General features: G+C 41.5%; 6 protein-coding genes and 2 long non-coding RNA genes across 13 annotated transcripts in view; 4 read left to right on the top strand and 4 right to left on the bottom strand.

Annotated features, from left to right (window-relative positions):
- Positions 1-1137, bottom strand: part of LOC311263650 — a 5801-nt gene extending 4664 nt beyond the window's left edge. The window contains exon 1 of the long non-coding RNA XR_014623373.1: positions 1065-1137. This is a non-coding gene — a long non-coding RNA (uncharacterized lncRNA). The remainder of the gene's footprint in view (positions 1-1064) is intronic.
- Positions 1138-34857: 33720 nt separating this feature from the next.
- Positions 34858-82727, top strand: chst1 (carbohydrate (keratan sulfate Gal-6) sulfotransferase 1). 2 transcript variants are annotated; one of them, XM_084363865.1, is made up of 6 exons: positions 34858-35110; positions 37143-37528; positions 44230-44443; positions 44596-44822; positions 45818-46035; positions 78382-82727. In XM_084363865.1, the coding sequence occupies exons 2-6, from the start codon at positions 37181-37183 to the stop codon at positions 78716-78718; spliced, it is 1344 nt and encodes a 447-aa protein (XP_084219991.1). In that variant the 5' UTR covers positions 34858-35110; positions 37143-37180; the 3' UTR covers positions 78719-82727. The 2 variants fall into 2 exon arrangements, with proteins under 2 accessions (XP_084219991.1, XP_084219990.1); XM_084363864.1 differs by having other exon boundaries at positions 37140-37528.
- Positions 55016-57288, top strand: LOC311263647 (uncharacterized protein). The gene is made up of 3 exons (XM_084363866.1): positions 55016-55609; positions 56136-56968; positions 57088-57288. The coding sequence occupies exons 1-2, from the start codon at positions 55487-55489 to the stop codon at positions 56883-56885; spliced, it is 873 nt and encodes a 290-aa protein (XP_084219992.1). The 5' UTR covers positions 55016-55486; the 3' UTR covers positions 56886-56968; positions 57088-57288.
- Positions 57589-58829, bottom strand: LOC311263649. The gene is made up of 2 exons (XR_014623372.1): positions 58660-58829; positions 57589-58474 (listed from the first exon to the last, which is right to left on the bottom strand). It is a non-coding gene; the product is annotated as an uncharacterized lncRNA (long non-coding RNA).
- On the top strand, positions 60593-65455 carry LOC311263648 (uncharacterized protein). Of its 2 annotated transcripts, XM_084363868.1 has the most exons (4): positions 60650-60788; positions 61543-61609; positions 64357-64626; positions 64990-65455. In XM_084363868.1, the coding sequence occupies exons 1-4, from the start codon at positions 60768-60770 to the stop codon at positions 65295-65297; spliced, it is 666 nt and encodes a 221-aa protein (XP_084219994.1). In that variant the 5' UTR covers positions 60650-60767; the 3' UTR covers positions 65298-65455. The 2 variants fall into 2 exon arrangements, with proteins under 2 accessions (XP_084219993.1, XP_084219994.1); XM_084363867.1 differs by lacking the exon at positions 61543-61609 and having other exon boundaries at positions 60593-60788; positions 64990-65453.
- A 1050-nt stretch (positions 82728-83777) lies between the features above and the next one.
- On the bottom strand, positions 83778-104098 carry LOC311264338 (transmembrane protein 263). Its single transcript, XM_084365134.1, has 3 exons — positions 104018-104098; positions 101950-102079; positions 83778-89047 (listed from the first exon to the last, which is right to left on the bottom strand). Exons 1-3 carry the CDS (start codon positions 104021-104023, stop codon positions 88767-88769), a joined length of 417 nt encoding a protein of 138 aa, XP_084221260.1. The 5' UTR covers positions 104024-104098; the 3' UTR covers positions 83778-88766.
- A 55598-nt stretch (positions 104099-159696) lies between these two features.
- ano1b (anoctamin 1, calcium activated chloride channel b) lies at positions 159697-273399 on the top strand. Of its 3 annotated transcripts, XM_084364868.1 has the most exons (24): positions 159703-160099; positions 186070-186462; positions 202250-202348; positions 209997-210148; positions 211019-211073; positions 211340-211388; positions 211930-211985; positions 214567-214608; positions 215931-215995; positions 218736-218870; positions 224497-224657; positions 225156-225238; positions 234763-234837; positions 246310-246378; positions 246491-246692; positions 247924-248035; positions 248206-248263; positions 254896-254996; positions 257318-257460; positions 258366-258518; positions 259230-259282; positions 263041-263225; positions 272272-272377; positions 272800-273399. In XM_084364868.1, exons 1-24 carry the CDS (start codon positions 159995-159997, stop codon positions 273055-273057), a joined length of 2910 nt encoding a protein of 969 aa, XP_084220994.1. In that variant the 5' UTR covers positions 159703-159994; the 3' UTR covers positions 273058-273399. The 3 variants fall into 3 exon arrangements, with proteins under 3 accessions (XP_084220995.1, XP_084220994.1, XP_084220996.1); XM_084364870.1 differs by lacking the exons at positions 159703-160099; positions 186070-186462 and adding an exon at positions 198143-198264; XM_084364869.1 differs by lacking the exons at positions 263041-263225; positions 272800-273399 and having other exon boundaries at positions 159697-160099.
- LOC311264199 (uncharacterized protein) lies at positions 231418-280925 on the bottom strand. 2 transcript variants are annotated; one of them, XM_084364872.1, is made up of 2 exons: positions 280608-280925; positions 231418-233232 (listed from the first exon to the last, which is right to left on the bottom strand). In XM_084364872.1, the coding sequence occupies exons 1-2, from the start codon at positions 280798-280800 to the stop codon at positions 233192-233194; spliced, it is 234 nt and encodes a 77-aa protein (XP_084220998.1). In that variant the 5' UTR covers positions 280801-280925; the 3' UTR covers positions 231418-233191. The 2 variants fall into 2 exon arrangements, with proteins under 2 accessions (XP_084220998.1, XP_084220997.1); XM_084364871.1 differs by lacking the exon at positions 231418-233232 and adding an exon at positions 273523-276463 and having other exon boundaries at positions 280608-280924.
- Positions 280926-288358: the final 7433 nt, after the last annotated feature.

Genomic DNA, 288358 nt, shown 5'->3' with positions numbered 1-288358 from the left:
GCTAAACATGTCAGCATTTGAGTAGAATTCAACAACGCTAACAAAGTTGGAGACAAGAGAGACAATGAAAGCAGCAAACCACACGAAATGATGTGCGGTCAATATGACCGCTTATGGCCGAAGTAGGTAAAACACATATTTTCTTTGTCTTTTGTGTAATTTATATAAAAACTACTTTAAATTAAAATACAGACACTTTTACGAAAAGTCAGGTAAGAGCAGTATTGCATTTTTTCATTCAACAAAGCTACTGTAAATTTGAAAACGGTCAAAATGACCGTCTTGGCCATTCTAGTGATATAATGACACCAAAACTTATGTTACTGTACGTTATAAGTGCATCCCAAAATGAAACAGAAACATTACAAGAAGTGTTCTTGTGTTTCAATTTCATTTTTACAAAATGTGGTATCCATTATAAAACGCTGACATCTTTAAATTAAAGTGATGCACAATATTCTTCTTCAACACAGTTGTTTCTCCTTACATTGGATTTTGGACTGGGATATATTTCTGAATAATTGAGCAAAAGCCCCGTTTTTAGCTGACTGAATAATACTGAAGGCCTCAGACGTAGCTTGTTTCTCTGCCCCCGTGCGTTATTGCCAAGCCACGTCAAGCTCTTCGGCTCACAGGCCGCATGCACGGTAATGCCAAGGCTAAAACTACAGCTACCTTGCTACTTGCAGCTAATCGGCTCACAGAACTGAGTGATGGCGACGCTGTGGCTAAAACGACAGCTGCCTGGCCCAGTGAAAACACACGACTCACAGGCGGATGTATAACTATGCTACTGCTAACATGAGAGCTAATGATATGCTATCGCTAGCCGAAAGCTAATACTGTTAGCACAAAAGCTAATGCTACCGCTAACAAGAGCGGTCAAAACCGTAAATGTTAAAACAGCGTCACAGTCTTAAAAACTACGTTGGTTTATACTTCAGTGTCATCACATACACATCATAAAGACACTTCGCTACACTATAAGTGGCTTCCAGCGAAGTTTGTCATGTGTGGTTAAATGTATAATCTTGTGACAGGAGAGACAGTCATGTGCGACTTACCTCTTCAGCGTCAAGTCAGAAAAGGAAGTTGACCGGGCCAGGCGTTATAGAGACGTCATGACTGCTTCCGCGTCATAATAGATCCAACCTTCAAAATAAAATCATATTTATTGATCCAACTTTCTCAAATGTTTTTTATTTATGTATTTACTTATTTTCTTATTTATTTATTTATTTATTTATTTGAGTTGAACTTAAAATATTAAATAATAAGACATTGCCTTAAAGGCCTATAATAAACACTTTCATGTTACACTTTCTATTTCTTATTAAATTAATCAAATCAGATTTATTAGATAGAAGATTACATAAAAGAATTTCTTGTGGAAAAACTAAAATGTATTCACTCTAAAATATATTATTCCACAAATGTTTTCACTAGCAGAACATGCAAAAAAAAATGTTGTAGGTTTGTTGTCAAAAAAGAGCATCTTCAAAGTTAAAGCTATTCTGTAAAAAGAAAACAAAAAACAAACAAATGGATTTTTCTAATGTCTTTTAGCCTGCGAGCAACCAGTACAGACAAGTAACAACTAGTCTCCAAAATGCTCTTCTTGATAACACCCAAAAACTGTCTGATTCCAACATTTCTGTGAAATTACAGCAAACTGAGTCTGTCATGGTACCTTAAATATTCTGGTTCAAATGTAGAAGGTTTTAAATGTCTATCATCTCAAAAATATTTCCAAATTAAGGGGCTTTCTGTCAAAACCAGACTTAGAAAAATGAATCCATGCATTTATAAAAAGTAGACTAGATTACTTTAATGGTTTATTCACTGGACTCCCAAAATCAAGTATTCAGAGGTTACAACTAATTCAAAATGCAGCTGCACATATTCTCACTGGTACCAAGAAATATCAACACATCACACCCGTTCTTAAATCTTTGTACTGGTTACCCGTTAGAACAAGAATCGATTTCAAAATACTGCTCCTGGTTTATAAACCACTACATGGCCTTACACCTCAATACATCACAGATATGGCTCATCACTTACACCCCAGCAAGAACACTTTGGTCAACAGGCAGTGGCAACTTACTCATCCCTCACATCAGATCCAAAGAAGGGGAGGCAGCTTTTAGTGTATATGCCTCACAAAAATGGAACACCTTGCCTGATACAGTTAGCCATGCCACATCAGTAGCCATTTTCAAAAACAGATTAAAAACCTATCTTTTTTAAACAGCATTCTGCTGAACTGTGCGTGTGTGCATGTGTCCATGTGTGGTTGTGTGGGTGGGTGTGCATGTGTGAATTTAAGTGTGTATGTGGTGAAGATGGCACACATATGATTGTTTACTTGCACTTGCACTCTCCGATTGATTTCTAATTGATTTTCTATTACTGTTTTTACTGTAACTATGTATACCTGTTGTGAAGCACATTGAGTCTTCCTTGAGCATGAAATGCACTTTATAAAAGAAGTTGAATTGAATTTAATTTAATTAAATTAATGGCTGGGCAGATCTTTTGGAAAATTTTATTAAAAGAGGCCGTAATAAGCACCCAGATAGGATAGGCCTACTGGGTAGACTAACTCTGTCATTATTTTCTCTCTGCTTGATTCCTTTCACAACATATAAGCTATTGCCTTTTCTGTTTATCTTTCTTAATCTCACCTGAACAGCAACTAGTCTATAAAAATGTTATGTAGGCTAATGTTTCATGTGTTTAAATCAGATCAAATCAAAAATAAATCAAAATGATAGTATTTACCACACAGTTCCAACAGGTGGGGCTGCAAGGACATAATTTATGGCATTTTACTAAATAGTAAGACCTTTTTCTGGAACACTGTCAATAATAAATATGGCTTTGGTATCTAAAAGTCATACTAAAAAAAATACTACCTCTCAAACAGTTTGTTGGTTATGTGACACCACAGAATGTACTTTTGAGAGATAGCCTATTTTCAAATTCAGTTTATTCTGAATATCCCAACAAGTAACTCAGGGTATGAAGCTATTTAACTAATTTTTTTTCACAACTGTTGAGAAGTTGGGATTGACATATATTGTGTGAAGTACTTCTCTAGATTTTTTTTCTCTTTTATCTTGAAAGCCATTGATGGTGAACCCTCATTTAAAATAATCTCGAGAGCACATCCCAAAAAAAATAAAGAACACAACACAGATCAAGAAAAGCTCATTCTTCCCAATATGGAAGCATCTACAAAAAAAAGCCAGTGCTGTTCCAGATTACTCAATAATTACAAAAACAAGATATTAAAACTTCATCTTCCACATATGAAATTAAAGTAATTGAAACATCTTAAAATTCAGGTATACACCTGATGCTCTGGGTACGAGTGTGTAAGGTATTTCACATTCACTCATGCACACAGCAGGGTGTGCCTGTAATCTGCTCGTAAGGGATGAGCTCAAAATGTTTTGGTGGGTGTATTCCTAGTCCCCTGCTGAAGATATCACCCAAGTTTCGTGACAATTGGAAAAATTATTAATGATTTGGGGCAAATATTCGATAAGCCCTGCCCTTTGCAAGGATATTTTGCTTGACAGCAGCCTTGTCTTTTGACCAATCATGTTCATCAATAAGAGAAATGACTGTCTCGGTCCCCCGATACCATATACCAAATTTGGTGTTGATAGCATGAATATTTCAAAAGTTCTATTCATTTTACTGTTTTTAAAGTTATGCAAACTAGCCAAAAATCTGTAAAAGCGGCTTTCATGGTGCACGAGGCTTTTTTGTAGAGGACTATCAGGAGGACGTGTACGAAAAAATTCAAGTCAATAGCACTTATGGCTTGGCGGGGAGAGCCTTTCGAAACATACACTCTTATATTATAGCGCCCCCATTAGGCCGATTGGGATCAAATGTTTTGAGCAGCATTTGGACATCATTTACACTTGACCTACCATGTTTCGTGTCTCTGGGTCCTTCAGGCTGCCCATAAATGATTAAAACGCAAACAATGACGGTTAATGAGGAACAGGCCACGCCCACGTTCACCCATCAACATGGCAGTCAAGATATTAGTTAATAGTCACTCCTAGAGCATGCATACCAAATTTGGTGAAATTCCGACCAATGGTCTTTGAGATACGCATGTGTGGCATTTATAGCGCCCCCTATGGGTTGAGCTCAAAATGCTTTGGTAGGCAGATTCCCAGTCCCGTTGTGGACCTGGCCACCAAGTTTTGTGATGATAGGTCAAAGGGTTTAAGAGTTATGGCCAATCATTTCTAAGCTCCGCCCATTGCGAACATTCATTGGTCCGTGGCGGCCATGTTTTTTGACCAATCTGGCTCATTTATAATAGAAACTTGTCTTTTCATCCCCCGAGGCTGTATACCAAATTTGGTATTGATAGGGGCAATTTTGCAAAAGTTTTATTCACTTTACTGTTTTTCACATTATGCAAATTAGCAAAAAATCTAGTTAGGCGGACCTTTATGGTTCTAGAGGCTTTTTTGTAGAGCACATTGAGCTGGACATGTGTGTCAAATTTCAAGTCAATCGGACTTACGGTGTGAGGGGCGTGGCCTTCCGAAAAACGCATTTTCAAGCCTTTGTTACAGCGCCACCATCTGGCCGACTGGGCTCATATTTTAATAAAAGTTGATGCACATCATTTCCAATCATTGGGCCAAGTTTCAAGTTTCTGGCCCATTCCAGCTCACGGGAATTTGAGCTCAAGCGGCAGAAAACAAATAATAATAATAATAAATATAGCCGCAAGCGGCAATCCGCGGGTTCTAACCTTTTTCGTCCCAAACCAGCCACCCTGAAGCCACCCTGAAGAGGCTTTATTTGTAGAGTACTATCAGGAGGACATGTACAAGAAATTTCAAGTCAATAGCACTCATAGGTTCGTGGGGAGAGCCTTTTGAAGCTTACACTCTTATGTTATAGCGCCCCCATTAGGCCGATTGTGATCAAATGTTTTAAGCAGCATTTGCACATCATTTACACTAGACCTACCAAGTTTCATGTCTGTAGGTCCTTCTGGCTCACCATAAATGATTAAAAAGCAAACAATGGCGGTTAATGAGGAACAGGCCACGCCCACTTTCACCTATCAACATGGCGGTCAAGATATTAGTTAATAATCACCCCTAGAGCATGCATACCAAATTTGGTGAAATTCCGTCCAATGGTCTTTGAGATACGCATGTGTGGCATTTATGGCGCCCCCTATGGGTTGAGCTCAAAATGCTTTGGTAGGCAGATTCCCAGTCCCATTGTGGACCTGCCCACCAAGTTTTGTGATGATAGGTCAAAGGGTGTAGGAGTTATGGCCAATCAATTCTAAGCTCCGCCCATTGCGGATATTAATTGGTCCGTGGCGGCCATGTTTTTTGACCAATCTGGCTCATTTATAATAGAAACTTGTCTTGTCATCCCCCGAGGCTGTATACCAAATTTGGTGTTGATAGGGTCAATTTTGCAAAAGTTTTATTCACTTTACTGTTTTTCACATTATGCAAATTAGCAAAAAATCTAGTTAGGCGGACCTTTATGGTTCTAGAGGCCTTTTTGTAGAGCACATTGAGCTGGACATGTGTGCCAAATTTCAAGTCAATCGGACTTACGGTGCGAGGGGCGTGGCCTTCTGAAAAACGCATTTTCAAGCCTTTATTACAGCGCCACCATCTGGCCGACTGGGCTCATATTTTAATAAAAGTTGATGCACATCATTTCCAATCATTGGGCCAAGTTTCAAGTTTCTGGGCCATTCCAGCTCACGGGAATTTGAGCTCAAGCGGCAGAAAACAAATAATAATAATAATAAACATAGCCGCAAGCGGCAATCCGCGGGTTCTAACCTCTTTCGTCCCAAACCAGCCACCCTGAAGAGGCTTTTTTTGGTAGAGGACTATCAGGAGGACATGTACGAAAAATTTCAAGTCAATAGCACATATGGCTTGGTGGGGAGAGCCTTTCGAAGCTTACACTCTTATGTTATAGCGCCCCCATTAGGCCGATTGGGATCAAATGTTTTGAGCAGCATTTGGACATCATTTATACTCAACGTAACAAGTTTCGTGTCTCTAGGTCCTCCAAACTCGCCATAAATAATTAAAAAGCAAACAATGGCGGTAAATGAGGAACAGGCCACGCCCACTTTCACCTATCAACATAGCGGTCAAGATATTAGTTAATAGTCACCCCTAGAGCATGCATACCAAATTTGGTGAAATTCCGTCCAATGGTCTTTGAGATACGCATGTGTGGCATTTATGGCGCCCCCTATAGGTTGAGCTCAAAATGCTTTGGTAGGCAGATTCCCAGTCCCGTTGTGGACCTGCCCACCAAGTTTTGTGATGATAGGTCAAAGGGTGTAGGAGTTATGGCCAATCATTTCTAAGCTCCGCCCATTGCGGATATTAATTGGTCCGTGGCGACCATGTTTTTTGACCAATCTGGCTCATAGAAACTTGTCTTTTCATCCCCCGAGGCTGTATACCAAATTTGGTGTTGATAGGGTCAATTTTGCAAAAGTTTTATTCACTTAACTGTTTTTCACATTATGCAAATTAGCAAAAAATCTAGTTAGGCGGACCTTTATGGTTCTAGAGGCTTTTTTGTAGAGCACATTGAGCTGAACATGTGTGTCAAATTTCAAGTCAATCGGACTTACGGTGTGAGGGGCGTGGCCTTCTGAAAAACGCATTTTCAAGCCTTTATTACAGCGCCACCATCTGGCCGACTGGGCTCATATTTTAATAAAAGTTGATGCACATCATTTCCAAACATTGGGCCAAGTTTCAAGTTTCTGGGCCATTCCAGCTCACGGGAATTTGAGCTCAAGCGGCAGAAAACAAATAATAATAATAATAATAATAATAAACCGGTACAATCTTAGAAGGGTTCTACCCCTTCGGGGTTAGAACCCTAATAAACCGGTACAATCTTAGAAGGGTTCTACCCCTTCGGGGTTAGAACCCTAAATATAGCCGCAAGCGGCAATCCGCGGGTTCTAACCTCTTTCGTCCCAAACCAGCCACCCTGAAGAGGCTTTTTTTGGTAGAGGACTATCAGGAGGACATGTACGAAAAATTTCAAGTCAATAGCACATATGGCTTGGTGGGGAGAGCCTTTCGAAGCTTACACTCTTATGTTATAGCGCCCCCATTAGGCCGATTGGGATCAAATGTTTTGAGCAGCATTTGGACATCATTTATACTCAACGTAACAAGTTTCGTGTCTCTAGGTCCTCCAAACTCGCCATAAATAATTAAAAAGCAAACAATGGCGGTAAATGAGGAACAGGCCACGCCCACTTTCACCTATCAACATAGCGGTCAAGATATTAGTTAATAGTCACCCCTAGAGCATGCATACCAAATTTGGTGAAATTCCGTCCAATGGTCTTTGAGATACGCATGTGTGGCATTTATGGCGCCCCCTATAGGTTGAGCTCAAAATGCTTTGGTAGGCAGATTCCCAGTCCCGTTGTGGACCTGCCCACCAAGTTTTGTGATGATAGGTCAAAGGGTGTAGGAGTTATGGCCAATCATTTCTAAGCTCCGCCCATTGCGGATATTAATTGGTCCGTGGCGACCATGTTTTTTGACCAATCTGGCTCATAGAAACTTGTCTTTTCATCCCCCGAGGCTGTATACCAAATTTGGTGTTGATAGGGTCAATTTTGCAAAAGTTTTATTCACTTTACTGTTTTTCAAATTATGCAAATTAGCAAAAAATCTAGTTAGGCGGACCTATATGGTCCAATGATATTTTTTGTAGAGCACATCGAGCTGGACTTGTGTGTCAAATTTCAAGTCAATCGGGCTTACGGTGTGAGAGTGGTGAATTTCTGAAAAACGCCTTTTAAAACCTTAATTACAGCGCCACCATCTGGCCGACTGCGCTCATATTTTAATAAAAGTTGATGCACATCATTTCCAATCATTGGGCCAAGTTTCAAGTTTCTGGGCCATTCCAGCTCACGGGAATTTGAGCTCAAGCGGCAGAAAACAAATAATAATAATAAATATAGCCGCAAGCGGCAATCCGCGGGTTCTAACCTTTTTCGTCCCAAACCAGCCACCCTGAAGCCACCCTGAAGAGGCTTTATTTGTAGAGTACTATCAGGAGGACATGTACAAGAAATTTCAAGTCAATAGCACTCATAGGTTCGTGGGGAGAGCCTTTTGAAGCTTACACTCTTATGTTATAGCGCCCCCATTAGGCCGATTGGCATCAAATGTTTTAAGCAGCATTTGCACATCATTTACACTAGACCTACCAAGTTTCATGTCTGTAGGTCCTTCTGACTCACCATAAATGATTAAAAAGCAAACAATGGCGGTAAATGAGGATCAGGCCACGCCCACTTTCACCTATCAACATGGCGGTCAAGATATTAGTTAATAGTCACCCCTAGAGCATGCATACCAAATTTGGTGAAATTCCGTCCAATGGTCTTTGAGATACGCATGTGTGGCATTTATGGCGCCCCCTATAGGTTGAGCTCAAAATGCTTTGGTAGGCAGATTCCCAGTCCCGTTGTGGACCTGCCCACCAAGTTTTGTGATGATAGGTCAAAGGGTGTAAGAGTTAAGGCCAATCATTTCTAAGCTCCACCCATTGCGAACATTAATTGGTCCGTGGCGGCCATGTTTTTTGACCAATCTGGCTCATTTATAATAGAAACTTGTCTTGTCATCCCCCGAGGCTGTATACCAAATTTGGTGTTGATAGGGTCAATTTTGCAAAAGTTTTATTCACTTTACTGTTTTTCACATTATGCAAATTAGCAAAAAATCTAGTTAGGCGGACCTATATGGTTCTAGAGGCTTTTTTGTAGAGCACATTGAGCTGGACATGTGTGTCAAATTTCAAGTCAATCGGACTTACGGTGTGAGGGGCGTGGCCTTCTGAAAAACGCATTTTCAAGCCTTTGTTACAGCGCCACCATCTGGCCGACTGGGCTCATATTTTAATAAAAGTTGATGCACATCATTTCCAATCATTGGGCCAAGTTTCAAGTTTCTGGGCCATTCCAGCTCACGGGAATTTGAGCTCAAGCGGCAGAAAACAAATAATAATAATAATAATAATAATAATAATAAACCGGTACAATCTTAGAAGGGTTCTACCCCTTCGGGGTTAGAACCCTAATAATAATAAACCGGTACAATCTTAGAAGGGTTCTACCCCTTCGGGGTTAGAACCCTAGTAATAAATATAGCCGCAAGCAGCAATACGCGGGTTCTAACCTCTTTCGTCCCAAACCAGCCACCCTGAAGAGGCCACCCTAAAGAGGCTTTCTTTTGTAGAGGACTATTAGGAAGATGTCTAGGAAAAATTTCAAGTCAATAGCACTTATGGCTTGGTGAGGAGCGCCTTTCGAAGTTTACACTCTATGTTATAGCGCCCCCATTAGGCCGATTGGCATCAAATGTTTTGAGCAGCATTTGGACGTCATTTATATTCAATGTACCAAGTTTCATGTCTCTAAGTCTTTCCAGTTCGCCATAAATGATTAAAAAGCAAACAATGACGGTTAATGAGGAACAGGCCACGCCCACTTTCACCTATCAACATGGCAGTGAATATATTAGGTAATAGTCACCCCTAGAGCATTCATACCAAATTTGGTGAAATTCCGTCCAGTGGTCTTAGAGATACAGATGTGTGGCATTTATAGCGCCCCCTATAGGTTGAGCTCAAAATGCTTTGGTAGGCAGATTCCCAGTCCCGTTGTGGACCTGCCCACCAAGTTTTGTGATGATAGGGCAAAGGGTGTAAGAGTTATGGCCAATCATTTCTAAGCTCCGCCCATTGCGAACATTCATTGGTCCGTGGCGGCCATGTTTTTTGACCAATCTGGCTCATTTATAATAGAAACGTGTCTTGTTATCCCCCGAGGCCGTATACCAAATTTGGTGTTGATAGGGTCAATTTTGCAAAAGTTTTATTCACTTTACTGTTTTTCACATTATGCAAATTAGCAAAAAATCTGTAATATCGGCTTTCATGGTGCAAAAGGCTTTTTTGTAGAGGACTATAAGCAGGGCGTGTAGAAAAAATTTCAAGTCAATAGCCCTCATGGCCTGATGGGGAGAGCCTTTTGAAGTTTACACTTTGTTATAGCGCCCCCATTAGGCTGATCGGGATCAAATGTTTTGAGCAGCATTTGGACATCATTTATACTCAATGTACCAAGATTCGTGTCTCTAGGTCCTCCAAACTCGCCATAAATGATTAAAATGCTAACAATGACGATAAATGACGAACAGGCCACGCCCACTTTCACCTATCAACATGGCGGTCAAGATATTAGTTAATAGTCACCCCTAGAGCATGCATACCTAATTTGGTTAAATTCCGTCCAATGGTCTTTTAGGTACGCATGTGTGGCATTTATAGCGCCCCCTATAGGTTGAGCTCAAAATGCTTTGGTAGGCAGATTCCCAGTCCCGTTGTGGACCTGCCCACCAAGTTTTGTGATGATAGGTCAAAGGGTGTAAGAGTTATGGCCAATCATTTCTAAGCTCCGCCCATTGCGAACATTCATTGGTCCGTGGCGGCCATGTTTTTTGACCAATCTGGCTCATTTATAATAGAAACTTGTCTTGTCATCCCCCGAGGCCGTATACCAAATTTGGTGTTGATAGGGTCAATTTTGCAAAAGTTTTATTCACTTTACTGTTTTTCACATTATGCAAATTAGCAAAACATCTGTAATATCGGCTTTCATGGTGCAAAAGGCTTTTTTGTAGAGGACTATCAGCAGGGCGTGTAGAAAAAATTTCAAGTCAATAGCACTCATGGCTTGGTGAGGAGCGCCTTTCCAAGTTTACACTCTATGTTATAGCGCCCCCATTAGGCCGATTGGCATCAAATGTTTTAAGCAGCATTTGGACGTCATTTATATTCGATGTACCAAGTTTCATGTCTCTAAGTCTTTCCAGTTCGCCATAAATGATTAAAAAGCAAACAATGATGGTTAATGAGGAACAGGCCACACCCACTTTCACCTATCAACATGGCGGTCAAGATATTAGTTAATAGTCACCCCTAGAGCATGCATGCCAAATTTGGTGAAATTCCGTCCAATGGTCTTTGAGATATGCATGTGTGGCAATTTATGGCGCCCCCTATAGGTTGAGCTCAAAATGCTTTGGTAGGCAGATTCCCAGTCCCGTTGTGGACCTGCCCACCAAGTTTTGTGATGATAGGGCAAAGGGTGTAAGAGTTATGGCCAAACATTTCTAAGCTCCGCCCATTGCAAACATTCATTGGTCCGTGGCGGCCATGTTTTTTGACCAATCTGGCTCATTTATAATAGAAACTTGTCTTGTCATCCCCCGAGGCCGTATACCAAATTTGGTGTTGATAGGGTCAATTTTGCAAAAGTTTTATTCACTTTACTGTTTTTCACATTATGCAAATTAGCAAAAAATCTGTAATATCGGCTTTCATGGTGCAAAAAGCTTTTTTGTAGAGGACTATCAGCAGGGCGTGTAGAAAAAATTTCAAGTCAATAGCACTTATGGCTTGGTGAGGAGCGCCTTTCGAAGTTTACACTCTATGTTATAGCGCCCCCATTAGGCCGATTGGCATCAAATGTTTTGAGCAGCATTTGGACGTCATTTATATTCGATGTACCAAGTTTCATGTCTCTAAGTCTTTCCAGTTCGCCATAAATGATTAAAAAGCAAACAATGATGGCTAATGAGGAACAGGCCACGCCCACTTTCACCTATCAACATGGCGGTCAAGATATTAGTTAATAGTCACCCCTAGAGCATGCATGCCAAATTTGGTGAAATTCCGTCCAATGGTCTTTGAGATATGCATGTGTGGCATTTATGGCGCCCCCTATAGGTTGAGCTCAAAATGCTTTGGTAGGCAGATTCCCAGTCCCGTTGTGGACCTGCCCACCAAGTTTTGTGATGATAGGTCAAAGGGTGTAAGAGTTATGGCCAATCATTTCTAAGCTCCGCCCATTGCGAACATTAATTGGTCCGTGGCGGCCATGTTTTTTGACCAATCTGGCTCATTTATAATAGAAACTTGTCTTGTCATCCCCCGAGGCTGTATACCAAATTTGGTGTTGATAGGGTCAATTTTGCAAAAGTTTTATTCACTTTACTGTTTTTCACATTATGCAAATTAGCAAAAAATCTAGTTAGGCGGACCTATATGGTTCTAGAGGCTTTTTTGTAGAGCACATTGAGCTGGACATGTGTGTAAAATTTCAAGTCAATCGGACTTACGGTGTGAGGGGCGTGGCCTTCTGAAAAACGCATTTTCAAGCCTTTATTACAGCGCCACCATCTGGCCAACTGGGCTCATATTTTAATAAAAGTTGATGCACATCATTTCCAATCATTGGGCCAAGTTTCAAGTTTCTGGGCCATTCCAGCTCACGGGAATTTGAGCTCAAGCGGCAGAAAACAAATAATAAATATAGCCGCAAGCGGCAATCCGCGGGTTCTAACCTCTTTCGTCCCAAACCAGCCACCCTGAAGAGGCTTTTTTTGGTAGAGGACTATCAGGAGGACATGTACGAAAAATTTCAAGTCAATAGCACATATGGCTTGGTGGGGAGAGCCTTTCGAAGCTTACACTCTTATGTTATAGCGCCCCCCATTAGGCCAATTGGGATCAAATGTTTTGAGCAGCATTTCGACATCATTTACACTCGACCTACCAAGTTTCATGTCTGTAGGTCCTTGTTGCTCACCATAAATTATCAAAACGCAAACAATGGCGGTTAATGACGAACAGGCCACGCCCACTTTAACCTATCAACATGGCAGTGAATATATTAGGTAATAGTCACCCCTAGAGCATTCATACCAAATTTGGTGAAATTCCGTCCAGTGGTCTTTGAGATACACGTGTGGCATTTATAGCGCCCCCTATAGGTTGAGCTCAAAATGCTTTGGTAGGCAGATTCCCAGTCCCGTTGTGGACCTGCCCACCAAGTTTTGTGATGATAGGGCAAAAGGTGTAAGAGTTATGGCCAATCATTTCTAAGCTCCGCCCATTGCAAACATTCATTGGTCCGTGGCGGCCATGTTTTTTGACCAATCTGGCTGACTTATAATAGAAACTTGTCTTGTCATCCCCCGAGGCCGTATACCAAATTTGGTGTTGATAGGGTCAATTTTGCAAAAGTTTTATTCACTTTACTGTTTTTCACATTATGCAAATTAGCAAAAAATCTGTAATATCGGCTTTCATGGTGCAAAAGGCTTTTTTGTAGAGGACTATCAGCAGGGCGTGTAGAAAAAATTTCAAGTCAATAGCACTTATGGCTTGGTGAGGAGCGCCTTTCGAAGTTTACACTCTATGTTATAGCGCCCCCATTAGGCCGATTGGCATCAAATGTTTTGAGCAGCATTTGGACGTCATTTATATTCGATGTACCAAGTTTCATGTCTCTAAGTCTTTCCAGTTCGCCATAAATGATTAAAAAGCAAACAATGACGGTTAATGAGGAACAGGCCACGCCCACTTTCACCTATCAACATGGCGGTCAAGATATTAGTTAATAGTCACCCCTAAAGCATGCATACCAAATTTGGTGAAATTCCGTCCAATGGTCTTTGAGATATGCATGTGTGGCATTTATGGCGCCCCCTATAGGTTGACCTCAAAATGCTTTGGTAGGCAGATTCCCAGTCCCGTTGTGGACCTGCCCACCAAGTTTTGTGATGATAGGTCAAAGGGTGTAAGAGTTATGGCCAATCATTTCTAAGCCCCGCCCATTGCGAACATTAATTGGTCCGTGGCGGCCATGTTTTTTGACCAATCTGGCTCATTTATAATAGAAACTTGTCTTTTCATCCCCCGAGGCTGTATACCAAATTTGGTGTTGATAGGGTCAATTTTGCAAAAGTTTTATTCACTTTACTGTTTTTCACATTATGCAAATTAGCAAAAAATCTAGTTAGGCGGACCTTTATGGTTCTAGAGGCTTTTTTGTAGAGCACATTGAGCTGGACATGTGTGTCAAATTTCAAGTCAATCGGACTTACGGTGTGAGGGGCGTGGCCTTCTTAAAAACGCGTTTTCAAGCCTTTATTACAGCGCCACCATCTGGCCGACTGGGCTCATATTTTAATCAAAGTTGATGCACATCATTTCCAATCATTGGGCCAAGTTTCAAGTTTCTGGGCCATTCCAGCTCACGGGAATTTGAGCTCAAGCGGCAGAAAACAAATAATAATAATAATAATAATAATAAACCGGTACAATCTTAGAAGGGTTCTACCCCTTCGGGGTTAGAACCCTAATAATAATAATAATAATAAACCAGTACAATCTTAGAAGGGTTCTACCCCTTCGGGGTTAGAACCCTAATAATAAACCGGTACAATCTTAGAAGGGTTCTACCCCTTCGGGGTTAGAACCCTAATAAACCGGTACAGTCTAATAATAAACCGGTACAGTCTTAGAAGGGTTCTACCCCTTCGGGGTTAGAACCCTAATAAACCGGTACAATCTTAGAAGGGTTCTACCCCTTCAGGGTTAGAACCCTAATAATAATAATAATAATAATAAACCGGTACAATCTTAGAAGGGTTCTACCCCTTCGGGGCCCATTAAATATTAACACTGTATAGGTTTAATTGGTCTCACTCTTGGTTTGATTTGTATTCAATAATAAACCAAATCCACTTACAGTTTAACAAGGTAAAACCTTAATAAAGTTTAATAAATAATAAAATGACATGATAAAATGTGATCACCACAAAGATTTTTGTTAAACCTTTATTAGCCTTTGCTGATACTTCATGGAACAAATCAAGCAAAAAAAAAATGTAAAGGCTTTAGTCAAAAAGACCAATATTTAGATTTTACTTTACAAAAAAGGAGGGACTCAGAATAAAAATCAATAAAAAAGGTGGTGATAAAACAAATACATTCAAAATAATATTTTTTTTTAAATAAAATAAATAAACTGTAAATAAAATTGAAATAAAGTGCTGTAGCACCCTATAATGTAATAATTTCCTGATAATGTATATAACGCCTGAAAATGTAATAAAATTTGCACTTAACTCGATTGAAAATGTAATAAAACCCAATAATGTAATAACTTCACCAATAATGTAATAACTTCACCAATAATGTAATAAAATAATGTGACTGATATTGTAATAGCATTTTTACCGATAATGTAATACCTTATTACATTATTGGGAATTTATTACATTTTCAGGAGTTTTTTTTTTCTTCAAAACTGATAATGTAATACTTGACAGATAATGTAATATATATGTTCATTTTTAGTCCAGAGTTCTACATTTTGTGTTTTGAGAATCTAAGAATGTTATATACACTGGATTTGAAACAACAGAATGACTATTGCTTCACTAGATGTACCTCTTCACTTCACAGATTTCCAACAAATCACTACCTCATGAAAACAACCACAAACCAACAAAATAACTTTCAGTAACACTTCATTTGAAGAGGGTATACATAAGCATTCATACTGTAACACCTGCATACACATTGCATGACACCTGACATAAACATAGGCCTACATATCCACTTGCAAATGGTTATTAAATCACTTTCAATGACAAATGGACATCTTACTCTATGTCAAGTGGCATAGTGGTCAGCTGACATACTGTCATACTGATAGTATATTATGAGATTTACCTGTATAAATAAAGGTTAATAAAAATGTCAGCATCAAAATGACAAAACTTGATGACAACTGGCATCCTTTTTGGGGTTTATACAGGGTTTGATGTTGTATGATGTTTTTATGATAGTACAATTCAAATTTGGTGAAAGTAACTGTCTAAAGGTATTACAACCATTTAAATCCTGTTTTATTGAAGTGACATCATTTCTGCAATGCCATCTGCTGGTTCTCCATCTATTGTCACTTACCAGCAGATGGGCTGCCACTAGGGCCTCTACGACTACAGTCGTGTTCTAGATCGTGTTCTAGATCGTCCTCTACCTTGCAGGCCCTGCAAGGTAGAACACGATCAGTGTCTCTCTGATGACTGGCCAATAAAGACATATCTCCTTTTATGTGAACACTTGGTAAGTGAGTATGCAACGTTTCAGCATCAATACCTTCAGATTTCTGTAGGATACCAGAAAAAGTTTGATAATGGTAGAATAGTGTAGTGTAGGCTTTAGACTAGTTTTTATTGTCCATGTGGCTACATGCTAGTTCTTACTGATGCTAACTTCTTGACACTTTAGCCAAGGCTTGGCTACTTCTCTAAATAGCTTAAGACAGGGGTTCCCCAGCATTTTTTCACTGTGGACCGTTCACGGGTGGACAATTTTTTTTTCAAGTGAAAAAGTTGTTTTAGAAAAGACTAACATACGTTTACCTGTTTACATTACACATATAATATAAAAACGATTGCAGACGGTTACATGGTTTTCTGTTAACATTTTTAATTCAATAAATACAGCTTTGTTACAACTAACCATAATATACTCTCTAATCTCATTTTTGCTGCCATCACCTCGGAAAACTCCTCGCTTCACAAAGATAATATGTTTGTAATGGAAGCAGATTTTCAGTGCTTTTGTGGCCATCTCAGGATAATCTGCTTTAACCCAGAACGCAGGCAGAGTTTAAGTTTTCTGTGAAGTGATGAAGCAGTGCAGAGCCGGTCGCCACATTCAATATACACAGCGGGCTTGGAGCATGTGAATCACCTGTTGCTATGAACCCGTTATTTAAACAGGACTGGTTTTTCTTTTAAAGTGACTATGAGGAGTTTCTGAAAGTGAAGTGTTTTCAGACTACATTTCCCATGAGCCTCTGTGCATACGGTAAAATTCTTGGACCGACGCAAGACGGACTAAAGTGAAAAACATTTGCCAAGAATGTTTTCATTAATCAAGAATGAAAGTCGGAGGTTTGAAGACGAACAGATACTGTCGTAGTTCCGACCATAAACGGTGATCCGGCGGCGTTATTCCCATGACCCGCCGGGCAGCGTCTGGGAAACCAAAACTAGGAAATGCTAGGCGAGCCGACCACTAAATAATAATATCAAAATAACTTTAAAGACAAAACAATATATTTATTGAAAATGGACTCATTAACAAGTGGGTAACGTAGATTCATCCACATTAATATGAGACTCTTTTATTACCAAAAGCAAACTCCTCGGAGTCTCTTTAAAACAGCTTTCTTTTTGTTGGCAGTCGTTGTGTCTGCTGTCATCTCATTATTGAGTCTTTCTTGGCGACGCTTGTTTTTTACTCTTTTACGCCTGTAGACTTGCCTGTCAATTGCGCAGTGCTGAGAAGAGGCACAGGCAGAAACAAACAATTATATATATTTTCATACTTTTATTTGTATTTAATCTTTATTTATACAAGTAAATCTCATACAGTATACCAATATGACAGTATGTCAACTGGCCACTATGTCACTTGACATAGAGATGTCAATTTGACATTGAAATTGATTTAATAACCATTTATGAGTGGATTTGTAGGCCTATGTTTATGTCGGGTGTCATGTAATGTTTATGCAGGTGTTATGAATGCTTATGTATACTCTCTTCAAATGAAGTGTTACTGAAAGTTGCTTTGGTTTTGGTTTGTGGTTGTTTTCATGAGGTAGTGATTTGTTGGAAATATGTGAAGTGAAGAGGTACCTTTAGGGAAGAGTTACCTGGGGTCTCCAGTGCTACTCAGAAGCTTATATCTGAGCTGGAGTTCTGGGCTCCCAAGGAGGTAAGTCCATCAACCACTCAGGGACATGCAACAACATCCTGGTCTTACTGAGTATTTGCACATATGCATATGGCTGTATGGTACTCAAGGTCTGCAATTTAACCCAATAGTTATTCTGTTGTTTCAAATCCAGTGTATATAACATTCTTAGATTCTCAAAACACAAAATGTAGAACTCTGGACTGAAAATGAACATATATATTACATTATCTGTCAAGTATTACATTATCAGTTTTGAAGAAAAAAAAAACTCCTGAAAATGTAATAAATTCTCAATAATGTAATAAGGTATTAGATTATCGGTAAAAATGTTATTACATTATCAGTCAGATTATTTTATAACATTATTGGTGAAGTTATTACATTATTGGGTTTTATTACATTTTCAATCGAGTTAAGTGCACATTTTATTACATTTTCGGGCGTTATTACATTATCAGGAAATTATTACATTATAGGGTGCTACAAGTGCAAATGACACTATTGCCCTATAATCTGCAAATTAATTTAACAATTGCTTCAGCAGTCTTCATTTTTGCATGGCAGAACCAGATGTTGCTCTTTATATCTTTGACAAATGAACAATCAAATCAATGAACAGTCAAACAGTCCATATTTGACAAGCTACAACTACTTTTTTATCTTCACCTCTTTATGAGATACTTGGGCCTGCCTCTGAGACACAATCAGATCCAGTCTGGGTGGAATGGGGGAAAGGCTCACTCTCAGAGTAGCCTCCAGTGTTGCTCTGAGTCTGTTTCGGGCTTTGGTCTTAGTTGTGGCCACAATGGAGAATCCTGATTCACACAGGTATGTAGTCATGAATGGCAGAAGGAGTTTCACAGCCCTCAGTGCAAGACATGGGTGCTCCTTTGAGACAGCAATCCAGAAGGAGCCCAGGTCCAGTTTGCCCCACTGCAACTTTAAAGTGAAACTCTCGCCAAAAAGCAACCGAGGCTTTATTTAATGTTTGGGTATGAGTCAAACCTTCACATACAAGCACACTCATGACCAAAGAGGCACTTTTAAGATTTACCGTAGTTTCGTTTTGGGGCAAGCTCATTTTGAACGGGAGTACATAGGGCATACCACGACGGCATCAAAATGTCTATTTTTAGACCACTAAGAAGGCTCCACACATCATGAAACTTTACTGGTAGCATCACCAGGGTCTCTACTCATGACACGAGCAGTAAGAACATTGTTTGTGTACACAAAGTGTGTGAAAAGACGGTTTTGAACTACTTACGCTTAGCTACTGGGACTCCGGCGCGCCGCCGCCATTCCAGGCAAAAAGTGTCGATCTCCGAGTGCGGCCATCATGGCCATCAAAAGCAACACTGACGTCCATGTTGTTGCTTTTGACTAACGACAGAACAACAAATTATCCGCGAATTCATCTGGAAATAAGCCCGAGGAGCGTCCCACCGTTACTCTCCGTCATGATGGCCGCACTCGGAGATCGACACTTTTTGCCTGGAATGGCGGCGGCGCGCCGGAGTCCCAGTAGCTAAGCGTAAGTAGTTCAAAACCGTCTTTTTCACACACTTTGTGTACACAAACAATGTTCTTACTGCTCGTGTCATGAGTAGAGACCCTGGTGATGCTACCAGTAAAGTTTCATGATGTGTGGAGCCTTCTTAGTGGTCTAAAAATAGACGTTTTGATGCCGTCGTGGTATGCCCTATGTACTCCCGTTCAAAATGAGCTTGCCCCAAAACGAAACTACGGTAAATCTTAAAAGTGCCTCTTTGGTCATGAGTGTGCTTGTACGTGAAGGTTTGACTCATACCCAATCATAAATAAAGCCTCGCTTGCTTTTTGGCGAGAGTTTCACTTTAATGGGCTGTCGGTGGAAACTTCCAGAAGCTGGGATTCCAGATGTGAGGGCAAAGCAACATCATTTGCAGTGGGATCCACAGAAAATGGGTCCAAAATCTGCATGTGTCCCTCTGGGATCCTCAGGAAAGTATTCATCAAATCTCTCTGCCAGTTGTGAGAGGTGCTGAGAGACTGAGTCACTGATATTCACCTGAGGGGAGTTTTCCAAAATGTCAGACAAAAGTGGAAACATGTCCATCCACTTTTCCTAGGCCCTCTTGGTCCACGAAGCAAGTTTCCTCTTGAAAGCTTGAACTTTGTCTGCAACAAAAAATATGTTGCTGTTTCTTCCTTGAAGAGAGGTGTTCAGCTGGTTCAGTAGTGAAAACATGTCACAGAGGTAGGCAAGTTTTGCTGTGAACTCTGTGTTGGCATAGTAATGTGCAAAAGGAGATTTTTTCTCAGTGAGAAAAGTGAAGACCTCATTCTTCAGTTCAAACAAACGCCTGAGGACCAGTCCTCTTGAGAGCCATCTCACTTCACTGTGATAGAGCAGCAGGACATGATCTGCTTCTATGTCCTCACAAAGCTTAGCAAAACATCTGGAGTTCACAGCATTGTTTTTAATAAAGTTGATGGTTTTAACACTCACAGTCATCACCTTGTGGAACTCTGGTGACATCTTTCACGGTGGAGAAAACAATGTGTCCATTTAGCTTCTGGTGCACGATCGAGTATCTGTCTGATGACAATGTGATGCCTGCCAGTCATTGACGCTGCGCCATCACTGCACACCCCGACACAGTTCTGCCAGTCCAGGCCATTCTCAGTGAAATAGTTATCCATGCAGCGGAAACATTCCTGAGCTGTAGCTCCTGTTGGTAGCTCTCCACAGAACAGCATGTCTTCGTGCAAACTACTGTCCCAGCGATAGCAAACAAAAACCAGCAGCAGTGCAGCATTCGTGACATCCGTGGACTCATCCATTTGCAAAGAGAAAAATGGACTACTTTTTATTCTTTCAAGAAGTTGATGCTGTATGTCTGAGGCCATGTCTGCGATACGGTGACTCACAGTGTCGTTCGAGAGTGGGATGGTCAGCAGCTTCTTTGCAGCGGCCTCTCCGATCATCTCACGGCACATATCCACAGCGGCAGGGAGAACCAACTCCTCCACTACGGTGAATGCTTTTTTACTCTGTGCCACACGTCTGGCTACGAGGTAGCTAGCTTTTAATGCACATTTAGAGTTGCCAGTCAGTGACACGATACACCTTTTCTGCATCTGCAGCCCATTTTCTTTTCTCTTGAAAAAATCCACCGGCTTTCCCACGAGCGTCGGATGCTTGGTCTCTAGATGCCAGTGTAGTTTTGAGGGCTATAATGCTTCGTTAGATAGTGTCAGACCACACTGCACACACTGGGCTCTCGGCTCTGCCTCGCTACCTCCGTTTACAAAGCCGTACTTGATGAAGTCAGGATTGTACTTGCGCAAAATTTTAGTCTTTTCTGGCGGGTCGGCACCACTTTTGTCTTCATTTTTTCATTTTAAAAACTTCTCCATCAGTTTTGCTACAGGTGAGCGGCTAGCTGAATGTCTTCTTCTGTTCTTCTGTGAGCTTGTTAAACAACTTACTGACGCATTACCGCCACCATGTGGTCGGAAGCTGCATTGTAACTGAGCGTCTCATGGATAACATAGCTTATCTCTAGTGTCTTCAGTTAATAACCTAGGCAGTTCCACGGCCCTCGCGGCCCACAGGCGCAAAACTGAAAGTTTTTTGCGGCCCTCTAGGTGGCGCTTGCGGCCCAAGTTTGGGCCGCGGCCCTATGGTTAAGAATCACTGCCTTAGATCATCTGCTGTTGGATTAAAAAGCCGAAATCCAGATTTTATTAGAGAGGTAAAAGACTCTGATATCATCGTCTTACAAGAGACGTGGTACAGAGAAGACAGTTCCACTGGTTGTCCTTGCGATTACGTTGAGATTATTATCCCATCAATTAAACTCCAAACAGTAACCCAAGGTAGGGACTCAGGAGGCATGATTATTTGGTATTGATCAGAACTAACCCATTCAATTGAAATTATCAAAAAAGTAGAATCCTATATTTGGCTTAAAATTAACAAAGAAATAATATGTGCAGACCAACATGTCTACCTATAGTGCTGTGCAATATGGACAAAATTTTATTTCTTTATAAAGCTAATTTTATATCCCGATAACGATATATATCCTGATATAGTATTTTTTCTTAGAATTATATATATATATTCAAATAAATCACATCTCAGCACTATTTTTGATAACCATGTGAATGAAAGGCAAATGAATGGCACTTTCTCCTTTTATTCGTGACTTTTTGCAGGACTGTCACAACAAATAAGAATTTGTTGACAAAAACTATTCCAAGCTTTTATGTAAATATAAAAAAATAACAATCTTTTACCGGGTAGGACAGCCAGTAGGCCTCGCGGCTGGGTTCTGCTTCTGTATCCACGTCTGATGTAACGTAACTAGTAACGTTATTTTCGTCTTCCATTGCGCTCTCTTCCGTTTCCGCCATGCTGCTTTGCCTCTGTTTACTCCCGGGCAACCAGTGCCGTAAACAAGTCCTTGCGGGTGACGTAAAAATGCTACCACAAAGCAGTAGCGTTGCTGCAGTTACGTCACCTTCATTCAATGAACTTGTTTTGAACTCAAAATTTGGAAATCCAACAGTCATTCGGATGTTGAGTTGTGCTTTACACGGCGTATTAAATCACAACTGTAGTGTACGTTAATGTTAGTGTAGCAACAGTGCTAAACAAGTAGCCTACACATTAAAATTACGATATAAACGACAGAGGGTTGTATCCTGCGGTAGACATTTTTATATCGCACTACGACATATATCGTACTATTGCAAAGCTTTATCTACCTATGTGCTATTTACATACCCCCCTCAGAATCCCCCTACTACAATGAAGATGTTTTTTCCATTCTAGAGGGGGAAATAAACCAAGTTAAAACTCTGGGAAACTTGCTATTCTGCGGGGACCTTAACGCTAGAACTGGAGAGACAGCTGACACTATAAACATCCAGGGAGGTCAGCCATTAGGCCTACCTGGAGAAACCTGCTTTCCTCTCCCTGAACTCCCCCCAAGACACAATTTTGATAAAATTACAAACACAAGTGGTACCCAGCTTTTACAGCTCTGCCGCACACTGGGTCTGTATATAGTCAATGGTAGGTTATGAGGAGATTCTCTGGGCTGTTACACATTTAGTTCAGCTCTTGGCTGAGGCCAACTAAGAGGCCTCTAAACCCAGTGAACTGTACAACCCCACACAGGATACAGATGGAAATCAGACAGCATGGAGAGCTACCAAAAGGCATTTGAAAATGCCAAAATCCAATATTCAATCGATTTATTTCTTTCTGAAATATTTCCCCATAATAATGATGGTGTAAACACTGCTGTGGACAAAATTAAGGCATTTTTTTATAAATTGGTTATGTTATCAAACTACCTCAAATCAAAAACCAAAACAAATACACAACAACAAATGGTTTGACAATGATTGCAAAAATTATCAAACGAAAAACATAGAGACCCAAATAACCAAAATATATGCCTTCATTACTATGACACCTTAAAACAATACAAACACACACTAAGAGCAAAGAAAGACCAACACACCAGAATCCAGCTCTCTGGCAGAAGTGGAACACTCTAAACAAAACACAGTAAGATCAATTGGCAATACAAAATGGCAGCATTTGGATTAATTATTTTACTGAATTATACAGCAATATTACAAAGAACAGTGACCAAAACAAAACACACACCAAGTGGAAAACCTTAAAATGAGTAATTAAAGACAACCAAAACCCTCTAGATGCTTCAATAACAGAGCAAGAATTGATGGAAAGCATCCAATCCCTGAAAGCTAAAAAGGCCTGTGGAGTCGACAGCATCTTAAATGAAATGATCAAATATTCTGACCATAAATTAAAATTGGCTATACTCAAACTTTTTAATATAATTCTAGCAGTTGGCACTCCTGACATATGGAATACAGGTTTAATAACACCACTTTATAAAAATGGAGATAAATATGACCCTAATAATTACCGTGGAATCTGTGTAAATAGTACCCTGGAATGCCAAATTGGATTCTTACCAAATTTTCGCACAACAGACCACATCTATACCCTCCACACCCTGATTGAGCAAGAATTAGACAAGAAGAAAGGAAAGGCCTAAGCATGTTTTAATGATTTCACAAAGGCCTTTGATTCCATCTGGCATGAGGGCCTTAGACTGTAGACTATAGACTACTTAACAGTGCATTTAACTGCATAAATTCTGTCAGACCTCGGCCTTGACAGTTAACCCAAAGAAAACCAAAATTATGATCTTCCAGAAGCAGTCCAGAAGTCAGGAAAACAAACACAATTTCTATTTGGACACCACTAAATTACAACATACAAAAAACTACACATACCTTGGCCTCAACATAAGCCTCACAGGAAGCTTCAACTTGGCTGTGAAAGATCTAGGAGGCAAAGCAAGGAGAGCTTTCTATGTAATTAGAAGAAATATTAGACTTGACATTCCAATTAAAATCTGGCTAAAAATGTTCCAATTTGTTTTAGAACCGATAATTCTCTATGGCAGTGAAATTTGGGGACCAAAATTAAATCATGAATTTGACAAATGGGACAGAATCCTTCCACACAGAGTTCTGTAAGAACATCATGCATGTCCAGAGAAAGACACCAAACAATGCATGTAGAGTAGAACTTGGCCAATACCCCCTCATATTGAATATATATATATATATATATATATATATATATATATATATAAAAAAAATACAAAAAAGAGCAATTACATTTTACAATCAACTAAAAACTAGTGACCCCCCGACATACCATCACAAAGCCCTAACCTGCCAAGAGCTGAAGCCAGAGACAGGGGCGATTTTAGGATTGAAGAACATCAGGGGCTAAGGGGAAAAGAACAGTGGCTGAAGTTGTGCGCGCACAAAGCGCACGGAAAATTTTTGGTGAGTGTCAGTGTGCTTCTTTGTGTGTGTGTGTGTGTGTGTGTGTCTTCCTCGTTGGTATGCTTCCTGTGTGTGTGTGTGTGTGTGTGTGTGTGTTATAAAAACGTTATTGGTGATGGGTTCTGTCCGTTTGAGTGGACAACTCGGCACAAGACGACAGAGAGGAGTTTAAGTTAGCTTCTGACCTAGCGGCTAGCAGTGCTTTTGCATGGACTTTGCTAACAAGCTAGCGACAAGCGAACCTGATGAGTAAAGCCTGTGTGGAGCTGTGAGACCGACGGCAAACACAAAGACCCCGACGGGGCCGGATAGCGCTGTGTGAGTTTCTCTTCAGCTCGGACAGCGCTACAAACCGGAGCAAGGGTAAGATATAAAGAATATGCTTTCATTCTGCTGTATAAGGAAACAGACATTTGCGGGACGAATAAAGGAATTCTGAGATAAGTTGATAGACACTGATCTTAACCCTTCATTTTGTTTTCACAGACTAACCTCGTCTCATAACGAGGACGTGGCCTCCTATTTGCTCGGAGCTATGTCCGCAAGTCCAGATTTACAGTGGGTACGGAAAGTATTCAGACCCCTTTAAATGTTTCACTCTTTGTTTCATTGCAGCCATTTGCTAAAATCGAAAAAGTTAATTTTTTTTGTCATTTATGTACACTCAGCAACCCATCTTGACAGAAAAAAACAGAAATGTAGAACTTTTTGCAAATTTATTAAAAAAGAAAAACTGAAATATCACATGGTCATAAGTATTCAGACCCTTTGCTGTGACACTCATATTTAACTCACATGCTGTCCATTTCTTCTGATCCTCCTTGAGATGGTTCTACTCCTTCATTGGAGTCCAGCTGTGTTTAATTAAACTGATTGGACTTGATTAGGAAAGGCACACACCTGTCTATATAAGACCTTACAGCTCACAGTGCATGTCAGAGCAAATGAGAATCATGAGGTCGAAGGAACTGCCCAAGGAGCTCAGAGACAGAATTGTAGCAAGGCACAGATCTGGCCAAGGTTACAAAAGAATTTCTGCAGCACTCAAGGTTCCTAAGAGCACAGTGGCCTCCATAATCCTTAAATGGAAGAAGTTTGGGACGACCAGAACTCTTCCTAGACCTGGCCGTCCAGCCAAACTGAGCAATCGTGGGAGAAGAGCCTTGGTGAGAGAGGTAAAGAAGAACCCAAAGACCACTGTGGCTGAGCTCCAGAGATGCAGTAGGGAGATGGGAGAAAGTTCCACAAAGTCAACTATCACTGCAGCCCTCCACCAGTTGGGGCTTTATGGCAGAGTGGCCCGACGGAAGCTTCTCCTCAGTGCAAGACATATGAAAGGCTGCATAGAGTTTGCCAAAAAACACATAAAGGACTCCCAGACTATGAGAAATAAGATTCTCTGGTTTGATGAGACCAAGATTGAACTTTTTGGCGTTAATTCTAAGCGGTATGTGTGGAGAAACCAGGCACTGCTCATCACCTGCCCAATACAATCCCAACAGTGAAACATGGTGGTGGCAGCATCATGCTATGGTGGTGTTTTTCAGCTGCAGGGACAGGACGACTGGTTGCAATTGAAGGAAAGATGAATGCGGCCAAGTACAGAGATATCCTGGAAGAAAACCTCTTCCAGAGTGCTCAGGACCTCAGACTGGGCCGAAGGTTCACCTTCCAACAAGACAATGACCCTAAGCATACAGCTAAAATAACCAAGGAGTGGCTTCGGAACAACTCTGTGACCATTCTTGACTGGCCCAGCCAGAGCCCTGACCTAAACCCAATTGAGCATCTCTGGAGAGACCTGAAAATGGCTGTCCACCAACGTTCACCATCCAACCTGACAGAACTGGAGAGCATCTGCAAGGAAGCAGAGGATCCCCAAATCCAGGTGTGAAAAACTTGCATCATTCCCAAGAAGACTCATGGCTGTACTAGCTCAAAAGGGTGCTTCTACTCAATACTGAGCAAAGGGTCTGAATACTTATGACCATGTGATATTTCAGTTTTTCTTTTTTAATAAATTTGCAAAAATGTCTACATTTCTGTTTTTTTCTGTCAAGATGGGGTGCTGAGTGTACATTAATGAGGACTAAAATGAACTTTTTTGATTTTAGCAAATGACTGCAGTGAAACAAAGAGTGAAACACTTAAAGGGGTCTGAATACTTTCCGTACCCACTGTATATGACGCTGATAGTGACGCCATTGTGTGTAAGTAACTTTTACTGTTTTGTTCCTGTTCCTTCCTTGTTTAATTTTACTGTGACTTACGTTTTTTTGTTAATACCACTCTCCTTTAATTGTTTTCCAGCTGCCTGTAAGACAGTAAGACCGAGCTCTGTGCCTCGCTGCAGTCGAGATTAGAGGCAATTCCCAAGTACAGGGCAACGTGAATGCACCACAGATGTCTGCAAAATGGACCAAATTCGGACAGAATGCTGCCAGTTACCTACAGCTCCGAGGCGGCAGACTGCACTGTTTCACTTCCACTCCACTCCATTTGCACTGTTTACTGTTTGCTGTAGCTACTGTTAATTTGTAATGTATGTCTTGTTTTTTGTATGCTACTGGACACTTGTAAAGTACCTATCTATCTATCTAGACACTTCACGGTGCTGTAGGATAGGCCTTCTCCTGAGCTTCCCGTTTGTTGTGTGGGCAGAATTGTACATAGTTGTGTGTTTGGGTTTCTGCTAATAAAGCTCTGTCTTTGAAATTTTCCTTTCCTCAATAAATTCATTCATGTCCTTGATGGCAATAATAGTGTAGTCTATAGCATATCTCTATCATATATGAATGAATAAATGAATAAATTATATATATATATATACATATACATATACATATATATATATATATATATATATATATATATAGGGGTGGGGTTTACATTTATAATGACCCAGGGTGACAAATAGTGAAAGATCTGCCAACCAATCACGAGTGATTTTTCGTGTAGTGGTTTCATCCAATACTGAGTGAGGAAAATCAAGCTAGGCCACACATTCTCTGGCAAGGCGTGGTTTCACTGCTATTCATATGCTAATTAGAGCCGTTCGCACCTCCGGGAGCTTCACATACGTCATGGTTCGTTTCCGACAATTTTCGGCACAGACGAACGCCACGTTCAAAGCCTATAAATTGTCGTTAACTGCCGAAAATTAGGGAGATTTCCGGGCATTGACGGGGGCCGAAAATCCCAGGGAAGAAAGCAGGGAGAGAGAAGAGAGGAGAGAGAGGGAGCACTAGGCCCCAAGACGAGTCAGGGAGGAGAGCAAAGAGCGAGAGGAGAGTGAGCGAGAGAGGAGCGAGGGAGGAGAACGGAGAGAGAGACAGGGATCACCAGAGACAAACAGGAGCCAGGGGGGAAAGCAGAGAGAGAGAGAGAGAGAGAGAGAGAGAGAGACCACCTGAGCGAGAGAGGAGCGAGGGAGGAGAACAGAGAGAGAGACAGGGACCATCAGAGACAAACAGGAGCCAGAGAGAAAAGCAGAGAGAGAGAGGGAGACCACTACAGCGAGAGAGGATCCAGGGAGGAGAGCGGAGATAATAATAATAAATAACCTCTGTTGCAACATGTAACAATTAACAGAACCACACGTTAAATATTCTGGGGACTTGGCATCATATTTTCGTTGTTGGTCAAACACAGATGGTAGAGTCGGCTGTGTGTGTTGCTGTTTGGTTGCACCAACATCTATGTAAACTTAGTATACTGACACTGTGTCTATTAACGTAATATGGGCATGCCTGATTTATTTTATTTTTTTTTATGTGTTTATAATCATTAACGTGACGTCAGCCTTTAATCGCTAGCTGCGGCTAATGGCTAATAATAACACGGCCAACATTAATGCGGGCCACCGGCCATGATAACATCAGTAATAAGTTTGAAACGAAAGACACTAACCTGTCGAAATTCACTGTAAAGGCCAGGAAGTATTACTTGACTTGGTCACCACCGCCTTGTAGCAGTGTTTGCACACAGGCTTATCCACGTCCTTCGGCTTTCCATGCTTTTTAGACTCGAAGGCAAAATACCTCCAAACAACACTTTTCCCTCTTTCATTTTCAACCAAAACTGGTCAATTTGGCCCTCCTGCAGCAGCACTGGCCATGCTCTGTTGTTATTGTGCACGTCACGGTGAGGGGGAGGGTGCCTGCTGCTGTGTGTGTGAAGGCAGAGAGGGAGAAGGACGCAGTGTCGGCGGCTCGGCGTTGGGGAGGGGTGCCGGGGAGGTGGGGCAGTATCGATACTTTTGAAAATGAGTATCGTATCCGGATACAACATTTTAGTATCGATACTTTTTTGAATTTCGATACTTTTGACAACCCTAATATATATGTATATATAATATAATTATATATATATATATATATATATATATATATATATATATTTATTTATTTATTATTTATTTATTATTCATTCATATGATATGCTATAGACTACACTATTATTGCCATCAAGGACATGAATGAATTTATTGAGGAAAGGAAAATTTCAAGGACAGAGCTTTATTAGCAGAAACACAAACACACAACTATGTACAATTCTGCCCACATAACAAACGGGAAGCTCAGGAGAAGGCCTATCCTACAATACTTACTTATATTAAATAAATCAATTAAAGCTAAAATTTAAGAGTCTATAATTAGGCTATACTGAGCCTGATCTATTTATACCAGAGATTTTCTAATGAAGTTAATACCTTTTAAAAAAATGTCACCTGGAGTAAAACTCCCCCTGCTACCCTGATTTGCATGTGTATAGCTCACAGCATTTTCATTTACATGTTAAAGCCTCCCCTAGAATTAGGGGGAGGGGGGTCATGGGGGGACAACTGCCAAGCAAGGCCCGCGTCAATTTCTGACAATTCAAGGCAGTTTTCGGTGTTGCCTGTAAATTGCCGTGTGCAGCCGTAAACCTGAACTTCCACGTCAATTTACAGTGCCACATACTGACGAAAATCCCACTTTTCATGCAGTTTTAGCTCGACTAGCTGCACCAAGATGGATTTATGTGACTTGGGCCTACACATTATCAATCACAACAAAACTGCACTCACATCTGCGCAATGTTTTTTTCTAAAAATGTGAAATCAGAGTATTCACAGTTGAAACATAGTAGCTATAGCTTCATGAGGGTCAACATTTTATGATGTATGCTGCTTTCTTTCATTTTTTAAGGATCTACGGATCTGAAATAAAGTATTACTATTAAATCTGGTCTGCATTACATGTTTTACTGAATTGCATGGCTTCTAGTAGTAGCCTATGAGGTAGAAATTGAATTGTAGCCTATAAATACAACTCCAATACATCTTGAAACCGAAAATGTTGGAGCCAAAAATAATGTTTTAATTTGAAAGTTGGAGGAAGTGATTCCTCTACACACATACAAATTCTGACGAAGTATGTTTGGTTTTGGAACTTTGTACATACACTGATCACATCACACACACAACATAATTTAGCCATTTTGAGGAATACTTTCCTTCAACGGATAGCCCAATTATTTTCTGTCATGCCCCCCCTAGAGGACAGAAATTTTTTCACGCCCACCCTGAATTGTAATACTATTGAGAACCTGATAATATTTATTTATTTATCTGTATAAACCACTGTATGAGTTGCTGGCACCAGCATTCTGCATACAATCAGAGCCGGTTCAGACCTCCATGGGGCCCTAGGCAAAATTCTGCTAAGGGGCCCTCCTAACTGAACTCCAAAAATTTTCAACAGTCGCATCTGACACCCAGTGCTTCCACTCATCCCAATTGGCTGCATTTGTTTTACTTTCCTATACTTCAAATGTAGGTAATTATTTATATTATTATTTATTATATAATTATTATTTATTTAGCACCATTGTCATAATATTTCACGAGTTCTATTTATTCACTAAGATATCTGCATCTATATTTGCCTGTGGGCTATCCAAGCAAACAAAATTCAATCTTAGTCAATATTTATCCATTACTTTCCATTTTGTATAAGTGCAGTTGTAACTACACTACAACTAAAATGATAGAAGCCAGCAAGACGCACACGGAGACCAGGGTTCACCGGGCTCACCGCCATGTTAATGTAGATCAAACACGGACTAGTCCCTCCCACTCTCCCACCCGGAGAGGAGAGTTACCTGACTGCTGTTCCCGCAGTTCATTGTCATGCTGTTTCTTCCTCCTTTTTTCATTCCCCGAGGGATAACTCCGCTTCATCGTGGCGTGCTAAACGCTGTCTTGCTAGGCTGATGCGCTGGGAATCTGGGACACGTGCACGACGGACGGTCACGTTGTCACATTTTTGGGGGGTTTTTTTTGTGTTTTTTCACGGGGCCTCTATTAGTTTGTGGGGCCCTACGCCGCGTGCGTATTGGATGAACCGGTACTGCATACAATCACCTGATTATCAAAATAGATTTAAAAAATGAGCTGAGTTAACATCTGCAACAACTTAAAACAATTTCCAAGTTTAGTTTATTAACTCAATTTGTAACATTTAAACAAGACTGTGTGATTCTCAAAACAGAGAAAAAAGCGCAAATGATTCACTGGGATGTGCATTTTTATAGACTTAACACAGTAACATTCAAAACTTTAAACTGTAAACATTGGTCACTTGTCAGCTTCACCAGCTTATTCCTTTTCAAAAAGGACTTTTTAATTTTTTTTGTGCAAAATTTGCAACAATATTGCTTTTGTGTAAACTTTATTTTACTTTGACTTTATTTTGTTTACTGATGCCACACTGACAAAATGTTAATCTAAACATGTACACACTTATCATCATATGGATGCAGTTATAATGTGTTGTGATTGGGATCCTGGCACACCAAATATCCTGGAAAATGTGGCGGTTAACGTGAGCCGAGCCGCGGCTCTAGAGGCTCAGCCAGCTGCTGCAGCGGCTAGTAGCTGTTAAGCCTGATTTATGCTTCTGCGTCGCGGCAACGGCGTAGCTACGTCGTCGACACAGACCCCTACGCGGACCCTGCGCCGTAGCCTGACGTGTGCCTCCAAAAAATCCTGACTACGCGTCACGTCGACGCATCGAGACTGTGATTGGTCCGCTCAGAACGTCATTTCTGGCAGTTTTCCGGTCAACAGTATAACAACACCGCCGGAAGAAAACCAAGGAATCCGATATGAACCCCCCGAAACCAAACAAAGACACAGCCACACCCCCCTAGCGGCTTGGCGGTGAATTGCAGAACAACACGTTCCCTTGACGCAGAACTTCGAATGCTCAATGACGGCGTAGGGTCGACGACGTAGCTACGCCGTCGCCGCGACGCAGAAGCATAAACTAGGCTTTAGCTGTTAGCACGTTGTCCCCTGCAGCGTCAGAGCTCTGGACTTCTGTGAGCCGAGGTGCTTTCACCAGATGTGAAAATGACCCAGCGTTTCATTTTTCAGCTCGTACAGTTCGCGTTTACACACGTTTGTTTTCTCTGGTCCAAACAGTAGATTACAGAGTATCTTTGGTAGATCCGTGATTGTTACGTTTTCATGACGACTGACCGGAAAAAGACGCGTGGTCATGTTTACGTGACTCCAGATTGTAAAAATCTCTGAGGAAAAAAACAAAAATCTCTGGAGACACCAGGCAGTTGTTTTTTAGTTTTTAGTGCAGACAGTTGATATTATTTATCTAAATAGTATTTTTATTATTTATTTATTTTTGTGGTTGGTTGAACAGCATTTCAAGAGTGCAATCTGTAAGACCTGGTGTTACATAAATGTCTTATAATAACACGGTAATGATAATATTTTCAAATTTCCAGTCAACTTTTAACATTGATCTTAAAGCCTTATGGAATCACTCCTAAATTCTACTACTCCATTAATGAATCTGTTACCTATAGGGCCCTGCCATCAGTCAATGGTCAGGGTCAGGCCCCTGACACAAAAAAACACGCTTGGGCACCGGTGGGCCACCCTACCACCGGGCTTAACAAGTTTTCTGGGGGAAACCCTGGCTGACTTAGCAGTGATTTTTTTCACCGCGACAACCACTTGCTGAGTAAAAGTTTTTTGCCGGGGACAGACGCTGTTTTTCGGCCAGAAATGTGACGAAGAGTCGGTAGGACCGACAGGCTGACAGACACTTCTCCACATATAACTGCTGTATTTTTTTCCTCATAAGTTGCCAAAGACACGACCAGTTACCACGTTACTGTTGTTTGGTCCTGTAACGTTACTTTGTGGGACATTTCTCTATATTTATTGACCTGTTTAGTTATCACACAGTGAACACCATCAGATCGACCCCCCCCCCCCCCCCCCCGCCGCCGGATTATCCGCTCACACTGGTTCGGTTCCCCCCTCGCCGCATCTGAAACTTTCACACAGAGGCGGGTGCGGAGAATTGGCGCAGGATCCCCGCATGCAAATGACAGTGTGAATGGGGCTACTGATAATGAAACGAAAAATGGAAATGAAAGTCCCGCCCGGCCTCTCACGCCCCCCACCATTTGAGAAGTACTGAGATAAACTAACGTAGCTAACAGTTTGTTTGGAACAACACGTGTGGAAGGGCATGTACAGACTCGCGTGACGTGAGTAAACAAACTGGCTGGTTAGCAGGTTAGCCTATTTGACAGCTCCTGAGTCGTGCAGGCAGCTGTGCTAAACGGTTGCCTAGCCAAGTAACGTTAACGTTATGTCATGTGGTTGCAATTAAACTGAGGTTAAGCTGTTGTTGCGACTCTTATAACAAAACACAATATTTTACTGCTAGCCTAACTGTTACTCTGTTTCCACGTTAAGAGAAAATACCACTGTGCAGATGAATAGCCTACAGGTGAGGTGCTATCTAACGTTATCGTTACCTAAGGTAACGTTACCTGAAGTTGGTTCTTGATTCTTTGCCAGCATTGCCATTTGGCCTGAAAAAGCTAGGGATATCCGTGTCTGCGACGTCTGCACATGCTTGTCATGCTCTGTGAAGGAGTTACTTTTATGTTTTTGAGGCAACTTCTCACATGCAGTGATCTGTGCAGTCAAGGCGGTCTATTCAAGACGTGACAGCAGCTCTGGCTGATGGCTATGCGGGATGTTTTGCTGTTAAGATGCCACAGTCGGCTCCACGCTCCAGTCCAATAGGTGGCGGCAATGGTGTATAAGCAACTTTGCCTACCACCATTACGACTCAAAGAAGAAGAACTGGCCAATTGGGGTTCTCTGATCCCCGAACAAAGCCCGCCCCATTCTCTACAGATACGAATCGCGTTTGCAGGTACACAAATCACTTTTGCCCCAACTACGCTGAGATATTTGGTGCAAAAGTCAGAGCGCGGGGGACTCGTGATTTGAAAGAGGAAAACGGCTTTTTGTGACCCGTAGCAGCAGATTCAAGCAGTTGTAGTTACTGACTTGTGACCCGCAGCAGCAGATTCAAGCAGTTGTAGTTACTGACTTGTGACCCGCAGCAGCAGATTCAAGCAGTTGTAGTTGCTGATTTGTGAGTGTGCTGAAAAAATATCCAAGAAAAAAGATCTATATTTGTGAGAGAGAATTCTACAGGCGTGCAACTCTCATTACACAAACTCACATACTGATTTACAGATGTTCAAATTGTGTCCACATCTTCACATTCTTTGATACAGGTGTGCACATGTGTTTTGCACCATTTTTGCTGCAACAATTGGAGCAAAATGTGTGAGAGCAGGGTTTTCTTAATTTGTGAGTTGTAACAGAGGATTTGTGCACTTGTAATGAAGAATTTGAGAAGAAGAACTGTCGAGTTGTATTTGTGGGACACAACAAAATTCTACAGGTGTGCAACTCCTTCTCTGTGACTTCAACTTTACTGATACACATGGTTGACTCTTTTTATACAGATACAAATTTACTGTCACAACTGCTCAGGACTTTTGCACCAAATACCTTCATAGACCTCTCAACATTAAACATACTCCTGGGGAAAGGAGACAGGGCATATCTGCTGCCCAATATGTGTCAACATGCCACAACCTGAGGGACAGTGAGTGACCCCCACACACATACGCACACACACACACACACACACACACACAGACACACACACACACAGACTATAATTAATGTAAATCAATCTTGGTGTTGTGTTGGTGTTGTTATTTGTTGTGTTCTGTCCGAGTGTTTGGACAGATTATTTGGCAAACTTTCATGCCAATAAAGCCCCTTTGAATTGAATTGAATTGAATTGAATTGAATTGAGAGAGGGGGGGGGCAGAGAGACAGAGAGAGAGAATGTAGTGCGGTAGAGAGAGCCGTAAACAGACCTGTACCGGTCACGCAGCAGTCCAGCAGTGGATGTGGATGTTATCGCCGCTCGTCACGGTTCCTGACACATTGGTTTGGGTCATATTCGGACTGTCTCCTGTCCTCGTCCTCCCTGTGCGGATCACAGACACACTCAGCGAGCGGTGGAGCCACACAGCAGCAGCAGCAGCAGCATGTCTCCACCACGGCCAGCCCGCCGCCTCATGCTGCTGACGGCTAAAACACAGACGAGAGGTAACTAGACGCACCGGCAGGCCCCGGGGAGGTGTAACCAGACCCGGGGAGGTGTCGGTGTTCGGGGATGGAGCGGCCTGTGATGTGTAGGAAGACAACAACCTCCAGCTCTGTCGCTGTTAGCTCTCAGCCAGCAGCACTGAGAGGAAATAAGGCTTCAGCTAGCACGACTCTGACAGACTGATGTCAGGCTGGATTAGCGCCTGCATTGTGGTGCCAATATACAGGCTAGTGTTGTCACTGGATTATTCTGGATTGATAGATAACCTTAATGACAGACAGACGGACATTTATTTTTAATTGCACGGATGTGATTGATATGCCATAGGCCCAGTGGCGTAGTTGAAGTAGAATTTGGGACTGATGTATCACAGAACCAGAAATCCAAAAAATGTACATCTTGAAAAATCACATTTTTGGAATAGGCTCAGAGAAACAAGTGAAATAGTGCATTTGTGGTAGATCGATTGTTCCCGGACAGGGTCTGGATACAAACAGTTGTTATGCAGATCAACTGATGGTAGATTGATGTCTGCACCTGGGACCTGATGTCCCCTCTGTCCACACAGGAGTGCACATGGGATCTGTTGTCCCCTGTCCACACAGAAATGCACCTGTTGTCTCTGCAAGATGCCTTCTTGTGTGTGTGATGTATTTATGGTAATTGCCAACAGTGCTTGTTAAAAGTGCTACATTTCAACCAGTGTAAGGTAACAAACCTGGTGTCCAAATGAGGCTTGTTTGTTATTGTAGAGTTCTGGGAGGGCGTTGTGCTTTACTTCCATTTTATGCTATTCAATAACCTTCTTTACTTATTAACACGGGCTATGAATCAGGATTTTCAGTCGACTGAGATAGAAAAATATGAGTGAAATGTTACAACACACCACCTACAGTATGCAGTCATGAAGGAGGTGCAAGCAGAAGGTGTTTTTCACCACAATGTGAATACACTTTTAGTCAGAGCAGCTCAGATTAAGTCTTATTTTGTTTTCAATTAACAAAATAAAAATAGAAATAAAACGGTATGAAAAAAGGACTGAATGAGTGAAACAAAGAAGACGAAGAGTCAACAACTTTACCTCAACATACAAGTTTTCAACACATCACACTGGTATGGTGTCATGAGTCTTGTTTGTAGTTAGCACTACTAGCTGCTTAAAGATGATGGTTCACCACTATCCTTCCAGGTTTGAAAGATGTGTTGGACAGTTCTTCACCCTGTTTTAATAGTTTCAGCATCTCCTTAGTTGTTTTCTTTGCTGCAGGCCAATAATTTGACCCTTCTGAAACAGAGTAACATCCTCTCCACCACCACAGGATATGTCTTCTGACATGGATGTTTAAGAAATGAGAAGCTCCTCACTGCATCAGTCAGGGTTCAATAACTTGTTGCCAGCTGAAACACATTAATCACTGCAGTAATTATCCAATGGAAGGCTCTTAGCTATTTGCTTAGTTAAAACCAGGCAGTATATGTTTTTAGCAATATTCTTATCAGAAAGGACAAATGACATAATGCTGCATTATTAATTAATTATTTTTGCCATGCTGAAAACAACATTCAAATGTTTTGTCTTATAAAGTAGACACATTACTTACGAACTTGAACAGCTGCCTATTGACACATCCAGCAGCTACAGAGCAACATGAGCATTCATTAGTGTTGTGTTTGTGTCCACTTTATGAATGTAAGTCCAGTAGTCCCTCTCCTTTAAGTTATGTTTTGGTCTTTAATACGGGTGCCGCCATATACCAGTATTGGAGATAATCGTGATATTTAAAAATTAAATCTTGATATTGTGTTAATACACACAAACAGTGCCTCTTAAACCATTTCCGTTTTTTTTGCTTTGCCATGGGGGAGGTGCAAATGGACCTTAAAGACATCTGCTGCCTGCTGCTGAAAATGAAAGATTGATTGACAAGAACTTACCAAAATTGTAAAGAAAACTAAAGACAATTGTGTTAATATGTCTTCCCTGTCTCCTGTCCTCCTTGTTTCTTCCCGTCCTTGACCCCTTGTCAGCAGACAGTGCTGTCGCTTCCTGATGCATCTGTCCAGCCACCATGCAGTGTTCTTGGAAGTCCATGGTGCTGTTAGCATTAGTGTCCATAGCTATCCAGTACACAGCCATCCGCACCTTCTCCACCAAACCTTTAAGCCTGCTGTGCTCTGTGGGCCTGGCACCCACAGGCCATGCTGTCAACTGCAGCCTCAGAGATCTGACACGACTGGGCCAGGAGACACTCGAGTCCTCAGAGCAGGGCTGCGATGAGATCCTCCCTCAATCCCCCTCCTCTCCCTCCATCTCCCTCCCCTCCTATAATGCCAACAAAAGAACCCACATCCTCATTCTGGCCACCACACGGAGTGGATCCTCATTTGTGGGTCAGCTGTTCAACCAGCATCCAGAGGTTAGTATGTAATATGGATACACACAACCTACTTCATATCAAATTATCATCCATAATCAAACAATACGATCTTATTTGCTGGGGCAACATTCGAGCATGCACTTAGAACCATTTTTTTGAGACAACTGAGTAATACATCCCGTTTCTTTTTACTATTTCTGAGATGTGTCGAAAACTTTGATTCCACACGTGGCAAATACAGTTTACTGGACATGATCTAGAAAGGCCCGTTTAGTTGTGCGTCAGAGCTAAAACAAGCTGCAGGGTGGCCACTGACAGACATGACGAGATTAATCTTCCAGGCTGAACTGCGGGGGGTTATTTGGTTAAACTAAACTTTATTTTGGATCAAATAGAAGACAACAGTCGAGCAAACACCTCTGAATAACACCTGTAACACATGATTGTTCACTTGTGTGCAACAAGTTCCAACAGCAGTACCGGCTGCAGTTTCTCACTCTCTCTTCTGTCCAACATCAAGTTGACACACATGCACCACTGCAGGTACCACATAGCCCCACCTCCTCCCAATCTCTAAGACTATGGTCACAAGTTCATTGAAATCCTTTAATAAAAAACTAAAATGTTATGTCTTCAATGTTTAGGCCAAAGATGGCACAGAATATTGATATGTTTCAAGGTATTTCATCAAAGGTATAAATTCCAGTATCATGACAACAGTACGAGTCACCAGACAGCTGCACTATATGTAAAAAGGCAGAAGCCAAGGGAAAATGGAATCATCATTTAATAAATGTGGTCATTTATCTAAATTAAACATGTAAACACAATACTATGTTTAAATTCTGGGAAAATGCAACAATGCACAAGTGATGTTGTAACATTGCCCATCACAGCCTAGTGTTGTAGTAGTCGAGATCGGTCTTTGATTTAATTTAATAAGTTAATTTGTATCAGGGAGAATGTACAAAATAACATTAGTCTTGAGATGAGAGAAGATGCTTTGTACCGGATTTAGCTTACTAGCTACTTTCCATCCGTAGTCCCTGGGCAGGTGAGTAAGAACATACTACTACAACTTACATAAGAGACCAAACATCCATACACATATGCGTATATACACCCGCTCACACATCACAAACACTCAGGTATAACACATATTTCATATCAAAAGGAAATAGAAACATACAGTTATTAAAATACTTCATACTTTGACAAAGTTAAAAATAATTTTTTTTAAAACGTTGAAGTCTGTACAGAGTTTCAGATTAGTTGGGAGATTGTTCCATGATTTAACAGATTTAAAAGAAAAAGCACATTGGGCAAAGGCAGAGCTATGCTTAGGGATGTTACAATCTCCACTTGAGACAGATCTTGAAGCTCTGATAGAGTGTTCAGAACGGAGTTTAACAAAGATATTCAATGGGGGAGGAGCAACATTATGGATTATTTTGTACACTAAACGGACATCAGAATACATCATTAAATTATCGAAGCTAAGCATTTTATATTTCTTAAGTATTTCACAGTGATGATACTGTTGTGATTTTCTGTCTAAGATTTTCAGGGCTTGCTTGTGGAGTGACCTGATGGGATTCAAGACAGATGTACTTGCCTGAGACCAACAGGACATACAATAATTATAATGAGACAAAATCATGGCATTGAAATAAGTTTTAGAGGCTTCAACAGTTAATGAATTCCTGATGTTTCTAAAGTTTGATAAGTTATATTTCAATGTGTGGCTCATTTTTTTGATATGGCTTTTGAATGTGAGAGTGGGATCTAATATCACACCCAGGTATTTGAACTCATTAACATTTTTTATTATTTCTCCATTGACGTAAATATTCAGAAAAACCGTATTTCGTTGCTTGTTTGAGAAATACATGGTTACTGTTTTATTAGTATTTAGGGTGAGACGGGAATACTGAAGCCACTGTGTAACTTTTTCCATTGCCATTGACAACTTAGCAGCCACTTCTTCAGGATCTTTCTCAGTAGTGTACAGAACCATATTGTCCGCATACATCAGGGTCCCTTCTCCATCACACACAGATGGAAGGTCATTAATGTATGCGCTAAACAGCAGTGGTCCTAAGATGGAACCCTGCAGCACCCCCAACACACAGGCTTTTAAAGACGACGTTCTGTCATTAATCCACACACACTGAGAGCGGCCGAGTAGGACTGGATCCAATTTAATACATTAACAGAAAGTTTAAATGATGACAGCTTTGAAAGAAGCACTGAATGATCAACTGTATCAAATGCCTTTCGTAGATCTAGAAATAAGGCACCCACCACCCCTCCTTTATCAAGGCTGCTTTTAATGACTTCAAGTAAGTAGCAACATGCAGTTTCAGTAGAATGGTTTGCTCTAAACCCAAACTGCATAGGATGCAGTAGGTTTTCTTTATTTAAATGAGCTACCAGTTGTTCAGCAACTGTCTTTTCAATAACATAGCCGGAAGTATTTTGATCGGTCTGTAGTTGCTCGCTTCCTGTCTGTCACCTGATTTATGGACAGGAGTCACAATGGCAGTCTTCAGTGTGCTAGGAAATATGTTTTCATTCAGTGACAAATGTATAATTCGAGTGATGGAGGTAGTTAGGACATTCTTATGTTTTTTAAGACAAACAGTATCAATTCCCCAAATATCTTTGTCCTTTGAATTTGACAATGATGATAAAATTTTATTTACCTTTGCTTCATCTACATTTTTAAAAAACATGGCATTTGCCTCATTAGTTGGAACAATAGGGAGTTGTATTGGAAGGAGATTACCTCCCAATTCTATAACAGAGTTGAGAAAATAATCCTTAAAACCATCTGCAATAGCTAAACTGTCAGTCTGTATACTACCGTTTAATTTAAGTTATATGGGGGCGCTTTTAGGGCGAGCTCTTCCACTGAGTTGATCTATGCCTTTCCACAACAGTTTAGAGTTTCCTTTTGCTTGTTTAATTATCTCAAGAAAGAAATTGGCTTTTGCCTTTCGAAGCTGCCCTATGACCTTATTTCTAAGGCTTTTAAATATCAGGCGATCTGTTTCCAAGCCAGATTTTAAGGCTTTTTTTAGTGCTGCATCTCTTGTCTTCATTAGGTGCGCTAAGGTGTCATTAAACCAGGGTAAAGTTTGTTTACTTTGCTTGACAAGCATTGTTTTAGTGTATTTAGACAGAAGTGTGCTAAATGTTGATATCAAATCCACACAGGCCTGCTCACAGCTCACATTATTACCTATACCCTCCCATTTAGTTTTCTTGACATCATTCTCAAAATGCTCTATATCTTTCTTTGGAATCAAAGAGACATGCTTCTTACCCGCCATTCTATTTTGGTGTTTGTACCTCAACTTGGACAGCTGCCTCGCTACTAAAGTGAGATTATGGTCTGACATACCTGTTATTAAATTAATGTTTAATGTTTTTGATATACGATCAACTCTGTTTGTAAAAATTAGATCCAGCAATGTTTTTGAGGATCTTGTTATTCTTGTGGGGTTTTTTATCATCTGAGTCAGCTGAAATTTAGTGGATATATCCTTTAATTTCTTTCTGCGTGTTTTGTCCAGCCAATTCATGTTGAAATCTCCCATTAGGATCACTTCTTTGCCATTAAATTTTTTCAGAATACCAGATAAATCATTAAAAAACATGTCCTTTTCATTAGGAGTTTGATACAAAACAATAACATTAAAAGACATTTCTGGGGAAAGTGTAATATTAACCCCTACACATTCTAAGGTATGGCAGGGCAAATCCATGTTTTTTACACTGTATCCCTTCTTTAACATAAATCATAAAAACGCTATAACCTGCGATGCTGTAGACACTAGAAGGAGTTGTTGGAGTTAACCACGTTTCAGATAGGCACAGATAATCAAGGTTAGATTCCAACAATAAATGTTCAAGTTGCTCCGTTTTTGGGACAATACGTGTCCACCAAAAATTCCTTTAGGTTTTACATTCGGGTCCCAGAGCACCTTCGCATGATTTACGGTCTGAAAAAGTTTATGTCCATTGTTTTCTGATCGCGATACTGTTGTTTCGTACTGCAGTGTTGTTAATTGAAGATGGGCAAGCTTGAAAAGCAGTTTTTGTATCCTTTTGTCTGTGTATGGTGGCAATGTCGTTATTGCATGAGGAGTGGTAGTTTATTGAAGAGGCTTGAGGAGCAGTGTTGGTGTCCTAATGTTTGTGTGTGGAATTAACCCCTTCGTTACCTTGTGGAGCGTCAAATCGTTTGCCGCCGGAGAGATGCAGAATATCAGGGAACAAAGTGTGTTCGTGAACAACACGTGTGTATCCAGACTTTTCACCTTTCCCTGGTAGCTGGTCTAGATATCCGGGTATGGTTGGGAAGACATCTCCTTGGTGCAGTCGGTCCTCTCCAGGCCCAGGGTTTAGATGGATTTCACCGCAGAGTAGGAGAATAGTGCAAAGAAAGGTAGCGAACCTCCCAGTGGATACTCCATGCTTGTCATTGCGGCCTGACTTGTGACGCCCAGGTGATGCTGGTCCATTGTTCAAAATCGTGGAATATACGGTGAATTGGCTCCATGAATTAAAGGGAGGCTGGAGAGCAGCAGGTTTATTAAATGGCCCGGAGAGCTGGAGAGCAGCAGATGTATTCTGCGATCCGTCCGCAGGATGATTGCAGGTGGGCAGCGTGCCAGCTTCCCGAAACAGGTAGGACCGTCACAAACAAAACATGTATGATCAGGATTACAGCGCGTGATAGCTCTGGTGGTCTGATTTTTCCCAAGATAAGCAGCCAGGCTGTCAACTTTGCCTTGGTTTCAGTAAGAAAGAAGAGTGGCGTTTCCCCCGAAGGTTGCCACCATTTTTGTCTTGGTCTCGAGACTGGTCTCAAGACCATTTTTTGAGGTTCTTGGTCTTGTCTTGGAATCGAGGGCATTTTTACTCGGTCTTGTCTCGGTCTCGGACTGGGCGGACTTGGGTTTTTTGAACGAGACCGGTCAAGACCACCGCTGATAGGCTTTTTGTCCATGCCTTACTGATAAGAGTGAAAAAGGACCCTCTCAAAAACAGCTTATAACTTCAAATCATTGGTAGTGTAAAGATTTCCCCCAGCTAAAAAAAAAAGAAAACTCACATTTTGATGTTTTGTCATGATTTTCCTTTGATATATATAGTCTTGGTCTTGTCTCGGTCTCGACCTCTAAAAGTCTTGGTCTTGTCTCAGTCTCGACCTCCAAATGCCTTGGCCTTGTGTCGGTCTCGGTACTCTCTGGTCTCGGTAATGTCTTGGTCTCGGTTGGTGCGGTCTTGACTACAACACTATCACAGCCCACAGTTAGCCTCCTACAGCGCAGATAGCACTAGGCTTAGTGAGTCAGTTCACTCAGTGTCTCACCGATCTCCAAACCATTTGCCATAAGAAAGCTGCTTTATGAGGATTTTGGGCTTGACTGGGTGCTGTGTAAATGAAAATACAAGCAGTATTGCAGACTGTTGGATTCTCGTGACAACATGACATGATGTGGTAAGACTTTAATATTTGTCGCTGAGCAAAAGTTAGGCAGCGCTCTGGATCGCAGGTTGGCTACTAACAAATATTATGGCAGCTCTGTATCACTATTGATGTTTTTCAAGTTCAGACCTTCCTCCATCTTTCAGTTTCTGCATTAGTATTCAGTTGGGTTTTGCAGAATCTGAATTGCAGAGTGCATAGTCAGTATTTCAGGGACTTTGGAGGTTGGAGCTTTTCTAGCAAATGCACAGAGCCGAGGTGGCACTGACTGTTCAGTCAGCTCAGCAACCTTTGTGGCACTTGATCAGAAATACATGTGACATCACCAGTGTTGAAAACTAATTACATTTGTCTGTAACACCGTAATGTAACATTGTTCCTAAAGTTAAGAATCACATTACAGTCACTAATTTACCAATTTAACAGTTCATTTTAAAGTTCAACGTAAGTTCATCAATTATCTTCAAATGTGCCTCTTCATGCACAATTGTGCAATAATCATTTCCTTGACATTCAACACAGCGACACCATCTAGTGCGTCTGTGGGGATGTTCCTCGATCTGGGCAGTCTTGTTCTGACTGACGGATTGTCTGAGAAACTCCTCCTCATGAGGTACAACCACTGCTTTAGTGATAAACACAACACATAAGCTGGACTATTCTACAATGAAGCCATGGTTTGGTGAGTGACTTTACTAAATTAGTTTGAGGGTGTTTGAATGCACTTCAGATGCCTTTTCAACATGCACATCTTTCACCATCATTTAATGGTGTCAAGAAGGCCAGTCTCATATTATTGATTGATATCTTTTTTGGAGGTAATTTATATTTGTACTAGGCAGTGTTAAGAGGGCCAGCCTCTTTAATATGATGTATTGACATAGTTTTTTGTTTTTGGGGCGTTGCAGCCTACAGCACACATTTTTCTTTGAAGTGCTGTTTGGGCTGGCTTCCACCACCTTTACTATCGACTTTGTTTTATTAAAGAGCATACAAGAGCAATCTTGTGTATGTCCTCCTTGTTAAGATAGGGCTGAAATGTGGGTATATGTGAGGTTTAATGTCATATTCTTAACTGGCAATTACTTACAATTGCTTTTTTGAAATTAATGAGTGTGTAATACATTATTTTTTTTGAGTAACAACCCCAACACTGGATAACACCCACTATGACAGTTATTTTGTCCAAAGAGGTACTCAACTTTCATTGGTTGTACCTTGCAATGTTTTCATATCCCAGGTCTTCTACCTTTTTGAGCCTCTATACCATGTCCAGCTGGCGCTGCTTCCTCGGCTGGCACAGAGTCGGAACCTTGCTGAGAGGAGGGTGATGCTGGGAGCAGCCAGAGACCTGCTGAGGTCCCTGTACCACTGTCACCTCAGCAGTCTGGAGAGTTACATCCGACCACGTCCTGCCAATCACTCCACCGACAAGCTGTTCAGACGAGGAGCTAGTAAGGGACTCATTTCAGCACTTTGTCCACTTGTCCTGCTTTCATTCACATAATGAGATTGATACTACACTAATGTTTTATGTATGTAGCTGTAATGGCAGTGCATTATTGTTATGTACAGTTTTCTTAAATTGTATGTGTCCTTTCTTTAGGCCTGTCTCTGTGCTCCCCCCCTGTGTGTGAGGCCCAGCTGGGCCAAGAGGGGCAGAGCCTGGTGCTGTCTGATGAGGGGGAGTGTGTGAGGAGGTGTGGACCACTCAATGTATCGCTGGCTGCTGATGCCTGTAGAGCAAAACGCCACGCAGCCATCAAGACAGTCAGGATTCCCCAAATAAGTGACCTAAGAGCGCTGATTGAGGACCCAAGACTTAACCTGAAGGTAGAGAAATAATCACAACTATGAATATTATATTTAAAAGCACAATATGTAATTTCTGCTGCTATAGAGGCTCTCTATGAAAAAACAAAAGACATTTGCCAAATGTGGTGTGGGGAGGGCTGGGCAGAGCAGCTTTTGACTGGGCATGACACTACTTAATCTGGAGGCTGGGTTGGGTCTGACCAGTGTTTGGAGGTAGATGGGTGCAGTTCCGTTGACGGCCTTGAAGGCCGCATCTATGCAGGTAGATTGAAAACGAGGCGCGCTGCATCGTTGTGGAGACGCTGCAGTGGTTTAGTCGCAGAGGCTTGGAGTTTCTCCCTGTGTGATACCAGCACCCTAAGATTAGCCTCTATGTCGGAAGCTCTGGCCCCAGGTTAACAGCAAATAGTGGCTGGTGACATTAACGGTGCTGGTAATGGAGTCTCCTATCACTAGCCTGCAGTGTTTAGCCCTGACAGCTGGGGCTGGGGAGGCACGTGAGCCTGCAGGACTAACAACTAGGCTAGCAAGGACAGAAAACTGGTTAGCAGTCGGGAGAGATGACTGCTGACCAGTCCACACAACCGGTGACTTGCTCTTATGCCCCATCCCACGGCAAGGTCAAGCAGGGACAAACTTCACAGCAGCTGCCAACGAGACTCAGCTACTACTAAGGCTAGCAGGCCTACTATCAAGCCCAGGGCTGTCACAGACTACCCAGTAAGAGAAGATCCTTACTTAGAGAAAAAACGTAAAAGTGTTAAAAGCCTAAAGTTAGCTAAGGTAAAGTACCAGTGGGACTATGAAAGACTCAGAAATCGAAGGATAAACAATTAAGATGGATAGACAGGAAGAGAGACACAGTAAACAACAGCTTTTGATTCACGGAAATCCTGGTGGGCATCACAAGAAACAGCCTGTAGTGTCTAGAAGAACTAGAAGTCATTCAGAGACATCTGTACCGTTGCTGACGTTGTAATCACAGTTTATTCCTCATGTTTCATCATCATCAGGTGGTCCAACTTGTTCGAGATCCACGTGGCATCCTGGCATCTCGTATTGAGACATTTCGAGACACTTACCGGCTGTGGCGTCTGTGGAGAGCAACCGGACGGCGACCCCACAACCTGGACCTGGGACAGATCAACACAGTGTGTGAGGACTTCCTCAGGTCTGTGTCCACAGGCCTGGCCAGACCTGCCTGGCTAAGAGGGCGGTACATTCTGCTCAGGTGAGAAGGACAGAGGTAGTATTTGTGGACATACAGTCTGTGTACACAGTGTAAGCCTTAGCACTTTATTTGCGCTACTCTGGCCCATTCACCTACATCAGTGCAGCTGTTTGTCAGTCACCATGATGACTCCAACAACAAAGTTTGGTTGAAGGTGGGGCTGATAAATAAGTGGTGCAGACTGTCACCATGTGGTGGTTTATAAAGCACTTTACAGTACATTTTGACTTGTAACCTCTGAAGCACAGACGCTAAATTCTTTTTGTTTCTTGAATAAATATGATGAGATATTTGGATCATTACCAAAAAATATGGTGAAAAATATGGATGGTTTGTTATTTTAATGTCCCAAACTGTTTATTTGCTTGTTTTCTTGACATGCTTGTAGCTAACAACCATAACCAAATGACTTTAAGGCATTGGTTTTGATAGTCTAATGTTTTTTCCAGGCAAGCTATAGGTGTTCTTAAATATCATGGACACCATCTCCCAGTTAGCATGGCACTCAGTAGGTGTTGAACTGACATGCACAAATTGTACAGTGCGCTGGGAACTAGATTGGCTAACTAGCTTCTACTTTCAGAGTCGAATAGACCGAATCACTGGCTGTGTCCGAAATCCCTCACTACTACCTATATCGTGCACTACATAGTGAGTACGCCATTTTGTAGTGCTGTCCGAATGTCTAGTGGGAATTATTATACCCTATATAGTGGACTTAAAGTATCCCACAATGCATCGCAAAAAGTAGTGTTCACCCGATGGTCACTAGCCAAGCAATATTTACCATCATGCATTGTTCTGAGAGAAAAATGGCAGACGAATGCATTATTCATGTGTGTTTTTATGAGCTATTTTTAGCTTATTTATTCATGTATGTTTTTATGAGCTACTGGACACCTGAATTTCCCCTAAGGCATAGGTCGGCAATAGGGGGCCTGCGGGCCAGATGTTGCCCGTGAGATTGTTTGAACTAGAGAATGAAAATAAAAATATAAAATATACTTTGTAAAAATCGGACTGCCAGTCTCAAAAATGCTCTTTATTTGGAAACTTCATTTTCCAGAACAGAAAAATTTCCTCAATCTAAATGCTTATTTGTTTTATCTGGATACGAGAGTGAATAAGCACATCAGCGAGGGGCAGCGTGAACGCTCAACATGCAAAAACAAATGAAGTCAGTGGACAGCGCCTGGTGCTGAAATTCCAAACTAGTCCCTAAAACACAAGTTGTCATTCAAACAATGGACATAGGCTTCATATTATTGTGAAAATTAAAACACGACTTCTTTCAAACAGGCCAGACATCAAACATAGGCATTTACGTACATAGAACTGTGAAAAGTAAAACCAGAGTTTCAAACATAGCATGCGTGTTATTTAGGCCTTTATATGACTGTGGTGGCACCAAAAATGTGAACTGATAACAATGCATTGCACTGTCAAATCGGAGCAATTCAGAGCAAAAAAGAATGAAGCAAAAAAGCAGAATCCACTCGACCATAGGCTGGAGTGCTCGGCCCCTGAAACGACAGAGCAGACGTGCTACACTTACTGTAGGCCGAATTATGCCTAGCCTACAACGAGACATTCATTAAAAATACAGTTCAGATTTTAGACACAATAACTGGTTTAGATTACTCACCTAGTGTGAAAAGTGGCATCTCCCGCTGATCACTATTTGCTGGATATCTGGTGAAATACACATCACTTTAATCCTCAGGCGGTTCTCGAGATTTTGGTGAGTCAGTCTACTCCACACTTCTGAGCGCATCTCGCACAACTGAGGTGGTTTGGACGTCAATAATTTCCATTTCCAGCGCAGCCTGATCTAAAGAGGGGATCATTTATTTCGCCAGGGAAGAGAAGTTGTCGGCTGGTTTTACTGCAGGGTCACGTATAAAGTCAATGATGTCTTTTGGGATGGAGTAGTCATCAAACCAAGAAGTGAAGTTGGCTCGTATCCTCTTGATGAAGTCAACCATCAGCTCCGTCACTTCTCCCGCTGTCTTCTTCAGTGTGCTGAAATGTAGGAGCCTGCCAGTAGATATGTCTGCCTCAAGCATCTCAAGCTTCCTCGTGAATGACTCCAGTTTTTAAACCATGTCCACAATGGTTTTGTCTCTCCCCTGTAGCTGAAGGTTAAGCAGGTTTAGGTGGCCAAATATGTCAGATAAAAACGCTACATTGGACATGAACTTTTCATCTTCCAGCAGGATAAGGTGGTCAGCTGCTGCCTTGCTCTTGCTCATTCCAAGGAACGCTTTGATCTCATTCAGTAGCGCACAGAAGCGATCCAGTGCTTTCCCCTTGCTTAACCACCGCACATCATTGTGAAGCAGCAAGTCATCGTGGGCGGCATCTCAGCAACAACTCTCAGCAACAAGTTGTCGGAAAAGCCTATGCTGGGTGCTTGATGTACCTCTGACAAAATTAATGACTTTCATCACTTTGTCCATAACATTCTTTAGCTCACCATTCAGTCTGGCACAGAGGACACTTTGGTGGATGAGGCAGTGCAGCCCATGCATTTGGGCCTGCTCACCAGACCTCTGTGCTTTCCCACCATAGCATTAGCCCCGTCTGTCACGATTAGGTTAACCCTCTCAAATGATAATGAATGCAACTGAAACAACTCTTCCAGTTTCGCAAATATAGCATCTCCATTGGTGTGCCCTTCTAATGGAATTAGAGACAGCAGCTCTTCCTTGAAATCCTTCCCATCAAAGTATCTCACATAAACGCACAACTAGGCTACATCTGTGTTGTCAGTGCTCTCATTAATGGCTAAGGATAAGTAGTTTGCGTGACTGACACCATCGATAATTGTACCCTGCTCCGCATCAGACAGCACTTCTAAGCGGCGGACAGTGGACCTCGCAGAGAGCGACATCTGTTTCTAGGGCTGGGTACCAAACTTCGGTTCTTTTATGGCACCGACCGAAATGCTTCTGTAGTACCGAGTATCAAAATATGCCTCGTCTTTCGGTGCCAAGTTTCAGTTCCCAGAGGTTAATCACGGGATCAAGATCTGATAATGCTGCTGATGATTGGATGTAACGTTACACGTGATTGCGGCATGCAGGAAGTGTTTGACTGCAAGATGAGCGGACCGACCATCCTCCTCTCAGCACTTAAGTCCGCCTGTGCAGGGTTCTATACTGCGAGTATTTCACTCGCATTTGCCCCATAAAAAATTTACGTGCGAACCGGGAAAATGATTTTGGCGTACAGTGTGCAAGCAAAGGTCACAAGTTACCATCACAACCACAAGTTACCAGTCCTTTTCACACAGACGTCGCATTATCGCCGCAGTGGCGGTTCGCCAATTCTCCGCCATTGGTTGTTCACACAGAGCCGAGCAGCTCCGGCGTAAAAGACGAACCAGAGTATGATTCACACAGAAAGCCGGCGCCTCGGTCGGGAGGGTTGACAAACAGTTGGTGAGTTTAAGTTTTTTGACAGGGACAGACGCTGTTTTTCGGCCAGAAATGTGACTAATGCCGCGTTCCAGTTACATGGGAGACAACTCGCCCGAGTTGCTCTTACGCGAGAACGTGACGTCATTTCCTGGCTTGTCGCACTTTTAGCGTTCCCGTTTGTCATCGCTACACGACAAGTCGGAAGAACATGGATGCCATCGGGGCAGTAGCAAGCTAGTCATTGTTTTGTTATTGTTAGCTACATTAGCCTATTTAGCAAACCAGCTCGAAAACACTTTACATTGTATTGCAGGCACAGCAAGACCGTGCAATGCATAAATTGGTGACCGGATTAAAGTAGCAATGTAATAAAGTGTGTAAGAGCATTTAAAATCGACATTTAAACGACCAACGTGGTACAAATACAAAGAAAATACATCAATTATGGGTGCAGCCATCTTTGTTTGTCAAGTCGTTTGCCAAATCTGGCTCAACTCGGTGTACTCTCAGGAGGACCGAGTCGGAAAGTGGATATTCCGACCAAAAGGGGGCGTGCCTCTGTGAAATGTCGCGAGACAGCTGCGAGATTTCCCACTTTCCAACTCGGGCGAGTGTTCTCCCATGTAACTGGAACGCAACATAAGAGTCGGTCGGACAGACAGGAGGACAGAGGCTTTTCCTCATATAAGTTGCCAAAGACACGACCAGTTACTACCTCACAGTTGTATGGTCATGTGACGTTGCTTTGTGAGACATTTCTCTATATTTTGTTGAGTGATGGACCTGTTCAGTTATTGTTTTGCAAATACTGCAGGGGCCAGAAGCTGAAAAAAAATGTTTTGTGTTGCCTCCAATGAAAAAAATCAAATCAAACACTGTAAATCTGTTGAAAAACAGCTGAAATAAAACTCAAGATTTGTACTGTAATGTGTTATGTAATATTCTTTGTGTAAGAATTAATATTATAAAATTGGTATCGAAAAAAGTATCGTTCAGGAACCGGTATAGAAGTGAAGGTATCGGTATTGGTACCAGAATCGAAAATTTTTGATTGATACCCAGCCCTATCTGTTTCACTGACCCGATCACATCATCCATCGACTTGTTGGTATCAAGTTCCTCCAAAACTGTCACCATCATCTCCTTGAAGACCTCTGTGTCAGTGAATGGCTTGTTGTGCTTTGCAAGCACCCAGGACGCTTTCAGAGATGCACTAGTTATCTTCTGTTGGGATGTGAGGCCTCGCACCAGGATCCTGTTGCTGTGTGCATAAGCACCAGTGTTGGGAACGTTACTTTAACCCTCTGGAGTCAAGGGTATAATTGGCCGTTTTTGACTACTTTTCATTTTACCTTTATATTTCACCTTAAAAACTGTTTACCTTGCCTTGTTTGGTGTCATTTTTTTCAGCACAACCTACTTACTATATATATATATACTATAGACATACTATACTAACACAGTGGACCTAAAATCACACAGAAAACATAAAATCCGAGTAGAAAAAAGTTATATTTTTTATTGTGAAAACCACAAATATGTTTAACCAACCATTTTTATAACTTATAATGCAAATATAAATTGTGAAATTCAAAACCTTTGTACAATTTTAACACACAACAGACTAATTTACCACTATTTACATTAAAATGCAGGCAATGCCTCAGGCGTTTTTTGTACAACTATTTACAAAACACAAATGGCACACAAATGATTTGTGCCACTCAAAAAAACAGTTCCTGTCCACCACAACACAGAGGGGCACATCACAGGCCTGACACTTCCAGGGTGTGTCACTCCTCCTGTTGTCCACCTGAAGGCAGCGCTTGCACTTCAGTCTGCCTTTGGTGGCTTTATGGCCAGCGTCTGTGTCTGTGGTGATGGGCACAGGAATGTGATCAGCCCTCCTGCTCTGGGGAACACCTGCTTTGTCCATGCCACAAAGCTGAGACACCAGCTCCACCATGAAGTCCTTGTGTGTCATGGGCTGCACCTGCTTGGCATTGCTCATCTCACGGTGCAGGATGAAGGCATTTGTTGTTGCAATGTCCAGGAAGTGCAGCAACACGGTCCGGTACCAGCGAGCAGTTTTTCTGTGGGTTGAGTAGTACTGGATGAGCTGGTCTGACAGGTCGACCCCACCCATGCTCTTGTTGTAGGCCATGATTGGTGTGGGACAGGGGATGTCTCTCACAGCCCAGCGTCCATCTCCATCCTTCACTCTTCTCTGCACTGTCTCACCTGAAAATGCAGGATGGATGGTGGAGCACACAGACACCTCCCGTGTATCCATCCACTTCACAAACACCAGTGGCCCCTCTCTGATCCATCTCACTGATCCTCTTCCACATTTTTTGGTGAGAGCATTTGCCCTCCCTCTGGGGCATCCTCTTCTGTTCTCCCTGTAGGTGCCACATGCTCCAAACTTCATGCTGGCCAGGTCCATGAACAGTTTGGGGCTGGTGTAGAAATTGTCCATGTAGATATGGTACCCAGTACCAAGACAGGATGGCTGAATGAGGTCCATGACTACATCATAAGACTGCCCATGCTCACTTGCAGTTACAGCCTTCCCAGTGTAAATGCTGAACCTGATGGTGTAGCCACTGCTCGACTCAGCCAATACAAAAAGTTTTATCCCCCATTTAGTTGGCTTATCTTTCATGTACTGTGTCATGCCGGTCTTTGCCTTAGTTGCCACCATCCTTTCATCCACTGACAGCTCCCTCCTCGGGTGGTAATAAGACTGGCAGGCAAGGAGGATGTCATCATACAGAGGCCTGACTCTGAACAGTTTGTCATGGCCTGGTGTCCCCTTCTTCCTGTCGTTCTCTGCATCCTCCTCGGGATCACTGAGGTGGATGTTCCAGAATATGGACCTGAACCTGTCTCTGGTCATCACTTTGGCTGGAAGTGGCACAGACAAAATGTGATTCTGTCTCCAGTAGTCCTGGAGACTCGGCAGCGACACCAATGACATGTAGATCAGGAGACCAAAAAACTCATACAGGTCCTCCTTCTCTACGTCAGTCCACTTGTATTTTTTCCCTGACTCTTTGTTTTTTGCAGCATTTTTGTTGGTGTTGCTGCAGATGGTATTGACCGTGTCAGTGGCAAAAAACAAAAGAAAAAGGTCTTTTGGACTGTGGGGGGAAAGTGTCTCTACCTGGACTCCTGGTGGTCTGTGAGGCTGGAACCTGCTTACTACTGGGGCAGTGTCAGCATCCTCCTCTGTCTTCCAGGGCTCAGAGCTGCTGCATGGCTCTGCTGCATGAGCCAGCGGGGACCAGGACCTGGTGGGTGTGCCGCGCCGTCCCGTCCTCTTGGTGGGCGTGCCGCGCCGTCCCGTCCGCTGGGCGGATCTCCTACTCCGTACACACGTCGGAGGCTCCTCTTCCTCTCTCTCCTCCTCCAAAACAAACGAGGGATCATCCACTTCGTCGTCAAACTCCTCACTCTCCGGCTCAGAGTCAGACTCGGGCTCCGCCGCGTCTCCCTCCGCTTCGTCCAGCTCGAAGAAGAGCTCCGCCGCCCGCTCCACATTCATCAGCCGTCTCATCGTTTTGTCACACAAAACAAAAAAACGACTGCACTACACACTAAACACACGACCCTACACACTACACTAAACCACTACACACTAACTATGCACTCAAAATACGCTAAATGTCACAAATAACTCCAATCTCAAAACTCGCTATCACTATCTCTGTCTCTATCTATCGCCGCCGTAACTCCCACAACTTTCCCTTTTTTCCCCAGCAACTAAATACCGCACTTTGCCACATTATTTTTTGATTGATCGATGTGGTGCATTTTTCCACCAATGAATGAGTGGTTGCCATGGTTTTTGGTTTTGTTTTTTTTTGCTGCCAGCACTTTCGTTACACTCACTTACTCGCTTTTCCGGTCTCTAAATGCACCGAACGTGCATCGAAGGTGACGAAAATATTCAGGAAAAAGTATGGCGTAAATAATGTATCATAAATCTGGTTTTATTTGGCCTATCAACACAATTTAAAAACGAATATGTAGTTTGTGGTCAGCACTTTCGACACCAGTTGAAACAGACTTGGGACAAGGCTGCGTCTTGCTGCTGCGTCGTCATTAATCTGTCACGTGATTAAGACGCGCGGGCGCGTCCAGGGACTCCAGAAGGTTAAAAAAGTAATTAGTTATAGTTACTCACTACTTGTTCCAAAAAGTAACTGAGTTAGTAACTGAATTACTCTATAATAAAAGTAACTCGTTACCAGGGAAAGTAACTATTTGCGTTACAGTTAAAAAAAAAAGTTGCTATATGTCAAAGAATTCGGATTTTTTTTTAGCTGTTTTCACAAGTCAGTTGAAATGAGTAGAACAGACAGGTGCTTGTACATAACCTTCGATATTTATTGCACATCGACAGACAGCAAGAGGTTTATCCTGCACTTCAAGTATTATCTTTGTAAGAAAAGTAAACAGTTAAACTATATAAAGTGCGTTTAACTCTATAGCAAATTAAATCAAACTCTCACAACCTGAGACAACTGGTCAAGTAAACAACCTGTACTTCCAAGTATTTTGTTCACAACAAAAGTAAACATTTAAACAACAAAAAATTGTGTTTAGCTCTGTAGCCTTATTCTTAATTAAATACATCAAACTCCCAGTCTCAGACAAGTGGTCTGGTAGACATTCTGTATTTCAAATATTTTCTTCAAAAGTAAACAGTTAAATAATATAAAGTGTGTTTGCATGAACTGTAGCAAATTAAATAAATCAAACTCTAACAACCTGAGATAAATAGTCTGGAAGACATAGGCTGCTGTATTTCTTTATCTTCATTAAAAAAGTACAGTTTAACAAGATGGAGTGCTTTTAAAGATTGAACTTTAGCTCCTAGATATTTATCTACCCATCCAAACACTCCTTCTAAAACACTCATCTATTCATTTATCCGTCATGTATCCGACTAACTCATGTAGCCTAACCATCCTACCCTTCAAACCACTGGTTGTATCTAAGAAGCAGCAGCATTTCAAACCTCTTGTCTGTCAGCCTGTTCCTCTTTGGGGTGAAGACCAGCTTCCCCAGGCTAAATAGTCTCTCTACTGGGGCACTGGATGGAGTGGCTGCATTGTATTTTAGTGAAATGTTCTTTATCAGTGGGAATCCGTTAAGAGTGTCCATCCCTTGTGCTCCTGATTTTAAATAGTCAGTGACTTGGCTTTCCACAGAAGCAGAGGTGTCCTCCTCATCCTCAAAGGAAAATAATTCATCCTCTATGGCTGAGTCGGTGCTGAGGCTGCGCGTTGGTGCGTTGGTACCTGTTAGCTGGTCTTCATCATTGGGCATTTTTCCGGCACTCCGCCAGCAGACTTGCCTTGGCGTTGTCCTTCCTTTCCTGTGTCCGCAGCCAACGTAGCTTAAATCTGGGCAGTGTCACCGCAGCCAAGACGGCAGTCTCACTTTCCAGCACCTCTGCAAATCTGGTTTTGATTGCCTGAAATGAGACACACACACACACACACACACACACAGCATTGCACATTATGAGCTAAGAGAAATACATTTCATTTTACTTTGATTTCATAATTCATAATTAATACATAGTTCATGTATGGGAGTATGTATTCAATGTATTTGAAGAAATACTAGCTCTTACCTTGACAACAGCCTCTGGAAGGTCACCAAGGATTTGGAGGCCACTCCAGGGTCTTGGAGATCGAGAGCTGTGTCCCAATTCAGGGGCTGCAGCCTTGGAAGGACCAAGCCTACGCGGTCTACGGAGGCAACGGCTTCGGAGGCTCCTCCAAAGGCTGGGTCAACTGTCGGTAAATGGGACGGTCTAGCCTACGTGAGCATTTCCTGATTGCGTCACGACGTCATCACTTCTGCCGGCCAAGCCTGGGAAAAACACCGGTCACAACGATACAAATTGACATTACAGAAAATACAACTGACAGACGACACAGAAACGACAACTGACAGACAACACAGAAACGACAACTGACAGACAACACAGAAACGACAACTGACAGACGACAATGATGGAGCCAGAGGTTTTGTTTTTTTTAATATATTTTTTGTTTGAGGAAGAGGAGAGGCGGCTGCGTCGACAGCAACACCGGCGGCTTGTTTATCTCCGGCTGAGAGAGAACCGTGGGGAGGTAACGTTAAACCTGTTATTTTAACCCATTTTAATGTTCATACATAGCTAGCGTAGTCCGTGGTGATTAGTATACCCGTTAATAAACGATACAGTTAAATGACAAGCCATATTAAGTATAGATTGACATGGTCAATGTCATTTCACCACAAGACTTGATACAGGGTTCGTACAGGTGCTTAAAATCTAAAATCTTTGAAAATGCTGTAATTTTAACGCTGTGTTTTTCAAGGTCTGAAAAGTGCTTGAATTTGAGTTTAAATGCTTGGCTTATAAAGTGATTGAATTGAATAGTAAAATGTGTACGAACCCTGTAAATAAACCCTGACTTAAATCAATATTAAAATGTTGTGTCTTTAAACATCAAAACCATATTGAGAAGCCAAAGTGGATAGATGGACAGATAAAGCATTATTGGTCTAAGCTTTAACATTAATTAGTTAATTAATTGTCGTATTGACTGAAATTCAATAGCTATTGTTTAATCATTTATGTCCTCCTGTTCTTACCCTCCTTTCTCCATCCAGACAAGGCCACTGTACTGCCGGATCAATCTAGATGTTCCAATTTTTCAACTGTTCTTCGATGATCATGACACCACCAAAGACTTCAGGCTGAGCAGAGAGTCCCTGGCGGTGCTGCTGGACCTTCTCCACCAGGAAAGACGACACGGATGGGGTGCCACAATAGAGACATTGGTCTTTCTCTTCTGGCTGGCGAGTGGGACATCGTACAGGGTGGTCTCAAGGGTGTTTGGGATGCCTCGCTCCACTGTTCACCGCATCATCCATCGAGTTACTGAGGAGGTGGTGGCCATTCGCCACAGGGTCATCCAACTCCCCAAGACCGCAGACGACCTGGCGACAGTAACTCAGGGTTTGCAGGGCTGGCAAGACACAGAGCTTTTCGAAAAGCTGCTGGAGCAATCGACGGCTGCCATGTCAGGATCAAGCCACCAAGCAGTCCTGATGGTCAGTGCTATAGAAACAGGAAACTGTTTCCTTCCATCATCCTGCAAGCAGTTTGTGACCATCAGGGCCGCTTCATCGACACGTATGTGGGCTGGCCGGGGTTGGTGCACGACTCCAGGGTCCTCCGGCACAGCCCACTGTACAGGCGTGGCATCTACCCTCCTCCAGGGTACTTCATCTTGGCAGACGGTGGATACCCATGCCTCCAACATCCACTCCCCCTCATCACTCCCTACAAACAACCAGTGCAAGGTGTGGGAGCCCAGCGCTTCAATGCCCATCACTCCAGGGCACGCTCCATCATAGAGCGTGCCTTTGGGATGATGAAGACGAGGTTCAGAGCCATCTTCCTCCAAGCGCTAGAGGTGCACCACACCTTTGTGTCTCACGTATGTTATTACACAACAGAACAGAATTATTGTTAGATGGTGAATAACAGTAAATTAATTAATTAAAATAAAATTACAATTACATTAACTTAATCTTTGTTTTCTCTTGTTTTCTACAGGTCATAACAGCATGTGCCGTCCTGCACAACATTTGCCTGGGTGCTGGTGACATCATGGCCCCAGAGGATGAAGTGCAGGACGACATGCCAGAGGATGAGGGGGAGAACGAGTTGGAGGCAGCCAGTGGTGCACCGTGGCGGGACCAGCTGTCTGCCGAGGTGTCTGCCCTGGAGGAGGGTGTACTTGACCATGACTACCTTTAGAGGGCAAGTAAAATAATTTTAAAGCTATTCCTATTTAAAGTGTTGGTAACATTTTATAATAATGATCATTAGTAAGTCCTTTATAAGACATTAGTTAATGATGAACAAATCATGAACAAAACTTTAATAAACCTTTGTAAATGATTAGTTAATACTAAATTAACATATCACAAATATGTTGTAAGTCATCTGCAAATGACTTGTTAACCATGAAATATACATGAACAAATCATTAGTAAATGATTACTTAATGATTTGTTGATATATTATGAATGAGTTGTGAGCCATGTCATGTACCAAGGAGTAGCATACCATTTTAATTGTTCCTCACCGGTTACAAAAAACAATCTACAGTCAAATGACTCTTAAAAGTGACAAAAGATTTATTGCAAAAATGGAGTAACAAAAACACAAAAAACCGACCTTACATCACACTAAAAATTGGAACACAGCAGCACTGAGGGAACACTTGCTGCCTGGTGTAAGGTTCACCCACACCCATGTCAAACAAACATCCTGTCCCACCTTTTACTTTCTCTTAATTATGGGGAGAAGCTTACCATTTTTTTTAAGTGTTTAGTTGACCCTTAAGTTACAAGATTGTTATGCACTACGTCATGCAGTTTTTAGCCCTTTACTTCAGTACAGGATCAAAGGGTGAGCAACTAACTGCAGAATGATAAAAAAAACCAATTAGCTGCATTTACAATTTGTCATTACAACTTATCTATACAGTTTCCCAATGTCATGATTGAGTCGGCCTAGTGCTCCATTACGATGTTCTTTTGCAAGCCATTCATGCCATTCAATCACTGCCAGGTGGTCTACCAGTAATTCTTCTGTACGGTTACCCCTTAGCCTCCAAACAGTCTCCTTATAGGTTCTCCAAGCCCTCTCTAAGTGCTCCTGTTTGTGCATCAACAAATGCTACACTGTGGTTCACAGTGTAATGTCTGTAACCTAGCTGAGGCAGAGCATGTCGGTAGGCCCGCCACTCATCGCTGATGATGATGGACCCTCTCTTGGCATGGTGAGCTATGAGTGGAATCAGTTCTCTTCTAGTCCTCCTTTCAACCAAGCGGAGGACTGGTTTTGCAGATGAGCCCATTCTGTGCTTCACACCCAGCATTCCAAACACCCACTTCCTCCTTTTCCATCCACCATCCATTCTCCCTCGTCCATACTGTGACAGTATTTTGTTTTAAAAAGAAGAAAAGGACATGATAGGACACAAATTAGTTTGAATTAATTTTCATAGATCACAATAAAGTGTAAACCCTGGGTAATAACAGTGGTGTGGCTAGCTGAATATATTATTATTAATACTAAATGTAATCATTTTACTTTCACAATAATAATTGTACTTGCCTTTCTTTTATGTCGGAAGTGACTTTCATCTATTACAACAAACTGTCTTCGTCCTCCTATATGCTGTCCTGTTCGTCTTTTTAGTCTTTCCATTGCCACCACACATGCTTCTCGCACTTTTTTGGCCATCATGGACAAGGTTGCAGAGCTCTCTGCTATGTTGTCTTCCATCATATCAATTTGCCGTAACCGAAGTCCTTGAGAAAACCTTGAAAATAAATGAGAAAATGCATGAACAAAAGCACAATGGCAAGAGCAGAAAGAGTACAAAATGTAGGCAATACATTTTACATAATAATATTGTTAATTGTTAAACTAACCTGTACACAAATCTCATCCAATTGAAGAGGGAGACTTTGGAATGGCTGAAAATTGACCTGTGCCTAATTGACTTCCTTATTTGTCTGCCTCTGTGGCTGCTTCGCTGACACCTCCTGGGAGATAAGTGAAAAGTAAAACAGACAGTTACAGTTACTAATGCCCTCAAGCTTCTACATATGAAAAATATGAGTTTATAAATCATAACAATCTCTGACGGAGGCATTCTGCTGTGTAATGAGTACTTTTACTTTTGATACTTTAAATACATTTTGAAGCTCATTTTCTGTACTACTACTGTCAGTGGCGGTCCTAGTTTGCGTGACGCCCTGGGCGAACCTCACCTTCAGCCAGCCCACCCCCAGAAAAAAAAAAACTAATGCACAAAATAACTTTTTATTAAACTAATATTCACAATATTATTATGACTGAAATGTGCTTTATTTGGAAACAATTCGTGATGTGATTGACTTTAGCCTACTGATTGCATTAGTTGTGCACTATCAAATGAATCTAATATGAATGTATACATGACTGATTTCTCCTTTTGGTTTGCAGTAACTGGGCAATTTTCATACTCATATTTATTATTTATTAATAACAATACACTGCCCACACTGTATAATTACACTGTTTGTGTACATACTATGTATATACAATTCTATTTCTTACCTTTTTATTACATTGTTTATTTTTTACTATTATTATTGCTTATTGTTATATTGAAGTGTCCTTTGACTGCTGTGACACACAAATTTCCCCGTTTGCGGGACTAATAAAAGAATTCTGATTCTGATTCTGAATCCCCCGCTACCCCCCGCACCAGTATGAGAGCTGAGGTCCAGTAGGTGAAACTATCCACCGCCCCCCTCCCCCTTCTTCCACAGCCTCGGTATGTGAGACTCTCTCAGCAGCAGACGCACCTTTATAAAACAGAGGGCGCCCAGCCGCACACTCCCCACACGGCAACATGACATATTGACTTGACGTGTAAATGAGCAATACTAGAACCGGATGAAATGCATGCAAACAGATTTAAGGCAGCCGGTACGGGTCGGCACCGGGGAGATCCGCCGACATGAGATAAGCCCAGTAGCGGCTGCTACAGAGCCGGTTCCTGTGGGCGACTGTCCGCTCGCTTTTTTTTGTGTGCTTTTTTTCATTCATTCATTTCAGTCATTCCTCCACAAATGCCGCCCTGGGCGGCTGCCCATATTGCCCATATGAGGAACCGCCCCTGACTACTGTAATAAAATAACTAATGGTGACTTAGATTTGCAAATAAATAGGCTATTTTACATTGAGGTATTTCTATTTTTACTTACTACCTGTTTTTACCAATACAAGATCTCAATACTTCCACCAGTGATGGGTTAACTACTGCCAAAGCTTACCATTCAAAGCGGTCAGTGCAGTCACGTTTCTTCAACTTCATCATATGACCACAGGAACTGCATTTCATTTTTCTTTTGAGTATATGTTTCTTTTGCAGCCATTCGATAAGTTTCAGGTGTTTCTTTGTAGATTTCTTCCCCTCGACCAGCTCTCTCAACTTGTTTGCTAAACCAGGCATCTTTTCTGAACACCAGCTTAACGTTAGACCTCTTCCTATGTTCCATCCATACACTTCATGGTCCTGCCAGAAATGACGAGCGGCTTCATGGGAAAAAATAATTTCATCGTCAGAGTAGTCATGGCCGCCTCGACTGGGACCCACACACACTCTACTCGTTCCAAAAAACGTCTTGCACAACATACAGATTCAACAACCATGAGTGAAGCACAACCAGATGAAGCTGGTAACAGCACAGGTAGGTACTCTCAGTAGTTAGGTATTTATTGTACAGCTTAGCGTCCCTCACCCTCTGTAGTGATTGCTAAAAGCTAACTTGGCAATTTCGCTAGCTAACCAACTGGTCGCTAGCGATGTCTGTAATAACTGAATGCTACACTACGACTTTCTGCTGGTCTGTCGGGAGAAACTGGCCACCGTATGCACTTGACACACGTTAACTCATTTTTGGACAGTGGACTTAGTTCACTGGTTACACAGTGCACATTTCAGTGAAATGCACAGACTGCATTTCTATCATTTGACCTCAAATGGTTTGCTGCAGCATGCCGTGGTATTGAGTTATTATGTTAGTGAAGTGTTATTCCAGTTAGGGACTTTTGCATTTCCTTTTGTTACTGACACAAATAAAATTGGGCAGTAGATAATTGGTTGGTTGATGCTTAGTTATAATAATAATGCCTGTAAAATTATTGTCCTGTTTAACTGTTGTTTTGACATGAAAGTGGAGCTTTCAAGCTAGCAGCTGTTATACTAGTCAGAAACTTCTCTGAATAGTTCGTCCTTTATTAACATGAGACTACAAGATACTTTCATTTCACCACTTTGTATATATATTTCAGTTTTTTTCACAACCAGCACTATGTAGAATAAACTAATCGTCAACTTAGTATGATTTTCTGCAAATAAGTTTCACGATTGCATCATGCTTCACTTTTCTCTTAAGTTCACGGTTAAGTGATATAAATTAACACAAATGTCTATCATTTCAGGAGTGCCAGCATCCCCAACAGCTGTGCTGTTGTAAGGCCAGCTCAGCCAGGGTTTACATGCCTTTTGGTGAGAGGGCACAGGGTTCTAGGAAAAACATATTGTTTTTATTTACTGTTACAGTACACACTATGGAGAGAATTTTGTTCCTTTATTATTCAATCAAATAGAATAGATTTGAAACCAAAAAAGAGATTTGAGAGCAAAAGAGAGTAAGTGGCAATCAAATTTTTTTTTTTTTTTAGATCAAAACAGAACAGGTTGCAATTGAAAAAAAAATATGAGAGAGCATATTTCTTCAACTTCAATCAAAACTAATGTTTGTAAGTAAAAACATACGACCATTTTGCTTATAAATCAGTCCTCTTTGCTTTCAAGTTAAAAACCTTTGCTTGCAAATCAGTCCTCTTTGGTTGCAAGCTCTAAAGTTTTGCTTGCGAATTCAACTGCACTTGACGCTGGTGGATGAGAGAAGAGTTTCTATTGGTTGGTTTGACCTGGCTCCAGCGCCAGCTACGCCTTCCGCATTACACCCACTTCTCCCTTGTGCTGTATTGCTTGGAGGTAAGTTGATAGCCTGTTGCTCTTGAAACGTTTCCCATAAGTAATGAATTGCGCTATATATCGTTGGCTACAGCCTGCCGTACATTCACAACAACAACAACAACAACAAGTAATGAATTATAATGCCCTGCTGCTGAAAGCACACTGATTAGCAGCAACATGGTTGTCTCTGCTAGTCACGGCCTGAGCAGAGTAGCCTAATGAGTGAGTGAATTACAGGGAGGCGTATACAACGTAGGGCTGTGATTTAAACATTTAGTGTTGCATGGTACTCGCGGTGCCAAAACGTCATGGTTCCTACACACCAGTACTACCGTGGATTACTAAACTACCGCTGAACGCGGTGCCAGTTTCCACTGTGTAGCGGGCTGCTGCTACTCCTCCTGGCTCCGTTCTCACTACAGCTGTTCTAATGTCAACAAACAGATCAGTGGTGCTGAAATGTGCGTTTCTCTTCTATAGCCTACACATTCTACATCTCGGAGGTCAAAAGCATCATTTAGTGTCATTTAAGTCGGACCGCCTGACGCAGGTGCTCCTGTATAGACCAGTAATGCTGGCTGGTTAGAAATATGTGTGTGAATTTGTTAAATTATTCGCCACGTGTGTTTGTTGACATTAGAACAGCTGTAGTGAGAACGGAGCCGGGAGGAGTAGCTACTCTGCTCAGGCCGTGACTAGCAGAGACAACCATGTTGCTGCTAATCAGTGTGCTTGCAGCAGCATGGCATTATAATTCATTACTTGTTGTTGTTGTTGTTGTTGTTGGCTGTAGCCAACGATATATAGCGCAATTCATTACTTATGGGAAACGTTTCAAGAACAACAGGCTATCAACTTACCTCCAAGTAGAGCTTAGATCAGGCCCAAAAAATCAAGCCCGACCCTACCCCAGCCCGTGTACGTTGTGTCTGAGCCCGGCCCGACACATTAACTGTAATTATGAGCCCGAGCCTGATTTAAACCCGACAATTTTTTAATACGTGGTGTAACATTAAGAGTTATTCAATGTAGCGCCACTAGGTGGCGCCTCCTTTTGTTTAGTGGGTAATGTAACCTGCACGATGAAGATGAGCAGGTGTACTTCCGCTCCTCGTGAGACAGGATGCTGCCGACAGAGCGAAGACTCCCCATTTTATTTTGTCTTTATTTAGTAAAGTGTTGGTGCAAGAACCTCGGCCTGGATCATTTGCGTATGCCTGTAACATCTAGTGCCGTAGAGACCTGGCATGGTGTGGTCAGTATTATGAATAAAAGTGCCGTGCGGAAACCCCCACACGTTGCCTGCCGTCTCTTGAGTAACCGGAGGCACCGCACTAAAGCTGACGATCACCTTCCCCTTCACCAGCCCACGTTACAGTGAGCTGTTATAACTGACGCTCTCAACTACAACTCCGAGTTGTTTGAACTACAGAAGTCTGTTTACAATTATCTTAATGAATAATGCAACAAGGATGATGCATGTACACTGCATTGTTTGTTTATTCAGAACGGAATGGATCGCAAATGAATAAAGTAAATGCTTGATCAAGGGCCCAGCCCGGCCCGAGGATAGTGGTGGGAAATAAGTCCGGGCTCGGGCTTGGGCAGAGAATCTAAACTCTACCTCCAAGCAATACAGCACAAGGGAGAAGTGGGTGTAATGCGGAAGGCGTAGCTGGCGCTGGAGCCAGGTCAAACCAGCCAATAGAAACTCTTCTCTCATCTACCAGCGTAGGCCCCGCCCATCAAGTGCAGTTGAATTCGCAAGCAAAACTTTAGAACTTGAAAGCAAAGTGGACTGATTTATAAGCAAAATGGTCGTATGTTTTACTTACAAACATTAGTTTTGATTGAAGTTGAAGAAATATGCTCTCGCATATTTTTTTTTCAATTGCAACCTGTTCTGTTTCGATCTAAAAAAAAAAACATTTTGATTGCCACTTACTCTCTTTTGCTCTCAAATCTTTCTTTTTTGTTTCAAATCTATTCTGTTTGATTGAATAATAAAGGAACAAAATTCTCTCCATACACACAGGCATTCAGGACCTAACTTGCAAACACACACAAAAAGGCACATTGAAACTTGCTTACTTAGGCAGAGGTAGTGATCTAGCAAAAGAGACTGAATCTAAACTCTATGAGCCCTTTTCACATGATGTATTTTCCTTTTTACCACATACTCTTCTTTCTCTAATTATTGTTATGAGGTCTTAACTGTAATTGTGTCGTCCATGTGTCACAGTTCTACTATTTTTCTTTCTCTGCATTAGACAAGAAGAAAAGCAGTGCTGGGACAGATCATGGCTTTTCAGCTGACCTAAGCCACTCAGAGTCATCAGAGACATTCGAGCCAGTCTCATCTTCCTCCTCAACATCGTCTTCCTTGTCTTCATCCTCCTCTTCATCCTCCTCCACTTCATCATCTGAAAATGAGAGAAAGAAAGTCAGTAAGCGTAATAAGGACAAGAAAAAGAAGAAGACAGTAAAAGCAAAGAAGGGGAAAAAAGAGAAGAAAGGCAAAGACAGCTTTGTAAGGAGAGGTAAGTAGGCTCTAAAAACCTGTTTATCCTCAAGACCAGTAATTGCAAAAACATACTATATGAGTGCATTAAACCATCTATTCTTGATCTATGTTTACCCCTTGGTCCAAAAAGAGTCATTTTTATGTTTAACAATATGCTATTATAACTTAACAGTGAGCTAATAATGCATGCAATGAAATAAAGATAAACGACAGATAAAACACACAAGGGGAAATAGACATAACACAATTTAAAACATAAAATACCACATGCTATCTAAATGCCTGTCTGAGAAGAGTAGTACAAGAATTTGCAAGTTTTGGTTAATTTTTAAACAATTAAAAACTTAATGTATTGTTTTGTTTTTCTTTTCAATTGTAGCTTTAACTCCACAGCAAGCTGTGAAAAGATACAAGGCGGTCTTACGTGAGTTCAGAAGAGGGAAGAACTTGAGATCTTCCTACGCGGCTGTCGGAGTGGACAGGAACACAGTGGTGGCCAGTGCTGCGATTGCAGAGCTTACTATTTTGTCCCGGGCAAAGTATGAAGAACTCCTGCACAGCCACTCCAGAGGGCAAAAGCTGAAGATCTTTATCATGAAGTGTTCAGATGCTTTAAGCAATGACCCCGCGCTGTTGTCAGAGGTTGAGCATTTACAAAAAAAATGGAAAGCTTCTCCCCATAATTAAGAGAAAGTAAAAGGGGGGACAGGATGTTTGTTTGACATGGGTGTGGGTGAACCTTACACCAGGCAGCAAGTGTTCCCTCAGTGCTGCTGTGTTCCAATTTTTAGTGTGATGTAAGGTCAGTTTTTTGTGTTTTTGTTACTCCATTTTTGCAATAAATCTTTTGTCACTTTTAAGAGTCCTTTGACTGTAGATTGTTTTTTGTAACCGGTGAGGAACAATTAAAATGGTATGCTACTCCTTGGTACATGAAAAGTTGAAATTTAAGATAAGGGGGCTGCTGAAAAGTTTGTAAATGACTTACTTACATATATAGATAATTTGTGACAGGTAAGGAAGGACTACAAATGATATGAACACATTCTCTGGTGATGAAGTGTTTACACTTTAGATTAGGGGGATGCAAAAGCACTTGTAAATGACTTATAGATGATTCAGTAATACATTTACACATGAGTTATAAAAGATGAAGAACAGGCCTCTTTCATTACATAACAAATCGTTAGGTAAACATTCACTAATGATTAGTTCATAAATATTTCATAATTAACTAATCAGGTGTAGATGACTTACAACATATTTGTGACATGTTAACAGCACTAACAATTTCTTATAATCACTTTGGCTCACAACTCATTCATAATATATCAACAAATCATTAAGTAATCATTTACTAATGATTTGTTCATGAATATTTCATGGTTAACAAGTCATTTGCAGATGACTTACAACATATTCGTGATATGTTAATTTAGTGTTAACTAATCATTTACAAAGGTTTATTAAAGTTTTGTTCATGATTTGTTCATCATTAACTAATGTCTTATAAAGGACTTACTAATGATCGTTATTATAAAGTGTTACCAAAGTGTTTTGTAAACAGTTTTGTTTGTTGAAGTAGTTTGTGGTGGGATGTTTAAAATGTTGTGCATTAGTATTTAGTATTAGTATTTTATTCTTGCCTCTCTTTTAAACATTTTAGTGACATGGCAGCCGTCGATTGCATCAGCCCTGCAAACCCCGATGATGGACGATGTGGTGGACAGTGGAGACATGCATCCCACACCCCCCACCTCCCAGATGATGTCCCACTCACAGCCAGAAGAATCCAGGGTCCTTATTGTGGCATCCCATCTTGTCCAGCAGCACCACCAGGGACTCCTGCTCAGCCAATACTGTATATATGTTCTCTGTAAATAGTTATTTCTGCTGATAATTAGGGTCCGGGCAGCTAAGCTGCCAGGACACTATTGTATTCCTAGGAATTCTTTCTTTCTTTCTTTCTTTCTTTCTTCTTCCGAGGAAGTCATACTTCCCATGGGCGAAAACTCACCAAACTTTACAGAAATGTCCGGCCCCATGCCAGATTTACTTAATTCCAAGGACATGTCAATATTCCTCCTGGGGGGGGCACAATAAGCGTTTAAATTTAAAAACTTTGAAAATACCTACAAAATCAACAGTACATGCTACAGTTTTTAAACTTTCACCAAACTGTAGCCCCAATACTGCTGCAACTTTAGTCCACTTAAACTCATTACAAATTATAAAGTCCATCACTCAAAAACTTATAAAACCTATCTCCTCCCACAGTTTTTGCCCAATTGTCACCAAACTTGCTAGAGAGCATCTTCAGACCGTCCTCCACAAAACTTGTTTCTCGGATTTTTGATTTATCAAAAATTAAGCCTACAGTGCATCAAAATGTTTGACTGTAAACAGTACTGTAAACATATACTATCAAATTCTTGCTAAATACATTTTCAATCTTCCTGAAAAAAATTGAGAATATTTTGCAGTCATGGTTGATGGAGTTTGGCAAATATCAGAATTTTATCTCAAAAACTGAATTTTTGAGAACATTTTGAATTCTGCTCTCATGGGAACAACTGGAGTCAATGGAAGAGTGGCATTTTTAAACATCAAATTTTCTCTTATGAAGCAAAACACTTTAAGTTAAAAACAAATCACCAACATTTCCATGCTGTCAAGGTGCAATTTATGTATTATCAGATTTTTGTTCAGGTAACAGAATTTCTGACATTTTGACCATTTTTGAAATCTGCCTTGACAACAGCTGCCCGGACAGTGACTCCCTGAGTCAACAAATGAAGCCACACAGCAGGTCTCACTTCCAGCCAATTAGCTCAGTGAGTTAGGAGCTGGTGCTTGGTGTCAGGGGTTGTGGGTTCAAGACCCAGCAAGGATGATGATGATGATGACAGATCAAAATATCAGATGTCCTCAACATGAAACACAAGACAATTGTCCTGACGGTGGCATCACAGCAAGCCTCTAAATTAAATAAAAGAAATAGCTTGGACTGGACCATGGATGAAAGCTAACCAAATTTTGCACAAAGGTCCAGTCTCATGCCAGATTACCTCAGCTGTAAACCCAAGCCAATAGTCCTGATGGTGGTGCTACAGCAAGCGTCTAAAGTTCAAAACTTTGAAAAATCATAACAAATCAACCATACTTGCTGCAGCTTCAGAACTCAATATTGAAGAAACTTTTGTACATTTAAACCTATTAAAAATCATGAAGTACATCACTCAGTTTTTTTTTCAAAAACTGTAAAACTTCTTAAACCTATTTCCTCTCTCCTCCTTTGATTTATGAAAAATTGAGCCTCAAAAACTGAATTTTTCACAGGATTTTAAATGTTTCTTTCATGTGAACAATTGGAGTCAATGCAGTAATGACATAGCTAAACATCAGTTATTCACTTATGGAGCAAATCAATCATTTTTAAAAACAAATTACCAACATCTCCATGCTGTCTAGATGCAATATGTGTATTTTCGGATTTTTTTCCTAATAACTGAATTTTTTATTACTTTGTGTTTGTTTTGTGGTGATGTAATTCCAGTCCAAACATAGGTGGCGGTAATGTGCTTTAATGCTGATTGACACCCTCCATTTAAACTGAAGAAGGAGAATCACTTAAAGTTGATCCAGCTGAGAGTAGGAGACAGGATCAGTGATCTAGTTCAGTGAGTGGGAATCATATATATAAAAAAATCACAGCAAAACAAAGATTAAATCAAGAGAGCAGTATTTCAAACCAATCTTTTTGGGGGGCATTTTTGCCTATATGGATAATACAGTGAGAGACAGGAAATGTGGAGGCAGAGATTTTTTTTTATTTTTACAGTTGTTACAAATATGCCTGCATGACAGTGTATAGCTTACTCACTTTGTGAAGCCTCACATGATCTGTCACTAGCCAGTTAACTAAGTGAGATAGAAGATGGACTTAGGTGTCAAAGGTTGTAAGTTCAAGCCTCAACTAATGCAAAATGAACATTATGATGTCAACTGCCTGTCTTCCTGTTCTACACTTTGTTGCTCAGCCTCAGAGTTGCCTAAATTTGCCAAAAATAGCCCGGACCCGACCCATCGCTGCGCAGCAGCTATAATTTGTAAATAGTTCTACATGTTAAGAACACCCACTTGTAAATAGTTATTGTAACTTTGTAAATATTTGTTAATTACACAAAAAATGTATTTTCTTGTTACTGAAAAGGAATTCAAAAGTTTACTTTAGTTGTAAATAAGAAATGGAACAGATAATGTTACAAGGTTATGAGATTTTAATTTAACTATATACAATATTTAGAACAGAAAATGGAACAATACAATATTTTTAATTAACAATTTAAATTACAAATAACACAGAACTTTATCAAACAGAAAAAAAAAAACATCCACCCCCCCAAAAAAAATCAACGCCTCTCAACCATTCTCTCTAATAAACTAAAAAGTCTCTCCATCCTCTCTCTGCTCTCTCTTTCTCTCCTTTCCTCACTCTCCCTCTGTAATTTCATGTCCTCCCTGATCAAATCCAGCAATTCATCTCTTTCCCTTTTCCTCTTTCTTCTTCCTGCTGTCTGTGGCCCTGGCTGCCTCTTCTCATCCTCACCCTCCTCATCCTCATCCTCCTCCTCCTGCTGCTGCTGCTCACCCACTGCAGCACTTGGCCCTGGTGTGTCCTCAGGGATGGAGGCAATTAGGACAGGCGGTGCAATGGACGGCCTCTGTCCTAATATCTCCCGCTGACTCCCTGCCCTGTCCCTGGATCTTTGCATTCCTAAGGCAGAGGAAATCAATCACATAAACAACAGCAATTGTCTGTAAAGTGTTTATTTAAAAAAGTCTTGAAAAAAAGGAGTGCTTCATGGACTCAAAAAAAAACCTGTTTGAGGTGCTCTTTGGAATGGGATTCATGTAGTGATAAAGAAACAAAGAAAATGAATGTCTGACTTCCTGATGAAGGCTTGATGCCAAAACATGTTGAAGGACTGTGTTCTTAAGGTTTATATGACCATGCCATGAGGTGCCTTGGAGGTTTTTTCTACTTTTCTTTATCAAATTATTTATTAACTTGGGTAAAACAAATGTAGATTTCATATCATTATCCAAACCTGCACATACTTTATATATTTTTTTAGATTGTCCCACTTCTTTTTGGCCTGTTGGGGCTCCACTTTTCCCTCCAGGCCCATTTTTTGAAGGATTGTTCTAAACAAGAGAGAAGCATTGACAAAAGGTAAACACACAAGATCGCATAACAATTATGTAAAGATTCATCAGTGACATCAGGACAGACATAATATTCCCACCCCCATCCAAAAACAACATTCATTTAATGTGATCCAAAGATTATATATTTGTACTTTGATCTTTGTACAGGATTTGGGTTAATTTATGTAACTTTTACATACAAATATGTATAGAGAACAAATGGGCTATTTATTTATGCCTTGACAGTTACCTCCATCCAAGTGTGGCCGTGTTCTTGGCCCCTGTGAACAAGTGGTCGTTCTGGCCCCGGAGTTTAATAAACTCCTCCGTCTGCTCCTTGCTCCCTACAACAAAACGACATGTAAAGCACATGTCCTGTACTGTCAACAGGCAAAATGATTGTACGATATAATAACAATATTAATTGTAATATTGCTCCTAAGGTTAGCTCTGTATTCAATCCAAACGTTTACAGTTTTACAGCCTAGAAATACAGCGGGGCTAACAACCTATCGTTAACGTTATATGTTCAGCTGCATTCAGCTTCGGGCGCAGGAGAGGAGAGGAGCCTACACTACTTACAACGAGAACAAATTAACATCTCCACAGTTACAATAAGATATAAGTTACCATCTGAGCTTGTAACATTTGAAAATGAAGGGTTTTAGGCTTTAACGTTACTTTTAAAGGCTAACGTTAACGGAGCTCCTCGTATCAACAGGTTAGCCTTAAGCTACATCACGTAGCTGGCCCTACATTCCGGTGGCTATGTATATTAGCATTATTAACTTCACGTATTTTAACAGTCAAATATATTTTAAGGCCCCTTGAACTTCTGGTGTTAAGCAAAAAGCCGTTACTTACATTTAAATGTGTACTCGGCACTGCTGCCGGTGCCGGTGCTGCTGCCGTTGTTCGCCGCCATTGTTGTTGAACAGCGGCGCGCAAAGCATCTTGGGATATGGGAGGCTGCGAAGGATAGTAGCGGTGCATCCTCCGAATACAGGGAAAAGGAGGACGCATTTGTCGGAGCCTTCGAATTTGGACGAATTGGGACAGCCTTCGCGCAGCGCTGTGACGTAACTGGCCTTCAAATGCAGCCTCCGAAGGCTGCAGCCCCTGAATTGGGACACAGCTAATGTCTCCAGTGTGGGTAGGAGGGTGCCATAGAAACATTTGTCTTCGCCTTAAAGAATGTCAAGGGCTACTGTTAGTGGCTTCATCACTGTGCAGTATTCTCTGAGGAACTGGTACTCCCGATCTGTGATGGCCTTCAACCCAAAATTGTAGGAAATGGTGTTCAGCTCGGTGATTGGGAATTCACAGGCACGAGCAACGGCATCATGAAAGGAGTTCCATCTGGTTGTACATGGGACAAGGAGCTTCTTTTCAAGTACTTCACGATCTCTGCAGCCACTGTGGAACGGCTGGCCTTGTTCCACAAAGCTGTGCATTTGGAGGTGGCACTTCTGTACACAGCTTTTATGCCTGGCCTTGAAAGTAGCCACTTGTCCACATCAGAGCATGAAATAAGGTTTGCTGTGTGCGATGCACATCTGTGGTGTGGTGGCAAAGTCACAACATCCTCTTCCACATCCTCTTCCACATTCATGTCTTGTAAGGCATCATGAAGGTCGACAAAAGTCACATCATCCGTCATCACCCTGAACGGGCTGGTAAACTTTAAAGGCTTTCACAAAATTCGAACCATTGTCTGTGACAGTAGCTGTGATTTTGTTAGAAATACTAAAGGATGAGTGGATATTGTTCAGTTCAGTAGCAATGCTGTCATACGTATGACGGCCCTTGAAACGTCTGCAGGCCAAGGCTGCTTTCTTTCGCTCTAGGCTGTGTGGATCTAACCAGTGGGCAGTCACGCTGAGGTAACTGCGGTTGTGCGCAATCCAAATATCTGCAGTTGTAGACAAAAAGTCCAACTCTTCAAAACTCTTTTTAAGCTCTGTGTTCATTTTGGCGTATTCAGCATCTAGGTATTTAGCAAACGTCTTTGAGCATGGCGTACAGGCCCCTGCTTTCTTATGTATTTTAGCAATAATGGCTCAGAATGAATCATCCTCCACTGTCGATAATGGCAACATACTTTTAACCACATACCCGCCTATCATACGGTTGACTTCAGCCTGTGTCAGAGGTTTTTGTTGTGAGGCAGAAAAATATAGCTTTTGCTGCTTGGACGACTTTGCTCCGTGTCCTTCTTTGCTAGTGGATGGCGAGCTATCATCTGTGGTGGAGGTATCGGTGTTTTTGGCCACTAGCTTTGTAGATGCGTGTGTCGTTGTGAGATGCTTCATTAAGTTGGAGTTGCTTACAACAGATGTCGACAAAGTCTTCGCTCCTGGGCATAATGTACACATTACGTGCACGTTCTTGCCTTTGACCACAATGAATTTGAAGTAGTGCTTATATCTCCACCTTGAAAATGCCAACTTTTCATTGGATTGCTCTAGGGCTGGGCGATATATCGATATAAAAAATATATCGATATATTTTTAAATGTGATATGGAATTAGACCATATCGCATATATCGATATGGTTCAAATTTGCGCTGTCATCCTTGCTCCAGGCAAGCTGCTGACCCGGAGCTCTCTGCACTGCTCCCCCCGCCTCTCCTCTTTCACCACAGAGGGGGGAGGGGCAGGAACACACACTCCGGCACTCTTCAACAAACATGTAGGAAGCAACAACGTCTGCAGAGCACACACATCCCTAAACTCGTGTATGAAAGACACACAAGCTTGTAGTTCATCAGACTTGTTTTTTAAAGACTGGACATTTGACAGGACTATAGACAGTAAGGGGAGACGATTAGCCCGGGTCAACTTCTTTGGCCGCTGTTGAACACCGCCTTTCTTTCCCCTCTTCCTCCTCCTCGTCTCACTCTGAGTGTTTGTAGAGGTATGCATAAAGTCATTGTTGCAGTTAAAAACATACTCGCCACTGGAAGGGGAAAAGTCCACAAGTAGATCCACTGGGAGACCATGCGATTGAAATCCGAAAAGGATGTCACGACTGTATTGAATCCTACTTGTGTGAGGAGGATTCACAACCAGTCCCAGTGTGAGATTCAGCGTGGCCGTCAGGAAAAGTAAAAATACTATCTCCATCTTCGACTCAAGCGCTACAAAACTCTCCGAAAAGTGCGCATAAGAGCATTCAAGACAGGATGCCGCTGGTTTGGAAGTTAGTAAACACTGTTGAGTTAATAAACAGCTAAAAACACACACAACGCACACGCCAACGCCTTCTGCCGGTCGCCACAAGAGCAGCGCCCATTATATATAAATGCTGCCCTTACTAGTGTTTGTCATATTTTGTTCTTTTGTAATGTTCGTTATTTGCATCTGTGGATTTGTTAGAGAGGAGAAGAAAATCTGTAATTTGATTTTAATAAGCCATTTATAGTTGTCAAATTAAAAAAATGTTGATATTGTACTTTCCTCATATAAATATATTTATTTCAGAAAAAGATTGGCCTATTTTATTTTATAGGCTATTTTTATTTAAGATATTTTTTTATTTAAATGTGCACCTTTCGGAGCTTTGATTTCAAAAAAGGTACTCCTGTTGTTATGCAGTATGTTTACATTTTTTTTTATTTGAACAGCTGAGCATTTATTCATGAACCAGGTGAAGAAACCTGCTTATCATTTATTCATTTGATTTTGCAACTGTTCACTGAAATAGCCGGTTTCAATAAAACTACTTGTGACATGTCATATTTGGCTTTGACTTTGACTGAACATTTGCTCTCACTTTGCGGAAAAAATATCGGGATATATATCATATATTGATATTCAGCCTAAATATATCGGGATATGACTTTTGGTCCATATCGCCCAGCCCTAGATTGCTCCAGACTCGCCATCTCTGCTGCTTCATCAAATCTGTTCAGTGGTTGTGTGTGTGTGGCGCATGTGCTGGCATGTGTGTAAAAATACTGGCTCTGATTGGCTACCATGAAACATGACTCTGCCTTAGCCAATCATAATCGCTCACTCGTTATTAACTCGCCTCCTCACTAGCTGTGTATGGAGCCAGGGGTGCGTTCGGATTACACAGTTTATTCAATCAATGCATAGTAACGCACCGCATTTAACGTTCAGTAACGTAAACGGCGTTGTAACAACGGAAAAAGTAGTTAGTTAGATTACCCCGTTACTGAAAAAATAATGTTGTTACCTAACGGCGTTCTTTTAAACGGCGTTATTCCAAACACTGATAAGCAGTAGGCGATATGAGGGGGGATGCCGTCCCCCTTGTTAGCAAAATTACCAAAAAGCATCCCCCTTGTTAACCTGCCACTCTCCATCCCCTAGTTGCAGAAAGTGTGTTACAAATCACAAGCGGCCGCGATCAGCTCCGGCGCTCAGTGGAGTCAAGCCGTGCACGGCTGCTTTGCATTCCGGCTGCCTGGTTGATTTTTGACGGCAGCCACAACAAGCTGCACAGAGCAGATCGTGCCAGCAGGAAGTCAGAGACACAGGAACCATAGAGCATCCGGTCAATTTTCAAAATAAAACACCCTGTGCAGACTCCCGATTGTATAAAAACGAAAAATGACCAGATCAACAAAATCAGGCAGACAAAAGGCTCCACTTCTGAAACGTTCCCACTGGGTTCTCTTTATACATTCATGGTATGACGCCGTGCAGAGGGCGGAACAAAACCTGTAGCAGACACAACGTCATAAAGCAGCTTCCGGTGGATTCCCAGCGCGTCTCTCATGTAGAGGAGCACGAGAAGTTTGCTATTTATGTTCTAAAACTAAAATGTTACTTTTTGTAAGTGTTTTTTTAAGTTTCTGTTCAGAACACGGTGGCTTATGTTATGTTGCTAATTGTCATTTTTGTGCTGGTTTATAGTTTAACCATTAGTGAGGTAGCTGTTACATTTCCTGACACCAGCTGTTTTACCCCCGTTGAAGCGCACTCTGCGCACTCTGCTGGACAGACTATGTCATTACACCAATTGTAAATTAGCCCAAGCATGTTCTTCTGCATTATAGTTTTTAAATATGAGGTTTTCATACCGGTGCATATTGGACAATATATACGCCGATACCGATTTATCGGCCGACATTATCATCACAAATATGATGTCGGCCAATAAATCGGTCGGGCTCTACAATTTTGCATTTGTGTATTGTGAGAAACATGAGAAAACCCTGCCTGAATAAACTCAGTCCACTGCATACAATTTAAAGGTGTATTTACTCATTACTTTAATACAGTTATAACAAGACAGTTGTAGTAGGGAGAGAAGGAAGATAACTGGATAAAATGGAATTGTAGAATTAGAAATGTCACAGTTGTGGTTAAGGTGTCCTGCAACAATGTCCTTTGGGAGGTGTACATACTGTAGGTGTGTCAGGGCAGGGTGGTGCTCCCATTGGGCCATCCCCCCTGTTAAAAATTAACAAATCACCTACTGCTGATAAGCACCTTTCAGGGCTTCGATTTTGCGCTTTCGTGCCTCTGTCTTCTGAGGGAACGCAACCTTGAAATTAGCATGCTTCCTTTCGTGTTGCCATCTAATATTGTACTCTTTGCATGCAGAGACACCCTCGTTACAGATGTGGGCTTTGCATTAATAAAACTGGGGAGGATGAAGGCATAGTTCTCTGTCCATTCATCATGAAAGATCCTGTTTTCGCTGTTAACTTTTCTCTTGAGATTTTTTGATAGTGCCATTTTTTGACAGCTAACAGCAACAAGTGGAAATTATGTTGTTTAATGTTGTTGTTTTTTTGTTTTTTTTTAACAAACAGGCATATAATTAATAGCGCCCCCAATGGTCAGTCCACAAATTTAACCTACATCAGCCTGCTTGAATGTCTCAGTGCGTCTGCTCTGTCATTTCAAGAGCACCTATCATTTTCATTATCACCCCTCCTCCCCTATTAATTCATTAAACTAGCCATTGTTTTGGTTGTTGCCCGCCATGTAATGGCTTGGAAAATATCTGTCCCGAGGCCAAACTTAATTGCCGACCCCTGCCCTAAGGGATGAATAAAGTATCTATCTATTTATCCATCCATCTAACCTGATTTAAGAACAAAGTTGTGCCATGTCTTTTTCCACAGGAGGGGGTGTAGTCTCACAATACGAGTGAATTATTGACACTGACAATACATTAGTGATTTAGATGTCTTGTATGAATGTAAAATCCTTCATCTTTAGGTATTTATAGGTCAAGTATTTATTACGGATAGTCCACAACCAGCGTTGATGTATGACGTTTCAACTGTGCGACAGCAGTGACGTAATTAATGGCGCCTGAGTAGTTTCCGAAAGTGCTTTTTTCTTTCTGCCGATGAGCTCTCTATATAGTCCACTATGTTGGGCTCGCTATGTAGTGAGTAGGGAGTAGGGAATGAGTGAGTTATTTCGGACACAGCCACTGTGACATTGCGCTGACATCAACCGTCACTTCCTGGTAGACAACTGGTGATTGACTTGCATTGTGATGATATGTGACATCAGCAAATTATCTTTAGTCTATTGTCATATTCAGCTGTAACTGTAACCTTAAGGATATATGGTTAAACACGGTAGTATGACCTATCTGACATTCCTGCCGTGCTCAATTCACTTGTTGCTAGCATTATTGATATTTACCCAACAGAAACAAGTTACACTAGAAGCTGGTTTTGGGTAAGCTCAAGCTGTCATTTTCTTCAGTCTGTGGCCAAATGGGTAAAATAGGTGTCTAACCTATCGTTAGTGAAAGTTTTGTAATTAATGAGATATGAAAGCATCAAACATGCATTTTAGATGGATTTGATGTACCCAGAAGTCATTATAAACAAACATTGTGACTGGTTCTATTGTGTTTGACATTGACTCTATAATGTTCTTAGTAATGTTGTCTGACTCTAGCTCTCAAATTCACTGAACTCACATGAGAAACACCTACTCAAAAACGTCATATCCACAAATATGTCAAAAAATTGTAGTAACATTGCAGTATAATTATGATTAATATTTCCAAAAAGTGGAGGTTTTGACTTGCCATCAGCCCCAACATTAAAACCACCGGCTTTATATTCTGGAAGCTTCTCTTGTGCCACCAGAACAGCTCTGACCCATCAAGGAATGGACACAAGACTTCTGGGGGTGTCCTGTGGTGTCTGGCACCGGGACTGGGCAGTGGATCCTTTTGGGTCCTGTGGGTTGGGGGGTGGAGTCTCCATGGATTGGACTTGTTCCTGCATGTCCCATAGATGCCTGATCAGATTGGGATCTGGGGAATTTTGGGGCCAGGTCATATTGGGCTCTTTGTCACGTACCTCTGGCCGTTCCTCTGCAGTTTTTGTGGTGTTGCAGAGCGCATTGTGCCGGCCCACAGCGGTGTTTGGGTGGGTGGTGCATGTCAAGTGGCCTCCACACTAATGCCAGTACCCACAATTTCCCAGCAAACATTGCATTGTAACTAGCTGATCAATGTTATTTACTTTGTCTGTATGTTGTGGCTGATCAGTGTAAATTTAATAGCAAAAGCCTAACACAAAGGATGCTCATGTCGAACTTCAGTTCAGAATGAAAATGTGGATTTGGGAGTGCCACTCTATGTGGCACTCTAGTTCTACTATAATCTAAGTTTATTTATAAGATAGCTCTCCATGATTTCTTTTGAATTTTTCTTCTTTTTATTCAAAATGGCACTTAAAATAACCTGTGTTTACATTTTCGCAGTCATGAGAATATTAGTGTCCTCTGTAAGAATCAAAAGTGAAAACAGAGTAACTTTGTTATACGGTAGACCATATTCACACAATGCCAATTTTCCCCTGATGTCACGCTAAGGTGGGAAGCTAAATGTTGTACTGCTGTGTTCCAGGTGGCATGTTGTATAAGCATTGTCAGATTCCCTCTGACAAAGTATCATGTCACTGCATACTGATCAGCAACCGAAAAGACTATGGATAGTGAAAATCTGGAGAAACAGAGGACCACATTTCAAGGTAAAACAACGTATTTAAGTCCCTTAGCTTCTGTTATGCAATTAAGCTAAGATTAGCATTCAGCCACTTCCTAGCTAACATTACCTTTTAATAGTGTTACATTATACAATATCAAGGGCATAAATTAATTGTGAAAAAAACCCACACACCGTGGACACGTTTCTTTTAAGCCTACATGTAAAACACTTGAAAAAAATCAAACAGTAATGTCAGCTAGGACAAGATTAAATGCTTCCGTCATTTAATAAAATATACTACGTTTACATGACTTGCAACCGTCAACACAGCAGTACGACATTTGAGCTTCCCAACCTGAATGTGACGTCTGAGGAAAATGGCGGCCGTGTGAATATGGTCTATGATTAAAAAGCTGTTTAAGTCCAGTGTACAGGCAACAGGCAACATTGTTTTTTTTTCTGTTCGCTGCTCTCAACATTTTGTTTGAATTGCCCAAACAAAACATTAACCATAACTCACTTATGTAATGGTCAGAGGTACAAACAAATTACTAATTTTGTCTTTTTTGTCCTTTTTTACTGAATGATCTTCATTCTTCCTTCCCTGTAATTGGTCAGGTATGAAGACTTGGCCAGGTTTCCTCTCCAGAAAACCAGGGAGCTCTATAGATTCCTTGGTCTGGTTCTGGACCACAGTGTCAAGGACTGGATCATCAACAACACCCGGGGCAGCAGTGATCTGTCATCTCGGCAGAAGTTCACCACAGTTCGGGACTCTGCTGCTAATGCAGAGAACTGGAGGGTGAAACTATCCTTTGACATGGTGGTTTACACTCAGACTGCCTGTCAGCCGCTTCTGGAGCTTCTTGGATACAAGACAGTCTACCACCCCCGAGAACTAAGAAACCTCTCACACTCTTTGGTGGAGGACAGGACGTTCCTCCCATTTTTTTAAACAACTGATGACATGCATAGTCAAATGTGGGTTTAAGAAACCAGCAAAACAAGACAGCACTGAGATTATATTGTCAAAGATGTTTGACCGACTGATCTGGATATCGTCATTAGGTCTGTTGTGGATAAAAAGCTGTGTCCAAACTCAAAGTTCTATAAAAAAATCTGACATCATCTCCACTTGCATCAGTGTTACCTGCTATCTATCTATCTATCTATCTATCTATCTATCTATCTATCTATCTGTCAATCTATCTATCTCAGTCTTTTTTCACTGAATTACCATTCCACATATTAACACCACATTACGTTAATAAATGCAGTACATCATGATCATTTAAGGGGCTACTGTGTTTAAATCTAACTTAACACTTCTAACTATACAGAATCTACAGTATATAGATGTCGACGTTTCACATTCAAACTCTGTAAGGGAGTGTCCTTACAAAATGATGACTATGTAAGGACACTCCCACACCGACTTTGCCTACGATACAGTACTTAGGATTACAGTATATAGATTTACATTCTCGCTTGTTCAGTCATTATAGCACCATATTTCACCACATAACATGAACATATATGATAGTGTAATACTGCCACCATTACTAAACTATGTTTTCTGTGTCTCAATATACTTCTTAGAACAAGACAATTTTCATGTTATATTTTCAATTAATAATGACATATTTTTCTTGTTATTACTACATGACAAATGACAACTTTACAAAACTCTACAACGATATATCTTGTTATAGCAAGAAACTTTGTGGTTATGACAGAAAATCTAATTCAATAAAACAATAATTATTTTTTGGTTTTAATATGATAAGTTAGTACAAAAGAGAAATTTGATGTGACTGCAGACTCAATCAACTGACACAAGTAGCATTTGGCCGATCATCACCACAGCACAAAATACTTTTTCTCTATTTGGTTATTAGTATTTTATTGTTGAAATGGGCTTGAATTTGTAAGATATTACTTGGTTTGTTTATTAATGGTTTGTTGTGTAGCTATACAATATTATTGTTTAATAGTTTAGATTAAACCGGTTTGGATGTCCCTGATCTCAGATCAGCCTCAACCACAGGATTTAACCCTCAGTGGAGAATACCAAACAACTACTGTATACGTGCATTCATTAATATTTTCAACAACGGCTTGTATATTTTCAGTAACAGCATGTTTTAGCTGATAAACTCTAAACTGAAGGGGGGGGGGTCAATAATATAATTTAGTCCAGATTAAAAACTACTGAAACAAACATGTGGACAATGGAACTGTCAAGGGCACTTAGCTTCCCTGTATCAGTATATTTCATGTCTTTGTTCACTTTGTTACACAGCCTTTAAATCAAGACTTCTTTTTGTCTCATCCAAAACAGGAAATTATGCATAATCCAAAACCACGTAAATTAGTCAGTTTTCTAACTAATGAAATGTCTTCTATGTAGGCACTGGCTGGATCTTTTTTCTTCTTATGACAACATATGGATGTTTCATTTATGCCAATAAATCAGCTTAATTAAAGTGTTATAACACAAGTTTCTTGATTAAAAATATATGTTCATTTTGTTTAATAACACAGAATTGTTACGATATAACGTATGTATGTTTTTACAAGAGAAGCTACTTATAAAAAGTGAATAATATGCTATGTAATAAGAGCAAGTCATTATAACATGGAAATATACACCAGTCAGCCACAACATTACAACTGCTGACAGGTGTAAGATTAAAATTATAGCTCAAAATATTAGTATTAATATGGTGCGAATAAAAGTTATTGTACAGGTCACTGTTAATTTCTTGACCAGCGATATGACCTCATATTCAGTACAATAACACAGTGAAACATTTTGCTGATCAGGCAAAAGTGGGTCTGTTAACACACTTATTAATATGCGTGAGAAACGCTGTAGTGTGAGTTAACAGACAGGCATGTAGATAAGTACACAGGCCACGGCACCCTGGGGTCTGAGGTCCTGAGAGAACAGTTCACACGTCTTTCTGTGGGCTACGTCTGAAAATAGTGGATAGCCATGTCTGGTGACAGTTTATCAGATAGGTTGGTGCTCTATCCTGAAATAACTATCTTGTCATTTGGTCTTTTATTCTTTGATGTCCTCGAGACGATGTCCTGGAGTGTTTGGAGTCATTTTATGACTCTCAGGGGGGTGTCCTGAAGACACCGGGCTGGCTGGGAAATTTCCTGAATGAATCCAGATTTGCCTGTGGTTGATAATCCTACATAGGTGAAGTGATTAACATCAATAATGTTTTTTTCAATGCAATGTTCTGTTGGGAAATCTTGGGTCCTGGTATTCATGTGGATGCCACTTAGCTTGAATCATCCACCTTAACACTTCTGCAGACCCCCCTGCCTCCACCACAGGACACCCTCAGAGGTCCTGTTTCCATGCCTCAAAGGGTCAGAGCCAAGTCTGATCCACCGTGCGGCCTCTATGGATGGGACTTTATTATTATTATCATGAATGTCAAATGGATGCTCAATCAGATTGGAAAACTGGCATAGTTCGTGCAAGGCCTAATACGGGAAGGCTCTGCATCTGATTAAAACCACATAAATCATCATTTGATGCTCTGTAGATGGTAACCAGAGATGTCTGCACAGAGCCCAAAGGATACTAAATGACAACACCCACCCAGCCACAGTCTGTTCACCCTACTGCCATCTGACAAAAGATACATAAGTATCCCCTGCCGTACCACCAGACTACAGAGCAGCTTTTCTCCTAAGACCTAATCATCCTTAACACGCCACCATGAATTTCATTTATTTTTTGACTTGATTATAGTAAATAGCTCAAGAGGAGACAAGAAATCTCTGGTTACATTAATGAGTCTTTAAAATTTAACATGCTCATGTCATACAGTGAAATCCAGCGGCCTGGGTCAAAGAAGCTTCATTAGTAGTTCAATACCTTTATTATTATTATGATCATTATTATTATTGTTATTATTATTATTGTTATTATTATTATTATTATTATTATTACCCATAGTATAACCAAGGACACCTTTTTTGTTACTTTTCTCTTTGTGATAACAAAAAATGTATTTAAGGTCTAACCCATTTAATCATTCACTTCTAGAGAAAATATATCATGAGTAATATTCCAGTAATAATGTACATCACATGTCACTCAGTTTAATTTTGATTTCTGTAGCATCTGGCTGTTCTTCATAAAAATCTGGAAAATAAAAAACTTTTTTAGGTAAACTGCTACATTTAGCTGTTCCTGCTCATCAAGCTAAAGCTATAAGAATAAAAAGAATAGACGACATCAAGATATATATTGTATATATGCTTCCATCTCCTGCCTCACAACGTCTTCAGTAGTGGTGGCTGTATTTTTAAACCAATTGACAATTGAGAGTTTGAGGTTTGACCCCTTGAGCTTGCTGTAGCTGCTCAGGGTTGAAGCTATACAGTAGCAGATTGAGTTAATAATATGAAGTCAGAAGTTATGTTTGTTTCCAGAGCGTATTAAATACTGTATGTGCCTGTAAATATGAGCATACGTCATTTTATGTGAGGAATGTGAATTGAAATGTATCGTTTGTAAATATCCTTTCATCACAGTCACAATGCTAACCTCTGTTAGCACGCTATCGGGAATTCCTATTATATGTTAGCATCAAGCTAGCTGGCTCAGTGCTTGTTAAATAAATCGATTCGGCAGTCAAAGAATGCATACTGTAATATTTATTTATTTAAAATAAATACATTTATAAATTTATTTATTATTTATTTATATTTACTGACAGTATGCAGTTCACATATTGGCTTCATACAGAAGTTTCGGACATACTTAAAAACATACTGTTTTAGTGAACTAAACAGCATGTTGGTAAGGAATTTCAGACGCAGCCATGAGCTTTTGTGCCATGAGCACATGTGTGTCTAAGCTGTGTGCCTATCTCTCCTTCCTCCTGCTTTTCCCTCCTTCCCATCTCTCTTAATAAAGTCTTCTCTGTGCTGGATCAGCTGTCCTGGGACCTCTCATTGCCTGCCTGTGAATGTGTAATTTCCAGATGTTTTGGATGTGGATGCTGTCCTTTCTCTCTCTCTCTCTCTTTCTCTCTCTGTTCCATTTTATACAACCATGAGAAAAACACAAGCACAACCCATTAACAAAAGACAGCCACTTAACATACAGTTAGGAAACAATAAGGTGTCAGTTACGCTGACAGAGATTTCTCGTGGCACTGGTTGACAACACGAGGGAGGGATATCAGTGGGACCCGCGCCCACAGTCGAGTGCCTCTTCTTGGCTTGGTAATCCTGCTGTGCAACCAGAGAGGAAGGAGCTCAGTGGGCCACAATAAATGTACTGTTTAATTGTGTTGTGTTCCGGTTTAAAAAAAAAAAACAGCCAGCGGTGGAGCTGATGTTGTGGACTCCGAGCCATAGTTGTCCCGGTAAATACAACACCATGACTGACTGTCGCAGTTGTAGCATCTCTTGGTTCATTAGGTACAGTGGAAAGGCAGGGTGGCAGAGCAGTGGCTGGGCAGCCCAGCGGCAGCCCGCCTGTCCACTCTACCTAATGAGCCCAGAGACACTCTGACAGTGAAGAGCAGCTCTGGAGGATGTGACCCAGACAGAAGCAGCAGAAGACTGTTAGAGGGGCCAAAAAGTCTTTGTGTTTACCTGCAAAACTACAGCTCAAACACGGCTAAAACTGACCTTACCAGAGCAGTAAGTTAACAGTTTGAGTCAAGCATAGAGAACAAGACCAACCAATCACAGGCGGAGTAGGGCAGGTCTTGTGAGAACATGAGTGGGATCCATAACAATGCATGAGGTCTACTGCACAGCCTAATCCACTGGCTGTTATAACTGCTGTTACAACTTTTATTGGAGCATGAAGCGAAAGCGGGTGGGACTCACGATACATGTAACTGGTAAGTGTGAAGTGTCATAGAAGCTTCACAAATACCCACACAGAGTTATGGAGATAGTAAAGACACAAGAAGGTTAGAAGAAGAGAAGAAGTATTGTGTGTGAGAAACACCATTCTGAGGCATGCAGCAAATGTAGAATGATTTTATTTTATACGTATAAAAAAGTGGCTTCACTTCAACAGTCCAACTACAAATTTCACACAAATGGAAACATAGTTTAATCTTCATACTTTCACATCACAATAACCTACATGTTTTTATCAAAAGTGTATCCTCATGTTACATCTCTTTTTGCAACAGTTTTCTGTCTTTCTTCATAAAGCCTTTATTCAATTTTGTTTTTCAAACCGACAGACGCAGAGTGACTCCATAACCAAGTCCCAGAGGTACAGCTGTGACACTCAGTGAGCTCATCAGGCTGTTGCACCCCATTTGTTTCTGGCCAACTGACTAATTTAAGTTCAATGTTCACTCACTTTTTAGCTCAAGAGCTATCTTTACTTACCAGGCCTTTAAAGTCCTAATCAATCCTAAACAATAAATAATAATAAACATACCTTGTATTTCCGGACGTTTCCTAGAAAGAAATTTCTTATTGTGATTGTAGGGAAAAAAGGAATTCCCTCGGAAGAAGGAATTTATTATTAATCTACAATGCATACGGTTTTCTCCATAAATATAGAATGTTTTGCTCTCCTATAGACATATTTCAGTTTTTTAATGTTCAGATGTTCACTGCATTGACTTAAAGACTTTATTAAAGTCTCTATTTTCCCTATAATTTATCACGTAGTTATTTCCATGAAAATAATCAAAAAACATGGACCCACAAAATTATCTAGCGTCAATTTTGAGTACTGAGGGTCTAATATTTACATGTTGCATTGTGTTGTGAACTGTTATTGCTATTTTGTTCGGCATAGTAATAATAATAATAATAATAATCATAATCATAATAATAATAATAAGATAGTAAGTAAACAGTAACACTTATATCTTATTATATATATATAATGAGCTTCATTTAATGGTAAATAGTAAATAGTACATAGTTAACTTAGTTATTTACTGTTGACAAACAAAATGCTTTATAAACCATTTATCAAGACATTGTTAATTGTAAAGTTGCAACCGATGTTAATAATAATTTATAAACAGTAAATAAATACTGTGTAGTTCATCTATAAACAGTATTTGGATGGCCATTATAAAGTTGCACGTGATGGGTATAAACCTTTACAGTCTCTTAATAAATGGTTTATAAAGCATTTCATTGTTAACAATGAATAACTATTATTTTAAGTTTCATTAACTATAAATGTATAATTTATTAATGATGGTTATTATTTAGTGTTACCAATAAAAGTCACTGCTCTCAATCCTTTTTGGCCAGTTCACCCAAACAAATTATCTTATCTTATGAATTTTGACCAGGTACCAACTGTAACGTAAAGAACAAAGCTCACAATCATTCATCATGTGACTCTACAGCAGTAAAGCCTGCAGTTTCACAGTGACAGCATACCTGTAAAAGAACACACAGAAGCCAAACATAATCCCCAGTAACACATCACCCTCTTCACTTTCAATATAGTGTAACATATGCTTTGCTCGCTTGAATCCAACTTCATAACGTTTGTGATGTGACTTTCTTTTACCCTTTATGGTACATTTTACAGATCATTTGCAATAGTGATTTACAAATGTGATCACAATATTTGTTTTCTACCAAACATTTTTAGAATAGGAACACATGAATGTTTTTAATTAGGTTCCAGTTAACGTAAGGGTTGTGCAGTGAAAACAATGGTAAAGACATGCACTGCTAATGAGGTACATAACCCTAATACTAAATAACTTTATTTGCCCATGACAGGATTTTTTATTACGGGTATCTTTTTTGTATGAAATTACTTTTCACATTTTATTTTACTGATGTAAACCTGAGATTTAACATTTACATACAATAAAGTTCCACTCTACTTTATGCTATGCTGTCCTACCCATCTGTCTGCTGCAAGTAATTTTCAAACCTCACATGGGACTCAGTGGCTCTGTTGATTTGACAATACAACTCAAAGCTGCCTGCAAATAATAAAGTTTTGCTTTGACCTATCATATATTTTTAAACAATCCCAAAATCTCCACTTCTTACCAGCCATGACAACGTGTCTGGTATTGGCGTCATGAGCACAACAACCACAGACACGATTTTGAGTACTTTGGGGGGTGCTAATATACACCGATCAGCCACAACATTAAAACCACTCACAGGTGATGTGAATATCATTGATCATCTCATCACAATGCGATGTTCTGCTGGGAAACCTTGGGTGCTGGCATTCATGTGAATGCCACTTAACACGCACCACCCATCCAAACACTGTTGTGGACCAACAGGTCAGAGCTGTTTTGGCTGCACAAGGGGAACCTAGGGTTAACTAATCACAATTGGTTCCCTTTTGTGTCCATGTAAAAACAGCAGTAATGCCCTCTGAGGAGTCATGATACAGAAAAATGAACTAATCTGAGGAGAGAAGTCTTACTTTGCATTGCAAACAACTCGCCTTGTCTACTACTATACCCTTCTACATCCCAGCACGTTGTCACGTTATTGCTCAATACCTTCTTCATTTAATCATGCATTTTCTACATCAACTGTAGAGAACAACTGTTCTCTGTAAACCTGCTTAACTAATGCTAAGTATATGCTGGCCAAAGCAGCAATAGTATAACTCAAAACTGAAATGATCATGAAAGGTTAGGTCATGAAAAAGGCATGGGAAGAGGGAACGTGAGACAGTATTTGTCAGATTCTACAAAAATATTTTTTTAAACATACGTAGATACTGGTTGAGCCACTGAGAACAGAACGATTTAAAATGTGAATGTCAAAGAACATTTTGATACATTTATACCTGGGTCTAATTCTCAAAGTTGTGTCTGACAAACAGGGTTTGGCCTCTCCAGCTCTGTTGTAGAAATGTGGTGAGTGTTGGTTATGTTAACGTGTTCTAAAATAGCCGCTTCAGCACATTTGACCACATAAAAGAAAATCAAAACAAACCCATAGAAACTGAGCAGACTCGGACACCGTGGTAACACGGACAGATGTATCACTTGCAGATGCATCACGTCTAGTTAGGGACAAATCATGTGATCCAAAACTCAAACACAAAATGTTGCAATGATAATGCAGAAGGGCGTCTGGAAGGGCGCACTCACACTTGGCCCAGTTACTCTGTATCATGCTGAAGCACGATTGGAGGGACTCCTCCCCAGTCCCCCACTGGCCTGCACTCCCAACGCCATTGCTCCTGAGCACAGGTACCTCTTGTACATACTTCATCACGTCGTAGCGCGGCCGCATCACAGCGGAGAACAACACAGAGAACATGACTAACTTTACTGACTTTTTTGTGGCTTATTTTGTGTTGTTTTGGTCATGCACGGCCCTCTCACATTCCTGGATTTCTTGATTATGCAAGGCAGTGTGATACGCATTATACTTCATGTCCATGTTGCAGACCCGTGCTTGTGCTTGTGCATGAGCAACTGTACCGTGCCAAAGCACTCCTCTTTCTATCAAGGCCAAGGAAGTGTACCATGCTTGGGTACAGTACGGATTGCCAAGTGTGAATGTGCCCTAATAGTATCCTTAACAAAATTTGGGTTTCTTTTTAAATCAAGGAGTTGGAAACATGTGACTGTGTTCAGACATGCAGAAACAAAGAGATACTGTCAGATGTCTGGTGCCCCTCGCTGAATCTCTGATTGGAAAGTTGTTTTTATTTTCTGTGGCAATCTGACATATTGCTCCCATGCATAACATTTTCTTAACTTGCCAGTGTTGCACGCTTGTTGTGGCTTTGCACCATTGATGGCCATGCCACATTGTGTAGCAGATTTCCACTGACAATGGACTGACATCTAGCTGCTTTTGTATCTTTGTAGCTGCATGAGTAAGGAAATGCTTTAATCTGGGAAATTTTGATGAAAGTCCATTTGAAGCTTTCGAGGTATTTTGCTTTTGTTTGCATTATACATATCAACCTACTAGGGTTGTCAAAAGTATCGAAATTCAAAAAAGTATCGATACTAAAATGTTGTATCCGGATACGATACTCATTTTCAAAAGTATCGATACCCCCCGACGCCGAGCCGCCGACGCTGCGTCCTTCTCCCTCTCTGCCTTCACACACAGCAGCGGCACCCTCCCCCTCACCGTGACGTGCATAATAACAACAGAGCATGGCCAGTGCTGCTGCCGGAGGGCCAAATCAACCAGTTTTGGTTGAAAATGAAAGAGGGAAAAGTGTTTGGAGGTATTTTGCCTTCGAGTCTAACGAACACGGAAAGCCGAAGGACGTGGATAAGCCTGTGTGCAAACACTGCTACAAGGCGGTGGCGACCAAGTCAAGTAACACTTCCAACTTCGCGAAACATCTTAAGGACCGACACCCTGGCCTTTACAGTGAATTTCGACAAGTTAGTGTCTTTCGTTTCAAACTTATTACTGATGTTATCGCGGCCGGTGGCCCGCATTGTTGTTGGCCGTGTTATTATTAGCCATTAGCCGCAGCTAGCGATTAAAGGCTGACGTCAGGTTAATGATTATAAACAACGTAAAAAAAAAATGAATCGGGCATGCCCATATTACGTTAATAGACACAGTGTCAGTATATTAAGTTTACATAAATGTTGGTGACTGAAAAGTGTTATTTTCTCTGTTAAAGTCCCAGAATGAAGCAGAGAAAAGTCAACCTGCAACCAAACAGCAACACACACAGCCGACTCTACCATCTGTGTTTGACCAACAACGAAAATATGATGTCAAGCCCCCAGAATATTTAACATGTGGTTCTGTTAATTTGTTACATGTTGTAACAGAGGTTATTTTTGCATTTTTCTCGTTAATAAAAGTATTTCTTTTAAATTTTGGGGTCTTTTTTTTTATCCTTGTGGTATCGAAAATGGTATCGAGTATCGAATATTTTCCTGAGTATCGGTATCGAGTTGAAAATTTTAGTATCGTGACAACCCTACAACCTACACGCGTGCACACACACACACACACACACACACACGCACACACACACAAGAGCCCACTGTCCATCAGTCGGCTTTGTCCTTCTTCCTTGGTGTGACTTTACTTGCCACCACAGATCCCACTGCTCCAACACCTCCTGTAACCATGGAGACGCTCCCTTTGACCAATCCCACACTGGCTGCTGGCACACTGGTCACAGCTGTCTTGGTGAGCTCAAAACTTTTAGTTCCTACCCACGCAACACTCCCCAGTGTTGCACCAACAGCGCTTCGTGTCATGCTGAAAAGGCCGCCGCCCACTCTCCACATGACTCCTCCTTCTTGCCTTGGGTGGTCCTTATTGGTGTCTGACACAGAGACAGAGACAGACAGAGAAAGTTAGAGACAGAAAGATGGACAGAAACAGAGAGACAAAACAGAGAGAGACACATAACCACACAAGTGATAAAGAATTAAATTGAATTTAAAAATAGCTTTATTAATCCACAACAAACAGAAAAAAACAACATATATACTTATTTCCCATCATCCCCAGCAGGAACACGTTGGATGGGGCTAGAGAGAGAGAACACTTATGTGCATGTATCAAGTCCCCAGGAACAGCACTGGGCTTTGAAGACAATTTGACATAGCGGCCAAACCTTGCAATTACATGATGCACACTGTCCCGAAATGACTTTTTCCCAGAAGCTTACATTGTGAAAGAAGCGGCTGTAAAACAGTGGATACATTTTTGAGTGTCACAACCCTTGTAAAATGACTCATTTGGTTTGATAACATTTAGAAAGTGTAGAAGAGGTCCACAATTACACTATGTTCCAAATTATTATGCATATACTGTTTTTGTTCTTTTTTCCTAAATAGTATATACAATTGGCAGTCAACAGGTTTTTTTATCCCTCAACACTGATATCGTTATCTGGATTTTATTAAAGGTCCCATATTATGAAAAACTCTCTTTTTCTGGGATTTGGGGTATTATTTTGGGTCTATGGTGCTGCCACACGCATACAAACTTTGAAAAAAGACCATCCATTTCTGACGGTGTCTTGCCTGCAGTTTTCAGATGACTGAGTCAAATTTGGCTTCGGTTATCGACGTCGACGACCGGTCATTTGAATAATCCCACCCACAGTGTCCACCCACCAGGTACAGCACTACAGTCTCGGTGATCCACCATTACGCTATCGAAAGCACCATGTCGAAGCGCAACAAGAAGTGCTCTGTTTTTGTTTCTAAAAATCAACACAAGTGCCTACTCTGTCCCAGCTACAGAAGAGACAGTGGTTGCGTTTCATTTTTAGTGACAATGTGCCGGCTATGGTTCTTTTGAGTCTGTTTGTGTGTGCTAACCACTTCACATCGGACTGCTTCAGTAATGAGGGTCAGTACAAGGCTGGCTTTGCCTCGACACTGACCCTAGTAAAAGGATCAGTCCCAACCATACGGGACCCAGCAACTGCACCCGAGCCACAGGTAAGTGTCGCCATGGTTTGATAGTATTACAGTTGCCTGCGAGTATGGTGAAGTCAGCTTGAAATTGGCTAACTAGTTAGCTCCGATTCGGTCTGCTATGCAACGACGTTTAAAGCCAGTTTAATGATGTGAAATTGATGAAAAACAGTATAATATGGGACGTTTAAACAAAATTACCAATGATGACAATGGCATTTTTTGCACAATAACTTCTAATGCAGTGTTCCAAATTATTATGCAAAACAGTAGAAAAGGATTGAGAATAGAAATCGGTCGTATTTTTTTGCATTAGGAGGTCATTTTTCTAAAATCAAAGCTATTTTAATCAAAAACATTGTTACAGATCAAGTTACATATTAATATCGGAGCCCTTGTTTGATATCACCTTAACAACTCTCTCATCCATTGAACTTGTAAGTCCATGTTAGGGCTGTGCAATTAATCGAATTTTGATCGTGATTTCGATTTTTGGGTCAAACGATCTCCAAACTAAAATATTAAATTGAAACGATTTATTTAGCATTTTTCGTTCTACAGTAAGCCTAGAGATTTCCTGAAAGAGACGCGCATGCGCAATTCAGTCCCTCCCCCAAAGCATTCAACGCAGACCTTCTGACTGGCACTTCCGTTTTTCTCTGAATTACTTAATTAGCTACATAATCGCCATCAGTCAACAGGACGCTGTCTGACTCTGTCAGTAGCAGGGAGGGAGGCTGTTTTCTGGGGGAAAGTTCACTAAGTCTCGGTCGGGAGGGCTGAATCACCGCGACAAACACTTGGTGAGTTTAAAGCAACACTAGGTAGCTTTTCGACCTTAAAATAATATTTCTAAACTCAGTTAAGTGGTAGAATAACGGTTAATAGGGTGAACGGTGACGCCTCTGCAGCCTGAGGGGGGTCGCGCAGGCAGAAACCGCACTGTGTAACTTCCCAGAGCGGGTAGGGACATACCTGACGTAAAGAAGTCTAGTGCGACCTGTTTTACGGCACGTTTATTTGTCGGTGGCTTTAGCCAGCAGCTACTTGGATTTTTTGTAAACCAACGCCATGGCCAAGCCAGCTAAAAAACCCAAGAAGGTATTGTCTGAGGAGGCGAAGAAAAGAAAAAGAGAAAGTGATATAACATGAGCCGGACATGGATAAATATTGGACCAGCTTACGCTTGGTGGTGCGAGCTGAAAGAACTGATGGCGACCTAGCCTAGATGCTACTGGATTTGTAAGTAATATATTACATATATACATATTTATTATCTTACCGACTTTTACTTTGAGTTGATTTGTTGTTATGTGGTGTTCATTTGGGGCTCTATTTGTCCACAGTTTATAACCATAATAAAGCCGGGAGATAAGCTAATGCTGTCCGTTTCGATAGCTTGCTCGTTTTCATATAGTGACCGTAAACGATGACTAACTTACTAAAACACTATGAACGTCTTGTCTTGAAAAGTTGTGGATTCCTTAGTTCATGCAGATAATCAACGTAATTGTTGAACAGTGTGGTCGGGAGGTAACGTTAGCATGCTACTTACTGTTGTCATACCGAGTTGGTTCTAGTTATTACACCGAACACAACGTCAACTTGCGATTGTATTTAGTAACTCCCGAAAACATAGTTATATTTTCAGATGTTACTAAACACATTCACGCCCAAGCGTCCTGTTTTGGAAGTAATTTAGTCGGTGCAATCACTACAACCAACTCGGTATGAGAATAATTCTAGCATGCTAATGTGCTGTGCAGCCTATATGCTAACAAACTACCAACTGCTATCTCTGAATCTAGCTTGTTGTTGGCACTTGGTTGAGGTTTTTTTTAGATGATTTCGTGATTCGCCGGCTCTGTCAACAAATTCACGTGTATTCATTTTCCCCAGGGATGCTCATACAGGGACAGTATTTACGACTCTAGCAACAGATAATTGCGCTTCTCAACCAGCCGGGGGTAGTAATGAGTCCAAACTACCTAGTGTTGCTTTAAGTTTTTTGCCGGGGACAGACGCTGTTTTTCGGGCAGAAATGCGACGAAGAGTTGGTCAGACAGACACTCCATGTATAACTGCGGTATTTTGCTCTTTATATAAGTTGCCAAAGACTCGACCAGTTACTACATTACTGTTGTTTGGTCCTGTAACGTTGTGGGATATTTCTCTATTTTGTTGAGTGATGGACCTGTTCAGTTATCAGACAGTGAACACCATCAGATCGACACACCCCCGCTCCACACCGCCGGCTTATCCGTTCACACTGGTTCGGTTTGCCAATACTGCGCCTCAGACATCGATCTCAGACACACTGTATAATGCAACTCCTTATCCGTTAAATTCGGACAGGCACAAGAAAATAACAGCTGCCATTGGATACTTTTTAGCTAAAGATATGCACCCTATCATTTGTCTTATTTGATTTTCTAAGTATATTTATTTTATTCATTAAATGTTTTATAGAAATTGCATAACAGTTGGATACATATTTGTACATTATTTTCGATTTGAACATTTTGTATTTTTCGATTTGAACATTTCGTGTATTTTTTTGAGAGAAATGCTGAATAAATGCATCATGTTTCCAAACTCAAAAATAATCATTTAAATAATCGGGATTTCAATATACTGACCAAAATAATCCTGATTATGATTTTTTCCATAATCGAGCAGCCCTAGTCCATGTACAGTTTCTGCCTGTATTTCCTTTGAGGATGCCAGAATTGCCTTCCAGAGCTGCTGTTTTGAGGTAAACTGCTGCCTCCCCTCATACAGCTTCCTTTTAAGGATGCTCCACAGGTTCTCAATAGGGTTGAGGTCAGGGGGTGATGGTGACCACACCATGATTTTTTCTCCCTTTATGCCCATAGCAGCCAAGGCCTCAATGGTATATTTTGCAGCATGGGATGGTGCGTTGTCCTGCATGAAAATGATCTTACTCCGGAAGGCACGGTTTTTCTTTTTATACCATGGCAGGGAATGGGCAGTTAGGAACTCCACATATTTTCCAGAGGTCATTTTGACACCTCCAGGCACCCTAAAGTGGCCTACCAACTCACTTCCCATGATTCCAGCTCAGAACATCACTCCGCCACCTCCTTGCTGATGTCGCAGCCTTGTTGGGACATGGTGGCCATCTACCAACCATCCAGGAGTCAATCCATCTGGACCATCCAGTGTAGCACGCTATTCATCAGTGAATAAAAGTGTTTGCAATCGTTTCTCCTGGTGGGCACTGGTTAGGGGTGGCCGAAATACAGCTTTATGCACATCAGCAAGCCTCAGGAGGATCCTGCATCGAGAGGTTCTTGGGACTCCAGAGGCACCAGCACCTTCAAATACCTGTTTGCTACTCATTAGTGGCTTTTTCACAGCTGCTCTCTTAATACGATGAATTTGCCTCTCAGAAACTTTCCTTAAAGGATAACTACCGTTTTTTACAACCTGGACCTTTTTTCTAGCAAAAGATATGGTCATTTACTCACCCAGATAACTTTGGTGTCATTTGGCGTCGTTCGGACGAAATTAGATCCAGTGTAGCGCCGATATATCCATATAATGCGAGTAACGGGGCATCGACACACAGCCTCTATATAACACATTATCTGCCACGAAACTAGTTCATTTCACCAATATTTTGTTACGATATGCTAGTGCTATTCCCCTCTGAGTCCGGGCTCGTCTATTGTCAACATCCGGGGTCTGTAGGTTGAGCTACTACCTCTGACCTGGAAGATGTCGTCTCTGAGCTGCGCGCACACCCGCTACTGCTAGTTTGACCCCGGATGTTGATAACGGACGAGCCCGGACTCAGAGGGGAATAGCGCTAGCATATTGTAACAAAATATTAGTGAAATGAACTAGTTTCGTGGCGGATAATGCGTTATATAGAGGCTGTGTGTCGCTGCCCCGTTACTCGCATTATATGGATATATCGGCGCTACACCGGATCTAATTTCGTCCGAACGACTTCAAATGACACCAAAGTTATCTGGGTGAGTAAATGACCATATCTTTTGCTAGAAAAAAGGTCCAGGTTGTAAAAAACGGTAGTTATCCTTTAATAAGCCTTATCTGAACGAACCTGTCTGTGCTCTGAATCATACACAAATCTTTTCACAGTACGATGTTCTTAATTTTTCGCTTAATATCCAATGTTTTCATACCTTTTGCAAGATACTGCACTATTGAACGCTTTTCATCTGCAGGAACATCTTTCTTTTTCCCCATGTTGCATGAAATCTGTGACTTGCTTAATAATGTGGAACAATAACAGATTACAGATTAAACTCAAGTGTGTCTCCATCAAGTTTTATATTTAGCTTGTTTCTGGTTCATCAGTGACTTAAAATGTGTTAGCCTGACTGTAGGAGAACAAAAGGACCATAAACAACTTTCTTCATTTATTATAAACATTTTTCTATTCATGGTCTTTTTTAAACACATGAGGCTGATCATTCCTGAGTGTCTGCTTTCATATGTTACATCATTTCATTTTTCCCTCAAGCATTAAGTCTAAAAACAGCTTCCAGTGTCCAGAAGACACAATAATCACATTCTGGGTTATTAAATGATGATTTCACAATCAGAATATCACTGAATACAGAGGCAGATAATGAATCAATATATAAACACATTCTGCAAGTAGAAATGGTTCATGTGCCTCTGACCAGGACACAGTACACAGTATAAATACACAATACACAGTAAAAATACACAGTACACAGTATAAATACACAGTACACAGTAAAAATACACAGTACACAGTGTGTGTACTGTGTCCTGGTCATAGGCACATGAACCATTTCTACTTGCAGAATGTGTTTATATATTGATTCATTATCTGCCTCTGTATTCAGTGATATTCTGATTGTGAAATCATCATTTAATAAAGAATGTGATCATGGTGTCTTCTGGACACCAGCCGAGGTGATAAAAACTTGTGTCCTCTATAGAGTCAATTGACCTGCGTGTAAATGCTGAGTGCACACTCTTCCATTGCACACAAAAGCCCAATCTGAGCGGGTTTAACTGGGATTTTTGACCAATGGAAACCACCAGACAAGGTGGTGGTGTTAGTTAAAGTCTATGCATTGAGTGAATTCTGTGAGTTGATAAGAAGAACCAGTGATCTACCCATTTGAAGGCTTTCTCCTGATCAAGTTACATAATTTCAATGTCAACACAGTACAGCCAAAATACGTCAGAAATGTCTTTCATTGAAAACAAATTATTCATAATAGTCCTGGGTACAGTATGATTGGTTCCTATGTAGCAGCAGCTCAATATACTGTAGTTTTTCAGTCTGTTTGACAGAATCTTTGAAAGAAGCATACAGTCTGTGAATAGAAATAATTCCTTCCATATGTCAGGTAGGTCAGCTCCCACACATTCCTCAAAATATCTGAAATGTCCATCTAAGCCAGGTGTGAACTAGAGGTCATCTGTCCTACTGCAGAGGTGAGCTCGTCTGGTGTTAGACTGTTTCATATGAATAGCACTATAAGCTGAGGTTTGTTACACAGAACCATCTGGTAAGTGGTGTAGTGGGTTTGACGCGTTTAAATGAAGTGAGGTGCCAGTCAGAGTCACGTCTGACAAATAATAATTATAACATAGAAAGAAAATAGCTCAGTCAAACCATACAAAACAAATAAGCATAGAGCACATAGCCGCAAAGGGAATATATGTCACCAAAAACCAGCACTGCAAAAAACAAACCACAATTCAATTCAATTTTCAATACTTGCATTATTCAACTTTTTGTGAAAGATTGTCCAACAGTCTCAGAGTTCAATCCACTCGATACAGAGTCCGGTTTTATCACAATCCAAAAAACAGTTCAATCCAGTTCATGACCACAAAAGAAAGACAACTCAAACTCCGCTCCTGGTTTTACCGCAGATCCCCACAAAACAAAACCAAACCATGAAATCAAAACCGCAATAGCAGCGTCTGTGTTCACAGTTCAAAAACGGCTTATTTACAATATATACACCTGGGTACTCACGTACACCGGGTACTCACGGTACCGTGGATCAGTCAGTCAGTGGTCAATGGTCAGTTGGTTTTTCAGCATCGGCCTTAGCTCCCGGACCGGCAATTCCTGGAAAACCTCCGACTGGGAACATAACATCCACCGGCAACTCCTGGAAAAACTCCGACTGGGAACATAAATATCCACCGGGTAATTCCTCCTCCTGACATGGACTTCAGCGACCCTTTGGCAACAATAACGCAGACTTTTCACATGATCGGATGCCGAGGTAACACTCTGACCAACATACTGGTGGCTCTGAGACACACTTATAGACTTCCCCCAGGTTAGTTTCACGCTGCATGGGTTTCTTGGAGAATTGTGATTGGATGATTGCAAGATTGTGGGTGTTAACAGTGAGAAACATGAATGAACTCTGACAGGTGGGCGGTGATGTTACTATGACAGCCGGTCATTACACTCCTCCCACCTTAGTGGAAGCCGACCAAAGGTAAGGCATTGTAGTTGTGCCGGACACATCTGTGTCAGAGGAGCTGTCATGTTGGTAATCCTCTTGTCCACCTGCGATCCCTTCACCCATCCACCACTGGGAGCAGAGCATGCAGTGTCTGAAAAGCCAAGGAAGTCCTGCTCATCAGACTCCTCATTCAAGATCTCCAGAACACGCTTTCGCTCCTGCTCCTGCAGATCTTGAGCATTAGGGTAGCAGGGTTTCAGGCGAGAAATGTGGACAACTTTTAAGTCTTTGCCAGAAGCCTCCAAAACCACTTTATAGTTGACTGGGCCAACTTGCTGCACCACCCGATATGGCCCTTGCCATTTAGGGGCTAATTTTGAGGTGAATGACTTCTTCTTGGAGAGAGGGTGGGCTCGTACCCAGACTCGGTCTTGTTCTCCAAACTCCATGTCTCATCTGTGTTTGTCATAGTTCCTTTTCTGGAGATGGCATGCAGAGTCCAGGTTTTTTGAATCAAAGGAACATAGATCTTCCAGCTGTGCGATCTTGGTGTAGGCAGGGGTGTCAGGAGCAGACTCTCGAGGTTGCAGCACCACATCCAGGGGCCCTCTCAGAGAACGACTGAGATTCAGCTCTGCAGGGGAAACTCCAGTGGACTCCGGGACCGCCGAATTGATAGCAAACCGGAACTCAGCAACGTATTTGTCCCAATGCTTATGCTGGTTTCCGACATAGAATGCAACCATGGTTTTCAAGGTGCGGATCACTCTCTCTGTGAGGTTGGTCTGGGGATGATAGGCAGATGTTAATTTGTGTCCCACGTTCCAGTTTCGACACACCGTCTCGAAGACTGAGGAGGCAAACTGTGACCCAAAGTCCGAAAGTAGGAATTCGGGAAGGCCCCATCGGGTCAAGGTGTCTTTAACCAGGACTTGAGATATGGTTTATGCAGTGGCCTTTCTTAAGGGAAACAGTTCCACCCACCTGGAGTAATAGTCCACAAAAACAAGTAAGTAGACATTTTGTTTGGAGCTCTTTGGAAACAGACCCATCAAATCCATCCCAAGCATCCCAGGGGCATTGGACCAGAGTTTGCTGGAGTTTTCCTGCCAGTTTTCTGTTTTCTGGTTTATATTTCTGACACACTTGGCAGTTCTGAACATGCTGTCCGACATCCCAACTCAGCTTTGGCCAATAGACCAGGTGTTGCAATCTCCGGTAGGTTTTGTGCCTTCCAAGAAGACCAGAGAGGGGGTCTTGATGGAAATACTCCAGAAGTTGCATCCTGAAGCTGGCAGGTATGTAAAGTTTGTATATGGTCTTGTATGGGAGTGTGACAACATGATAGATGAGGTCCTCCATAATGCTGAATGAGGTATTTGAATTGATGACAACTTTTCTGTTTTCCATAACCTTTTGATACAGAGCCTGGCACTCAGAGTCTTCCTGCTGCACTTTCCACACAGCCTCAATGGAGATGGGAAGATCTTTTGATGGTCTCGAGGAGGCAGTCATGATAGTGGCACAGACAGGTGAGGAAGGCTGATCCCCTGCTGGGGCTCGAGAGAGAGCATCTGGCACAGTATTGTACTTGCCTTCCCTGTATTCCACCATGAAAGTGAATTCCTGAAGTCTGAGTGCCCACCTGATGAGCCGAGTGCTTGGTTTTGTGGTTTTAAACACGCATAGAAGAGAGGCATGATCCGTTACCACACTGAAAAGGCGACCTTCCAGATAGGTCCTCCACTTCTCCAATGCCCACACCACAGCCAAGCATTCCAACTCTGTGGCAGCATAATTTCTCTCAGCTGGATTCAGGCTGCAGCTGGCAAAAGCAAGGACTTCCTCAGTTCCCAGGTCTGATTTCTGGAACAGTACTGCTCCAAGCCCTGTCTCGCTGGCATCTGTGTAGACCACAAAAGGATCATTGAAGTTTGGGTGACCTAGGACAGGTGGGTTTACCAGATGTTCTTTAAGTGTATCAAAAGCAGTTTGACATGCAGGTGACCAGAGGAACCTTGCTCCTTTTTTCTTTAGGGCATTGAGTGGCTCAGCAATCTTCGAGAAGTTGAGAACAAACCGATGATACCACCCTGCCGTGCCCAGGAACCTCTGTAAGGCTTTCAGGTTGGTGGGGACTGGGAAGTTGCGCACAGCCTCAGTCTCGACTGGATCGACATTAACTCCAGTGACACAATATGACCCAAAAATCTCAGAGATGTCCTGCACAGCTTACTCTTCTTCATATTCACAGAGAGCCCAGCACTTTGGAGTTTATCAAGGACAGCTTGGACATCATATAAATGTTGCTCCCAAGACTGAGAGAAAATGATGATGTTGTCCAGGTAGATCGAACAGATGACACCTTTTAATTCTCCTAGTGCTCTCTCCATTAGCCTCTGGAATGTCACAGGGGCATTCTTCAGTCCAAACGGCATGACTTTAAATTGGAACAGACCCTGAGGACAGATGAAGGCTGTTATTTCTCGCACCTCAGGGTCCATTTCCACCTGCCAGTACCGGCTATTTAAGTCCAGGGAAGAGAAGACAGTAGTACCTGAGAGACTATCCAGTATCTCCTGGATGGTAGGAATGGGGTAGGCATCTGTGACTGTGTTTTCATTTACTTTTCTGAAATCTACACAGAACAGGACTACTGGAGAAGCCCAAGCAGAGCAAGAGGCTTCAATTACATCATCATTCAGCATGTCATCAATGAGTTCCTTCATCACTTTTAGCTTAGGAGGGGAGACCCGGATTGGTGAGAAAGATCTGATGTTTCAATAGCTCAGTGGGTCCCACTTTTGTTGTACAAACATCAGCGTTGTTGAGTAAAAGGGTCTTTAACTGGGGTTTCCTGTGTTCCTCCAGATGAGACTCCTGGATTGCCTTCTGGAACAAGTCTGAGTCCTCCAAAGTGTTCAGTGTAGGGAACAGTGCAGTGGCCGATGGTGCTTCCAATGAAAAGAAAGCAACATAGTTGCTGGTCTTATTCTGCCCTCGCAGTACGTCAGCTCTATACAGCTAGACAGAAAGTTAACAGTGATAAAGAGAAACTCCAAAAGTCTCATTGAGGATTGATGTTTGATCTTTTGTTCTCCTTTTCCTCAGTTTTATTTCTCAAGTTTTTCTCCATAAGTTTTGTAAGACTGAAAGGATAAACAGAAAATAAACATTACAAAGTGTAACGTCTGTTGTCTCTTTAAGACAATAAAATATAAAGTTACACACATTCTCTATACACATTTACACAATAAACTGCAAATGTTCAAATGAAACAAACATCTTAAGTGTCATCAAACTCACTGCTACACACATTCATATAAATCAACAGATGTAAACGAATCTACTAATCAGTCTGAGGCATGGCGCCAAGGCCCCCTGCTGGGCAGATTAAATACTACATCGGCAGTACAAAGAGTGTAACTCGTAAAAAGTCAGAAACGTAAAAAAGTGTTTTACTGTAAGTAAACATGTACACCACACAATAACCATAATGCTGACGTGTCATTACTTACAGACAAAGATTTTACCAAGCGCTGTATTGAAGCAGACTCGTGCTGTGTATGATTTCCGTGTCGTTGCTCGAGTCGGTCCGTCCCTCAAACAGGTCCGACTAGGAACTAAACTCAAACGCCGAAGGGCGGAACAAGTCTCTTTTGAAAACTGGAACTGGAAAAGAATACTTTGCAGGTGATTGGATGAACCATCTGTCATCAGGCTCACTTCAATCAATCACCTCAACAGCAGAAGAGCTCTGCCACCAGAGGAGTCAGATGGTTAATCAAACTCTTACCAAAGTCAGTGGAGAGAAAACATGTTCTCCTTTAAGAGAAGACTCCAGGGCTTTGGTTATCGGCCGATACTGAGTACGCACGCTCCCTCACTCTCGCTCGCCAACTCACACCTTACGCACCTTGTATATGTTCAACTGTTCAGAAATAGTTTGTTAAGACACTTAATTGTTCAGAGAAGACTATGGACATGGCTGTTTTATTCTTTTGTTTGTTTTGTTGTGAACTTGAATGTCATCTTCTGTGAAGAAGACTGCAGTTACAAAAGCGAAACTAGATGGCAGGTTGTTTTGTTTAAGTTTCCAATTGACTGACGATATAAGTTATTGTTACATTATGTTGTTAATAAATGTTTTAAATTTGACAATGTAGTGTGGTACATTGTGAACAAAGGTCAGATATTATATTGCATAAAAGCCTAGTCTTAAAATGGCATAGCAACCTGTGCTATAAAAAAATACATGTAAAAATCAAGAATCGAATCGAACCGTGACCTCAGAATCGAAAATTGAATCGAATCGAGGATTTGGAGAATCGTGACACCCCTATTTATTATTTATTTTCAGCCATAACCGAAAAAGAACAAATAAAGAAATCTGGGAATACATACCAATGTATTCCATACCAATTCCTTTAAAAACTATTAAAGTGCTGACACTTTTTAAATAGAACAGTTAATACAACAGCAACATAAATTAATCTAGGAATAAATAATCCCCTTAAAACTTACTTAAGGAATTCGTTGTTCAATGTTGACGGGGATACTGTGTCCACCCAGTGTGCAGACTCAGCAAAGACACGTTGGAGGTCCAAATGTCAGTTGTAAAGCTGACTGCCTGCACGTCTCTTAGCCTACATGAATGTGTTCCCTCACTGTCTGATAAAGTTTGGGGAGAGCAGTAGAAAACAGTCGTTTCAAGGGGCAGCACAGTGCAACCTCCTTTGTTGGATTTTAGAGCAGCGAAGAAGAATTGATTTCAGGTATGTAACATTAAGCAGAGCTGACGGAGCTAACTGGGAAGTAGCAGGTACCCATTTCTAAATTACGTGGTATCAGATTGGTGCATAGACAAGTTTTCACACTCAGTTGCTTCCCTCGCTGGTCGTCACACCTGAACTACGCCTGTAGCTGCCAGTTAAGGACACTGATTGGTTGGACCGCTGTGCATTTGGTCATAAGCACACAACTTGCTTTCTTGCAAGGTAAATAGCGCGAGTAAATAGTGAGTTTATAGTTTGTACTCCTTCTGGTCATTCTATATAAGGTCTGGGATATCGCAGCCATCCCTGAGTTCAATAAAACCAGTCATTTTGGATGGCATTACTAAAATGACTATTTGAGACATCAAGTTTCCTCAAACTGCAGAAGGCCAACTCCAAAATATAATTTGTCCGGTTTTCTTTTGGCCTACTGTGTTATGCGACTAAAATTATAATGTCTCTTGTATGTGCAATCTCTTCCTCTTTTTCAGAAATGATGCCAACATACAACATACAACATACAATTATTGTAAGAACTAGTGAATAGATGTGGTTCCTCACCATTTGGTTGTTCCTCTTCGAGGTAAGGGGGGACGACCTCCTGTTCTCTTTCCTCACTGCTGTGGTGGTTGTTGCAGTCAGCTGGAGATGAGCTGCTCTCCTCCTCTACCTCCTGCTCTGAAGTCAGCACCTGAAGACAGCATGAACCGTTGATATAACAGAGTGCCGACAGTTCTGCGTAAAAAGAATGTTTCCCATTTAAATTAATTCACGGAATTTGTGCCCATATTTTACCTTTTCAAATCTCTCACTAACTAAAAGTTATATTTTCACCTGAAAACTTCAAAATTTAAACACTTCGAAAGTTTCACACTCCATTCCGATCTTCTAACCCAGAGTGTGTGACATCACAATAAGGCCTCAATTACAGAATCGGGTAAGAGGTAAGAAGAATCACATAGATCTTCAAACTATTTTAATAATTACTACATATTTTTTGAACAAGCAAGGTAAATATTATAACCTAAGGTCAGTGGCTAAAATGTATAATTTGCAACAAATATGTGGACTATAATGCTGTACGTTAGTACGTAAGTTGCTCATAGGTGACGTTTTTCCAGGTGCAAAAATCTTTGGCCACTGACTCTCATTGTAAGTTGTACATTCACAGTTCACCAAATGGGGGGCAGCAGAGAGCCAGTGGGTCACAGTACATACAGGTATGTCTGGTAATTGGTTGTTTTAGAGAATAGCAGGAGACTAACAACAGAGGAACCTGGTGAGTCACGGAAAAAAGAAAATTCAGTCGAGTCACTAAAAACAACACTGTTTGACAGTTCAACAAAAGTCCAGAACAAAGGAAGGCAAAACAGCTTTTCTTTCAAGTAGCTAGTTTGACAAGAAGTCTTGGCTAATTGCGTACAGGGAGGCCAGTGCCTTCTTTGTCTTTTCTGTCTTGTGTTATAAATCCAATGCAACTCGCTCCCTTACAGCAGAACACTTTCTTCCCTCCGTCAAAGACCGGAGTCACTGCGGTCAGGTGAACCGTCCCGTGCAAAAACCACAGTCAAGTCAGCCCCTGTCTGGATTATGATGTGTGTCTCACTGCAGTGGCCAAAAATGATGAGAGTCACATTTCAACAATCCTTTCTGACAATGTATTTATCAAATAAAAATGACATTATAATACACATCCTGTATAAACATTTTGTCTGTATTTATTGTACTAAAGTATTGTGCAGTATATTATTATTATTTATAACAAGATACTTGTTAAAAAGACGTTTTTTTAAAGTCAATTAAATGCATGATGTTGCCAAAGTCGAATGTAATCGTGTAAATCATGATCTCAGTATGGAACAATATAATCTTATATATGATTTTTGCCATAGTCAAGCACTCTTAATATTAATATACACACATCATTTTCATATTCAGCTCAGCTTAAATTTATTGACAAAATATATGATCCAAATTCAGCCTCCAGATTCAAAGACAGGAAGAAAAACAAAACAATCAAATATAAGCCTGTAAGGAATATGATATTCATATATATATATATATATATATATATATATGAGTTTTATTCATTGGGCGGCTGTCATCAACAACTACGTGTAGATATGTGGGCTATAAGTTGCATATCAACACCAACAATTGTTTTGTGTTATCCACAGTAACCAGTACAAGATTTGTAATGTCAGTTGGGTCAAAATACTACATTTTACCTTGAAATGAAGCTGGAAATGTTCATGAAATTGTCATAAAAACTCTGAGGGAAACTGCGTTTCATCAGCTCATCGTTGTAAACATCACTGAATGGAATTATGAAACAAAGAAACACTTTCATTCATGTGATTTCACACTATGTGTCACCCTGCTCAACGTTAACGTAAGAGCTGTCCATGTGTGTTTCACAGCATCAGGACACCTTCATTAAACACCTGCAGCTACCTGCTGACAGACAAACCGCTGCCTCTACTGCGCGCTCATCTGCTCACTTGATACAGCCTGTGTGGTGTTGCGTTTACTGACAGGCTGAAGAAGCTGTGTCTCTGACCCCGCTGCTTTGTCCCCGCAGGCAGCTGTCTTCTTTACAAAGCAAAATAAATCAAGGTCTGTCTCTTACCTTCATTGTGGGAAAACAGAAATGTTCCTTGGTGTTTGTTTTTAACGCTCCTGCTTCTGTTGTTTTACTGTCAACCTGAGAGCGGAAGTGACGTCGTGTTGTTTACTGAGTGCTGGCAGCTGTAATGCCCGCGCTCGGCCGCACACTGTCAGCAGAGACACACCGGGTGGCGAGTCTCAGTGCACGGAGCCACTTCCATTACTCATCCAGGTTTAACAAGGCTCTGGATTCAAATACCCGAATTACAGCACAGTACAACACAGCGAAACACAGTTTTATTTATAAAGTCACTTTACAATCCGTGCAGTGAACGACGTCCTCTGTCCTCAGACCCTTAATTTGATTAAGAAAAATCTTTCCATAGTAAAAGAAAAAAGAAAAAACCCTTGTAACAGGAAAAAATGGAAGAGGCCTCAGGTAAAAAAAAAAAAAAAAGAAACGATAAAAAAATATATATATATACAACATTTAATTTAAACATTAATACAGTTCAAGGTGAGTATTTGTCTTATACAACACAGGGTATCATTACGGAATGACAGTTTGTAAACTGCTTCATGCTACACAAACACAACACATAAGCCTACACAATTATTTCTATAGCTACATATAAACACATGATGCATTATTTAAAATTAGCGTGTGTCAGTCCTCTGATCTTAATCCAAAACCTGCACTTTATTACTTTATTCCCCTCAAAGGTAATCCTTGTTTCAGCAATGAAGCCCAAAAATAAGAGATAAAAAAACAAAAATGTCATGAAATTTGAAGGAGCATAGCAGTTTTATAAGGGCTGTCATACGCTTTGAGAAGTTTTAAGATGTAATTTAAAAGACGTCACATGAAGGCAGGCACTTCCAAAGCTGAGGGGCCTTCTGCAAAAGCCCCGTCATGTTGAGTAAGGTAACAGGGGGTTCTGGACTGGCCCAGGAAGATGCTTGTTTTTGGTTTCATTGCTGTATGAGCAGCAGTTGCTCTCCATGAAGCTCCTTTGGTGAAGAGTCAGAAAGATTATCATGAGAGCAGTGTTGCACAGAGACATAGCTAAACAAGGACGTCCCTAACTCCAACGTGTCTGTAGAAAGCTTCCAGACTGTACAGCTGGATAGGAATTGCAGTGAGTGTGCTAAGAAGAAAGGTGGAAGACTTGCTGTTCCTGTGAACAACAGGTGGTGCAAATCTGGTCATATTGTGGTCAAGGAGCCTGTGTTTGTAGCTCAGGCAATGAACTGCTCGCTTTGAGTCTACATGCATATCATTTAATTCATGAGGCCATCGTCCTGATTGTGCACAGTCCTTCCCCACACCAGCTCTCCCTAGTTTCCAGCTACTGGGTGATATTTGCTGACAAGGCGTCTTCATCACAAAAACAAATTGTTACAGCAGATAAGGAAGAAGTCAGGCAAAGTAGGATAAAGAGTGACAAGTTCACATAGGGAGGTGGTCAGGGATGGATGTTTAGGTCAAACAGCAAAGTACAAAGGACTTTAACCTGCTGTTCATGTCCAGTGTGAAAACGTACTTATGAATTTAGGTTTAGGTCATGTACATTAACAACTGAAGTTATGTACATTACGTAAATACGTTCATAACTGAAGTAACATAAGTAACGTACTTATTTCAAGCCCATCCCTGATGTTTTCCTAACCCTAACAATGTAGGCTTTATTTGCCTTAACCTCACCAAACTGATGTTGGTGCGCTGCAACCGTCATGTTGTTTTGACTTTGCAGATAATGTCACCTTGTAGAAGTGTATCAAAAGAGTAAGAAAAGGCAGCAACATTTTATTTACTGAAGAAATTAACAGAAAACTGGAATTCTTAAAATATGGGATTATTCATAAAAAGAGATCAACTTTCAGGAAAGCAGTTTTTTTTTCAAAAACAATTATATAATGACATAATTGATGGTATAACTAATCTGACTGATGGAAGGGTTAGTGTATTCCTCCACATTTTAACCAAACTTGAACCATGCTGTTCCCCGTCACAAATGACTGGCCATAGAGAATGAACATGTACCTGCTCAGCCACACCTGCATTGTTTAAAACCAGACACCATCCCAGCTGAGGAGCGCCTGGCCATTTGTCTCCGGTGTGTGTGTGTGTGTGTGTGTGTGTGTGTGTGTGTGTGTGTGTGTGTCAACGTAAAGCCGGCTTTGCTCTTCCGGACCGGTGGAGTTGTATTTCGTTTCCATGGTTTCAGTAGTTGTCATAATTACATAGCCTATAGATTACGGCAGCCAGTCTGCGCTGAGCGACAAGCGACTGACGGCCAGAGACTTGGGGTTTCTCATCTCGAGCAACAGAGCGTTTTTTCCCCCCGTCGCTCGGACGCTGTCGCTCAGAGCCCCAGCGACATTTCGCCTGAGCGATTAACCGCTCAGTCGCTCGATTGCATTGACTTAATATGTAAACTTGTCGCCAGGGACAAAAATAAAAGGTCCGGTGTGAACGCACCTTTAGAGAGAAGTGAGTGTGGTGATTCTACAAAGGATAATGCAGAAAATGATGGAATGGAAGTAAGTTACTAAGAGCTACCAGAACTTCATGGTGTGATGAACACAAGTCCAGTCAGAGCTGCAAAACAAGCTCTCCAAAAGTCACGCTTGGCTTTTTAACTACGCTGGTTGTTTGTTTTTTTTTAAACTAAGTAAAAGATATATTACTGGCATAAGCAGTAAACATGAAACATAATTCATCAAAGCACTTACAGTAGATATGGTCTGTTGTGAATGGAGCAAGTGTGGAGATTGGCCTGGACTGATGTTAAATTCCTGGCCTGAATTATTATTCCAGATCACCACCGTGTTCAGAGATACGATGCAGTGGGAGATGTACCACTTATCTTAGATTCCATCATGTCAACCTTCAAGTCCATTAAATAATATGGGCTAAAAGCAGGAAAAAGTGTTCTTGAGAAAACTGACCTGCAGTGTTTAAAATAAAGCAAATATTATTGTTGATGTTAATTTAGCATGAAAATGTAGACGTTTGTTAAACTATTCATCCAAATGAAGCAGAAAACCTCTTGCTTTCTTCTTTCCACTTCAGTTCAAGCTGTCTGCACAACGTCTTTGAAACACAAGATGTACCTGTAAACATAGCCCCACTTTGTACTTCACATTAGTCCCACTGTTGTCAAAGACATTAACTTCAGATTTTTCTAAAAAATAATAATCTGGCAATCTTTGAAAAGATCTTTTTACAACACTTACTGTTGTAGACTTTGAGAACCATCTGGGTTTAAAAAATATTCCACCTGCTGCAGGGAAAAAAAGCTTTTTAATGTGATTCTAAAGAATTGAAACTTAACTTTTCCATCCACATAAACAAATATGGCCATGAGTTATTGTGTTATTTTCATTTGGGGGACACAAAAATCTCTGGCAGCATAGTAAGAATTCTCGCTCGCTGTAAAATAAATTGTACATATGGGTGTTTTAGCATCTTCATTTTTTATATTTATGATAAGATATCTAAAGAATTATAACATTTATTTTTTTTAAAAATGTTTTTAACACAATAACACAATAACACAATAGACATTACACATCTTAAGGAACCAGACAACTTAGGCCGCGTTCAGACTGCCAGCCAAAATCCGATTTTTAGCCCATCCAGATTGGAATTCTTGGGGCATAAAGCCTAACATATAGGACATGCAACTCTTTCTGAGTGAACAGAGCTGGCTATCTGCAATCAAGGGCTGTCCTTGAATAACTTCTTGCCTTTTGTATGAGTAAGTCTGTGAGGGTTGTTTTGTGTAGTGTCTGCTGTTTTTCTCCGCCTCCTTCTTTCCTCCTCTACAGGGCTTGGCAGGCGGGGCTGACGAGGCACACCTGCATGCAATCTCCTCATCACCACCTCCCATAAAGCCTCTGGTTCACTCACTACTCCGGTGCCAGATAATTCCGTCTCGTCGGTAGAGCTGACCATTCTAGTATATCTCAGTATCATTCTGTACATTTTTCATCGTGAGTTTGACATGCTCCTTTTTCATGTTTTTTCAGTTTCGTTTTCCCTCGCCTGCCTCGTCGCCTGAGTTCCTAAGTTTGGTTCGCCTCCGTGCCTCAGTTCCTGAGTTGGTTTCACCTCCGTGCCTGAGTATTTCCGTTCGTCCTGAGGACACCACGCTGCCGGGCTGGCAGCTTATCATTTTTGTTTTTTGAGACACTCTTTGTTAATAAACTTTGTTCTGCTCCGTAAGACGCCTGCTCATCTGTGCTTCCGGGTCCCACCCGCTTCAGCCCATAACAAAGTCTTCTCCATTTTCATTGTCACTATATGGTCATTGTTTCTCTTCTGAATCTCTGAAAGCAGTGCAATTCTCTCCTTTTCCAGACTGTCAGTGGTTTCTTCTTTTGGATGCTGTGGACAGTAATTGACTTCTGCCCTTCTAGGCTTTTTCACATTCAGTGCTGCCTGACTTTTGTCTTGGGCCTTGTTCTTTGACCCCTATCATTCGGGGTCAAACTAGCAGTAGCAGCTACAGGTAAACAAGCCGGCTGTCGCGGGTGCATGCGCAGCTCAGAGATGACATCTTCCAGGTAAGAAGTAGTAGGTCAACCTATAGACCCCGGATGTTGATAACAGACAAGCCCGGACTCAGAGGGGAATAGCACTAGCGTATCGTCACAAAATATTGGTGAAATGAACTAGTTTCGTGGCAGATAATGCTCATAGAGGCTGCGCTTCGGTGCCCGGATCACTCGCATTATATGGATATACGCGGCGCTCCACTGGATCTAATTTCGTCCGAATGACGCCAAATGACACCAAAGTTATCTGGGTGAGTAAAGCATCGTATTTTATGCTAGAAATAAGGTCCAGGTTGTAAAAAACGGTAGTTATCCTTTAATGTGTCTCTTCAGAGTAGCCAGACGCAGGCCTCCCACTGAATAGGCAGCTAATGGGTAGTCACCGAGTAGTTTCCCATGCTCAATCAGAGACACCTCTCTCACATGTGACATGTCAAGTTCAAAAGCTCTGAAGTGCTCTCGATACCAAGCAGAGAACTGTTTCACAAAAAAGTGTATCCTGCCTTGCAAAATAAAAATCTGCAGAATTTCTGCAAACTCTAGCAGACCAAATAATTGCCCATGGACAACTATCATTTCTTTTTTGTAGTTCATACCATTGTATGACACACTTTTTGTAATATGGACATCAGTCACATCTGGTAATCTTTGCTTAATAGCTATTGCAATGTCACTTTGCAGAGCATCAATTGGTACTGATGAGACAGTAGTTACCATCAAAGGTGTCCTATGGTCAGAAGAGTGCAAGTCAGAAGCAATCATTAGCTGATGTTTTCTGCTTAGTGTGAGAGGTATGTTTTTAAAACAGTTGGTATGGCGAGCAATCTTTTTAAAAAAAAACTATGTTTCGCCTCAAATCTCATTGTCCATTTATGGACAAGGGGCCCAAAGAGCCGAATCAGGGCAGGGTAGTGCTCCAAAAAAATGATGTTTAGGGAGAAGACTGTTGTTTGGAAAAAGTTCTTGGTATCTCTGGCGATGTTCACTGATTTTACACTCAAGATATGAAATCGACTCATCAGTGGACAGGGGCTACAACAAGCTCCACAATGTCTTTCAGATCCAAAACAATATGCCATGCAGGTTCATCCTCTGGAACAAGTGGACCAATAATTAGAGGCACCAATCGAAGTAGAGACCAGTTTCTCGTGTGCATTTCCACCCATGTTTTTTTTTACTGAGAAAGTCTGTGGTATTGCGTGAGGCCGATTGGTTTTATCTGCCCATTTGTACTCGAAATTTTGGGTCATTTTTCGAGATCAAAAGAGAAAAACAATGAGCAAGTTACACAGGACTTTTTCAAACCCAAATGTCCTCAAATCTTTGCTTTTGTGGTCAAAGGGATGTTACCCTTCACCACAGTGGACACCCCATGGTTTAGGTAATTTATTTAATTGTATAAATGAGTGATTATGTGTGTGATAGGGCTAGCTAATGACTAAGTAGTTACTGTTGATATTTTATTATCATGATTATTACTTTTATTATTATTTTTTCGTCAGGGAGATGACAAGGGCTCTCAATCCAAAATACAACCCCCCTAACAGAAATGAACTTTGCAACACACTAATACCAGCTTGGTACAGTGTTGAAAAAAGTAACGTGGAGGAGGAGCTGAGAGCAGTTGACCATGTTGCAGTGACTGCTGACCTGTGGAGTAGTGTAGCTCAAGACCACTACATCACAGTCACTGTTCACTATGCAGTGGAGGCTGAGCTGAGGGAGAAAGTCCTCCATACAAGAGCAGTCTATGTCTCCCAGACAGGGCCAGCTGTAGCAGAAGAAATAGACAGCATCCTAGATGACTTTGAAGTGAAGACCAAAGTGGTAGCTGTTACAGTTGACAATGCTGCCAACATGGATGTTGCGGTCAAGAAAATTAACGTGTTGAAGATGAGGTGTTTTGCACACACCCTGAACATTGCAGCCCAAAAACTGTACAGTGTGAAAAACATTGCCAGTTGGTCAGGGAGGATACGGGCTGTTGTTGTGTGGCTTAGAAGAAATAGCCTTGCCAAACCTGTCCTCAAAGAAAAGCAGAAACTGCTAGGTAGGTAGAAGGTTAATAAAAGAAAAAAGAAAAGTCATAGGATGGTAATATCTTTACTATTTTAGAAATGCAAATTATTTTATCTGTACTTTTCTTACAACTACATTTCACTAGGGCAAAACTCTATGTCTCATGTTTTTGTCTTCTTTTAGGCCTTGATGAGCACTCCCTCATACTGGATGTGAGAACTAGATGGAACAGCCTCTTCCTGATGGTAGAGCGGTTCATTGAACAGTACCCTGCCATCCAGGCTGCTGCAAGGGACCCACGCATAAAGAAGGCCATGGACAGAGACAGGTATTGATCTAAAAAATAAGTCAACAGTAAAGAGATAACAAATATTAAATTACAATTATTCTGCTTACACAAAACATATATATATATATATATACTTTGTATTTTGCTCCTAGGTTAGAGAGGGTGTCAGATGATGACATAAGCAAGTGTGAGGACTTTGTGGATGCCATGAAGGTCCTATACACATCCACACTTGCAGTCTCCTCTGACAAGAGCGCCACAGCAGGGCAGATCCTCCCCATCCTGGACAAACTGAGGGCCAAGTTCGAGGTGACAGAGGAAGACTCTGCATTCAAGAGAGCCATCAAAGAGAAGGTCTGGGCCGACCTGTCTTGCCGCTACACGGTATGTAGTTACAAGTCAACTGACTGTTCATTTAGTAAATTATTCACTTAATGATACGATACAACTATTCACATTTAAAATGGATCACCAAAATCATTTTATGCTCTTGTATAGGAGGAGGCAAATAAAGAGCTCAGAGAGTTCCTCGAGGAGGCTACAGCGCTAGATCCCCGCTTCAAAATCCGGGTTCATGATGAGGCTGTGTGGACCCGGCTAGAAAATGCAGCTGTGGCACTAAGTGGAAACAAGGTTTGTTAATCTGGGTCATAAAGTAGACTTATGTGTTCTGTTCTATTACAAACATATTGTTTTAATTACTTGTTGTTTATGCCATATTTTAAAGGGCGGAGTGGTGACCCAGCAGGAGGAGGAGAGAGAAAGAAATGTGCTGCAGGAGGAAGATGATGAGTCTGAAGGAGAAGAGGATGTAGCACCACCTGTAAAAAGAAAGAAGCTGTCAGCACTTGGTCAGCTCTTTGAAGATGAGGACCAGGCCCTGCTACTGCAGACTGAGGCGGATGTCAGTGCTCCCTCAGTGACTGACAGGGCCAAGAAAGAGCTGCAGATCTACAGGAGCTTTCCAGCTGTCCTCAGCTCCATCAATCCCCTCCTGTGGTGGTGGCAAAAGTCTGACCAAATGCCAATGCTGGCTAGTTTGGCAAAAAAATATCTTTGTGTACAGGCATCCTCCACTCCTTCAGAAAGAGTATTCTCCACAGCTGGGGACACAGTCAGTGTTGAACGGGCTCGGCTCTTACCTGACAAGGTGGACATGCTCGTGTTCCTGAAAAAGAACTGCTAAAGTGTGTCGAGTCTGTCGACTCGTATGGTTCTTGATTGAGTTGTTTGTTTGTTTGTTATAGGTTCTAATGTAAAAAAAAAGTACAGTATACAGTAATTTATTTTGAATTTATTTATTTTTTAAGTTACTTACTTTCTCACACACATTTTTGTCAAGTTCTTCCACATGTTATTGAGAAATAAATGTTCAAAATTCGAAGTTTTGACTATTTTTTAAAATATCTTTAATTACATATGCAAAAAAGTACCGAAAACAGGTACCGAAAAATACCGGTATCGATTTGCAGGTACCGAGTATCGGTACCGTATCAGTTCAGATGTGAAAGGTACCCATCCCTACTAATAACTCATCTGCTCCTTTTGCTGGAATATGAAATATATGTTCCAATTTCAACAATATTACTGCAATTTTCAATTTCAATTAGTTCTGGCTGACTTTCAACAGCACTATCAGCACTTTCTGTCACTGACTCACTTTCAATTCACCATATGATACATCTGCAGAACCGCTAGCCCTTACATTATCAGAGGACTCTGTCACTTGAACCGGGTCCACAAGTGTAATTACATTGGCTTTAAAATGATGCTTCCTCTTTTTGTGTGTATAAAATGCATTGTAAATATTTGTCTTGAAAGGGCAACCAAGAAACACACGACTAACTGTCTCGTTACTTCGCAGATGTGCTCCAATATGAACAACAAATTCTCTCTCCAAGAATACATCACTGCATTCACATAACTCACATTTAAAAGTTACTGAACTGGAAGCTGTCTGTGTAAACTGAGTGTTCAGTCCACTCCATGTCTTGAATGTGCATGGACAATTTACATATATGCACAGATAATGTTGGCGTATTCCATAATTAGGGATGGGAATCGAGAACCGGGTCTTCTTCTTCTTCTTCTCGTTTCCTTTGAACCGTTAGCATGCCTGCTTAACGATTCTGCTTATCAGTTCCGCTCATTGCAAATGCGTCATGACGTCACACACGCGCTGCGTTGTTTTGGTTCAGAACGCAGCAAACATGGCATCGAGGCAGAAGCGCTTTAAAGTTGAGTTATATTTCACGTGAAAAGACGACAATACGGTCACTTGCAGCACTTGTAAAGTTTCCATTTCGTCAAAGGGGGGAACTACCTCCAATATGCAGAAACATTTGGCCACACATCATGCAATTAATTTGCAGGACTGTCTTCGCTACTACTTAGCTACCCAAGTGAGTCAAGCAGCAGCGGAGCTAACGGGACGCCATCTGTTATTAATGCTGAAGGTATCTTTAAACTCTCCAGGCAGGACAGGCCCTGTCTACTTAGTTAATGTGAGCGCCATTTCATTGTGTAAACTTTTACTATACGAATAATCTCCATTGTCATTGTCCATCAAATTTAGATGATGATGATGGCCAGAGTCTGGCTGGCTCAGAGGCTGGCTCTCACACTGGCTCAGAGGCTGCAGCAAGTACCTCTCGTGCACCTCTAGCTACTCCGTTCACAGAGGCAGGGAAGAATAAACTGACCGAGGCGAGGCGCAATGAATGTCACCGAGCAGTGACTAAGTTTCACCGCTCGAATTTCGGAATTTCGGTAGGTTAATTTGCTGTATTTTGTCCAGCATGTCTTTTCAAATGAAAATAACAAATGCCAAAGTTGCATGTTTTATGTCAGTATAATTCTGTTTTATTCATTCCTAGTCACTATGTCAGGGAAGGTCAGAGTAAAGAAAAAGTCCTCAAAACCAAAGCAGTGTACAAAGCTCAAACAGGGACAGCTGTGGCCGAGGAGATTGAGGGGATCCTGGAGGAGTTTGGAGTGGAAGAGAAGGTGGTGGCAACAACTTTGGCTAATGCAGCAAACATGGATGTAGCTGTGAAAAAGCTAAACGTTATCAAGTTTCTATGTTTTGTGCACACACTTAACCTTGGAGCTCAGAAGCTGTACACCTGCAATACAGTTTCCAACTGGGCAGCAAGGATTCTTTCTGTGATCGTATGGATGAAGAGATCCCACATGGCTAAAGTAGTCCTGAAGGAAAAGCAACAACTCCTCAGTAAGTAATAGGCCTACTGTTTAAATACTTTAATTGCAAGCTAACGACATACAAATTGTAACATATAAATGAAGAGATTAGGATCAATTTAAAAATGATAAAGTAATGGTAATATTGCATTGTTTAATGTAATATCATAATCTTGTGTGTGTGTGTGTGTGTCTGTGTGTGTGTGTGTGTGTGTGTGTGTGTGTGTGTGTGTGTGTGCCTGCAGAGTTGCCCCAGCACATGCTCCTTTTAGATGCGAGGACAAGATGGAACTCTCTGTATTTGATGATGGAGAGATTTTGTGAACAGTTTCCTGCTATCCAAGCTGCAGCTATAGACCAACGGCTTAGAAAGCCCATGGAGAAGGAGAAGTAACTAATGTTTGAAAAAAATTAAATTGACTTATATAAAACTTGGTTGACTATAGCCATTAAAAGGGTTATGTTTGTTGTTTATGCAATATATATTTTTTGTTTTGTTTATGTTGCAGACTGGCCAGAATGGGCAATGAGGACCTGAGGAAAGCAGAGGAGTTTATGCTGCTGATGAGGATGCATTACACATCCACACTTGCTGTCTCCAGTGAAAAAAGTCCAACCTGTGGCCAGATATTGCCCATCCTTCAGAAACTGCGCAAACATTACACAGTGCAGGCAGACGACTCTGCATTCGTCAGGAGCGTCAAGGAGAACATCTGGAATGATCTTTCCAAACGTTACCAGGTACAGTCACTGACATGTAATGATGAGTTACTATATGACAATTAATCATATACACTAATGGTTATTTATTGTCAGTCACATGTTCTCCTAAATTTGTGTTGTTTGTCCTCTATTTTAAACTTAAGGATGATGATATCCAGGCATTCCTGGAGGAAGCCACTGTGTTAGATCCCAGACTTAAATCTAAAATGGACAGGGATGAAATCTGGGACAGGGTCAGGGCATCAGCAGTAGCAGCAAACACAGAGGCAGTTGAGAAGGTATTTGAATTTGACAATGCCTTTAGCACATTTCTGTTGTGAGACCTTTTCTTCTTGCTCTGTGGTTCTTACACTGTAAATTTCTTCTCAAGCTGTCAGAGCCAAGAGAGACACAGGGGCAGACAGAAGAAGAGGATGAAGAAAAAGAAGAAGAAGAGGAGGAATACGTTTATTGTAGCTAATTGTGATGAATGATGATAGATGGCAGGGATTATTACACTATTTAATTTAAAACTAAACCTTGTAGTTATGCCATAATTTCAGACGCCACCTGTAAAGCAGAAAAAGAGGACAGCCCTAGAGGAACTTTTCAAAGAAGAGGACAGCAAGCTTCTTTCCACGCAGCAGCAGCCCCCTGTCTCCACAGCCCAGAGAGTGGATCAAGAAATCCAGCTTTATAGAAGCCTTTCTTCCATTCCAACCAAAGACAGTGCCAGTCTCTGGTGGTGGAAGAAGAGTGACACATTGCCAGTGTTGTCAGCTCTAGCTGAGAAGTATCTCTGTCCAAGTGTTCTCCACCCCTTCTGAAAGGGTGTTCTCTACTGCTGGAGACACCCTAAGTCCAGAAAGATCTCGTATCCTTCCTGAGAGGGCAAACATGATAATTTTTCTGCACAAAAATTGTTAATTTGCCAAAGTTGATAGTTGTGGTCTTATCTTTACAGAAGACTTGAATACACATGAGCACTGTTAATATTCTAAAAGGCACAAGCTCTTCCTTGACTGTTTTCAGTCTGTGTTTTTAGTTTATGGCACATAATGGCAGTTGGGCTTAAAAAGCCAAACATTTTTTTTTTTTTGTCTGGACCAATTCATGTGAAAATTGTGAAATTTTCCTAATCCTAAGGCATGCCATGGCATACTGGTTGAGAAACACTGCCCTAGGCTATGGGTCCCTGGACTTCAATTTGAGAAGTAGCTCACCTACTTTTAGGTTTGTTCTGAGGTTGCTACACATAATTTGTGTATACTCTGTGCTGTGTCTTCTGGTCAGATATTAAAGCGAGTTAATACAAACAAACAAATTTGTACTTATTCCCTCACCCAAAAGAGAATCGATAAGGAATCGGATCAATAAGCAATATCAATAATGGAATCGGAATTGTTAAATTCTTATCAATTCCCATCCCTGTCCATAATGATGATGTAATTTATAATGCTGAAGTCATTTGTATCTACTATGGTCTCTGGTGATACAATGTTTGCACTGCCACATACACGTCACTGAAAGAAAAAGAAATATGCATTAGCAAACGATAATATACCAAACACGAGCCAGTATTGGGTCAGGGGGATCAAACTTGTGCATAATGCCAACTAGATAACAGATAAACAATAATAGGACAAAAATATGAACTTATCATGTTTTGTTGAGGAGGTGCACGAAAATCTCAGAGCATGGGGATGTGTCTCTATTTTGTGATGTGTTACTGGTAAAAAGAAAAATTATTTTAAAGTCATTACTATTATTAATATGTATTTTTATCTACATACACTGAAATGTGAAGACTGTTTGTCAGCCTTAATGCAAAGCACCAGAAAGCAGAAAAACAATGATACGAACAATATTCCACATAAATAATTCTGAATTCAAAAATGAAATGGGGATAGTACAAAAAAAGAACATGCAGATGCAATGACTGATAGATTTTTATCTTGCTTCTTGTTATTATTTCACATTCAGTTAAATGTGAAAATATTCTGTCTCTACATGCTGTTGTCCCCCACTATATTGCACTCAAAGACACCAAGCTCCACTGACAAAAACAGCAATTTTACCAAGCAGAGCATCTTAAAACACTTCAAACTCACCAAAACCGTATCGGTTAGTCATTCCACTTTTCCAACAATCACCAACTCTGGTTAAGTAGTAAGAAACCACGTAGTTATAACTAAAGATGACTAAAGATTTAAACAAAGATGGCGGCGCCCTGTCCGGCTGCGGCTACACTGGCTCATGATAGTTTAGAATATTTATATTAAAATCTGCCGCCTAAGATGAAAAAAATAAAAAAATATCTACAAATTAATATATGATTGCCATCTCTTGCTGGAACTATGATCATCCAGTGACTTCGGCTGCATAGACATGACTACTCAGGAGTGTTTACATAGCCTCGGAGTGCTACGCCGACAATACCCAGTTGCTATGGACGCTCCTAACATCACAAGCTGACAGAGGAGCAAGCGGAAGTGGTATGACCGTAAGCTACGCCGACAAAACCCAGTTGCTATGGAGGCTCCTAACATCACAAGCCGACAGAGAAGCAAGCCGAGGCGGTGTGACCGAGTACTATGCCGACAAGACCCAGTTGCTATGGACACTCCTAACATCACAAGCCGACAGAGAAGCAAGTGGAGGCGGTGTGACCGAGTGCTACGCCGGCAAGACCCAGTTGCTATGGATGCTACTAGCATCACAAGCCGACAGAGGAGCAAGTGGAGGCGGTGTGACCGAGTGCTACGCCAACAAGACCCAGTTGCTATCAATGCTCCTTGCATCACAAGCCGACAGAGGAGCGAGCGAAGATGGTGTGACCGAAGGTAGAAGCGCGGCTGTCTGGGAGGACTAACAGCCAAGCTAAAAGCGAACCCCTACCACTTACCCCTACGCCACTTCCATCTATCTTCCTCTCAAACGTTCGTTCCCTGGAAAACAAAATAGATCATCTACAGCTGGAATTAACAAGTAAACGAGATATGAGGAACTGTTGCGCAATAATTCTGACAGAGACATGGCTAAACTCATCAATCGCAGACAATGCTGTCAGGTTCGAGGGACTGGCTACTTTTCGTGCTGACAGGAGCTGCGCACTCAGCGGTAAATCCTGAGGGGGTGGTCTCTGTATTTACATCAACAACTGGTTAATAAATGCTAAGTTTGTCTCAAGCCATTGCTCACCAGATATTGAGCTTCTGAATGTAAACTGCAGACCATTCTATTTGCCCAGGGAGTTTCCTTAATTTCCATCACTGCTGTATACGTGCCCCCCAGTGCTGATACTAAAGAGGCCATGAAAGTTCTCTACCGGACTATCAGTGAGTTGCAATCTACTCACAATGAGGGCTTTTTCATTGTCGCTGGGGATTTCAACCAGGCAAACATGAAGTCAGTTCTGCCACATTTCCACCAGCATGTGGATTGTGCAACTAGGGGAGTAAATACATTAGACATGGCTTACACCACCATGAAAGATGCATTCAGAGCATCCTCGCCCCCATCTTGGCTCTTCAGATCATCTATCTGTTATGCTGATTCCAGCATATAAGCCCCTGCTGATCAGAGGAAAACCTACAGTGAGGCAGGTGAGGGTGTGGTCTGAGGGGGCAATGGAGGCACTACAGGACTGTTTTGAGTGCACTGACTGGGATATTGATTCTGATTCTGATATGTTCAAAGCAGCTGCCACTTACAACGATCACATCAACATAAATGAATATGCCATGTCTGTGTCAGCCTACATCAACAAATGCATGGAGGATGTCAGCGCTAGCAAATCCATCACCACCCAAGGCCTACCAAAAACCCTGGATGACTGATGAAGTACGCACAATGCTAAAGGCATGGAACTCAGCCTTCAAGTCTGGCGACGTGATGGCACTGAGAACAGCAAGAGCCAACTTGAACCGTGCCATCAGACTAGCAAAGCGTGCTTACAGTCGAAAAATCCAAGACTTTTTCCATGATCCCGCTAACACCAGGGATATGTGGCAAGGCATACGGACTATCACCAACTACAGGATTGCCCCTCCTGCATGTGACGATGACGTGTACTTCCTAAATGAACTAAACAACTTCTTTGGGAGGTTTGAGGCACTGAACAACACTCCTGCTGTGAAAACTGTTCCCCACCAGGATGAAAAGGCACTCTGCCTTGACATAGCTGAGGTGCAAAGGTCTCTGAGGAGTGACAACACACGGAAGGCTCCGGGCCTTGACAACATACCTGGGCGGGTGCTCAGGGAATGTTTAACACCTTTTTAACACCTCTCTGGATCAAGCCAAAGTCCCATTATGTTTCAAAACTGCCTCCATCATCCCAGTGCCAAAGAAACCTCAAATCACATCACTAAATGACTACAGGCCCATCGCACTCACTCCTATTATGATGAAGTGCTTTGAAAGACTAGTAAAGGAGCACATCACATCCAGGCTCCCTGCCACGTTTGACCCCTTCCAGTTTGCCTACCAGCCAAACCGCTCCACTGAGGATGCCATCTCCACCGTTCTTCACTTGACCCTTCACACATGGAGGAGAAAAACACTCATGTTTGGATGCTGTTCCTGGACTTCAGTTCAGCGTTTAATACCATCATTCCACAGCATCTGGTAGACAAGCTGGGACCCCTGGGCTTCAGCACCCCCCTGTGCAACTGGCTGCTGGCACTGCATGAAAAGTGGGATTTTCATCAGTAAACGGCACTGTAGATTGTCGTGGAAGTTCAGGTTTACGGCTGCACACGGCAATTTGCAGACAACACCGAAAACTGCCTTGAGTTGTCGGAAATTGACGTGGGCCTTGCTAGGCAGTTGTCCCCCCATGACCCCCCTCCCCCTAATTCTAGGGGAGGCTTTAACATGTAAATGAAAATGCTGTGAGCTATACAAATGCAAATCAGGGTAGCAGGGGGAGTTTTACCCCAGGTGTAGACTCTTAAATTTTAGCTTGAATTGATTTATTTAATGAAAGCATGCTAGATTAATTATGTATTGTTAGCAATGGCCAATGTTATGTAAAAAAGATACACAAAACAATTTGGTATCCATCAGCTACTTCCAGTCTATTGATGGATATGACTCTGGAGCAGAGTATGATACAAGTGTAACCCTGTTGAAATGTATTCAAGATAATAAGAATATAATTGAATACATAAGTTCATGGGTTAATAAATAGCATTTAAGGTTAAAATGTTAAAATTTAATGACCAGCAGTGAAATTATAATATTGCTCAATGAGAACAATGAATATTGGATAATATTCAAGGTTTACTGAATGCAGGATTTAAAATGTTAATTATTGGTTGTGTAATAATATTTGTTAAAATGCCTGTAAGAATAGGAAAGAGAGTTGCACAAATGTTTTGTGGATTTGTTATTCTTGGACCTCTTGTGACTTTATGTTATTTCGGGACCTTTCTGATTCCTGGACCAATCACCTTCGAGGTCAAAGGATGAGGGGGTGGATGATCTGAGGTGAAGGGGAAGTGGGTGGAGATGCGTGAGAGTGACGAGCGGAGGAAGACGAAAGATGCAGGTTGTCTACTGTAAAGTGAAAACACAAACTTTTTAATTAATATCTACTATCTACTAGTTTGAGTGAAAGTGTTCAACCAGGACTCTTATAAAAACGTTATTGGTGATGAGTTCTGTCCGTTTGAGTGGACTAGTCAGCACAAGAAGACAGAGAGGAGCTTAAGTTAGCTTCCGACCTAGCGGCTAGCAGTGCTTTTGCATGGACTTTGCTAACAAGCTAGTGACAAGCTAACCTGACGAGTAAAGCCTGATCGTCAGCTGCGTGAGTTTCTCTTCAGCCCGGACAGCGCTACGAACCGGAGCAAGGGTAAGATTTAAAGAATATGCTTTCATTCTGCTGTATAAGGAAACAGATACGTTAATAGATACCGATCTTAACCGTTCATTTTGTTTTCACAGACTCATAACGAGGCCATGACCTCCTATTTGCTCGCAGCTATGTCCGCGAGTCCATATTTACATGACGCTGACAGTGACGCCATTGTGTGTAAGTAACTTTTACTGTTTTGTTCCTGTTCCTTCCTTGTTAAATTTTACTGTGACTTACGTTTTTTTTATTAATACCACTCTCATTTAATTGTTTTCCAGCTGCCTGTAAGAGAAGACTGTATCGTTGGCAGGGTGTCTGGATGGATTGTACGACCTCTGTTGTTTCGTAGCCAGGAGCTCACCGAGCTCTGTGCCTGCTGCAGTCCAGATTAGAGGCAATTCCCAAGTACAGGGCACCGCAACACAGACGTCTGCAAAATGGACCAAATTAGACAAAATGCCGCCAGTTACCTACAGCTCCGAGGCAGCAGACAGTGGCGGCAGCACTGCACTGTTTTACTTCCATTTGCACTGTTTACTGTTTGCACTGTTTACTGTAGCTACTGTTAATTTGTAATGTATGTCTTGTATATTGTATGCTACTGGACACTTGTAAAGTACCTATCTATCTAGACACTTCACGGTGCTGTAGGATTTTGGCCTTCTCCTGAGCTTCCTGTTTGTTGTGTGGGCAGATTTGTTTGTGTTTCTGCTAATAAAGCTCTGTCTTTGAATAAGCACATTCCTGGCAAATTTTTCTTTCCTCAATAAATTCATTCATGTCCTTGATGGTAATAATAGTGTAGTCCATAGCATATCATATGAATATGAATGAATATATATGTATATATTACATTTATTTATAATAATGATTTATAATGACATTTATAATGACCCATGGTGACCAATAGGGACAGATCTGCCAACCAATCACAAGCAATTTTTCGTGTTTAAAAGTAGTGGTTTCATCCAATCCTGAGTGAGGAAATTCAAGCCAGGCCACACATCCTCTGGCCAGGCGTGGTTTTGCTGCTATTCATATGCTAATTAGAGCCGTTCGCACCTCCGCGAGCTCCACATACGTCATAGTTTGTTTCCGACAATTTTTGGCAAAGACGAACGTGACATTCACAGGCTGTAAATTGTCGTTAACTGCCGAAAATTAGGGAGATTTCCGGGCGTTTACTGGGATGAAAATCCCACTTTTCATGCAGTGTGGACTTCCTCACTGAAAGACCACAGTCAGTGCGGGTTGGTCAGAATACCTCCAGTGTCATCACCCTCAACACAGGCTCCCCTCAAGGCTGTGTCCTGAGCCCCCTGCTGTTGACTCTGATGACTCACGACTGCATCTTAAGGGCTACCACCAATCACATTGTGAAGTTTGCGGACGACACAACAGTGGTGGGCCTCATCAGGGATGACCATGACCTGGCTTACAGGGAGGAGGTGGAGCAGCTGGTGGGCTAGTGTAGAAAAAACAACTTGATCCTGAATGTGGACAAAACCAAAGAGATCATTGTCAACTTCAGGAAGAAGCAGCCCAGCCACGCTCCACTTCTCATCAACAACACGGCTGTGGAGGTGGTCAGTAGCACCAAGTTCCCGGGGGTGCACATCACAGACAACCTCATCTGGTCTGTGAACACTGCGGCACTGGTCAAGAAGGCACAGCAGCATCTGCACTTCCTGCAAAGGATGAAGAGAGCCCTCTTGCCCCCACCCATCTTCACTACATTCTACAGGAGCACCATAGAGAGCATCCTGAGCAGCTGCATCGCCATGTGGTGGGGAAGCTGCAAAGCCTCTGACTGGAAGAATGTGAGGAGAGTGGTGAGGACAGTGGAGAAGATCATTTCTCCTTATGTCTCTCCCTCAACCTGTTGTCTACACGAATAGCTAAAGCTATCAAAGCTTGAATATGGTTCATCACGAGTGGCTAACTCATCCTTAAGGTCGTCACATAACCCCTTAAGAAACACTCTCGTTAGTGCGCGCTTATCCCTCCCACTCTCAGAAGCTAGAATACAGAAATCAATAGAAAAGGAAGCTACTGACTGGGAACCCTGGTGTTTAGCATTAAGTAGCCTCCTGGCCCTGCACTGGATAATCAAACACTTTATGCATCTCAGAAATAAAAGTTGCATAGGACGCAATAATTACTGACTTATTCTCCCACAAAGCTGTTACCCACTGTCCTGCCTTTCCTCTCAACAAATTCATGACATACACTATATGAGCCCTATCTGTGAGGTATCTGGAGGGCTGCTGCTATGATCTGGACGTCCGTTGACAGCCAGAATTAGTCGATAAATGACGTTGGGAAAAGACGTCCAGTCAGGCCATAATCTAGACATCCACTGACATCCAGAATTAGTTGAGAATAGACGTTCATACTGGCTATGATCTGGACGTCCACTGACAGCCAGAATTAGTCGATAAATGATATATAAACGTCTATACAACCTCCAGAAAAGACGTATAAAAAACTTTCATTCTGGCTCCCAAGAGGACGTCTTTTAGACGTCTTGGATGTCCATAAATGATGTCTAAAAGACGTGATCTAGACCACTCTTTGCTCACTGGGATGTTGTCTGTACTTACCTCAGTCATTGTGATTATTATTCTGTTTGTATGGCTGCATTTTAAAAACCTGTATTTGTGGATATCTTGTATTGCAATTTCACAGTCGAGATATGTTCCTCAGTAAAGGTCAGAGACAACGCCACCTATACAGTCTGTGAGTCTTTTCTGGGCATACTTGATTGTTTGGGCTAGCTGGATCAACTACTTCAGCACGAAGAGGGTGGCCGGCATACTTGGACTACCCAAACCTTAGGTTTCTAGGGGAAACACTGTATCTCACTGAAAGAACACCTCCACTGTTGGAAGTTGGTTTTGATTTTACTGTCATTTATTAATTATTAAAATGTTTGTTCCCTTGCTTCCTAGAATGCTTTTTAATTTTTTTTAAAAATTTTACCAATCATGTCTTGCTGTGATTGTTCTACTGGGCGAACAAGTGTTTCCATAGGAAAGCAAGTCATTTTGATTGGAATTAATGGTAAGGATAAAAAAAAAAAAGTGTTTTGTTATGTAATTATTATTTGCTTAAATTTCAGGACGATACAATCCGTCCCTTCTATGTATGAGCTGCTTCTGTGGAAAGACTTGGTCAGCTGGCATAGGTAATCTGGTTGAAAGTGGCTGCTAGCCAGCCACAGTCAGTTTTGAGACCATGTACGCCGCTGATTTGTTACATACGAGGATCTCAAGATCACAGCTCCTGGAATGTCACGGCAAGCATTTGTTAGCATGCTTGATCATCGCACAAAAGTCTTCGAATGGGTGAGTAATCACTATGGTTGTGTATATATTTGTTTCTCATCAACTTTCCCTTCCATGTATATGTTTTCTCTTTTGTTATCAGGGTGGTACGATATGTGGGGACATGATGCACAAGTCCATTTTTGAATGGACCTATGCCAAATTTGAGGTTGATAGGCTGTCTCAGATGCAGCATTTTCTGTGCCCTGTATGCACACCCTCCATGTTGTGGTTTCCATCCACTGAAACCACAAATTCTATCACTTTAAGAGCCAACTAGGGTGTGTAGAATTCTTGTCCATTAAAATTCTAGAGTAACATTGTATTGCATGTTAAATCCTTTTTTTTTTAAAGACCTACTGGATTTTTTGATGGAGTGTTTCTGGCCAAAGATGCTGAGGCAGCCTCCTTCATTTACTACATCAATGGGACAACAAGACATTTAAAGTTAATTTACATTTCTCCATATTTTATGACACAAATTTAAAATTTTTAAGTGCTTGTGACCTACTTCTTCAAAAGTATATGTATTAATATCATGTTGCCATGAAACATCACGTTACCAATATTTATAGCTTCATTTTACACTGTTTAACTGTCTACATGTCTGTATTTGCCTTCATCTCCTTTTAGAATCCTGCAAAAGGGAGATGGGGGACAGGTCAGTGGGTGACAGCACGAGAGTCCGCAAACAAATCTGCAAGCAAAGTAGACGAAGAAGGAGGCAGTCTGCTGTCATGGGATTTTGCTCAAGGGATTGAATATGTTCTGTGGAGAAATATTTGCATATCCCTTATATCTAAAGAAACACCTTGCTTCACAGACTGTACAGTTTTTTTGCTCCGATGTGGTCTGCAAATACTGGTCATATTGTGAGTTGTGGGTCACTGTCACATGCGACCATTTCTCTCCATCATGCATGCACATTCCTGGATGTGTGAGGTAATGAATGACAATTGCATATTTCCCCCCATCTGTTCATGTAAATCTAAGTTCTAGTTTTTGGTTTCCTGGTCTAATATGCATTGTGTCTTAAGTTCGCACAGACATATTAACCATCTAAGCAAGCGCTGGAACAAGAGGAAGGCGGAAAACCTTATTCGGACATTGGCCAAAAGATACATTAAGGTACTGTGAGCCTCAGTGCTCAGAGGAAGGGCAGGAAGGAGGCAACAGCGTTGGATGATGGTGGTGACAGTTTTATTTACCAGGCCGGCAGACAACGTGGCTCACAATAACAGTTCAACACAAAAGAACAGCCGTCGCGGCTGAGGGTAACGCGGCTGAGGGTAACGACTGCCTGCCGTCTGCTGTCGTCTCTGGTGCTCTGTCCTCTCCCAGGACCCAGCCTACTGCAAGAGAGCAGCACCAGGTTACAAGCGTGCTTATATAGGTGACTGATTACCTGATTCTGTCCAGCTGTCTGAGCACCGGCTGAGCCACTCCTCCCTCTCCTCCAGCGGCCGGCGCCTCAACCACACCCCACTGCCACAGGTACCAACCTGACTAATGTTATGGCCCTTTGAGGCACAAACATGAGGCCCATTCTCTCTCATCAGAGTTTTGCTCGGCACAGTGACATACCCTTGTAGCGCAGTGCAAGCCATTGGAAATAATGGGTTTCAGAGTGCAGTGGTGCTGTTGTCGTGTGCCTGTGTGTAAGCCCCATAACTCGTTAGTTTTAAATTTAGATCAACATTTTGTAACTGGGATATTTGTTTTTACAGACTGTGCAAAGTATTATAGAGGTGTGACAGTTGAGGTTCTGGTCACTATGCCTCCAATTGATCATGTGCCCTGGCTACTTGGCCAAAGGGATGTCCCTTTGGCTGACTGGCAAGCGCGCATGACTCTTACCCGGGAGGTGTGGGTTCAATCCCCACCCGGGCCCTCTTCGCCATTCCCACATTCTGGCGTTGTCGGCAGGATCCATGTAGCACTAGGGGTGGGTCCATGGATTCCTAATGTGTGGCAGCCTGCGCGGAAGCACGAGGACGTGCTTGTGAAAAGAGGGGGAGAGATGTGACAGTTGAGGTTCTGGTCACTATGCCTCCAATTGATCATGTGCCCTGGCTACTTGGCCAAAGGGATGTCCCTTTGGCTGACTGGCAAGCGCGCATGACTCTTACCCGGGAGGTGTGGGTTCAATCCCCGCCCGGGCCCTCTTCGCCATTGCCACAGAGGCAACAAATGACCTTGAGAAACTCACCACAGAGTTATCGATACAAGAAGACACAGTTCAGCAACAGGTGTCAGATGTTCAGCAGTGGACTACAGGTACTGTGGAAAAAAATCTTATTCATTCGAACTTGAAATACTTACGTGGTTCTGTTCTGGTGTGGACCTAAAAAGGGGTTGATTTGATTGACTGAGATTATCATGAATTCATTTTACTTCTCTTGCAAAGGAACAACCAGTCAAAATGAACTGCAAAGGACCACTGAAGGACTGTATCTGAGCATCAAGCAGCAACAACTTCAGCTGTATGGTCAAACTGGTGAGGCAACAAAATGCCTGTATTTATTTTGAATGATGTGACCTATTTGTAGATAATAAATACCCCATTTATAAAAATGAAAAAAAAAATCTGTAGTAGACTTGCTTTACTGATGTTTCATTAACCTGTTTGTTTATTTGTGTACAGTAATTTTTTTTTCTTTTTTCTATTGTCTCACCTTCTAGATGGCAATAATCGGAGACATCTAATGAGGAAAAAGAGAGCTGCAGAAAAGAAAGCCTTGGAAGATGCCATCACTGAATACAATGCTGCTGTTGGGGGAGCTGACAAACTCCATCCTCCTAATGAGCTGTTGGCTGCGGACAACTACTCCTGGCAGTGGGAATGTAAGTACACACATTGAAAGACTCTGAAAATAATAATGATAATAATAATAATAATAATAATAATAATAATAATGATAATAATAATAATACATATACAGTATATATATATATATTTGCATATGCACACACTTTCCTATAAACAATAGAGCATTCCTCCCAGCTCTCTGAAGGCATTGCGGGGCCAAGTAAGTTACTATTTACTATTTTTTTCTTTAAAATTGCTCATCTGCCAAGAACATGTAGCCAGTGATGTTTTTAAAATGTATTTAATATTGTTCATCTCAGGCAACACAGAGGCATTGACTGAGAGGGGCTACAATGTGTGCTGAAGAAAAGATTGAATGAACATACAAACACATCTTGGGAACACAAACGGTGCCTTTGGATGACTCCGCAGAAAAGGAAAATTTGGAGAGTAGCTCCTCCACAGACGAATAACTTTGACGACAGTGATAAGGAGGTGGTCTGCATGACCTATTGTTTGAGAAGTCGTCTTTCTCTCTCACTCTAGCTCTCTCTCCCTTACATTTTAACCTCTGCACTATTTTATGTTTTTGTCCTACACGCAACCCAATAAAGTTAACTGAGCTTTCACCTATGTTTAAGTCTGTGTTCATTTTGTCAAAACCTTCCCCTTGTTATGAAGCATGTTCTTAATTTCAGGCTGTTTCATATTTGAAAGTAAAGTATAATTTATGCCATTCAGAAAATACAGTGGTTAACGTTTTATGAAGTATCATAAGAGTACCCACAGGAGTTATAAACAATTTTAAACTGATGGCCTAAGCCATGTTCAAAAGTTTCCTTGTGAACAGCAACCCAACTTGGCCCTCCAAATTGAACAATATCCAGGTCCCTGGTGAAAATAACAAATGACCTCTTGATGGCATCCGACTCTGGTTTACTCTCCATCCTGGTTCTCCTCGACCTCAGCGCAGCCTTTGACACCGTCTCTCATGACATCCTCCTGGACAGACTGGCCTTCATTGGAATCACTGACATCCCTCTGGCTTGGCTGAAATCCTACCTCACTGGTCGCACCCAATTTGTTCAACTAAAGAACCTAAGATCCGGCTCCTCCCCAGTCTCCAGCCGTGTTCCCCAGGAGTCTGTCCTTTGTCCCCTCCTGTTCACTATTTTTCATATTCAATTCCACTGCTATGCTGACGATACCCAGCTCTATATTTCCACCAAGCTACCTCCACTCTGCCACCCACAGCTCTATCCAACTGCCTACTGGAAATTAAATCATGGTTCTCACTCAACTTCCTTAAACTGAACAGCGACTAAACCGAGGTCCTCCTCATTGGTACCAGATCCACCCTAGCAAAACACAACCCCTTCATCCTGGATGGCACCTTAACCTTTGAAGCCCACATCAATAATGTTACCCGGTCTGCATACTTCCATCCACGCAACATCAACCGTCTCCATCCCTCACTTACACCAACCTGCACTGCTATTCTCGTAAACACCCTGATTACATCCCGTCTGGACTACTGTAACTGTAACCTGTAACCTCTACTGAACACATCACTCCGGCCCTGCAGCAACTCCATTGGCTCCCTATCAAATCCCGCATTGATATTAAGATTCTACTCCTCACTTTCAAGATCCTTCACAACCTGGCACCATCATATCTCTCTTAACTTATCCATATCCACACACCTCCCCGCACTCTCCGATCCTCTTCTACCATCCAGCCCTTTGCCCCATCTGCCAACCTAACCACCATGGGATCAAGAGCTTTCAGCCAATGTCCCCCCAGTCTTTGGAACTCTCTCCCACCAGACATTCGCACTTTTGACACTGTCTCCACCTTTAAATCCTGCCTGAAAACACACTTATTCCAAGTGGCTTACTCTGTATCAGACTAATCATGCAATCACACCCTTGCCTATTCTCTATTATTGCACTATGTAATCCCATCTTCATATATATTTATTTATTTATCTTTCATAATTGCACTAAAATGTTTCCTGATTTTCTTTTAGATGTACTGTTGTTGCTATGTGTGGTGTCCTTGAGTGCTTTGAAAGGCACCTTTAAAAGAAATACATTATTATTATTATTAATATGATGGAAGTAGGTGTTTTCTTGCTGAAATCATTGCTGTGACATTATTTTAAAATGTCTCCAATATGAGACAATACACTTATGTCAATGTATACCTACATCCGTATGTGAGGCTGTCCTCACTCAAATCCTTCAATCACCTCCATGTCAGTTTCTTTAAATACATTTATTTTATTTCTTTTCACGTTTCCCTTTATGAAGTACTTAGAGTTCTTTAAAAGTTTTATAAGAATTGTATTATTATTACATGGTCTTTTTTATATCTGAAAAAAACATGGTTTGATGAGAACAGGTAGATTTGAAACAAGAAAGTTTTTATCCTGTGTTTTCAATATTAAAAAGTACAGTAAATGTTTCGCGTCACTCCTGTGGGCAGACCGGAGGACCCGCTTCCCGGAAGTATTCTCCTTACTGTCAGTTAAATGATATCTAAACATTTCTCAACACAGAAACACAAAAGTGTTCTTGATCAATCAACAATACGCATAGGTTAATGATCAAATGTGTGTTTGCACAAGCACACACACCGTTGGATGACGTATATCAACTCCTGTTTTGGCTTAAACATCATAAATAAACCAAGATCTTAACCTTTTCTTAATACAGATCATCTACATGCACCTTAATTACCGGTTCGGTTGTACCAGATATGATATATTGTGTGGCTATATCTTTTTGTGACCCTAATTAGAACCACACACAAAAAAAAATACAACTTCCGGTCCTGAGTTATAACAAGCCGCATAGCGTGGCTCAAGGGAATTAAAGGTTTTTAAAGGTATTACTGTTTTTCCTAGAATATGAAGTTGTAAAAACTGAATTGAGAGTACAGTTGGGAGTTTAAGGGGATGCTTGACACATTTGTGCAATCAGATTTGAAATATGTAATTGTTAAATTCACAATTTTAACCATAATTTATCAAGATTTGACAGTGCCCCCATTTGTTGACTGTACCCATTTCACAGCTGAGGTCAAGAGCTCTTTATAACAGTTGGTCCCATATCTGTAGCCCTTTTTGTTGCTGAATTATAAGCTGTTAAATATGCACCCAGGTCAAGGTTCAAAGGTCAGTATTTCAAAGCAGGAGACATGAAGCATGAATCATGCTGACATATGTTACTCTTCAGGTCGAGACCTTTCCAATGATATATTTGGTTTAGCTCTACGAAAAAGTTTGAATTTCCTCATGTCACGTACAAAAGCCATCGGAGGTCAAGTTTCAGAGTGGACTTTGAGTATATAAAATGAACATTTGTTTGTTTTTCTTTTGTAGTGGGAATAGTGGACAAAATAAGTAACCTTCAAAGCTTAACCTGTTGGTTGATTAAATTATAAATATACAGTATATTTAAATTGTGTCCATTTCTCTTTCACATAGTGGTAGGTAAGGTCGCCTGAATATTTTAATATTTGAATATTTTCAATTATTATTATTAAGTTGCTTCATTTGGGTTGTTTTTCTCTGTTGATAGTCTCTTATAGACATCTCGCAATGCAGGTTGGAGGTGTGCCTGGTGATGCTGTGTGCTCTCTGCAGTCACCGCTTGTGCTGGATAGGTAAGGATGAGATGATATGACACATGTTCCCAGTGAGCAAAGAGTGGTCTAGATCACGCCTTTTAGACGTCATTTAAGGACATCAAAGACGTCTAAAAGACGTCCTCTGGGGAGCCAGAATGAAAGTTTTTTATACGTCTTTTTTGGACGTTGTATAGACGTTTATATGTTGTTTATCGACTAATTCTGGCTGTCAGTGGATGTCCAGATCATAGCCAGTATGGATGTCTAGATTATGGCATGACTATTGACATGGCCAGGACATTCACTGACATTGGGTTAGGGTTAGGGTTAATGCAATGTTTTAAAACAGAAACTTTGTATAATTAAATGTAACGCTATTTCCTCTAAACTATGGGATTGCAATAGTATCTTAAAGTGGTTTACAGAGCTATTTTGTATAACATGGCTTTCCAAAGACATTGGCAGACAGGTTATTAAAGATAGCCGCTTCCACATTTAATAGCTGGACTGTATATGTATATTGCAGATATCAATTATTATCAGTTATTCAATTTCATCAAATTTTCAGATATCCACAACTACATTCTTCCTAGGACAAATTATGTAACTTTTGCCATTCATGCATTCAGTTTTTAGATACACATTTTGATATCTTGAATGAACATTCTGATATCAGCAATGGGATTCTAACTTGGATAAACTCCCATTTCAGATATAAAAGTATATTAAAGTAATATTTTTAATTTCTACGACGGAGTATTAGGGCCACATTGAGGGAAAAAAATTATCACAAACTTCGAGAATAAAGTTGTAATTATTGAGAATAAAGTCGTAATTTATGAGAATAAAGTAATAATTTATGAGAATAAAGACGTAATTTATGAGAATAAAGTCATAATTTATGAGAATAAAGTCGTAATATTACGAGAATAAAGTCGTAATTTATGAGAATAAAGTCGTAATTTACGAGAATAAAGTCATAATATTACGAGAATAAAGTCGTAATTTATGAGAATAAAGTCGTAATTTATGAGAAAAAAGTCGAAGTACTTAAAACGGAAGTAGGTCGATTGAATGGTTGTGACAAACGGGTGATCGGATTGTTTACAGAAGTTTGTTGATCTTGACAGGTTGCTTATTGTTTACAGAAAAATGTATTGATGTGTTTGCATCAAACCAAAGTTTTTATTGTTTACAGAAAATGTATTGATCTGTTGTGATCAAAGCAAGGGTTAGAATATTATGACTTTATTCTCATAAATTACGACTTTATTCTCGTAATATTACGACTTTATTCTCGTAATATTATGACTTTATTCTCGTAAATTACGACTTTATTCTCATAAATTACGACTTTATTCTCGAAGTTTGTGATTTTTTTCCCCCTCAATGTGGCCCTAATACTCCGTCGTAAATTTTAGATATCTATTATTACATATTTTTATATTCACTACACATTTGTGGATATCTGCAATTGCATTGTTTCTAGTCATAATTGTATTAGTAGATATCTGAAATAGCATTTTTACTTATAACACTCATACTTACAATAGTCATAATACAAATTTGGGGTCTTTGTAATGGAATTTTAGTAGTCACAATGAATGTATGTATATATTTGGAATAGTTTATAATTTTAGATACTGGTAATGTGATAATATTAAAGTGATTTAGTTCCATTGTCACTTTGGTTGTAAAAATACTGTTTTTCATTCCAGATTTAAAATGCCACGAGGTTCAACAAAGACAGCTTGCATTAACTGCAAAGTGATTGTTAGCCACCAAGACTTGCAAGGGTTGCCAAGCAGTGCAGACCAGAAAAATAGGGTTAAAAAAAAAAAAAGAGAGAAATATGATGGTGTGGTTGAAAAACCTTTTTTGGACATTCCTCCTCGTGCCTCTGCTATGGGATGTGACAACCCTAACACCTGTAACGGTATCTGCAGTTATTTTAAATATTAACATACAGCTCAGTCTACTTAGTAGTTTATGGAAGCTTAATGATCAGACAATATGCTTAATTTTCCACACTTACAATCATGATTAAAAAATGTAATTGAGAAGAAGCTGTCCTCTGTTTACAATTTTGTTAATTATACACACATACATATTAATATACATTTCAAGTAACAATGGATTTGCTGGTATGCAAAAACAAAACATTACTCTCATGGTTTAGTCTTTTTTCCATTAAGGTTGGACTAACCAGCAACCACCATTCCTGCCATCCAACCATCGACCATTCATGCCATCCCACCATCGACCATTTCTGTCATCCTACCATAAACCAGTTCTGCAATCCCACCATCGACCATTCCTGCGATCCCACCATTGACCATTCCTGCCATCCAACCATGGACCAGTTCTGCCATCCAACCATGGACCAGTTCTGCAATCCAACCATCGACAAGTTCTGCCATCCAACCATTGACCAGTTCTGACATCCAACTATCAACCAGTTCTGACTTCCAACCATCGACCAGTCCTGGCACTCCTTTGGCACACACAAGACATACTGCAGCAGCCAAACAGATGTGTTGTGTTGGTGACCTTTTTAAATGTACTCATAAAGATCCAAAAAGTTTTTTTTATGTTATTTTCTTTGGGACAACATATGATTAATTTCTTTCTTTTCTCTATGAACGCTCTAAATATTTCTCTAAATCAACAAATGTGAGTTATGAGAAAATAAAAAGGAGTGTATGATTAGTGCATAGTTAATTTAATGTGTTACACAAGTTACTAATATGTAGGTCAGGGTAACTCACCTCGCAAATCTTGCTAAATGGTAAAAAGAAAATAGCTAAATTTGGTGGGAATCCAGCTGAAGCACAGCTTCAACCTGTCTACGCCTCTCTGCTCTCTGTGTGTGTGTAACTCAGCAGACTCACAGACCTGAAGCTCTTTATACATCCATGACTGAGACACAGAGAGCAGAGGAAAGCGATGGAGACAGCGATGTAACCAGTTGCTACTCTACCAGTCACAACCTCACACCTGCATGCTGTTACTGGCTGGGGCCTACACACTCACAATAAGAAAACAATAAAATACAGGCAGAGGGCAGGGTCTCTGCAGATAAAATACACCGCCACACACTTGGAAAATGTTGCATTCATTTCACAACTAATGACTAAAAAAATAACACTTAATAAATTCCCAATTTGTCTGACAGCACCACAGGAACCACCCACAATAGCTTTTTTGCAGTTTCTAAAACAGTTGACATGTTAAACTAATTGTTGATGGCGTTATAAATTAAATTAGAAATGTGAATAAAAGGAAACAACATGTGATATTACAATTGATTATCAAATTGTGCAGCAGTAATAACATTTATATGTGTGAGGTCAATGTAAGTGTACCCTTTTTCTGCTCTTTCAGAATGCAGCCATGTGAGCGGGAGTGGAAAGCAGTAATACCCAGTGAAGAGGGTAGTCAAAAGAGAAGGGCTGAAGGTTTGCTTTGTCATAATTAGAGGTTAAAAATGTCAGTTGATGTAATGTACACATAAACCATTGCTAAGATGCAATAATTGGATTTGAAAATGTAGTGGGTTGGAAATGCCACATAATAGGTTTTTTTATGTAAACAGACACCCCCCTAATTTTCGTTAAATATTTGAATTATTCTGACACTGTATACAGACTTAACATTTAGTTGATACCCAAACAGTAGATGGCGCTCTAGTGCTACTGTGGATCCACTAGGGAGACTTCAGCTACATGCTCTGCTCATGCGCAGCTCAGAAATAAAGTTTTTTTGATGTAGTTTTTTTCTACATCACTCCACAGGTACTGCAAATTTTGTGTTTCAATGTTCAGCTCAGTTTGGTATCTAATATCAATCAAATAGTAATCATTCTGGAAAGTTTTTGCATGTTTTGGAAATGTATACAGAATGTAGAAAGCTTAAGTTTATTGCTTTGTATCACGACGGGCGTCGCCATATTAAAGGTCCCATATTATGAAAAACTCACTTTTTCTGGGGTGTTATTTTGGGTCTATGGTGCTGCCACACGCAATAAAGACCATCCGTGCTTTTTTGAGTGAGATACAGACTTCTGACGGTGTCTTGCCTGCAGTGTCCAGATGAGTGAGTCAAATTCGGCATCGGTCACCGACATCATTGACCGATCATTTGAATATTCCCACCCACAGTGTCCACCCACCAGGTACAGCATTACCGTCTCGGAGATCCGCCATTACGCTATCGAAAGCACCATGTCAAAGCACAACGAGAAGTGTTCTGTTGTTGGTTGTAAAAAAAGTGCCTATATTCTGTCCCAGCTACAGAAGAACAGAAGAGACAGTGGTTGCGTTTCATTTTTAACGACAACGTGCCGGCTACGGTTCGTGTAAATTTGTTTGTGTGTGCTAACCACTTCACATCGGACTGCTTCAGTTACGAGGTCAGTACAAAGCTGGCTTTTCCTTGACACTGACCCTCGTAAAAGGATCAGTCCCAACCATACGGAACCCAGCAACTGCACCCGAGCCACAGGTAAGTGTCACCACGTTTTGATAGTATTTACAGTTGCCTACGAGTATGGTGAAGTCAGCTTGAAATTGGCTAACTAGTTAGCTCTGCTTGGGTCCGCTATGCAACAGCATTTGAAGCGATTTTAATGTTAATAATATTACGAGGGAGCTTGGTTGTCACAGTAAAAAGTCTGGAAACGTGCAGACCGGAGACAGAGACTATGCGAACAGTGTCCAAGAGTTTGGAGACTGTGTTGGAGACAAACACAGCTTTCGCTAGTTGTTTTTAGATGTTACCTGTTGCAGGTCAGTGGGGGATGGGAGCCAGGTGGTTGTGTTGGGAGTGTGGGGAATCCTGCTGCAGCCACAGAGTCTGTATTTTTCTGAGCCTCTCCTTCTGGGTCCAATACTGGGTCAAACTGGTATGGTTGAAAGACAGCATCCCCCCATAGGCTACTTGACTATTGTGACGAAAGCTATAGGTACAATAGAAATCTAGGCTGTTGTACATATGAAATGAAAAAAAGTACTCTGTTAATTAAAACATTTTTTTTTATTAATATTTGGTGATTTCTGTACATACAGAGCCCCCGAGACAGCACTATACTGTATACTGTGTGAAATAAACGAGCACTGGCCTGAGCAAGACAATAACTTTTGTCCTCTCTACATCACTCCACAGACAATGTTTATCGGCTACGCAGTGCTTCCTAGCCTCTGTATCCGTTGCTACTGGTCCAGATTTCTCCCTGGGTCTGGCGCCGGTAACAAAAGCACCAAATTTTCTGACCATGCTTTAATGTTTTTCAGGGGAATCAAATGGACTTGGTGGAGTCGGATCCCTGTTCCATGTGGTAGGCTATGTAGAATTTATCTTATTGCTTCTAAAATTGTATATTGATCTATCTATTATATTTGATAAATATTTTTCTCCTGACCAAAGATGTCCAATTTTTGTATGTTTAATAAAATGATTAAATGCTGATGTTGTCCCATTTATCATACCTGATTTCAAAGTGCAATCAGGAATAATGCCTCCCCAATGTTGATGATGTCATTTAAAAAGACCACTCACCTTAATCAGACTATTGCCATAATCAAGTCATTTACAGTAACCCGGTTTCTTCGTGCATTTAAACATGCTGAATGTATATGGAATGGCTGTTTTTGCATTCCGTTCATGGCTGATGTGAAAAAACAATCTTCTTGAACAGTGGGAAGACGTGGCCTCTGCAGTGGGTGGCAAAGGAACACACCAAGACCTAAAATGTCAATGTACAGTGTGATGTTGACCTTCAAGTTAATTGGTTATTGAAGCACACATCTTCGGACTTCCTTCCTGTTGCTTGATCACCACCTCCTCTCTGACACCGCCTGTGACGCAGTGACGCTGCCTGTGACACATAACGGGACTTCCGTGAGATCGAAAGCTGTTGTTTACTGTGTCTCTCTCTTTCTCTATCCATCTTAGCTGTTTTTCTTCAATTTCTGGGTATTTCATAGTCACACTGGTTTTGTGCTACAGCTTACGTTACGACTTTATAACTTGTACGTACTTTGTCGAACCGCTTTTCTGTTACTGGGTAGTCTGCTACTGCCTGGTTAGCTTCCTCAACTTAGCCTAGCTCACTGCTTTTTGCCTTTCACCGCAGTCAACACAGCCTCGATAAACAAGTGTTACTATGGCTTGTGCTGACTGTTCTGCAGTTGCAGGTAGGGTGTCTCTATTAGAGAGATGTGTCCGTGAGCTAGAGCAGCTTCTCTCAGTTAGAAACACGGGCACTGCAGATAGTGTTAGCCCCGGGCCTGATAGCAGGCCTGCTAGCCTTAGCACTAGCTCAGTCTCGTCGGCAGCTGCTGTGGAGTTTGTCCCTGCTCGGTCGCAGCGTGGAAGGCGCAGGAGCAAGCCACCGGTTGTGTGGCTGCTGTGTGTTGTCGCCCCTCCCGACTGCTAACCAGTTTTCCTCACTAGCCCAGTTGTTAGTCCTGCCGGCTCGCGTGCCTCCCCGGCCCCCGCTGACGGGGCTAAACTACACACGCTAGTAATAGGAGACTCCATTACCCGCAACGTTAAGTTTGCGACGTCAGCCACTGTTTACTGTTTCTCAGGGGCCAGAGCTTCCGACATAGAGGCTAATCTTAGGGTGCTGGCATCACGCAGGGAGAAACAGGGAACTCAGGCACACATAACCACAAGCTACAGCAACATTGTAATTCATGCTGGCGCCAACAATATTCGTCAGAAACAGTCTGAGATCACAAAAGATAGCCTAGCTAGGACTTTTCAGGCTGCTAGAAAGATGTGTCGGCATTGATTAATTGCGTAATTGATTAATTACCCCAGCGGGGTAATGATGAGACGTACAGTAGGCTTACAGCTACAGCTACAGCTATGAACTGGCTGGCGCGTCACTGTAGGGGGAGGGGGATACAGGTTCGTGGATAACTGGCCCTCTTTCTGGGGTCGCCCCCACCTGCTGAGAGCAGACAGCCTTCATCCTACGGGAGTCGGCGCTGCTGTTTTGTCTAGCAATATAGACAGGTGTTGACATCAGGGATGTAGCACTCGGCAGGTCGCAGGTGACTAGAGAGCCTGCTAGCGATACAGTCAATGCTGGTGTGGCGTCTACTAGCCTAGTTAACAGTCAGGGACATAGTGCAGAGTACCAGACTGATGCCCTAGTTTGCAACATTGAGACTGTCACGTTTCCTCGCCACTCTCTCATTGAATCATGCTCTAAATAATTTAATCTTGATCTCCACCTCTGACAGTGGGGAAATGTCTCAGCAAGCACCTTACACAGTCTTACATAATAAAATACCAAAGCTAATCACAATGGCATCCCATCATCCCTACCTGCATAGGCAGACAAATCTAACTACTAAAAGGTACCTTGTTCCAATTCCTAGATTATCTACCATGAGCTCCACTGAAAGGCCTATCACTGGAAACTGCAGCTCAAATGAGCTCAAAACCCTCAAATTTGGCTTTATTAATATTAGATCACTGTCAACCAAAGCCATACTGATTAATGATTTGATTACTGATCATAAGCTGGACATGATTGGCTTATGTGAAACATGGCTGAAATCTAATACTTTTCTGCCATTAAATGAATCCTCCCCTCCTGATTATAACTATGCCCATGTTGCTCGGGCCTCTAAACAGGGGGAGGCGTTGCTCTAATCTACAAATCTATTTTCAGTTTAAGCTCCAACCAGGAAATTAAATTTACTTCTTTTGAGGCTCTGGTGTTAAAACCATCTCCATCAAGTAGTAACAGACTTGTCCAGGGAGCAGGCTTTCACCTGGTGGTAATCTACAGACCTCCAGGGCCTTACTCCCAATTCCTAGAAGAATTTGGTGAATTTATTGCAGATCTTGTAACTTGTTCAGATAAGATCCTAATTATTGGGGATTTCAATATCCACTTAAATAAGCCTTCTGACCCTCTAAGTAAAGCTTTTTTGGGTCTGCTCGATATTTCTAGCTTTACTCAGCTGTTGATGAACCTATTCATTCCAGTGGTAACACTCTGGATTTGATCCTTTCCCATGGATAAGATGTGTCAGCCCTGAATGCTTCCATCTCCTCTGCTGTGTCGGACCACTCTCTTATTACATTTGAAGCGTCATTAGCCTGTCCCTGTATCAATGACACGAATGTTTCGACCTCTCGTCATATCAGCCCGGCAATCATAGCGACACTCAGTGATAAATTCACTGGTCCTGGCCCCTTTTGCGATTGCGACAAAGCCTGTGGAAAAATTCACCAATGAAGTTAACTCGGTAAAGGTTTCTCTCCTCGCTTCTGTGGCACCGGTCTCTAACCAAGACAAGACGACCAAAGAAATCTTCTCCCTGGTTAACTGATGAAACCCGAGATCTCAAACAGGCCTGCAGGAAAATGGAATGTGCATGGCGAAAATCTAAATGAGTCCTTTTTGATCTTGCATGGCGTGATAGTGTACTTAATTACAAGCATGCTCTTAATGCTACTAGAACAGCATATTTCTCTGGCCTTATAAACAATAATAAACACAATCCTAGATTTCTCTTCGACACTGTGGCTAAACTTACTCAGAAACCACGGTCTGTGAGCTGTACATCCTTTAATGCAAATGATTTCTTAGATTTCTTTTGCAATAAAATTGATGATATTAGAGCCAAAATTAATTCATCATCTCTGGCTTCCTCGTCAAAGTTGATTATAAAACAGCCTTCTGCCGATTCTCAGTTAGCCTCAGCTCTTAACAATTTTGAAAATATCTCCCTTGAGATATGTCTAAAATTGTCTCATCCTCAAAGCCAACTACCTGCATCCTGGACCCCCTTCTGGCAAAACAGTTTAAGGATCTATGGCCAGCACTGGGACCTACAATGTTGAATATTGTTAACTTATCGCTCATGACAGGTGTTGTCCCTGCTAGTCTTAAGTCTGGTGTGGTTGAGCCTCTACTTAAGAAACCACACATTGACCCAGGATCTCTAAATAATTATAGGCCAGTATCCAACCTTCCCTTCTCCAAAATCTTAGAAAGAGTTGTGTCCCAGCAACTTTCAGGCTACCTAAGTAATAACAATCTCCTGGAACCTTTTCAATCAGCTTTCAGAGCCTGTCACTCCACAGAAACTGCCCTTACTAAAGTGGTAAATGACATCTTACTTACTTTAGACTCAAACTCTACCTCAGTGCTTCTGTTACTAGATCTCAGCGCTGCATTTGACACAATAGATCACGGCATATTGTTAGACCGACTTGAAAGTCAATTTGGCATCTCTGGCCTGGCTCTAGCCTGGCTAAAATCTTACCTGTCCGAAAGAACACAATGTGTTTCTTATAATAGTACTACATCAATATTTACTGATGTGAACTATGGATGTCCCCAGAGCTCTGTTCTGGGCCCTTTGCTCTTCTCTTTATATATTTCACCTCTCGGCCAAATTATTCAGAGTTATGGAACACATTTCCACTGCTATGCGGACGACACTCAGCTGTACGTGCCCATCAAAGCTGATGATAAATCTCAAATCACCAAATTGGAGACCTGCCTGTGTGCAGTGAAGAACTGGATGTCAGAAAATTTCCTGCTCCTAAATTCGGATAAAACTGAGATGCTGGTCATTGCTCCCCCTCGACAGAGACACCACTTTGATCACGTGACAGTAACTCTCGACAATTGTGTTATTTCTCAAAGTTCAACTGTTAAGAATTTAGGTGTTACTTTTGACTCTAGCCTCTCTTTCGATCAGCACAAAAAAGAAATTACCAAGATCGCTTTTTACCACCTGCGCAATATAGCCAAAATTAGGTCCTTCCTGTCCACGGCTGACGCAGAGATCCTGATTCATGCCTTTGTTTCGTCTAGGCTGGATTACTTCAATGCCTTATTTTCGGGTCTTCCACATGGGCACACTAAAAGTCTTCAGATGGTTCAAAATGCTGCAGCTACAGTCTAAACACGTACAAGAAAATTTTATCATATTACACCAATCCTAGCCTCACTGCATTGGCTCCCAATACATATAAGATCAGACTTTAAGGTGCTGCTGATGACATACAAAACTGTACACGGCCTTGCCCCGTCGTACATGTCAGATCTTATTAAACCGTATACTCCAACTCGTGCATTACGCTTTCAAAATTCAGGGCTCCTGATGGTTCCCAGGGTTAAGAAGAAGTCAGCTGGCTGCAGGGCTTTCTCCTATCGGGCCCCCTTCCTCTGGAATAACCTCCCAGCTGATGTTAGACAATCTGGCTCTATTGACGCCTTCTGAACTCAAAACTCACTTTTTTGACTTAGCCTTTAATTAGTCCTTGACATTGACTGCTAGCTTCAGCGGTGGGTCGGTCTCAGTCTCAATGAGTAAGTTATAGTATTAGACTCCACATTGTCCTGCCGACAAGTAATAATCTGCTTATTCCGATTAACATTGCATTTGTATAACCTTGTTTTGCTTTCTGTTCCCACAAGCTGCAAGCTGTGTCACTTTCACTCTCTATAGCTTCCTCCTCCTCTTTCTCCTCCTCCTCCTCCTCCTCTCTTTTCATTCAGGCTCCCTTCTGATGACCTCGGGCCCCTGGGACCATCTACCTCGCCTGGTTCCTACAGCCCCACATACTGTCGGATCTGGATCGTCACACCCGGGCTCCGTTGGATCATTCCTCTCCTTGTTTCGCTATCTTCTTATAACTGTATTCCTGTAAATTTTGAGGCCTCCTCATTCTGATCTCTCTATGTATTACTAATTATCCTGTGTGGCCTGCCCTCTTCCAGGTCACCACGGTGGACAGGAGGTCGTGTGGCTCGGGCACCACCTGGCATGCCTTGTCTTGCTCCGTCGTCTCCTGGATCCACATACTTAACATATATAATTTGTACCAGATTTTCTGTCAGTGCAACCTGTAAACTGTGATTGCTGTTCTTTCTGTACATGCGACATCTATTGCATTACTGTCCGTCCTGGAAGAGGGATCCCTCCTCTGTGGCTCTTCCTGAGGTTTCTTCCCTCGTCTTTTTTTTTCCCTGTTAAAAGGGTCTTTTTTTCCATCACGATGGCAAGTTTTTCCTCACTCGAAACGAGGGTCTAAGGACAGAGGATGTCGTTCACTGTACAGACTGTAAAGCCCATTGAGGCAATGTGATTATGATTTTGGGCTATATAAATAAAATTTAATTTGATTTGATTTGATTTGATTTGGTTGATTTGTGTTTTTTGTGACATGGCTCCCAGGGTGTATAGGTATGAGGAAGGGAACTTGTTTTTATAATTTAATGTTAGTATAAACATTATATAAATGAGGACGATCGAGGTGAGGAAAGCCACAGGCCCTGATGGCATCAGCTCCAGAGTTTTAAAGGACTGTGCAGACGAGCTCTGTGGGGTGGTCATGCACATCTTCAACCTGAGCCTGACTCTCTTGAGAGTCCCTGTCCTGCGAAAGACTTCCTGTGTAGTCCCAGTTCCAAAGTCTGTGCACCCCAAGGAGCCTGGCCACTTCCGCCCTGTCGGCGTAACTTCTCACCTGATGAAGACCATGGAGAGAATTATTCTCAGGCACATCCGTCCCCAGGTGAGCACAACGCTGGACCCCCTTCAGTTTGCTTTCCCGGAATTGGGGTGGATGACGCAGTCATTTACCTACTGCACAGAACACTTACAAACCTAGAGAACACTGGATGCACTGTGAGGGTCATGTTATTTGACTTCTCCAGTGCTTTCAATACAATACAGCCAGCACTTCTTAGGGGGAAACCGGAAGGGGTGGGAATTGACCAACACCTGGCTGCATGGACCATAGACTTTCTCACCAACAGACCACAGTATGTGAGACTCAAGGACTGTGTCTCAGATGTGGTATTATGCAGTACGGGGGCCCCTCAGTGTACAGTGCTCTCTGCCTTTCTTTTCAATCTCTACACATCGGACTTCAGCCACAACACCATGAACTGTCACCTCCAAAAGTTCGCAAACTTTACACACAGCATCTGTGGACCCTCCTGACAAAAAGTTGTAAAAAGAAATTTGATATTCCAAAGAATACTCAAGTTATTAAATAACAACTTCCTGTACATTTTGTTCCAAACAGGAAGTGTTGCATATCTCCAAATTGGTCTGTCCAAATGACATGAAACTCAGGTTACTGCTTCCCCATGAAATCCTAAGGCTCTGTGCGAAATTTTGGACGATGACCACTAAATTCAAGTATTTAATATCTCCACATTGGTTATTTGGATTAACACCGAACTTAAAGGAACTTTGAAGGTATAAACGATCCGACACTAGGTGGCGCTCTGGTGGCAGTCTAATTTTATATCGGCACTGTTCCCACACCATAACAATTATGTCAACAAAATTATAGGGGTGGTATAGACTGGCCCCTGTAACTCACACACCAAAAATGACCAGCAGGTGGCACAATTATCAAGACAAAAAAGTTTTTGGCCAATAACTCCCACATAATATTTCGCTAATTTTTTAACCTTATATCTACGTGTTTCCTGAATTCAGCTGAATTGTGTAATGTAGGCCAAGCCCACTTTTGCGCTAAATTTCTATGTACAAACTCACAAAATGTCGCAAACCTACTTTGCTAACTCCTCCCAGGCAATTTCACCGATTTACACCAAACTTTGCACACAGCATCTGTGGACCCTCCTGACAAAAAGTTCTAAAAAGAATTTTGATATTCCAAAGAATACTCAAGTTATTATGTAACAACTTCCCGTACATTTTGTTCCAAAGAGACAGTCTTGTATATCTTGCCGAAATACGGTCCCATTACCACAAAACCTTTGCTAATTGTGTTCCATGGCCCGATGGCGGTTTGTGCAAAATTTGGTGCAAATCGGCCAATAGGTGGCACTTTCACTGCTAAATGACGAAAGAACCACTTGACTGCATTCACCTCTGATTGTAAATTCAGGCTTTCTCCAACAGAGGGCAGTGCTGGCTGGCTAATGGATACAAACCTCTGTTTAAGAGTCTGTAGGGTCACACAGTGTAGTCCTCTAATAATTTGTTCCTTATGTAGATTGCAGGGAGTTCTTCGGACTTCAGCGAACATTTTCTAATACTGACAGCAGCACACCCCGACGCGTGTGGACTGCGAGGGCCTGTTGGTATGAACCCAATTTCTAAGCCTCGTACTTTTACTAACTTGTCCTACGGCTCGTGGCTATGTTGTGTTTTGGGTCACATGCACCTATTTTGGTAGGAACCTTTCCATGGCAGCACACACTGGACACAGGAAGTCAGCCTCATATCAATCAATCAGACGTCATTTATATCGCTGTGTGCTGTGACAACAAACATCATCCAATTTACATGACATTCACAGGTTGTTTTCTCCAAATCATACACTACAACATGACATATAATTGATGGGTGAGCTCTAGGGCCACATAGTGGACACAGGCAAACTTGCCCTCTGTGTCTGCCCTCCGACGGCGCCACGGCCCGATGTACAGTGGCTTGCAAAAGTATTTATACCCCTTGAACTTTGCCACATTTTGTCACGTTACAACCACAAACGTGGGGCGAGGGCCCGTTCATCGCTGCTTGCAGCTTTAATTAGGGCCCGAGCACTGACCAGTGCGAGGCCGTATTGAATCTCTAAGGGTTATTATTAGGGCCCGAGCAGGAAACCTGCGAGGTCCCTATTGTATTTCGAATGATTATTATTTGTTATTAGGGCCCGAGCACGAATCTCGTGCGAGGACCTATTGTATCTGTAAGGATGATTTTTTTCTTTTTCTTTTTCCTTCCATTCGACTGCATATTTGGCGGCCTGAACATACCCCAAAACTCACCAAACTCGGAACATACGTCACATTGGTGTGCTGCTATTAGAATTCAAAATGATTGGGGGTGGGTGTGGCCAGGGGACTCCATAGCGCCACCTAACGTTGAGTCATGTGACCAAAAAAGTTCTTGGATTGTCATGAAATTCGTAGGACTCATAGGTCTCATCAATTTAGCAAGTAGTTATTTTTGCTGGAATTTTTACCGCAACAGGAAGTCGGCTATCTTGAATGGCGTGCAGCGATTTTCATTTTTCTGATACTGTTTTCGGGACTTTAGGATGGTTTTCAGACTCGGTTTCAGATTTGGCACATTGCTTTTAACCCATCAGTACGTTAATTTGATACCATCACTGGCCTCAGGCGTTGCACAGCAGCTCAGTTGCGCCCCCTAATGGCTTTTCCCATTTCGTACATACAAACACCTATGCACACCAAATTTTGCACACGCATCACAAGTCACCCACACCCACATTGATAATTGACCCAGATATTATCTGGGCCTTTTTCAGTTAAAGTAAAAAAAAAAGGCTCCATAGCGCCCCCTGGAATATTTCAAACTTTAAGCCCCGCCTCCTACATGCACATACATTAACGAAATTCGGTACGCTTATGTATCATGACCAGACGCACAAAAAACCCTCTTGGAGCTATACCCTCAGTCTAACGGGAAGTTTGCCATTTTGGTTCAAAGTTGAGATTTCGCTCACATTTTCACCCATTTCTATGCCTCGTACATTGTTTAACTTGGCCTACAGATTTTACGCCACAGACTTCCCAGTCACTAAGTATCATCCTCATGCCTTGATGATGAACATTTTTGAAAAGCTTTTGCCTACGTTATTCCTGGTGGGTGTGGCAGTGCGGTCAATTTCGATGACCCCCTTATGGCTTTTCCCATTCTATACGGACCCAAGTTCTATGGCTTGTAGTTTAACTGTCTTTTCCTACAGATTTAAAACCACAGACTTCACTTTCACTCAGCAGCATCCTCATACCTTCAACAGACTGTGTTGTACCTAGTGGGCGTGGCCGTGCGGTCAATTTAGATCCTTCGCCATCAAGCAGGAAGTCCTTATAACTTCAACATACAATTGCCGATCTGCATCATCATGGGCGAGCACACATCTGGGCGCGCGGCATCCGACGGCGCCACAGCCCGACGTACGTGGGGGGCGAAGGCCCGTTCATCGCTGCTTGCAGCTTTAATTCTTTTTTTATTCATTCCACGAAATTGCATATTTGACGGCCTGAACATACCCCAAACTCGGACCATACGTCACATCTGCGCACCGCTATCTGATTTCAACATGATTGGGGGTGGGCGTAGCCAGGGGACTCCATAGCGCCACCTAACGTTGTTTTGTACCTGCAAAATTTTTCTCGGATATTCTTGAAATTACCAGGAGTCATGGGTCTCAAGGATTTAGGCTGGAATTATTTTTGTCGGAATTTGTGCTGCAACAGGAAGTCAGCCATCTTGAATGGCGTGCGGCGATTTTCATTTTTCTGATGCATTTTTCGGGACTTTAGGATGTTTGCAGACTCACCAGATTTGGCCTGTAGCTCCTTACCCGTGCGTACGTTAATTCAATACCACAACTGCCCTCATGCGCAGCACGACAGCTCAGTAGCGCCCCCTAACGCCCGCTTATGGCTTTTCCCATTCATTTTTTTTCATTTCTATGCCTCGTACTTTATTTAACTTGTCCTACACATTTAACACCACAGACTTCACACTCACTAAATATCATCTTCAGACCTTGATGATGACACCGTGTCAAAAGCTTTTGCCTCCGATATATATGGTGGGTGTGGCGGTGCAGTTAATCGCGATGACCCCCCTTATGGCTTTTTCCATTCTGTACGGACCCTATATGTCTATCTCTTGTACTTTAACTAACTCGTCCTACAGATTTAACACCACAGACATCACATTCACTCAGTAGCATCCTTATACCTTCCACAGCCTGCGTTGTGCTTGGTGGGCGTGGCAGTGCTGTCAATTTCGATCCTTTGCCATCACGCAGGAGTTCCTTATAACTTCAACATTCAATTTCCCATCTACACCAAATTGGTCACACATATAGAGGGGTTGTCCCTGAATAGGTCTATGCATTAATACTGTGTTAAGTGAACAAATGGCTCCATAGCGCCCCCTGGAATATTTCAAACTTGAAGCCCCGCCTCCTACATGCAGACATATTAACGAAAGTCGGTACGCATATGTATCATGACCAGACGCACAAAAAACCCTCTTGACACATATCCTCAGTCTAACGGGAACTCTGCCATTTTGGTTCAAAGTTGAGATTTCACCGCCATTTCCACCCATTTCTATGGCTCGTACTTTAATTAACTTGGCCTACAGATTTAACGCCACAGACTTCACAGACCAACTCTCATCCTCATGCCTTGAAGATGATATGTTGTGTTTAGCTTTCGCCTACATTATTCCTGGTGGGCGTAGCAGTGCGGTCAATTTCAATCCTTCGCCATCACGCAGGAAGTCCTTTTAACTTCAACATACAATTCCCATTTTCACCAAATTGGTCACACATGTAGAGGGGCTGGCCCTGAATATGTCTATGCATCAATACTGTGTTAAGTGAAAAGATGGCTCCATAGTGCCCTTAACTTCAACATACAAGTTCCCATCTACACCAAATTGCTCACACACGTAGAGGGGTTTTATCCTCAATCCTTCTATGCGTCAGATCTATAGCACCACCCACTGGACACAGGAAGTAACTGAAGATGTCACTGTTGTGTTTTGTGTGACATGTATCCCATTTCGGTAGGACATTTCCACAGGCAACAGGCGAGCACACATCTGGGTGCACAGCCTCCGACGGCGCCACAGCCTGAAGTACAGGGGCGAGGGCCCATTCATGGCTGCTTGCAGCTTTAATTTTTTTTTTAATTGCTTAAGGCAATGAAGCATGGTTTCTTATGTTGTTGTACAAGAAAACACCAAGACACATTATTTGTATGCTTGCCTTGGCTAATGAAACAGATTCTGATTGATTGGGCTATGCAATCTTGAACAATGCATATTTTAAGATAGGTATTACATTAAAATGTGATGTGTGATAAATATGCACTTTAATTTCATAATCCTCGCTCAGTGAATGTATTAATTCTATTAAATCTGCACATTGATTACAATACGAAAAATAATGTACTGCAATATAAAAAATATACTGCATTAAATGTGACTCAATTAAGTCACATATAATATCGCTTTGGAACAGAGCTCTTACAAATCTGTTATAACTGGAGAAACAAACTTTACCTATAGGAGTGTATGTTTGTGTTTGTTATCATATAAATCACATGATTTATATGATAACAAGCCCTTTGTTGGACATTAACCCGTGGCTGGGATTTAAGCAGCTTTTGCATAAACACTTACACTACACTGTAAGAAATGTTCGTAAAATTTACAGTAAAAAATAAACAGTAAATGTAAATAAAATACCAATAGTAAAAGACTGTAAAATTGAAAACAGTATATCAGTGTAGTAGATGTGCACTTTTGAGTACTTTTTGAGTTGCCGACGGAGGAGCCGGGTCAGGAGTCGGCCAGGCTGCCGACAGAGGATCACAGGCTGCTGTCGGCCTGAGAGCCGACAGAGGAGCAGAGTCAGGAGTCGGCCGGGAGCCGACGGAGGAGCAGAGTCAGGAGTCGGCCTGGGAGCCGACGGCAGTGCACAGTCAGGAGTCGGCCTGGGAACCGACGGAGGGGCAGGCTCAGGAGTCGGCCTGGGAGCCGACGGAGGGGCCGGGGCAGGAGTCGGCCTGGGAGCCGACGGAGGGGCCGGGGCAGGAGTCGGCCTGGGAGCCGACCGAGGAGCCGGGGCAGGAGCCGGCCTGGGAGCCGACCGAGGAGCAGGAGTTGGACGGGGAGCTGGCCTGGGAGCTGACCGAGGAGCAGGAGTTGGACGGGCCGCCGACGGAGAACCACTGGCAGCTGTCAGCCGAACCACCGGCTGGGGATCACCACCAGGAGTCGGCCTGGGAGCCGACCGAGGAGCAGGAGTCGGACGGGCCGCCGACGGAGAACCACTGGCAGCTGTCAGCCGGAACGCTGGCTGGGGATCACCACCAGGAGTCGGCCGGGCCGCCGACGGGGAAACAGGGTCAGGAGTCGGCCGGGCCGCCTGACGGGGAAACAGGGTCAGGAGTCGGCCGGGCCGCCGACGGAGGGGCAGGTGTCGGCCGGGCCGCCGACGGGGAAGCAGAGTCAGGAGTCGGCCGGGCCGCCGACGGGGAAGCAGAGTCAGGAGTCGGCCGGGCCGCCGACAGGGAAACAGGGTCAGGAGTCGGCCGGGCCGCCTGACGGGGAAACAGGGTCAGGAGTCGGCCGGGCCGCCTGACGGGGAAACAGGGTCAGGAGTCGGCCGGGCCGCCGACGGAGGGGCAGGTGTCGGCCGGGCCGCCGACGGGGAAACAGAGTCAGGAGTCGGCCGGGCCGCCGACGGGGAAGCAGAGTCAGGAGTCGGCCGGGCCGCCGACGGGGAAGCAGAGTCAGGAGTCGGCCGGGCCGCCGCCTGGGAGCCTCTGGCTGGTGTCGGCCGGGCCGCCGACTGGGAGCCTCTGGCTGGTGTCGGCCGGGCCGCCGACTGGGGAGCAGGAGCAGGAGTCGCCCGGGCCGCAGGCCATGCCCATAATGTCATGTACCCAGCGGGTATCGGCTGTGCTGCAGACGGAAAAACTTCAGCAGGTGTTGGCCGGACAGCCGTTACTGGGGCTGGGGCTCTGGGCTGACTCGGCTTCGAAGCCCCGGGCTGCAGCGAGGACCCAAAAAACAGGGCACCCGTCCTCAGGGAGCCAGGACGCTGAGACTGTCGCCTTCCTGGCCTCCCCCTGTATGCCAGGCGGGTACCCAAAAAAGGATTGTCTGCTAGGGCCATATTACTGGTCGGTTCGTTCTGTCATGGTTTTTAAGGGTAAGGAAAGCAGGAAGGCTAGGAGAGGACCTAAATGCAGACACACATACAGGCATACACACACAGGAGGCAATATGGGGAGAACGAAAAGCGAGCTTTAATAATAAAAGCTGAATCATAAACAAAGAGGGGGAAGCAGGCTTATTAACAGAAGACAAAAAACTGAAAAAACACAAAAGGCTAACAAAGAGCAACAACAAGCAAAGGAAAAACTAAAGCAAAGCACAAAACACAAGAGAAACTAAACTATTAACATACTTAAACCGGGAGACATGAGGAGTCACAGGAGGAGACATGAGGGAGGACGCAGGAGGAGAACAAAGAGATCACACAGGGAAATACAGAGGAAACACGAAACAAGACGGACAAGACAACACAGGCTAAGCTAAAACACTTACTCACGCAGGGAACAAGATCATAGGCAAGACACAGGAAACAGAGCAACAAGGAGGGCGAACGAACGAACAAACGAACCGACAAGGACAGAAGGGAGAACAAAGACTAAATACACAGACACTAATCACAAGACGAGGTACAGGTGAGTGAAGACGGACAGGTGAGGTAATGAATGAAAAAACACACAAGAGGAAGTGACAAGTAAGACGCAACACACAAGGGAACAAATTTCAAAATAAAACAGGAAATCAAGTAAACAAAAAGCAGAACCATGACAGTAAGTCGCTGTAGGCAAAATGTTGAATTGTAATTTCTGTGGTCTGTTAGGACTTTGAGAGGTTCTGTGCTTCACTGCAAACTCCACAGAAATGAACCACGCTGTTTATTTAAGTGCTTTGGAGATGGATGCAAGCAGACATTTTGTAGGTATGGAGCTTTTAAGGCTCGGGACGGCTGTTACCACTTTTAAATGTGTAGTGGCCAGTGTCAAGACACCCAAGAACTGATTGCTCATTTGAAGGAGCATATTGTAGAAGATAGGGTTGTCAAAAGTATCGAAATTCAAAAAAGTATCGATACTAAAATGTTGTATCCGGATACGATACTCATTTTCAAAAGTATCGATACCCCCCCCCACACACACACACACACACCCCCGAGCCGCCGACGCTGCGTCCTTCTCCCTCTCTGCCTTCACACACACAGCAGCGGCACCCTCCCCCTCACTGTGACGTGCATAATAACAACAGAGCATGGCCAGTGCTGCTGCAGGAGGGCCAAATCAACCAGTTTTGGTTGAAAATGAAAGAGGGAAAAGTGTTTGGAGGTATTTTGCCTTCGAGTCTAACGAACACGGAAAGCCGAAGGACGTGCATAAGCCTGTGTGCAAACACTGCTACAAGGCGGTGGCGACCAAGTCAAGTAATACTTCCAACTTCGCGAAACATCTTAAGGACCGACACCCTGGCCTTTACAGTGAATTTCGACAAGTTAGGATCTTTCGTTTCAAACGTATTACTGATGTTATCATGGCCGGTGGCCCACATTAATGTTGTCCGTGTTATTATTAGCCATTAGCCGCAGCTAGCGATTAAAGGCTGACGTCACGTTAATGATTATAAACAACGTAAAAAAAAAAAAATGAATCGGGCATGCCCATATTACGTTAATAGACACAGTGTCAGTATACTAAGTTTACATAAATGTTGGTGACTGAAAAGTGTTATTTTCTGTTAAAGTCCCAGAATGAAGCAGAGAAAAGTCGACCTGCAACCAAACAGCAGCACACACAGCCGACTCTACCATCTGTTTGACCAACAACGAAAATATGATGCCAAGTCCCCAGAATATTTAACGTGTGGTTCTGTTAATTGTTACATGTTGTAACAGAGGTTATTTTTGCATTTTTCTCGTTAATAAAAGTATTTCTTTGAAATTTTGGGGTCTTTTTTTTTATCCTTGTGGTATCGAAAATGGTATCGAGTATCGAATATTTTCCTGAGTATCGGTATCGAGTTGAAAATTTTAGTATCGTGACAACCCTAGTAGAAGAACATGCTGTAAGTTGTCCAGTTAGAGGATGTAATACGGATTTCCGGGTCAAGTCTTCATTTACGGCGCATATGTCATGGAAACACAGAGGTTTTATAGACCACAGTGTAAGTGATGTGTACAGAGAATCTGCTTCTCATCCGTCATACCTTGATGTTCTTATTCAAGAATATTTAGAGTCAAGAAAAGCTCTATTCCCAGAAAGTGGCCTGAAACCAAAGCATCACTATTTACGTTACTACCCAGAAATGATTCTGAAATTTGGACAATGCGCTTTGAAAGTAAGCACAGTTATTTCAAGAGATGTGCAAGGAATTTTAAAAATTTCAAAAACCTCTGCTTTACTCTGTCTGAAAGACATCAGCTGTTACAGGTGTATCTTTCAGCAGGATCAATGGGCAAGGCTGTCTTCCAAGTTGAAGATGGTTCTCCATTTTACTCAAGACTATACAGTAAAGCCATTCAAGATGCAGTCAGACAATATGACTTCACTGAGACCAACACAAAGGTCACAGTAGAAATTCTGTATAAGGGAACGTCATATAAAAAAGGGCAATTCCTTGTCACAGGGAACATTGACTCCATGCAGTTTGGTGAACTAGTGCTCATTTTGATTAAAAATGACACTGTTCATTTTCTGATGTCAGTGTACACAGCAGAATTCCTTTCTGAGTACCACCTTTACTCAGTGAGGAAAGACAATGAAAAGATGCAGTGTCTGAACATCAGTGACTTGATTGATTTCTATCCATTGCCATCTTACATGAAAGATGGATACCAAATAGTTCCTTTGAAACACAGTGTGTTATCATATTATTAACTATCTTGGACTGTCATTCTGGGGTTAATTGTGCTTTATTCACTTTCATACTCAGAAATGGATGATGCAGAGCAAATCAACATACGCAGTGCCATCACAAAGGTGTTGCCAGACCTCCCAGCCTCAATCATTGGGGGTAGAGACCACTGAGGATGTTCACTTCATTCAGGAAGCTGATCTGCTTTCAACAATGAGACCAATTCAAGCAAGAAGATTGGTAGTTGCCTGGAAACAAACCAGTAAGTAATTTGACAACCTTTTTTGAAGTAGGTCTGTAGCCAAGGATAAAACATCATTTAAATAAATATTGTTGATTCCATTCTTTACAGCACAAACCAATGAAGACCATAGCCAGTCACCATTGTCTTCTCCATCTTCTTCAACATGCTCTTCAGTCAGTCTCTCCCCATCGTCCACCCGCTGGATTACTGCTGCAGACTGGGTTGACGACTTCCAGATCCCATGGACGAAGTTTCCTGAAGGCTTGATGCAGTGTTTAGAGAGGGGGAAAAGGCCAAGTCCACGGCTACGTAGAGAAATGGTCTGGATTGTTGTTACTGAAATGATGAAAGCCTCTCCCAGTACAAAAGCCAGTACACACGCTATGAGATGAAGTTGGGGATGACCACATCCCCAACTTCATCTCTGCCATCTGTTTGATGTTTGGAACCTACTACTGCCTCAGTATCCATTATCCCGTGGATCTGAGCTCCGCACTTGAGTTCCTTTAGAGGTAAAGACAATTTTTTTTTTTTTTTTTTAATTAATTAAAATAATTTATTTCCTCGTTTAGAAAAAAAAAAATCAGTATTTTCAGTGGTTGATTATGAAATTATGTTTAAAGGTGTTTCTTAATGATCGATCGTGAGGGGGGCACAAAAGTTGAAACAAAGAAGAACAAGAAGCAGCTGTCGGTGAACCCAAGAGTCCTCACCCTAATAGCAGATCTCGCTGACCAGGATTGGAGAGGGACATGTTAAAACTGAACTGTTAAAGCTATGGTCTACAATTTGAAAGATTTGTCATTATTATTAACATTATTTAGATGGTGGTTATGGCCCAATAGTACGACCTACACAATGTGAAGAGTAAAAGCAACCAAATAAATCGATTCTCTCTAGCGCCTGCAAAACTGAAAAGAAATTGACCGGATGGCTCCTATTGGATCAATTTTCCGATCCAATCCCCTCGTTCACTCTCCTGCTCCTGCTCACGTCTGGTCCCGACCCACTTCCGCATTTGAAACTACAAGCGGACAAGAGGTTTGTTTTGCCCTGAGCAGTTCAGCTGCCTCAACTTGCCCCACCAGCAAAGAGTCAAAGAACGAAGGTCTGTCACTGAAAAGACACAAAGCGGAGATGTGAAATAAAGAGGACTCAAACCCGAGTAAACATCGGGTCATCATTTGAATGGTGGCAAAAGGTCCGTGAAGATATGGACCTGAGTAGCGATGCTGATACAGCGGAGTTTCTGTTGAACAGGTAATCTTTCGTCTTTATTGTGGATGTTGTGACACAGATAACTTTCATGCTAATGCTGGCTTATGACTGTGAAAGCTGCTGTTAGTTTGTTTCTGTGTTATTAGACGGTGTCGAGACAATGTCTGTCTCTGCAGTATTGTCAACACTTGTTATTTGTTTGACGGAGACGTTAGCCTCTATGCTAGCATTGTAAGCTAACAACAAGCTAACATTGCTATCATGTTTACACCAAATCAGCCTATTTATTTGCTCGTGGCAGCTAAATGAAGCAGCAAGTAAGATGAATGAATGGATGAATGAAACCCCAACGCGGAGAGGAGGGGTTTCGGATTTATTTCCGGATTTTTATTTTATTTGTCCGGATTTATTTCTCCATAACAACCTCTTGCCCGGTCACTACTCAACTGTTTTGCTAACCCTCCTCCCGGTCTTGTCCATTTGTTTTCAACGAAGCCTTTGCTAAATCAATATGATGGATTATCATATAGGCGTTACGATGTGTGTATTTGTGTGTCTTATCTGTCATAAACAAGAGATTACGGTTTACGGGCACGTTTGTGTCGCGGTCTGGTGCTGCTCAGACAACAGCTGGGACACAGCTGGTCCGAGGCTCACACAGGTTTAGTTTTCAGCCACAATGTGGAAGCGATCGTTGTGATTAAAGCTGACGGCAGCATCTGTTAGTCTCTTGGCCCTCAATCACTTTTAGAAGTGGCTAACTTAGCTGTTGATAAATAGTAACTTATTATGTAGCTGTAACATGCTAATGACGTTACGCTAGCTTGGCCGTGGAGCTTAGCTGTGGACATTGTAATGACTTAAAAGATTTACATGAGTTTCAACGTGCATTGTAATAACTTTACCTGTGAATCCTACATCGTTACTCCGCATTCAAAGCTGGAGCTATATTTGGTTTCTGCCGGCCGGCTGTTGCTCTTGTTGCTCTTGTTGCTTGTTGCGGAGGGGTGTGTCGCGGGAGGCTCCGAGGGGAGAGCGATGCGAGCTTGGAGGGGAGGGATTAAGGAGCACAGAGGGGAGGGGTGTGTGTGTGTGTGGGGGGGGGGGGGGGGGGGGGGGGGGGGGTTGCTTTTTTCAAATCTTTCTCAGATCGTAGACCAGAGCTTTAAGTCTGACCTCTTGCACAGCGCCAGCTGTATGAACTGGTATGAAACGGTGTACACAAGGGCTGCAACTAATTATAATTTTCATAATCAATTAATCTGTGTGTTATTGTCTTGATTAATTGATTATTGATTGATTGATTGGTTTGGTCCATAAAATGTCAGAAATGGCGAAAACACAAAGATATTCATATTTTCCTGTCATAAGAGGACTAAAGAAACTGAAACACAAACTGACTTGATTAATCGATTATGAAAATAGTAGCAATTCATTTAATAATCCTCCAGTATAGCAGCAGCTCCAGTATAATTACTGTACTTTAAGTGTTAACCATTGACATGCACAACAGCATTCTTTGTTTTCAGTTGACTTAAGGGTTAAAATAAGCAGTTTTTAGTTATGTTAAATGTATGTGAATTGGCTCACTGTGCATTTTCTGTGGAATTATTAATGCCTATTGATTACATGAACAATAAGCAATAAGCAGCAATTTTGTGTATTTTTTGCCATTTTTGTTAGAGGCTGTACTTTCAGTTAGGTCAAACAATTTGAAGGTATTACTTGAACAACAAGATCAAGGCAATTCAGTGTATTTTTTATTTATTTATTTTTTTTACAATTTTTCTTGGAAGCTGCTCTTTCAGTTACTTTAAACAATTTCAGGGTAATACTGACTTCGATTACACAATTCTAATTTTCCATTCCATGCAGGGAGTTTTCTAGTTTTGGCTTCTTGTTTTTTGTTTTTAGAAGCAACTTTTCAGAGCATTTGGTCACTTCTTAATTTGAAGTAAAAGTCAAGCTGTCTTCCAAGTTAAAGATGGTTCGTCTTTTTACTTAGCACTGTACAGTAAAGCCATTCAAGATGCAGTCAGACAATTTGGCCTCACTGAGACCAACACAAAGGTCACAGTAGAAATGCTGTTGTGACACAGGGAACACTGACTCCATGCAGTTTGTTTAATAGTGTTTATTTTAAATAAAAATGATTCTGAGGAAAGACAATGAAAAGAGTAGTGGTATCTGAACATCAGTGACTTGATTAAAGTTTGAGTTGTGTTTTCCAGTTTTGACTTGGTTTTTGTTCCCAGAAGCAACCTTTCGGAATACTCAGTAATTTGAAGTTATTATGGTACTAGCAGTGAGTTTGCAAAGCTTCTTGGTTATTGATGCATTGGAGTTGATTTGGAGGTTTACATTATATTAGGTTTAAAATATATCATAGGTTTTAGAGATTTACGACAAACAAAAAACATTTTCAAGTGTGAAATTTACTGGCATACCATAATGTTTTATATGTTATCACTGTATTTTTTTATGGTGAAATTCTGGCAACCACAGCTGCCAGTATTTTACTGTAAATTATACAGATTTGTTTTAGTTTACCGTAAAAAGGTTTATAATATAGCTGTGTACCGTAAACAAAACAGTTTTCAACCATGAAATGTACAGTTCCTAAGAAAGCATACCGTAATATCTTATACACGGTCACCATATTTATTACGGTAGTTTACTGTTTACATTCTACCTGTTATTATTACAGCAAATTACTGTAAATAGGTTTATGATATACCATTTTTTTTAATAGTAATTTACTGTAAATAACACCATTTTTGAAATTTACAGTTCTATAAAACCATACCATAATGTCTTATACATGGTCACCATATTTTTTATGGTAAAATTCTGGCAACCACAGCTGCCAGTATTTTACCGTAAAATATACAGATTTATAGGTTTCATGACTGGTCTATTTTCAGACTCCCCAGTTCATCCTCAGCACTCCGCCATTAAAAATACTATTTTAATAACTTAATTACTTTTATAACTTATCCAACCTAGATAAGTTGGAATCTGACCAGGTGGAAGGCATTAAGAAGACTATAATAGCTATATAGAAATAGCCATTCTTCTGTTGATGGTATGTTTTTTTTTGTAAGTCATATCAAGGCATCCAAATTAAACTGAGACTTTTTCATAACCCCTTAAACACTCCTTGTAGTGCGTTCAAATTACACTTTCAATGAGGGACTTTGACTTATAATGGAGTATTTTTACAGTAGCTTAGTAGTACTTTTTTCAGGATCTAAAAACTCCCTTTGTGACCGAGCTATTCATTATTAGGTGTTTTGATTTGTTCAAACACTCACACTTTTGTAAGGTGTTGCCCAGTTTTTAGTGAAAAAGCCTGTTTTATGTTGCCGCTTTTTTCTTTAAAGGTCTTCTGAACAAACACCAAATGCTGGACCACTGAGGAGGTTTTAGAACCGACCTTTAAAATCCAGATTAGTCAAAACTTAATTGACTTGTGTACACAAAATTTTGGCCATTGTTGTTGGAAAAGCTGAGTTACAGTATGTGAACACAAACACCACTTCCGTCTGTTTCCTGTGAGAACTGACCTTTGAACCCTACATCTTGCTCCCAGCATCGAGTCGGACACATGATATCCCCTGGGAGCTTACGGCATGTGCTCTACAAGGTCCCTGCTTTCCTTTGCTTGATTCTCTGTGCATTTTGTAACTCTTAAAATCTAAAAATATCGCTGAGTGCGGATGTTGCTGCTGTGTTACATAAGCTTGTGGGACTGAAGTGTCAGGAATAAGAGGTTGTACAGAAAGTTTCTGGATCTTAGTTCTCACAAAGTAAACAATTATGGAAGAAAGGACAGTTTCCTGGAACAGCTTCACAGAGGAAAATCTACACGGAAATAACTGCAAGCTTCAGGTTTTGGTGACTTTTTAATATACTTGAGGAAAAATGTCACAGGTTTCCTGTGCTCCACTGTAAAAACTGGCAGTAATGAAATTGATTACCCAAACTGTATTTAGTCTATATTCCAGATTTTTATTCACCATAGCAGTGTTATCATTGCCAGTTAAAAGAATGTCCCTTCACCCCCAGAAAAGCATCCTGGATAATGTCACTATCGACCTCTCTTTCAATCCCTGCAACTGTAGAGGTTGAGTTTTATGAGCATTTGTATTTCTTGCTATATGATCTAATGAATATAGTCAATAGATTTTCCAGTCAGAAGAAACAGAGGTTAATGTTTTTATTTTAGGTTCACTTTAGCTAAGGAATATCCATCCCGTGCTTTTAATGTCTTATTAAAAGCACTGGATGGATATTCCTTAATTCTTTAATTAATTTAATTATTTTATTCTACTGTCCCTGAGAGTTCGTTTGTAAAAGTGCATTTAATATCCATGCCAAAAGTTTATTGGTGCACAAAAGACAAAAATGGCATACTTCAGAAAACAAAGATTTGATGTGATCTCTGATTTCTATAACTGAATATTAATATTCTGTCAGATAACATTGTTGAGGTGAAAAGAGGCTACATCTAGTCTGACTCACTAGATGTAGCCTGTTGTTTTAAGCCTGTCATTAGGCGCCTAATTCAGGACATCATAATTAATGTTGCTCTTGGACCATCTTTGCAAATCATGTTTGTGTAGTGATATAGCTTTGCAACTCGGGAGGAAAAGACCAGAAAATATGCACACAGAAGTTATCCTTTTTTACTACGTGGTTAGAAAGGGTACGTTTTTTTTTTACAAAGGATATTTTCCTAAATCTAACCAAACAGTGGCAGAAAACTGAGAAAAAAAAGAAAATAATTTGTGAACTTGGGGAAAAAATAAGTGGTTAGTGTAATAATATGTTATTATCAGGACAACACCAAGGCAGCGATATCAGATATAACTTTTGGGTGCAGGGGTTGAAGACCGATGAGTGTAGGACCTACTTGTCTCAAGCATACCTGACTTGGCCCTGCCTGTTGATGCAGGCAATATGATGCAGTTGTTGGTACTCACCAACACCATCTATCTATCTATCTATCTATCTATCTATCTATCTATCTATCTATCTATCCATCTATCTATCTATGTTAAATTGTGTATTATAATAATTATAATTATACAAAAAAAGATTGCTGTACCCTTTCTTTTTATTTGGTTATATAATTTATATACCCCTTAACCCTTGACATATACAGTATGTCTCTTGTTTTTATTCTGTTTATTGCTAGGGGTGATAAAGATCTTTTTTTTTTTTTTGAATTGCTAAAGGCAATGAAGCATGGTTTCTTATGTTTTTGTACAAGCAAACACCAAGACACGTTATTTGTATGCTTGCATTGGCTAATAAGACAGATTCTGATTGATTGGGCTATGCAATCTTGAACAATGCATATTTTAAGATAGGTATTACATTAAAATGTGATGTGTGATAAATATGCACCTTAATTTCATAATCCTCGCTCGGTGAATGTATTAATTCTATTAAATCTGCAAATTGATTCCGATACAAAATCACATAATATCGCTTTGGAACAGAGCTCTTACAAATCTGTTATAACTGGAGAAACACATTTTACCTATAGGCGTGTATGTTTGTGTTTGTTATCATATAAATCACATTATTTATATGATAACAAGCCCTTTGTTGGACATTAACCCGTGGCTGGGATTTAAGCAGCTTTTGCATAAACACTTACACTAGGTTTCATGACTGGTATATTTTTAGACTCCTCGGTTCATCCTTAGCACTCTGCCATTAAAAATACTATTATAATGACTTAACTTAATAACTTTTATAACTTATCCAACCTGGATAAGTTGGAGTCCGACCAGGTGAAAGGCATTAAGAATAACTGTAATAGCTAGCATCATATGGCCTGCATCATATGGCCTGTTGATGCAGGCCATATGATGCAGTTGTTGGTACTCACGAACATGTGAAATGTTGATGGTGGCCATGGGGTGCTCTTCTTCCAGGTGATCTTGACCTGAACCTGGTTAGGAGTAAAGTCAACTGGGCTGTGCGGAACTTGGCCATTCTTTAGACTTGGCCATGACAATGAAGAACATTAAAAATATTGCCATCATGCCTTGGCTGCACAGCTCTTGTGGTTGTCCTTTACTGGTAAAAATTACTGTACTGCACGTTGTGTTAGTTTTATTTTGTATCAGTGTTTCCTGAACAGTGTAAATCGAGCAGGGGGGAAACTATAGCACACCCTCTCCGTTTTCACTGACATCAGAAAAGTGAGTTAGTGGAGCAAGAAACCACTGGCAGAGATAGGGAGGGAGAGGGAGCAGCAGAGTAAGAGAGAGCTGTTCTTGATCTTGTAGTGATTACAGCTGAGTAGAGACACAGAGAGAGTGAGGGAGGGCACCTTGTGTTCATCAGAGTTTTATCGTTGTCTAAGTTTAGATTTTGGCTCACAGACGGCTTCTCAAGTAACAAGGCTCCAGGCTCAATCCAGAGACAGAAACAGAGCTTAAAGGGAAACAAGTAAAGGCACAGAAAAGTGGCAAGTCACAATATAACAAGAAGGGGAGGAAAGAGCCAGAAGCTGTCTTATAATGAGACAGTTTGAACAGGAGACACAGAAGTAAAGAGAGGAAGAGCACAAATTGGACTATTCTGTTTGGAAACAAATATTATATCTGCTTTTTACCTACTGGGACTGGACAATGACAGAGGAAGCAGAAGAGGGAGTCAACCTCTCTCCAACCTCTGGGTACGGGCAACAGGCTCCACATTTTTTACAAGATGTCATATTCCATGGCAAGTTTAAGGTGAGTTTCTCCGGGAGGGACAAACAGAGGAGACTGAGACTCACAGCAAAGTAGTAAAAGGGGAGTTAATAAAGATAAACAGAGCTGCTGAATGAAATTGGTTCAGGAAGAGATGTAGACAGTATGGACTGTTCACAGATACCTGTTGTAGTATTACAGGGAGTATATTGTGATTTTGGATATTGGTATTGTACAAAAAAATCTACATTTTTAAGGTTTTTAAAAAAAAATGTTATGAGACAAGTTTGAATTTTTCAGATTCAGGTTTTATTGATTCACAAAAAGTTGGAAATATGATTCCCTTGACTTTGATGTTGATGACCTTTCACCCTGCACCATCACTGCCACCTCAATCCATGAGGGAGATTGAAACTTTGATTGAAGTTCATTCTTCTTATTGATAGAACTCACACTGCAGCTAATGCATGACTCTTCTCTGGTGGTCTTAGAACAGAAAGCTCATAAATGAAGATTAGAATGGCAAGAAAGTAACGGATGTGGGGCCTCATTCATGAAACGTCCATACAAACAGATCTGATTCGAACTCGTGTGGACAAACTAAGTTATGTCAGATACATAAATGTTTTCTCATTTCCAAAATATTTGTAAGCTAGAACAAAATTGGATTGGTTAAGACAACAGTACATCATATTACAAGATCTTTTTCAGCTGTTGAGTTGGCCACTTGTCATGAAATAATACATTTAATAGATTACATTTGTCAGAGTCAGGTTGGTAAATGAGAGTGAAGATAAATCCACTTTTTATTACCAAAAGTTAAAAAGTCATCTCTGAACTTGACTCCTGTCAGTAAACTGTTCTGAAATCAAAGTGTTTATTCCTCCAGAAGTTAATAGCTGTCATGGAGCTAAATGAAAAAGTGTTCTGACAAATGACTTGAGATTTTTTGGTCAGTTTTTTGCATTTCAAAAATGGTTAGTTCATCTGTGATACAGAAATGGTCTGTTGAACTTTCTTAACATTGGGTGCCGGTGCATGGCATGGCTGTAATGGCCTGTAACAGAGCAGCTTTCTGAGCTGACTGAAAAAGGTTAGTCATTACACATAGTCATAACATTATTATTTCAGTCTAAAGCCCTTGTCAGGGCCCTTTTTTCCCTCTCTTTGCTTTTCTGGCATGCAGATTCACGTGCAGGCCCTGTCATAGCAAGGAAATTCACTGTAACATTAGCTCTGAGATCATGGAGCTGGCCGCCCTCTGGTTGGTATTTGTTTTAATAAGTTATTCTGAGTATTTTGGTTCAAAATAAAATTTGGTTATTGCTTTATTAGCATGTACATGAGTATTGCTGGCCTTCATGGACCCCCTTAGCAGGTGGGCCCTAGAAAGCTTTCCTCGTTCCGCCTTATTGGCAGCCCTGCATAAAATATGTCACTATTTTTGGAAAACTTGAATACACAGTTGTCATTTGAGTTGCTAATTACCTTACTGTTGTGTCTGGTGTCTGCAGTGAAATTTTCTTCGATGCTACAGGTGTGTGTGCCATGTCTCTTGGGAGTGTATATTAAATAACAGAGCTATTTTCATGCCCAAGCATGTGATATGCAATCATAATGGATTCAGCAGTCCAGTTGCACACTGATCCCTACCTGCTAGGACATGCACACTCTCTATCTATGATTATCCAACCATCTAGCCATCGAAACAGTTTATCTTGGTCAGGGTTGTACAAAAAGCAGGCATAGAACATCTAGTCAGATTCATGAAGTTATTCTTTAAAGATATGTAGGAATTCTGCATTAAAATGTCTAAAAACGACTAGACCTTTCCCAAATAGCAAAGTGTTGTGGCCCAAGTCTGGGCCAGTTCCAGTCCAACAGAAAAAAAAAATAACTGTGGCCCAGTTTTGGTTTATTTGGTTTCCTCTTGGCTGACATGTAGCCATCCGATGGCCTGTTTGTTTCTCAGATCTGGTAAATGGGAGTGGTCTGTCCATGTGCCATCATTGCATGTGGGTTGGTTGAACGTGTCTGGTACAGTTTTTCTATCTGGGTTGTTATATGTTCTGTTGAGTTGTGTACTTTTCCCAAATATTTCCAACAATGTTTAAACCAGAGAAATCCACAAGTTTACATTAGTTGTACTGTGCATTAGCGAGCAACAGCGCACACAAAGGTGTGTGTGTCTGTGTGTTTAAATTCAGGTCAATTCTGAGATTTCAGCACTCACCAGAGACACTGGTTCTCTCCTCTATTTCCCCTCCTCTCTTTAACGTTACGTTCATGAAGTAAAGTACATTTCCCCTCCAGCTCCAGTCAGCAGTCAACATTACAGAACATACATGTAAACACCCAACAGTAGAGTCTGAGCAGAGGCCCCCAAGGAAACTGAAGTATCTGAGCTACTGTAAGAATCGTGTGAGGATGAGACCAGCGTAAAAGAGTATAGGGTGTTCACTGAGTCAGGTGACTCACACAAGACAGATTTTTTTTTAAAAGAATGATCAAATGCAAAGCAGCAGAGTCTGACTTTTAGTCCCTTGTATAGGTTAAAATCCAAAAATGTTGGATCCTACATTTCCCATAATGCAACTAGCACCCTTTAATTAGTCCCTCCCAGCCTGGTGAATGTCCACATCTTTAAACTCTACGTTTGTAAAACAAGCTTTCTGTTAAAATACTGTAACCCTGATGACTTCACAAGGACATTGTCACAATTATTTTCTCAGACTTGACAAAGCTCCTCCAGAGCCATAATCCATCACCTGTTTTTTTGCAGGCTGAATAGTACTCACCATGACCAGAGCTACAAAAGAGTATCAAATGTAATTAAATGTAGCTTTCAGCATTTATAATAAACTAAATTCATAACCATGAAAACCCGAAGATCTGGAGACCTTTCATCCAAGACAAGAACAGTAGAGTTGTAAGTGGCAGCCTTGTTTATGTTCACCACCTCAAACTTAAGTGAATCATTTAGAGAAGAATGGCAACTCTTAAAGAAATTATCTTGGTGATCTATTGGTTTTGTTGGACACCACAAACAGTCAAGTTTCTTTCTTTCTCTCACAAATGAAAAGTACAGACACTGGTTGCAGAGATCACATTATACAGACAACAGCAAACTTTCATCTAAGCTGTTATAATTATCTACAGCTGATGATGATGTTTGTCATTTGAACCAGCGAAAGCATCCAGATGAAATGAGAAGCTGCTATGTGAATGTTTTCTATATTTCTCTTTGCTCTACGAGATTAGAGTAAAACATTTGCTAAGGTCAGTTTAGGTAGTCCAGGTATTTTACTAACCATGAACTGGATCCAGCATGTACCCAGCTATCAGAGCTCAACCCTGGTAAACTGATCTTTAGGTGTAAAATGGGCGGAGTTCCCCTTTAAACATTGATGTATGCTTTCTGTGTAGTTTGATCTGTAGACACCTCCTCTCAGATCAGCAGCCAGACTTAATGAATAGACTTCATGAGGAGAAATACTGTAATAGGCTCAGGTCATGACACAGCTCATAATTCACACACACTATTTATGAAGCGCCACAGTGAGCATGGCAGCTGCCATCCCTACTATGGCGCCCAACTTCTCCCTCAAGTCAATTTGTTTCACCAAAACTAAGACCCTGAAATATAGGGCACTGTGCCAAATATGTGAAATGCACAGCTGCTTTCACACACAGTGAATGAGCCAATAACTGACAGCCTGCTGCATAGCTGCATCTGGAGTTCAGGCCGGACGTCAGAGCCCTAGCTGTGTAGACCTTAACTCAAACAAGTCAGTGATGGATGGTATTTATTTTATGCTAAATTGGGTTCCACAATGATACCATGGTCAGTATTTGTATACAAAGCAGTTGGTGCATTCACCAATACATTACAAGATGGGATTTGAAACATTGATATGAAGGATACTAAAAATAGGGGTGGAGCCGAACCCAAATACGGTATTCGGAAAGGCACAAATAACGTGTTTTTTACAAATACTTATTTCGAACAAATACTTTAAAAAATATTTGTATTCGGGAAAAGAAAAACATCATATCAAAAAGCTACGTTTCCTCATGAGACCGCAGTACATGCCCGGATGAGTGAGTGAGTGACGTCCAGGAGTCGGGGGTGGGGGCGTCAAAACACCGCTGTTCCGACCCCCCCGCCCCCGCAGCTGTCCATGGTGCTGCTGAACCAGGTGACGTTGTTTACACTCTGCGTTGTGGCTTGTCTGTGAAACGCGCGCTGCTCAGGGACTGGGCAGATCTGTCCCACTTGCTTTGTCCCTCACTCCGTTGGGAGATCTTCCACAGAGTAAAAGAAATACACGTTGTTTCTCTCCTCCGCTCCGCTCGAGCGCGGCTGAACGCGGCTTGAGCCCACTTCACGGGCGCGAGGCTGCTGCAGCCAGCGACCCTGCTGACAGCAGACCGGGGGAGAGAAAAAATTCTTTGCTCGGTGCTTTGGTTGGGTTTTAGACAATGAAGAAAGGAGTTGGTTAAGTTTAGTAAAAAGACCAGGTAGAGGCCAGAAGCATAATGACCGTTAGTAGCTATAGGCTACTATGTCATATTATTTACAGATCAAGTTTAGTTCTTGGAGCTCTGTGCATTAGAAAGAACAGTTCTTTTAAGTATTATTTGTTTTTATTCTGTCTGTTCAACGTCCTCCAACAAGGACGGGTGGTGGTGGGGTTCATAATGTTCACAATGATATTTTATTAGTTGTTGGTTTAACCATGGATGAGGTAATGGCTGTTATGTTATTTTCTTTTCAATGACATTCCTTGTTACATGTTCATTGCTGGATTTATGGAAAAACATCAACCAATATTGCATATCCATAATTATTATAATGGATAATTAAAGAATACTTACACTATAACGAAAATCAGAAGTGTAACTCAAAATAAAAAAATGTTTACGCCTATTTTGAATTTTACTCTAATACAAATACAAATACAAATACTTTTCCCCCCTCAACAAATACAAATACAGATACAAATACCGGCTGCTCTGCACACCCCTAGTAGTTAACAACCAGCTTTATTGAACTACTGCTCTGCAATACCTCAGTATAGCGCCCCCGCCAGTTGAACTCACACATACACACAATCGTCTCCTGTTAATGACCTCATCAATACATGACAGTTACCTTTAAGTAAGCCTAAATTAATTTATGGCTTTTACTGTACATTAGTTATTGTGTTTTGACTGAAATTATTTCATACTGTTTCAAGGTTTTGTCAAGGTAGGTTTTCTCAAGTTTTATTCTGTTTTAAATAAAATGTGTAAAATTCTTTATATGTGATTGCTTCAACTACATTTCAACTAATAGTGGTTAAGTAATGCTTATGTGTTACCTAAGGGATACGTGTGTTACACTTTACAATAAGGGTCCAAAAAGCCTTCAGTAATGGTTAACTATGGTTAAGTAATGCTTATGAGGCAGTTAAGCATTTATAATGTGTTACCTAAGGGATACATGTGTTACACTTTACAATAAGGGTCCAAAAAGCCTTCACTAATGGTTAACTATGGTTAAGTAATGCTTATGAGGCAGTTAAGCATTTATAATGTGCTACCTAAGGGATACATGTGTTACACTTTACAATAAGGGTCCAAAAAGCCTTCAGTAATGGTTAACTATGGTTAAGTAATGCTTATGAGACAGTTAAGCATTTATATACACTATTACTACAGTGTTCATATTGTAAATATTATGTATGTAGGAGTCAATTCTATTTCTCATCTTCTTATTATATTGTTTATTTTTTCACTTTTTATTATTGTTTATTGTAATTACTGTCTTTTGGCTGCTGTAACAAAGAAATTTCCCCATTTGCGGGACAAATAAAGGAATTCTGATTCTGATTCTGATTAATGTGTTACCTAAGGTATACGTGTGTTACACTTTACAATAAGGGTCCAAAAAGCATTCACTATTGGTTAACTATGGTTTAGTAATGCTTATGAGGCAGTTAAGCATTTATAATGTGTTACCTAAGGGATACATGTGTTACACTTTACAATAAGGGTCCAAAAAGCATTCACTAATGGTTAACTATTGTTAAGTAATGCTTATGAGGCAGTTAAGCATTTATAATGTGTTACCTAAGGGATACATGTGTTACACTTCACAATAAGGGTCCAGAAAGCATTCACTAATGGTTAACTATGGTTAAGTAATGCTTATGAGGCACTCCTATATATTTATTAAGGTTTATGTCAGGTTCCTAATGTTAAATAATAGCTTACTTAAGGTTAGGTAAGGGCTACCTGATGACATACACAGCACAGCATTAGTAAATGATTACTTAAGACTCTAAATAATTGTTTGAGAGACATTATTAACGTTTAACTAATATATTAACTAATGTATTAATTAATACTAAGTAATGCATACATAAGGATAACTAATTACATTATGTAACTTTTATTAATGCTTAATAATGTATTAATTAACTCTGAGCAGTAGACATTAATTCACTGCTTATTAATGCATTTATTAATATGTTAATTCATGTTAAGTAATACATTCTAATCGTTATTAAACTATTATTAAACTTTTAATTAATGCTTAATAATGCATTAACTAACGTTAAGTAACGGACCCTTATTGTAGTGTTACCAATACCTTTAATTTATCAGGTTGAGAATCCCACATTACTCCATCAAAGATCAAACTTTTTAAGTGAATAACAAAGACAAATATGATCAAACATAAGTTATTACATCAACTTTGTTCAAAACTTTTGTCACAGTTGAGAGGGGCAGAACTATGACCACCACTATACCACAAATAATTGTGAGCTGCTAAAACATGTGGGACGCGTGGCATTTTACAAAAACAAATAGCTACAGACAGCCTTGCAGAGGGCATACATCCAACTAATGAGAGATGGTTTTGATTACAGTAAACATTTGACTGCATGAACACATACACCTGTAAACACAGTGAATACATTGCTACACATACAACTAGTATATGTAATTAACTTAAAATATCAATAAAGGTTGTCTCAGTTCAAAGCTATATTGGTCAAGTTCTGGGTGAAGTTGATGAGGTGATGCTGCTTGGCCTTGAACACAGCAAGTAGATCCTCACCCTTGGACACCATATCACACACCATCCTCATCCATTGATCGTGTTCTGGAAATAACAACAAACACAAAATAAATGCAAGCACAACCATTGAATTGCACACATATTACACTGAAGTTATTTTTAGTTGGAATACATTTTATTATAGAATAGAATAGAATAGAATAGATATACTTTATTGATCCCAAGCTGGAAAATTAAGGTGTAGCAGCAGTATTACACACAGAGATGAATGACAACACAGTGAAATAAAAAGAACAACACAGACATATTAACATAGCAATATAAAATATGAAATAAAAAGAACAACCTAGACATATTAACATAGCAATATAAAATGTAAAATAAAAAGAACAACGTAGACATATTAACATAGCCATATAAAATGTAATATAAAAAATGTATATATATAAAAATGTATAAATGAGCAGTGTTGATGTATACATAAGCAGTATTAATTGTAGTGCAAAATAAAATATAAGGTGCAGTGAACAGATGAGGTGCAGAACAGTGTAAAAACATATAAAGTGCGTAGAGACTGTATGTTATGACCAGAGTTTTAGCTGTTATTATACAGTGTGATGGCATGTGGCAAGAAAGATTCGGACCACTCAACAAAGTTGTTTACCAGTGTCCTGTACTCCCCCTCCTCTCCCTCTCTTACACACCCGACAACAGCTGAGTCATCAGAAAACTTCTGGAGGTAACATGACTCAGAGTTGTACTGAAAGTCAGTGGTGTATAAGGTGAAGAGGAAGGGAGAAAGCACAGTTCCCTGTGGAGCTCCTGTATCACTGACCACCACATCAGACAGGACACTGCCCAGACGGACAAACAAGATCCATGTTTCGTCAACACCCATCACCTGCAGCTTCTCACCCAGTAGCAGAGGTTTAATGGTGTTGAAAGCACTGGAGAAATCAAAGAATGTGATCCTCACAGTGCCTCCTCCACCATTTAGATGCATATGGGCTCATTGCAGCAGGTAGATGACAGCATCATCGACTCCTAAATGGGGCTGATAGGCAAATTGCAAAGGGTCCAGATATGTCCTCACCTGTGGCCTCAGCTGGGCTAAGACCAGTCTCTTAAGGACCTTCATCACATGAGATGTGAGGGCAACTGGTCTGTAGTCTGCCGGGTCGGATGGTCTCGACTTCTTGGGGACTGGAACCAAGCAGGATGTCTTCCACAGTATTGGGACTTTCTCCAGACTCAGGCTCAGGTTGTACAGATGTCCCAGTACAGGAGACAGCTGGCTGGCACAGGTCTTCAGGATCCTGGGTGTAATGCCATCAGGGCCTGCAGCCTTTAGCTGATGTAGTCTTTCCAGCTGCCTCTTTATCTGGCCTGTAGTCACCATTGGGCGGGGGCTGGTGCAGATGTCTTCAGTGGAGGAGGAGGAGGGGGGGCAGATGGAGAGGTGCTGTACAGGAGAAAGCTGGGGGGTGGGTCGAGCCATTTGGGACAGTGTGGGTGTGTGGGGGGCAGGGGGTATCGGAGGGGTGGCAGGAGGTGAGCTAAACCTGTTAAAAAACTGGTTCAACCGGTTTGCTCTGTCCAGGCTCCCTGATGTTTGCCTGTCTTTCCCCTTCATCCCTGTCCACACATCCCTCACACTGTTCTGTTGGAGTTTGGCCTCCATCTTCCTCCTGTAGTTGTCCTTGCACGTCCTCAGCATCTCTCGGAGTTCATGCTGCACTCTCCTCTGCTCCTCTCTGTCTCCAGACATGAAAGCCCTCTTCTTCTTGTTCAGAAGTGCCTTGAGGTCACTGGTAATCAAGGGCTTGTTATTGGAGAAGCAGTGCACGGTGCGGGCTGGTACAGTGGTGTCCTCACAGAATCTGATGTAATCTGTGATGCAGTCAGTCATCTTGTCAATGTCTTCCCCATGTGGCTCACAGAGTACATCCCAGTCTGTTGACCCGAAGCAGTCCTGCAGTGTCTCAGCGGCCTCCTGTGTCCACCTCCTCACCGTCCTGGTGTCTAACGTGCTGCCATCTAACAAGAGGGACATACCTGGGAGTCATCATGACCAAGTTGTGGTCTGACCTGCCAAGGGGGGGAAGGGCGGTGGCGTCATATGCATCCATGGCATTAGCATACAGGAGATCCAGCGTTTTACTGCCTCTGGTGGGGCATTCAACATATTGGTGATAGTTATTTAAAGTTTTGTCCAGTGAAGCTGACGGAGGGATGTAAACAGCCATAAGAATGATCGACGTGAATTCTATTTTTAATTCAGGTTTTTAAAAATGCTTATGTGGCGGGGTGAGAGTGTAGGTGCTAACAACGCCACCTAGGGAATTTCACCCCAGGAAATATCTTAGGAAAATCTGACTAAGACCTCATTTACTTGATAGACAACACAAGTTTGTTTACTGAGAAAAGACAGAGACGTGGTCCCAAAATAAAGTCAAATTTATCAACTTCAAGGGAAATAATGAATAAATAGAGATATCTGTGGAGAAGGGGATTAATAACACAGGGAAAATTAATCAAATTATGAAAATATAACAAGTTTATTGAGAGATTCTTTTATAAAACAGTAAATGTTTTCTTTTTTAAACACTTCTTTCAAAATTAACAAAAAGAGTGGACAGAAGCCAGCTAAAGGGAGGCAGCCTACTTAAGGATGTGTTGTGCAATAACTTACCCACCACGCGTGCTCGCTGCAATCGGCAATCACTGCAAATGGTGCATCACTGCAAACTGTGTCCCGGTGAACTTTAACACTACAAACAGTGAGGGGAACCACTCTACCGTGCATAGCCTCCACTATGAGCTGACTAACGCCACTAAAATAAAGGAAAAAAGGGGCAAAAGAAATATTATTACAAACAATTAAAACACACCAGTTGGTCCAGACTAAGCATACGAAATGTACAACAAAATCAAATCAAGGAAGGCAAAACTAGAATAAAGCAAAACAGCAGCTGACAATGACCTTAATAAAAAGGTGTACAGGCTAACCCCGCTTAATGCGTTCCCACAACATTGGAGGTGAACTTCATAGGTAGATGCAGACACCACTATGACCAGGCAAAAGAGCAGCTCAGAGTCAGGAGCCCACACAACAACCAGGAAGAGACAAAGAGACAGCCGTGAGGCCACAGGTGCCTTAATTGCCTTCAGATTAATCAGGCCTGATTTGGGTAGAGGAGTTGGGAGGGGTTGGCCTGAACACCAGGATGTGTTCAAGAACCAATATCCTAATTAACATGAGGAAACACTGGTTTCCCCATCACACTTACCTATTTGTTTTCTGGCTGGATGTGCTGTGTTCTAAAGTCAGAGAAGCGCCGATCAAATTCATTAATTAACTGGCTCACTTTGGTAGCCAACCGAGGGCATGCAAAAGCACTGGGAACTGAGATGCTCTGACAGACAGGAAAGTGGGCAAGATGTCCTGCTCCAATTGGGACTTCGCCAGGTGCGGTTTACCCTGGAAAGCTGTGATCATGTCGGACATCTGTGTGATGACTTGTTTGCATCCCTGCAGCCTCTGATTCAGTTGGGAGAGATGCTCCATTATGTCACACAACATGGCAAAATCACACATTCAGTTTGGATCTGACAGTTCAGGCAAGGGTTTTCCTTTGCTTTGCAAGCAAACAGCAATTTCTTCCCTAAGCTCCAAAAATAATTTGAGTACCGCGCTCCTACTCAGCCACCTTACTTCTGTATGGTAGGGCACATCTCCATGCTCTGAGCCCCACCTTCTTCAAAAACAGCTGGAACTGGCGATGATTCAGGCCATGCGCCCGAATGAAGCTCACTGTTTTCATGACCGTGGTCATCCAGTTCCAGAACCTTTCCACACAGAGCTTCTTGGTGGATAATGCAATGATAAGTTATCAGAGGTGTGTGGCAGTTACTTTCACGCCTCTTATAAAAATGGACAGATGAGCTGTATCCGTGTTGTCTGTGCTTTCATCAACAGCTAATGAAAAAGCCAGGTAACTGCGTGTCTCTTCGGCCAGCTGTGTTGTCAGATTGCCTGCTTATTACTTAAAGGTATAATTGGTAATCCTGTTCAGAAACGCTTTTTGTTATAGTGGGTGAAATGGTCTTTCCACCCTGAGAGTAGTCCATATATAATGTGTTCAGAAAAAGGAACCAAATAAATCAGACCTCTGTGGCAGCTGCAGGCCTGTAAAAACTCTGACCAATCCCTCCCTCTCGGTCCGAGTTGAAAGAACCAATCAGATGCCTTCATGTCTCGTCCTGCCTGCACCCCCCTCTGTCCCCCCCCCCCCCCCTCCCTGCACGCACTCATCACGTGTCATTGTTGCCGGATATATTCAGCACACTCCGTGGCTGTGTCCAAATTCAGGGGCTGCAGCCCACGAAGTGCGCATTTGAAGGCCAATTACGTCACAACGCTGCGCGAAGGCTGTCCAAATTCAGAGGCTCCTCCAAACGCAGCCCACAAATGCAGCCTGCCCTTCCCTCTTTTCGGAGGACGCACCGCTACAATCTTTTGCGGCCTCTCATATCCCAAGATCCTTTGCGCACCGCTGCTCAGTCCCGAAACAGAAGAGGAAGCAAGAGAAAATGGCGACATCAAGTGGCGCAGACATGACATTCACATTTAAGTAATGGGTTTATACTCGGTTTATACTGAAATAAACTTTCAGTTAAAATACGTGACGCTGGTAATGCTATCGTAAATATAGTTGTTATTCACCAATGGGTTAATGTTTATTTTGTAATGTTAATGATTCAATTTAGATTTGACACATTTTGTCGTTAATTTTTATACACACACAAATAAATGTACACGTTTGATAGATGTGGCAGTGGGGTGTGGTTGAGGCGCCAGCTGCTGGAGGAGAGGGAGGAGTGGCTCAGCCGGTGCTCAGACAGCTGGACAGAATCAGGTAATCAATCACCTATATAAGCACGCTTGTAACCTGGTTCTGGTCTCTTGCAGTAGGCTGGGTCCTGGGAGAGGACCGAGCACCCAACGACGACAGCAGACGGCAGGCAGTCGTTACCCTCGGCCGCGTTACCCTCAGCCGCGACTGCTGTTCCTTTGTGTTTGTCTATGATTGTGAGCCACGTTGTCTGCCGGCTGGTAAATAAAACTGTCATCACCTCCATCCCACGCTGTTGCCTCCTTCCTGCCCTTCCTGTGAGCACCGAGGCTCACAATAGATTTGAACCAAAACAGACTTTATAATGCATCTCTTCACTCATAATCGGACGTAAGGGTAAGGGGCGGGAACATCTGGCAAGGCAACCAGGAAATACTCCGAAGGCTACACTGTCCCATTTAACAACGGTGGACGAGGCCTTCAAAGACCTGTCTGAAGGACCCGGCCCTCGTGGACCGCGAAGGCTAGGCCACTGAAGGCTGCAGCCCCTGAATTTGGACACAGCCCATATGGAGTAAGCGGGAGATCCACACTCCAGGTCAGAAGGTGGCAGTAATGCACACCTAAAAGTTGTTTGCCAACAGCCATAAAACAATAGAAGAAGAAGAAGAAGAAGCAGAGTTAGCAAGAGAGAACAATGGCAGAGAAAATGCAGCCAAAAGTAGCACTTCCAGAAGTGATGCAGAGGTTGCTGTCTTTCTGTTGGACAGGTAATCAGTTGTTTTGCTTCGGGGGGATTTGTTTTTTTCATGAAATATGTAACGTTAGCCAACTTTGCTACTTTTGTAGCTTGTATTAGCCCAATGCTAACGGCTCTCCTCTGCCCTGCTGACGGACTGTCTGATGCGCGTTCAAGTTTGTGGGGGCGGGGCTTTGGACGGAGCACTGACGGGAGGGGGAGAAGGGGATGGAGCTTAGACGAGGTGCCACTTTCAAATCTTGCTAGCTCTCCAACAATACCAACTATACCTTTAACTCGTTCTGCGATGGCGTTTCTTGACAAACTGATATTTCTAAAAGTCTGTATCTGGTCGGGGCACACCTGCTCACATACCTTTAGCATGCACTGCTTCAAAAATGTGCCCTCCGAAAACATGAAGTATAATGTGTAAGGCAAGGCAAGGCAAGGCAAGGCAAGTTTATTTGCATAGCACAATTCAGATACAAGGCAACTCAAAGTGCTTTACAGGGGCATAAAAATGACATTAAAAGAAATTAAAAATTGCATTTAAAATACATTAAAAACAAGTAGGAAGACATCAAGAAACAAAACATAAAAACAAGTTAAGAAATCGGAAAGTAGGCTAAAATAGAAAAGGTTTAAAAGAGACAAGAAAATAAAATAAAAGTCAGTGCAATTCAAAGTCTTAAAATTTCATCAGTGAAAGGCAGTGGCAAACAGAAAGGTCTTCAGCCTTGATTTAAAAGAGGTGAGAGTTGGAGCAGACCTGCAGTTTTCTGAGAGTTTGTTCCAGATATGTGGTGCATAATAACTGAACGCTGCTTCTTGATGTTTAGTTTTGAATCTAGGGACTGAAAGCAGACCTGTAACTGACGACCTCAGAGGTCTGGATGGTCCATAACATGGCAGCAGATCAGAAACGTATTTTGGCCTGAAACCATTCAGTGCTTTATAAACCAACAGCAGGATTTTGAAATCTATTATTTGACAGACAGGAAGCCAGTGTAAAGATCTAAGAACTTTAGTGATGTGATTACTTTTTTTGGTCTTGTTAGGACTCGAGCAGAAGCGTGCTGAATCAGCTGCAGCTGTCTGGTGGATTTTTTAGAGAGTCCTGTAAAGACACGATTACAGTAGTCGAGTCTGCTGAAGATAAATGCATGGATAAGTTTTTCCAAGTCTTGCCGAGACATAAGTCCTTTTATCCTGGATATATTCTTAAGGTGATAGTTAGCTGACTTTGTAATTGTCTTAGTGTGGCTGCTGAAATTAAGATCTGAGTCCATGATTACACCGAGGTTTCTGGCTTGGTTTGTAGTTTTCAACATTACAGATTGAAGCTGAGCAGAGACTGTTAGTCATTCTTCCTTGGCTCCAAAAACAATTATTTCAGTCTTATCTTTGTTTAACTGAAGAAAACTCTGACACATCCAATCATTGATTTGTTCAATGCATCTACTCAGTGTTTGTATGGGGATATAGTCCCCTGGTGATATGGTTATGTTAATTTGTGTGTCATCTGCATAACTATGGTTACATATTTTGTTGTTTTCCATTATCTGAGCTAGAGGAAGCATGTAAATGTTGAATAGTAGAGCCCCCAGAATGGAGCCCTGGGATACTCCGCTTGTCATTTTCATCTGCTCAGATGTTTAATTACTAATAGAGTAATAAAGTAGTCTCTATCATTAAGATGGGATATAAACCAATTTAGTGCTGTACCAGACAGTCCTGCCCAGTTTTCCAGTTGGTCCAGTAGTATATTGTGGTCGACCTTGTCAAAGACTGAAATTTTGCCATTGCCTGTGTTTAAATGAATGTCATTGAGGACCTCGACTAGAGCGGTCTCAGTGCTGTGATGTGGTCGACATCCTGATTGGAAGACATCAAAACAGCCATTTATTATTAATTAGTAATTGTTCAGCTGTTGAAAAACAGCTTTTTCAATGATTTTACTTAGAATTGGGAGGTTTGATATGGGCCTATAATTATTCATTACTGATGTGTCTAGATGGGAGTGGTTTAATAACTGCAGTTTTCATGGCTTAGGGGAAGACACCTGAGAGGAGAGACATGTTGACAATCTGTAACAGATCAGTCATGCAAGAGAAAGATTTCAAATGTCGTATTATCTCTTGCAGGCGTCATTGATTGGATCAAATTGTGTCATGGTATTTGAGTTGGTTTTAGGTGGACACATGGACAACACACCTCCTGTACCTGGTACGGTGGCACTGACGGCTTGTCTAATTTTCGGAATTTTGTCAGTGAAGAAGGATGCAAATTCATTACAGGCCCTGGTAGATAGATGTTCAGAGGCTACTGGCACCCTAAATTAAAAATCTAATGTCTCTCTTTATAAATGTCAAATGAACCTGGAGATTTGTTTTTCACCACCTGCGCTCTCCTTTTCGACATTCCTTTTTTTCCATTTTGACCAGTGTGGCATTTCTCAAAGGAGATTTTTTCTTACAAAAGACCACCTTCACTTTAGTGGGTGCAATGACATCAATAACATTTGTAACTTTAGAATGGAAATGATCTACAAGGTCATTGACGGAGAAACTGGAGAGGGGAAGTGTGGAAGAGAAAGCCTCAGTGAATATGTCACTGGTGTTTTCAGTGATGTAGCGCTTTGAGACAACCTCAGTTTGAACATTAGTGTACACAGATATATCACTCTCAAAGAGAGCAACATCAGATACCAGAACCTTAGAAATGTTTGGACCCTTGGAGACTCCAAAGTTATCAAGGACACAACACAATTCTTTAGTCCATCTGTCCTCTGGTTTGTCGACATGGATGTCAAAGTCACCAACAATTAACACACAATCAAAGTCAGTGCAGATAAGAGACAGTAACTCAACAAGGTCATCAAAAAATTTGGTACAGTATTAAGGAGGCCTGTAGATATTGAGAAATATAGCCAGAGAAGATGAGTTTAACTGAAGAGCCACATATTCAAAAGAAGTCAAATTTCCATAAAACATTTGCTTGCATTTGAGTAACTCATTAAACAGAATACTTACACCTCCTCCTTTTTTATGCAGTCAGTCTCCCTTATGAAAGAGAAGTTTAGAGGGCTTGATTCAATGTGAACAGCTGCACTGTTATCTTGGTCTAACCAAGTTTCAGTTAAAAACAAAATTAAGATTGTGTTTGATGATAAAATCATGTATTAAAAAAGATTTTCCTGAGACCTGATTTTTAATAGAGTCGAAACCAACTGCAATTTTTTGCGACAGTTTGTGGCTGACGAGGAAAAGGAGCTAAATTTAATAGATTGGCAGATTTATTTAGGCACTTCCTGTTTCTCAGCAAATTCATCATTTTTCTATTACCCATGAACACAGGAATTGAGGAATTGGGGGGGAAACATTAATGATATCAACTTCATAGCCTGGACCCGGCACTTATCAGTTAGAGTTAGTTGTATTGTCTACATGGACACGATGTGCTTTGCTGTTATCAGACTGTGGAGACAGAGGATGATTCTGAGGAGGTGGAGGGGCGTGATGACATTTCGGTGATGGTTGTTTCAAGCGTGGCGTTGGGATGGGGGCTGGGTTGTGCGAGAGATTTAGGATATGGGATTTGGACGTGGTGTGAGTTTTGATTCCAGCATTGACAAGCTTTTTCATCTCATCCGCGAAATCCAGGAGGGGGGAGGAGGGGGAGAGGCTGACTGGAGAGGGCGGAGAGTTGGGTGGTGTTCGGGGTGGCAGAGAGTGGAAGTTTCCTCTTGTTGAGACCGGAGGGCACTCCTCTTTGGGGGGCGAAGATGGTGGCGGTGAAGACTCCTCCTCCTGGCACAGCTGTCTTCTCTGTTCGAAGCTTATCTCAGGCAGTAGTAGTTCTCCTCCCGAGGGCTGTCTTATCAGTTGTTTTGGTTTGTCTCGCCTGTTGTCCTTGGCAGGAGGAACTGATGTGTGGTGCACAGAGTAAAATATGTTGGAGGTTAACAACCTTACTCCTGACTTGTCATGGCAAAATCCTTAAAGAGGTGTCTGCGTTCCTAGAAAATGTTGAAATTGTCAATAAAGTTCACTGATTGAGCGGCACACGTAGCTTTGAGCCATCAGTTCAACATCAACAACCTGCTGAATCTGTCATCACCTCTTCAGACAGTCGGTAGAGGGCCACTGACAAACACCACAGTATCGAGAGATCTGACTTTGCTCAACAGATCAATAAAGTCTTGTTTCAATGCCTCAGATTGTTGCTTCACAACATCACAGGCCCCTGTGTGTAAGATGAGAGATTTCGCTGTTGGATGTTCAGCAACAATGTCCAGAATTTTTTCTGAGATGTCAGAGACCATATCGTTGGTAAAACAGAGTACTTTGGTGTTCTTCTTGCTGCAAAAGCTGTTTACTTCCTTCACAGCTGTCGTGTATTGATGAGGTCATTAACAGGAGACGATTGTGTGTATGTGTGAGTTCAACAGGCGGGGGCGCAATACTAAGGTATTGCAGAGCAGTAGTTCAATAAAGCTGGTTGTTAACTACAGAGCTGGAGTAAAATTATTGACCCCATGTACAATCAGTATCGAACAACAGCAACATCATCCACAATCAGCGTTTGAGGCCCAGTCATTAGCTCTCTCTGTTGCCCTGTCCTTCTATATTTGGTCTCATATATTTTGTGGTTTTTTCTGGTGTTTTTTTGGGTCGTGGGGCGGAGAGCTTGCGAGGTCTTGTGAAAGTGGAGCAAATCTTTTCTTCAGATGTATTTTTGTTATTTGAGTAGGTTTGCTCTTACTTTTTGTTTTCGCTGCTGTCCACGGCTGTTTCCTCCTTGGTACGGGGGTTGAGGGGGCACTCCTTTCAGATGACAGTGCAGGCCAACCAGTCGCATCACAAATCTCAGGGCGCTGGGCTCTGCCTGTTACTCGTTCTCCCATATCCGAGGGAAACGATTTATCTTTAGGCTTTGCGCCAAGAGGGTTCCAGCAAGGAAGAATATTCCTGGGTCTATTATCCAGTCCACAGTAGGCTACTCCTGTTTCATCGTAGCATTGATGGGTTAATTAGCCGTGTGTTAGCAGGCTCTTGTCTGCTGTTCTGATTCATTGGAAGAGTAGTTTTGTTCCCACATAGTCCATTCACTTCCACATTTACTTCTATCTGGTGGACCTTGGTTTCCAGCACAGCAATTTTTTGAATGATTTTCTGAAAGTCGTCCACAGTAAAGAGAGGCATTTTGATGCTAGTTAGCTTTACTTACTTCGTAGGCCTCGTTCAGAAAGTACTGAAGAGTTCGGAAAAAGTGTTGGCAGCAGCCTACTTTATCTTCAATTAATTATACTCCCAGTGGTTTCTAAATATCCAGGAGTCGCTGCCTGTAATCTCTCAGTGAACAAAAAGAATAACTGTGGAAAAAGGAAAGCAGAAGCGAGAGCAAGCAGAAAAGCGTCTGCACCCAAGCAGATACAGGAAGTCAATTGACCAAAAAGACACAAAATAAGCGACAAAAAAGTCAGTAAAGTAAGTCACACCCTGTTTTAAATACTCAGCCCTTTTGCCTATCCCTTGTGATTTGTTTGCCTGATCTCTGTGAATTTCTTGTGTGCTGACCCATTTTTGGCAAGTAAATTTAACATTTTGTCCAGGAGAAATTGTAGATTCAGTGTTTAGGCATTCTGTGAGGAAAGTTACTTGAAATATTTAATCTTGTATACTTTTTGTGTCAATTCTGATGAAACTGCTGAAGCTGAGCACCCAATCCCAGTCAGGAAATCAAACCGGAGAAGATTTCACCGGTGACCGATTGCTCGAGGCTGTAACCCAGCCAATCTCTGTTACCCAACATTCTCCACTGGTACTGAACTTGAAGTACTTGGGGGGGCTATGGAATTACCAGTTGGAAGTCAAGAAGGTGGACGCCATTTCAGCCTATGCCTCCCTGCAGACTCTCCACTTCCTGGCCCTTACGGAGACCTGAATCACTCCAGGAAACACTGCCACTCCAGCTGCCCTCTCAACTGCCTACTCATTCTCACACTCCCCGAGACAAACAGGTCAAGGAGGAGGAACTGGACTCCTCATCTCACCCACGTGGTCCTACCAGGTCCTTACACTCGACCACCTACCCAGATCTGCATTTGAATTTGAATTCTGTCTCTGTCACCCTTCCTTTCAAGCTCAACATTGTGGTGATCTATTGCCCTCCCTGTCTTCTCTGCGACTTTTTTGATGAGATGAACGCCCTCCTAACCCTGATGATGGCACACCACTCATTGTCCTGGGTGACTTCAACATCCCCCCAGAGAAGCTGCACTCATCTGAGTTCATCAACTTCTTCCCCATATTTGACCTCACACTCTCCCCCTCTCCACCCACCCATCGGGGCTGGGAACTTGACCTTGTCTTTACAAGGTCCTGCAGTACCTTGGCGGGGGGGCGACCGGGGGGGGGGGGGGGGGGATGCGTGGCGACCGCGGCCGGTCGAAATGGCTCATAATAATAAAAAATTATTATGAGCCATTTCACGGCCCGGTTGGAACAGCTCCGGTCCGCGGACAGTGCGGGTTGGGAACCACTGCACTAGATCACTAAGCTCTGCAATCATATCACGTGGATTCTCTTACCACTGTTATGCTGACGACACCAAACTGTTCCTCTCTTTTCCCCATCCTCCAATACCCACATTGCAACACGCATCTCGGAATGTCTGGCAGACATCTCCGCTTGGACAACTGCGCATCATCTCAAGCTCAACCTTAGTAAAACTGAACTCCTCTTCATCCCAGTGAAAGACTGCCCTCACATGGACCTGTCAGTCACTGTCGAGGACGTTACTGTCGAGGACATCACAGTATCACCTTCGTTGACTGTGAGGAACCTGGGCGCAATCCTCGACAACGACGACTATCCTGCACCCCCAACATCACTGCAATCCTGCATATTTGCCCTCTACAACATCCGCAGGATCCGGTCTTTCCTCACAAAGGATGCAACGTAACTCCTGGTCCAAACGCTGCTCATCTCCCACCTGGACTACTGCAACTCTCTCTTGGCTGGACTCCCAGCCTCTGCGACTAAACTGTTGCAACAAATCAAGATCGCTGCAGCGTACCTCATTTTCAATCTACCCCCCTCCTCTGTGACCTCCACTGGCTTCCTGTTGCGGCCCGCATCCAATTCAAAACGATGGTGCTGGCCTTCACGGCCGTCAACGGAACTGCACCCATCTACCTCCAAACACTGGTCATACCACATGATTCCCTCCTTTTTTTTCTACTTTATCGACGGTTTCTTCTTGTGACAAATGTAATCATTGTAAGTCGCTTTGGACAAAAGCGTCTGCTAAATGCCCTAAATGTAAATGTAATCGTAAACTTGATTTTTACGAAAAACCTGAACTGTCTCTGAGTCATGCTATTGGGTTCCACCCTGTGTGCTACATCGTGTCACCTGCCATGCAGCTAGCTGGTAGCTGACTGCCCGACTGTGAGGTCCCAATGAACATGGTTGATCAAGTGATAGGACTTGTCAAACATGGCAACATCCAAGACAACAGGGAATATAGTAGTTGTCTGGGGTTGTAATAGTTGTCCCCCGGACAACTATTACAACCCCATGTATAGTACCCCATGTATAGTACCAAGGTGATTGTCTTGCCGGATTTGCCTCCTGACAAACTGGGGCCTAACATAAGTCAGCTAGGAGGACTGCTAACATTAGATGCATGACAAAGCAAGCGGGTAACTGTCTAACAGCAGCTAGTACTAGATTCCCTGTTTTCAAACTTGCCACAGTTGGCCTGGGGAGTCTGTGTTTGGTCTGGCACCGGTCGTGTTAACTTGGGGTCTGGTCAGTTAGCTGCTGTTATTAGTCACTTTGACAACAAGTGAAGCCATCTGTTCATGAGAAAATCACTATGGGTTCAGGCAGAGCAGCCGGAGGACGTTAGACGGAAAGAGAGAAAGTGTTTCTGAGGCTCAACCCCAGAAACACTCCAGTTGCATGTTTTTGACATAAAATCTGAGCATTTTGCTACTCACTCAGTGCTTAAAGTTAAAGATTGTTTGATGGTGGATGATAATATGCTGTATTATGTATTATTGTATTATGTACATGTGAAATTTTGTTTTATAAGATGAAGACTTAAGTCTGAATTTTGATATGAAAATACAAAGTAACGGATTTTTGGATACACTTATTTTGGGACCACAGATGTAATCTAAAATGGTTAAAAAGGTATTTAATTTTAACATTGTTTCTCTTTTCATCAATTGAAAAGGGTTAGGGTTTACCCCTAGCCCAAATTCACAAATCACAGTTTGCCTCAGAGGGCTTTACAATCTGTACAGAGACGACACCCTCTGTCGTTCGACCCTCGATTCAAGTGAGGAAAAACTTGCCCGTACAAAGCCCTTTTAACAGGGAAAAAAAAATGCGGAAGAAACCTCAGGAAGAGCCACAGAGGAGGGATCCCTCTCCCAGGACAGACAGACGTGCAATAGATGTTGCATGTACAGAGCAGAGCAACGAGATCACAATGTATACAATTATAATAGATCCTTGACAGGAATGAAAGTACATAAAGAGGTATTACAGCAATAATAATGAAATGCACATAATGGAAATGTGACTACTAGTAATAACAGTAGTAGTGGTTAACGTTAAGGATAGTATGTAGTAATGCATTACAATAATAGTAGTGAAACGTATGTAACAGAGATATGACTAATATTAGCAACAGTAGTGGTGGGTGTCAGGCAGGGCCATGGCAGTAGGCGCATCCACGATCCACGACCCGGGTGCGGCCAGGATCCTTGAGAGCCTGTAGGACTAGAAAGCACAAGGACTCCGAGGAAGAAGTGAAGTCAGTGACATGCAGAGATGGGGCATGTATACAGGCATAGTGTATACAGATGGAGAGGAGAGGAGGAGAGAGAAGCTCAGTGTGTCATTTGTCCCCCGGACTGGGCCTATAGCAGCATAACTAAGAGCTGGTCCAAGACAGGCCTGGGCCAGCCCTAACTATAAGCTATATCAAAAAGGAAGGTCTTAAGTCTACTCTTATAGGTAGAGAGGGTGTCCGCCTCCTGGACAGGAAGATGGTTCCACAGAAGAGGAGCTTGATAACTGAAGGCTCTGGCTCCCATTCTGCTTTTGGAGACTTTAGGAACTGCAAGTAATCCTGCGTTCTGGGAGCGTAATGCTCTAGTTGGGTAATAGGGTAGTATGAGCTCCTGGAGATATGATGGTGCCTGACCATTAACAGCTTTGTAGGTGAAACTCCATTCTTGATTTTACAGGGAGCCAGTGCAGAGAGGCCAATACAGGAGTAATATGATCTCTTTTCTTAGTTCCTGTCAGTACACGTGCTGCAGCATTCTGGACCAGCTGGAGACTCTTTAGAGACTTGTTAGGGCAGCCTGATAATAGAGAATTACAATAGTCCAGCCTGTAAGTAACAAATGCATGGACTAGCTTTTCTGCGTCTTTTTTGGACAGGATGGGCCTGATTTTTGCAATGCTACGTAGATGAAAAAATGCAGACCTTGAAATTTGTTTTATGTGGGAGTTGGACATATCTTGATCAAAGATAACTCCCAGATTCCTGACGGTGGTGCTGGAGGCCAAGTTAATGCCATCCAAACTAGCTATATCATTAGATAATGCATCTCTAAGGTGTTTAGGACCAAGTACTATAACTTCGGTTTTATCTGAATTTAACAGCAGAAAATTGCAGGTCATCCAGGTCTTAATGTCCTTGAGACATGCATGGAGTTTAGTTAGCTGATTAGTTTCATCTGGCTTTATTGATAAGTATAACTGGGTATCATCTGCGTAACAATGAAGTTTATGGAGTGTTTCCGAATTATATTTCCTAGAGGGAGCATATATTAGGTGAATAGTATGGGTCCAAGCACGGAGCCTTGAGGAACACCATGACTAACCTTGGTATACAGGGATGACTCATCATTAACATGTACAAACTGAAATCGATCCGATAAATAGGACTTAAACCAGTTTAATGCGGGTCCTTTAATGCCAATTAAGTGTTCCAGTCTCTGTAGTAGAATGTGATGATCAATGGTATCAAATGCATCACTAAGATCTAACAAGACCAGGACAGAGACAAGTCCTTTGTCAGAAGCGATTAGGAGGTCATTTGTAACTTTCACCAGTGCTGTCTCTGTGCTATGATGTGCTCTAAAACCTGATTGAAAATCCTCATATAAACTATTGTTATGAAGAAATGCTTTCTCAAGGATCTTGGAGAGGAAAGGGAGGTTGGATATAGGTCTGTAGTTGGCTAAAGCTTCCGGATCAAGATTAGGCTTTTTAAGAAGCGGTCTAATTACAGCTAGTTTAAATGACTGTGGTACGTATCCTGTTAATAGAGACCGGTTGATCATTTCTAGTAGAGATGAGCTAATTAAAGGTAAAGTTTCTTTCAGCAACCTAGTTGGGATGGGGTCTAGGAGACAAGTTGTTGGTCTAGATGAAGAAATCATCGAAGTTAGTTGGTGGAGGTCAATGGGAGAGAAGCAGTCTAAATATAAGTCAGAATTTGCAACTGTTTCTGAGGTTCCTGTGTTTAAAGATACAATAGTGCCAGTTGAGGGCAAGCGATGATGGATTTTGTCTCTAATAGTTAAAATTTTATCATTAAAGAAGCTCATGAAGTCATTACTACTGAGCGTTGTAGGAATACATGGTTCAGTAGAGCTGTGACTTTCTGTCAGCCTGGCTACAGTGCTGAAAAGAAACCTGGTGTTGTTTTTATTTTCCTCTATTAATGACGAGTAATAGCTTGCTCTGGCATTGGGGAGGGCCTTCCTATATATTTTAAGGTTATCTTTCCAGGCTAAGCGAGATTTTTCCAAATTGGTGGAATGCCATTTCCTTTAAAATTTCCGTGATGTTTGCTTCAATTTGCGGGTATCCGAGTTATACCAAGGTGCTAACCTCCTGTGTTTTATAGGTTTCTTTTTCAGAGGGGCAATAGAGTCCAGTGTTGTTCGCAATGAGCCTGCAGTGCTATCAACAAAATGATCAATTTGTGAGGAACTGAGGTTAGTGGAGGAGTCCTCTATTATATTAAGACATGGCATTGAATTAATTGCCAGCGGTAGGCTTTCAAATGAGTTATAATTTAATTTAGGTTTAGGATTGATTGACAGACTTAAGTCATAAATAGCAGCAAAACCACCTCCTCGGCCGGAGCCTCGAGGATTGTGAGTATTAATATGACTAGGGGGAGTGGATTCATTCAGGCTGACATATTCTTCAGGATGCAGCCAGGTTTCAGTAAGACAGAATAGATCAATATTACAATCTGAAATTAAGTCATTTATTAATACAGCTTTCGATGACAGGGATCTGATGTTTAGGAGTCCACATTTAATTCTCTTGTCTTGTTTTGAAATTGCAGAGTTGCTGTTAATTTTTATTAGATTTTCATGCACAACTCCTCTTCTGCTGACTTTTGATTTGATTAATTTAGGTGGTCGGGGGGCAGACACAGTCTCATTAAAGTTTTGGGTGTGCAACTGATCTAATGGAAGCTCAGAGAAGCGTGTAAGACTGCAGCTCTGCCTCCTGGTCTCAACTCTGGGTTGTCAGGCTGGTGGTTGGCTAATAAAATGGGTCAGATTTCTAGAGATGAGAGCCGCTCCGTCCAAAGTGGGATGGATGCCGTCTCTCCTAATCAGACCAGGTTTTCCCCAGAAAGTCCGCCAGTTATCAACAAAGCCCACATCGTTTGCTGGACACCACCTCGACAGCCAGAGGTTGAATGATGACATGCGGCTAAACATGTCATCACTGGTCAGATTTGGCAGGGGCCCAGAGAAAACTACGGAGTCCGACATTGTTTTGGCATAGGTACACACCGACTCAACATTAATCTTAGTGACTTCCGACTGGCGTAGTCGGGAGTTATTACCGCCAACATGTATTATGATCTTACTATATTTACGTTAAGCTTTAGCCAGCAGTTTCAAATTTGATTCGATGTCGCCCGCTCCTGGGATGCATTTCACAATGGTCGCTGGTGCCGCTAACTTCACGTTTCGTACTATGGAGCTGCCAATAACCAGAGTTGGTTTCTCAGCGGGTGTGTCGCTGAGTGGAGAAAATCTGTTAGAAACATGAAGCGGCAGATGGTGTACCGTGGGCTTTGCCTTGGTACTATGCTTCTTTTGACCAGTCACCCAGCCGCCCTGCTCTCCCGGCTGCTCGGGAGTTGCCGAGGGATGGCTAACTGAAGCTATGCTAACTGAAGCTACGGTTGCTCGGTCCGCACTAGCTAAGGGGGCCTGGCTAACTGCAGCAGTTACAGTCGGAGTTTCCATGCTGCGGAGCCGAGCCTCCAACTCACTGAGCCTCGCCTCCATCACTACAAATAAACTACACTTAGTACATGTACCAGTATCACTAAGGGAGGCAGAGGTGTAACTAAACATCTGGCACACCGAGCAAGAGAAAAGAGGAGAGCGAGAGGGAGAGAGAGAAGCCATCGCTAGCTGATAGCGGCTAAGCTAGGATACGATAGATTAGCTAGCAGAGCTAAGAGAGCTACAAACAGCAGTAAGTTTAGCGACTAAGCTATAAACACAGAGTACTGTTGAATCCTTTAGTGGACTAGTACGTGCTTAATTGTAAGCGGGAATTCGGCCGCTGCAGCAAGGAATATAACAATAATCTGCTCGGACGAGCCGGAGCAGCACAGGTACGCTATCACTATCAGTAACACAACAACAGGAAATGACGCAGTGACGCAATGACGCAACATGCTTACCGTAGTACGTAGCAGTCAGAAACCATAACTCACATACGTGTTATGGTTATGCAGTTATGGGTGGGTTCAAATTTGGAGTGATGCAGGGCTATCAAGTATGAACGTGGATAAGGCTTGAATGAATCAAAGAGCTGTTGGGTCTTGGTGGAGGTATGTACTTTACTGAGTGCCGTTCTTCTTCAGAATGCTTTTGAATAAGAATTTTTAAATACAAGGCTACTGCCTTCTGGGTGTAGTCTGATGAGGTGTATAATCCACTACTTTCTACACTTTCTGTTTTTATAACATGTATGTGATGAGGAATGTGACACACACACACACACACACACACACACACACAAAAACAGAAACTCTGTTTTAAGAATTAAAAAAGAATCCTTCATATATTCGCTAATGTTGGTGTAAAGTTGTTGTCAATTGCACGTAAGTGTGCCTAATTAGCATGAGCAGCAGTAGCTGACATAAAAAAGAAGCATTCTGAGTCGCCCCGGCCTTTTAAACAAATTTGCTCACAATCGTTGTTGCCTACATGCAGTGTCCTCTGTCCTTAATTATCACCTGTCTCTGTCTGCCCCCATGCTGTCAGCTGCTGAAAGCTCTGACCCCAGAGGAAAGCACCCATTGCCAGCACGGTCTCTACTTCGAAGACGGTCAGCGGCGTGTCGACTACGTCCTAACCTACCCTTTGAAGAAGCAGGCCGGGGGGCGCTCCTGTCGACAGTCAACGCACCTGCTCACTGAGAATGCTTTTGCCCGCAGCCTACGCCGTGGCCCCCATCACATCTCTGAACATCTCCGACATTACACAGTAAAAAGGGCAAAAGACTCATTGTCCCCACCGTCATCACTGAGGGCCAACGCGGAGCTGGGATGTCCAGGAGAGACCTTTAGCGGCCATGAGGATCATAAGACATTCAGGAGGGAGGAGTTTGAGGGGAAACTGAGAGAAATGGGACTGGAGCTGGAGAAAGATGAGGACGTGAGTTTACATCTTTATTCATTTACTTTTTCCAGAAACACTGTCAACTCTACTTAAAATATATTTTATAATAGTGTCTGTGATGTACTTTACGGACACAAAAGACACCCCATTTACAAAGATTACACAGTTAAAACAGTACACACAAGGACAATGTAATCAAGTAGGAAACACTATTGGTGGGTTTCCATCCTCTTGTTTATAATGCTCTTTTTCAATCAGCGCAAAAAAGGAAAAAAAAATGGAATTCTTGGAAATATTACAAAAGAAAATTTTAAGTAGAGCTTCACCATGTATCGATGTATCACTATGTACAAACTGGCCAACAGTAATGCCATCCCTGAATATTCAGCCACGTCGTTAGCTTCCACCTAACTGTGGAGCAGGTGTTCTGCCAGCATGTTTGTCTGGTCTGTCCACCTTGCCTTCAAGGAGAGAGTTGATTTGCTTTGCAACATGAAACGCCACTCTGCAACAACTCAAACACATGCAAGCACCAGGAGGGGATTACAACAGCTGGACATATTCCTGATTGTAGCGCTATAACAGTATGCCTGTGAAATAGAAATAGTCAGTATAATAACAGAATCTTGTTTTATAGCTTATCAGCACTGCCTAGTTCAGTCATGCTCTCTCTCTCTCTCTCTCTCACTATACTCGTGTCCGTGGATGCGGACATGTCCATCCCTCTCCTCTCACAGTCTATAAATTCTGTATTATGTGATTATTACAAGAGATGGTGTTATGAACAGGCTACTTGTTTAACCCAGATAAAAGATACATACAAATACTGAAGGTACTGAAGGCATTGTTCTTTAACTGCATCTCCCCATAGGTCTTGATATCATACTGTAATCAAAACAAACACGCAGCTGGATGTAGCCACAGGCTAACAGTTTGTTTGTGTCTGTGTAGTAACATTAGCCGCTTACACACAGCAATCCCGTATCAAAGACGATATTTCTGTCCCCCAATAAGCCGACTTTGCTTTCGCCTGTGTCTTTCAGACCGTAACAGTAAATCACCGCGCTTGTGTGTCGCTACACACAGCACGCCGGCTTCCCGGCTTCTTCGTGTGTGTAGGGTAGAGGTCTTCGGAAAAACCCGACAGCCCGAAAACCCAAGGTTCCGACCCGACCCGACACCTGAGCGTAATAGTTCATGAGTCTTGTAACCACCCACACCCAGTGAAATATTCAAACCAAATACTTCAAATACAAAAATGATCACGGGCCGAGCATATTTAAAGATTATCTACCATATCATGAGGTCATCAATGTTATGGTTCAGCTTTTTGTTTTTTCCAACAGTAATGCATGGAAATTATGGAATAAGTGGAATAAGTAATTTTGCGGGGGAATTAATGATTTAACAGGAAGAAAAAAACTGTGTGTGCCACACTCATCTGTGCGGCTGACTTTATCAGCTGTGGTACACAGCAAAAACGCTGGAGTTACATTTAACACCCATGGTGTTAAATTTAATTTTGACAGTAAAGGTTGCTGACCCCTGGCATAGATACTCAATAGTGTCACCCATGGTGTTAAATTTAACACAGGCAAAGAGTTTATATGCATCTACACTTCACAGTGTTAAAGTAACATTTTTGAAAGTGTTAAAAGTTTAACACCCAGTTTCAGTTAAATTCACACTCTTCCTTGTCAGAATTTAACACTTTAAAGAGTTGTATTCACACTACACTGGTGTTAAAATACAATATTAAAAGCTAACACTGTTTTTTAACACCAACACCATTGTAGTGTAAATGCAACAAACTGTAGTGTTGAAAGTGTATGTAATAATGACACTATTGGGTGTTTATACTAACACTATTGAGTGTCTATGCCAGGGGTCTTTGCTATCAAGAGAGCCATTTTTGCCCCTATCCCTCACCCAAAAAATCTAATAAAAGCTAATTTTAACTTTCTAGGCTGCGTTACCTTCATAATAAGACATACAAATATATACTGTATATATATATATATATATATATATATATATATATATATATATATATATATATATATTAGGGCCGGGACTTTAACGCGTTAATTAAGATTAATTAATTACACAAAAATGAACGCGTTAAAAAAATTAACGCATTTTAATCGCACTTATATTTGCACCGCGGAACGTTCCTCACTGGATGAGTTTCAGGCGTACCGATTATACTGGAGCACAATTATTTAACGAGTTAAAAAGCCGTCGACACTTGGGGTGCGTCTCAGCTCGGGTCAGTAAAATTAACAGGCTGACAGTGACAATCACGTGCGACGGCGACGCCGTTTTTTCCCCCCGTGCATGTCCGTGGAGCTGTGCGCCACGGACGTGCACGGTTCTAGGGCTGTAGCTATCGATTCTTTTTGGAATCGATTAATCTAGCACTTTATCGATCGATTAATCGATTAATCGTATATATATTTTTTTTTGCATTTTTAAACAACCAAAACAAATAATGCATGACGAAAATGATGTGGCTGTAAAATGATCAACCATTTGGCTTTTATTTCTTAAAAAAACAGAGGTATTTCTTACAACTCCAACATTTGGCTCCAAAACTTTATTGCAATTTACCCATTTAGTGCAAGTGCAAACAATTAAATAACAATACAGTTTCAACTTACTGTAAAACATGTACATCTACAATTCTCCTCCGCTCTGTTTTACGAAGGGAGGAGCTCCGGACCGACGTAAACAAACACACGTGCACACACACTTACAGACAGACAGAGAGAGAGAACATGTCACGTCGGTCTCAACTGTCTGTAAAGCAGATATCATATCTACGTTTTTTAAACGCGCACAAACTGATTCTGGCGAGCATGCAAACAGGAGGCTAACCCCCCTGGAGCCATATCATAGCGATATTCTGCCATATCGCCCAGCCCTACTATATACTCTTGCAATTGAACGTGAATAAGTTTACTAATTAAACACATCAACGCTAAACATCATATCAAGTCAAACCGCATCACGACATCGTTATAAATACAGTAGGCTATGCTATTGAAATCAGCGACCATCAATGTAAAGAGGCTACGTTACCTTGCTTCAGCGCCGCTTGGTGAAACAGCATGGTGGTGTGGATGTTTTCGGTTCAGATGCTGAATCATTGAAGTCGTACTGCTGTGGTAAGCGAGCTCTGCTTTGCAGTACTTACATTCCACCTTGTTCCCTTCCGTTTTGAGTGTGTAATGATCCCAAACTTTAGACTTTCTCTGTCTTTTACGGACATCTTGACTCTCCGCCATCACGCCAACTAAGTGAATGTATCACGTGCTAGTGGTGTGCTTCCTTAACAACGGTCCGTGTGGAACATTCAAGATCCCTGCGCGTCATAGGAATTTAACGACGCTTCCTGGCAGAGTTTTTGCCTCGACCAATTTTTGTAATCGAGTAACTCGAGTAACTCGATGAATCGTTACAGCCCTACACGGTTCCCTACGTTGCTGTGTCAGGCAGGTGTTTCCCATGGAGCTCTGCCCCGTTTCAAAGGTGAAGGAAGCCCTAAGTGGAAAGACGTTGCCTCCGCAATGTAGAATGTGTTTTATAGAAGAGAAACACACATTTCAGGACCGCTGACTTGTATCATCAAAACAGACAAATGTAAACAGAAAGCTGAAAATCACTGGACATGTCTGTGGGGATTATACAAATCAACAGTGTAAAGTAGAGCTGTCAAGATGTATGCAGGAGTTAATTATTGCATATCCTACTGTACCTATCACTCCTATTGTTTCTGATGTACAGGTGCATTAGAATGTCATGGGAGAGTTTATTAAGGCCTATGTCACTAATTCAATTCAAAAAGTTAAACTAATACATTATATATATATGTCCATTACACACCGAATGAAACATCCCATGTCTTAATTTATTCAGTTTATTTTAATAGTAATAATTATGGCTAACATTCAATGAAGACCTAAAATTCAGTATCCCCAAAAATGTAAATATTACAAAGGAACTTTTTTTTTTCTTTCTTTTTTTTTTATTCAGTCATTATTCAATGGTATACTAAAACCTATATGAAAAAAATTGCTTCTCAATGTTCACAGGTCAAATATTTATATGCGATTAAAAATGGGATTAATTTCGATTAATTAAATACAAAGCCTCTAATTAATTAGATACATTTTTTTAATCGAGTCCCGGCCCTAATATATATCAGAGATATATATCAGAGATATATATATATATATATATATACTGTATATATATAAATCCTCTGACTGCAGACGTTCAACTGTAGTTTCCAGGGATATATAGTGAACTAGAGTGGGATTTTGTGCCACAGCATTGCAATGTTCTGTATAGAGCTCTTTTGTTTGAAGGATTAAATCCGGGTCATCCTCAATGAATACAGACTTCAAACTTGTTTCGTCAATTAAAAAGAATCTGCAACAATTGCACTGAACGATTCAACCATACCAAAAAGGCTATGTAATGCCAAATTATCACCAGTAACCTGAATAAAAGGTGTATCTGAAAAGGGTACCTGGATTCCCTGTGTCCCTGTGAATTTTCAAATCATCAATATGAGGCTGTAGGATTGGACAAAAACCATACTTCTTCAAGTCCTCTGAATGAAAAAGTGCCACAAGATGAATGTTGAACAAAACTGAATTAAGCTGGGTTGGCAAATTTCTTGATATAAAATAAACACAGCCAAGTTTGCTTATTCCTTTTTCAGATCCAAGCGGATTGGCCATTTCAAAGTCATCATAATAAAGTTGGATCTGGAGTGCATATCTTTGCTGTGAAAACAAAGTATGGTTTCTAAAGTATGAACCATCGTTAATGTCTTTCAAAATGCCATCTTCATGAGGCTTTACTTGCTGAAAGCAGGCACTGGTTGGTAAACATGGACTCAAGAGTTCCTAAAATTGGCACATACATAAACTTGTCATTGACTGGAACTTGACTATATACATCTGTAGTTCTATCTCTGCGAGCATCATAACGCACACCAAGAACATGCTCCACTGGTTCAACATTTTTCCATTTCAAAACACTCTTTGGCTTTATCTAAGGCTTGCTCAGTCACCTCTGATGAAAGACATTTGAGAGGAGGAAGGGCTGTGCTGATCCAAAACTGTCAAGGAACTTTGCCATGCTCGTCCCCACCTAAGATTGAAGGATGAACAGTGATTTGACTTTGTTCTCACACAAGTGACGGATAAAAAAACATTATCCAACTTACTTTGCGTCATCTAATAATTTAATGAGCATTTTTTTCCCTTTTACAGTTAAACCATTTGGTCACCAGATTTCAATTCAAACGCGATGTGCTTGACTTTTTTAACAATGCATCAAATGATGTATGTAATGAAAATGGCTATTTTTTTCCCCAATTCCTTGTTAAGCAGTGTTTCCTCTTATCAGCTCTTTGAGGGAGATCACACAGCTGAAAAACAATCAACCAATGTAATGTTATGAGAAGAAAAACAACATTCATTTAATTATATGTCAAGAACATACCTTCATGAACTTGATCACATGGTCAGCAGCTTCCAAGGCACTGATTTTTCTGTGTCTTTTTCCTTTTGCATTCGGAGGTAAGAGATGAACGAGCAGGAGGATAGCTGCCAAGTCACTGTTCCATCCTAGTGGATTGATAGTCACACACACACACACACACACACACACACACACACACACACACACACACACACACACACACACACACACACATCCCATATGCAGTTAGATCATAGGCATACACATAAAGAACACTGCCCAAAGCAAACATCCATGTTCACTTACCATTATCACTTGATTCTTCCTGAGCAGACAGGTCATCCAGATGAGTACCAGGGCGAAGGCTTTTGCAGACAGTTGGCCATTTTGCAATGAACTTGCCAGAGACGTCTTCTCCAAAGAGCATGGAGAATTCCTGGTCAATCTAACACAAAGAAAAACATATCACAACACAATACAACATATCTATCAATTGTTATATCGAGTTCATCTGTACTTCTTTCCAAGCCTTGTGTATCCAGGAATCATGGGAAGTGATCTGGGACAAGTGAGGACTGGTCTGGATCATGTAGCATCTTCTGTCTATGCTTGAACGTTGCCTTCATTTTCTCTTTGACAACTGGCTGGTCCACTGAATGTTTCATCATGGACATCGCCTCCATGCATTCATCACCTGATAGCTGTTCAGATGTTGAGGTCTCTCACACTCCTTGGGTCGCCCGCTTGGACTCGTACTGTTGCGCTGAACCGTTTTCAATCCATAGGCCAGGTAACCTTGCCCACTGCGAGGATCATAGTAATGCTCTTATCATACAAGAAAACAGACAGGACACATTGTTAAGATCACATTCCATCAAAACGGACATAAGCATCAGGACAAAAAACAATAAACATTAAATAATCAAGTCTGTTCCCTTTATATAACCAAATAAGACAACTTTAGGGGTTCCTTCACCTTAATACTCACATAACCAGTTGAAAAAAAAATACATCTAGATAAAATGTCACCCTAATTCACGTTTTTCTTTTCCTTTTTTGCCAACATCACACTAGTCAGACTGAAAAGACTCTGTGCACAGTACGTGTGGTGTTTGAGTGTGTAGTAGTACGCATATTCTCACCCTCTATGGATTGTTATACATTTGGAAACATGAATGGAAAGTGGTGTAAGTACATTTTTCATGTGTACGCAGAGTTTATACATTTGGCCCCAGGAGTATTATTATAGAAAGAATTTATGCACTGAATGACTGCTTAGTCAGATAGTTATGTACTGTTCATTGCTTAGTTCTTGATATGTAAATATTGGGAAATGTGAGCTACAATATGTATGGAGCATGATCTGACAGTACATTGACTTCATATTGTACTTTTTTTACTGACTGCTGATAGCAATTTGCAAATCTATTAATAGTTGATTCAGAAATATACATAAGATGTAGTATTCTGTTCTGCATGCTGTGCTACGTATACTGGTCCAATTTGCTTCCATCCCAACAAGCTGCTGACTGCTTGCTCCAACACCACTTATAGCACAAGCTTATGAACACTACCACACTAAGAGATCTCCTGGTCTTAAAGGATCTATCCACTTCTTCCTGTCCGTACAGCGCTTCTGAAAATGCATGTAATTGACTTTGATATGCCTAGATCCGGCCCGGTCTCTGTTCTTAACTCCTCCAAAAGGTCCTTGCACAGGGGGAAAAAATGATAGAAACCTCAGGAAAAGCAACAGTGAAGGAATCCCTCTCCGAGGATGGATAGAATGGAAATAGATGTCATGTGTACAGAATAGATGAGCAAAAAAAATCCCAATTTATACAAATTATTTTGACAAATGTATAAATACATGTGATGTATGTTGTAAACTAGAGGCTGGAATCGGGTCGGGTACCCGCCCGGATCGGGCAGCCCGCCCGGGTATCGGGCCGGGCCGGGCCGAGTTTTTAATGAATTAATGCACGGCGGACTGTGATGAGATAAATATTGACGTTGTGTTACGCCCGGAGAGGAGACTCCTCCTCATGAGCGCTAATTAGGCACACTTCATGAAATGATGGATGGCTGTTTTTCAGTTGGTGAATTAAAACGATGGACGGGTGGTAGCCTACCTCCTCCTCCACTACCGCTTCTCATTTCAAATAACGGAGAGGGAGGGAGAGAGAAGAGAGAGAGAGAGAGAGAGAGAGAGAGAGTGTGTGTGGGATTCAGTGTGGACAGAGAGCTGGCTCGCGTCTCATCAGGAGAAGCTGCGCTGCCGCTGTTTGTCGTCATTGAAAATAACGTGAATTTTGCATAATAATATTTCAGGTATCGGGCCGGGTCGGGCCTAGTTTTTAATTAATTAATTCGGGCTCGGGTCGGGTCGGGTCTGAAAGTCTCGGGTTCGGGCCTGGCACGGGCTTAATTTCCAGGCCCGATCCACCCTCTATTGTAAACCATGAATGAAGAGTATGGTTTCAGGAGAACGTCGAACACCTTAAGGTGTGGCCAGATTGTTAGAACCTGAGCCACACGACCTCTCAGTCGTGAAGACCTGGAAAGAGGACAGACCACACAATACAGAAAATGCGGTGGGACAAACATACAAATGGAGGGAGAGAAAGACATGATGACATGTAAACTAGAGAGAAAGGGAGAGAAGAGGAGAGGCTGAATTTCCTTTGGGCCAATGTCCAGATTGTTCTCATCGACATTATTTAAGTGTCAAACCAACCTCCCTGAAGGATGATGGTAACTGGTACAAGGTGTTACGTTGAGAATATACAAAAAAATGGTGATGACCCAAATGCAAAACACCCAGGAGGCAGGCAGGGTCTAAATACAAAGAATCGAAAATGCAAACACAAAAGGCAACAATAACAGATGGAGCAGGCAGGGGCAAATCTGAGAAGAAAACAAGTCCAAAAAACACAAAAACTAAAGCGCTGGGAACACAGGCAGGAACACGAGGAGTAGGAGGAACACTGGAGACACAGGCCTGACGTTGGGAAACAGAACAGGCAGACTGACAAAGAGAGAGGAAGACAGGGAGTGAAATACACAGGGAGTGATAATCATTTGAACACAAGTGAGCAGAGAAAACAGTAAGAAAAACAGACACAGCGAGGTCATAAAAGGAGCAAATACACGGGAGACTCCTCAGGGATAGGTGAAACTAATCAGGACAATAACAATAACTTACCCAGAGACCCCAACCATGACACAAGGCTCGAGGCACTAATTAAAAGTTAAAGGAACAGTTCAAAAAGATAAATAAAAGATACCTGTCCTCTTGCCTGAACTGTTTTTCATCCATCTCGATTATGTTGAGAGTTTTGGAGATATCAGCTGTAGATTTGTCTGCATTCCCTTCAATTTAATGGAAACTCAACAGTAGTCTCTTTCCAGAAATCAGTTTTATGTAGGAACTATTTTTTGTCTACTAAACTACACCTGCCAACTGCATCATTTGCTCATGGACAAGAGGCTAGCTAACTAAACTAGCTAACATCACTGCCCAGCAGGGCCGCCCCTGGCCAGATTGGGGCCCTAAGCAGAATTTTATTTTGACAAAATGACTGTATCACGAAATGCCATTTAGGTTTACAACCTTTATTAGTAGGAACAAATCAAATGAACAGCCTCTTTCAACAATGAAACAAGCCTTTCTTAATTTATCTTATCTTATCTAATCTTATATGAGTGTTATGAATTAAATTCACCAAGAGATGGCGACATTTTTACCTCCATAAAAATAGCCCAAAACTTCTATTGATAGCATAGATTGATAGGCTATAAACCTGAGCCAACATACGACCACCAACTGGTCAATTAACCACTCCTTTTTTAACAGAGGTGAATGTATATGCAGTTAACGAGACATTCAATAAATGATAATCAGGGCTGCTGGAAAATTTAATCTCCAGTCCACATCTAGACAGAATTATCCTCTCTTCTGTCTCATGATTAGCAGGTTAGCAGCTGGGGTGTTTATGCCACAAAGTTTTTCTTTTTTATTTCAACAACATACCCACCTTCAAGTGAAGCACGAGCCCCCTCTTGTTTTGACTTTGTCTTTCTTTTGCTTGCTCCCGATTCATATTGCTGTTTGGAGGCCATCTCTCCACCTGCATCCAACTGCCTGTCGGCGCATCTGACCGCTGATTGGTCAGATGCTGCGTGCTGTCAATCATTGCGGCAACGCGTGCGGTGTCAGATTACTCGTCTCTTTTTTTTTCTCTCCTGCCTCGGGCTGACTTGGTGCTCTAAGCACGCCTCACAGCAGCGATGCGCATCCTTTGCGCATTTGCAGAATGCGCCCCCTTGCGCAAAATGGGGCCCCCCATGGATCGTGGGGACCTACGCACAGCGCGTGTTCTGCGTGTAGGGAGGGGCTGCGCTGCTGCTCAGCCTTGATATTTACATCCTGCCCTTTTTTTTTTTCTTTTTTTCCTTTATTGCAAGGTGCAAAATACAATACAAATAAGCATATTCAAATGCAATTACAAAAGTTGTTGCTTTCAGAACTGAGCGTAACATTTGTTACATTCAAAAAAGAATAGGATATAAACAGAACAATAACAGAAGTAAAGCAATAGAAAAGAAATAAAAAAAAAATTAATAATAATAAAAAAAAAAAATTACATCCTGCCCTGTCAGGAGCATGAACCGCCCATCCCTGACCAGTCCCATCATTTTCGGAAACAAGGTGGTTAATGTAATGGCAGGGAAGTTTAATACAACCATTTTAACTGTGGTTGTCTGGACTGAAGTTATTTTATAAAGCAGTTGTCGACGCATGTGGCATAACCTCAGCAAATATCCTTTATATTTAACTAAAGTTAGGAGACATCCACTTCTGAATGTCCTCAATTTTGGAGGCAGTGGATTTCTGTAAAACTATTTGCAGGGTTGCAGCTTAGATATATCTGTGTATCAGCCATGTAAAAGTGTAAACTGATATTGTGCATATGTATAAGATGTCCTAATGCCAGCATATAAATAGAAAATATGGCTCTCCACAGCAGTAACTTGAAATGGCTGACCTGAGGTTACCAGTACCACATAGAAGGTCTCAATTCCTATATTCCTGAAACTGGGCACAAGGGCAGACACAAAATCCCACTGCAAACACACATGTGAAATTTGGTTATCACCAGTGTCACTGTGGTGAAAGCAATTGTCCAATCGATGCGTTTGCGAAATATGACATTCAATGCAAAATATCAGCCTTTATTCATGTAACGATAAAAAAAGGCTTTAGAGAGACTGTAAGTAAGAGTTTAGGAAAAACGGACAAGCAGATAAAATGACAAGTGAACATAATCAATTGGAATCATGTATGGCAATTTTGCAAATGATTTTAAATGTATTTGTTTTTATCATTTTGTTACATTTATTTTTCCACTCAGAGCTTTTGCCTGCAGCTCGGTATGGAGGACTCCAAGTGTCACGGAATTAGTAATAAAGCATTTAACTAATTGTACAATAAAAATAGGCATTAATAAGTTAGTTTAAAAATTAATTTATCAATCTATTAATAAATAGAGTAAATTACACAGTAATTCATTATTTGATATTTTAATGGGCAATAAAAAGAGGAATTATAAATAGAATTTACAAATGAAATATTAATCCATCAATAAATAGTTCAAATTAAAAAGGGATTTACAAAAACAACATAAAACAGTCAAAAAGGACATCATTTCAAAATACATGAATGAATTCATAAATAAATAATGGAATTTAAAAATCTATTTGAAAATGCAGTTAAAAAGACAAATAAATAGCTGGATTCACAAATTGAATTAAGAATACAGATTTCAATCAGGCATTTCAAGGTATAATTGGTAATCCTGTTCAGAAACACTTTTTGTTATACTGGGTGAAATGGTCTTTCCACCCTGAGAGTAGTCCATACATAATGTGTTCAGAAAAAGGAACCAAATAAATCAGACCTCTGTGGCAGCTGCAGGCCTGTAAAAACTCTGACCAATCCCTCCCTCTCGGTCCGAGTTGAAAGAACCAATCAGATGCCTTCATGTCTCGTCCTGCCTGCACCCCCCTCTGTCCCCCCCCTCCTCCCTGCGCGCACTCATCACGTGTCATCGTTGCCGGATATATTCAGCACACTCCATATCGAGTAAACGGGAGATCCACACTCCAGGTCAGAAGGTGGCAGTAATGCACACCTAAAAGTTGTTTGCCAACAGCCATAAAACAACAGAAGAAGAAGAAGAAGGAAGCAGAGTTGGCAACAGAGAACAATGGCAGAGAAAATGCAGCCAAAAGTAGCACTTCCAGAAGTGATGCAGAGGTTGCTGTCTTTCTGTTGGACAGGTAATCAGTTGTTTTGCTTCGGGGGGATTTGTTTTTTTCATGAAATATGTAACGTTAGCCAATTTAGCTACTTTTGTAGCTTGTATTAGCCCAATGCTAACGGCTCTCCTCTGCCCTGCTGACGGACTGTCTGATGCGCGTTCAAGTTTGTGGGGGCGGGGCTTTGGACGGAGCACTGACGGGAGGGGGAGAAGGGGATGGAGCTTAGACGAGGTGCCACTTTCAAATCTTGCTAGCTCTCCAACATTACCAACTATACCTTTAAATGGGCAATTTCCTTTTCTATCTGCATTTGCATTTACCCACTGCTTTTCCTTTTCCTATTAGCTATTCCATTTACTTAGCCATTTAGCTTCTCCTTTTAGCCTCTCCATTTAGCCTTGATGTGACACTTTGGGCCTTGAGCTGGTAAAACAATGCAAATTAGACGATGTAACAAGCTCCCTGATTGGTTATTGTCATCAGCAGAAATATGACATGCCTGGATGTGCATTTGAAGTGAGCGCACTGGAGTATGGAGAGAATTATGTTCCTTTATAATTCAATCAAATACAATAGATTTGAAACCAAAAAAGAGATTTGAGAGCAAAAGAGAGTAAGTGGCAATCAAATTTTTTTTTTTTGAGATCGAAACAGAACAGGTTGCAATTGAAAAAAAAATATGAGAGAGCATATTTCTTCAACTTCAATCAACACTCTAAAACATTTTGCCTATAAATCAGCCCTCTTTGCTTTCAAGTTAAAAGCCTTTGCTTGCAGATCAGTCCTCTTTGGTTGCAAATTCTAAAGTTTTGCTTGCGAATTCAACTGCACTTGATGGGCGGGGCCTACGCTGGTGGATGAGAGAAGAGTTTCTATTGGCTGGTTTGACCTGGCTCCAGCGCCAGCTACGCCTTCCGCATTACACCCACTTCCCCCTTGTGCTGTGCTGCTTGGAGGTAGAGTTTAGATTCTCTGCCCGAGCCCGAGCCCGAGCCCGAGCCCGGACTTATTTCCCACCACTATCCTCGGGCCAGCATTTGTGTTTTTTTTTTTTTCTATATAATCATTACTTTTTTCATTTGCGATCCATTCCGTTATGAATAAACAAACAACGCAGTGTACATGCTTCGTCCTTGTTGCATTATTCATTAAGATGATTGTAAACAGACTTCTGTAGTTCAAACACCTGGGAGTTGTAGTTGAGAACGTCAGTTATAACAGCCCACTGTAACGTGGGCTGCTGAAGGGGAAGGTGATGGTCCACTTTAGTGCGGTGCCTCCGGTTACTCAAGAGACAGCAGGCAGCATGTGGGGGTTTCCACACGGCACTTTTATTCATAATACTGACCACACCATGCCAGGTCTCTACGGCACTAGATGTTACAGGCATACATGCAAACGATCCAGGCCGAGGTTCTTGCACCAACACTTTACTAAATAAAATGGGGAGTCTTCTCTCTGTCAGCAGCATCCTCACCGGGAGCAGAAGTACACCTGCTCTTCTTCATCGTACAGGTTACATCACCCACTAAACAAAAGGAGGCTACATTGAATAACTCTGACTGTTACGCCACGTATTAAAAAATTGTCGGGTTTAAATCGGGCTCGGGCTCATAATTACAGTTAATGTGTCGGGCTGGGCCGGGCCGGGCTCGGACACAACGGGCTCGGGTAGGGTCGGGCCTGATCTAAGCTCTACTGGGAGGTAAGTTGATAGCCTGATGCTCTTGAAACGTTTCCCATAAGTAATGAATTGCGCTATATATCGTTAGCTACAGCCTGCCGTACATTCACAACAACAACAACAACAACAACAAGAAGTAATGAATTATAATGCCCTGCTGCTGCAAGCATTAGCAGCATCATGGTTGTCTCTGCTAGTCACGGCCTGAGCAGAGTAGCCTAATGAGTGAGTGAATTACAGGGAGGCGTATACAACGTAGGGCTGTGATTTAAACATTTAGTGTTGCATGGTACTCGCGGTGCCAACACGTCACGGTTCCTACACAACAGTACTACCGTGGATTACTAAACTACCTCAACTAAACTCCTCCCGGCTCCGTTCTCACTACAGCTGTTCTAATGTCAACAAACAGATCAGTGGTGCTGAAATGTGCGTTTCTCTTCTTTAGCCTACACATTCTACATCTCGGAGGTCAAAAGCATCATTCAGTGTCATTTAAGTCGGACCGTCTGACGCAGCTGCTCCTGTACAGACCAGTAATGCTGGCTGGTTAGAAATATGTGCGTGAATTTGTTAAATTATTCGTGTGTTTGTTGACATTAGAACAGCTGTAGTGAGAACGGAGCCGGGAGTAGCAGCAGCCCGCTACACAGTGGAAACTGGCACCGCGTTCAGCGGTAGTTTAGTAATTCACTCACTCATTAGGCTGCTCTGCTCAGGCCGTGACTAGCAGAGACAACGATGATGCTGCTAATCAGTGTGCTTGCAGCAGCAGGGCATTATAATTCATTACTTGTTGTTGTTGTTGTTGTTGTTGTGAATGTACAGCAGGCTGTAGCCAACAATATATAGCGCAATTCATTACTTATGGGAAACGTTTCAAGAGCAACAGGCTATCAACTTACCTCCAAGCAGCACAGCACAAGGGGGAAGTGGATGTAATGCGGAAGGCGTAGCTGGCGCTGGAGCCAGGTCAAACCAGCCAATAGAAACTCTTCCCTCATCCACCAGCGTAGGCCCCGCCCATCAAGTGCAGTTGAATTCGCAAGCAAAACTTTAGAATTTGCAACCAAAGAGGACTGATCTGCAAGCAAAGGTTTTTAACTTGAAAGCAAATAGGACTGGTTTATAAGCAAAATGGTTTTGAGTTTTGATTGAAGTTAAAGTAATATGCTCTCTCATATTTTTTTTTTAATTGCAACCTGTTCTGTTTCGATCTCAAAAAAAAAAAATTTGATTGCCACTTACTCTCTTTTGCTCTCAAATCTCTTTTTTGGTTTCAAATCTATTGTATTTGATTGAATAATAAAGGAACAAAATTCTCTCCATACTGGAGACTTCCGCTGACCGAGCCAGCTAACTTCTGGTGTAGTTTGTGGCTATCTTGGAGGTGGATAAAATGATTTAATCATGTGGCTCTTCTAGATTTTCCAAATGTAACTGGATCAAATGGCTTCACTTATGACAGTGAAACGAGTCATTCGCAGGGGTTTTGACACTCCAAAAAACGTTTCCACCGTTTTACAGACCCTTATTTAACAATGTTGGCATATGGGAAAAAGTCTTTTTGGGCCACAGTGCATCACATGACGATGTAATTACACAGTTTGGCCAATTTGAAAAGAAACTTCAAAGCCTGGCGTTAGCTGTGTAATTCCATCACCACGTGATGCACTGCAGCCCAAAAAGCTGCTGGGTTTACCTTGATTAAATCACATGCAAATGTCACCAAGCTCATTCAAAATAACAACACAAACCGAAAATGATAGACTACGGCTGTCTGAGAGGCAGGGAGAAAAAAAAATTAAACTTCTAAATACTACACCTATAAAGCACACACAGGGAATTATGAAATACCTATGTAACCAGTTAATTTTCAGCACAATGTAGAGGACCCTTTATCATGTTTTATCTACCATAGGGACATCCAAGAGGATACTTTTGCTGCATTTCTTTTCTTTTCTTTTTCTTGCCACCAGTGACACAAACCTCGACATCCAACTGGCCGGTTGTAACTCAGCATTCTGCCTGTTATGCAGATTATTGGGGCTTGTTAATACTGTGCTTAATGACCGTTTTCCAATTTCTTCTGCAGTGTTTATTGCCCTTCTTTTTTGCATTTCAGTGCAAACACTGCTCAATCACCATATGATGTGACAATTTTACACGTGATGGAGCAGAATTACTCGATCATTTATCATATTTTTGACATGCAACAGCCTGTTCAATTTAGAAAGTTCCTGTTATGTTTTCCTAATGAAATCAAAACGCAGTGTTGCTGTGTTACAATTGAGCCTTACTATGTTTTATATCCCTTAGGCCAGAATTCAAGGAGTGGGCTTTGTGAAGATTCATGCTCCCTGGAACGTTCTCTGTCGAGAGGCTGAGTTAATGAAGCTAAAGATGCCCACCAAGAAGGTAAGACTCACTGGGTACTTTCCAGATTGCATACTTTTCTTTTTAGTTTACGTATGTACTGCAGCTGCCCTTACAAAGTACATACTGTTGTCTGCAGTATGCATAAAACTACCTTCCTGCCGGAAGCAGGAAGGTACGTCAGAAGCAGGAAGTCGTACGCTGAACCGCACAACGCTGAACCGCATTAGCGAGGCGCCAATTTTTAAAAGAACCTTTTTATCTTTTAACTGTGTGGGATCTTTTAACTGTGTGCTATCCTAAGAGTGGGGAGGGTCCCCCTGGACATTTTGGCACCAGAGCTGAAGCTAAATTATAACTCACCTCCATGTGCTGACACTGTGGTCCGGGGTGACAGATCTCCTACACAGGCTGCAGGTATGATGGCGGTGTGTGAGTCCTGCCTCCCCACCCTCTCAAAACTGAGGGAGAGTGTCTCTGGCCTGCAGGCTGACCTCAAGGAGAGGGACAAGGTCCATATGGATTTTACTACCGTCGCCACGACCCAGGCGAAGCTTATCGCCCATCTAAAGGCATCCAGCGCTGGTGACTGGAGCCTGACGGCCACGAACAACACCACCCTGCCGTGGACCGGCTCTATCACCATCGGAAATCTGGCACCAGTACCCACCGAGTCCTACTGGCACCGCCAGGGAGCCAAGCCCAAGACATCGGCACTCTCCACCTCCTGCCTTCGCCCTGCGGAGTCACAGTGCTCCATCAGGGAGGATGGAGTAGTGGCTCCGGCTTCGGTGAGCTCAACTCCACTCAAGCCGAGGGAACCCTGGTCGGTGGTGGACAGGGGCACTGGGGCTCGTCCATCTCCCCATCCACCGCCTCCGGATCTACCACTGGATAACAGGTTTAACATTTTAAGCCTGCAGGATTTCCCTCCCGTGGGCGCTTGATCCAGCTCGCCTCCAGGACCTGTCCATCCAGCTGGTCATGGCTCTCACCAGTCCAGAAACCCGAAGCAGTCTGACCCCCCACCTCGGTCAGGTGAAACCGCAGCCGGACACCACCAACCTCAGGCTTCTTCCCACCTCCTGACTCACTACACCTACACACAGACCCTCTGCACCTCACTCACGCTCACCTTCACCCCCCCCCTACCCACACCATACATGCCCCCTCCTCAGTGGCCCCAGTTCATGCAATCAAAACCATAATTTCACACAGACAATTGAGACCCAGGACTGTTTTTAGATCAAACACTGTTTTTAACATTCCTCTGGAAACACGTGACGAGCGCACGTTCAGCACAGACGTTAAAATGGCTGTGCTCTTTTAAACAAATCTTTTATCATAAATGATGTAATTTTAGATAATAACCTGGACAGCATTCCCCTTACAGAGACATGGCTTGGCACTGATGCACCTGTTGTTCTCACTGAGGCTTCCCCACCAAATTTTTACTTTTTATTTTCAACTAGGGGGTGCAAAAGAGGGGGTGGTACTACTTCAATCACAAAGAACACCATGCACTCTAACAAAGTCTGTTTTAACAGCTACTCATCATTTGAGTATCATGCCTTTGTTTTTAGCAGCCCACCTATCCTCTGTATAACAGTCTACCAACCACCCCAGTACTCAACTTCTTTTATTAGTGAGTTTTCAGAACTTTTATCAATTATTCATACCACTTTTAACAGAATTGTAATAACCGGTGATTTTAATCTACATGTGGACATCTCTTCAGATTCATTGTCCGGAGAATTTTTAGACCTTTTACACTGCCTTGATTTTAAGCAGCATGTCACGCAGCCGACCCACAGCAGTGGGCGCACCTTAGACCTGGTTATATCCTATGGCCTGTCCATTAGTGCGCCCTCTGTTGTGGACCTGGCTGTATCTGACCCCTTTTCTGTGTTTTTTACAATCACCAGTTTTAACCAGCGGGAGGCCCCTGTGAGAACAGTGAGGAAACGCTACCTAACTTCTGAAGTGGCTGCAAATTTTATCCAGATTTTACAGAGCACTCCTGCCGAAATTTTAGCAGCACCCTGTGATTTAATCACTGACAACTTTAACAATAAAATCAAGTGGCTCCACTTTTAATTAAAGCAATCAAAAAAAGACCTACACCCCTGTGGAGAACTGAGGAAATTAAAAAACTCAAAAGGGAATTGAGGAGTGCTGAAAGGAGATGGAGGAAATCAAAGCTAACAGTTCACTTACGAAATATTACGTGAACACCTCAAATCTTACAATAACACAGTCAAAAAGGCAAGAATCTCCCACTTCCAAAAACTAATCCATGATCATAAAAATAACCCCAAATTCTTATTCTCCACAATCGATCTTTTAACAAACAAAAATTTTAAAAGATCCTCCAAGACACCAGACAACGCCCTTTGCGAGGACTTTGCAGACCACTTCTGAAGAAAAATCAATGACATCAGATCCAGTCTTTTATCCCAACAGTTTTTAAGTGTCGACACACCTGGATCATTGATTTCATTGATTTCACCTATGGAAAGTTTTGCCCTGGTTGATGCGAGGGCACTTGGTAGAGTTTTCTTCAAAGTAAAGCCCACAACCTGCCTTTTTGATCCAATTCCCACACCACACTCTATGGATTCTTTGAGGAACAACTGTTATATATGGTGAACTGCTCTCTTCAGACAGGTGTCTTCCCCACCTCCTTTAAAACAGCGGTGGTGAAGCCCCTTCTGAAGAAGAGTGATTTAGACCCCAATGTTTTAAATAATTATCGGCCTGTATCCAACTTTCCATTTTTAAGTAAAATTTTAGAAAAACTTGTTTTTAATCAAGTAAATGATCTCTTAAACTCAGAACATATTTTAGAGAGCCATCAATCTGGTTTTAGGATGAACCACAGTACAGAGACAGCCCTTTTAAAGATTTTAAATGACATCAGGAGCAATTTAGATAATCATAAACTCACAGTGTTGGTTCTACTGAATCTAACCGCCGCCTTCGATACAGTAGACCATCACATTTTATTAAACAGACTGAGGAACCTGGTTGGCCTCTCTGGTACTGTTCTTAACTGGTTAACGTCCTACCTTACTGATCGACGTTTCTTTGTAAGTATGGATACATGTTCCTTGAGAATCCACGAGACAAAGTGTGGAGTTCCCCAAGGGTCAATTTTAGGTCCAACTCTTTTTAATCTTTACATGCTTCCCCTTGGGGACGTCATCAGGAGGCACGGCATCAGCTTTCATAGCTACGCTGACGATACGCAGCTGTACATCGCCGTGTCTCCTGATAACACAGGGCCAATTGATGCCCTTTTTAACTGCATTTTAGATATTAAGTCATGGATGGCAGCAAACTTCCTGCAGCTCAACCAGGACAAAACAGAGGTTTTAGTCATTGGTCCTGAAGGCCAGAGAGAAAGTTACAGGATTTTAAACCATCACAATCTGTAAAAAATCTGGGCGTGATTTTTGACTCTGAACTTACTTTTATTCCACACATCAAAAACATAAGATAGGTTTTTACCATCTTAAGAATATAGCCAGGGTCCGCCCGTTTCTCTCCCAGGCCAGCGCGGAGGTGCTGATGCATGCTTTTATCTCTTGTCGTTTAGATTACTGTAATGCCCTGCTCTCTGGTCTTCCCAAAAAGAACACGTATAATCTACAATTACTACAAAACTCAGCCGCACATGTGCTGACAAGGACCAGAGGGCGGGAGCACATTACACCAGTTTTAAAATCGCTGCATTGGCTCCCCGTGCGCTTCAGGACCGATTTTAAGGTTCTTTTATTAGTTTTTAAATGTCTTAATGGTCTCGGGCCTTCTTATTTATCTGAACTACTTTTACCATATCAACCCTCGCGGATCCTGAGGTCCTCCGGTGCCGGCCTTTTAACCATACCACAAGTAAGAACTAAAACACACGGGGAGGCGACATTCAGTTATTATGGCCCCCGATTGTGGAACAGCCTGCCGGAGAACCTCAGGGCCGCAGAGACTGTTGATGCTTTTAAAAAGAGGCTCAAGACCCACCTTTTTAATCAAGCTTTTAACTGAGCTTGTTTAATTCTTTTTAATTCCTTTTATGCTCTTACCCCTATTCTTATAATTTTTTAATATTCTATTCTATTTTATACTATTTAATTTAGCTTTTACATTCTTAATCCATCAGCTTTAGCCTTTTTACCTTTTACCCTATCCTACTGTTTTATTGTTTTTCTTTAATGTCTTAATCGTTTCTATTCCTTCAGTTTTTTGCTTTATACTTTTATCTTATTTTACTGTTTTAGTCCCCCGCATTTCCTGTGTTTCCCTAATGGGGGCCTACCATACTGGGAGTTGTTTTTGGTCTACCGATGGGGGTGCTGTCCCGTGGACGGCTCTGGCCCGGGTGCCTAGAGGGCTTTGCACCTTGGTGTGGAGCCTCCTGTGTGCCTGGGCCGGGGTGGTCCCTGTGGCGGCGCCCCCTGCGGTCATGGACCATGATTTCTCTCGGTGTGCATGGCCCCCAAAGGTAGCTTCTTCCTCACCTCAGGTCTCGGTGCCCAGCCATGTCTCCTCAGTCACAGCCAGTGTAGGTGTGTGAGTGTGAGTGTGAGTGTGAGTGTGTGTATGTGTCTGTCTGTGTGTGTGTCTGTGTGTATGCCTGCGTTTGTGCCTGAGTGTGTATGTATTTATGTATTCTATGTGTTTATTTGTGGGGGTAGGAGGTGTAGTGTAATATAACCATATAACCATATATAAGTAGTTAGTGGATAGTGACAACTGGTAATATAAAAACTGAGATGTTAAAGAAACTAATCAAAATGGGAAGGAATCGTAAATGAATGGTTAAGACATATACTACTCAGCACTAGTTGATTAAACATGCACCTATTGATTGAATTGATGATTAAACTACTGTATTGTGTTAACTTGGAATAAAATGTAACCACAAATGTAAGAATGAAATTATGTAACACACTGTAATATTTTTAAAGTGCAGAACTGAGAAGGAGGAAAAGCTAATGGTGTATTCTGAAGAAATGGCCTGGTTTTCTTTAATAACCCAACTGAAAAGGAGGAAAAGCTAATGGTGTATTCTAAAGAAAGGGCCTGGGTTTTTTAAAACTGAAGAAAGGGCCTGAGTTTTAAAAAAAAAACAAGATTAGCTAATGATATCAGGCACGTCCGCAGTACGGCAAGGTGCATCGGAAAAGTTTGGGACTTTCTGTGGAAAAAACCCAGCGTCAGCAGAAATGTGCAAGAGTTGGGATTGGTTGAGGCCAAAAGGCCATGCCCCGTTCCTTGGGTTTAAGACGAGACAACAGGGGCGTTAGATCAGATCACTTGTTCATGGACATTGTCTATGTATGATCTCAGCTCTTACTGCCGGCAATAAAAGCTCAACTGCACTCTACTTTAAGGACTCCTGGTGATTTTTTCGGAACCTTCTGATAATCCAAGACTCAAGAAAAGTCGTTATTCGACAGAGGTTTGGGTTTTTAAGGTTATCCTTTGTTGTTTTCAGTTTTCCTTTGATGTTTTTATCCTCTGTGAGGCACTTTGTGTTGCTATATGTATGAAAAGTGCCATACAAATAAAAATAAAGTTAAATAAAGTTAAAGACATACTACTTCGTCATGACAGTACGCCTTAAACTTTGACCCTCTTTCTCCTATATGCGTCGCAGCCTTAGCACAACATTTTGGAGTACAAAGAACCTTGTACTGACATTTAAATGTGCTTTCATCTGTCATTGCAATGTTTGCCGTGTTTATATATGCATTACACACCGTGACATATGTGACATATCTTCCACTGTGCAGAGGATTGTGGGTCAAAACAGCCAGAAAAGCATGCTGGCTTCATACTGCAAAATGCCGAATGTAGTAGTTCATCCTGGTATTTTTGGCATGCTGCATTTCACATACTTCATATCGGACATACTAATATTTTTGCTGGCATACTATATGGTAGTATGGGTATTGGAATGCAGTGCAAGTCTCTTTCTATTCTCTCTGTATCTCTGTCTGGTTGGAAAAATTAAGTAGCCACTTTTCTTTGAACACAGTTCAAGAAACCCAGCTGTAGTTCTACCTGTATGATTGTGTACCACGTTCGTCCAAAACAACTGACAACTGTATGATGATATTATTATTAGTATTATTCAAAGGAGCCTCCACTTTACTTAAGTAGGAGGCCAAAATCTGAATGGCTCACTGAATCCCATGTTATCTGACCTAGTCAGCGCACAGAACTGACTGGAATGTCTTATTTCACAGTTTGTGGGTTGGCAGGCACTCTACATAAACAAATGCATATGCTGATACACTGAAAAATGATATATCTTCTTTAACGTAGATGTGATGTAATATAAAACACCTTATACTTCAGCCTTTCATTAGGTGCATTATTGTGCATTGTTAGACTGTTCACAAACCACTAGGTTCCGCCAAGGTGAGACTGCCCTCCTCACCTCCCCCCTGACAGTCAACCACTGAACATACTGTACATATTCAACAACTTCCTCCCCATCCAAAGACTGATGTGTCTGTCTACACCAACATCTGTGATGAAGCTCTCTTGAGGGGAACTGCTGCTGACGGGACACAGTGTTTTTCTAATATGTCAGGTCTGACTGCAGTGAGGGAGGGACGGATACAGAATGGGCATTTTGATCTTATGGCCATGCTCAATGATATGAACCAATCTAAAGAAAGATAATGGCTGAAGCACAGACAGCAACTTTAGGTAGAAGAAACACTGCATGTTTCCAGCGTATTATTTGTGCTTTCTCCAATAATTTATTTGGAATCAGGTACATCCCTACTGAGTACAGACACAGACTTGTTTTTATTTTAGCATTTTCAAATTACTCAGAATTAACATTAATCAGATAGAACTGACAAATCAGCTGCCAGCGATAATTGTCATTTTATTTGGTGAAAGTGCCACTCATTGTCATTCATAGACAGAAGGAGGAGCGATACAACATTTAATGACAGATTTGTGGGCAGTTAGAACACCTTAAGGATTACCTGGTGTGATGGTGATGATGTCTGCTGATTGATGGTTTCTTCATTGATGTTTTAATACCTGTAAAGCAGTGTGTATTGCTATGTTTTTTCTTGTAGTTGGTTGAATATTGTGACATGTCGTGATTTATTGAGTTTCTTAACTAATGTTTTTGCCCTTGTTGATAGTAGGCTAATGTCATGTTGATATTATGACAGTTAAGTATGCATATGAATGCATACGGTTTCAAATATGGGTCCAGGGATAAAAAATTCTAAAACTTGTCACACTGCATTTGAATATTGATTTCTTTTGGCATTAGTGCTTATTTAAGTGATGCCAATGGGCTGAATGTTGTGTTCTTCATAACCTTCATCTGTTGTTGATGCCTTGCTTTGAACATTTAATGTTTTCAATTTGCTGTTCTGTACCTAATCTCCACAATTAGAAAAAAAAAGTGTAATGTTATTGAAAAAATAGCATATAGCAAGCATGCAGTTCAATCTAATGTGCTTCAACAAACAGTGAATGGAAATGTTTCATGGTATTTCATGTCCTTAACAGTCTGTGTGTGTGTGTGTGTGTGTGTGTGTGTGTGTGTGTGTGTGTGTGTGTGTGTGTGTGTGTGTGTGTGTGTGTGTGTGTGCGCGCGCGCGCGCGCGCGTGCGCGTGTGCGTGTGCGTGCATGTTTCATGGGGATTTCTAGGTGTATGAAGTGAAGCAGTCAAACGGAGTTGTGGAGAAGATCAGCTCTCTGGTCAGTAAAGTTCTGGAGCCTCTCCACCCTCATGTTGAGGAACGTCAACCCAAGAACATCAAACGCCTGTCACACACTTTCTCCAGGGAAAAACAACACCTGTAAGTATACCATTTACATCCAAATGGGGGGAAAAAAAGTTTGACCCTTGCAATCTGACATGACTGTAGAGGGGACTTGTAGAAAAGACATTTTGTTCATTGTCTAACAATGAAGTAGAAGTGTTACCAGAGGGGTGTTTCGAGGAAGACTTTGAAACACTGTGGTATCATTCTCTCTATTGTTCGTCTTCTTACATACACCCTTCTGTAACTGACATTTGTTACTGTTGCCTTATTTCACCTACTGAGTAGTGCTTTACATGGGCCAGTACAGACTGGTACACAGTACTGGCACTTTTACAGTTTAACTCTTTGGCGTACCATGACTTTATCTTGCGTACTGGCACTTCTCACAACCTGCTGCTACTCGTTGTGCCCTTTCCATTTCTGCCGGGGAGTAGAATGGGCCGAGAACCACTGCCCGCTTCCCTCCAATACCCATGTTAACAAGTTGGGCTGTGCAGACAGTGTTGCAAGAAAATTACATTAAACATCTATGAGAAATAGAATTAACTTTGTTTTTGTGTTTTTTCATTTTTAGCAGGCAGACGCAGACACACACAGATGAGCAGACAGACAGACACAGGCTGTAGACAGTGGAGATTATCTCCACACAAGTCTATGATCCTTTTATCTTCATTATTGCAGATGAAGCAATGTCCTGGTCCCCATCCAGGAACACACAAAAGGCTATAAGTTAAATATCAGCTCTATGTGTGATTAGAAACAAGCAGAGGGGCAGAGAAATGCACTTCCAGCTAACTATTATTTCCAGGTTTATTGCCATACTGTGGTTCACATTACAATAATTGTTCTGAACTTTAACAGACCTTAACAAGTGTGGATGCTTTTGTGTTTGTGTCTTCACAGGTTTGATCTGTCAGACAAAGATTACTTCTTTGACAGCAAAACCAGGAGTTCAATAGTAAGTCCACTAAAGTTTGTCTGTGATGTATCCATCAAAAGCACTCTCCCTCAGAAATCATGCACAGTTCAATGTGTAGTTCAATTTGAATAAAGACAACTGGAAGTTTGTTTCAGGTCATTTTTACTAATTGCAGATTACACCTCTACCATTGTTTCATTATAATATTTATTACTAGAAAAACGTGAACATTTTGTTTCCATGTATATTTTCTTCAGCGGCATGGTAAATTAATTTCATTTCTTCTGTTTTCCATCCCCTTTAAGGTCTATGAAATACTAAAAAGAACAAAATGCAAGGCCAAGTACAGCATGGGTAAGTCTGGATCTCTGTCACTGTTCCCGCAGTGCTTCCTTATCATCATCCAGGTCTTTGCAGTTGTATCTGGTTGTATTTTTAGTTAATCTCAAACAGATATGTTCATTTTATTATCCAAACTAAACTGCCCTGAATCAGTCATCATTCAGCTCCTTCCTCTTCATACTCATTCATTGGCTCCCATGACACTACTGTGTTATGTAGCTAATGAGTGAGCATCAGTTGCAATTGAGCAACTTTCAATGTATTTGTCCTCCTCCAGTGCACCTGACAGCTGGCTTGTTGTTTTTGTTACTTTCCAAGTTTTCATTATGCAATTTATTTTTACATTTTATCACTTAAAAAAAATGTCTGGTTGCAGATGTGGAAACTAAATATGAAATTAAATAATTTCATAAACCACTCAGCAATTCTTATAAATAGAATTAGTAGGCCTACAGGCCTCAATGACTCTACTGGGGTCACATTCACTGAGCTTGTGTATAAAAATGTGGAACCTATGTGTACACCTGTATCTGTGTTTGTTTTCTCTTGGCAGGTATCACCAGTCTATTGGGTAGTGGTGTCTATACAGCAGCTTACCCTCTTCATGATGTGAGTAGTACATGTCAACATGGGCATAGGAAGCATTTAAAATGCACGTGGGACAATCTGAGGAGGGTCTGAGGATTCCCCCCTAGAAAATGTTTGACAGAGTAGATGTCATTTCCTGTATTCTGGTTCCTTTTAACAGGTAGAATGATGCTTTCATCTGGATAAACGAGCATGGCAAAAATTATAGGTACATTTGTCAAATCAAAATCAAATCTGAGTCTGGACACATATTTGAAGATATTTAAAAGCTAAAAGTACAGAAATGTGTTTGATGACTAATTTATAATATCTTTGTGGCTAAGGGCCCTGAAACACTAAATATACAGTATATATTAGCTAACATCTCAAATAACAAATAACTTAAAATCCAATTCATAGAACCAAAAAATCTAAAGAAATATCGATATGAATGTGACACAATTAACCCCCAGCAATGACTTAACAGGGTTGGTGCTTTTAACTGTTCTTTATTGAATGAATTCATAACCTCATATTGCTATCAGGTGCCCAGTTGTATTATTGAATGTAAAGGTGACGCTGCTCATTTTATCCCTCTTTCTTTTAATCTTTTTAAATCTCATTTGCTATCTTACTTTCTTCTTTCCTGTCATGTTTGCCATCTTCCAACCTTGAATACTCTCTGTGCTCAAGGCTTTTTGTGGTGACAGTATGAGCCTGTTAACTCAGCTGCCTGGCATTCAGGCATCAATAACTAGGTAATGCGCTCCTGTGTATGTGGGAACGTGCCATGTGTCAATCTATCTGGGTGCAAGGTGGCAGTGAAACGTGGTGTGGAGTTTCATTGATTTGAGAATTTTCCCAATAAGAAAGTGGAATGAATTTGATAATGAAGGACAGTGGTGAGGTGTAGTATCGGTGCAGCATTCACACTTCAGGGCTACAGATTATCATTATAGGTTGTAGTAGATTTGAGTCAGGTTTAGAGAAATTAAGTGACTTTAGAAAATGACTGGAGCTCTACCTTTTCTTCAAATTCTCAAAATCTCAGATGACTACATCCTGTCTTACAATCTCCAGTCAGCCATGTTTTCTTCAACATGTTTTTCATGTGCATGCTGAATATCACAATAGACAAGGTTGATGGATACAAAAAAATGTAAGAGAAACATCTTCAATTTAGCAGAAAGTTTTTGCTTGAGGTAATTTTTGCCTTTTTCAAAAACCACACGACTGATCAGCTGTTTCTTTTCTGACCGAAGCCTCTGCTCCACTGTAGAGACAAAAAATAGTTGCAGATTGAAACAGTCTCCTCATCGCTCCACACAAACAAATAGAAATGTCGTGTTTCTTTTGTGTACTTGTGTACTAACCCTTTTTACCTGCTTTGACTGGTGCAATTTTAATTGATTGTTGTTTTGTTGCCATTTCTGACCGGAGAATTAACGCCTCCCACTTCTTGGGCTCTATCTTACCCCTGGTGCAAAGCAGCGCACAGGCCAAGTGTCATTGCTAGTTCCAGACCGACGCAGTTGTCAGTTTCACGCCCAGCGGCCATGCTGTGTAAATAGCAAATGTACTTGCGCCCACCTCTGCACCCCTGGGTGTGTTAGTCTTAAATGAGGTGTGGTCAGGTGCACTGATGGTGGATTGCTATCTTGAGGCAGCGGAAAGCGACTGCACCATAGACCAACAAAAAGCTGATCTGAAGTCAAAAGCGCAGTCTGTTTCCTGCTATTTAAAGAGTGCATTATTCATACAGTAAGATGTGCCTACACCATGCATACACTCTGATTTTATGACCTGAGAGGCTGCTTTGAGTCATTTTAAACATTTACATGCACAGAGTAATGTCGCTGTGACAAATATCCTGGCACAATTTAATCAGCAAAACTAAAAGCTGTAGTCCTAAACTCTCCAAAGGAAACGAGTCAGGAGTTTGAAATAATCAAAAAAGTTCGTCAGCTGTTCCTCGTGCACACATGTGCATGTTAATGTAGCGATAGCCATATCGTTTCTGCTGCTGGAGGATTAATGCAGGTAATGTCATTAATATTTTCCTCATTAAGGACAAACTTCTCCCCTCTAATCCCACAGGTTATTGATCAGGATGATACTTGTTAAGACCTGCCCCTCCTGATACACGGACTGAGATCTGCCCACACAGATGGATGCACAGCAGTGCTCCTCCTCCTCCGTTAAATATTAGTTTATGTTTTCATATGCAGTCAAACAGTTGTTGATGGGACAGATGATTGTGAAACGGCGGGGCAGAGGGTCCAGCAGCTTAGGATCACATCCCTCAGCGAAGACGAGTGCCACTGTTTAATGTGTCAGGTCCTGGCACACCTAGGTCTTAAAGGGAATGGGAGACAAAACTTGGATTGGTTTAAGTTATTTACCACCCAAAACACTCCCATGACAAATTCAGACTTGGACTTGGACACGCCCTAAACGCACATGCGTGCTGCGCTTTCGATCGAGCGCCATAGACTGTCTAAATAGGGCCCCTTATAGCATTCAGTTGTTGTCAGATTTCCTTAAATTCAGATTAGAGTTTCCAATTTAGATGGAAACCTAGCTAGAATGAAGAGTAACTAGCTTTTTTTCTTTCCTTTTTCAGGGAGATATTAATGAGGAGAGTGCAGAGCCCAATGACAGAAAGGTGAGAAAATGATTTTTAAACTTATGGAGGCCAGTAATGAACACAGACTGGTGTTCATCTTTTGCATTTGTAAAACTTTACACACTTGGACATGTAGTCACACTGAGACACACTATAACCTCTAAACAATCTGACACCACTTCAACTTAAGTTTGGAATAGAGACAAACTAGGCCTGATTTGGTATGTTAATCCTGTGTCAGTCCAAGGGATTTCTTTATCCTTACAACATTACCCATACATGTGAATCACCTGCTGCTGAGGTGACACTATGAATGGTTTTCTTTTTCAATATGTGTATATTTTAGGGCCGGGACTCGATTAAAAAAATTAATCTAATTAATTAGAGGCTTTGTAATTAATTAATCGAAATTAATCGCATTTTTAATCGCATATAAATATTTGACCTGAGAACAGTGAGCAGCAATTTTTTCATATGCGTTTTAGTATACCATTAAATAATGACTATTACACGGCCTTACGAGTGAAATAAATAATAAATAATCACCCACAATGATTCAGCAGCGACAAGGATTGCTCGGTAAAGTTTTAACTTTCACTTTCACTTTCAAGGCCGGCCTGAGAGAGGAGCTGGACAGCGTGCTGTGGTTGGTGTAACGCGTTGAAAGTCCAGCTGTCTTGCTTATGTTGCTATATGTTGCCAGGGCGGATCAGAGCGCCGTCCCTAGCTGCTCTCATGTGTCCAGTCACAGACATGATCTGAAGACTTTCAAGGCCGGCCTGAGAGAGCGGTGCTGTCTTGCTTATGTTGCTATTGCCAGGGCGCCAGTGTCGGCGGCTTTTTAACTCGTTAAATAATTGTGCTCCAGTATAATTGGTACGCCTGAAACTCATCCAGTGAGAAACGTTCCGCGGTGCAAAATAAGTGCGATTAAAATGCGTTAATTTTTTTAACGCGTTCATTTTTGTGTAATTAATTAATCTTAATTAACGCGTTAAAGTCCCGGCCATAGTATATTTATAATGACATTAAACCAACCAGTAGAGCCAGCACTACAGTTTTACAGCTCTTCCAGTTCATTTCTATTTGCTCTATGAACTATAAATCCAGGAGTTAACCCAACCAACATGGTTTAGCAAACAGACAACAACTGTCCCACTTACAATGGTGTGAAGCTTATGGAACTCTCAATTTCACTTTTGATATTCAGCAGCAGGTGAAATTAATTTGACTGTCAAGAAAAAAGGAGAGAGAACTCCACCTGACCGTTTTATTCAAGATAAATATGACAGTAGAGAGGCCTAAGGCATGATAAACTGGGACAAATATTGTAACAAAATACTGTTGATTGTCTTCCTCAGCTTTTGTATGAGGAGTGGGCAAACTACAGTGTCTTCTACAAGTACCAGCCCATCGGACTTGTGCGGTAAGGACATATTTCTTTAGTTATCATGACCATTGTATGGAACCAACTCTGATAATGAAGTAACCCCCCATCCGTCTGCCAGGACTTTTATTTTGAAGGACTGTAATTCTAGTTCATTGTACATGTTATACTTGTGTATTATACACTTTTCTATAACATTTATAACAAATGTAATCACAAAAGGTGCTATATGTTGGTTTTGGTTGTTGGCCTTGGCCTTCACTTGGTCTCAGGCTCATCTGGATTCTTGACCTAGGCTTAACCTTGGGAGGTTTTGTCAGTCCTGTATGGTTTTGCATGTTATTTTATGGTTTTATAGATGCCTGTTGGCAAACTATGGACCTTAAATAAATATGAATTAATAACGACCTAAATAAGTTATTTAAGGCAAGGCAAGTTTATTTGTATAGCGCAATTCAGACACAAGGCAACTCAAAGTGCTTCACAGGGGTATAAAGATTACATTAAAAGAAATTAAAAATTGCATTTAAAATACATTGAAACAAAACATTAAAACAAGTTAAGAAATAGAATAAAATAGAATAGATTTAAAAGAGACAAGAATAGAAAACAAAGTCACAGTGCAGTTCAAAGCCTTAAAAATGCTTCAGTGAAAGGCAGTGGCAAACAGAAAGGTCTTCAGCCTTGATTAAAAGAGGTGAGAGTTGGAGCAGACCTGCAGTTTTCTGGGAGTTTGTTCCAGATATGTAGTGCATAATAACTGAACGCTGCTTCTCCATGTTTAGTTTTGACTCTAGGGACTGAAAGCAGACCTGTACCTGATGACCTCAGAGGTCTGGATGGTTCATAACGTGGCAGCAGATCAGAAATGTATTTTGGCCCAAAACCATTCAGTGCTTTATAAACCAACAGCAGGATTTTGAAATCTATTATTTGACTGACAGGGAGCCAGTGTAAAGATCTAAGAACTGGAGTGATGTGATCTACTTTTTTGGTTCTTGTTAGGACTCGAGCAGCAGTGTGCTGAATCAGCTGCAGCTGTCTGGTGGATTTTTTAATGAGTCCTGTAAAGACACCGTTACAGGAGTCGAGTCTGCAGAAGATAAATGCATGGAGTTTTTCCAAGTTTTTCCAAGTCCTGCCGAAACACAAGTCCTTTTATCCTGGATATATTCTTAAAGTGATAGTAAGCTGACTTTGTAATTGTTTTACTGGTGAACACACCAAAAAATATAATATTTAAAAACATAATATATATGAATTCTGCATTACAATGTCTTAAAACTACTAGACCTCTATTATTATTTTTTGTCAGTTGGCTTACATTATGCCAGATGTTTTTAACAGTTTACTCAAGGTAACACTGTGTTTCATGGTGCTATAAGTTAAGGGACGGAATCAGAGAGTGAGAACAGAAGTCACAGATGAGACTATAAGTAATGTAAATTATACTAAAACTCATCCATGAACAGTTGTACCTGAATCACGTCAGATAGATTTTCATCAGCAGTGGTTGTTGTTTAATGGTGTGTTTACCACCAGTGAAGCGAGTCTGACAGCATTGTTTATTTTATTTGTTTATTCGCCCCAAACAGCCAGATCACTTCACTGTACATTAGCGTAAGCAAGCTAGCAACTGCACACACCAAGGGTGGGTGTGTGTGTGTGTGTGTGTGTTTGAACTATGTCAACCTCTCACTGAACCCATCACCAGAGACTCTGGTTCTCTCTCTTCTTTTTCCTGTATGTATATTTTTGATCCAGTAGATTTGGTCACATTTTCAGAAGACCTATAATAAATTAATTATTGAACCAAACTTCGTGAATGTTTTTGTGACAAAGTAGTTTGTGTTCCACTCATTATATAACAGAAAAATGAGAGCTGTAGAAATCATTGGAGCTGAAGACTGCCATGATGTACAGTAAACTTTTGACCTGGACTGTATTTCATTAACTGGAACTGAAGACTGCCATGACATACATGTAAATCTTTTACGACAACTGCATATGGTAAATTGTAAATATACTTGCATTTCTATGGTGCTTTTCCAGTGTAATGACTGCTCAACATGCTTTACAGGACTTGTCACTTTCACCCATTCACACACACATTGATATGCTGATGGTAGAGGCTACCATGCAAGGTGCTGACCTGCTCATCAGAAGCAGTTTGGGGTTCAGTATCTTGCTCAAGGATACTTCGACGTGCAGGCGGGGAGCCGGGAAATCAAACCAGTGACCTTACTGAAAAGTAAAGTACATTCCCCCTCCAGCTCCAGTCAGCAGTCAACATTACCGAACAGAAACACCTGACAATGGAGGTCAGCTCCACAGATCACTGCTGCAGTCAGGTTGATTAACAGGAATGGAGATAAATCCACTTTTTAATCCCAAAAGTTAAAAAGTAATCAGTGAGCTCCCCTGTCGTCTTCTGATGTGAATCCATTCCTTCACAGCTGGCAGGCTCTTAGCAGTTAGTTAGCGGCTATGCTATGTTATTTAGAGATACATATCAATATTAAAAAGAAAAATCAATATTAAAAAAAATATATAAAAATATATTACAGTCTCACCAATACCTTAAACACACGCCCCCACTGACACAATGTTTGAGCACAGGTCATTTTAAGACTGGTCTGAAACCCTGCTTACTTTTTACTCTAGGACTAACAAATCAGTCAGTCTAGACTCCAGTGTCCTCATATCAATATGCCAGTTTTGTTTGACTTCAATTCTCTTTGTGTTTCCATTCCATTTCCATTCTTTTTGTGTTGTTTAGAAAGTACTTTGGTGAGAAGATTGGTCTGTACTTTGCCTGGTTGGGTCTGTACACCCAGATGCTGATTCCTGCCTCTCTAGTGGGAGTGATTGTCTTTCTCTATGGATGTGCAACAGTCGATGACAACATACCAAGGTAAACATACACACACAAACACACGCGCACACACACACACACACACACACGCACGCACGCACGCACGCACGCACGCACGCACACGCACACACACAGACAAGAACAGACATAAAGGAAAGTCAGTCATTTCAAGTTACCCCCAGAAAAGTTGTTGTTGTTGTTTGATGGATGCCTGGTAACCGACAGATGTTGCTGGTGGGCTTTCCAACTATTACATCTGTTTGCAGCTGAAGTTTTAAAAATATCTTAAAATTTAGGCTGGGGATGATAATCTCTCCATTCAGCACTATCACAATACTGAGATGCGGATTTGATTCAGAATCTCAATTCGAAACCAGTTAGGTTGTTGCAAGTCAAGTAATTGTTATCAAATCAAATCAAATCAAATTTTATTTGTATAGCCCAAATTCACAAATCACAGTTTGCCTCAGAGGGCTTTACAATCTGTACAGAGACGACACCCTCTGTCCTTCGACCCTCGATTCGAGTGAGGAAAAACTTGCCCCAAAAAAAAGCCCTTTTAACAGTGAAAAAAAAATGCGGAAGAAACCTCAGGAAGAGCCACAGAGGAGGGATCCCTCTCCCAGGACGGACAGACGTGCAATAGATGTCGCATGTAAAGAGCAGATCAACAAGATCACAATGTATTCAATTATAATGGATGGTTGACAGGAATGAAAGTACATAAAGATGTATTACAGCAATAATAATGAAATGCACATGGAAATGTGATTACTAGTGATAACAGTAGTAGTGATTAATGGTAAGGATGGTATGTAGTAATGCATTACAATAATAGTAGTGGAACGTATGTAACAGAGATGTGACTAATATTAGCGACAGTAGTGGTGGGTGTCAGGCAGGGCCATGGCAGTAGGCGCATCCACGATCAGGCAGGGTCATGGCAGTAGGCGCATCCACGATCAGGCAGGGCCATAGCAGTAGGCGCATCCACGATCAGGCAGGGCCATAGCAGTGGGCGCATCCATGATCAGGCAGGGCCATAGCAGTGGGCGCATCCACGATCTACGACCCGGGCGCGGCCAGGATCCATGGGAGCCTGTAGGACTAGAAAGCACAAGGACTCCGGGGAAGAAGTAAGTCAGTGACATGCAGAGATGGGGCATGTATACAGGCATAATGTATACAGATGGAGAGGAGAGGAGAGGGGAGGAGAGAGAAGCTCAGTGTGTCATTGTCCCCCGGACTAGGCCTATAGCAGCATAACTAAGAGCTGGTCCAGGACAGGCCTGGGCCTGTCCTGGCCCAGCCCTAACTATAAGCTCTATCGAAGAGGAAGGTCTTAAGTCTACTCTTAAAGGTAGAGAGGGTGTTCGCCTCCCAGACCAAAACAGGAAGATGGTTCCACAGAAGAGGAGCTTGATAGCTGAAGGCTCTGGCTCTGGCCATCCCATTCTACTTTTGGAGACTTTAGGAACTACCAAGTAATCCTGCGTTCTGGGAGCGTAATGCTCTAGTTGGGTGATAGGGTAGTATGAGCTCCTGGAGATATGATGGTGCCTGACCATTAACAGCTTTGTAAGTGAGGAGAAGGATTTTAACCCTGTAAGACCCAGATATAGAAAAAAATGAGCAAATTTTTTTTTGACCTCTCAGATATTGTTTTAGGGGGCCTCTGATGTAGAAATTAAAGAGTTTTCAAATTTTTTACATTTTAGTAAGTTTTTAGGGAAATGTTGCAAACTTGCCACGCTGGGGATAGCTGGGAGCAGAATTTCTGTGTTTGTACTCACTTAGTCTGAACAGATATACAGAACATTTAAGTAGCCATGGTCTGAGTTTCCTGAGTTTGTCCTTCTTTTCCATCTCTGACACAGTCAAGTTGTTTGTAAAGTGTAATGAAGTCAACAGAGATTGGAATCTGGTGCGGGACATCACATCAGAAACAAGGATGTACCGTGTGTCTGTCTCCCAATACAAACTCCCTGTATCTTTGTAGTTTTTTGTTTGTTTTTTAACTTCTAAATGATCCTGAGCTATTTTTCTCAGTGTTGCCCAAGTAGCAGTTTGTAGCATTAGGAGATAGAAAAACAGGTTCTGAATGTTCTGGAGTTGTTGGGGGGATGCCTGTTGCATTGTTCAGGGACAGGTGTAAATGGTCTTAAATGTGTCCCTGTCCCTGAACTCTAGCCATTTGCATTAGGCCCATCTTCAGGTACATGCCAAGCATCTTCTCAATTCCCCTATTATTATTGTGTTTCTTGTCAGAGCCTCAATCATGTCTTCTGTCACAAACTTTTGGAATAGACAGGGTGGTAGACCATGTGTCGAGGGTAGAGATCTAAGTATTTCCATTAGTATGTCCATAAGTATGATCATTTCAATACAAATGCTAATCAAAATTCCACTACATTCAAACAATACTGTCTGGCTGGCCTATTATGCTCTCTACTTATCATACTAAAAGGAACACATGCATCCCCCCAGAGTACTTACAGGTTCACATTCAAGACCATTTACACCTGTCCCTGAACAATGCAACAGGCATCCCCCCAACAACTCCAGAACATTCAGAACCTGTTTTTCTATCTCCTAATGCTACAAACTGCTACTTGGGCAACACTGAGAAAAATAGCTCAGGATCATTTAGAAGTTAAAAAACAAACAAAAAACTACAAAGATACAGGGAGTTTCAAATACCCTATACATTTTATTCATGTGTTTAATTATGGTCTAAGCTAAACTAACTAAACATTTAACAGAAAAACACATTTAGAGCTTAGTTACACTGAATCATCTAACACTTTAAATTTCTACTACATTTTTTTTTCAATTTGTGACCATGTGAGAAGTGCAGTGTCCTTATGTAATGTGTAAGGAGCACAGGCTATTTTGACTACCACCCTGATCCAATGTGGCAGAATTGCAATTTTACTTACTTTAATCCTGACAAATCAAGTCATGCAAAAAAAGGAGATGAGCTCAGCGGGAAGTTTGCAGATAGAGTGAGTTCATGGCCAGAATACCGAACCTATAAACACTTATTCTATCCAATAGCATTGTGAGGACAAACAATAGGACCCATTAACTATGTAAATGTGGTCTTGAGAAAAAAAACCATTTGTAGGCATTTTTTTAGAATTGTTAAAAGTGATGTGGCAAATTTGCAACAGGGGGTCCTACAGGGTTAAACTCTATTCTTGATTTTACAGGGAGCCAGTGCAGAGAGGCCAATACAGGAGTAATATGATCTCTTTTCTTAGTTCCTGTCAGTACACGTGCTGCAGTATTCTGGACCAGCTGGAGACTCTTTAGAGACTTGTTAGGGCAGCCTGATAATAGAGAATTACAATAGTCCAGCCTGGAAGTAACAAATGCATGGACTAGCTTTTCTGCGTCTTTTTGAGACAGGATGGGCCTGATTTTTGCAATGTTACGTAGATGAAAAAATGCAGACCTTGAAATTTGTTTTATGTGGGAGTTGAAGGACATATATTGATCAAAGATGTTATGTGTGTGTGTATTAGTCAATTTAATGTTCAGATTAAAACATTGTCACACATTTTACATCAAACTGATTAAAGTGTCAATGGTCATGATAAAAGATAAAAAATGCAATCAGCTTTTGGAAAACACCTTTTTAAAGTCTTGGAAGATCGATTTTGAGCTCAGCCTTCAGAAACTGCTGGAAAACAGGGCTAGAAAATCACAGTGGATGAAGAAAAGAGGAACAACAAATCCAGAGAGAGGGAGACAAAGGAAATTGTTTGATGAACGAGTTGAGAAACTAGGACCTCCTCTCCGTTCTCTGCCTGCCTCTCATCATCCACAGGATATTATGACACATGCTGCCGGCTCACTTTGCACTCAATGCACACACACACACAAGCACACACACACACACACGCACGCATGCACACACACACACACACACACACACTAGCCCACAAGCACACACTTAGACAAACCAGACCTGCAGTCTGTCAGGTACAAAATGGTCAGTGTGTTGAGCAGTGTTCAGTGTCAGGAAGTTGACTGCTTCAGTGAGACTGATGGACATCATTACAATGTCTTTATATTCTTTATTTCTTTTTCATCTCAAAATGCTTCTATTTATGTTTACACATAATGGATATTTGAGCTAACACACTGAACTAGCTGAATCCAACAATAAGCCTCTTTGCATTGTGCCTACTGTATGCATTCTGATTTGACAGATTTATATATTCCAAGCATGATTTTATAATTTTTTTTTAAAAGAAGGCACACACAACATTTAGGTCATCAGTAAACTTAAGAAGTATAGAAATAAAATTCATCAGGAGAAACTGATACCAGTACTGACACCATATCCTACCAAGATGAGTAAGTATTGGGGAAATGGACCGCACACAAACAGGTCATGTTCAATTCATTGAATAAAGGTTAATCAGTGCCAGAAAAAAGTGGTCGATCAATATAAGCTTAAGTTTGTATCAATATGGCATTCAAGAAATCCAAAAATCATTTAAATTTTACCATGGGTCCAAGAGAGCTGTGATGTATTCAGTGCACCCACTGATAACAGAGGTTTGCCTCACTGCAGCATCTGGTCAATTCAGAGGACTGTCTCTCTGTATTTTTTAAAATATGCAAATAATTATCTGGGTATACAAAAGTCCAGGGGTACAATCCCCAGGTGGCCAAGTCACACTCACAAACAATGAGGCAATTCATGCATGTGGTGTGTTTTCCAGTGATCACTGAGGTCATTTTGTGCTTGGACTCTAAAAATTGGCCAGTTGATTGGCAATTCCACACACTACTCAGGTAATATAATGACACTCATTGACCTCAATGTGACACTTTAATAGTAATGAAGTTGATATTTCTGCAATTATCTTGCTAAACTTTTTCCTGAAATGCTAAAGGCTTTTTTTAAACATCATCAATACATACTGAGTCGTCTTCAAAAGGCCAAGCTCAGTGTCTCTGCATGCAGAATTCAGCTGGATCCCTGTGCCCTACAGGACATGCTGCTGACCAACACCCAGCCAACCCTGAAAGAAAGAAACCTGCTCTAGGCTTTGCAACATCTGTATTGTAAGATAACAAAAGTTAGTAACAATCTCTGAATTCAACCAAAATATGACCAATGCTGCCTGCCTACCTCACACCCAGCTATCTTTGGGTAGGAAAATATGCTATCATCCTGCTGAGCTCCTTGTAAAAAAAAGATGACAGGGATTTTCCTTTAGTATTGCCAGGTGTATGCTGCCCTCTGCTGACCAACTGTGAGACTCAGTACACTTCATGACTTTGTTATGTGTTGTGATTCGATGCAACATGAAATATGTTGCATGGAAAATTATGTCACAGTTAAAAATAATTCATTAATAAAGACAAGAAGTTGAATAATTATTTTGTTTTTCATTAAATGCATACATGAAAAGAAAACTCATAATAAAAATAACATTTTTATTTCACTTTATTTCTTTGATTTTTTTGTCCAGGCATTTGAAATCTTCCATAGATAGGAAGAGTCAACTGTATTATTTTTTTTAACTTCTGTGAAGTAAACAGCTGTGCAGTGGCTCCATTACCGTACCTGAAATTACTGACTTTCCTTTATGTCTGTTCTTGTGTGTGTGTGTGTGTGTGTCTGTGTGCCTGTCATGTTTTCCAGCATGGAGATCTGCCACCCAAAGAACAACATCACCATGTGTCCTCTGTGTGACAGAGTGTGCAGCTACTGGAAACTAAGTACTGCCTGTGGAACAGCCCGGGCCAGTCACCTGTTCGACAACCCAGCCACCGTTTTCTTTTCTATATTCATGGCTCTGTGGGGTTAGTGAACACATATCAGCTCACTCAAAACAAACAAGCAAACAAACAAAAACATTCATTTAGAAAGTCTACCTCACTATTTCTCTTTTTAGAATCTGTATTTTGTGGTGCTATGAAATTGACTCATTATTGAAGGTTCTTGATTTTTTGATTTGGTTGTGTCAATGGGTAGTCATCTACTCCTGAATGTTTTGTGGGTGAATTTTAATAGAGTTGCTTTGTCTTTGCTATTTGTCAATGATTTTGCCTTGATACATTCGAGATGATATGTATTTTATTTTCTGCCAGAAGCTGTGTGGGTTGGATCCATAGTCATGGTCCAGTTTCATGTACCTTAACAACTGTTTATTATATGTTCCTTACCCAATTTATCTTCAACATCCTATACAGAACACTCCTGGCCTCCTTAGCCACTGCACCTGGTCACTCAGTTACAAAAAGATATTAAGTTGGAGCGTGTCTGAGTATTTGTCTAATTATATTCTCTCTGGTTTGAAGCTGCCATGTTCATGGAGCATTGGAAGAGGAGACAAATGAGACTGAACTATGAGTGGGACCTGACTGGGTTTGAAGATGAGGAGGTTAGTGGTGCCCGAATCAGCAGCAGACAACACTGAGAATGTATGAGTGTTATATATTATCATGACTAAGTCAATGCTAAGTTGTCCCTTGTTGATTTGTGCGAAGGTAAACAAGTTGGTGGTTTTATCAATACATTTGAGTTGTTCATATGCGTGCTATTCAAGTGTGCCATAAATAGTGTCTTATTGTATTCCATGTGTATGGTGGCCCCTTGGAGTAAAAGCATGAATATGTAACTGATTTTTCAGCCACTTATGGGGCAGCAGAAAAATGTGAACATAGCATTGACATATCATCATTATTTATGTTGGTATAGCAAACTTGTTGGCAAACAGTTGCTTATTTACACACCCAGCAGTTACGGAGCAAAATTATTATTCATCATCATTTCTTTTGGAATTGCATTTCAGGCCTCACGGCAAACATATATTCTGTCTCTTTAAGCTCTGGGTTTGGTCTCTACCAGAAATATCAGGCTCTTCATCAGCTAGGTCTTTAACAACTTCTACACTGTTTGTCAGTGGTTTGATGCTGAGCAGGTACTGTACAGTAGGTTTTAGAGCAGGTAGTGTTCAGTAGGTTTTAGAGCAGGTAGTGGTCAGAAGCATTTAGAGCAGGTAGTGTTCAGTGGGTTTTTAGAGCAGGTAGTTGTTACCACCTGGCTCAAGGATGGCAACAAGAAGGGAGGCCACACACATCTTAAGAAAAAAGTAATTCATTTAACTCAAACCAAGATAAATGTTAACTAATTAGTGGAAAGTGTACAATAGGAAAGGTAGGTTGAGGGCCCTGCTGCAAGCCCAGGTGAGAGAGAGACACACCCCTAAAGGCAGTCCTTATATATCTGGAAGCCAGGCCCAGAAAGGTACAGGCAGACGACCCTCCCAGCACCACCTTTATCTGCAAAAAACAGTCAGAGCATGTCAGACCACAAGGCAGAGTGGGAGGGGTCATCACATAGTGTACAGTAGGTTTTAGAGCAGGTATTGTACAGGAGGTTTTAGATCAGGTAGTGTTCAGTAGGTATTAGAGCAGGTAGCGATCAGTAGGTTTTTAGAACAGGTAGTGTTCAGTAGGATTTAGAGCAGATAGTGTTCTGTAGGTTTTTAGAGCAGGTAGTGTTCAGTAGGTTTCAGAACAGGTAGTGCACAGTAGGATTTTGAGCAGGTAGTGTTCAGTAGGTTCTTAGAGCAGGTAGTGTTCGGTAGGGTTTAGACCAGGTAGCATTCAGTAGGTTTTTTGAGCAGGTACTGTACAGTAGGATTTTGAGCAGGTAGTGTTTAGTGGGTTTTTAGTGTTTAGTAGGTTTTAGAGCAGGTAGTGTTCAGTAGGATTTAGAACAGGTAGTGATCATAATGTTTTTACAGCAGGTAGTGTTCAGTAGGTTTTTAGAGCAGGTAGTGATCAGTAGGTTTTAGAGCAGGTAGTGTTCAGTAGGTTTTAGAGCAGGTGGTGTACAGTAGGTTTAGTGTTCAGTAGGTTTTTAGAGCAGGTAATGTTTAGTAGGTTTTAGAGCAGGTAGTGATCAGAATGTTTTTAGAGCAGGTAGTGCTAAGTAGGTTTTTAGAGCAGGTAGTGATCAGTAGATTTTAGAGCAAGTAACGATCAGTAGGTTTTTAGAGCAGGACGTGTACAGTAGGTTTTAGAGCAGGTATTGTACAGTAGGTTTTTAGAGCAGGTAGTGTTCAGTAGGTTTTAGAGCAGATAGTGATCAGTAGGTTTTTAGAGCAGGTAGTGTTCTGTAGGTTTTAGAGCAGGTAGTGATGAGTAGGTTTTAGAGCAGGTAGTGTTCTGTAGGTTTTAGAGCAAGTAGAGTTCTGTAGGTTTTTAGAGCAGGTAGTGTTCAGTAGGTTTTAGAGCAGGTAGCGATCAGTAGGTTTTTAGAACAGGTGGTGTTCAGTAGGTTTTAGAGCAGGTAGTGATCAGTAGGTTTTAGAGCAGGTAGTGTTCAGTGGGTGTTTAGAGCAGGTAGAGTTCTGTAGGTTTTTAGAGCAGGTAGTGTTCAATAGGTTTTAGAACAGGTAGCGATCAGTACGTTTTTAGAACAGGTAGTGTTCAGTAGGTTTTAGAGTAGGTATTGTACAGTAAGTTTTAGAGCAGCTAGTGTTCAGTAGGTTTTTAGAGCAGGTAGCGTTCAGTAGGTTTTAGAGCAGGTAGTGTTCAGTAGGTTTTAGAGCAGGTAGCGATCAGTAGGTTTTTAGAACAGGTGGTGTTCAGTAGGTTTTAGAACAGGAAGTGATCATAATGTTTTTACAGCAGGAAGTGTACAGTAGGTTTTAGAGCAGGTAGTGTTCTGTAGGTTTTAGAGCAAGTAGAGTTCTGTAGGTTTTTAGAGCAGGTAGTGTTCAGTAGGTTTTAGAGCAGGTAGCGATCAGTAGGTTTTTAGAACAGGTGGTGTTCAGTAGGTTTTAGAGCAGGTAGTGATCAGTAGGTTTTAGAGCAGGTAGTGTTCAGTGGGTGTTTAGAGCAGGTAGAGTTCTGTAGGTTTTTAGAGCAGGTAGTGTTCAATAGGTTTTAGAACAGGTAGCGATCAGTACGTTTTTAGAACAGGTAGTGTTCAGTAGGTTTTAGAGTAGGTATTGTACAGTAAGTTTTAGAGCAGCTAGTGTTCAGTAGGTTTTTAGAGCAGGTAGCGTTCAGTAGGTTTTAGAGCAGGTAGTGATCAGAATGTTTTTAGAGCAGGTAGTGCTAAGTAGGTTTTTAGAACAGGTGGTGATCAGTAGATTTTAGAGCAAGTAACGATCAGTAGGTTTTTAGAGCAGGAAGTGTACAGTAGGTTTTAGAGCAGGTAGTGTTCTGTAGGTTTTAGAGCAGGTAGAGTTCTGTAGGTTTTTAGAGCAGATAGTGTTCAGTAGGTTTTAGAGCAGGTAGCGATCAGTAGGTTTTTAGAACAGGTGGTGTTCAGTAGGTTTTAGAACAGGAAGTGATCATAATGTTTTTACAGCAGGTAGTGTTCAGTAGGTTTTTAGAGCAGGTAGTAATCAGTAGGTTTTAGAGCAGGTAGCGATCAGTAGGTTTTTAGAGCAGGTAGTGATCAGTAGGTTTTAGAGCACGTAGTGTTCAGTGGGTTTTAGATCAGGTAGTGCTAAGTAGGTTTTTAGAGCAGGTAGTGATCAGTAGATTTTAGAGCAGGTAGCGATCAGTAGGTTTTAAGAGCAGGTAGCGATCAGTAGGTTTTAGAGCAGGTAGTGTTCAGTAGGTTTTTAGAGCAGGGAGTGATCAGTAGGTCTTAGAGCAGGTAGTGTTCAATAGGTTTTACAGCAGGTAGTGTACAGTAGGTTTTAGTGTTCAGTAGGTTTTAAGAGCAGGTTATGTTCAGAATGTTTTTAGACCAGGTAGTGCTAAGTAGGTTTTTAGAGCAGGTAGTGATCAGTAGATTTTATAGCAAGTAGCGATCATTAGGTATTTAGAGCAGGTAGTGATCAGTAGGTTTTAGAGCAGGTAGCAATAAGTAGGGTTTTAGAGCAGGTAATGTTCAGTAGGTTTAAGAGCAGGTAGTGTTCAGTGGGTTTTTAGAGCAGGTAGTGATCAGTAGGTTTCAGAGCAGGTAGCGATCAGTAGGTTTTAGAGCAGGTAGTGTTCAGTGGGTTCTTAGAGCAGGTAGTGATCAGTAGGTTTTAGAGCAGATAGTGTTCAGTAGGTTTTAGAGCAGGTAGTGATCAGTAGGTTTTAGAGCAGGTAGTGTTCTGTAGGTTCTAGAGCAGGTAGAGTTCTGTAGGTATTTAGAGCAGGTAGTGTACAGTAGATTTTTAGTGTTCGGTAGGTTTTTAGAGCAGCTAGTGTTCAGTAGGTTTAAGAGCAGGTAGCGATCAGTAGGTTTTAGAGCAAGTAACGATCAGTAGGTTTTTAGAGCAGGAAGTGTACAGTAGGTTTTAGAGCAGGTATTGTACAGTAGGTTTTTAGAGCAGGTAGCGTTCAATAGGTTTCAGAGCAGGTAGTGATCAGTAGGTTTTTAGAGCAGGTAGTGATCAGTAGATTTTAGAGCAAGTAACGATCAGTAGGTTTTTAGAGCAGGAAGTTTACAGTAGGTTTTAGAGCAGGTATTGTACAGTAGGTTTTTAGAGCAGGTAGTGTTCAATAGGTTTCATAGCAGGTAGTGATCAGTAGGTTTTAGAGCAGGTAGTGTACAGTAGGTTTTTAGTGTTCAGTAGGTTTTTAGAGCAGGTAGTGTTCAGTAGGTTTTTAGAGCAGGTAGTGTTCAGTAGGTTTTAGAGCAGGTAGTGTTCAGTAGGTTTTTAGAGCAGGTAGTGATCAGTAGGTTTTAGACCAGGTAGTGTTCAATAGGTTTTAGAGCAGGTAGTGTACAGTACGTTTTAGTGTTCAGTAGGATTTTAGAGCAGGTAATGTTTAGTAGGTTTTAGAGCAGGTAGTGATCAGAATGTTTTTAGAGCAGGTAGTGCTAAGTAGGTTGTTAGAGCAGGTAGTGATCAGTAGATTTTAGAGCAATTAGCAATCAGTAGGTTTTTAGAGCAGGTAGTGATCAGTAGGTTTTAGAGCAGGTCCTGTACAGTAGGTTTTTAGAGCAGGAAGTGTACAGTAGGTGTTCGAGCAGGTATTGTACAGTAGGCTTTTAGAGCAGGTAATGTTTAGTAGGATTTTGAGCAGGTAGTGTTTAGTAGTCTTTTAGTGTTCAGTAGGTTTTTAGAGCAGGTAGTGTTCAGTAGGTTTTAGAGCAGGTAGTGTTCAGTAGGTTTTAAGAGCAGGTAGTGTACAGTTGTTTTTTTAGAGCTGTTTCACTGAAAACATGCACCTGCTGTGGCTGAGAATGATGATATGAGAGCACTGAGCATCAGTTGTTTGAGTGAAGAATTTCTTTAGCAGTAAGCTTCATAAAGATTAACTATCTATAAGATTTAGTTCTTAAATAAATCCATGGCATGATCTCATCTAGCAGCCCCCCTGTCTCTTTGTCAGTGAAAGAGCTTATCATTCCCCCTTGTGGCCTGGAGCACCTCAGCTTTATAAATAGTTCCTATACCAAGGCCAAGCAGGCATTTATGATATGGGATACTTAAAAAAATGCAGGTTTTCCTACCAAATACTTTATCTTATATAGATAGTGATGTAAGGCTCACGTAAGACTTACCATGTGCAATTAGTTTCCAAGTGTACTCCTTTTTCTTCCTGCATATAAAGATGCTGTCATGATGTAATTTTGATCATTACTTTGTAAATATATTTGGAATAAATGCTAATTTACTTTTGAAGTTAGAAGTTAGACAAAAAATATATCCAGTGTATCTTCAGGGTGGTGCGCAGTTTCAGTATGAAAATAAATGACTGCATTTTTATGCAATAGACATGAACAACATGAATTTACCTGTAATCTCATAAATGTTTAGAAAGTTTAATGAACATTGATACATAAAATTTTAAGCATCTTACTCATGTTACTTAAATACAAATGTTCATCTTTTTGTTCTTACCTGACATAAATTAACTTTTTAAGACAGTCATTTAACTTCCGTTAAAATAAGGTTGTTTTTCCTTAACTCTGCCGTTATCTATTAATTGAATGGTTCAAATTCCCAGAGCAGGATGGTGGTGTCAGAGTTGAATCTTATAATCCAGAATGTAGCTTGTACTGTATATATCAACTGTTAGAGTTAGGGTAAGGGTTAGTACATTACCAATACTACATCTGTTGTGCTCCACTGCTTCATGACATTCAGTGGTCCTAACCTGGGCATTTACAACAGACTGATTGGGGAATTATTTTACCATTCATCTTTGTTTTCATCTCCAACCCCAAACTGTCTGATTGACTGATAGTCTTTCTGTTGTATGAGCATAGCAAATACAGGTTATCTTTAATGTAAACCTTTGTATAATCACCCTGCAGGTCTGTGGTGTGGATTTTACACCTAAAAAGTCATCTGTAAAACCCTTAAAACAAGTACCAAACCAGGTCACCAGAATACAAGAAATGTTTTCAGCTACCATAAAAGTCTTCCTACTGACTTTATTTGACTGTGTTCAAAGACAATATTGAATTCTTCTTCAATACATGTGATGAAATTAATGTAATGATCTGAGTTGAGTTTATCCTGGCTGTTTTTACTGACACTACCCACTAACCCCCCACATCCTTGTCCCCTCTCCTCTCTCCCTTTCTCTCTGGGTTTATTCTTCACAGGAAGCTCTCAAGGTTTGGATTAATTCCTTTTACTAGATCGGCTCCTCTCTTTTCCCTCTGTAACCTTTCTGCTGCCGACCTTTGATCACAATACACCACACAAGAAGTGCCTGCAAATGTTGTATTTGTTCTACATACATTGTGTATAACATGACTGAAGTTTTCTCCATCAGTATACTTTGTAGTTGCTTCTCTCTGAAAAATGTCTTGATGTTGGCATTAGAAGTCCAGTTAGGTCAGATAGTAGCAGAATTGCTTCAGTCAAAAAAAAATTCTAAATCATTTGATAAAACAAAGTCACCTTCAGAGCACAATGAGGACAAGTGATAACTACTTGAGCTCAGTGGCAGGGACACAAGTCCAGCCTCAACCATTACCAAAGAACTGAGTCAGAATCAAACCCATACCTTTAATATATAATATAAATCTGTTCCAAATAGGATTTAGGTCAGTGCTTCAAAAACACTTGCCCACTTTCCAAAGACCTCACAATGGAGCATACTCATATAGTCAGTGGTCAACATTTAGAGTCGGTCAACATTTAAGGAGCACTTTGTAAGATATGGCCAGAGTCTTAGTTTAAAACAAACAAAAAATTAACTAACATTGTTAACAGAGTGTGAAGAAGAGAGTCTCTACTGAATTTAGCATGCTAACCAGCAAGTCCCAGCCCGTCCTGGCTCATAATACTACTTTGTAACTTATGAGGTGATAGTCTGATAGCTACCGTAGTTTCAACTGGGAGATGTAAAAATGGTGAGTTGGCAACTTAGTCTATTAGGTAAGCAAAAAAAATCACTAAAGGAGATATTTTGTACATCTATTTTCCTTACTAAACAGAAAAACACAACCGTTCACTGTCTCAATTACTCTTCATGGGTATGTTTTCCACCAATGCGTCAGAAAGAGTGTGAATCAACTGTGGACATAGGTAAAAGGGTCATTTCAATAAGGTTGAAAGTGAAGTGCTGCTTGCACAAAGTTTGCAACAGACTACAATGTGCAATGTTCTGACTCAAACAATTTTTTTTTAAAAAGACGTCACCTCCAGCTGTTGAACGTATACCTCTCTCCAACATCCTCCATCCTTCGTTCAGCTTTTGCTACGCTGCAGCACTTACATGTCATTGTCAGACAGCCTACCTAAGACAAAAAACAAAATGCATTCTGGCAATGCTGTAAAGCAACATTACTTAGTATTATAACTGTAATATAATTACTGATTTGGAAAATGAAATCAAACTGATCAATGCCCAGCACTGCTTACCGTACATTCTTCTTTTTTCAACATTCTTCAACACCTGATTATCTAGGAAATTTGTATGCATGGCTTTTGTACTTTTGTTCTCATCTGTCTTTGTGATAGGGTATTATATAATCTTATAAAGGAAAGTTTTTATATGGAATCCTAAAACATATACTACTTGAATAATAAATAACAACACGCAAGTTGCCTGTAGCATTCTGTTTGCTCACACACACATAAACCATGCATACACTATAATCACAGTCATGAGCACAAGAAGAATGTGTACCGAAGATTAGTGTATGTGATGCCCATGGCAGTAGCCAGTCCAAATTTTCCCAATTTTATAAGCACATTTTTTGAAACACTATCCAGCTGATCACACTACAGAATAAAGGGCTTTGTGTTTGCCTCATATCAATGTTACTAATGGACCAACCAAACATTATATTCCAGCACACACCCGGATATGTTGGACACAATTTTGTTAACATTTACATACAAACACCACGGAGTGAACTATGCATCACATGTTGCTTGATCAGATTTGCCCTCACTTTGCTAGCTTGATCACTGTTGCTTCTCCCTCTGACAGTCACAATGAATGGAACCTGCGATGGACGCAAAAAAAAAAAACATTCACTTCTACAGTAGATAGTTAAAAAGACATTAAGACAAATAGGATCACTTTAAAATATATTTTTGTCCAATACAAACAAACTACACAATCAAAAGTTGCCATAAGGTGGAATCAACACACTCATACTTTTTACTCATTCATGTCAGACATTTTGCAAACATATGAATATTCAACCACCTGATTTTTAATTAATTTATTAGTAATCATTTTTAATGAAAAGAATATAAGGGGTTGCCTTTCTGTGTATCTGTATCTCGTCGTGTTGGTGTTGTTCCTAGAACATCATGACTAATGTTGTTACAGGAGCATCATTTCTACTTACAAATCACAGATGAAAACCATATCTGGAGCAAGCTGTGGCTGAATAGGTTACGTATAAGCCTCTCACTCAGGAGATCGAGGTTTGAATACTGTTTGGAACATCAGTTCGTTTATTATTTTCCATTTCTCCGCAGTTTTCCGTCGCTGCTTGGATTAGTTTAAGCAACAAAAATACAAGTTACAAAGTAAATACTTAATTGAGTTTAGGAACACATTCTGGGTTCAGATAGACCCTTACACAACATAAACATGTGTCTAACAGGGTAACTTCTCACATGTACATATTTTCCTGTCTTTTTCCTAAATCACAAGGCTGTGACATTACAAAAACATGATTACTCAGTTGCGGTTACCGTCCTGGAGCAACATTGATTGTGATGTTTAGAGAACACTTACACAGCACTTTCAGATTGTGTATTTCATTACATTGACAGAAATTCATATTCCCAGGTTTCATTTGCTGCAGCTGCTGTAGCTGCTATCAGCCATGACCATTTAATATATATCCTCTCTTTCAGGGCTGTGCTTATTTCATGACTGTTCACCTCAAGCTTCTTTCCTTCTGTTCACTTTTATTCTAGCTGTGAGTGTTCACTTCACTGTCTTATAGTATGTGTCCTTTCTAATATGTTTTATATTAAAACCCCTCCAGTGATTCATGTGGTGAGTATGACTGGAAACTACTGTTGTGATCATTAAATGGCAAGTCAGCCAAGAGAAAACAAGTGGCACCTGTCAGGGGTGTGTGGGGGAGCGAAGAGGTTGATTGGAAGTGGACTGAGATCTTTCTCTCTTTCTCTCTCATATTACTATATCAATATTAAGTAAACCTGTGAGCAGGTATACAAACCCAAGCCCTCAACATAACTCGGAAGTAAAGGTGCAGTGTCTCAGGGCACACAGGAGGACAAGGCCACCACTGAATAGTGAATAGTTTGAGACACTATGATGAAGGGTTTACTCACTTTCATTCTTTTGTCCTGCAGTCAAGTTTTTATTTATTTTTTTTGTAGGCCACATTAGTGTGATGTGATAAGTGCATTTTATTGAAATTTTATTAAAACAGCTCCTGGACAGACCAGTCTTTTCTACCATGGACACATATCATTGCAATTCCACTTTAACTGCTCCTCTGTATGTTTCACTGTGTGTGTCATTTCTGTTCATGTCACCATCACAGGACCACCCCAGGGCCGAATATGAATTCAGGGTCATGCAAAAATCTCTGAGCAAAGATCGCAAATCACAGCACAAGGTAATTATATGGTAGGCCTTACATATTTGCATCTTTCAGGCGTATGTGTCAATTCATATTTTTGTATTAGAACACTTTTTTTAAGGGTTGTTGGTGTACCTTATTTGACCATCTGCTTCAAACTCAAGGAATGTCTTTGTGTCTTATTCTGCCTGTTTGCTTACATATAATTATCAACTTTGATTTGCAATTTACATATATTGTACAAACAAAATACTGTGGGCTCGATCTTTTGCTCGGTGCCCTTGGGTGTGTTGGTCTTAAAATGAAGTGTGGTCAGGTGCACTGATGGTGGATTGCTATCTTGAGGCAGAGGAAAGCGACTGCACCATAGACCAACAAAAAGCTGGTCTCAAGTCAAAAGCGCAGTCTGTTTCCTGCTATTTAAAGAGTGCATTATTCATACAGTAAGATGTGCCTACACCATGCATACACTCTGATTTTATGATTTGAGAGGCTGCTTTTGAGTTATTTTAAACAATTTAATCAGCAAAACTAAAAGCTGTAGTTCTAAACTCTCCAAAGGAAACGGAGTTAAACTTTTATCTTCTGAAATAAATGTTTTGACAGGATCTCAGTGTTTATCAGGACAGCTGCCCCACTCCAAACTTTTACTGTGTGAATCTGGACTGTGTGTTAACTTTTGATGTGTAGAAGAACACAGAACAGTAATTAACATGAAATACTAACCGATCCTGTCGGCAAGTAAGGAGTTATAAACAAAGAAGTTTATCAGCTTTTCCTCGTGCTTGTGCACATGCATGTTAAAGGAGCAGTAGTCAACTGTTCAGTGTTTTAAAACATTTTTAATCACTTTTTAATGCACACCCAGACTGCTTTAAGCCCAAAACAAGTGTTGACAGATGGGGAACTGGTGGTATGCACAGTAAAGATACTGTCTATTGTAAGGGTGCTGCATAGTCCTCACAACGGGAATCCTGAAATAAAAACAGTGACAGTGTATACAATGTTTTATTGTGATACATTCCATATTTGATGTAGGTTGATTGACAGTAACAGTAAAATAAACATTGTAAGTATTATACTGTTCTCCTAACAGCAAGCTAAACCCTTCAGCATTTTACCTCCAAGGAACAGTCTTCAGTTGTGATTGGCAGGATTTTAATGCAGAAATGGTGAAAACTGAAACAACAAAGGATACATACACAAATCAAATTCGTTCAATATTTATATTACAAAATAAATACTATGACTACAACAAATGTACTCACTGCCAATGCCACGTGAAGAGAAAGCCACACTGGATGCGGAGGGATTGCTCTCCCCTTCATGCACACCAAACTAGCATAAACTCAGGTCTAGCATGTGTTTTTTACATCACTTCCTTATGCTATCAAAATAAAAGCTTGCATTTCAAAATAAAACAACACACATTTCAATGTTACACCACACTCCCCGCCTGGTGTCCCTAGGACGCCAGCTTCTCTTCATCTACACAGAATCCGACTCTAAAAGCAAGATTAACTCTGAAGAAGGTCTAAGGTAGGTCCTGGGGGGGTGATGAGACATCACCTTCACGTCCACCTTCCTCACCAAACCATCCTTGCTGGGGTATGTCTTCAGTATCCGACCCATGGACCACTCATTTCGTCTTGCTTGCTTATCCTTTAACAACACCACGTCACCTTCTTTAAGGTTTCGCCGCGCCGAATGCCACTTGCGTCTGCACTGAAGAGTACTCAAGTATTCTCTACGCCACCGGGCCCAGAACATGTTGGCAAGAGCCTGTACCTTTTTCCACTGATGTTTGAGCAGGTTAGCGCCCGTTGAATCCTCGGGAGGGATTGGAGATACCCCAACCTTCTGCGTAAGAAGCATAGATGGTGTGAGGATCAAAGGGGCCTCAGGATCTGAGGACACTGGAATCAGTGGTCCAAAGTTAATTATGGCTGTGACCTCAGCCATCAGCGTACTCAGAATCTCATGAGTGAGCGTTATCCTTCCAGCCTGGAGCAACATGGAGTCCAGAATACGCCTCGCAGTTCCCACCATACGTTCCCAACTGCCTCCCATGTTGGATGCATGAGGAGGGTTAAAAACCCAAGTACATCCCTGAGTGAGAAGGTAGTTTTTCACAGTGGTATCACCCTCTGCTGCAAACTTCAGATCCTTGGACGCACCACTGAAATTGGTGCCACAGTCTGACCGTAGTTGTTTAGCTGGTCCCCTGATAGCAAAAAATCTGCACAGTGCATTCATACAACTTGAAGCACTCATCGATTCAATGAGCTCAATGTGGACAGCCCTTATCGACATGCACGTGAATAGTATTGCCAACCTCTTACTGTTGGCACTGCCACCTCTGGTCCGGCAGGTACTGACTTCCCAAGGCCCGAACACATCTAACCCTACATGAGTAAAGGGTGGTTCTTGTTGTAGACGCTCTGAGGGTAAGTCGGACATCTGTTGTTGCTCCACTCTTCCTCTTAGTTTTCTGCATGTGACACACTTGTAGATAAATCCAGTGATAGCTCTCTTCGCACCCACGATCCACAACCCACTTGCACGGATCGCACCCTCTGTGATGTGTCTTCCTTGGTGCTTAATCCGCTCATGGTGATGGCGAATAAGTAGGGTGGCAACATGGTGCTTCCCAGGGATGAGAATAGGGTGAATCTCATCTGTTCCAAGGTTTCAGTGCTTGATTCGTCCACCTACCCGAAGAAAACCCTCACTATCAATAAAGGGCTTGAGCATTTTCAGATGACTGTTACTCGGCAAATCCTGTCCTTTTTGAATGCAGTCAATCTCATCTTCATACACCTCTTCCTGCACCATCTTGATGATGGTGAGCTCCGCTCCCCTGAGATCAGTGCAGGTAAGACCTTCTTTGCAGGATTGCCAACCGTGACATTTTGGGTCCTGTAGTGTCTTGTGGAAAGCTTGGGCAATATGACGCAACAAGGCTATAGCCTTAGTCAACACATGCCAGGAAGAGAAACGTTCTAAGCGCTTGGTGTTGAGTCGCTTCTCCGAGACTCCAGTGACCAGAGCTGTGACTTCTGGACGGAGTTCCACATCTGTGGTCGCATTAACCAGCTCGAAGCGATTGTAATTGGATACTGAACTCTCAGGCTTGAGCAAGAAACTTGGCCCAGTCAACCAGTCGATGCTCTGTAGCTGCCCTGCCGATACAGGTCTTGTAGCATGATCTGCTGGGTTGTTTTCAGTGGGAACATATCTCCACTGCCCCGGGTGAGTAGACTGCCTGATACGTTGTACACGATTGTGTACATACGCGTAAAACCTTCGTGACTCATTATGTATGTACCCAAGTACAACTTTGCTGTCAGTAAAGAATGTTGTCCTGTCAAGTTTGTACAGAATGCTCTCTTGGACCACCTCTGCAATTTCTGTAGCTAACACCGCAGCACAGAGCTCCAATCTGGGCACAGTGAGGCCGGCTGAAGGTGCCAGTTTGGCTTTGCCAAGGACAAAATTGACTTCAATGAGACCATCCCCCCTGGGTGACTTTAAGGTATGCTACAGCTGCGATGGCTCGGACCGATGCATCTGAAAACACACACAGTTCCACTCTTGTGGCCTTTGAGAGAGAGAAGGAAGTGTAACAACGTGGAACATTCAAACTGTTGAGCTCTTGCAAGGAAGTTTGCCATCTCTGCCACTCTGCAAGCTTCTCTGACGGTAGAGGTGTGTCCCACTCTGCACCTTTAGACATCAGTTCTCTTAAAAGAATCCTCCCTTGCACTGTCACAGGGGCCAAGAAACCCAAAGGGTCAAAGACACTGTTAATGGTGGAAAGAACCCCTCTTCGGGTGAATGGTTTCTGGGCTTCAGGGATGTTGAACATGAATGTGTCAGTCCTCATGTTCCAAGCAATGCCAAGGCTTCGCTGGACAGGTAAGTCATCAACAGCAAAGTCCCTAGATTTGGTGTTTTGAACTCGATCCTCTGTTGGAAAGGCGTTTATGACATCTGCTTTGTTTGAGGAAATCTTGTGAAGCTTGATGTTGTGGCACGCCAACAGTCTCTGGGCTCTCTTCAACATATCCACAGCTTCGGCCTCCGTTGGAAATGACCTGAGGGCATCATCTACATAAAAGTCTGTCTCTATGAAGCGCCGCACATCACCACCAAAATCTTTCTCACCTTCTTGGGCTGATCTCCGTAATCCATAGATCGCGACGGCTGGTGCTGGGCAGTTGCCGAACACATGAACACGCATCCGATAATCCACCACGTCATTGTCGAGGTTGTTGTCTTTGTACCACAGGAAACGCAATACATCTCGATTTCCCTCATTCACAAGAAAACAATAAAACATCTGTCGAATATCAGCTGTCACAGCGACAGGTTCCTTCCTGAACCTGATCAGGATGGCCAAGATACTGTTGTTGAGATTTGGCCCAGGCAGCAGCACATCATTCAAGGACACACCTCCATACCGAGCACTGGAATCGAACACCACACGGATCTTACCAGGCTTTTGTGGGTGGTACACACCAAAAAGAGGGAGATACCACACTTCCTTCCCTTCTTGAAGAGGTGGTGCAACCTCTGCATGATGGTTGTCTAAAAGCCCTTGCATAAACTCCACAAAGTCCTTCTTCATGGAGGGCTTCCTATCAAAGTTACGCCGAAGGGACATCAGCCGTTGGAAGGCATATTGACGATTGTTTGGGAGGCATTTTCTTGGCAGCCGAAAAGGCAGAGGAGCAACCCAGTGACGTGTTTCTTCTTTATGGAATCCCCTGTCCATCAGTTGCATAAACACCTGGTCTTCAACCGAAGGTGCAAGTTGGTGGTCTTTCTCAGTCCTCTGAAAGACACTGTCACCCAAATTATGCCCTGGTAGAGCATACGAGTCCAGTACATCCTCACTTGCCAAAAGACCATTTTCCTTTAATGCCCCTCTGATATCTTCCTTTAACATTGACAACATTAATACAGGGTAAGAGGTGACTAGGGCGGCCATTATCCAGAAAGCATGTCTTAAATGAACTGACGGCCTTGGGCGCGTGTGCTCCGCCGAGACACACATCACCAACAATAACCCAGCCCAAGTCAAGTTTCTGCGCAAAAGGTGCGTCATCAGGCCCATTGTGCTGCTGGCGCACTTTGTGGACTCTGAGCATGTCCCGTCCCAAAAAAAGCAGGATATCTGCTGAAGAATCAAGAGGCGGTATCTCTGAAGCTATAGCTCTCAAGTGGTCATGATGGTACGCTGCCTCAGGAGTTGGAATTTCCTCTCTATTGTCCGGCATATGATTACATTCAATCAAGGTTGGAAGCTGAATACTCACATTCCCATCTAGTGACTCGACGACATAACCATGAGCTCTTCTTCCCCTGGTAGTCACAACTCCAGCACACGTCTTCAACACATATGGTTCTGCTGCTCCTCTAATCTCGAAGACGTCAAAGAATGCAGTTTTTGCCAGTGACACATTACTTTGCTCGTCCAAAATGACATTTTCCTTTTCTCTGAACGATGACCTTGAGGGTACACATGGACAAGACACATCTTTGCACATGACTTCCCTTTGATTCCACCACAAACATGAGTACACATTGAGGTTGAAGCTGAGTTGGATTGATCTTCTGGTGCATCACTGGGCTCCCCGCCACGATCCTTGGAAGTCTCTGTTTGTCTTATTTCTTTTGGGGCAGGGCCCGGGTGGAGCGCAGCCACATGTTTCTCACTGTTACATTCCATGCATTTTATTGGTGTACTACAGTTCTTGGCTTGATGACAGACTGAGGCAGAACAGCGAAAACAAATACCATTGTCTCTAAGAAACTTCTTCCTGTCATCAAGGAGCATTCCTCGAAAGACTTTACATTTCCGAAAAGCATGAGGCTTCTTGTGTAATGGACAAATCTTGTTCAGATCTTCAGTTCCTCTTGCTGTATTGGTCGTTGAGTTACTGAACACATCTGTTTTGTGAATGGATGCAATGTTTTTAGGAGTCTGGTTTCCAAACCTTTCCTTTTTCACGTTTGGTGTTATGGAGCTGGGCAAGCTGAAGCTCGGATCATTCCTTGCCTTTGCTTCTCTTCTTACAAACTGAGAAAATACTGGGAATGGTGGGAACGCAACATTATTATCTTCCTTATATTTTGATCCAAACGTCATCCATTTTTCTTGAAGATGGAAGGGCAACTTTTCAACAATTTGACTGATTCCTCGTGCTGTATCTAGACACATCAAGCCAGGAAGATATCCATTCTCTTTTGCCGCTTCAAGCTCAAACAAAAGGTCACTGAGCTCACGAAGTTTCTGATTATCTCTGTTACCAATCCTTGGGAAGTGCTCCACCTTTGAGAACAAAGATCTTTCGATGGCCACTGGTGAGCCATAGCACTCCTCTAACCGAGTCCAAATCAGTTTAAGGCCAACCGATGGGTGTCTAATATTAACCGCTTTGACTCTGCGTGCATGTTGGCTTGACTCCGGACCCAACCACTTGATGAGAAGATCTATCTGCTCATGGGCTGAAAGATCCAAGCCCTCAACTATGCTGTTGAATGTTGACTTCCATCCTAGATAGTTTTCTGGCTGGTCGTCAAATCTTGTTAATCCACCTGAAACCAGCTGGCTCCTGACCAAATACTTTGCCAGATCTGATGTGGTACCCTTTACGTCTTGAACCGCCGGTAATTTTGCTGAGACACCCATAAAAGCTGGATGAGGCTCATGAAATGATGTAGGAACATACTGTGAGTGTTGTTCATAAGTTGTCTGTGGCTGTTCTTGATAACGCTGATGGGAGGCCAGCTGAAGCGAACCAGGTTGATGTGGGCTGGAGTTTTGCTGCACAATTTGATCTTGAACAGTCTGGTTTTGCTCTTCCTTACATGGACTCAACAAGGGTTGGCTGGTTGGTTGGGGGTCCCAATGCCCCTCTACTCGCTCTTCTCTAAGGGACCTGCAGATTTCAGGTTTTTCTAAATATTCTTTCACTTTCTCACGAGAACTTGAGTGACTCGACTCAGCAGCAGCCGCTGCTTCCATCACAACAGCCTTTGCCATAGCTGCTTCAGCTTCTTTCTCTTGCTGCAGTGCATCCAGCTCCGCTTCCAGGCGCGCCTTTTCTGTCTTTATTTGAACCTCCTTTTTACTGAAAGCTGCTCTAGCTTTGGCTGCTTCCGCCTCTGCACGAGCTTTAGCAGCTGCTATGGTAGCACCTGATGCTCCCGAGCGTGTAGATTTACTACCTGAAACTCGTGACCTTGTTTTCAGGCTTCCCTGTTCCTGTTGCGTTTCTGATTTGTTATCCATATTTTAGCTGACAGCAATTTACATGGGGTGCTAAGGCCGTACAGTGTTACTACTGTTTAAAACTGTCCAACTGTAAAAGCTGATTCTGATCCAGTGTTCTCTGTAAAGTAGGTTGGCATTTTCACTATACTGTTCTCCTAACAGCAAGCTAAACCCTTCAGCATTTCACCTCTTCAGTTGTGATTGGCAGGATTTTAATGCAGAAATGGTGAAAACTGAAACAACAAAGGATACATACACAAATCAAATTCGTTCAATATTTATATTACAAAATAAATACTATGACTACAACAAATGTACTCACTGCCAATGCCACGTGAAGAGAAAGCCACACTGGATGCGGACGGGTTGCTCTCCCCTTCATGCACACCAAACTAGCATAAACTCAGGTCTAGCATGTGTTTTTTACATCACTTCCTTATGCTATCAAAATAAAAGCTTGCATTTCAAAATAAAACAACACACATTTCAATGTTACACCACAAGTATATTTATAGGTTACAACAAAGTAAATTACTATTACTAAAGAAATAATGAATACATTACCTCTGTCATTACCTGTCACATACCTCTGTCATTACCTACATAGGTTGTAAAGCCAACTGAGATGACTTGCTTTGTGAATTTTGGGCTATATGACTGACATTTGATTGAGTGACTGTCATAACTGATGTCAGTTCAGGATTGTCTTTGTCTCAACAAACTTCGAGACCAATTCAGTAGTTAGTTGAAAATGAGTCTATTGTATTACACTGAAACATTAGCGCAATTATTCAGCTAAATGAGCATTGTAAGTGTGGCAACTCTATAATTAGGTTATAATATGGCGTCTAACTAGTTCAATAAAAATAAGCAATAGAATGCAGCAAATTCAGCTGTGTGGACACTGCTGATGTTCACGCTGAAAGCTAGACGAAACAGCCATTGATAAAGCTGACTAACTACTAAGTTAGCAAGCCAATGCCGACCTCTAATATGAATGTACAGTATCCTGCAACAAGGGATTAGTTCAAATTAAACAACCTTACGTTATAAAACATTATACCTACGTTATATTGTGCTAGCTAACAAGCTAATAATGATGTTTCTGTTTATTAATACAATTTCTAATAAATATAACATTTGTCAAATGTGTGACTTTACTTATCTCTTCTATCAACATGACGCTGATCAATCTCGTGTGGTGCCATCACTGTTTGTGCTCTGTTTGAGCGAACAGCAGAATGCTGACTGCATGTCACTTAACTGCCGCAAGGATCGCTGAAGAGAACCATTTTTTTAATCTTATCTAATGTCCCTTTAATGTAGAGATGCCTATATCTATAAAAAATAAAAAAATAAAAATATGGAAATGGCAAGAGGTCCCCCATGTGCAGTCTGTGGTGTGTGCATACCTGCAGTGGATGGGCATGATGACTGTGTGTCTTGCCTTGACCACACCCATGGCCTGTGAGGACCCTGCCACCTGCATACATTGCTTTATCATGCCAGAAAAGTCATATCAGGGAGGTAAGGTGCCCTCTTTTTAAAAAAAAAAGGTGTGCCATTTCCACTTCAGTAGCTCAGTGTCCCAAGAGAGCAGAGCTATAGGTGGTAAGCTCACAGTGTAGTTCAGGACATACCCCTGTCCACGCCCCCACCCCTCCATCCACCAGGCTGAGCAGGACAGGGATGGCTGCAGGGCCTTACCTCCTGCCCGCAGATATTGGAGTGGAGGAGGAAGAGGAAGTAGATGTTGAATAATTATTTCCAGACACAAGAGGAAAGCTTCCTCTTTAGTCAGCCACAGGCAGATCCAGAGGAGGAAGGTGATAAGCGCACTGCACAATTGGGCCACCTCGCTGTGTTTCTGGTGGAAAGGGCTTCTAAGGCCCTTGGCATTGATCCCTAATAATGGATGCCTTGTTGGCTAGGATGCACAGAGCCATGGCTGTCCAGGTGCAACTAGCCAACACAGGGGCTTTCCTCGCATTATATCAGTAGCATCTTAGCATCTAAGATGCTAAGCATCTTACCCCGGATTTAGGGGGAGATTACAGCCCTCAGCTGATGCTGGAGCTAAAGCAAATTGCTTATGTGCTCCCTAGGCTGATAAAGGAGCAGGCAGAGGTGACTGGGAAAGCTATGGCTGCACTGTGGTTGGTGAGGCACCATTTGTGGTTGTCCCAATCCAGACTGCAGCAGGAGGACCGAACCCGTTTGATGAAGCTACCTGTAGAGCCATCAGCCATGTTTGGCCAGGAGGCTAGTGTGTTACTGCAGTGAGCTCAGTAACACAGAGACCCGCCGTTGTGCATGGGAAATGTCTGATACTTTTGTCTGCCACCGTGGTGGACGCAGATCAGCGACCCCTCAGGCTAATAGTCCTGAGGTTCTATTTGGAGGCCTCAAGGCAGGGCAGTCGGAGACAGGCAGGCCTCCGTGGTGGCATATATAATAATAATAGTATATAATAAACTTTATTTATATAGTACTTTTTAAAAACACAGTTAACAAAGTGCTTTGACAAAACAAAGCAAAATTGCAGAGGGCAAACGAAATAAATGGCATTTATAGTTAAACAATTTGAAACAAATAACTGAGGAACAGAAGTAATGATAAAAATGAATAAAATAAGAAAAATAAAGAAATGGAAATAAATCAAATAGGTAAAATAAACAAAACAAATTAATATAAAACTCAAAAGGTAGGAGCAAAAGCAAAAGGGGACATCACATAAAGGCATGTCTATAAAAATAAATAGGTTTTAAGAAGTCATTTAAAAGAGGTTACCGATCCTGCAAGCCTTATCTCCTCAGGCAGGGCGTTCCAAAGCCGAGGGGCCCTGATGGCGAAGGCACAATCACCTTTGGTTTTTAGCTTCAACTTTGGAATGGTTAGAAGGGCCCGGCCCAAGGATCTAAGGCTGCGAGCTGCTTGTAGAGAATTAAGATGGCATGGCTTGAGACTGAGGTTCCCGGCAGCCACCACCTTCCTCCTGATGCCAGAGAGAACCCAGCCGTCCTCTGCATCACCTCAGCCCGTAACATGGCCTTGGCAGCTTCGGGTGCAGACCTCTGGGTGATTTCAACCATGACCAACTCGCCCTTCAGAAGTTTCTGCCACACCTGCAAGGTCGCAATGTGCTGCTGAGGACAAACAGCGTGGTTGCGGTATCTTACATCAGCAGGCAGGGAGGCCTTCAACCTTTGCAGCTTGACACATGAGCTGTGGCTGTGGGCGTCTCTACGCCTTCTATCCCACAAGGCAGTACAGGTGCCTGGACAAGAGAATCAGGCAGCAGACTGCCTGTCCAGAGGGGGTCTGAGCCCAGGAGAATGGAGGCTCCACTCAGATGTGGTTGCAGAAATCTGGCAATTGTCAGTTTGGGAGAGTTTTTGCAGAAATGTTTCTCCCTGGGGAGTGACGACTCACCCCTCAGAATCGATGCCTTGTAAGTAAGTAAGTAAGCGGGAGATCCACACTCCAGGTCAGAAGGTGGCAGTAATGCACACCTAAAAGTTGTTTGTCAACAGCCATAAAACAACAGAAGAAGAAGAAGAAGAAGAAGAAGAAGAAGCAGAGTTAGCAAGAGAGAACAATGGCAGAGAAAATGCAGCCAAAAGTAGCACTTTCAAAAGTGATGCAGAGGTTGCTGTCTTAATCAGTTGTTTTGCTTCGGGGGGATTTGTTTTTTTCATGAAATATGTAACGTTAGCCAACTTAGCTACTTTTGTAGCTTGTATTAGCCCAATGCTAACGGCTCTCCTCTGCCCTGCTGACGGACTGTCTGATGCGCGTTCAAGTTTGTGGGGGCGGGGCTTTGGATGGAGCACTGACGGGAGGGGGAGAAGGGGATGGAGCTTAGACGAGGTGCCACTTTCAAATCTTGCTAGCTCTCGAACATTACCAACTATACCTTTAAAAGGACCAGCCTCCTAGAAATGGACCCACAGGGGGCATGAGCCCCATCTACAAGGACAGCATACTCATACCATAAGTAAAATCAGAGCATTCACGCACACCTGTGCCTTATTTACCTGTGCATGCCGTTACACTTGCTGTGTCTTGATTAATTATCCATGTCATCTGTCAGGTGGGAACATTATATATGTAGCTGGGTGGAGAGATAGTCTCTTCACTCAGAGAACCATGGTTACAATGTAACCTACAGTTCCTTATAGTATGTTTAAATCATGAACCTTTTTTCATTATATTTTTATTTTCAGATAGAAAAGCTCTCATGTCGTGACCGCCTACCTGCCTACATGACGAACATTGTCATGATGCTGTTAATGGTAAGAAGAACCTGATTCTCAGCACATACTGTACATCACTGATGATTTACTGAAAGGTTGTTGAGTTATTGTCACATTTTCCTCACAGTCTGTGTAATCTTTACATTGTCAGATTGGTGTTACGTTTGCCATTGTGTTTGGTGTGATCCTCTACCGGATCTCCACCAAAGCTGCTCTTCATATGAGCTCCAATCCAATCACACGGAATCATGTACAACTAACGGTCAAAACTACTGCAGCCATCATCAACCTGGTGGTCATCCTCATACTGGACGAGGTGTATGGAGCTGTGGCACGATGGCTCACTGTGCTAGGTATGTTAGGTTAGGTTTACAACTGGCTCAGGCAGTCAAAAAGGTCAGTAGGTCATATGTCTATGATAATAATGAACAATCCACAAAAAATGTAATCAGTGGGTCACTCTTACTTTTGTGTGTGCAGGCACCTTTTGTTTTGTATTGTTTTTGTCAAATGTACCTGATATAATATTGGGATATGCATGTACATATTGCTATGGCTGTGCCTTGTGAATAATAAAATAATCTATACACTGTGCAGAAATCAAAAAGGGAACAGCATCCACAAACTGAAAGTGTCCAACAAGGTATTATTCACTGAATGCTGTCCAAGCCAAGCAAGGTTCCTTTTGAAGTTTTGTTCATGGTTTTATGATCCATAATTTGATCACTGTGCTGAAGCAAGGTTTTTATTTGGTATATACTGTATATATAGTTGTTTCACACAGTTTTCATAAGCAGCTACAGACTCTGTTGCACAATAAAGTGCATTCCTATTTTCTGCAAATAGGCACCCAACACAGTTTCTGAATGCAACACGACTGGTAGATACAAATCCTAGGTTACTGTAACAATTTATCAGGTGTAATGTAAAGTTATGTGCTAACTACAAAGAACACTTGGCATGTCATAACAATGGTATGTCTTAAAGACGTATGTTTTGAAGTAAATTGCCTCACTGGAGGCAGTTTATCAGATTACATGCAGCTTCCTCAAGAGCAACCAAAAGCTTTATTCAACCTTTTTCACAAACGCAGTAGTACTAGCCGAGACCTGTAAACACACTTTAATGTGAAAAACTGGTTATCTCTAAGGTCGATGCAATCATGGAGTTGACTTTTTTCCCTGAAGTTAATTACACTTTGGGTAGGAGAAAATGGGTTAGAGAAATCTCCATTGAATTATTTGTGTTTTCCTAAATAATGTTTTCTGACTCTGACCCTAGTTGGCGGTGTTGTCTTGTTTTACCCCTTGAATACTTGTAGGTGTTAATTGTGCTCACACAGTGGTGTGTTATGTATAGTATGTTGTCCATTTCATATGTTCCTTGTCCCTAACTTGAAATGTTGCCAGTTTACAGCCAGACTCATCTAATCTGGATGACAGATAGAATACCTAAAATGAACTTGCTCTGTGAGGGAGGCGGCAGCGTATGAATTGGATATGTTAGCTTTGCTTGTTATAAGTTTTGCCTGTTTTTCATTGCAAATGCCAAAAGAATCAAAGTAATTGTCTGTGTTCATTTCAGAGGTTCCTAAAACAGACAAGAGTTTTGAGGAACGACTCATCTTCAAGACTTTTATTCTCAAGTTTGTCAATGCTTTCAGCCCCATCATCTACATTGCTTTCTTCAGGGGAAGGTTAGTAACTTGTTTTGCTTTCAGTTACTTGGTTTCCCTGTCATGTTTTCTTTCATTATGATATATTTAACCAATCTTAAATATTTTTAATAAATAGCGATAACGATAAATGTTTGAAGATAAAGAACACTTTGTCTGCTCATAACCCTTTCATTCATTTTTCCCTCCAGACTTGTAGGCAGACCAGGCAACTACCTGTATGTGTTTGAATCCTACAGAATGGAAGAGGTAAAGTTTACACTTTTATATATTATTTGAGAAAAATATTTTATAACCACACACTGGCATTACAGTTAAGGTGCTTTTCATATGCTCATAAAAAAATTGGGACACTGTCTGACTCTATCACTCGCGGGGAGGGAGGGTGTTTTCTGGGGAAAGTTCACTGAAGTCTCGGTGGAGGGCTCACCGTCGTAGTGATTTTTTTCACCGCGACAAACACTTAGTAGTTAAAGTTTTTTGCCGGGGACAGACGCTGTTTTTCAGGCAGAAATGTGATGAAGAGTCGGTCGGACAGACAGACAGGAGGACAGACACTTCTCCGCGTATAACTGCGGTATATTTTCCTCATATAAGTTGCCAAAGACACTACCAGTTACAAAGTTACTGTTGTTTGGTCCTGTAACGTTGCTTTGCGGGTCATTTTCTCTTTATTTTGTTGAGTGAAGGATCTGTTTAGTTATGAGACAGTGAACATCAGATCGACACGCTCCGCGCCACCGGCTTATCCATTCACACAGGTTCGGTTCACCAATGCTGCGCCTCTGATACTACCTCCTGAGGCGCATCCCCTCGCCGCATCTGAGACTTTCACACAGAGGAGGATGCAGAGAATTGGCGTAGGATCCCTGCACTCAATGGACAGTGTGAATGGGGCTAATGTGTGAACAAGAACAGGACATTCTTCCGGGTCACTGCTCGTGCGGTCAACTGGTTAGTTCGTGGAGGGGTTGTTTTTGCACTATTTCGTTTATTTAATGTTCTGTTCGTGCATTTTTCATAGTCTCGTGGACGTATATGTTGTCTCTTTGGGCTAGACACCAACCGTCCGTGTCATTGGCGTCTGGATGCTTTTTTTTAAACTTTATTTAAAACTTTTCTCCCTTGCGTGACGTCTTCGTCGGCTCAGCTGTTTCTCTTTGTTTGTTTACACTGCCGGCCGGCTCCCAGTCCGGTGCTTCCACTACTGCTGGATAACTTCACGCGGCCAGGGAAACTACATCGACCTCAGCATGGAGACCAGGGGACTTTTCTGGGCTCTGGTTTCTCTGCTTTTTTCTGGCTGTCTGTGGAGTTTATCTCGGCATATTACAACGAACTCAATCTTCCCGACGGGCAGCGAGTCACCTGCACCAGAGACTTTCTGCTGCGGCTCGCACCCCACCCCCATCAAGCCGTTACTACGGACTCATTACCTGAGGAAATCCGACGGGACCAGTCTTCAAATAAAGAAGACTCGACCTCCAATAAAAAGAAGGTAACCAGGAGGGGAAAGAAAAAGGGTGGACTGAGAAATGTAAACACCAAGCGCTCCCCTCAGTCATCCTGGCTAACGTGCGCTCTTTGCGCAAAAAAACAGACGAGCTGCAAGCTAATGTTAACCACATGCATGAATACAGGACTGCCTCAATTCTTGCATTCACGGAAACGTGGTTAAAAAACACAGACAGTGATGACATGCTGCACATAGATGGCTTCGGGTCCCCTTTAAGACTTGACCGAGACGCTGAGCTCATCGGTAAGCAACATGGCGGCGGCGTGTGTCTCTACGTAAACACACTGGTGCTCAACGGTCATCGTCAGAGAGGAGCTGTGCAACACCGACATCGAGCTTCTGGCTGTCTCCCTCCCTTCTATCTTCCCAGAGAATTCCCACAGCTCTTTCTCATCCTGGTTTACATTCACCCCAGAGCAAATGCATCCACAGCAATAGAGCACAAAAAGGAAACCATACACAGACTTGCACTCATATCCCCAGACTCTCCTAAATTCATCCTGGGAGACTTCAACCACTGTGAAGCTGACAAGTCACTAAAAGGATATCAGCAATATGCACCACCCGTCAGGGGAAGACTCTGGATAAATGCTATGGATCAATTCAAGATGCATACAGATCCATTTCTCTTCCCCCTCTTGGATTTGCTGACCACAACACCATCCTGCTGGCACCAGCCTACACCCCGGTCATAAGGAGGACAGAGAAGGTTATCAAAAACATCAAGCAGTGGACCAACGACAGCATTGCAACTCTGCAGGGATGCTTTGAATCCACAGACTGGGATAACCTTCTCGCCCCCTCCAGCAACATCAACGAGCAAGTGGACACGGTGTCATCATACATCTCTTTATGTGTGGATAACATCATTCTCACCAAAAAGGTTACTATCTACCCAAACAATAAACCCTGGATAACCAAAGAACTAAAGGAAATCCTCAACAAAAAGAAAAGAATATTCTTCACTGGCACCGAATCTGAAAAAAAGGAGGATAACAGAGAGGTGAAGCGTGCCATAAAAAATGCCAAGCTGAAGTACAAGGACAAAATGGAGGAAAAATTCACACAAGGGAGCCTCCGCTCAGCTTGGCAGGAAATCAAAAACATGGCTACTGTGAACTCTGCTCCCACCACCCACAGGACCATCCAGGTGGCCGGCAGCAGCCCAGCATCCCTCCCCAACGACCTTAACTCCTTTTTTTCAAGATTCGAGACGGACAACATCACCCAGATAGAAGACATTATCTCCTCCCTCACACCTGCAGAAGCTGAACTCTCCTTCAACACGGAGGAGGTGGTGAGAGCCCTCAGGAGGACCAAGGAGAGCACAGCACCTGGCCCAGACAACATAATAAACATGCTGAGCTTAGAAAAAGTCTCATGACCGCACCTTCTTTTTCCCCCTCCTTTGATGAGGATAGTGTGGTAAAATGTTTTAAAAGCTGTAAGCCAAGGAAGAGTCCAGGCCCAGACAGAATCTGCAGCCGTCTGCTTACTGTTTGCGCAGAACAATTAGGCCCTATTTTTTATTATATTTTTCAGCAGTCTGTCATTCAGCAGAAGGTGCCACTGTTGTGGAAACAGTCCACAGTAGTGCCTGTGGCCAAAGGTACTCACCCCAAGGTTTTAAATGACTTCAGGCCCGTGGCCTTAACTTCTTTAATTATGAAATCTTTTGAGCTACTGATCAAAAAGTAGCTCCTAGCTAGGACAGAGCATCTTTTAGACCCTCTTCAGTTTGCCTATAGGGCCAAGAGGGGTGTTCAGGATGCTTCACTCACCTTGCTGAACCATGTACTGAAACATCTAGAAAACAATAAGACCCATGCCAGGCTACTATTTGTCGATTTTTCCTCGGCCTTCAACACGATCCAGCCACACGTGTTGGTAGAGAAACTGATTGATAATTTTGGTGTAGATCTGGGCCTTGTGGGATGGGTGCTCGATTTTCTTACGGGCAGATCCCAGAAAGTGAGGGTGAACGCAACTCTGTCAGGGGAGTTGACTACATCCACCGGCTCTCCTCAGGGCTGCGTTCTTTCCCCTCTTTTGTATATTTTATACACTGATGATTGTCGCAGCCACCATGCTAATAGACATATCATTAAATTTGCAGATGATTCAGTGATTGTGAGTCTTCTTGAAGACACAGAGGACAGCCATGGTCCTATTGTAAATGATTTTGTTTCTTGGTGTAAAGATGCTTTCCTTCAACTAAATGTTGCTAAGACCAAAGATATGTGTGTTTACTTTCGACAGGATGCTCCAGCTGTCCCCCAAGGCTGTGTCATAAATGGCCAAGTAGTGGAAGTAGTCAGCAGCTATAAGTATCTCGGCACCATGTTTGATGATAAATTTAAATTTGACCTCAATACAGAAGCGCTGTGTAAGAAAGGTCAGCAGCGTCTTTTCTGCTTAAGAAAATTGGCCAAATTTCATGTGGACAAGACTCTGATGACTCTGTTCTACAGATCTTTTATTGAATCTGTTGTTTCCTTTTCTATAATTTGCTGGTATGGCAACCTTGGTACGAAACAGAAGATGATGTTGATGTTGGTGATTCCTCACTGTGGCTGAGACTCACTTGAACTGCCTGTTGTTTTTATGTGATGGCTGTGATCTGTTGTATGTGTTATGGTTTCATGTACAGTAATGTTTTAATTTTCTTACACCTACTGCAGTCAAGTTGCCCAAGCTGGGACAAATAAAATTACTTGACTTGACTTGACTTGACTTGATCAGTGGCCGGGTCCTGCGGTGCTGTGCAGAGCAGCTGGGGGGCTTGTTTCAGCTACTGTTTCAAAGATCTATGGACAGCGGCATAGTCCCCCAGCTAGAGGAGCGAGCTCCCCAAGAAGAGCTCTGTCAAGGCTCTGAACGACCTGAGGCCTGTGGCTCTCACCTCACTCGTGATAAAGGCTATGGAGGGGGTCATCAAGAACCACATCATCAAGGTCACTGACCCACTGATGGACCCTCTCCAGTTCGCTTATCGTGCAGGCTGAGGGGTTGATGATGCTAAAATATACATCATGGACACTATACATAAGCATCTAGAACACCCCAACACCACAGCCAGACTCCTGTTTACAGACTTCTCCTCTGCATTCAACAACCTACAGCCACACTCCTGGCAAAGAAACTCTTCACCCGCTTCCATCTGGACGACCAGCTGATCCTGTGGATTACAAACTTCCTGACCAACAGGTCACAGAGGGTTCTGGTCAATAACACCTTCTCTGACCTCTCCTTCACCTCTACTGGCTCCCCTCAGGGCTGCGTCCTTTCTCCTCTGCTCTTCATCCTCTACACTGATGACTGCAGGTCCACCCATCCAGACTGTCATCTGGTCAAGTATGCGGATGACACAGCTCTCCTGTCCCTGCTCTCAGGCCCCTCACATCACCACAGCTCAGCGCTTCATGAGTTTGTGGAGTGGTGTGATAACTCCTGCCTGGAGCTAAATGTGGAGAAGACCAAAGAGATGGTGGTGACCTTTTCCAGCAAGCAGAGGGAGCTGGCTGCAGCAGCTGTCAGTACAGTCCATGGGAAGACTGTAGAGATTGTGGACGAGTATAAATACCTGGGCACAATCTTCGACTGCATGTTGAAATTTGCCTCCAACACTGAGGAGATTCTCAGGAGATGCCAGCAGCGGCAGTATCTCCTGAGGAAACTCAACACTTTTGGGGTCAACACAAACATCCTCCGGACATTTTATTATTCATTCATTGAGAGTGTAATCACATTATCAATAACCTGCTGGTTTCATTCCACCAGCCTGCATAACAGGACCCGCCTGCAGAGCACTGTCAAAGTCTGCTCTAAAATCATCGGACTTCCGGTCAGAACACTGTCAACCGTGTGTGAGCAGCAAACACTGAGGACAGCGCTCAGGATCCTACAGGACCCCTCACACGCTCTGTTTCCAGTGTTTGAGTGGCTCCCCTCAGGACGCCGGCTCTGCTGCCCGGGCTGCAGGACACAGAGGAGGAGAACAACCTTTGCTCCCAGAGCTGTCCAACTCCTCAACTCCCAACCATCCCTGCCCCGCTGCCTGCCTGCTCTAGACCTTGGACCCCCCATCCCCCCTTCCCCATCCTGCTAATGGACAATAATCTACACACATCCCCACTTTATCTTTACATATTTATACGGACATTCAATCTACCTCAGTACCAACTTGCACCTTATGTAGATACTGCTTATATTCCTTATTCTATGTATAACCTTTTATATTTTTTACCTGTTTACATTTTTATATATATATTTTTTTATTTTTTTTATTTTAACTAGCTGACTGTTCTATGTTGTGCTGTATATCTGTTAAATGTTGTGTTGTGTACAAATGCTCCACGTGCCTTACCTTGAATTGCCCCCCGGGGACAAATAAAGTTTTTTGAATTGAATTGAATTGAATTGAATTGAATTGAATTGAATTGAAGAGGATTGGAAGCTTCTGTTTTCTGACACCTGTGATCAAAGATCTGAGACTTGCTTTTTTCTGTTTGTTGTAGCACCCATTACGTGCTTAAAGGATAACTACCGTTTTTTTACAACCCGGACCTTATTTCTAGCATAAAATATGATCATTTACTCACCCAGATAACTTTGGTGTCATTTGAAGTCGACGAAATTAGATCCAGTGGAGCGCCGGTATATCCATATAATGCGAGTGACGGGGCACTGAAACACAGCCTCTATATAACGCATTATCTGCTACGAAACTAGTTCATTTCACCAATATTTTGTCATGATACGCTAGTGCTATTCCCCTCTGAGTCCGGGCTTGTCTGTTATCAACATCCGGGGTCAAACTAGCAGCTACAGGTAAACAAGCCGGCTGTCACGGGTGCGCGCGCAGCTCAGAGATGACATCTTCCAGGTCAGAGGTAGTAGGTCAACCTACAGACCCTGGATGTTGATAACAGACAAGCCCAGACTCAGAGGGGAATAGCACTAGCAGATCATAACAAAATATTGGTGAAATGAACTAGTTTCTTGGCAGGTAATGCTAATAGAGGCTGTGCTTCGGTGCCCGGATCACTCGCATTATATGGATATACGCGGCGCTCCACTGGATCTAATTTTGACCGAATGACGCCAAATGACACCAAAGTTATCTGGGTGAGTAAATGATCGTATTTTATGCTAGAAGTAAGGTCCAGGTTGTAAAAAACGGTAGTTATCCTTTAGATTATCCAGTTAGATCTTGTCAAGTCTCTGCACTTAGCTAAGTCGTGTTAATAATAATTCATACTGATCAACAGTCCTTTAAACCCTTACATAAATATTGTCATATGTTGTAATTTATCTTGAGGTCTACTTGTTATAACGTCTTCTTGCTGTGGTGGACTGTTTTCAGTGTGCTCATGGAGGCTGTCTGATGGAGCTGTGTATCCAGCTGAGTATCACAATGTTGGGAAAGCAGCTAATTCAGAACAACCTTTTTGAGATTGGAATACCGTAAGTATGCGTCACTTAAAATTGATCAATCATCATTACAAATCGCATTGTCATGAAGTACACAAGGCCTGGACACGAAATAAATGATCTCAAGTCACTGCTCTGTGGAAGAGCATTATCTTTTTGAAAACATGATACATAAGCATTGTATTTCAAGGAATGGAAGTTCTCCTAAGCATGGAATGTTTGTCCAGAGGTAAATGGCCGTCCACACCAAAAACAATTACTAACTTTAAATATATCATTTTAAAATATTCACAACTATAAAAACAAGATGGTGAAGGATTTCTTTGGGATCACTTTCAGAGCAATTGGATGATTATAGAAACACTGCAAGCCAAACAAAATCCATAACCAAAATGAAATGTACAGGGCCATAAATAAGCCTCATTGGTAACATGTCTCTACAAAATAGCAGTGCTTATAATATCGGTCTCTAACTGTAGCCTTGATTACATAAGCTAATTAATTTAGGAAACACGTTATAGATGGCCAACTCTAAATACTCAGTCTTGGTTAGTTACACAATTTGTAAAACGCTTATATAACATATATTAGGCTGAAAAATACACATAAAAAACAGGCATATTGCCAAATGGTTTTTAGCATGGATAGGGTCTCTGGGTCTTAACTGGTGATGATTGATGTTGACTCATACAACAGTATGAATAATACTGTTAGATTCTGTAAGGTGACAAGGTTCATTTAATTAGCATTTTGTAACACATGGTGTACAATGAAATGCAAGTTGTAGTCCCTTTATGCAACCAACCAACCAATCAATCAATCAATCAATCAATCAATCAACTAATTGATCAATCGATCAATATCTAACAGAAACATAACAGCTTTACTAATTAAGATATCAGTATTAATAATACTAAAAGTATTATAGTTATTATAATAATAATACTGTAGATGGTACCAGTGATGTTCTGGGCGGTTTTAAACCTCCCCTGTGGAGCCTTCCTGTCCTGGGCCATGATGAACCATGCCAGTCTGTGATGTTTCCAGTCAGGATGTTTTCTGTTGCTCCTCTGTAAAAGTTGGGTGGTGATGTATGATGACCAAGATAGATTCTCAGTGATGTAACTTCAAGAAACCTATAACTGTTCACCTACTCAGGGGGTGTGTCTTTGCCTCTTTTTTTTCTAAAATCAACAATCAGCTCCTTGGTTTTGCTGAAGTTGAGCAGTAGATTGCTCTCTGTGCACCACTCAGAAAGATTGGTGATTTCCTCCAGATGTGAACTCTCATCATTGTTCATAATGTGGCCAATGCACACAGCCCTGGGGGGGGGTAAGTGTTGAGCACTAACATAGAGGAGGTGTGACTGTCGATCCAAACTCTCTGGGGTCTGCTTGTGAGGAAGTCCAATATCCAGTTGCAGAGTGTTCAAGAGTGTCTAGTTTTCCAATCAGCTTCATGAACCTGCTGTTCTGGCCTGCTGGTCGAGAGATGCCATTGGCAGAGATTGTCTCACTGTCTGCTGTACTCATGCCAAACCAAACACTTCCTGTCCTGATGTTTAAGAGTGTATGCCTGTCATGAGCACTGTGGGTTTCAGAAGAAAAGGCAAAAAAGGCAAAAAATTGCAGACTAAAACAAGAATGTAGTGACGTTTGAGGGAGCTACTGCTCTGCATGTGCTGCTGACACCACCATGGCAATGGCATCTGGAAGAATTTATGTTATATTTATAATTTAATTACCATATTCCTCTGGGGTTTTTTGTTTCTTTGTTTTTCTGTGCAATGTACAGAAGTAACAAGTCATCAATATCGATTTCCCTAACATGCAATCATAGCTAGAGAACACAATGTGTGCTTTGTGCCACTGTTTACAGAATGTTACTGTTCATCAGTGTGGATTCTCAAATCATTATAGTTATTGTTAAAATGATTGTCCTTAGTGTGTACAGCCAATTTCAGGTGGTCTTATATGGCATAGAGATCCTCGGCCCTTTCTCTGTTCAAAGATGGTCTTGAGTCTAGTAAATCAACTGGTAAACATAAACCAGCATGTCTATTTTGAGAAACAAAGGATAAACATTTGATATATGGTCAGATTAGGTTACCATGCTGACAATAAAAACAATGATTATTATGACCCCCTATGCGCAAAAAGAAAAAAAAGCAGACACTCCTCTCTTCATGCATAATAATTACACTAACAGAACAATACTGAATGAATTAATAATTCAAACCTTAATGTACCTGTCCATCATTAGCATGTAAGAATGGCAAAATTGTGTGCATGCTTCCCTTTTTCACATTTTGTGTGTGTGTGTGTTTGTGTGGTGTGTGTGTGTACATTCGTCAGCAAGCTGAAGAAGCTGATTCGCTACATTCAGTCAAAGCAAGGGGCCTTTCAAGAAGAAGAGAGGCAAAAGAAGCTGCGGAGATATGAAACCGACCACTTTCTGGAACCATTTGCTGGGTTGACACCTGAATATATGGAAATGAGTCAGTACCACGCACAATAATCCTACACACACACACACACACACACACTGCGTCGTGTCCTCAGACTCAGACAAAGACAGAGGCAAAAACACTTTAATCTTGTGTTGCGACAGATTACCTGGCCAACACCTAAAAGTGAACCAAAAACCTTGCATGTGATGAGACCGAATGCGATTCATCACATCATATTGATTTACACTGCATTATATCTACTTACTTTGGAAAGTAATGAAACAAGGTGGACCTGCTCACCATGCTCATCATGTAAATTCAGTGTGAAATGCAATTAAAGAACTTTAGGGCCAGATCATGCAGAGTACAGTACATCTTGTTTTGCAGTGACACTATCAACAGGAGAAATCATATGCTGAGAATTTGTCAAAAGACTGCAACTAACAAAGTTCATAAAGTTTCCCCTAACTCAGCAACTTACAAAATTAAGCAATTTTTAAGGGAGTCTGGGGACTTTCTCCACGGGGACAAAGAAGTAGCCTATATTGGTTACTCTTTAGTGTATTTGTAAAATTTGACATGTTTAGCATCAACAAGTGTAAATGGTGAAATCAGCATAGACAGTGTGTTCAGCTGCTACATGTTGGCAGGTAAGACTTTAGCACTTTAGACACAGAAGCAGACAGGGTGGTACAGCCATGCTGCCACAAACTGACACTTTTTACAAGGAAACAAACAACTAAATGTTTTGATTTAATGCTGAATTCACAAGAAGCTCCAATCATTTAGAATTTGCTGAACCTGCTGCTGCGGTACCTACCGTATACTTGTATAGGCTTTTAGTAACTTAAGTATATTTGCATCAGTCTAAGCTAGATTCAATCACAGATATCAGGCTGACAGTTAGTAATGATGACTTTCTAACATAATCCTTTGTCTTCTTGTGTGTCCAGTCATCCAGTTTGGTTTTGTTACATTGTTTGTGGCATCCTTTCCCCTGGCTCCTCTCTTTGCTCTGCTCAACAACATCATCGAAATACGACTTGATGCCAAGAAATTTGTGACTGAGTTGCGGAGACCAGTGGCAGCAAGAGCCAAAGACATTGGTGGGTTATATTCAACATGTTGTAGTTCTTAAAGTGTAACTCTCGGCAAAATGCAACCTAGGCTTTTTTTGTGAATGTACCCGAGTCAAACCTTCGTGTAAAAGCATAATTACGACGAAAAAGCCACTTTTAAGATGTACCGTATTTTAGTTTTCGGGTCAAAATCGCAGTAGCCGTCCTGCCAGTCAAGAAGAGTCGATTCTCGAGTGCGACGCTTTAGGAGCTTTCCACCTTTACTCTCCTCCATGTTACGTCGCACTCGGGGATCGACTCTTCTCGACTGGCAGGACGGCTACTGCTACTGCTAATGTGAGTTGTTCAAAAACCTTCTTTTTAGTTAACTCTGTACACAAACAATGTTCTCAATGCACGTGTTCATGTGTAGAGACCGCGGTGATACTATGAGCAAAGTTTCATGTTGTGTTGAGTCTTCTTACTGTTTTAATGCTACCATAAAGTTCCCCGTAGCACGCAATTGAAAATGATTTTGACCCGTAAACGAAACTACGGTAAATCTTAAAAGTGGCTTTTTCGTCGTAATTATGCTTTTACACGAAGGTTTGACTCAGGCACATTCACAAAAAAGCCTAGGTTGCATTTTGGTGAGAGTTACACTTTAAGCCATAAAATGCATGAAAGTACCCCATAGTAAAGAAATACAGTTAGATCTTGTCAAAATGTTGCTGCTGATACATATTTTTGTATCTACAGGTATATGGTACAACATACTAAGAGGGGTAGCAAAAGTGGCCGTCATCATTAATGTAAGTAAAAGATGAATGTATTAATTTGTATGTATTGTGGAGTTTGTAGGTGTTCTTTTCAACTCTGTTCTCCATCATATTGGATTTGAAACAATGCAGTAATCAAGGAGTAGATAGTGCAGAACTTGATTTGAGGGCATTTACATTCACATCTTGTGCAAACTGTAAACATACCCCCTAAGAAGGTATGTAGAACAAGGGACATACCAGTAAAAAGAATGAATTAATGATTTGCAAAAAGGATATCCAGACAAACAAAGTCAATGAACAAATTAAATAAAAGAGGGGGAAAAAAGTACACAGTTAACATGAACCAAAGAGCATGATACACTGCCCAAAACAAAGAATTATGGAAAAAAAATGTTTTTTAAATATTTAAATAAATAAAAAAATTCTACATTCTACAAAATCCTGTTTTGTATTTGTCATATATAAGTATGAATAAATATTCACATGAACTGAAAGCTGACATGAAGGAGGCAAAGCAGAGATATCAGCAGAGACTGGCCAACAAAGTGACAGATACGTGGCAGGCCATCCAGAATATCACAGGCTACCAAAGCAGACATGCCACCATCAGGTGTGTGGCCGTGTGGCCGGATAAACTTAATACATTTTACGCTCACTTTCAATCTTCTCAACAAAGAGTCAGCTATAAAGTCTTCTCCACCAGCGCCATCAGAGGACCGGCCACTGTCAGTAACCACAGTGAGAAAAATCCTGCCGAGTGTGAATATAAATAAGGCTGCTGGTCCAGACAATATACCTGGCTGTGTACTAAAAGCATGTGCCAATCCACTAGTAGATGTTACTACGGACATACCACTGTCACAGGAGAGTGTTCTCACCTGCTTTAAGACAGCCACCATCATGCCTGCACCCATGGTTTGAATTATGGGGGAGCTCGGCTCCTCTGAAAGCCTATTTCAAGACATTTAGGAGAAGCTCTAAAACACTGCCCACTTATGTATCACTTGTTACATTTTCTGTACATTAAGGTTCCTGAGATTAAAAAAAATAGTTAAAATATGACCATGAAGTGTGTTTATTCGCCCATTACATTCCAATTGTCTCTAATTGTCTCAAACTAATTAACTCAACTCTGTGTATGCCTGTTGAGACATGTCATGCGTGGAGGGGCTGCACTCCCTCGACGTCACCACTTGAACTTCTCTTCACTGAGTTGCATGGTATTGTAATGGATAGTAAATCATTTAGTTAGAAAGCAAACTGATTTTAATCTGCATTTGTGAACGGTCTATGGATAAGTAGTCAGAATATCAAAACATAAACAACCAAGCCTTGGACATTTTGGATTCACCAAACAAACAAAGACAACGACGAGTAATGACAACCCTGCACCGGCTACAGGTCCTGCTGACAGTGACAGACACCACTACTGCCAGCTGCAGCAGTGAACCTTTCAACTGAACAAGAAAACAATGTGTGAGTGAACAAAAAAGGAATACATAGCTCTTCACCAAAACTCAAAAGTAAGGATGTACAGTATAAAATGAAGGCAAAGAGCCTGCTGCTCGCCAGAGGGCAACTGGAATACATCTGTTCGAAGAATGGATGAATGTGTCTTTCAGATCTGCCAATATAGTAGCAAAGGAAAAAAATGCTTACAGAAAGCCCCCTGCTGTAATGTCCCTATAAAAACGTAATAATACTAACGTGGGAAATGTCCACAAATCGGACCATGCTTGTGCTAAAATAATTGGACACATCGACAGTGAAACGAAAGGACATTTTTGGGATATTGTTCAGCTTTCAGAAGGCAAATATGGTGAATCAATACACAGAAGTTTGAGGAACAGCTTCAGACAGGCCGGACTGGATGACAAGGTTTTGGGAAATAATTTTCGTCATGGCAACAGATGAAGCAGTGGTACTATGTGGAAATATTGACTAATCTTGTTTAGTCACAAGTCCAACGACTCTGCCAAAGTACAGTCTATACAGTACACTGTCCAGCTCACCAACTTGAGTAAGCCATCAAAGACTCACTAAAGGAAGTAGCTGGGTTTCACTAATTTGAAAAACTGTATGCCGCCTATGAAGAGTCAAAAAAACACTTGTCTGCTCCAGGAATCAGCTGCAGATTTAAACATGCAAATCCTGAAAATACGCCATATCTTTACTATCTGTTGGGTGGCTACAGTAAAAGTTTTAACAATGTGAAAGTGGTAAAGAAAAAGATTATCCCACACAAATTCAGAGCAGCAAAGGAGGACACATCTTGTTTTGAGAAATTCAGGGGCCTGCACAAACTTCTCACAAGCACTGGATTTTTGGCTGATTTGGCCCGTATGAAGTTCTATGAGAACTACATGGTCCATGTCCATGGTTCTGACGTCAAATTACGTACTTATTCCACTTATTTGTGAGTTAAGTCAAAACATAGATGAGCAAAGCAGACACACAGGCAGAAGTCCCTCCTTACAGATCACACAAGGTGATGGTCCTTTTAACTTATTTATGCATTAGTTTATTATAACGATCAGCTTCACGTGTGATTAAAAAAATGCAGTTGAGCAGACTCACTTCTTGACCAGCCTGGAGAAATGTGCATCTGTGCGATAGACAGATCTGTTCATAGACAGACAGATAGACAGAACACGCCATTTGGTTATCCCACTCCTTTTCATGGTAAAATAAACTTCTGCCTAAATTCCATTTTTCCCTCATTGTCTGCAGTCCACAGACTGGAAAACGACAGGAGAGTGAAGGGACAGAGGGCGAGAGAGCATAAGCTGCAAACAGCTGTTTTTTTTCAAAGAAATCTGTTAAAAACATACGTTTGCTAAGAAGCACGTGTCCCCCTGCTTCTGTGATGTTGTTTTTTGTTCGCTCTGATAATTTAATGTATTCTCTGATTTTGAAACAGTAGATTTATGTTGTTGTTATAAAGCTTTATAAAATGTCCATGACAGTATTAACTGTTTGTAGTCGTAGTTTAATAGAGGTGTGCACTGGAAAATAGGGCTCCCCAAAAACTGGTTTTCCAGCACATCAAAGACAACATCACGGCCAGCCTGAACCCTCATCAGTATGCCTCAGAGATCCACAGAGGATGCCATATCTACTGCCCTCCATTCTTCATGGAGAATAATCAATCTCGCACTAAGATGTCTGCTGCTTTCTTTCAAAAAGTGTGCTTGAACTCCAAAATCATATGCTTGTGCTCACATTTCTCTTTTTCTTGCACAAAATGTGAGCATGAGGAGAATAAATCTGAGCACGAGAAGGAGCTGTGTCACTGAAAAGGAATGATATTATGCTCTCAAACTGAAAATCTATGCTCTTGAATAGAGATAGGATAATTCTTCCATAGTGTTAAAATAAATCTAAACATGTGCAAACCGGTGTGCAACAGATAATGATTATTTATCCAGCGCAGCTCCTGTATGATATGAAATACAGTCAGAGAATTGATACTGCTTTGGGATTCCTCACTGCACACATGAAGGTGCCACTTTGCGACTGGCAGAAAGAAAACAACATGTTGGATTTTATGGGGCTGGATAATTTTACATGTTCGCTGCAGTAACCAAACTGCAGTGAACATGTCTGACACTTTACCACTGAGGTTACAGTTGGTTGTTGCTGTATGTTGTTACATTCCACACTGTCTTGTTTACTCATGCAATATGAAAGTTATTCACATTAGACTAACTCCCATTTTTGTCCCTAATCTCTGAACCCCACCCCCTACCCCTACACACACACACCACCTCCCCAACCACAATTTCTAGGCATTTGTCATCTCCTTTACTTCAGACTTCATCCCTCGAATGGTCTACCAGTACATGTACAGCCCTGATGGCTCCATGCATGGATTTGTCAACCATACGCTGTCCTATTTCAATGTCAGCCACTTCCAGGAAGGCAAAGAAACCATGGATCCATTGCAACTTGGCTACCCCGTTGAGATCTGCAGGTGGGAAACAAATCTCTTTTTAGGAGAACAGTAATCACCAAATTATTGTACCACAAAAGTGAAATAATAAAAAATACCGAAAGAAACACATTTTTTAACATTTAACATTTTTTCTAACAAGCGTTGTGTGTGTTGTCTCATGCACAAACCAACAAATCTAAGGAATACGTTTCAAAAAGGTAATGGTTCCTCACCTACTCCCCCAACCGCCCATTCATACTTCCATCCAAGTATACAGGTGCTGGTCATATAATTAGAATATCATGAAAAAGTTGATTTATTTCAGTAATTCCATTCAAAAAGTGAAACTTGTATAATGTATACATTCATTCCAAACAGACTGATATATTTCAAGTCTTTATTGCTTTTAATTTTGATGATTATAACTGACAACTAATAAAAACCCCAAATTCAGTATCTCAGAAAATTAGAATATTGTGAAAAGGTCCAATATTGAAGACACCTGGTGCCACACTCTAATCAGCTAATTAACTCAAAACACCTGCAAAGGCCTTTAAATGGTCTCTCAGTCTAGTTCTGTAGGCTACACAATCATGGGGAAGACTGCTGACTTGACAGTTGTCCAAAAGACGACCATTGACACCTTGCACAAGGAGGGCAAGACACAAAAGGCCATTGCTAAAGAGGCTGGCTGTTCACAGAGCTCTGTGTCCAAGCACATTAATAGAGAGGCGAAGGGAAGGAAAAGATGTGGTAGAAAAAAGTGTACAAGCAATAGGGATAACCGCACCCTGGAGAGGATTGTGAAACAAAACCCATTCAAAAATGTGGGGGAGATTCACAAAGAGTGGACTGCAGCTGGAGTCAGTGCTTCAAGAACCACCACGCACACAGTGGACCAACACGCTGGTGTTGGTCCACTGTGTTTTCTGAGGTCCAGGGTCAACGCCGTCTACCAGGAAGTTTTAGAGCACTTCATGCTTCCTGCTGCTGACCAACTTTATGGAGATGCAGATTTCATTTTCCAACAGGACTTGGCACCTGCACACAGTGCCAAAGCTACCAGTACCTGGTTTAAGGACCATGGTATCCCTGTTCTTAATTGGCCAGCAAACTCGCCTGACCTTAACCCCATAGAAAATCTATGGGGTATTGTAAAGAGGAAGATCCGATATGCCAGACCCAACAATGCAGAAGAGCTGAAGGCCACTATCAGAGCAACCTGGGCTCTCATAACACCTGAGCAGTGCCGCAGACTGATCGACTCCATGCCACGCCGCATTGCTGCAGTAATTCAGGCAAAAGGAGCCCCAACTAAGTATTGAGTGCTGTACATGCTCATACTTTCCATGTTCATACTTTTCAGTTTGCCAATATTTCTAAAAAAACTTTTTTTGTATTGGTCTTAAGTAATATTCTAATTTTCTGAGATACTGAATTTGGGTTTTTCATTAGTTGTCAGTAATAATGATCAAAATGAAAAGAAATAAACATTTGAAATATATCAGTCTGTGTGTAATGAATTAATATAATATACAAGTTTCACTTTTTGAATGGAATTACTGACATAAATCAACTTTTTGATGATATTCTAATTATATGACCAGCACCTGTACATGAATGTTATCCAGTCCAGGCTGGTTTTGATTTCCAGCAGTTAAGACTGTGGTGATAATCCTAATCATCAGAATCACGTTTTCAGTAGTAGGTTTTCACACAGAAGGGATTTGCTTTGGTTTAGAGCATAACAATTAACATTGACAGGAGAAAAAATAAGAACTGCAAAATAATCATTACATACATATTTTTTTATAGGATACTGATGCCATTTAAAGTTGTGTTGTATTTTAATATGCAATGACAATAAAGTATCTATCTATCTATCTAGCTATCTAAAGTTACGTTAAAAAAAATATGAAAAGAACCCCAACATTATTTTTTTAAATAAAAAGAACTGTACAAAGTTCAAAACAAAGTGGTAATATGTAGAATGTGTAATATGTTGATTAAGGTATGTTCAAAAGTTCACAGAATAAAGTACAAGGAACATGTGAAATGTGCAGAGATAATAATCCAAAACATATTCACGTGGAGACTGTATGTTAATGTAGCGTGGTGTGTCCATGGTGCAGGATAATAGTCTTTGTAATGAGGGTCCTGGGGCTTGTTGCTGAGGCCAGTCGAGAAGAAACAATTCTTGTTTTGGTCCTGATGAACTTTAGGAGCTTGAAATACAAACTCACTAGCCTGACATCGCCAGACCAATTCAAAATAGTCCAGATCCTCTCAGTTCATTTTCAGTTTTCAAGGGGCGTTATTTATACTTGCAGACCAGAATGCCTCTAAAATTGCAATTGGACAGACCTACAACCAATCAGAGCAACAAAACTGTCATAGCTAAGCTGAGCTAGTTAACGTGACAGCAGAACATGCACAGCTCAAAGAGTTCAGCTTGTTGGCTCCCAATGAATGCTGTTTTAGCTATTTAGTGGTCTGCTGCTTTCTTTGTATTGCTGTTGTTAAAATGTTGGTAACCGTGGATGCATTCGGACCAAAGTTAGTAGTTAACAGAGTCAGCTGTTAAACTGTGCTGGCAGAATGCTTGAGAAGTTTCACAGGCTAAGGAAAGAAGCTGCACTGAAACAAAGTGTTGTGTCACCAGTGTAATCTTTTATCCAAAGGGGCCACCAGAATCAACAAAAAAATAAAAGTTTCTGTTAGTAGCTTTAAGTATATTCTGTTGAACAGGTTAGCATAACTTTGGTAACCAGAGTTGCTAACCATGGTTCTAGTAATTTGAAGTGACCCTTTAACCTTGAGGAGACAGGCGTATTTTTGGAACAAAAAAGTTCACCATTTGTAAAGCACTGTGAAGTCCTTAAACACAACAATACAACCTCATATTTGATATAAATCATCCCCAACATGCTGACAGTGGCCTAAAATATATTACTATTAGCTGTATGGTTTAGCCTACAATACACAGAAATTTCTGTCCCTTCATAATGATTGGCCTATCTGCAGTGAAACCACAACTGTAGTCACTAATGGTACAGTAAACTGTGTTTGTATTATTACAGTCTGTTGTCATGTCTTTTGTTATTCACTTTAAAGGATAACTACCGTTTTTTACAACCTGGACCTTTTTTCTAGCAAAATATATGATCATTTACTCACCCAGATAACTTTGGTGTCATTTGAAGTCGTTCGGACGAAATTAGATCCGGTGTAGCGCCGATATATCCATATAATGCGAGTAACGGGACATCGACACACAGCCTCTATATAACGCATTATCTGCCACGAAACTAGTTAATTTCACTAATATTTTGTTACGATATGCTAGTGCTATTCCCCTCTGAGTCCGGGCTCGTCCGTTATCAACATCCGGGGTCAAACTAGCAGTAGCAGCTACAGGTAAACAAGCCGGGCTGTCGCGGGTGCGCGCGCAGCTCAGAGACGACATCTTCCAGGTCAGAGGTAGTAGATCAGCCTACAGACCCCGGATGTTGACAAGAGACGAGCCCGGACTCAGAGGGGAATAGCACTAGCATATCGTAACAAAATGTTGGTGAAATTAACTAGTTTCGTGGCAGATAATGTGTTATATAGAGGCTGTGTGTCGATGCCCCGTTACTCGCATTATATGGATATATCGGCGCTACACCGGATCTAATTTCGTCCGAACGACTTCAAATGACACCAAAGTTATCTGGGTGAGTAAATGATCATATATTTTGTTAGAAATAAGGTCCAGGTTGTAAAAAACGGTAGTTATCCTTTAACCCAGGGGTCTCAAACTCAAATTAGCTTTGGGCCACTGCTGGTATTGTCATCTAATAGGAGGGCCAACACAGCAAAACATTACATCAAGTACTACAAGAAAGTGCAATATTTCTGAAAATTTTGTTTCCTTTTACATCTATTATTAACATAATAGTAAAAAAATTCAAACAGCAGTTTGTATACATGTTTATATGACTGTCTTTTAACAGTTAGTGCAAATATTTTTCCCTACACTAACTTAAAGAACTTATTGAAACCTTGCACAGAACTAACAAATGAAATGCATTTTTACTTTATTTCTTGCCAGACACCTTGTAGCGCTTCTGCTCACATTTTCTTCATATTTAACAAAAATAAAGTGCAAACAGATGTTAACATCTGTAAGCACATACGTTTGTAACAGTGCATTTTCTTTTTTCCAAATGAATAACTTTAAACCTTGCACAGAACATGCAGTGGTAGTCAGTGCTACCGGTGGCTCGACACTGCTCAATTACTTGCCCAACACCCAGCAGCAGAGTCGCAGCACAGAGTTGTGATGAGAATTTTGTGCTATATGTAGAAGAGTGTGAATTGATGTTACACAGCCCTTTTTAGAGAGACTGTGAACTGTGACTTGTGATCTCTTCTATGGCCTTGCCTTGAAACTTGTTTATGACCTAAGTAAGGAATCGACAGACGCTAAAGATAAACATTCTCCTCTCTGTAAATGGGCTTGAATAAGCATCTATTATAGTGATGACACACCCAGAGTGAGAGAGGGAGATAAATACCCTGATTCCCTCTTTAGACAGCGAGTCTTCACTTTGCAACTGACCTGCGTGTTGCTCTGTGAATGCTCCTCTTGTACAAGATTAAAACCCTTGTTTGAACTATCAGCTGAGTCCGATCTCCTTCCTCCAGTTCTAAATGAACGCAGAATTATTTTAACAAACTTTGGCGCCCAACATGGGGCTCGAATATCTGTCTCTCTCTCCACACCAGAGGACCTGAAGACCTTGCAAGGCAGAGTTAAAAAACTCTTGAAAAGACCTCCACCGCAGGGCTCTTAAAGCCTTGTTTGGTAAGGGAGGCCAGGTCCCCTGGAGAGTGGGACAGTGACGGGGCTAACCGGAGGGGAGACGGACCAGCTAGGCAAACATTGAGTCAGGGGCTCAATTCATCAAAAAGGGTAAGAATTCATTTCTTCATTTCTTGGGAGATCAGGGATCTCTTATAATTTGGATATACATTTTAAGGAAATCTAGTCAGGGACTAGGGAGAGCAGGTATCTCTTAATTGGAAAAATGAATAAATGAAAAATTTTAAGGAAATCTAGTCAGGGACTAGGGAGAGCTGGTATCTCTTAATTGGAAAAAGCAAGTCAGGGACTTGGGAGAACAAATTATCTCTTAGAAAACTGTCTTTGGAAGGACAAAGTTTAAATTAATCCCTTAGGCCTGAGTAAACAAAAAGACTTTAGGGTTAGAGTCCCTATAGAAGTGAGGGTTAGAGTCCCCACAGGAAAAGAAATGAAAAGACCGGTAGAATAAAAATAACGTTAAAATAGAAATACAAATAAAATTAAAAACTACATAAAAAAAAAAAAGAAAAAAAACGGATCAAAATGAGAAATTGTAAATGTTGTGAACCTGACGAGGTCCAATATGAAGGAGATGTAAAACGAATGGGTCAAAAGGCACAGGACAACGTAAAATATATAAAAAGAGAAAAAGGCAAAGGAAAAAGATCCAGGAGGTAATAAACTTTATCCTGTTTTGTACTCCAACCGAGATAAAAAGGAAGGTGACGATTATGTACCTCTGGGTCTCCATCCTAATCCTCCGCCGTACCTCAATCCCCAACTACCACCACCTCCTGCCGCAGCCGCAGCTCCAATTCCTCCCCCTCACTCTCTCTCTGCACCTACTCTTTCCGCTCCTACACCGACAGAAAGGGCCTTAGGAAGTCCAAAGACAACAAGGTCGGGTAAGTGGTATGATACTCATAACCCTTTTGCCATGACTGTACTCTCTCCTCCAAAGAAGTCAGTGAATTATAACATAGAAGAAGGAGAAATGTGTCCGATGATAGAAATGCCTAACCCGAGAGCTGGGGATGGGCAAGATGCAACAATCCAACACAGTCGAACAATTAGAGAGTACAGAGCATGGACAGAGGGTGACGTGAAAGACGCAGCATGTGGCGTTCCACACCCGAGGGAAAACCAACAGCTTGAAAGACTGTGTGAAAGTTTCCAGCTGAACACTCTAGAGGCAGAAAGAATACTAAGGTGCATGGTAAAGCAAGATGAAGGTGTGTTGATCTGCCTAGAGAGACTGAAAGTAGTGTTTGCAGCAAGTAGTGGGATACAAGCTACGACCGACCATGCAGTGCATGCAGAAAATGTACTGAGAGAAAAAAGAGCCAAGACTGATGTGTATTTCCGAGGCAATGTTAATCGTGGAGTCTGGAGAGGGAGAGGCAGAGGAGGACGAGGAGGACGGAGATTTGGAGAAGAGGAGAGCTGCTACAATTGTGGCAAATTTGGACATTGGGCTCGAGTATGCAGAGTTCCAAAGGGCAGAGGTCAAGGAGGTTGGCGGGGAAGAGGAGGAGGGACACCCAGACGAGAGGATGATTTACCGGCATGACTGGCCAATAAATCAGGTCATGCACATACGCAAATGTACACATACACATTGAGATACAGAAGATGAGGAAGTAGTATGTTTGCTAGAAAGTGGTGGAGTATCTTTGAGCATGAATAAAAAACCTGATAGTCACCTTGTTAGTTGATAGTCATAAAACTGTTTCCTATGCCTACACATATAGAGCATGACATTTTAAGAGACTTGTAAAACAGCTCATGAGAAGAACATGTGGTGAAACAAAGGAGCCACACAGAGACAAACAAGTATTTGGTAGAACCTTGAAGGAAAAATCAAGAAATGTATTAAGATTTGCTTAAATTTTGAGTCATGGGAATACCCATGTCTCAACAGGAGGGATGGTAGAACATTTTATTACTATAAAATAAAATTGTGTGCCATATGATTAATATGTTCTAAGCATAATGCTCCAGGTCAATTATGTCTGGAGCCAGGTAAATTCACCATGAAAAATTAAAACTATGTGTAATAACTGTTTTATGTACGACCACGATCGCATTCCTTATTGTAAGTATCAAGAGAGATTTTTGAATTTTACTGAGGAGGCAATTGGGCCATACATCAACACTTAGATAAGACTAGTTTAATGGCATGGCAGAATAGAATGGCGTTAGACATGTTGTTGGCTGGATGTAGAATGTTTGGAGATATGTGTTGTAAGTTTATTTCTAACAATACAACACCTGATGGCAGCACCACTAAGGTATTGAATGGATTAACCTTCCTATCTGTAGAATTAGCTGAAAATTATGGGTTTGATGATGCTCTGACAGAATGGTTACAGGACATATTTGGAAAATGGGCAGGTTTTATAAAAGTTGATGATGTTATCTGTAGCTGTGATGATTGCTATTCTAATCACTTGTGGATGTTATCCCTGTTTGAGAGGATTGTTACAGAGACTCATTGACACGGCTGTGACCAAAACGACAATGCTGTATGAAAGGGACCCCACCATCGATGACAACCGAGGGGACTACGAGTGCACAGCACAAGAATATGTTACATTAGATTTGACAGATGATGATTTATATGGTAACCTCTTTGATGAAGACAAGGACACAACAGTTTAAAGAATGATTGCTGTTTAAGTGTTTATTCTACTGAGTACATATTGAAAATAACCCCATTTCTTTTATTTCTTTTACGTGCAAGGAGTAGCTTAGTTAGGTAGGGACAGGTCCATATCCAAGTACGATGGGTTGACCAGCTTGGTGAGGATGCTTATGTTTTGTTTTAGAGGTAACAGTGTAGTAAAAAGTTTTTGAACTTATGTTTATTTTTATAACTTCTGTGCCTTGATGAATGGAGTACCTGTGTGTGGTTGCCGGGGCAGCGGAACCGTAAGAGAGTTTCTCTATCTAGAAGGATAATGGTAAACTAGAATGTTTTGAACTGCCTGATAGGGTTTTCGCTCTCACACTCCACAAAATTCATGTAATAATTATGCTTAAAATCAGCATAAACAGGAGGGATATGTGATGAGAATGTTGTGCTATATGTAGAAGAGTGTGAATTGATGTTACACAGCCCTTTTTAGAGAGACTGTGAACTGTGAACTGTGACCTGTGACTTGTGATCTCTTTTATGGCCTTGCCTTGAAACTTGTTTATGACCTAAGTAAGGAATCGACAGACGCTAAAGATAAACATTCTCCTCTCTGTAAATGGGCTTGAATAAGCATCTATTATAGTGATGACACACCCAGAGTGAGAGAGGGAGATAAATACCCTGATTCCCTCTTTAGACAGCGGGTCTTCACTTTGTAACTGACCTGCGTGTTGCTCTGTGAATGCTCCTCTTGTACAAGATTAAAACCCTTGTTTGAACTATGAGCTGAGTCCGATCTCCTTCCTCCAGTTCTAAATGAATGCAGAATTATTTTAACAAGAGTAATAGGAGTCACATTAAGTTTTAGCGTGGAGAGAGTTAGAGTTAGTTAAACAAATGAAAATGTTGAATTTCAACTCAGTCATAATAGAGAACCTGATGATGCTAATGAGAGAAGAGGAGTTGTGTTGAGTTGTAACCTAAATCAGATCAAATCAGTTTTATTTATATAGCCCAAAATCGAAATCACGGTGCCTCAGTGGGCTTTACAAACTGTACAGTGAAACGACATCCGCTGTCCTTAGACCCTCGATTCAAGAGGAGGGATCCCTCTCCCAGGATGGACAGACATGCAATAGATGCCGCATGTACAGAACAGAACAACAAAATCACAATTTTTACAAATTGCATCGACAGACTATCTGATACAAAAGTTAATTAAAATCAATTGTTTGACCTGATCAACCGTCCCCGACCGCCTCCCTATGCAGAATGTATAGCTCTCTGCGTTACTTCACTTGACTTCCTCCTTTGCTGCTGTAATAATTTCTACAGCCACCACATGTCAACACCTAACAAGAAACTCGCCATGTGCACCCTGAAGAAATGTGCATAAACACTGCATGAGCCCAAGTGCTAGCTTAACGCCAACAGGAAAATAGAGCCCATTGTGTTCTAATCAGACAGTGATTCAGTCACCAGCTTCAACTCATTATGGCACCTGCAGCTAGCAATAGGAGATGATGTTGCATTAAGAAGAAAGTTGCTGGATTATCAAAAAATGTCAGAACTGATTTTTTTTTTTTTTATCTCTAAAGGTATAAGGACTACAGAGAACCTCCTTGGTCAACCAATCCGTATGAGATCTCCAAGGAATTCTGGGCGGTGCTCGCTGTCCGACTGGCCTTTGTCATTGTGTTCCAGGTACAGTGAAACATGTTGAGAAGTAACAAACAGATGACTAATGCTATACATTCAGATTTGTCAGACTGTACTTTGCTAGCCATATGACTTTCCTGTTTTTTCAGTGTCATTCTTAGACAAACGCTCCATCACTAACAGATACACCAAATATCATGCACATTGATAGGCAGAATGGCTTAGACATAGAAATTGTTCTAAAATGCAAATTGGGGTTTGGGTTTTGCATTACACACTAGTTAGTCCATTCCTTCCATTATCAATGTGTATGTTTTAAAGGTCCAGTGTGTAGGATGTAGTGCCATCCAGCAGGTCAGGTAGCAGATTGCAACTGAGTCAACGGTCCTCGCCTCATCCTCCCTTCGATGGTCGATTATAAACACAACAAAACAAACCTAAACTTTCCTTAAATTTCTCTTTGCCAGAATGTTGTGATGCTGATGAGCGACATAGTTGACTGGCTAATTCCTGACATCCCTAAAGACATCAGCCTCCAGATCCACAAGGAGAAGATTCTATTGGTAGACCTCTTCATGAAGGAAGAGCAGGGAAAGGTCCAAATCCTTGAGAGCCGGTTGTCTACAGGGGGCAAGGAGAACTGCAGCAGGAGCAACAACAACAACAACAGCACGATGGCTCACCCGCGCTCTGGACTGCACACCGACAGCACTAAAAGCCTCTAATGCTTGTAACAATTCATTCTTAGTTCAGTCTTAGTTAGCAAGCCAAAGTCTGGTAGCACCCTGCTTGCTCAGGCCAACCTAAACTGTGTTTATGTTCTTATTCAGATCATTCCAACAACTGGGAGCACAGCTGTCTGAGGTTTGAGGAGAGTAAAGGGGAATGTGTGGGGCCAATTATGCCGCAGTGTGTGTGGAGAGTTCGGAAACTATCTCACTTTATTTTGATTTGAGAATATTTACAAGAATAATGCATGCTCAACTTTGCCACGTGTACACAAATCCCACATGTGCATACCATATACAGTATGTATAAGAATAAAACGGTGTACTCAAGAAACTCAACTTCTTTTGTTGCTGAACCTGGAATTTTTGTTTTCTATTTCAGTTATATGGGTTTGTGCTTTTCATCTGTTTTACCAGCTCTAAACTTTGGTGCGGTCCTTTATTAAACAAGGACAATTACAAATTGAACCTTTGAGAAAGGGCTGTAAGTCCTTAGTTAATATAATTAACACGTCATTTTGTGCTGATCATGCACAACAACTTGCCCTCAGCAGGCCATTATACTGAATGATTGTAAATATTAAACTTTTTCCCGTTAATTTATGTTTGTCTCAAAACAGAGTGATACATAACTTGAGTGTTGTGCAGAAGTCATGGTAATTCTCAAGTAACATATTTAACATTTCTTTGAAAGTACCCCCCAGTTGACACAATAACTACCTCAAAATTGACAATATGATTTAATAGTAATATTTTACTATTTTCCAATAAGCACTTAATTAAAAGCTGGTAAGTTCTTTCAAACATTTCCATGAAACTTCCACCTGGTTCCTGCCTAACCTCTGCAGGTCAGTAAACCATTTAACCATTGCCATTTTCATCTTCACCATTTTTTATAGTGTTAATTAATGTTACCTAACCCACATATTCACCTGATGTGCACCTCTCATTTTGACGTGTGACTTTTTTCAGTTTGTGCACATAAAACAAATGCTGGGCACGCTATAGTAGTCTGTAGTCATACATTTATATTAGAAAGGTGTTTGAATTGATCCTTTCTCAGCATTAAATGGATGCACACATCCCTTAAGCATTCCATATTAATCTGCAACATTATTATTAATCACTATTGTTCTTAACCTCTTGTTGTTAAACCACCACTCCAACTATCTGCCTTCTATAGTATTTACAGAAATGTCTGTGATGCATTATAGACTCATATGACACAGGACAGTGCATGAGGCGCATCATAATTTAAAGTTTTATTTCACCGATAAAATAATTGGCTGCAATTTACATTGTACAATTTACAAGTGATTTAAATACCCACCAGCTATCAGACAATTTACAACTTCAGCTCAAAGAGACCTTTATTGGTCAAATCTATCATGATGACAGCTTTCAATCATCTGACCCGCCAGATGGTTTGCTACACAGAAGTATCTCAGAAGTCATCCTTGAAAACAGTTGGGAGAGGTAAAATGTTTGTTCCATGGTCTCTATAGAGCCCAATCAGAACAGACAGAGCTAAAGACAGCAGAATTGTTCAGAGGAACATGAAGTGTTGTGAATGTGACAACACAACAAGTTTACACTAAATAAATGTACTGAAGTACAGTGTTATAGGTGAAAGTACTTTGCGTTGGGAGTTACAGACACTTGTATGTGTACATTCTATCAATGTGAAGTAACCAGGTACAAGTAGTGACCAGCTGGGGCCAATCATCGATCACTGGACTGCTTCCAGTGATCGATGATCGGCCCCAAAAATCCTGATCGAAGCACCCTTAAAACTATCAGTTGGTTCTCTCTCTGGTCTCACACAATTATCAGTCTATTGAAAATAATTCAAAGAGAACAAGACCCTGTAGAAAATATGACCCCCCCCCCAATGCCAATGTTAATGTCAACGAGACTCGCGATAGATACACATCGGTATTTACATCCTGCTGTGAGTGTCAAAGTTTCAAATCACTAGTGCAGGCAGATCCCTCTTGTGTTTGTGTGTCGCGCGGTCGCTCAAAGCAGGAAGTAAATACCGGTGTGTATCTAACGCGAGTCTCGTTCATCTTGTGAGCATGAAGGTGAGTCGATAATGACTGAATTTTGTTTTAGAGTGAACTATTCCCCTAATCCATTGACACAGATAGTAAGAAATTGATAGTGGGAGGTTTCTCATTTATATCTCTGCAGTTTCATCAACTGCTGCTCTCAGTTACACACTTGTGGTTTTTCACACGCGACTGTCTAGTGAACTTTTTATCACAAACATGGCAACTGAAAGACTTCTCCCCTGTGTGGAGTGTCATGTGTTGTGTCAGATGTCCTTTTTGTGTAAATCTTTTCTCACAAAGTGAGCAGCTGAATGGTTTCTCTCCTGTATGGATCCTCATGTGCTTTACCAGTGACTGACTCAGACTAAACCTTGTTTCACACACTGAGCAGCAGTAAGGCTTCTCTCCTGTATGAACTCTCATGTGCCTGGCCAGAATTCCCCTCCGGATGAAGCTTTTAGAGCAGACTGAGCAGCTGAATGGCTTCTCTCCTGTGTGGGTTCTCATGTGTGTGCTCAAACCTGTGCTCTGTGTAAATCTTTTGCCACAAACTGAACAGCTAAAGGGTTTCTCCCCTGTGTGCGTTCTGACATGCTTCACAACATCTCCTTTGTTAATAAATTGTTTCTTACAGACTGAACATCTGAAGCTCTTTTTCCCTGAATGAACCGAAACTGAGCAAACAAATAGTTTATCTCCTGAAGGACTTTTCTTGTGCCTACAATCCTTTGTGTCAAATGTTTTACGTTCAGGGCAGTTCAGAGACTTCTTGGCGGTGTTACATTCTTCTCCACCTTCAGGAACACCGTTGTTTGTCACCATTTTTAAATGTGACCGAGGCTTCCTTATCTGCTTCCAGTCAGAACTGTTTTCAGTCTCCGACTCAGAAGAGTCTGAAGTTTTGTCATCTCTAACTGGTCGTCTGAAAGCCACATTTCTCAGGGTCTGCTTTAATTTCACAGGGTTTGAATCTGTCTGAGGTTCCATGCTCAGCTTCCAATCATCATCACTGTCTTCAGCTTGTTCAGAACAGTCTGAAGTGTCATCATCATCGACTGGTTGATGGCTATCTGGATCTGAAGCCCTGGTTAGTTGTGACCCTCCACAGTCCTCTCCATCACTTGCTGTTTCCACCTGTTGAGCTGAGCTGTTGGCTGGAGGTTCTGCCTCTCTGTTCTGTTCAGTTTGTCTCTGATGAGGCTGTAAGGACTGAGTGCACTCTTCATCATCTTCACTCTTCACAGGGTCAGGTCCATGAAGCTGCTCTCCAGTCTGACTGCTCCACAGTTGCTCCTGTTCTTCTTTTATATGTATGGCCTCTGGGTCCTGCTGGACTTCTTCAGATAATACTGAAATAACAAACAAACACATTAAAGCAGACACTTTGACGTTTCCAGAAAAGTGATCATGTTTTCAACCCTGCTTGAACAAACCAAGCACTGTGGTATAGGGCTGAACGATTTATCGTTTTCTGATCGAAATTGCGATTTCAGACAACGCGATCATGTGATCGCGTTGTCTTCTACTCGTGGACAGGTCACAACCTCACGCTAACCAATCAGTATTAACCTGCTCCTTAACATGTTCAGAAATGGCTTCAGCTGGACCAGAAGCGGAGTTAGGGGATTTAATCCCAAAGAAAAACAGCACTTCGGTTATTTGGGAGTATTTCGGATTTGAGGCTGCAGACGTGCACCAGAAACAGGTACTGTGTAAAACCTGTCGGGCTAAAGTTGCAACTTCCAGCGGAAACACGACCAATTTATACCGGCACTTCACCATAGGGATGTGCATGACGAGTGCATGACGAAAAAGTCAGTTGAAAAGTCCGGTGAAAGTGCCCAGGCCCACTGTAGCAAACAGACTACAATTACAGCATCGTTTGCAAGTGTAACTCCGTATGAAAAGAGCAGCCGAAGACACCGGGAGATAACGACTGCCATAACAGACTACATTGCCAAGGACATGGTGTCTGTTAACACGGTCACCAAAGACAGATTTAAAAACCTCCTCCACACGCTGGACAGAAGATATGCGATTCCCTCCCGCACCTACTTCAACCAGGTTGCCATCCCACAGCTGTACACTGAGTAGGGCCCGACCGATATGGATTTTTTGGGGCCGATGCCGATACCGATTATTAGGGGGAAAAAAATCCGATAACCGATTAATCGGCCGATTTTTTTTTTTATATAAAGTTTTAAAATTTTATTAATTCAAGTAATATATCTACATATTTACTCGGTTTTTTTTAAACAAATGGCTGCTTTTGAGCCTTTCAGACACTTCTACAAAGAATTAAAGGCAGAAAAATAATTTCAAATCCTTTTTATTGCTGAGTCAAGCAGCATATTAACATGACAACCGTCCAACATTAGGCCTACAACAAGGCACCATTAGCTACTGCTCTTCACGCCGACAGGAAGACGAACTGATCATCTCAGTAATATACCACGGATTTATCATGAATCAAACTCGGACCAGAAAAGTGTTTTCAACTACTCCCTGAGGTGGTTAGTGGATAGTGGAAGGAGTTTGTCATGAGGTCGGTGCGCCCTCTACAGGATAAATAGCCTAATGTCGGGGGATCTTTTCAAATGGCGGAACATTTTCAAAGTAAAACCAAGTCTTATTCCCTGCATTTTATTTCTGAAAATATCGGCGACAATCGGCGAGTTTTGGCCGATTACCGATTAGTCTCAAACGGGCTATAATCGGCCGATTTAATCGGCTCGCCGATAAATCGGTCGGGCCCTAACACGGAGTGTAAAGAAAAAGTGGTAACAGAGTTGAAAAATGTGGAGTATTACGCCACAACTACTGATATGTGGTCAAGCAGAATGAATGAGCCGTATCTTAGTTTGACTGTGCATTTCGTAAATGACAACTTCGAGTTGAAAAGTCGCTGCCTGCAGACAGCATGCTTTCCCACTGACCACACCGGAGAGAATATTGCCCTGGGATTGAGAGAGTGTCTGTCAAGCTGGGATCTGAAAGAAGAGGACCAGACGTGCATCACAACCGACAATGCAGCAAACGTCATCAAAGCTATGGAACTTAATCAATGGACCAGACTTCAGTGTTTTGGACACAGGCTGCATCTTGCAGACGCGCGCGTAACGTTAGTCTGGCAACCCTGTGGATAAAATGTCTGCAGTGTGGAAATATTTTAAATTAGAAAGCGAAAGCGGTCCAACGGCGACATGTAACATCTGCAATATGACCGTTTCGCGAGCTGGTAACAAAAGAGCTGCATTTAATACTACACATTTGATACGGCGCATAAAAAACAAACATTCAAAGGACCACAACAAGTTCACTCAAGCAATACAGGCAAGGGCACTGAAGCAACAAACACTGGCAGATACTTTCAAAAGGAAAGAGACAGCGACATGGCCAAAAACATTACAGAGAAGGTCACTGAATTCATCGCGCTGGATAACCAGCCCGTCTCCGTGATAGAGGATCAGGGTTTAGTTACTGACTTGTTAAGGTCCGCAGTCCTTGGCTCTGGAATCTTTAATCCAGGAATCTGGAGGTCTTGTCTGGCCTGGCTTGACATCAACTTACAGTCACTGACATGGCCATGAATTGTTCATTAATCACTTGCCTTTCAAAATTGTCAGGAAATGATTATTCCTTTAACTTCAACAAAATATATACATATAATGTATTATCGTCATATTTTAAATAACCTTTACAGAAAATTAATTTCTAAATAAAGTGAACCTAAAGCCGGCAAAGCCTCTGCACATGGGACGCCGCTCTACCAAGCGAGCTAACGGGCACCTCCTAAACTTCTATTTTAACTCAACATTGTACATGCATTTAAATTCAATGCACTTGGCCTATGTATGGAAAACACTGGGCATAACTTCAGCAGCTACCAACAACCACTAGGGCTGTCACTTTTTATTCAAAAATTCCAACATTCTTTCAAACGTGGAGTGAAAAGTTAATATTTGAGCTGCAATAACCTGTTTGAAATGTGCAGTCTATAAGCCCATAAGGTCGTTTGGTGTAGTTTCCCTCCTGACCAAGCTAGTGTTAATGTTATGTTGTTTTGCTACAAAAATGGAGGACCAATTATTTTACACATGGCAGAGGGGTGTGGAATGAGATTTAAGTGATGGGAGACACAAATGATCTTCTCTTTGTCAAGACCGTGCAAACTACTGATTTGTCAGTTTTGCAGCATTTTTGCTTTACTTAGTTCCATTTATGGGTTATACATGGAATTTCATGTCGTACTTTTTCAAATAAATAATAGAGCAGCCCATGTCCCAGACTGTAGCACTACATTTGTGTCCAGCAGGCCAGTACTTTTTAAATAAAATAAATAAAGGATTAAAAACCCTGTCTACAATGTATTAATATATTAAGAATCTACATTAAAATATCTATCTGGCATGTACTCTATATAAAGACCTACATAGAAAGATGCATCTTTTTAGATAAATATTGACATTTCAGTTTCAGAGGGGTGGATGTTATGAAAACTAAACTAAAAAAAATAATAGTGATCAATTAAATACATTTACTTTTTAATTTAAATGTAATTAAATAAAATCAACTGTGTAGTTTTTAAATATAAGCAGTTATACTAAAACTGATGGCGATGGCAGTATAACGACCCATATTTTAAATCTATTTATGAGTTTACATTCAACATATAAGTTTGGCATTTTCATTTAATGGCAAATCCTTTTTTTCCAATACAAACAATAACACAATCAGCATCTGGTAGTCTGTGGAGCGAACACGGCACTGTACATTCTCATACATACAGTACAAGGCCGTGTCTAGATGATAATCCTAGATTTGTGAAACTCTTTGCTTGATTTGTACGCATTGTTTCTTCATTGTGCACAGTGTACAAACTAATTATGCTTTATAATGTGCCAGTGCTGTGTCTAAGATCTGCTTATGGTTAGGGGAAAAAACTCCTGGTCAAGGTTAGAGAAAGATCAAGTTTAGTGTTAAAAAGATCACTCTTGCAAGAGAGATTGGAGGTCTTGGCTTCTCATCTAGACGACTGCCGTACAGCCAATCATAATGCCGGACCAATATCTGTAAGTGCAGGACCCTGAGTTGATCTGGCAGGCTGAGCACACCACATTCACTGTCTACTGAAACAGCACACTTTACAACAATGCTGATGTCACACTTGGTCATGCCCTTTTCGATTAGAAACCAATGGGATTGCAAACCCCATAGTTTAGGAAAGCCACTGAAGACCTCTTCCAGCCTGTCCACACCTGCCCCTGTCCTTCCAGTGACGCTGCTGCTTCTGCCTGCTGCTAAGTTACTGTCTGAACATTTTACAGCAAAAGCCACAAAAATATTTCCCGAATCAGATTTCCCTATAAACGCTACATTATTCCGAACTATTGGAATATTATCACATTACGCGATCAGCTGACAGTGATGTAACGTTAGCTAACGTGTTTTCCCCTCAGAACAAGGTGTGGAGGAGCGATTTAACGCACTTACCTGCTCTGAGTAACCGAACTTCAGGCTTCAGAACAGCATTCAGCAGTTTCTGTTGTCGCTCGTTCTCCCGCACTGTCCGAACCAGCTCCTCTTCATACTCTGCTATGGTTCTTTCAAACAGTCTCAAAATGTCCTCCACGGCCGCCGTCAGCCGCTGCTGAACCAGATCTCTCAGCAGCTCTACTTTGGACATGTTGCAGGATGTCTTCAGGACTCTTTCTAGGTTGACACATGGATCTGGATTTAACAAGACAAGTCAGGTTCCGCTCCCAGCCAGCTGACACGACTTCCGTGTTCTGCGAGCAGGAACAACAGGGAGAGTTCCGGTCCAGATCTTTCATAATAATTGTCACTTTCAGAAAGGCTCACTGATAAAAGCATAGACGTATAGACGGGTTTCTGTGCAACGTCATCGCACATATGCGCGCGCAGCCAGGGGGCAGAAAGCGGAGCATGTCTCATTTGTTTACCAGTGGAGTCAGCGGAGAAAGAAAATGACAAGGAGCTGTTGTGCTGTAAACTGCACGAATCGGCAAAAGGATGGATGGAAACTGTTTAATATCCCGAGGGGATCTCATCCTTTTGCCAAGAGAAGAAGAAGATTGTGGGTCCAGTGCACGTACGTAGGTTTTGCCTTTACTCCCTGTCTCTGGCTGGGCAGGACACCTGCCCTCAAAGCGCAAAACCCTGAACTCGTGTCATAAAATTTTAAGTTTTGCACATGACCACAAAGTACATAATTATACGCGTCTAACGATTTGTATGCAAGCAAACTGTCCTTAGTGTACACACTAGGCTTCTCAATTAGATAATTGTATATGTCGGGCCATATAATAGCTGGCCATTTGGACATATCTGAAATCCATTCCTCACTCGGAATATTTTATGGGTCTGGTAATTTCTCACCAGTACTGAGGACCATTTTGTTCAGGTTATCGGTGCAGTCTGAGCTGCTGAGGCTGTTGATATAACTGGTCTGAGCCATCTCTGTCAAGACCTAGCTAACGAGCTGTCAGACCTGTAGTGTAAAGTATATTTACCGATATTGGCGGGTTTTTTTCTTTCTAAATGTTGGCAGGCCGTAAAGTAGCCTTGTTGTTAACATTTTTACTTTGACTTTGTTAACGTTCACTAACATTGCCACCCTGCTGCTGATATTGTAGACATCCAAAACAGCCGTCACAACCTGGTAAGTTGAGTGAAATTCATGGACATTTCAGCAAGTGTTTTTCTGATTTGTGATGCAATGAAAGACAAAGCGATCTTTCAAGGAAATGACATTTTATTGCAATTGTGTCAGGGAGAACTTACAAATAATACGGCATCTACATTGATATCAGTTCACTCCAAAGCAGTCTTTTGCCCCCTGGTTGCGCGCGCACCTAGTATTGTTTGTACACAAGAAACCCGTCTATAGACGCCTCACTGAGCACTGAATAGTACGTCGACGTCGCCGCCATATTGGATGTGGTTGATCTGCCCACTGAACTAATACAACCCAGCAAACATTTTCTCGACCTGCGTCTAGATGAAGACGTCCAATCGACATCGCATCACGTCCTGACTTTAATTCGACTGTTTTTCAACATCATAAAATAATATCATGGCAAATATGACCTAATTAAATATGCATTTTAGAGCGGTTTAACTGAATAAACACTGCCAGAAAACGTTTTCTCGACCTGCGTCTAGATGAAGACGTCCAATCGACGTCACGACGTGACTTTAATTCGACTTTTTTTCGACATGATAACATTAGGGGGAATACGATCTCAAACAAAACATATTGAACTGAAAAAACACTGTCAAGAATGATTTCCTCTATCTACTGCTGTGTCGAGATGAAGATATCCAATCATGTCGGGACGTCTGATTAACGTCGGGCAGGCAGGTTGATTTGACGTCTATCTGAGGGGCTGAAATGACCAACGTCATTTTAGTTTCAACGACATATCAACGCACGAATGTTAAAAACTATTCGAAATAATGGAAATATGTTCGTGAATTTAAGAAAATAATGTAGTATCATATTGGCAATGTGGGCTGAAATGTTTGTGATTCTAGCATCCATCTAGGAACTATTTTTCCTCGCGTAGTTAGCGCACCTAGTGGTTTCCTACGCATGCGCAAGAAGAACTTTGCAGTGTCAGTTGACGAGGAGGAGACACAGACACCTGTGAAAGGTGAGTTACTAAAAGTACTGTAATTTAAAATGAAACCGTGTTTGGTAAGACATTATACGTTTATCAGTTGCATGTTAGAGTTTTGATTTTGTTGCTGCATCGTGTATTGTTACAGATAGCTGTTTTTTTTTTGCTTTTATTCATAACCGAGCGGCGGCTAGCAGCCGAGTTAGCTGCCGTGTGAAACTAGCCCTGAGTTAGCTCACAGGCTACGTGAGGTGCTCAATGCTAAACCGAGCATCTGTGCAACTCTCGGTTTAGCATCGTTACAGAACCAAAACACTTTAAGGGGCCGTCCAGACGGGCAAAAACGTTATTTTTTCTCCTTCTTCCTCGGCATTGTTTCAAGAATATTCGCATCTAGACGGATCCACCGAAAACGCTGTAGTTCATATGCCAGGCCTATAGGTGTCGCTTGACATACACCAAAAGCTCAACAGCTTAATATCTGTAGGCGGAGACGCTCTGAAAGTAAACACCACTGAATCCGGCGATCTCTCCCTCCATACAAATGCTGGTTGTGATCCAGCTCCGCTGGACTTTCAAAAAAGGTAAAGGTGATGCCAGCTGTAAATGACTTAAATTATGAAACGGCATCGCTTTTATACACGATTTTAGGATGAAACTCTGAACAACTGAGCAAAGCATCAGTTATCATGGTGATGTAGCTTGGTTAAAAGAGAGCAACCTTTGTAGTACAGGCTTTAGACTCAACATAGCCCGCTAACCCACTATACTCGCTTCGCAGTACACCCCTCTGTGTCTTTACGTCCCCTTCTATTGTGTTCTGTGCACAGTCTTGTCTCCTGGTTTAGCAGTCACAAACACCAGGACCTTCTGACAGGTTGAAAACATCACCACTGAGTACGCATAGCCCTACCCACTGAAGACAAAAATAATTCCATGTCAAACACCTAAAACAGCAGAGGGAATTTAGATTGAGTGGAACAAAAACACATTTTAAAGTAAAAGTTATAGTACACAACTTCCTATATTACTGATCCAATGATGGAAATTACAAACTCTTGGTGCTGTTTTTATTTCGTATGTACAAAATGCTAACAGTAATTTTGTCTTACAGGCTCATGACGAATTGAGTCATGGCGAAGTTCAACATGCATGGAGGGGGGCAAAGAAACAAACTGCCTTTTAAAGCCACAAAGATGTTTCATGTCATCAAGTGTAAGAAACTAAGATTGATATAATTGAAATTACTGAATGGGCTTCATGTGCATGTGGCTATCCTGGGCTCAGCTGGGCTACCATAGCACAGACTGTTAATGCCTACTGGCTTTATTAGGAATCATCAGATTCAGGCTACTGAGTGGCTCTAAGAAGTGGTTCTTTCATTTCTCTTTCAACTCCCAAAACAATTTTTTCTTGCCATCTATGAAGTGCATTTAACATCTGAATAGGCGCTCTGTAAAAATGTTTATTTTTTTCTTATGCCCTCTCTCCAGCTGCTGTGAAGAGATGGAGTCCAAAGGCCACAGATGCAGAAATAGAGAGTGTGATTCAGAACCACCTTAAACATGCCCCAGCAAGGAGCGGGGGCAAGGGGCAGACCCCCACAGGACTGCAATAAAAAGGAAGTCAATAAAACATTTGTTGCAATAAACATGTTCGTTTTTTATTCAATATATAGATAACTCATTACATATATCTGGTCCTGAATGCTGTCTTTTTTTTTTTAACCTGAGATTAGTCCATGTACTGCTTGTATTTTACAGTATGGGTGAACATTACTCGAGTATTTTTAACTTTATCACAGGTGAGTTTATTTACTATGAAAGTTTTAACCAGGTTCACCATTCCTGTGATATTTTAAGTTGGCAAATGTGAAATTTGCTGGTGTTGTCTATTGGACTTTTTGACCTCTTTGCATTTTAAGGAATTTTTTGCTGAAATTGATAAGTTAATTTAAATGGTTGTAGATTAGAGCATTGAGAATTGCACATGTATACAGCACAAGAGCTGTGCTTGTCATAGAATGTATGGATGTGGTAATGCCAGTTATGTAGGCACTAGTTGAAACTCGATTTAGGTAAACATATTTTTAAATGCAATACCATTACATGTGTATTTTGACAACGGTTGATATGCCGTCGAAACGACGTGAATTGATGCCGTCTAAGAGCCGTCGAAATGACGTCGGTCATGAGAACGTCAGAAAAACTTTAATTTCAGCACCTCTGGTAGACGTCGAATTGACCTGCCTGACCGACGTTGATTAGACGTCAAATAGACGTCACGCAGAGACATTGAAAAGTCGTCCATACGACGTAATAATGACATAGATTGAAGTAGCCTGCTCTGTGAGCCGTTGATATGTCGTCGAAACGACGTTGAAACAACGTGAATTGATGCCGTCGAAGAGCCGTCGAGAAAAACTTTTATTTCAGCACCTCTGGTAGACGTCGAATCGACCTGCCTGACCGACGTTGATTTGACGTCAAATAGACGTCAAAATGTTTGCTGGGAAGTCAATGGAGTGAACGTTATAAATCGCCCTTCTATAAAGTGTGATAAGTTAATGCCTCTCATTTACCCATTCATAGATAGGTACCAAAAACAACGTCTGTAATGTTCTCTGATGATTATAAACATTAACTACTCCTTATATGTTTAGTAAACAGTTAGGCACCAAACCGACATGTATTTTTCTAATGTTTTTATGAGTGTTTACAGCCATATACCAATGTTCTTCAGTGTGCTTCCTTGTACATACAGCTGTATAGATATAAGTATTCATGTTCTTCAAAGCCAGCCAGCCAATTGCAGTGTCTTATTTTGATTTGCAGACTTTGTTCATGTTTTCAGTAGCGCCGAGATCGAAAAGTGGCCAAAGGTATGTCGATTGCTGCTCAGCGGCTTATGCCGATTCCTAGAGCCTTATGCCGTTCCTTGGAGTGGTGGCCAAAGGTATGTCGATTGCTGCTCAGCGGCTTGTACCGATGCCTAGAGCCTTATGCCGTTCCTCGGATTGGTGGCCAAAGGTATGTCGATTGCTGCTCAGCGGCTTACACTGATGCCTAGAGCCTTATGCCGTTCCTCGGAGTGGTGGCCAAAGGTATGTCGATTGCTGCTCAGCGGCTTATACCGATCCCCAGACTCTTATACCGTTCCTCGGAGTGGTGTGCCGCTGTTATGCCGCTGATATTCCACCGACACATGACGGTGTGTGCCGCTAGAGACTGTTATGCTTCTGAGAGACTGTTGGATGGGTACCGCTTCCTGATGGATTTACCCCGCTCACCATGTTTGACCACCACTTTGTATCCTTCTCTCTCCCCTTGAGGTCCACCACCTCCCTTGCCCCTACAACTCACATGGTCACCACCCGCCGCCTGAAATCCCTCTCTCCCTCTACTCTCTCCTCACCTGTTCTTTCCTCACCTGTTCTTTCCTCACTACCATCCACATCTACAACTCTCTCTAATGTCCACCAAGGAAGCCTCCTCCACTCTCTTATCCTCCCTCTCCTCCTCTTTAGCCACTTTCTGTCCCCTCACCTCCCGACCAGCTTGATCATCTTACTTTACCAAGAAAGTAAAAGACATCAGCTCTGCATTTACTCCTATGCCCATCCAGAATAGAGTCAATAGAGCCAGATTGTCTAATGTCAGCTTGGAGGTTATTCCAGAGGAAGGGGGCCGATAGGAAAAAGTCCTGCAGCCGGCTGGCTTTTTCTTAACCCTGGGAATAGTCAGAAGCCCCGAATTTTGAGAGCGTAATGTACGAGTTAGAATATATGGTATAATGAGATCTAAGGGTGTCGAAATTAATTCACAATCTCGAACTTCGAATAAAAAAATGGAATCGTCGATGCTGCCATGCCCCCATGTCACGTCCGGTCAGCTTGCCAAGGGGAAAAAAACACACGTGTTGAAGTGCTGCGACTCAACCTTAGCTACTAGCTAAGCCAGTAGCTATTAGCTACAGCCAGTCAAACGATAGCATGGTGTTACACCATTCCTGTTCGGCTCCCGGACCATGGTCGGGAAGCACAGGAGATGATTTCCTCCAGGGCCGAAGTTTCTGTTTACCTTCGGGTGAACCCCCTTTCACGTGTTCACTCTGGTCGGGAAATAATACCAGGGAGCTTTGCTGTATCTTGAGGAGCTGTCGCCTTTATTCACAGCCAAACTGGAGCCTATATTGTACACTTTATTGCTGTCGCTACTAATGCTACTCCTTTCGCTTCTCCTTCCTCTCCCATTCATTCACTGTCCGCACGTACGCAGGCTCCCTCACTCTCGCCTGCCCACATTACGGAAATAGTTTGTTAAGACACTTAATTGTTCAGAGAAGACTGTGGATATGGCTGTTTTATTTTTTTGTTTGTTTTGTTGTGAACTTGAATGTCATCTTCTGTGAAGAAGACTGCAGTTACAAAAGAGAAACTAGATGGCAGGTTATTTTGTTTAAGTTTCCAATTGACTGAAGATATAAGTTATTGTTACATTATGTTGTTAATAAATGTTTTAAATTTGACAATGTAGTGTGGTACATTGCGAACAAAGGTCAGCGATTATATTGCATAAAAGTCTAGTCTAAAAATGGCATAGCAACCTGTGCTTTAAAAAAAAAAAATGTAAAAATCGAGAATCGTGTCATGATGTGATCTGTGTTATCCTGTAGTGTCCCTTTAATCCTCCCTTTTGCAGTGTGAGTGTGTGTGGCTGAGGCGTGGTTTCACCAGCAGGCATTACCAGGTGCACCTCATTATCCTCATTCCCTGGCTGTATATGAACCCTGGCTTCCCTTCAATCCTCGCCAGAGTATTCAGTCGTCATACGCGGTATTGCTTCTGCCTCGGCCACACCTGTGTGTATCATCACTCGTGCCAATTAGCTTGTAGCTAATGTTTTTGTGTTTTTGCCTGCCTTCAGATCCCAGTGCGTTCTCACCGGTACCTGCCTGCCTGTCCGCCTTCTGTCGGCCTGAGTCCTCACCTGCCGTTGTGTTTGTTCTGGATCAAGATTCCTCTCAGCACGTGGAGTGGCTTCCACGTGTTCGCTTTTTGTTCTCCTTTGAGCCAATAAACACTCATTGTTCTTTTTGGCAATCTCCGAGTCTGTGTCTGCTTCTGGGTCCAGCTCCATGTTCTAGTGAACCGTAACAGAATACTCTGGCCTTGAGTATGGACTCAGCGGACACCGATCCAAAGCCCCAGCTGGAGTTTCTGCGCCAAGCGGTTTCCTGCTCGGACAGCATGCCACCGCTCTTCAGGGGATAATGGGAACTCTGCAGGACCTCACCGCCAGCTTCGCTCGCTTGGAGGAGCAGCTTCAACCCGCTCCGCCTGTGGATCTTCCTCTCGCTCCCGCTCCAGCTGCTCTGCCTCCTCTTCATCAACCCAGAGAGCCTTTTGTCCCCACTCCGGAACGGTATGAGGGAAAGCTGGGGGAGTGTGGGTCATTTTTATTACAGTGTTCATTAGTGTTCAAGCAACAGCCAGTTACATATGCTAGCGACAGGGCTAGGATAGCATATGTGCTAGGTCTGCTAACGGGAAGGGCTAGAGCTTGGGGAGCTGCTTTTTGGAATAACTCTGCTAACGCTTAT

This window comes from Pagrus pagrus (genome assembly GCF_965226575.1).
Source record: "Pagrus pagrus genome assembly, chromosome: 10".
Lineage (NCBI taxonomy): Eukaryota > Metazoa > Chordata > Actinopteri > Spariformes > Sparidae > Pagrus > Pagrus pagrus.
This window is presented reverse-complemented; position numbering and strand designations above follow the sequence as displayed.

Bases quoted from the DNA above. Each gene is read 5' to 3' on its own strand.
- chst1 (XM_084363865.1), top strand. From the start codon at position 37,181: ATGCAGTGTTCTTGGAAGTCCATGGTGCTGTTAGCATTAGTGTCCATA. The intron at 44,823-45,817 runs GTAGAGAAATAA...CATCATCATCAG, and splicing joins ACCCAAGACTTAACCTGAAG to GTGGTCCAACTTGTTCGAGA. The intron at 46,036-78,381 runs GTGAGAAGGACA...GTAATTGGTCAG, and splicing joins GGGCGGTACATTCTGCTCAG to GTATGAAGACTTGGCCAGGT.
- LOC311263647 (XM_084363866.1), top strand. From the start codon at position 55,487: ATGATGGAGCCAGAGGTTTTGTTTTTTTTAATATATTTTTTGTTTGAG. The intron at 55,610-56,135 runs GTAACGTTAAAC...TTCTCCATCCAG, and splicing joins TGAGAGAGAACCGTGGGGAG to ACAAGGCCACTGTACTGCCG.
- LOC311263648 (XM_084363867.1), top strand. From the start codon at position 60,608: ATGGTCCTGCCAGAAATGACGAGCGGCTTCATGGGAAAAAATAATTTC. The intron at 60,789-64,356 runs GTAGGTACTCTC...TCTCTGCATTAG, and splicing joins TGAAGCTGGTAACAGCACAG to ACAAGAAGAAAAGCAGTGCT. The intron at 64,627-64,989 runs GTAAGTAGGCTC...TTTCAATTGTAG, and splicing joins AGACAGCTTTGTAAGGAGAG to CTTTAACTCCACAGCAAGCT.
- LOC311264338 (XM_084365134.1), bottom strand. The intron at 89,048-101,949 runs GTGAGGAACCAC...TCTCTGTGTCAG, and splicing joins CGAAGAGGAACAACCAAATG to ACACCAATAAGGACCACCCA.
- ano1b (XM_084364868.1), top strand. From the start codon at position 159,995: ATGACAGAGGAAGCAGAAGAGGGAGTCAACCTCTCTCCAACCTCTGGG. The intron at 246,693-247,923 runs GTATGTTAGGTT...TGTTCATTTCAG, and splicing joins ACGATGGCTCACTGTGCTAG to AGGTTCCTAAAACAGACAAG. The intron at 259,283-263,040 runs GTAAGTAAAAGA...CACAATTTCTAG, and splicing joins AAGTGGCCGTCATCATTAAT to GCATTTGTCATCTCCTTTAC.
- LOC311264199 (XM_084364871.1), bottom strand. From the start codon at position 280,800: ATGTCCAAAGTAGAGCTGCTGAGAGATCTGGTTCAGCAGCGGCTGACG. The intron at 276,464-280,607 runs GTAAGTGCGTTA...TTGTTATTTCAG, and splicing joins AGTTCGGTTACTCAGAGCAG to TATTATCTGAAGAAGTCCAG.